The following is a 288,358-nucleotide window of genomic DNA, read 5'->3' as shown; positions in this document are numbered from 1 at the left end:
TACAACCCTTCATGTAAGATGTAAGAACCATGAAATGGTTTAATGCAATTTATTGACCTACTCTTTGTGCTATTGTTGTCCTATGTTTTACATGTAGTGCAGGACAAATTTTACAATATGTATTTATTCTTTTATTTTTGCTTTAAACACTCACATGGCTTTTAAATAAATTAGGAAAAGGAACAAATAGAGATATACACACATATTACACATACATACGTACAAACATACATACACAAAAAGGCAAGAAAGAATCTTATAGATGTACCCATATAATTAGCCTTCAAAGACTTCTTATTTCTTCTTTTAGATCCTAGTTTTTATCTGGTGTCATTTTCCTTCCAAGTGAAGGATTTTTATTAGTATTTCTTAAGTGCAGGTTTGTGGGTTAAAATTTTTCTTTCTTTTCCTTTATTTGAAAATTATTTTATTCTGATGTTATCTTTTATATTTTTACCAGAAATAGTATTCCAGCCATCACTGTTTCTGTTGGGAAGTCAGCCATCATTCATATCATTGCTCCCTTATATATATGTCATCTTTCTCTGTCTGCTTTCTAGATTTTTAAAAAATTCACTCTTCAGTCTTCAACAGTTTAACCCTGATGTTTTGACTGCCTTCCCTTCCCTTCCCTTCCCTCTTCCCTCCCTCCCTTCTTTCCTTCTTTCCTCTCTCCCTTCCTTCCTTTCCTTCCTTTCCTCCTTCCATCCTTCCTTCCTTTCTCTTTTTTATGCTTGGGGTTTGCAGAGCTTCTTGGGATCTAGCATAGTGTTGTTTCACTCCATTTGAAAACCTAATAGTCATTACTTCTCCAAATTTTGTTTTATTCCATTTTCATCCTTTTATCCTTCTGGGACTCCAGTTGCACATATGTTAATCAAGTTGTTATTGTGCCATAAAGCTCTCTTCACATCTTTTTCAATAATTTTTTTCTTCCTTTCATCTTTTTCTTCAAGTTCACTGGCATTTTCTTGTACCATCTCTAATAAGCTGATAAGCCCATCCAGTAATATTTTTAATTGCATAAACTTTACTTTTTATCTTCTATAATCCACTTGGTTCTCTTTTCATGGTTTCCATTAGTTTGCAGATTTCTCCTTCTGTTCATTTATAATGACCATGTTCTCCTTTAAGTCACCAATATAGTTATTTTACTTACTTTAACATTCTTGCCTTCTAATTCTAACATCTGTGTCATCTAGAAATCTGTTACTACATACATACTACCTTTCTCTTAACTAGTGCTCCCATTTTTCTGTTTATTTTCGTGTCTATTAATTTTTTTATTGTGTACTAGTTATTCTTAATGATTCATTTACTGCTAAAGACTGAGACTCTGGAATCTTTTTTCCTTATAACCGTAGATTTTTGTTTTAGCAGGATGCCAACTTTATTAGCATTAAACTTCAATCTCTATCTCCCCTGGAATAAACAGCAGCTGAAAATACTCAGTTCTTTTAATCTTTCAGCTGTTGCTTTTCACTGGGAAACTGGGTGCATCTTCCATGCATGCAAAATTCAGGCTTCAACCAAAAGGGGACAGAGGTTATATGCAGTTTTGAGAGTTTTCCTCCTGTGAATCACTAATTTCTGGGATTTCTCACTTATTCTCTATGCGCTGTAACATCTCCCAACTCCGTACGCTGACTATTTAAGCCAATAAGACCAGATGTGTTCTTTAGTTCTTCAGCTTTATGCCACACAGAGGGGATGTGCCCTTAGGCAAAAAGTCATATAAGCACTAATTTCTATCAGAATAGTTCTTGTCTTTCAAAGCTGGACTCCTCTCTACTTTCTGTGTGCTGTTGATCATTCTACACTACCTACAGATAGCTGTTTATTTTAAAAATATTTTAAAAAATTTTTATTTTTAGTGTATATTTGTTGTCATCTGTAGGAAGTAGTTCAATACCAAATAGTCTTTCATTATGAGAAGTGGAACTCTCATAATATAATTTTTAAAGATGATACGTTTGAGAGTTAAATAATGTATTCAACTAAACATACGAATCAAATATTACGTTATTATGTTTTAATAAAAATGTTTCACCTTTCCAATTATATTTAGCCCCTTGAGGGTAGATCTTCTGTCCTCTAGCTCTTTGTGGTCTTATGCCCTATCATTGATACTCAAGACAGATTTGATAATATTGAAGAAAGCTTATATTCGATAAGAAACCCACTTTCATAGCTCTAGTTTACAAATTGGCAAATTATAGCTAACAGGCTGACTCTGACCCACTGCCTGTTTCTGTGTATAAATTTTTATGGAACACAGCCAAGCTCATTCATTTATGTACTGTCAATGGCTGCTTTCATACTACAATGGCAGAGTTGAATATTTGTAACAGAAACTGTATAGTTAGCAATGTCAAATATACATAGGGTCTAGCCCTCTACAAATAAGGTTTATCAGTCTCTGCTTTAGATGAGTGTGAAACAATCACCAATACTTAAAAGAATCAGTTCAAAGTGCATGCTCTATTGTGTATGAATACTTTGAAAGACATCTTCCTTTCTTGGAAATATGCTAGACAATGCATTCATTGTGGTATGCAGAATAATGGCCTCGCAAAGACATCCATGGCCTAATCCCTGGAACATGTGGATATGTTACCTTACATGCCAAACGGACTTTACAGTTGTGATTAATGGTGCTGACCTTGAGATGTAGAGATTATTCTGGATTATTCAGATGGGTCCAATGCCATCAGAAGGATCAAGTTTTTAAGAACCTTTCCCAGCTGGCATGTGACAACAGAAGAAGGGTGAGAGAGATGTGATGTTTCTAACTTAAAAATAGAAGGCGCTCTGAGCCAAGGAATGCCAATAGCTCCTAGAAGCTGAAAAAGGCAAAGGATTCTCCCTTAAAGTCACCACAATGGAACATAGCTCTATTGACACCTTGATTTTATTCCAGTGAGACCTGTGCCAGACTTATGATCTGCAGAACTGTGAGATAAGACATTTATGTTATTTTAAGCCGTGAAGTTTGTAGTGATTTATTATAGCAGCAATAGAAAACTAATACATTCACATACTACAATGCACATGAGAATGGACTCATTTCAAAATTATTCAAAAAAATACACAAGTTAGCTAGCCACAGAACACAGCAGAACATCTCTTGCTGAATCAGCTTTATTTTTGTAGCAACATATTTGGAACAGGTACTTTTGTATCTGTTTCTGCCATCTGTGATGCCTGAAATCATTAGAAAAAAAAAATCGTGTGTGGAAGGAAGGAAGCTCTGAGGGATTTCATTGGGTTACGGTTGCCAGGGAAACCATTTGACTTGGTAATCAATATGTTCAGTATGTCTCTGTTGCTGTGTGCTTAATTCCTACTGATACCATTGCAGAGTGGATCCATGGAAAACACTGGGTAGGAAAAAAAGAAAACCTTGAAATATTAGCTTCAATGAAGGAAAATCTGGATAACTTATTCTTATGAATCTGAAACAATTTAAGAAAACAAATGACTGCTTGATTTTTGTGCCAATTGAATAGAATGGGATTCAATTTTTAATAGCAAGTTGGCATGGCTAAGTAAGGTCCCTGGGATTCTCTTGCAATGCCGTGAAAGCAAAAGGACAGCTCTCCTAACAAGAAGCCAAGGTATTCTTTAAAAATCTCTTTTTCCAGAATGTTTTCCCTCAGAATTGTCTTTCAATTATAATAAATGAAAAAATGAAACAGTCTTATAGTTTTTAAGGATCCAGCTCAATACAGAGGATTAAATTCTATTCACTGTCACATAGAATCACAGATTTCTTTACACAACTGAGGAAATGAAACCCTACAGGGAGCAAATAACTTACTACTGCTTGGAACTTCGGGAAATGGAAGAAGTGCTGCGGGAGGGACTTGGAGCACCAGGGGGCTGTGTTGCATGTCATGTTTTGAGGCCGTTAGAGGACTTTTTCTTAAAGAAGGTAAAGTTGACTCTTGACTACTCGGCTATAGCTTGCCTATCTCAGGTTAGCAGATGGTAATATGAAAAGAGCAGAAGTGGGACAGAGTGACATGATGACGCTCACTGTGGTAACACTTCCCAACTTATCAAGGGCTGGTTCTTGAGGCACATTTTTGTTTTAAGATCATATATGCTCAGTTCAAGTCTCAGAACCTGAGGGATTTAACACTTGCACATCAGTGCAGCTGCTTTTACTTTTTGCATTTAAATAATTTTGAGATATATTATTGTGAGAATGATTAAATTTGAAATTATCTTGGTAAGGGAGGTAGGCAGGCAACAAAATGACACAAAGTGATGAAATAAAGAGCAAACATAAAAAAAAGTGAAAATCCCTCTAAGTGGAGAATTACAAGTAGATAAACACATGTTATATTATCTATGTTTGTTCAATTCAACAATAATTTTACTTTTACGTTAGGTTTTTTTTTAGCTCAATGAAATTCTTGAACTGTGTTATGAAAGATGAAGTGCAGGGAAGAATATATTGATCTAATTTATCTTTCAAAAGACAACAGCTAATAAATGTAAAAGACTAAATTTAGATTTGTACATAAATGTACATAGTAAATGATGAAAAAATAATGTCAAAATATTTAAGTGGAGAAACACTAGCAATAAGATTTCAGGACCGTTTAAAGAGAATAAAAATTGCTTTAAAGATATCACTTAAAAGATACACAGTTATATAGTTCCCACATGGGCGTCCCCTAGTTTTTTCTGGCAGCTACAGCTTCTGAATTAAAAATCAGATGTTTCCAGATAATATTTCTGGTTCTCACAGAAGACAAAAGCTGTTGTTTGGACCCATAATGACTTGAAGATATGGCTCTAGTGATTGCATTCTTTGAATATTCACATGTGTCTATCACTTTAGGCATGTTGCTGCTTCTATAAGAGCTATATAAATCCACAGTTGGGAAGTGGCTTTAACTTCAATTCCCTTTGACTACATAATCCTAAATTCCATCCATTTTATCTTTACTCAAACACCATACTCATTTGCTGTAGTGGATATTTCCTTACCTGTCTTCTGGGACAGTAAGTTCTTATGAGTAGTATTCACTGATGAACTCTTTCAGAGAAGGATTTGTTGGTTGGAGAGTGGCTTCTCTGGGGCTCTGTTCTTACAAAAAAAGCCCACAAACTTACCTCTCAAACTTAGCTCTCTAGTGAGTCTTAATATCTCCTTTGAGACTGCTTCCAAAGCTTGAAAGAAGAACGGAAAATCAAATTATTGTATCTTATTATTTTTAAATAAAATTTATTTTTAGAACAGTTTTAGATTACAAAAAATTGTGGAGATAGTACAGAGAGCTCCTCTATATATAGTGTTCAGTTTACCCTATTATTCACATCCTAGTTTAGTATGGTACATTTGTCACAGTAAAACAACCAGTATGGACATGTTATTAACTAAAGTCCATACTTCATTCAGATTTCCTCAGTTTTTACCTAATGTCTCTTTTATATCCCCGGATTCCATCCAGGACATACGTTACACTTAGGTGTCATCTCCTCTTAGTTTTTTCTTGGCTGTGACAGTTTCTCAGACTTTCCTTGCTTTTGATGACTTTGACAGCTTTGAGGAGTCCCAATCAGGTATTTTTGTAGAATGTCCTTCAATTAAGATATTTCTGATATTTTTATTTTTATTAGACTCGGGTTATATGTTTTGGAGAGGAAGACTACAGCGCTGAAATACCATTTTCTTCATATCATACCACAGATACATAGTATCAAGACAACTCATCACTGCTGGTTTTTACCTTCATCACCTGGTTCAAGCAGTGTTTTTCAGTGTTCTCCACTATGAAGTTATTCTGTGAGGGTACTTCCAGAAGACACTAGCATTTGAGTTGATGGACTGAGTAAAGCAATTGTCCTCCCCAGTGTGGGTAGGCACCATTCAATCTGTTGAAGGGCATGCATTGAACAATTTTTTTTTTTTTTTTTTTGAGACGGAGTCTGGCTCTGTCGCCCAGGCTGGAGTGCAGTGGCGCGATCTCGGCTCACTGCAAGCTCCACCTCCCGAGTTCACGCCATTCTCCTGCCTCAGCCTCCTGAACAGCTGGGACTACAGGCGCCTGCCACCACGCCCGGCTAATTTTTTTTTTTTTTGTATTTTTAGTAGAGACGGGGTTTCACCGTGTTAGCCAGAATGGTCTCGTTCTCCTGACCTTGTGATCCGCCCGCCTCGGCCTCCCAAAGTGCTGGCATTACAGGCGTGAGCCACCGCGCCCGGCCACTAAGTAAGCTCTTTATTATGCTTATCTTTATTTGTGATAATTGTTGGTGTTCTGAAGTCTGCTTTATCTGAAATTAATATATCTACTCCAGTCTTTTTTAAAAAAATTAGTATTAGAGTGTTGTATCTATTTCTATCCCTTTACTTTCAACCTATCAGAGTCTTTATATTTTTTTCATTTTAAACGGCTTCATTTATTTCTGAGTTTTTATTATTAAAAATAATTTTGGCTGGGCACAGTGGCTCATGCCTGTAATCCCAACACTTTGGGAGGCCGAGGCAGGTGGATCCTTTGAGGTCAGGTGTTTGAGACGAGCCTGGCCAGCATCGTGAAACCCTGTCTCTGCTAAAAATACAAAAATTAGCTGGGCATGGTGGCACGTGCCTGTAATCCCAGCTACTTGGGAGGCTGAGGCACAAGAATCACTTGAACACCAGAGGCGGAGGTTGCAGTGAGCCGAGATGGCACCGCTGCACTCCAGCCTGGGTGAGGCTCTGTCTCAAAAGTAACTAAATAAAATAATAATAATAATAATAATAATAATAAAGTCACAACATGCTTGTATAGGTCTTCCTATATACATGTGTAAGACTTTTCTCTAGAGTTTATGCCCAGAAGTAAAATTATAGGGCATGAACATATTTAGTTGAATACTAACAAATTTGTTCAAAGGATGAGAGTTCCAACTTCACCAAACATCCCAATAAACACTTGATTTCGTTAGGCTTTAAAATTTTTGTCAATATATTTTGATAAAAATTGTGTCTCATTTTTACATTATATTTCTTGATCATTAATGAAATCTAATAACTTTTCTTATGTTTGTTAAGTATTCAGCTCTGGGAAAGTCTTTTTTTGTTAGAGAGTAGACTTTGTTAGAGAGAAACCTCTTGACTTACTTCATCATTGTTACTCTTCCCTTCACCCTGCTAGACACATCAAAGGGCTTTCTTGGGTTTTTACCGTGAAAACTTAGTGAGGTTCCTGGACTTAAAGAATCGAAGTGTCCTCCCCGGCCCAACCCCGCACAAGACTGTTGCCCCCAGGAATTTCTCACTCTCACATTAGACCATACTCAACCAGCCTCCAGCAATTTATCAAAGCTTTCATTTAAATGTTCTTTCTAGTTTCTGGCTCTTGTGGCTTCTGCTGTAGGTAAGCAGATCTCAGGTGTGACTCTCTAGATTCTCCTGTCTTTTCAGATTTCAGAGTAGGGGTTTGCTTTGCAACCTCAGTTCTCTGATGAGTCCAAGAAAGGTCATTCCTTTTCCATTTGTTCCATTTTTACTTATGTTAAGGATGAGAGTGGTGACTTCTAACCTCATTTCATGTCAGAGCTAAAACTGGAAGTGGTTTTTCTATCTCTTTTATTAAACCTAATCTTTGGTCGAAGTCTGTACCTATGCAATTGAAGCTAAAAAGAAAAGAAAATACTACTAAGTAATTATAAACAACTATTTTCAGTGACATTTTGAGTCACTGAAATATGACTAAGTCACAGTCATATTTTCTTATCTTCTTTACAGAAACCTACAAGGTGAAGTTTAAAGAGCTCTTGAACATGTCCCCTTTTTTCTTTCCCTCATTTCCACTACAGTTTGTGTCTTTGGTCTCTGGTTCACTGGGGTTTAAATTCAGAAAATTGACAGTTACTAGATTTGTTTCTGGTATTCATAGATTGCTACAGGAGGCTGAGGAGAGGAAAAAGCCCTTTTCTCATCACCATTGATTCCTTCAGTCTCCATGATTTCCTCTCAAGAACTGCCATTTGTTGCTGTAGATGGCCCAGTTGCAGACGTGCCTGAGTTCAGGTAATGCAATTTTTTTTGTGGGGGGGGGGGGCATGGGGGGCGGAGTCTCGCTCTGTCACCCAGGCTGGAGAGCAATGGCACAATCTCAGCTCACTGTAACCTCCGCCTCCTGGAAACAAGCGATTCTCCTGCCTCAGACTCTTGAGTAGCTGGGATTACAGGCACCCGCCACCACACCAGGCTAAGTTTTGTATTTTTAGTAGAGACGGGGTTTCCCCATGTTGGCCAGGCTGGTCTCGAACTCCTGACCTCAGGTGATCTGCCCGCCTGGGCCTCCCAAAGTGTTGGGATTACAGGCGTGAGCCACCGCGCCTGGCCAGATAATGCAATTCTAAATGGTCCTCTGTCACTTCCCCTTCACAGCATCTCTACCTTTGTGTTGCTGATGTACATTTTTATCTTAAATTTGGATGGAAATTTTTGAACAGTGAACTAAAGACAGTGTGTTCCTCCTTGAGAGCAAAGGCCTCTTTAATCCTCACTCTCATAATGAGATTTTCTTTGTGAGATGAAGTTTCCACCTTTTCACAAAAGTTCAAATTTCCCATGAAGAAATAAGAGTCCAAAGAAATGCCCTAGCTCAGGAGAAAGCCTAAATGTGCCGTGGCTCCCCCCTCATGTGATAGAGTGATAGAGCATCACTTAATGCTTCCACCCATTTCACCTCTCAGACAAACAATATCCAGTCTTTCCATTTTCTTTCTCTTTGTTCAGCCTGGACTGGCTCTCTGATATCATGTTAGAGACTCTGGCTCATTATGCACAAAATGAAGTGAAAGAAAACGGCTTATTGCAGAGCCTCCTTTGCTTCTGGTAAAAGTGTGAATTACAAAGGGCTGTCAAAAAATTAATCTTATATACATATTGCGAAGAAACTTGATGCTGAAGTGCTTATGATTAGAAATTCATTATAAAGCACATATTTGTGAGTAAAGGGACTTTCCTTTTAAATAGCATTAAATATAATTCAGTTCCCATTAACTTTCCAAAGCTGCTAAAAGTACATTAAAATATGAAAGTTCCTGGAGTGTACCTCAACTTCAGATTTTCAAATGCTAATGCCTGTCTTGGAGACTTTAGAGTATAGTCAGGCCTGAGGAACTTGTTACGATAAGGTTGAATAGGTTAAAAAGGTGATGAAAAAGGAGAGGGATAAGAAAAAATGAGTAACAATATGTTGTTATTCATCCAGAAAATTTCAAAGATGACTATGTCTCTCTATGACAAAGAATGTAACAGATGAATATGGTGATGACAATTATGAGTAACTGGGCTCACGATTTACACAGGACCTTTCTTCTGGTGACTTAGGCTCCGAATCACAACCACAGGCATCTTCCCAGTGTTTCCATGAGCAGAGCTGGGGCAGGTTGTCTCTCATGCTTGCAGCTGCAGAAGTGAAATTCTCCCTACAGGTTTGCTTATCAACCCATATTTTGGCTCTTGCAATTACATTTATCATAGCCCCATATTTCCTAATCACTGCTTTGCAAGCAGCACTGGTCCAAGATACAGTTTTCACACATCCTTAAAAAAAAAAAAACTAGTTTTCATGAAGCCAAATTCATTGAATTTGAAATGCTGATCTCTACATTGTGACTATGTTCTTTCTGCTTTTTTGATTCTATAAAACTGATTTTTTTTCTTGCTTAACAAAATAAAATACTTTTTTTTCTGGCTCTAAACTTTTTTTTTTTTTTTAATTCATGGGTCTTGAAATCCCAAAAACTATATTACTGGTCCTTAATCCCCAAATTGGAATATCAATACTGACTTGCCTCACAATCAGAAGCAAGTAATGAAACACGCAGAAAAATACCCACATGTATTAAATAGGTAACACTTGTCTTATTGATGTTTCTAAGGGCTTGGTTATTATTTGTTGGACTAATTTGTTGTTCTGGCTACTGTATACTGAATACTTGCCCTTGGCCAGGCACTGGGTTAATTGCTTGACCCAGTGAATTATCCCGTGTAATCTTAAACACCCCCGAGTGGAATACCACAGTTATCCTCAATTTATAACCAGGCAGCTACATGGAAGTTAACTGAGCCACATGGAGGTTAACCTTTCCAAGGCTGCACAGCTTGAAGTGGAGAAAACAGAATTCAAAAGCAAGCAAAATTCAGAACTTTCCATGATAACCACTATATGGTTGTGCCCTTTGATCTTTTTATGTGGGAGCTATTTGGAAGATAATATAAACAAACAACAAGTTCAGTTAAAACAATCAATTGGGCACATAACCTATTGCATATGTTTTCTTATTTTTATGGGTCTGTCAAATTCTGGCCATAGACTGAGTTAGGATAATAATAATAAATGTAATAATGTTTATGGAGCTCTTACTACCTGTCAGGTGCTGTGATGATCATTGCGAATGGATTGTCTGATTTCATTCACACAACAATGCCTTGGGATAGAAAACTTTATTGTCTCTATTTGCAGATAGAGAAATGGAGGCTTTGACAGAGTAATTTGACCATGATGCCAGTGAATAAAATAAGTGCCTAACACCCTGTCAACAAAATCCAGTGCTATTTTCTCATGTCAATGCAATTAGAATATTTAGAGCACACCAATCCTTGTGCATGTGATTAGAATAAGAAAAGTGAACCAAATATACCTTTTTGAGGGAGAAACTTGTTGATTTTTAAAAATTCTAAACTACCTCTTCCTGATTTCTTGCTTCATTCATTTTCTGTTCTAAGGTTACACTCAAATTGTGTAAAAGCAGAGTCCTACTTTAATCCCAAGTGCCGTACACAGGTATCCTTGTCTGTTTTCTTTTTTAATGATAAAAAATGCAAGAATTACCTAAATCTATGAATCTGATATATTTTACCCACTTTTGACCTTTATCATTAATGTGGTGGACAGAACCCCAGTGAACTCCACCTCCTGGTGCTCACAACTTGTGGAATTCCTCTCGTGAACATGGACAGGCGTGTGATTTGCTCCTGAGCAACAGTATATGGCAAAAGTTATGGATATCCCCCTGTGATTAGATTATACTTCATGGCAACAGTAAAGGGAGTTACAACATATATATGCCTCTCATATTTATTTATTTATATTTAATTTATTTTTTTTTGTGGCCTTAAACTGCCAAATTTGTAATAGTTTGTTAAGCAGCTATAGGGAACTAATACAAATAAAGACCTGAGTGTACACTTACTTTAGATAAATTCTTCTGAAACTAAAGAATAAAATTATGTTACCAATAATACTATAAATGAATTGTCCATGCTCCAAGGTATGGCTCACCTCTCTACTTTGTTGACTAGATCCAGTCCCTTCTGCCCTTCTCAAGGGCATTGCTTCAGTAATTCTCCCCTCTCCTGCATTATCATTTTATTCTCTCTGTTAGATCCTTGTCATCTGCTAATGTGGTGGACTGATAATGGCTCCCAAAGATATGTCCACGCCCTAATCCCCCAGACCTGTGAGTGTTACCTTATTTGGAAAAAGAGTTTGTGTAGATATTATTAAGTTAAGGATCTTTCGATGTGGAGATAATCCTGGATTATCCAGATGTGCCCTAAATGTAATCACATGCATCTTTATAAGACAGAGACAAAGGGACATTTGAGATAGACACAAAGGAAAGAGGAAATGTAACCACAGAGGCCGAGATTGGAGTGATGTGGCCACAAGCCAATAAATATTGGCAACCACCAGAAGTTGAAAGAGGCAAGGAACAGATTTTCAACTATTCCCTCTGGGGGAACAGGGCCCTGCTGAAACTGATTTTAGACTTTCAGCATCCAGACGAAATGGTGTGGGACAATCAAAGACTGCAGAGACTGAAAAAGCTTCAGGAGAGTTTATTAAATTAAGGTGATCACCAGCTCAGCCGGACATACGTTCAGAAAGTCTGAGCCCCGAATAAAGGGCTTTTCCTACTTTTAAACATCTTAAGGCAGGAATTATGTGAAGCGGGAATCGAGTTACAGAAGCAAGAAACAAAGGCAGCATTACAACATTTCTTACATCTTGAGAGAAACATGTCTTGCAACCTAAACTTACCGGTCTTGTGACCCTGCAGCCGTGCAGGAACTCGCTAGGTCTGTAATAAACTCTGAGGAATGTGGAGTTGGGGAGTATAGATAAGGTCCGCTGTCCGCAGAGAGAAGACAGGCTGTTAATATTCCCTTTTAACTTGAGTGTAAGGTGGTGGGGGGGTCACACTTTGCAGCAACTTTAAGAGGATTTTAAAATTTTTGTTACTACTACTGTTAGGTTATAGTTGATTTCATTGATTCCTTCTTCACAGGGAGACAATAAATTTCTCTCGTAAGCCACCCAGTTTGTGGTAATTTGCTATGGAAGTCACAGGACACTAACGCAGTTGACAAACTTGTTATTTCTCATCTCATAAGAAAAAAAATTGTCTTTACTTCCTCCTCTAGCAACCACCCTTTTATTTTTTGAAAAATCCCTTAAAACAATTGTCTCCAGTTAAAGGCTTCAATTTGCCACCTCTCATTCTCCCTTGAACCTATTTTGCCTCTCTGTTGCTACTGAAATTCCTCCTCAATATCGTCATGATTTCTGAGCTGCTAAATGTGGGCATCTGGGCCTCTTGGCAAGTTGACACAGTGGATTGCTCTTATTTGAAATTTGCTGTTCATTCAGCCTCCAGGAGGGGACACAGGCCTGGTTTTCCTAGTCTCTCTTTCTTAGTCTTCTGTGCTGGTTCCACTTCCTCCCTTCAGGACAGGGCACTCCAGGGCTTCCCCCTATTTCCACTTCTTCCTTTGAGATCTCACCTATTCTCATGGCTCTAAATAACATCTGTTTCTAATGACTCCTAAGTTCATATCTATGGCTCAGATCTTTTCCTTGCATTCCAAACTTCTATATTCAATTGCTTACTCAACCTGTCTACTCGGACGGCTGTTCAGCATCTCAAATATATCCTGTCCAGAACTGAACTCCTGAATTTCACCAAGCCTACTTCTTCTTTAACTCCATTACCAGCCTTGCAATTGCTCCTGTAAAAATCTCTGGGGTTTGCTTTGCCTCATCCCCTTCTCTTATATCTCACATCCAATCCAACAGCCCATCTTGTCAGTTTTTCCCTGCAAAATACACTTGGAATCTAGTAATTTCCCATCAACGTTGTTGCTCACACTGTGGGCCATGCACCACCTTCATTTTTTACCTGGATCACTGTGGTCATTTCTTCAAGGTTTCTTTGCTGCCACCCTAGCCCTTTCTACACCATCTACAACATGACAGCCACAGTAATCCCATGATACTCTGAGTCAGGTCGTATTATGGGGCTGAGCACTCAATGGCTTCCCATCATACATCAGTGTTCTACAACCTGGGTGACCTCTTTGACTTTACTCCTGTTCCTCTGCTCTGCTTCCTTTACCCCTGCAATGGCCTCCTCACAGCCCCTCCCTGCCTTTCCACACAAACTCCTCCTTCACTTGCTGTTCCATCTTCCTGGAAGCCCCCAACTCTGTAACTTCATGCCTTGCTCCCTCTTTCCTTCAGATGTCACCTCAAAAGTTGCATTCTTGATGAGTCCTTTCCTGGCTACTTGGTCTAACATTGCTCCCCTCTCTTTTGTTCTCCTTGGCACTTACCACTGCCTGATACGTTTTTATTTTACTGATTTATTTTCTCACATTCCCACTAGACTGGAGACTTCTTGAGGGTAAGGAATTGGCTTTCATTGCAGCAGTGGCTGGCACATATTAGCACTCACTGAATATCTGTTAAATAAATAAGTATATGAACATGTTGCATTGAGTATTTTAAATAGTATGAAAGTGTGGGCAAAATAAATGCATTGTAAATAGATAAATTAAGAACAATCATCACAAAGTCCAACAGAGCTAAAGTATAATTATCATGTAATCTGCATGATGATTACAAATAAGAAAAATTGGACTCACACTTCAGATAAAAAATTTTTTGCCTCCTATGTGATGTAAAGCATTCACAGTTATTATTTAATGTGTCTTCAGGGTTTCTCTGGGAGGTGGGCCAGGGGCTTTATTTTTATTTCCTTTATTTAATTCTTGGAACTCCTTAAAGTGCTATTTGAATCATTCAGATTGTGGCCTTGATTGTGCCTCGGTTTTTGTTGTAGAGTCAAGGCCACTTGGTTCTTAGTAAACTAAAAACTATCCTCATCAGGGATCCAGGTGACCCTTATAATCTTTTGAGCAGAAACGCCAATTCCTGTCTCAGAGTTCAAAGTGGTTTTCCACAGCTGAGAGATTCAGCCACACAACACTGCATCCTGCCAAAATCAGGCTGCTACTCTGCACCAGGCATAGCATTAGTAGCTGTTTAGTCAACAGAAACTAACTGCAGTTTCCAATTAACAAAGGTCAAATAAGAGTGAAACAGTAAAAATCAATAGGATCGGAACAAATATTGGAGAAACACAATATTGCCCGATTCTTATGAATATAGAAAAATTAAAAATAAACAAAAAACAAAGCGTAGTTGAAGCCATTAAGGATACATCCATTTGTTCCTTGTGCTAAGTGCCTGTAGTCAGACAGACTGACAGGGTGGGAGAACATTGGGCCCATGACGAGACATCTTCAAAGTCCAGCTGAGAGAAAACCAGTTCAGGTTTAATATTGTTAAACAGCTTTGCTTTTCTGAGCATCTTTTCTCTATGCTACATTCTAAAACATCTAAATGAGCACATAGAGACTAAAGTAAAATATAAATGATTTTATATCACTATGTCTCATCAGAAGATATAATTTTCAGGAATTATGTTTTATGATGCAAGCTATGAGCCAATTGGGCACACATTTTCTTTTGTGTTTGTTGTTTCTTTATATCTGGGTCTTGGGGACTAATGGGTTTATGCCACACTAAGGGTCCAAAATAAATGTAGACTGAGCCACCTATGTACATTTGGGCACATTTGCTCACATTCTGAGGGCTTGCTAGCAATTCTTTTGTTTTCTGATGCACCTTTGCTTACTATGTGTTAGAATAAATATGCCTGGATTGAATGTTAATGATTTAATATTCTGGGACAATTGCAGCATGATATAAAGGAAGAGGTTAGTAAGAGGTAGATTGTAAGCTCTTAAGGCCAAGAAATGTATCTAAATCCTGTTTGTCTCCCTCACCAGCCTGTGAGCAAAAAGCAAATATGAATGTTGTAATTTCAGTGAAGAGTGAGCTGTGGCCTCCTGAAGGGGAGAACAGTAGGACTCGGAAGGAAGAAGAATGTGGAGGAAGCACATTGAGAAAAGATGTTTCTGTGCAGGCACACCAGCTAGTCTGAATTATGAAAATCCAAACATGGCCGGGTGTGGTGGCTCACGCCTGTAATCCTAGGCCTTTGGGAAGCCAAGGTGGGTGGATCGCTTGAGTTCAGCAGTTCGAGACCAGCCTGCGCAACACGGCAAAACCTCCTCTCTATACAAAGTACAAAAATTATCCAGGCATGGTGGGAGGATCGCTTGAGCCCAGGAGGTCAAGGCTGCAGTGAACCAAGTTCGCGCCACTGCACTCCAGGCTTGGTGACAAAATGAAACCATCTCTCTCTCTCAAAAAAAAAAAAAAAAGCCAAATAGGCACTGGCAAGTTTCAACCTGATGAAATTTCATTGCCATTTCTGAGTGAAGAGGACACCTGAGGAACTGACTGTTCCACTTACCATGAGGCAGGTACCATCCAGTGCCTATCTGTGTTTCTATGCAGACAGTGGAGGAAGCTGGACGCTCAGGTCAGTTTCACTCATTATTGGTGTTATTTTCAGCATTGCAGGGAACTGAACCATGGCCCTCTCTGAGCTCCAGGATAAGTTTTGTTCCAGGAGCAGTGACTTTGTATTGCCAAAGTTATCAAAGGCATCTCTTGTCCACATGAGGTAGGAGTGGTTCTCGGCCAGCTCAGAGGGATCTGAAGTGTGAGGTAATGGCACCCATACTTCCACCTTCCTCTGTGGACAATTAGGGGAGAGGAAAGAAAGCAGTAGAATATGATCAACAAGGCAGACACCTAATAAGCAGGAATGAATGCGTGCGTGTTTGAGTGAAAGAGTCAGGGACAGATAGGCAGAGATAAAGCAGAGAGACTTGCAGCGCTAAGATTTATGATTTGATAAACTCGAGTGTTTCAGAGTCCTGCAATTCAGTACTGAGACTAGAAGCAAGACTCTAAAGTCCAGCTGTCCCCATAGCACTCCGGCTTCCATCCACACAGAACTGATGTGTTCAATTTCTCAGCTCAGTGCTGTACCAACCATCGTGGCCATGGTATATTTCTAAGGAGGGAAGACTGGGAAATGATGACACTAGCTACTAAACCTGCCAATACTGCCATCAGCTAGTGAGCTGATTTCTTCTTCCCTTCACATATCCATTTTTCTTTCAACACTTGGTAGAAAAGAGCAGGTCAACCATCCGGTTTGGGCAAAAAGCTAAAGTTTTCTGATTATCACAGTGCTTTAGGGTAAAAATACACATGGGCCCTAAAGAATTTCCCACCTTCTCAGTGACTACTTGCAAAGCTTTTACCATGTGCCAAGCATTGGGCCTAAGGTAAATGATGAAGAGCTCACAACCACCTTAGGAGATGGGTTCTTTTATTACCTCCATTTCACAGTTGAAGTAACTGTCTTGTCCGTGGCTCTAGAACAGGTACCTGGAAGAGCAGGACTGAGCCACAGGGCCTGGGGCCAGAAGTCATGCCCTTAGCCACCCTGTTCAAGGGCTTCTCCATCTAGCAGCTTTTAAAAAAATTAGAAAGCATGAATTTTTTAGAAAGTAAAACAACATTGGAATATGTAAAGAAAATGCCAGTATTATCCTCCACTCCCTTAACCATCCACCATTCTAAGTTAAGCTATAACAATAGGTAGAACAGTCTCTTTCTATACCATTTTTACTCCATTTTCTATGAAGATGAACAATTGTAGGAATTTTATTTCTGTTTTGGTTTCGCAGAATAGGATAATACAATATGCACGATATTGCAGCTTTCTTTTTTTCAGATGGAGTTTCACTCTTGTCACCCAGGCTGGAGTGCAATGGTGCGATCTCAGCTCACTGCAACCTCTGACTCCTGGGTTCAAACAATGCTCCTGCTCCAGCCTCCTGAGTAGCTGTGATTACAGGTACCTGCCACAACAGCTGGCTAATTTTTTGTATTTTTAGTAGAGATAGGGTTTCACCATGTTGTCCAGGCTGGGCCTCAAACTCCGGACCTCAGGTGATCCACCTGCCTCAGCCTACCAAAGTGCTGGGATTACAGGCGTGAGCCACCATGCCCGGCCTAGGCTGTGTTTTTTTAAGTTTCTTTTTTGTCACTGGAACAATACTGAAAGACAAATTCTTTGCCCATCTGTTCATGAGAACTAGGATATTTGTTTCTATATGTAGAGCCCACAAATTGGAATTATTAGGCCAAGTGGTATGAAATTATTATGGTAAAATGTTAATGGATATTGATATATTTATGGTCATTTGGTCTCTGTCAGCAATATACAAAAATGTCTCTTTCTCTACATTTTCAAGACAACCAATATTTTCTGTTAGCAGATGAATTTCTCTTGCCAGAATATTTTAATTACAACCAGTGCCATTTCTTTTTTGAGTTAACCAGAAGTCTTACTCCCCAGGTGCATCTCATAGTTGATAGCAAAGACATTTCCAACCCAGCTACCCCAAATAAACAATCTTAAAAGAAGAAAGGTGTGTCCACAACTTGTGGTCAAGCCCACCAGCCTTGCTTCAATGGGATTGCCCCTTCTCAAGGCCGTCATAAGTGGAAATTCTGGAGCTGCTCCTCATACCCTGATGGTTTGCTTGAAATAGTATTTATTTTAGTCTTTGAGCAACACTTTTGTCTATTTTAGATAGTAGATTAAAGAAGTTCTTATTTTATAAGACTATGTCATCTTGGTCTTGGGGGAAGTCTAAACAAATAAATTTTATTTTTTAATTATGCCATATCCAAACAAGGATTTGGAGTGGGAGAACCTTATGGCCCAGACCTGGAAGATGGAACATCACATTCCATTGAGAAGAATCCATTGTCTCATGGCTAACCTAACTGCAATAGCTAGAAATGTGATCTAGCTTGGTGCCCAGGAAAAAGCAAAAGAGTACAACATGGATATTGAGTAACACTAGCATTTTCAACCATGAAGAGAGTAGAGTCGTTGTGAGAAAAGTATGTAAAGTTATCGAGGTAATCGGTGATGAAACCCTGACATGGAATGTAAATTGCTTGTGGTTGAAGACAAAGGAGAGTTTTGTGTTGGCCAGCTGGGTTGGCAGATATTAAAGCAAAGGAAGAATAGATGGCCTTAGTGTTGAGCTGAGACTCTTCATATAAGCTTCTCATCTTGACTGGCACCATGATGTACTCTGAGCAAATAATTTCACTTCCATAGGCCTCAATGTCTTTAGCTGTATCTTTACTTGGAACAGAAATAGACATATGTACTCTAAGATCACAACTCTTGACTGCTTGTCTGCTAAAAGCATTCTTGTCATGTTTTTAGATTGTGATATTTTTGCCTTTTTGGAGAAATTTGCAGACATATATTCCACAGTTACAAATAACAGTGACCAGTTCAGTTCCCTATGCTTACTTCCTGTCATTTGTACCTTTAAATTCCATTCATTCAAGGCTTAAAATGACATTGCCTTTTCTGTTTAGATTATTCACATTAGTCTCTGATAATAATACCTACAATTTATGGAGCCCTAACTCTAGACCAAGTTCTTTACTTAATGTATCCTCACAATAACCATTGGAGGGAAGTGCTGTTATTCCCATCCTCAAGATGAGGGAATTGAGGTGAGGAGATTGGGTGGCCTGACTTAGCATGCCACGTAGCTAGGTTTACGAAACATTTTCTTTGACCCGGAAAGAGTTTTAACAATGAGCACTGTTATTAAAAGTTCAAATTAGCCTTTCTATTTCTGGGTCTTACATTTTATCATGTATGTATCTATTATTTGTATTTCTCACTAGTATTTTAAAAATCTACAACTCTTGCTATCCTCAATGCTATTGTGTATAGTTATTTACCCAACTTTCTCACCCTTGTTCATATAATATTCAATAAATTTTAGAGAGCAAGTAATAATCTTATTTAAATCATTACTCTAAATATAAATATAAGAACCTTTACCTTTAATAAAATAGAATTGATTGTCTAATTGAAATTGAAACTGATTATCTTAAAACTTTAGGAGACAAACATTCCTGAAATGAGAATGTAGATGTCATTGCCTTGCTTTTCCTAACAAAACTATTCTTTTTAGTACTAGTTTATTTAATCTGGACTCCAAAACAATTTCCAGATGAATAATGATCCTAAAGAAAACTGAAGCTTTGGTCTTTATATTCATGATTCCTTGGGGATATTCCCTATAGTTGTTAAAATTGTTCTATAAGAAAACTGAAACTATAGTTGAATATTTTCAATCATGTGGAAATGTTAGATGCCTTTTTGAGAAGTCTGGTGGAGTTTACATAATCAACTAAATAGCTTTTATTTGCATGCTTGGATATTAATGTATTGGTATTTTGAATACTGGTTGAGAAACAACAGCCAGTATATTAATTCTGTCTAAAAAAGATACTTGCTCATATTTTAGCACATTTAAGAGGTAAATTTATAGCTAATTTTCTGTATGAAGAATTGCTTTGGCTTATTTATTGATATGCAGAAGAAATGTTCATTTTCTTTCCTTTAGAAACATTCCAAGTAAATGACTCTATAAATAATGAATTGCCCATTTTTTATGATACTTTTCCGTAGCTTTACTTAAAGCATAAATATTACTTATAAGAAGATGTATAGTTGATGTGTATGTTGCATGTGAAGCTCATTTGCTAAAACTATCAAAGTTTGCAGATTTAATCAGCATTCTTATGTAACATTGTCTATGGAGCTTTATAATCAGCAGCACCATAGGATATATAGTTCTTGAAACTGGGCCAAGTAAAAAAAGTTTAAATTGAAATTGTCATGTCTTTAGTGAAAATATAATTTTCAGAGTCTAATTAGTATCATTAGAATGTAGAGTTCAGACAAGTGCTACAACTACCATCTATTGTTCTCATCCAGATTTTTTTCCAGGTAATATATTCCTTTGATTCAGTCACTTCCTTACCTGGAAAGGGAGCCAGCCAAAGAGCTGTTTCTGCTATTTTCAATGATCACAATCACACCCCCATAAAAAACTCAGATAAAAAACATTTTGACTATAATAGTGCCTCAAAAATGAGCTGCTAAATTGCTGTGTTCATTCATTTCCTGGCATGAGAGATTCAAATTACTTTCCTATACTTTAAAATCAGTAAGAATTGTGTTGTTGAAGGAAAAGAGTAGCACTCTATGTTTATGCTTTTGTTAAAAAAGCATAAATATCAGCAATTTTTATCTTTGGGAAAGAGATGATTAAACTTATGAGGTGTCATGGAAGAAACAGAATAAGCTTACAATCGAAAACTCACATTAATATTAATGGCTGTGTCCTCACATTTGTGTATGAAGGTCTCATGCACAGGCCTTCCATTGCCATCACTTCACAGCTCTCTGATGTCTACTTGGCTTCCAGTTACGGTCTGGTAGGTATTTGCAAATATACATTTAAAAACAAGAAGCTCTGGGTCCAATACAAGGAACTAGAAAACCCGAGATTATGTATCAGAAGAAATCTGAAGAATTTAGGGGACAGTAAAACTGTCTTCTTCCAAATCATTCCGGAGGGGAAGCCTGTATTTCTTGTTAGAAAACAAACACCCTTCTTCAATAATATTTCTTGGCAAGAGTGCTTTTCTAAATTCAGCATTTTTCCTCAGAGCAGTTCAAAGTATTGATGTACACACACACACACACACACACACACACACACACACACATATTTTTAAAGTAACATCTAACAGAAAAGGCAGAAGGAATAGGGGACAGGGCTTTTTGTTGTTTCTTGCCCCTCTCACTGGGGCAAGATTAGACTGGGAAGGTAGCTCTCAGTTTTTGGTTTCAGAAGAATTAAGACTTTTGAGATTAGACATTTTTAGGTGAATTGGGATGGTATGCTGGAGTATACTAGATGTACTGTGTGGTACAGTTTTCAGCCATTTGAAAAGTAGGAAGAAGTAGGAATCATAAGGACAATGGTTCCCAAGTGCTTGTCCATCCGCACAGGTTTCCACAGAAGGACCCATTATAACAAAGGAACCAAAGGCATGTGGGAGCGGGCCCACAGGAATCACTGGTTCTCTCATGTGCTGACACCCAGAGCAGCCGCCTGACAGTGCCTTGGGATAGCCCGCTGAGGGTGCTGGGCCAACTCAGGGCACAGAATACAATTGCATCAAATCCCTGAATATGGTTCTGTGTCCATGATAGGAAGAACACATGGGTCTCAGAAATGGGGACGTGAATTGATGAGGCTCTGCTTACCATCACTTTCAGTGACCACTTAGGGAGCTTGTGCTTCCCATTCCCACAACTCTAGGTTATGGAAGTTTAGAAGTCCTGGTTCTTAAAGATAGATTATTTCCACCCAAGGACGTAGCAAGTGTTCTAATGAATTAGGGGCTGCTACAGCCTCCTGGACATTTCAGACCCTTTGTGCCAAGGAATTCCAAGCAAGAAGGGGCATTGATCATTATCATCAGGAGGAGGGAGGACTGCTGTCACACAATAGGAAGAGAGGAAGACATTTGGCATACAGGTGACCCAGTTGGGTGCTCTTTTGTATGGCCTTGCTCAGCTTTGAGGTGAAGAGACAGTGCAGCAGGCATGGCCTGAGAAGTGCATGGGGCACCAGGCCTGAGGCTTCTCAGGGATAAGAGACTTCATCATGCCACCAGGTAAGTCACCGGGAGCAGCAGCAGTGCTGCCTAAAGTTGAGGGAAGTCTAGAATGCAGAGGGCAGAGTGACAGTATCAGCCGCAGCCCTGAGACCTTGGCAGTGGCAAGGCTGTAGCTTATGCCGCTGACTTTCCTATTCTAAGCACACCCAAAGAAGAGAAGCCCTCTGAAACCCGGAAGGAGCTGTTTCCCAGGCTGCTCTAAAGCAATGGATTCCTGTGGTGCACAGCGTGGATTGTGGTGGGCATGGAAAGGAACTGCCCAGATTACTGTTGAAAGAAGGATTTGTGTCCCAGTTGTCAGCACAGCCGCCAACTGTCAGCTACTAAAGGGTTTGCCTCACCTGCAGGGTTGCTTCTTTCAAAGGCCCATCTAAGAACTGATTGAGGCAAGAGCATAAATTCCAGCCATTTCATCCCAAAGCCAGTTGACTCTGCTGGGCCATGTATGCTGCAGAGCTTCTTACTGGCTGAGCTGAGGCTGTGCTACGTCTGCATGGCGATTTGGCCTCTCCTCCTGCTCAATTCACTTCCTTTCCCTGTTTCTTGTTCACAGATGTTGATCCCCAGGAAATATCCAAATGCCAAACTCTGTTTCAATGTCTACTTCTGGATAACCTAGCTAGGTCATGTCTACTGCAGGATAACCTGCAACAAGTACAACTGCCTTCACCAGTGGCATTTAGCGTCTCAAAAATGTTTTTTTTTTAATCCCTAGTGAAAATTTTGACTTCAAATGGCACCTGATTATCATGCCCTTAATATAGACTCTCTGGACTTCCCTTAATATAACCATGTAGATGTAGAAAAGAAAGAATGCACAACATTGCTGATCAAACTCTTGCTGTGTTAGGAAGTTTTGCTAACTGCAAGGCCAGTGAAAATCGATTAAAATATTGGAGTGGTACAATAGAAAACCTAGCACAGTTTCCTTGGTATAATTATGCCATAATGCTGATTCAGCTGATGGAGCTAGCGTTGTCATAGCACAATTGCTTGCTCACCGATGTCTCAGCTAATATTTCATGTTTACTAGATGAGTGAAATTATGAAATTTCTAAAATAGGTACATTACTAAGCCTCACCTTGCTAAGCACCAATTGCTAGTCCTGCTTCTGGGTTTAGAGAAAGGTACACAGTGAGTCACTTGTTCCTCGTAGAAGTTTATTATTGGGGACTGGGGGCAGGGGTCTGTCTTGGATCCCTTTGGAGATTTAGTAAATGCTGTTGAACTCATCAACAGACAAATGCACACTTTCACGTATGTTTACATAAAACTATGTAGTTCACCTGTGTCCCTAGTAGGGACCCATGAATTCCTGCTTAAAGAATGGTTGCAATAGGAATTCAATCATTTTTAGTGTAATTTCCCCTTAACAGATATTTTTAAAAAATGAATACTGAATTAAGCAATTGTCTATTAGATGCTATTTTCCATTTGGTATTTTCCAGCTATTGTTCCTGGATTCAAATCCTGGCTCTGCCATTAACTTATACCGTGACCTTAGGCAAGTCATTGAACTTCTCAGTGCTTCAGTTTCCTCAGCTATAAACTAGGGGGGATAATAGAAGAATAACTAAGCATTTCACAGAGCTTAAAACAATGTGGGTTCATTGGATGTTAGCCATTGTTGTGGTTGATGGTGTGGTTGGGTAACCCTCTGTTACTCCTGTTTTGTCACAATGAAGATTAAAATGTACTTTTTAAAATTAAGTACATTTGGATAATTTGTAGAGAAAAGGCCATTTTAAATTCCATACCTCACTAGAATGTTCCATTATTTGGGACAGTGTACAGATATGAGATAATACACACTACTGAGACGATGTAGTAAATAGGACTTTGTTATCCCATGGCAAACTGTGGAGGCAGGTTCTGTGAGTGTGCTCCTGCAAGGCTGTAAACTTCCTTGATGCAATACCAGAGAGTCCAGATGGATTGGACTTCACTTTCCATAATTCAAGTTAAATACTTTTGCAGAGGGAACTTGCAAGGATTCTGAAATCAAATTGACAGTAGGAGTGAGCCATTTTCTGAGCCCTCAAAGATTACATGAAGCTTTATAAGATGGGATTTAGGGGGTGGGTTCTCTATTTAATACAAGCCCTAAGAAACCTCAAATTTATCCTTGGGATAATGTGAAACAACACCATTAAGATACAGATGATCTTTTGATTGAAGAAAATCAGGATCAAGAAGGGAAGATTAGTTATATTATTAATAATATAGCCTTCGATTTTAAATATTTTATTTTGTTCTGAAAATAAAGGTTTACTACATATGATCTATAACGGAAAATTTGGAAATAAAACTAGGGGTTCCAAGGGCTTTAAGATTATCCAGGAGCACAGAAATAAAGTGGCAGAGAATACCATACCTCATTTTACATCTTGAGGTAAATGGAAAAGAAAAATTGCTATAATTGGATTTTCTGCAGACATATCAAGAATATCCCTTGTTTTTGCATAAATGTGCCTGGGTCGTTAATCATAACCTAGGAACTGCATCTCACCTGAAAACCTAAAGATCTTCCTTTGGCCATACACCAAATGAATTGCAAAGGCATAGAATATTTGGTTTTAAATTCCCTACGTGCTTGTTATTGACTCATCTCTGAACATATCCAAAAATAAATTCTACTTATCCAAATAGTGAGCATTATTTTACCCTAAAACATTTTTTTTTTCTTGGCATCAATAGTACAACCACTCTCCTCACATGTTCCCAATGGAAACCCTGGGACATGAAGCATCGGAGGCAGTGGAGGTCCTTTGAAAATGTTTCGGTACCAGGAGCTTGAGTACCAAGGGCCAGTGTAGTATTACAGCTGGAAGGTACCACATCTCTACCTTCCAAGGCCCCCAGATGTGTTCTGAAGAGATGTGACTGCCTGTCAGGTTATCTAAGGACCTTTTCAGTATGGGATGCTTAGTTAATTCCAGAGACCAAGACATCTGCTAGCCACAGGGAATTTGGCTGCTACCCTGTGTTTCATACCCCTTACAAGCGAGTGGCGCTGAATAAAGGAAGAGATGTTTTCACCTTCCATTAAAGCCTGTGGTGTATCCTGTAGGCAGCAGCCTATTCGATTCACATTTTGTGTATTTTTAAAAGCCACGTACTTTGAGCTCACTCCCAAATTTTAGTTCTAGATGATGGCTACAGTCTTTAGAATGAATACAAAACAAATTACATGGAACATTAAAGTGCATATTTTAGACAGATCTACTCTATTTCATAGTAGGGGCATTGGCTTTGCTTTATTATCCAACTTCTAGAACTTTCTATAGGTAATTTCATAATCATGAAATATTTTACAATCATCTCAGTAATTTCTCTGAATAATTTGTCAGGTTTTTTTGAGCTCGAGTAAACTGCATGTAGAACCAGAATAAAAGTTGTGCCTTTGAGCTTTTTTCCTTGAGATTTATTCTGCTCTGCAGGGAATTCCCAGCACATCACATTTTCCTACAGCTCATCAGAAAGTTCCTTCAAGAATATTTCTTCATGTCTCAAACTGAATTCCCCTACAGATCCATCAGGAGGGCAGCCATGAGAGAACATTTCAATATTGCACGTTTATGTTAAATATTATCTTCACAAAAGTCTGTAAACTAAACATCAACACAGATCTCCATGGGGTTTCTGGCTGTTTTGAGTGTATTGTAAGCAGTCATGAAGTTGCACAATGCTTTGCTCTAGTCTCTTGATAAACAAGAACCCAATATGTCAGGCAGCCTTGCCACACTGATATATAAGGAGGCAGTGTCTTTTAGGACCAGAAAACACCTAGCCCTGCAGTTTGAAAGGTGATGAAATGCTCTTACTCTAGGCAAGATTGTGGATTTATGAAATATGCTGTCTGTGCTCAGCATATCACTACAGAATGTGCAAAGCAGTGAAATAGAATTCTTCTATCCACCCCAGACAGACAAATGATTTCTTTCTGCTTTCTGGTTTGCAGTTTAACTACTTTATGTCAGATCAGACTTCAGTCTTGTATGTTTCCCAGCCAATGTTCTCTCAGTACAGGGATGATGAACAGCATTTATTCCAAGTCCCAAATAAATGTCAATCTCCTCTCCCCTGCATCAAGAGAGGCATTGCACTTTGGTGTCCAGTGTTATTTAAATGAGCCTTAAAATCCTCAGCTGTGTTGCTAATATGGGTCAAGATATTGATTCCCCTAGTTTGGCTGTGAGTGGCTTTTCATGAAAAGCATTGACTCAGCTGTTCAACTCAGCTGAACTACTTTACATGCTTAGAATGTGTTGCTTTTGCTGCTGAGTAGTGAAAATCAAAGAGGATCCTTTAGTCACTGCAAGTCTGTTCGGATTACTGTTGGGGTTTTAATTCCATGTTGCAGAGCTGCGAGAATAAAAAGAAAAATGATGGCTTTCATCATCATCATAGGGGACCTGCTTCATGCTCCCCCCATACAAAAACATGAGAACAGACTCTTGCATGTGTTATTTTAATGCAAGCTTTCACGAGTGGTGTCTACAAACCTTTCTCTGAGTCACTGACCACATAATTTACCACAATTCTCTCTTGTAGGTAGTCAGCTCAGCCGGGTAGAGAAACTGCTGTGACTTGTTTTGGCTGTGTCTTTTTGATCACTCAAAAAATTGGTGATTAGTTAGGGTACAGAGATCTTGATAAACATAATTTCACAATGTAAACACACGAACAAACCCAAACTATCCACTTTGAGGAGGCAGATGGTAAATTCCTTGTCAGAAATGGCTATAGTTAAAGAGACTCAGTAATAGCACGGTGTGTACCAGTGGGCTCAGTAAACATCTATTACTGACATCATGATCAAGCTGTTAAGTCCTAGTCCTGAGACTGATGGTCTCCTCTGAGGAGCCTGTAACCATCAACATTCTTGGAGAATCAAACCAGGGCAATACATTTTTCCAAAACGTTAAATGGGAGTATTGCAGCCCTGGACAGCGTAGATGACTAGATGATATCCCGGGGCTCCAGGAGTACATTCACTCTGCTTGGCTGAACATTTGACTGGCCTTAGAACTTCAATGACTTACCAACAACGTGAATAGTCCCTTTAGAATGTTGGAGAGGCTCATTTGCTATTTCTTTCATTATAAAAAATTTTTTTAGAGACAGGGTCTCACTCTGTTGCCCTGGCTGGGGGTGCAGCGGCACGATCACAGCTCACTGCAGCCTCGAACTCCTGGGCTCAAGCTATGTTTCCACTTCAGCCTCCCAAAGCACTGGGACTACAGATGTGAGCCACTGCACCCAACCTCATTTGTTGTTTATTATGGCGATGGCATGCTTAAATGCCCAAAGGTTTCCCACTCATAGTTCCCAACACAAGGTTCAGAAAAGTCCAAAATCCAATCTCAATTATACATATTTGTGTGGAGATATATATATATATATATATATATATATATATGCATTTCAAAACATAAAGAAATAATGGGCTTCAATATTCAAACTTTGCCATAGGGCCGGACAGCACAGGCTGGCAGACGTCTTGTGCATACCTTCACTTTATTGGAAATATAGCAGATACTCCAAAATTAGGGTAATTTTTAACTTGTTTAAAAATAATAGCTGCACTATCATAATCTACTCTACTGTACTTCCAATACTAGCAGCCATTTATTGGGATTGACCATATGAAGAAAGATTGACATAGAGTATTTAATTCTCACAAAATTCTAGAAGTTAGATATTATTATCTCCATTTTATTTTTTTTAAAGGATAGAAGTTAAGCCACTTGTCTAAGGCCACATAGCTAAGGCCATACAGTCATGTTTTGAACAACTATTCGTCTGATTACAAAGACAGGACTCTATGCTAAACCTGTGCTTACTGATTTGAGAGCCAATAAGCAATAATCACATGTGGCTTCTGAGTACTTAGAATGAGAAATATAGCTAGCCCAAGTTGAAATATACGGTGAATGTAAAATACACACCAAGTTTCAAAGACAGTGTACAAAAGAAAGAATATATAGTATCTCAATTATTATATTTTGGTTAGATGTTGAAATAATCATTTGTACATATTGGGTTAAATAAAACATATTATTAAACCTATTTCCACTTTTTTCTTTTTAAAATGCAGTTATTAGAAACTTTAAAAGTACCTATGTGCCTTATATTACACTTCCAGTAGACAGAGCTGTGCTAATCTCTATCCCATTTTAAGACATCATCAATTTTTACAAGTAAACATTGTTTTGGACTACAGAAATTTCTTTTCCTTTTCTTAAAAAAAAAGCCAGTGGTTGAAAATTTAAAAAAAAGTGATAGACAAGTTTTACAATTCACTGTTTATAAGACAAGGATGAAATACAGTTTTGCCTTTTAACTTCTCTCTTTTAAGACTGCAGTGTAATTATTTTTTGTTTTCTCCGTTTTCTTCAAGAGTCCACAGTTTGTTTGTCTGTTTTGGTAATTGACCTACAGGAGTGCAGGGAAGAGGTCTTCTAGTACAATGTTTTCCTCTTTAAAGTTCTTTTTTGTAATCCATTCATTTGCAAAATATCCACAATCAGATGGAGCCTCTCTGAAACCTGTACCAAAAAAAAGACAGAAAAATATAGCAGGTAGCTATGGCACTGCATCAAGTACTTAAATCTGCATTTCTCAACATTTAGGAGTATAAAATTTAGAATATTACACTTCTCTTTACACATCTCACAATAGAATTAAATATTGTTGTATGTATGTGTGATAGTTGAAATGGAGTTTTGATATTAGATTGCATGATAATCCCAGGAGGTTCACATTTTTAGGTCCTATCCCTGTTGGCCTTTCATTGCAGTCAAAGGAAGCACAGCACCTCAAAACTGAATCTCAACTACCATCTCAAAGCGTCAGATATTAGCATAGTCAAAAACCATGGCAAATTTTTCAGATCAGACCTCCCATTCAGTTCAAAGAAACGTAATCTTAAACCCTTGCTGATGCCACTGGGAAGATAGGCAATAAAGATCAATGAACACATTACACTTGTTTCTAAGTTGGACATTTTGTCTTCAGCAATAGTTTTAACCTATTTCTTGGAGAAGACATGTCCAGGATGAGGCACACCAATCGAGCATTGCTCCCTCATGCCAGGTCAGTCATGGACCTCTCTTCCTTCATTGGTTTTAATGTAAAGGAAGTTTGAGTTTCCTTATTTTTATGATGCATTTTTTTGTACAACGGATTGTTTATTATTGTTGATCAAATGATGTAATCTCATTCCAAATTCAGCTACAGAATCCAAGCCTAAGACCTCTATGACAATGGGTTTCCAAAGTTTCACAATGTATGACTTGCTCTTTAACAAGTCATGTGGATGAGGCAACCAAACCTGCTCCAGTACAAACCAAACCAAAACACTGACTCACTACCAAGGGTTGCAACCAAGGACGAAAGTGCTAGGTGACTTTCTAAGTCAATTGCTAATAATCATCTAACTGATAAATACAAAAAGGCATATATAAAAGCCATTCAATTAAATCTCTTCATTTAAGACACTATACTGGTTATAATTTCACTCTCCTATCTAACCATTTTATCACAGGGAAGGTTGAAATAACGGTTCCGCTGGTGCAGAAAAGATGTTTATAAACAACTTGACATTTGCATTGATCCTTTGGTTCTTTTTTTAGTTTCCAAGCAAAAGATAAAGCACTCTATTTGTCTATTATATATGCAACACACTGTAATTGCACTTGGCTATCCATTTGTATCCAAGGAGCACCGCTATTGGTTTTCCTTCTCAAATACTCTGGAGGAGACAATATACCATTAGAGTAGCTTTCTTGTCTGAATCTGACAGGATGCCTCTCAGTCCCACTTAAGAAAAGGTGCCTCTCACAAACAGAGCTATTTCCAAGTATCTGGACCCTTTAAAGTGGTATTTTTCTTTTTAGCTGATCATATGTGTGTGTGTGGGTGTGTGTGTGTATTTGCGTGTGTATGGTTATTTAGTCAAGCAGTGAAGCAAAATGCAATTTACTAAGCCACACATCCCGTGGAAGAATTTACAACACTTTCATAAGAAGAATGCTGTCATCCAAGAAATACGGTGTCAAAATGAATAATATTTACAGTATAAGTGTGATGAAGCACCCACCTGGAGAGACATAGAGTTTAAGACACCGTGATTTATGAAGATGAGGAGCAACCTTAAGCTTGTATCATTTATGTGACCCAGAGACAGCAGGTAAGCATGAAGGTTAAGTGCCTCACCTTGTAGATGTAAGCTCCAAGATGTTGAGACTCATGTAGATCAGCTCTCTTTGATCATTCCACTCTATGAAAACTCACTAGAAAATATCATTTTAAATATTAAACAGAATGGCTTTAACTATACACTCAACCTAGGGATAAGAGAGCCCTCTTGGAAACAAGGTGGTAGACACTTCTCCTTCTGTTTGTTTCTTTATCTTCTCCCTTCATCTGGTACTTAAACAATTTGTGCTGAGGGAGTTAGAGAAAGTGAGTTTTTCCAGATCTATGCTCTTAGCTTTATGGTATAAAGCCTTTTTATAACTTTTGCAGAAACACAACAGACTATAGTAAATAAATTAGAACAATTAACTTACATGACCTTACTTCAAAGTGGCTACATACTAAAATAATTCCATGCAAGTGTACTAGTTACAACACTTGCTTAATTCTTTCCCAAATATTAAAGTTAATAAATATATATTTTTAATTTGAAAGCAAAATAAAATTATTTTTGAGACTATTAGAGCTATCTGTTCATAGTTATACATCTTACTAACTATTTAAAGTCTGGATTTTCTCTCCCCATAAAGGTAATGACTGTTAGGTTGTCGAAAAAGTAGATTTCTTTTTTTCTTTTTCAACTTTTATTTAAGATTCAGGGGATTTGTTACTGGGTATATTGCATGATGCTGAGGTTTGGAGTACAAATGATCCTATCATCCAAGTACTGAATGTAGTACCTAATAGTTAATTTTTCAACCCTTGCTCCACTCCTTCTCTTCCCCTTCTAGAAGTCCCCAGTGTCTATTGTTGAAATCGTTATGTCCATGAGTACCCAATGTTTAGCTCCCACTTGTAAATGAGAGCATGAGGTATTTATTTTTCTGCTCCTGTGTTAATTTGCTTAGGATAATGGCCTTCAGCTGCATCCATGTTGCTGTAAAGGACATTATTTCATTCTTTTTTATGGCTGCATAGTATTCCATGGTGTACATGCACCACGTTTTCTTTATCCAATTCACCGTTGATAGGCACCTAGATTGACTGTATTAGTCCGTTCTCATGCCGCTAGAAGGAACAGCCTGAGACTGAGTAATTTATAAAGAAAAGAGTTTTAATTGACTCACAGTTCTGCATGGCTGGGAAGGCCTCAGGAAACTTATAATCATGGTGGAAGGGGAAGCAAATACATCCTTCTTCACATGGCAGCAGGAAGGAAAAGCACTGAGCAAAGGGGAAAAAGCCCCTTATGAAACCATAAGAACTCATGAGAACTCACTATCATGAGAACAGCATGGTGGTAACCACCCCCATGATTCAATTACCTCCCACCAGGTCCCTCCCATGACAGATGGGGATTATGGGAACTATAGTGGAAAATGAGATTTGGGTGGGGACACAGCCAAACCATATCAGTACCACATTTATTTATTTGTGTATGTAGAACCCTCCTTGCATCCGTGTTATAAATTCCACTTAATCATGATTAATCAGTCTACTGATGTGCTGTTGGATTCCATTTGTTGAGAATTTTTGCATCTGTGTTCATCAGGGATATTGGCTTGTAGTTTTTTTCATTGTTCTTGCCTCCTTTTCTGGTTTTGGTATCAGGCTAATGCTGGCCTTATAGAATGCGTTAGGGAGAATTCCATTCTTCTTAATTTTTTGAGAGTTTGAGGAGGATTAGTATTAGTTCTTCTTTATTTGTTTGGTAGAACTTGACAGTGAATCCGTAAGAGTCTTGAATTTTTCTTTCTTAGGAGATTTTTTATTACTGATTTAATCTTGCTCCTTGTTATTGGTATGTTTGGGTTTCCTATTTCTGCTTGATTTAGTTTTGGTGGGTTGTATGTTTCCAAGACTTTATCCATTTCCTCTATGTTTACCAGTTTATTAGTGAATAGGTTGTTTATAAGAGTTTCTAATGATCTTTTGTATTTCTGTGGCATCAGTTGTGACGTCTCTGTTTTCATTTCTGATTGTGTTTATTTGTATTTTCTTTCTTATTTTCTTGGTTAATTATGCTAGTGGGTTATCAATTTTGTTTATCTTTTTGAAGAAACAACTTTTCATTTCATTGACCCTTTGTATTGTTTTTTGTCTGTTTCATTTTGGTCTGCTCTGCTCTTCATTATTTCTTTCTGTCTGCTACTTTGGGGATTGGTTTGTTTTTGCTTTTCTAGTTCCTTGAGGTGCATTGATAAATTTTTTATTTAAAATATTTCTACCACTTTTTTGATGTAGGCATTTATTACTGTAAGATTCCCTCTTGCCATAGCTCTTGCTGTATCCCACATGTTTTGGTATGTTGTGTTTCCATTTCTATTGTTTTAAGAAATTTTTAAATTTCCATCTTAATTTCTTCATTGACCCAATAGTTATTCAAGAGCATGTTTAACTTCCATGTTTTTGTATAGTTTCCAAAGTTCCTCTTGGTATGGATTTCTAGTTTTATTCTATTATGGACTGAGAAGATAATCAGTATGATTTTGATTTTTCAAATTTGTTGAGACTTGTTTTGTGGCCTAACAAATGATCTATCTTGCAGAATGCTCCATATGCTGATGAGAAGAATATGTATTCTACAATTATTGGGTAAAATGATTTGTACATTTCTACCAAAAGTCCTCCACTATTATTGTATTAGAGTACATACCTCTCTTTAGATCTAGTAATATTTGCTTTATGAAACTGGGTGTTTCAGTGTTGGGTGCATGTATATTCAGAATTTTTATGTCATTTTCCTGGATCAGTCCCTTTTTCATTATATAATAACCTTTATTTTTTTCTACTATTTTTGACTTAAAGTTTGTTTTATCTGAATAAGTATAACAATTCCTGCTTGCTTTTGGTTTCCATTTGCATGGAATACCTTTTTTCATCTTTCTGCTTTAAGTCTATATGTAACTGTACAGATAAAGAGCATTTCTTGTAGGTAGCATATAGTTGGATCATGTCTTTTAATCCATTCACCTGGTCTGTATCTTAGAAGTGAATCTAATCTGTTTACATTCAAGGTTATTACTGATATGTAAGATTTTTCTTTCCTGTCATACTGTTAATTGTTGTTTTTTTTTTTTTTGTATATTCTTTGTTCCTTTTTCTCTTATTGTTTGTCATTGGTGTTTGGTGGTTTTCTGTACTGGTATGATTCAGGTCCTTTCTCTTATTTGTGTGCTTGCTTTACCAGTGAGTTTTATACTATTGTGTGTTTTCAGGTTAGTAATTGTTGTCTTTTTGCTTCCAGGTGTAAGACTCTTTTGAGCATTTTTTATAGGGCTGGTCTAGTGGTAATGAATTCCTTCAACATTTGATTGTCTGGGTAAGACATTTTTTCCCCTTCATTTTCAAAGAATAATTTTGCTGGATATAGCATCCTTGGCTAGCAGTATTTTTTTTCAGAACTTTACATCTATTATTTCATTCTCTCCTAGCCAACAAGGTTTCTGCTGAGAAGTCTGCTCTTTTTATTCTGATGGGGAGTCCTCTTATAGGTGACTAGACACTTTTGCTGTTTTTAGAATTCTCTCTTGTCTTTGACGTCAGCCAGATTGATTATAGTGTACTGTGGAGAAGACTTTTTGAATTATATCTATTTGGGGATTGCTAAGCATCCTGTATCTAGATGTCTAAGTCTCTTGCTAGACTTGGAAAGTTTTCATCTATGATTTCATTAAGTAGGTTTTCAAACAGTTTTGTTTTCTCTCCACTTTCAGGGATACTGATAGTTTGAATATTTGATTGCTTTATGATATTAATATATCAAGTAGGCTTTACTCATTCTTTTAAATTTCTTCTTTATGTTTGTCTGACTAGATTATTTCAAAAGACCTATCTTCAAGTTCTAAGATTACTTCCGCTTGATCTAGTTTTTTGTTTTTTATATTTCATTTAATACATTTTTCAGTTTCAGAATTTCTGTTTGGTGTTTTTTTTTATGGTATGTCTTTGAAAAATTATTTCTCATTCATATCCTGAATTGCTTTTCTTAATTCTCTGTATTTTTATTTTTTGGTATTCTCTTGTATATCACTGAGTTTCTACAGTATCAAAATATTGAATTCTTTTTCTGTGAGTTTATGAATTCTTTTTGATTGGAATCTATTGCTAGAAAATTATCGTGTTCCTTTGAAGGTGTCATATTTCCTTGCTTTTTCATGTTTCCTGTGTCTTTACATTGATATCTGTGTATCTGGTATAACAATTGTTTTTTCAACTTTTTGAATTTCCTTTTGAAGGGGAGGGCCTTTTTCCTGAAGATGTATCTATGATGTTGGTTGGATAGGGTATTTCAGCTTTGAATCTGAGTGTGTAACTTAGTGTAGTCTTTGTAGGATTTTTTTAGCTGTAAACACCACCAGTGGTATCCATGATTTCCTGTGTGGCTTGGGTTGCAGATGTTAGTTCAGGCTGTGGTGAAGTTTTGCTGTGGTCTGGGATGCCAATTAGGTCAATTTTTGAGCCCCAGAGGTAGCAGTACTAGGCAGAGTATGTCTGTCGTTGGGCCCTCAGAGTGACATACGTTAGTGCAGATGTTAGCAGGCCCAGGCAGACTGACTTTTGGGCCTCCAGATGGCTTTCTTGGGTGCTAGAAATGGCAGTGGTGGGGCAGGTGGATAGGCATGTTCTCGGGTTCCTGGGCAGTGGGTTTGGTGTGGGAAATGACAATAGCAGTGGAGGAACAATTTATTTGGGACCCAAGTGGTTTGTACTGGTGTTGGCAGTGGTTGCAATGGGTTGGATGTGCCAGTTCCCAGACCCACAGGTTGTGTGTTGGGGGGTGGGTGTCATCTATGTTGCTAGCAGTAAATTGAGTGGGCCCAACCCCCAACTTCAGGAGGAGTGTTCAGGTACCACCAGAAAGGGACTGGGCTGGGCCATCCCCAGGTGTCTGGACAGTGTGCTCAGGAACCGGGGGCATGTAGCCAGTTTGGGCTGTGACCTCAAGCTCCCTGGTGGTGCATAAAAATGCTGGCTTTGGTGTGCAGGTGTGGAATGAGCCCCTTGTTGCCAGTGAAACACTCAGGTAAAGGTGGCAGCAGCTGCATTGCAGCCCTTCTACTGGGGAAGGCAACATTACTTTCCCTAGGAGCAGCCATAGCCAACTGAGTTGTGTGAGCTTTGCTTATACTTTGTCTCAAAGAAGTTCCCAGCTGCAGTGGTTATGGGCAGTGGAATTTGTCCTCAGAGCACATGAGAATGTATAGCTGCCTCTCTGCAGGGGGCGGTGGGGTGGGATTGCTGCTCATGGCTGCTGCCTCTGCCTGATTGCAGGGTAGGATGCAGTCTGGTATATGTTGTTGCTGCCTCTGCCTGATTGCAGGGTAGGATGCAGTCTGGTATATGCTGTTGCTGCCCAGGACTCAGGGGCTTGTGGGACCCAGCATGAGCTCTTTCTCTGGAGCAATGCTTTCATAATTTTCAGAAAGCTCCCTGTGTTAGTCTTGGGGCCTATGAGAGTGGAGGGGCTCTCCCACGGTGAGAATTGTATGCAAAATTCGGTATTTGGTGGGAATGTGGACCACTGGGTATCTCTCACATACCCATTTCCTGAATTAGGATTTGGAGCTGATACCAGCTGAGCAGGCTGCCTCACTTCCTTCCCTTTTCTTGCTTTAGGTGTTTACTGTCACTTTTCTATTAAATTTCAGTGTTCTGTCTTGGATGATCTATTCAAAGTACAACTATATACTCACTATTTTGGTTCTTCTTAGTGGAGGAGGTGAATAAGAGATGCATCTAATCAGCCATTTTGAATCCCCTCCCATTTCTTAAGTAGGGATCATAATAATGCCTACCTCATATGGTTCTTGTGAAGATTGCATGTGTTAATATATGTAATGAGCTGAGAATAGTATGCAGCAGATGGAAAAGTGATCAGAAAATACTAGCTATGGTAATTTGTAAATTGGTGGTGAACTGAAAAGAGTTGAAAACTTCCTAAAACTTGATGGCAACATATCTATTAAAATTGGATATTAAAACATCTGTAGTTTCACAGGCTTCTTTGTTTCTACTGAAAGGTACCGACAAAATCTAGCAGCACAGTACATGGTTAGTATTCATAGACACACAAAGTAGAGGATGGATTCAATATTTGGGAAAGTCTGAAAAAATCAGAGGCCTGATTACCAGGTAATACAGTACTTCTATCATTTAAACATGAACTCACATAGGTTGTTGAATTGAGTACCTTATGAATATTAATGTTCTAGAAAATTTAGAAAATATAATTGTAATTTGTTACAGAAACTCATTTTCTTGGTTTATGTTTGATCTGACATGAAGGAAGATATTGTGTTCAAAAGATATGACAACAATAAATGAAAGACAAAAAGGCTTATTGATTAATTTAGAAAACAAATGAAAATTTGAAGGTAATTAAAGTAAAATTGGGAAAGCTCTCTCTTCTACAATATAAGAGTCTCTAAATCCCAGTTTAATTTTTTTCTCATGTAGAATATCCAGTTGCAATAAAAAGAGGAAATTTTCTAGTCTCTGTTTTTGCATACAAATTTTATACTCTCTTTCCTGTACTTTAAATGTCATCAATTAAATCACTAGCCAATTAAATCTCTATCCTCAAAGCAAGCATATATTTGTCTCAAATTTAACAGAATTTAAGGTTTAAAATAATAAACCACATAGTAACAATTAAATATAAAAGAGTAATTTATTGTATTTTATTAACAAAGTTGGCTAGAAAATGACTTTTTACAAAAGAAATTTTCCATTAACAGCAAAAACGATTTTCTAAGTAAGATAGACCCCATGCTCTGTTTAATGAGAAAAATTTTAATCATAAATGGTTAGGCATTTTATAGCTAAGTATTTTTTATAAACATCACTTTTAATTCTTCAGGGTTCAGTATAATTGAAAAATATTTAAATAGAATTGTCCTTTATATCCATATTGGAAGAAGAGGAATAAACCCAAGAGCAAAAATACAGGTTTATTCCTAGTGCTTCTTAAAGTAATAGTCATTCACAATAGCAAAGACATGAAACCAACCTAAATATCCACCAATGGTGGACTGGATAAAGAAAATATGGTACATATACTCCGTAGAATACTGCACAGCCATAAAAATGAATGAGATCATGTCCTTTGCAGTAACGAGGATAGAGCTGGGTGCCATTATCCTAAGCAAATTAAAGTAGGAACAGAAAATCAAATGCCACATATTCCCACTTATAAGTGGGAGCTAAACATTGAGTATACGTAACACAAAGGCAGGAACAATAGACACCAGGGCTTACTTGAGGGTGGAAGGTGAGAGGAGGGTGAGGATTGTAAACCTACCTCTCAGGCTCTATGCTTATTACCTGGGTGATGAAATCATCTGTACAGCAAACCTCCACTACACCCAATTTACCCATGTAACAAACTTGCACATGTACCTCCTAAACCTAAAATAAAAGTTGGAAAGAAAAATAAATTAAGTAATAGTCATAACTGTTCTAAGACAAATTGTAACCGGGCTTATTTCACCCCCTAGCCCCACCCAGCTTCACAAATATGAAGGCTGGAAAGTTTTCCCTTTCCCAGCTTTCCTCTTATAGTCCCAGCTATGGACACCCTGTAGCCTACTTTCCATATCACCTCATCATTGTACTGACAAAATCTAAATGTTTTGAGTGTTAAATGTTTCTAGACTACACTAAAAACAAACAAAAAACCATTTATCAGAATTCCATCTGCTAAATATCTTTATCCTATATTTTATGTCTTCTTAATCCAGTTTTAACTTGGGCTCTATCTTGTGAATGCTTTTGAGTATGATGAATTACGTTTTCTGGAATGTTCTCTACAATTGTCTCCTCTCCTGGGTTTATATTCCTTCCACTTCCTTCTAGCTTTTTACTACTTTTTCTTTTGTAGAATGTTTTAATTGAATTCCAAGTTGCCTTGCAGCAAACCAAGTCTTACTGTCTTCACTATTCTGTTTATCTCAATTAGATTTCTTGCTTCCTTATCTGCTCCATAAACCATCAGTAAAAGACTTTTGTCTCTGACAGAACTCTCTTGTCAGCATCATCCTCTGATGCAGACCACAGCATTACCTGCTCTGGGCTTTGTGCTTTACAGGGTCTTGCTTTGGCCTTCTTTTGGGGGAAAGAATTAATGGGGAGAGTAGACATGTCAACTCAGATCCTGTGCACCCTTCTAGAACTTTCTAAACCACATTCAGGTACCTGGGACCCTGGCTTTCTCTGCTCAACCCGAGTTCCATGGCGTGCACAGGTCTCTTCATTGAAACCATGCTCCCAAGGATAAATGTAACCTATACCCTCAGGATGGCTGAGTGGTGACTGTTTGCAGGGATATGGACTATTTGGTCTGAGATATCCACAGGCACATGCAGGAGGCCCCTTGCACTTGGGATGAAGACAGAGTGAGAAGAGAGAGGTGGAGGGATGCAGGCTCCCAGGCTCTCCCACAGGGGCAAATCTCATTGCAGACTCCAAGAGGCACAAAACTTCTAATTTGGTCTGGCCTTCCAGGTTGTTATGAAGGAATACTTGTCAAAACAGGAGGCTAGAACAAATTTTATTTACAATTTATTATTTTGATTTAAATCTTTTAAATATTTTAACATATGTCACCTGGTCCTCCCGGATCCTGCAGTCTGTCTCATGTTCCCATTTTCTTTCTTATTTATAGATTCTCCTCTTTTCAAAAATTTTTTTCCTTTCTTTTCTATCCCTTCTCTCTTGTTGTAATACACTAATTTCATCTTCTTCGTCCTGGAAACTGTTTGTGATAGATTTGCATCTTACCTGGCCAGGCCTGCAACACCAAGTCAGCTATTTCATACAATATGTAAAGCTCAGGTTTAGACAAAAACACCCTTTCTATCCATTCCTTCCAGGCTTCTGACCTGATGAAATCCCATTTGTACCTCCTCTCTTTGTTCCTTGGACAAATTATGTAAAATAGTTGATAGTTAGAATGTGAAGCTAAATAGCAGTATTATTATATTTTCTGGCCTAGGAAATCCCAACACTCCCAATGTGGGTAACAACTATTCTAATATAAGTAAAGACATAGCAATGTTAAATAATGCATGGGCTGCACAAATAATTTTATTTTGCTTTAAAAAAAGTTTGTCCCTCTCTTCCCCCTTTCATGGATTAATTTCTCAATTCGTATTTCAAAAATTTTGCCATATATTCTAAAATCAACTACGTAATTGAACATAAAACAATCCTCAGCAAATGCCAAATAACTGAAATCATACCAAACACACTCTCAGACTACAGTGCAATAAAAAATAGAAGTCGAGACTAAGAAAATTGCTCAAAACCATGCAATTACATGGAAATTAAAAACATGCTCCTAAATGACTTTTGGATAAATAATGAAATTAAGGCAGAAATCAAAACATTTTTTGCAACGAATGAGAACAAAGACACAACATACCAGAATCTCCAGGACACAGCTAAGGCAGTGTTAAAAGGGAAATTCATAGCACTAAATGCTCACATCAAAAATTTAGAAAGATCTCAAATTAACAACCTAACATCACAACTGAAAGAATTAGAGAAGCAAGAACAAATCAACCCCAATGCTAGCAGAAGACAAGAAGTAACCAAAATCTAAGCTGAATTGAAGGAAACCAAGACACAAAAAGCCATTTAAAAGATCAACAAATCCTGGAGTTGGTTTTTTGAAAAAATTAAGAGAGGCCACTGGCTAGACTAATAAGAAAGAAAAGAGAAAAGATCCAAATAAACACAATTAGAAATGACAAAGGAAATGTTACCATGGATCCCACAGAAATAAAAATAAGTATCAGAAACTGCTAGGAACACATCTATGCACACAAACTAGAAAACCTAGAGGAGGTGAATGAATTCCTGGACACATACAATTTCCCAAGACTGAACCAGAAAGAAACTGATTCCCTGAACAGACCAGTAATGAGCTCTGAAATTGAATCAGTAATAAATAGCCTACCCCCCCCAAACCAAAAAAATAAAATAAAATAATAAATAGCCTACCAACCAAGAAAACCCCAGGATCTGATGGATTTGCAGCTGAATTCTACCAGATGTACAAAGAAGACCTGGTGCCATTCCTACTGAAACCATTCCAAAAAATTGAGGAGGAGGGACTACTCCCCAACTCATTCTATGAGGCCAGCCTCATCCTGATACCAAAACCTGGCAGAGACACAAAAAAAGAAAACCTCAGGCCAATATCTTCAATGAATATCAATGCAAAAATCTTCAACAAAATACTTGCAAACCGAATCCAGTAGCACATTAAAAAGTTAATTCATTATGTTCAGGTAGGTGTCATCCCTGGGAAGCAAGGTTGGTTCAACATACAAATGTGATTCATCACCTAAACAGAACTAAAGACAAAAACCACATGATTATCTTAATAGACACAGAAAAAGCCTTTCAATAAAATTCAACACTACTTTATGTTAAAAACTCTCAATAAACTGGGTATTGAAGAAACATACCTCAAAATAATAACAGCTATCTATGACAAACCCACAGGCAATATTATACTGAATTGGCAAAAGCTAGAAGAATTCCTCTTGAAAACCAAAATAAATAAATATATACATACAAAACATAAGACAAGGATACCCTTTCTCAGCACTCCTATTCAACATAGTATTGTAAGACCTAGTCAGAGCAATCAGGCAAGAGAATGAAATAAAGGGCATTCAAATAGGAAGACAGGAAATCAAACTATCTCTGCAGATAACATGATTCTACATCTAGAAAGTCCCATAATCTCAGCCCAAAATCTCCTTCAGTTGATAAAGAACTTCAGCAAGGTTTCAGGTTACAAAATCAATGTACAAAAATCACTAACATTCCTATACATTAACAACAGCCAAGCCAAGAGCCAAATAAAAAAGGCAACCTCATTCACAATTGCCACAAGAAAAGAATAAAATACCTAGAAATACAGCTAACCAGAGAGGTGAAAGATCTCTACAATGAGAATTACAAAACACTGCTCAAAGAAATCAGAGAAGACACAAACAAATGAAAAAACATCCCATGCTAATAGATAGAAAAAAATCAATATGATTAAATGGCCACACCGCCCAAAGCAATTTACAGATTCACTGCTATTCCTGTCAAACTAGTTCTTCACAGAACTAGAAAAATCTATTTTAAAATTCATATGGAACCCAAAAAGAGCCTGAATAGCCAAGGCAATCCTAAGCAAAAAGAACAAAGCTGGAGGCATCACATTACCCAACCTCAAACTATACTCTGGGGTTACAGTAAACAAAACAGCATGGTACTGATACAAAAACAGGCACATAGACCAATGAAACAGAGTACAGAGGCCAGAAATAAGGCCACACATGTATGATCTTTGACAAACCTGACAGAACAAGTGATAAGGAAAAGACTCTCTATTCAATAAATGGTGCTCCAATAACTGGCTAGCAATATGGAGAAGATTGAAGCTGGACCCTTTCCTTACACCATATACAACAATCAAGTCAAGATACATTAAAAACTTAAATGTTAAAACCCAAAACTATAAAAACCCTGGACGACAACCTAGGCAATGCCATCCTGGATGTTGAACAGGCAAAGATTTCATGACAAAGACACCAAAAGCAATCGCAACAAAAGCAAAAATTGACAAGTAGAATCTAATTAACCTAAGGAGCTTCTGCACAGCAAAAGAAACTATCAACAGAGTAAACAGACAACCTACAGAATGGGAGAAAAGATTTGCAAGCTATGCATCTGACAAAGGTCTAATATTCAGCATCTATATGGAATTTAAACAAATTTACAAGAAAAAAACCAATCAACCCCATTAAAAAGTGGGCAAAGGACATAAACAGACACTTCTCAAAAGAAGACATAGCTGGGCGTGGTGGCTCACACCTGTAATCCCAGCACTTTGGGAGGCTGAGGTGGGTGGATAACCTGAGGTCAGGAGTTTGAGACCAGCTTGACCAACATGGTGAAACCCTATCTCTACTAGAAATACAAAATTAGCTGGGTGTGGTGGCTCTTGCCTGTAATCCCAGCTACTCAGGAGACTGAGGCAAGAGAATCGCTTGAATCTGGGAGGCAGAGTTTGCACTGAGCCAAAATTGCGCCATTGCACTCCAGCCTGGGCAAGAAGAGGGAAACTCTGTCTCAAAAAACAAACAAACAAACAAAGACAGACCAACAATCATATGGAAAAATGCTCAACATCACTGATTATTAGAGAAATGCAAATAAAAACTATAATGAGATAGCATCTCACACCAGTCAGAATGGTTATTATTAAAAAGTCAAAAAATAACAAATGCTGGCAAGGTTGCAGAGAAAAAGGAGCACTTTTACACTGTCGGTGGGAGTGTAAATTAATTCAACTATTGTGGAAAGCAGTATGGTGATTCCTCAATAGAACTAAAAGCAGAACTACCATTTGACCCAGCAATCTTATTACTAGGTATATACTCAGAGGAATATAAATCATTTTACCATAAAACACATGCATGTGAATGTTCATTGCAGCACTATTTACAATAGCAAAGACATGGAATCAACCTAGATGTCCATCAATGACAGATTGGATAAAGAAAATGTGGTATATATACACCATGGAATACTATGCAGCCATTAAAAACAATAAGATCATATCTTGTGGAAACATGGATGAAATTGGAGGCTATTATTCTTAGCAAACTAATACAGGAATAGAAAGTCAAATACCACGTGTCCTCACTTATAAGTGGGAGCTAAATAATAAGAACTTGTGAACACAAAGAAAGAAATGACATACACTGGTATCTACTTAAGGGCGGAGGGTGGATGGTGGGAGGAGAGAGAGAAGTGGAAAAGATATATATTGGGTTCTGGCCTTAATACCTGGATTATGAAAATAATCTGTACAACAGACCCCCGTGACATGAGTTAAACTATGTAATAAACCTTCACATATACCCCCGAACCTAAAATAAAAGTTAAAATAAATAAATACATACATACAAAACATTTTTTAAAAACAGAGAAAAAAAATTTGCCATGATTTTTAGTACTATTAGTACAAAATATGTAGTATTTTAAAACTATACTTCATAAAAAAGGCATTTAGTTTTTAAAGCAAATAAAAATTGTCTTTGCACTGTTTCTTGCAGAGATCATCACAGAGTCCCGAGGAGACATGGTGAATTCTGTCTTTATATTTCTTCCCCAGAATATTACAGATATCCATATATAAAAATCTGAAATATAATTAGTTGGTTATAGGAACTAAAATCTCTATAAGGCCATTTTTTGTTGTTGTAGTTTGTTTATCTGTAATGCTAGGGCCACATCTCCAGTAGCTGTGGTTCCAGTGTACTGGGATAACCCAGGACTGACTCACAGAATCTTAGCAGGTTTTATCTATGTTATGGCATCCCCAGTACTACAACAATCAGGTGATGGCAACTGCTTATGAACATGGGGAGATGGAGATCTAGGTGGGTATGCGAAACTCCTTCTCCTCATTGAGCACTTCACAGTCCACTTCCAGGGTGAGAGCCTTCATGACTAGGAGGGGAACCGTCACCACTTCTACATCACCTCTGATTTGGATGGGCTTGTCCTGTGCAGTCTGTTCCTGTCTTCTCTGTTCGAACTATTCACCACTTAAGACATTTAGCTCAATGTCTTAGCACCAGCAGGCTTTCATAGGTCTTCCCCTGTGTCTCACATCATTTGACCAGTGGAATCACTGAGAATCCTCCACAGCCTCAAGGAACAGGGTCAGTCATTCTAAAACAGAAGGGATACAGGCTATCATCAGGAAATCTAGGTGAGAAGGAAAGAGGACTCTAAACATTCTGGACAACAGTAAGAAGAAATAGTAACCGTATTGCTCAGGGTTCTCCAGAGAAACAGAACCATTAGGACTCCTAGACATATCAGAGGGGATTTAAGATGGGAATTTTCTCAAGTGGTTATGGAGGCCAAGTCCCACAGTATACCTTCTGTGAGCTGGGGCACCAGGAGAGCCAGAGGTGTGATTCAGTCCGAGTCTGAAGGCCTGAGAAGCCGGAGAGCCAATGGTGTCACTCTCAGTCTGAGGCAAAAGGCCTGAGGAAATGGGGGGCCATTGGGCATAAGTCCCAGAGCCTGAAGGCCTTCAAACCTGGAGCTCTCATGTGCGAGGGAAGGAGAAGATGGGTGTCTCAGCTGCAGAAGCGAAAGTTAATCTGCTTCTTTGTTCTATCCAGGGTCTCAGCCCATTAGGTGGTGCCCACCCACATGGCTGAGGGTGGGTTTTTACTAAGTCCACTGATTCAGATGCTAATCTCTTCCAGAAACTTCCTCACAGGCACACTCAGAAATGGTGTTTTACCAACTATCTGTGTATCCCTTAACCCAGCCAAGATGACACATAAAACTGTCACACTCACTGAGCAGAAATACATTTTTTAAAAATTCTTGCCTCAGGTCATTTAAGTGAATAGTCCAAGATAGTTTCTTTGACTTTTCTTTTTAAAAGGAAAAATTACTCTTACAATAAAACTCACCTCTTCAACATGTCTACTTCTGTGATTTTTAGTGTATTCATAAAGTTGTGCAATAATTACCACTAATTTCAGAACATTTTCATTATTCTCAAAATAAACACACCCACTAGTAGCCCCTGCACATTCCCTTTTTCTCTCAGCCGCTGGCAACCAGGGGTCTTCTTTCTGTTTCTATGGATTTGCCTATTCTGGACATTCCTATAAATAGAATCATACAATATGTGGTCTCCTGTTTCTGGTTTCATTCACTTAGCATAATGTTTTCAAAGTTCATTTGTGTTGTAGCATGAATCAGTACCTCATTCATTTTTTATGGCTGAACTATATTTATATGACATCATATGGATGTGCTACACTTTATATTACATTATATGGATGTGCCATGTTTTGTTTTTCCATTCATCAGTTGATAAACATTTTGCCTTGCTTGGTAATTTCCACTTTTGGATGTTATTTAAAAGGCTGCTGCTTGAAGACTCACGTACGAGTGTTTGTATGGACATATATTTTCAATTCTCTTGGGTATACACCTAGGAAAGAAGTTGTTAGACAATATGATAACTCTATATTTAACCACACGAGCAACTGCCAGACGGTTTTCCAAAGTGGTGCACTATTTACATTGCCACATCTTCACCAACATTTTTATTGCCTGTCTTTTTTATTATAGCCATCCTAGTGGGTGTGAGGTAGTATTTCATCACTGTTTTGATTTACATTTTTATACCATTGATTTATACATCTATTCTGTGCCAGTTCCAGTGTCTTGACTACTATGGCTTTGTAGTTAGTTTTGAAAATGGGAAATGTGAGTCCTTCAATTTTGTTCTTCTTTTTCAAGATTATTTTGGCAATTCATGGTTCTTCACATTTCCATGTGAATTCTAGGAGCATCTTGTTAATTTTTGCAAAAAAAAAAATCCAGTGAAATTTTGATATAGATTCAGTTGAATCTGTAAATAAATTTGGGGAGTACTGCATTTTAACAATATTAACTCTTCCAACCCATATATGCAGATGCATTTTCACTTATTAAGATATTTCTTAATGTATTTTAATGATGTCTAGTGGTTTTCAAGATAAAAATTGGACTTCTTTTGTTAAATTAATCCTTAAGTATTTCATTATTTTGGATGCCAGTATAAATGAAATTGTTTGAATGTCATTTTCAGATTGCTCATCATTAGTATATAGAAATACAGTTAATTTTTGTATACTTATCTTTTATGCTACAATCTTGCTAAATTTTTTTAATAGCTCTAATGGTTTTTTTGTGGGTTCGTGGGATTTTCTAAATGCAAAATAAAGTCATCTAAAACTAGAGGTAGTTTCACCTCTTTTACCACCTGGATGCATTATTTTTCTTTTTCCTGCCTAATTACCCTGGCTAGAACTTCCAGTAATGCTGAAAAGAAGTAGTACAAGTAGACATTCTTGGTTGTCCTGATCTTACGGCAGCACTTTCAGTCTTTTCACTAATAAGCATTATGTTAGCTGTGCGTTTTTCACTGATGCCCCTTATCAAGTTGAAGAAGTTCCCTGCAATTCTAGCTGAATATTTTTCTCATGAAGGATGTTGGATTTTGTTAAATGTGTTTTTCTTATCTATTGGGTTGATTGTGTGGGTATCGTTCTTTATTCTGACAATATGATGTGTTATACTGATTAAGTGACTCAACTTTACTTATCTTCCTGGGTAAATCTCAATTGGTCATGTTGTATTATTATTTTTATACAAAGTTGTTCAGTTTGTTAGGTTTTTTTTTTCTTTTTGCTGTTTTTTGAGGATTTTTGTGTTTATGTTCATTAGGGATATTGGCCTGCAGTTTTCTTTTCTGGTGCTGTATTTGTCTCCTTTTGCTATCAGGATAAATAAGATGGAAAAAGTTTCCTCCTTTTCTATTTTTAGGAAGAGTTTGTGAAGAATTGATGTTAATTCCTCTTTACAGAAGTTTATTTAAATCATAAAAAATATAAATAGACTTATAACAAGTAGAGATTGAACTGATCATTTAAAACTTCCTACAAAAAAAGCCAAAGACTAGATAGCTTCACTGGTGAACTCTACCAAATGTTTAGTTTGTATCTTTCTAGGTATTTCTGTTTTTATGTAGGGTATCTAATTCGTTGGCATACAATTGTTTATAGTATTCCCTTAGGCTATCCTTTTGGTTTCTGTAAGGTCGGTAGTGATATTCCATCTTTCATTTACAATTTTTATAATTTGAGTCTTCTCTCTTTTTTGCTTGGTCTATATTTAGAAAACCCCATCGTCTCAGCCCAAAATCTCCTTAAGCTGATAAGCAACTTCAGCAAAGTCTCAGGATACAAAATCAATGTGCAAAAATCACAAGCATTCTTATACACCAGTAACAGATAAACAGAGAGCCAAATCACGAGTGAATTCCCATTCACAACTGCTTCAAAGAGAATAAAATACCCAGGAATCCAACTTACGAGGAATGTGAAGGACCTCTTCAAGGAGAACTACAAACCACTTCTCAAGGCAATAAGACAGGGCACAAACAAATGGAAGAACATTCCATGCTCATGGATAGGAAGAATCAATATCATAAAAATGGCCATACCTTGCCATACTGCCCAAGGTAATTTATAGATGCCATCCCCATCAAGCTACCAATGACTTTCTTCACAGGATTGGAAAAAACTACTTTAAAGTTCATATGGAACCAAAAAACAGCCCACATTGCCAAGACAATCCTAAGCCAAAAGAACAAAGCTGGAGGCATCATGCTACCTGACTTCAAAGTATACTACAAGGCTACAGTAACCAAAACGGCATGGTACTGGTACCAAAACAGAAATATAGACCAATGGAGCATAACAGAGCCCTCGGAAATAATACCACACATCTACAACCATCTGATCTTTGACAAGCCTGAGAAAAACAAGAAATGGGGAAAGGATTCCCTATTTAATAAATGGTGCTGGGAAAACTGGCTAGTCATATGTGGAAAGCTGAAACTGAATCCCTTCCTTACACCTTATACAAAAATTAATTCCAGATGGATTAAAGACTTAAATGTTAGACTTAAAACCATAAGAACCCTAGAAGAAAACCTAGGCGATACCATTCAGGACATAGGCATGGGCAAGGACTCCATGACTAAAACACCAAAAGCAATGGCAACAAAAGCCAAAATTGGCAAATGGGATCTAATTAAACTAAAGAGCTTCTGCACAGCAAAAGAAATTACCATCAGAGTGAACAGGCAACCTACAGAATGGGAGAATATTTTTACAATCTACCCATCTGACAAAGGGCTAATATCCAGAATCTACAAAGAACTTAAACAAATTTACAAGAAAAAATCAAATGACCCCATCAAAAAGTGGGCAAAGGATATGAACAGACACTTCCCAAAAGAAGACATTTATACAGCCAACAGACACATGAAAAAATGCTCATCATCACTGGCCATCAGAGAAATGCAAATCAAAACCACAGTGAGATACCATCTCACGCCAGTTAGAATAGCGATCATTAAAAAGTCAGGAAACAACAGGTGCTGGAGAGGATGTGGAGAAATAGGAACTCTTTTACACTGTTGGTGGGACTGTAAACTACTTCAACCATTGTGGAAGACAGTGTAACAATTCCTTAAGGATCTAGAACTAGAAATACCATTTGACCCAGCCATCCCATTACTGGGTATATACCCAAAGGATTATAAATCATGCTGCTATAAAGACACATGCACATGTATGTTTATTGCGGCACTATACACAATAGCAAAGACTTGGAACCAACCCACAGGTCCATCAGTGATAGACTGGATTAAGAAAATGTGGCACATATACACCATGGAATACTATGCAGCCATTAAAAAGGATGAGTTCATGTCCTTTGTAGGGACAAGATGAAGCTGGAGACCATCATTCTGAGCAAACTCTGGCAAGGATGGAAAACCAAATACTGCATGTTCTCACTCATAGGTGGGAATTGAACAATGAGAACACTTGGACACAGGGTGGGGAACATCACACACTGGGGCCTGTCATGGGGTGGGGGGAGAGGGGAGGGATAGCATTAGGAGATATACCTAATGTAAATGATGAGTTAACAGGTACAGGACACCAACATGGCACATGTGTATGTATGTAACAAACCTGCACGTTGTGCACATGTACCCTAGAACTTAAAGTATAATAATTTAAAAAAAAAGAATGTTGAATATTGGCCCCCACTCTCTTCTGGCTTGTAGGGTTTCTGCCCAGGCATCTGCTGTTAGTCTGATGGGCTTCCCTTTGTGGGTAACCCGACCTTGCTCTCTGGCTGCCCTTAACATTTTTTCCTTCATTTCAGCCTTCGAGAATCTGACAATTATGTGTCTTGGGGTTGCTCCTCTCGAGGAGTATCTTTGTAGTGTTCTCTGTATTTCCTGAATTTGAATGTTGGCCTGTCTTGCTAGGCCCTAACTCTTTTATTTTCTCTTATGTCGTTTGCAGCCAGGGACACAGGAACACCGCATCGTGCAGCTGCTCCCTCCTGCTATTTTCCCCACAAAGCCCATTCCCCTTTGGTTCCAGTTTTGCGGTTGCCTCTCCTCAGCCTCTGCACCTCCAGGTTCTTGCCTGTGCTCTTTGCTGGATTTCAGCAAGCCAAGGCAGGAAGTACTTCCAGATGGTGGATCTCTGCAATCCTGCTGGTCTTCAGCTGCTCCTGCAGTTTTTAACTTTATTTGACTGTCTCTTCCTCATGCATCTTGGTTGTTTTTCAAGGGTGAAGGCTTTCAAGCTGGAGTCTGCAGAGCTGAGGATGTGGAGCATGTGGGAACGAAGGGTTCTGGGAAAGGCCATAGGGTGAAGCTCCAAGCCCCAGCCACTCTGATCAGATCCACTCAGCTTTTATCTGTTTTGTTTAAGTCCTCCATGTAAGACTTCCTTTTAACAAAGTTTGCCCTGATACAAAAAACAAAAACAAAAACAAAACAGTTGAAAATTACTTCCCTCAAGAAAAACTCAATTGTTGCCACAGATAAGAATAATAGAATACAGAGCCCGATAAAATGAACACAGAATCCACCATTAAACAATCCCTATTTCATATGACCAATTTAAAAACTGCTGGGGTTGCCCATGGTAGCTCATGCCTGTAATCTGAGCACTTTGGGAGGCTGAGGTTGGGGGCAAGGGCTCACTTGAGGCAAGGTGTTCGAGAACAGCCTGGGCAACATAGCAAGGCCCTGTCTTTATAAAAAATTAGATTAAATTTAAAAAATTTGTTGGGTTCTCTAGAACTTTACACACGAAAGTTATCTGTTTATTTTTCAGAGGAGGAAACTAAAGCCCAGGAAAGAAGGTATACAAGGTAAAATAAGGGTGTAGCTGGAGCTAGGAGATAAATCGACCATGTGTTGGCAGGGGTGGATCTTTGCCAGTATCTTGGGCACCTAGCACCTTTCTCAGTCATGGTGGTCCTTGGCGCAGGAATGCATTATCCTCCCTCCTGCAGGCCTGAAGCCCTTCCACCTTAGCTCACCATGAGCATGCTCTGCTCTCTCTTACTCCCCACTTCCCAGGTGCTCTGTGTTTGGCTTCCTGTGGGTTTAGAAGATGGCAGCAAATCCTCTTGCAAGTACTTGATTTAGTCAGCAATGCCTCCCTACCCTCCCTATTTCAGAGTATCTTAGTTTAAATCTTTAAGATCAAGTGTTTTTTGGCTCAGCCTCACCTACAGATCAGCCATTCTGCAACTCTCCTAGTCAATTATTAATCTCAGGTTCAGTAAGTTGTAGCCATGTGGGTTGGGTTACCTAGTACAGTCATGACCACCCAGGCCTGCCCCTTCACTGGATTGTGAAAAATATTCAAAGCCTGGCAAGTAAGCCAAAATGGAGATGCCAAAGCACATCTATCAGAGAAGTCATTCTTTGGCGTGGTCTTAGAGATCAACAAATGTAAGGTCCAGAGTTATATAAATCTATTGAGGAACAACTGGTACAGTTGGACTGTCTGTTGATCCTACTGCATTAGCAGGGTTCTCAAAAGAAACAGAATCAATAGGACTCTTCTCCTTATGATAAGATGTAAATAAATGAAGGCAGTCTGCTGGAGGGTTCCCTCTTACTCAGGGAAGCTAGTCTTTTTGTTCTGTTCAGGCTTTCTACTGATTGGATGAGGACCACCCACATCATGGAGGGTGATCTGCTTACTCAGAGCTCACCAATTTAAAGGTTAATGTCATCCAAAACACCCTCCAGGTTGATGCGTCCAATTAACCATCACACCTACTTTCTGAGATCACATCCACAGCAGCTCAGGTACTGCAGAATGAAAGGGATTCTACGGTCTTCCTCAGTGACTCATTTGAATCCACTTCTTATTCAGCCCAAATCATGCTTGCTTTTCCTTACCTAAATGTTATGAACTGTCACATTTATAGTACTGTCATGGAGATAAAAGCCACCGACTGACATTAAAAACAAAAATGAAATTTAAGGTACTGCCTTAACTCAGAAAAAAATCTTTATAGGATCTCCTTGATGAAAAGCCCCCTAGGGTTTCTGCCAATTAAATAATGAGTATCATATTTTGCCCTGTGGATAAGTGATTGCTTCAGAATGATTCAGTACATTGTGCAGGGTTGGAAATTCCTTGATTACTCACTAACTTTGACATAAAGAAGTTCAATAATAAACAGACTTCCAACCAATCTGACCACATGGTAAGATTCCTCACTGAGAAATGCCTCATCCTGCTCTCTCTCCTCTTCCCTTTGGAAAACCAGAACAACCTGTTCATCATCAGTGATATCTCAGCTATAAAAATGAAATAATACCACAAGATCTAATCCGTAGAAATGTGGTAGAAACAAACTGATTCATGATCAATAAATCTCTTAAAGTATTTGGTTCTATTATACAAGTCTAAGTGTTACTATTATCCTTGTGAAGATTTTATGAGCTACATAGTTGGGGGCTTCATTGCCTAGAGGAAGGAAAACAAATTGTCACTGAGAATGCAACTTTGTATATACAGCAGCCAGAAAGGCAAGAGTTCTACTACTGTTAGGAGGTAAATGCCATGTACTGTAAGCCTGGAGAGAATGTACCCATTCTTAATATCATAAGCAGAGACAAGTATTTACCATATATACTTTTTAGTGATATTTGGTCACATTGGCCCTTCCGTCCCTGCAGGTAGCCTGAGGATTATTTTCTTTTTTGACATGTAAATAATCTATTTGTCCCTGTTCTTTAAAAGAACACAGCTTTCATAAAAAATGATGAGTTCATGTCCTTTGTAGGGACATGGATGAAACTGGAAACCATCATTCTCAGCAAACTATCGCAAGGACAAAAAACCAAACACCGCATGTTCTCATTCATAGGTGGGAATTGAACAATGAGAACACATGGACACAGGAAGGGGAACATCACACACCGGGGACTGTTGTGGGGTGGGGGGAGGGGGGAGGGATAGCACTGGGAGATATACCTAATGCTAAATGATGAGTTAATGGGTGCAGCACACCAACATGGCACATGTATACATATGTAACAAACCTGCACGTTGTGCACATGTACCCTAAAACTTAAAGTATAATAACAATAAAATTAAAAAAAAAAAACAAAACACAGCTTTCAGATACCACTTTTGTCTAGAAGTCCTGAAATGCGTTTTATCTGTCCCATAATGCTGGAGGACTTCTGTATATTTTAAATTATACCAAGGAGAATACAGTGTGGAATTCATTTTTGATACTATGTCTTATCCAATGGTTAATACACTACTGATATAGTGCCACTACTATCACATTGTGTTAAGCAGTGTAGAGGGGATTTTTTTTTTTTTACAAATAAAATCTGCTAAAAGTTATTCTTTTGTACAGGGCAGCAATGTGGCTTCCATTTAAGCAGAAACACGTGATGAAAGTCCATAGTTCACAATGTCTGAAGCATCGCAGAGCAAGAGGGACATAAACGGGGGTTACCTATGGACACCATCATTTTATACCTTTGCTTTTGACAGTCCGTTTAAGTTAGACCCTAACTTTAGTGTTTCCTAATATTGCCTCAAGAATTGTTTTTATATCATCATGTTTATATAATGTATGATGAGAAAGTATCTTAGGAAATAAATTGCATGCAGGTTGAAAAAAAAACCTACTTTGAAGAAGTTAGAATCACATTGAGCCTCGTGGATCTCTCATTCTCTATTCCTTTAGGTTATTCCATTCTGCAATATTAGCTGAGCTATGTTTTGGAAGTTTGGACATGTTGTCTTATCTGCATTGACAGGTTACCAGGTATATTGATAGTAGGCATTCTTTCTCCCCAATTCCAATTATTCTATAGTTATTAAATATAAAGGAATCAGCATTTGGTTCAGTTCAGCAATAGTAGTTGAATTTATATAATGTGAACTTATGCAAGATGTCCACTAAAGTAAATAAAGTTGGCCCTCATCCTCAGGGAATTTCCAGGCTGATGTCAGAGAAAGATCCATTATTAATATTCAGCACATGAACTGGTGACAGATATAAGCACTGGAACCCGAGTGCAGAGGAATGACCTAAACCAGCATAGGTTAAAATTATAAATAACCTAAACAACCATTTGATTCTGAGATTTTGTGTTTTACATGTCAATTGAATCCGTCACAACCAAATTTTTTTTAAAAGGGGGATGGGGAGAGGAAAAAAAGTTAAAAAAAATTTAAAACTGGAAAACTTTTGCCTCCAGACTCACCTTCCTCTAATCCTTTCTCCATTTTCTCTCTGAGATGTAAATCTGATATTTATTTCCCTGATTTAAGCCCTTCCAGGTCTTCCAGAGCCTTGCTGAGAAGGTCTAACTTCCCCCTACTGCCATCCTCCCATTCCCTGGTCCCACCAACTTTCCAGCCTCATGTCCTGTTTTCTCCTCTATTGTCCCAATGCTCTAGCTATCATCAGACTCTACACATTTGCTAATCCCCTCCTCCTGGTATGTTCCTCCACTCTTGGTGCTATCCTAACTATCTTTCAAGACCCAGTTGAAGATTTTCCCCTTGGTGAAGCCTTTCTGTACCTCTCATGTGGAGTCAATTCCAACCTTCTTTGTGCTATCACTGTGGTTTATTTGTACCTTCTTTATGGTAGCAATGCATGCAGTAGCTTGCAGTCATTTGCTTATCTAACCATCTCCATACCTAGCCTCTGAGCACCTTGACAGCAAAAAAAATATCTTATTTATTTTTATCTGCCTGGCATATAGAAAAGAGTAAAAATAAAACTTATGATGAATAAACAAATGAATTACTCTTCTTTGCCTTGTTATAGCAATTAATTGGGTATCTTGCAATTATTTATTTACGTAATCCACTTTGACACCAGTGGGCCGAGGGAGGTCCTGAGACACCTCTGGGACCTCAACTCCAGCTGGTGTCCAGGCTCTTGACACCATCATGAGAATGAATTCAAGGTCAGAAAATATGAAAATATGGAGACTTATTGCAAAGGGAAAAGTACTCTCAAGAAAAGGGAGTGTGGGTATAGTCAAGAGAGCCATGTAATGGGGACTGGGGTTTCTATCTTCATGGGTTTCTTTAGCCAAGGGTGGAATAGTCATGAAGATTCCTGGGAAAAGGTGGAGATTTCTCAGAACTGTGGTGTCACCCATTTTTATACCAAATATGGATTTCCCCAGAACTGTCGTGGTATTGGTGGGTGTGTGATTCAGTATGTTTATTAGTATATAATGAGGTCCTAGGTGAAACCTAGGTAAAATTCAGTGCCATGTTGGTCTTAGCCAGCTTAGTCTGTACCCTGTTTTTCAGGGTCTTATCAGCTCCTAGCTTCTATAGTTATTTCGACAGTTTCCTTTTGCTAGTCATGTGGAACTGCTGCCTGGAGTTTTCTGTTCTCCTGCAACCATCCTGTGTTATTCCTGTCTCATCTCCACATCTAGCCTGAGTATCTTGAGGGAAGAGACTTTGCCTTAAATGTTTTTATCTGCCTAGCACATAAACTGAAAGAATAAGCAAAGAGATGAGTTAATCCGAGAAGTTATCTTTCAAAAATATTTTATATCAGAAATGACCATCAAATTTCCTAACAACAAGACTCTTTCTACAATTACATAAATACTTTCTATCTAAATACTGCACTACTCGAGAAAGGAATGACAAGAATGTCTCTTGGTAGACATTATCAACTGAGGTGAATTTTCAAGAATAATAATCATCCTGTCTTCTTTTCCCCCCTCACAGAATATTAGCAAATAATAATCTAGAAAGAGATGTGGTACCAGATACACTGGAAGTAACTAACAAATGATTTGAAGTGAGACTTTAGGGTACACAGACTCCTGCAAAATGACTTCTACTTGACCATGCCTTCATTTCAGCATAGTGTTGAGGAGAATCCCAGAGATCTGAATCCCAGGAGAAGTCAGCCCATCCTGCTGTTCGTGGGAATCTATAAAGGAGGTGCACAAAGCTCCAGTTGCCCCTGATTTGAGAGATGTCTCCAGAGCAGCACTTGTTCCTGGTAAGACCTCCCATTCCCTCATCAAGACTTAGACCAAAACATTTAAAAGTTGCTTCCCCATCTCCAAGGCTCCTAGATTCATGTCCTCCTTTGGCTCCTATCCAATGATGATTTCACCTCTAACAACTAGATGTCAACCTGCAAACACTCTAAGCACCAACTTCTTTCTTTCCAGTTGTTTTTAAATAGTACCCCTATTCCAATAATTTACTGCCCTCATCTAGACCTCTAAGCCATTTGCAACCCATCACATTCTTGTGTGCCCACTTCCGATGTTATCCAGCTTTGCGTCCATGGGCCATTAATACAATAGTTCCTTGCATGCACCCTCAATTCCTTAGACCATAGGCCAGCAAACTAAGGATCTCAGGACAAATCAGTTCACTGCCTGTTTTTATAAGTAATGTTTTATTGGGACCTGGCCACACCATTTGTTTATGTATTGTCTATGACTGCTTTTGCACTAAAATGGCAAATTGAGTAGTTGTGACAAACTGTATGGTTACAAAGTGAGCCTAAAATATTTACTGTCTGACCCTTTGCAGGAAAAGTTTGAGAGCCTGTGTCCAAGACGCTCTCCAACTTACTCACTTGGAAGGACTCCAGCTCTCCATTTATTCTTTACTGGCCCTGAGCAGTAGAGTAGGCTAAACAAAAACCCACACTTAAGCTGAAGATGCTCAACTTAAACACATGACCACTACTTTCAAGTAAGCCTTATTTCTCCCATTATCTCAGATTACTATTGCACATCTTCTCTTTCCTTAAAACTCCAATTACCCCTTTCCTCTTCTCATTCTTAGCTTATAAAATAATTATCAGAAAAAGAACTACCCTGTCAGCCACCACCACATCTAACAACCTGTTGACATCTCTGCCCATCTTCTCTGTGTTCCCTCTTATTTATTTATTTATTTATTTATTTATTTATTTATTTATTTATTTTTTCAGATGGAGTCTCACTCTGTCGCTGGAGTGCAGTGGCTCCATCTCGGCTCACTGCAACCTCCGCCTCCCGGGTTCATGCCACTCTCCTGCCTCAGCCTCCTGAGTAGCTGGGACTACAGGCACCCGCCACCATGCCTGGCTAATTTTTTGTATTTTTAGTAGAGACGGGGTTTCACTGTGTTAGCCAGGATGGTCTCGATCTCCTGACTTCGTGATCCGCCTGCCTCTTTTTACAATGCTTAACTAGGTCTACTCCTAGCTGAGGCCAACCACTTGACATGTGGGTTGAATTTTGTGTTAGTTGACAGGATCTCCAAAGAAAGAGAAACAATAGGATATATTCATAGAGGTAGATGTATGAGAGGGGAATAGATGTCTCAGGGAAATTGGCTTATGTGGTTATGGAGGCTGAGAAGTCCCACCATAGGTGACCTGCACACTGGAGAGCTAGGGAAGCCGATAGCATGTCTCAGTCCATGTATGAAGGTCTCAGAACCAGGAAAGTCAATGGTGTAAATTTCAGTCTAAAGCCACAGGCCTGAGAACTTGGGGTGCTGCCTGTGTAAGTCCTAGAGTCCCAAGGCCAGAGAACCTGGAGTTCTGATGTTGAAGGGCAGGAGAAGAAGGGTGCTCCAGCTCCAGCAGAAAAGAGAGAAAAATTTTTCCTCTGCTATCTAGGCTCTCACATTGGGTGTGGGTGAATTTTCCTTACTCAGTCCACTGATTCAAATGCCAGTCTCCTCTGTAAACATCCTCACAGATGAACACAAAAATAATGCTTTACCACCTTTCTGGGTATCCCTTAATCCAGTCAAGTTGGCACCTAAAATTAACCATCATGGACCTTGTCCACTTTCACCTCCTCAAGGATTTCGATCTTGTAATTATTCCCTTCCTTTTCTATTTCATTACTTTATCCTTCTCTCCTAGATCATGACCATTGATGAATGTGCTATAATAATTTCCATAAAAATTAAAATGCTCTTCCAAGAATCCCCATTCCCTTCAGCCACAGCCTGTTCTGTGTGGCCTTGTAACCATCCGTTTAGAAAGAGTTGTCTCTACAAATTCTTTACATGTTCTTGTCTTGAGTTCTCTCCTCAACCGGCTTTACCCATGCCTCCAGACTGAGAATGCAATTGGCAAGCTCACAAAGTCATTGTCATCAGCCTCTTGGGAGTGTACAACATAGGAAGCACTCTTTTTCTCTTGAAACACATTCGCCTTTTGGCTTTCAGAACACTGTAACCTCCAGTTGTTCTTTCTACCTCCTTGGGCACTGCAGTCTTCATTACTGGCTCCTCCTCTCCTCAATCATGCAATTGTAGGTCTCAGAGCTCAGTGCTCAGTCCTCAGACCTCTTATTTATATATGCTCACTTCTAGAGGGACTTGCCCCGTCCCCTGGATTTAATTATCATCTATATTCTGATGTTTACTGAGTTTATATTTCCAGCCCAAGCCAATTCTCAGAATTCTAAGTCTCATTTTCTAAGGCATCTGAAACCTAACAAGGCCCAGTCTTTCCTGTTTTCATAAATAGCAACTATTCTTTCACTTATAATCCTACAAATAGCCTTGTCCCCATTACTCACCTGTCTTGTAACAACTAGTCCATGAGCAAATCTTACTTTGAAATATGGCCAAGAGTGACATCTTGCCACCTCCAGCCTAAGTCTCCATCATCATCTCTTGCCTGGTCGTCTTAGCTTCTACTCTTGCCCCCGTCTCTCTCTTCCCCACCTCACATTCAACGCTTCTCATGGCAATCATAAGGATTTTATTTTAAATATAAATCAGCTTATGTCATTTCTATGTGGTATGTTTTCCAGTGGCTTTCCATCATGCTGAGAAGAGAATCCAAAGTCCTTTACATGATCAAGAACACCGTTCACCTTGGTGGCTCAGGCCTGCACTTTGGGAGACTGAGCAGGGAGGATGGCTTGAGGCCAGGAGTTTGAGACCAGTCTGGACAGCATAGTGAGTCCTCACCTCTGCAAAAAAAAAAAAAAAAAATGTTTTTTTAAATAGCTGGGTATGGTGGTGCACATCTATAGTCCCAGCTACTTAGGAGGCAGAGGCAAAGGACCACTTAAGCAAGGAGTTTGAGGCCACTGCACTCCAGCCTGGGTGACAGAACAAGACTCTGTCTCAAAAAAAAATAAAACAAAACAAAATGAAACAAAAATTCCCTTCATAATCTGGCTTTGGTCTTTCTGACTCCATCTTAAAATCAGACTCTCTTGCTGCAGCTTAGCCCCATCAGCATTTTTCCTGTTCCTTTGACATCAAGATTCTTCCCTGTCTCAGGCCTTTTATACTCACTGTTTTCTTAGCTTGAGATGCCCCTCCAGAGACCTGTGGTTATTACTTTGTTGTCGTCAGCAAATATCCTATGATCAAATGTCATCCCCTCAAAGAAATGTCTCCTGACTACCTCTTTCTCCTCCCAAGACATTCTCTATCTTACTACTCTGTTTTATTTTTTCTTTGCAGCATGTATCACAGTGACCATAGCATTATACATTTATTTTTAATTCTCTAGACTCTCCCCTAGAATGTAAACCCTATGAGGTTAATAACTGTCTAATTCACCCCTGTGTCCTGGAACCTAGAATAGCACTTAACACATAGCAGGCTTATAGTAACTACTTTTTAATGAATAAACAGAAGTGTTTATATTAAATTTCATGTCCTTATAATCATTATAAGGAGAATGAAATTGTTCAAACTTAAACAACAATAAGTGAAGAAATGATCCCACTCTTAAAAAGCCAAAATAATCCCATGCCTTGTGCTGTAAAGCTCAGAAACTTCAAATATTCTTCACTTATGATAGACATGTGACTACATTTAACCAAAAAAAGGCAAATCTATATTTTCAGTATTAATACAATAAAATGAGCCTTTAATAAATACTCATTTAGCTATAATAAAGAAAAAATGACACAGACAGGAAAAAACTAACCATCTGAAGAAAAGCACATGCTACGTATGCACATTCAAGAATTTACTCTCAAAATGCAGTTAAGTTCCCACATATGCATTTGACTATCTCATATTCCCATACTCTAGGCTTCCCTTTGCATTTTTTTCCTACATATATGTTTTTCATGATCACAGTTTTGATATATAAACAATATCACTACTTCTAGACTTACGGTGTCAGAGACAGCCAGCATAACCCCAATAGGAAATGAACTCCAGCTCTGATTTTATCCCAACAGGAAAGAAGATATGTTTATAATTTCCCAGTAGGAAATCAGATCTATTTCTCTGCTTAGCTTGACAAGATGATGGTGTGTCTTTTCCCTCTCCATTAACTTAATATCAAAATAATGGTAACTCAGAGTTAAATAAACAGGAATAGACTTCTAATGTCAATCAAAATATATGCTAATCTCACTTCTACTGTCAGTTGCATGGAGCTCAAATTCATTATTGAAAGTATTTATAATTTTCTTTCTTCTCTGTTGAAATCAAAAAGAAAAAAAAAGCCCCAAGTTTTATCCTATAATTTCATTTGAAAAATTATAACTTCTCCCCAATTATCCTCATCCAACTGACCTTCCTCCCATTTTTAGCTGGAAGGTGATGTATTGCTTCTATTTACCTGACAATGTGAGCATAAATCTATTTATGCAAAAACAATTTCTTAAATCAAATTTCCAGACTCAGAAACATTCAGTTTAGTCCACAGATGTAGCCTCAGATTAATTTTCCTCAGAGATACATTTTGTTGCTCTCTATGTTGAAAAAAAATGTTCTAGATGACTAATGATTCAGTGCTATTTTTCCCTTAGCAACATAAAATGAACTTCATAATAGAAAGAGCCTGATTTACTGACAACAGCTCTCTCTTAGTGAGGGGTATTGCCAAGTGCCTCCATATGTACTGTGTTTAAGATGCTCCTCCTAGGAGGCTTTTATCACAACACTGTGCAATGCAGTGTCTCTTCCTGGGAGAGTTCCAGGATAAAGGGAGAAACTGTGAATTGGTGCCCAAGGCTAGCCTGGACTCCTATTAGGACATCCACGGAGTATTCAGCTGAAAACTGTCTTCATCCTGGGTAGGTGGCCATAGGGTTTGGGGCATGGAACCAAAATTTTAAAATGGTGGGGAGGGGGCTTTGCTTAGATACTTGTATTGTACGTTGAACATTCATTCAGATCCCACAGGGAATGGGCAAAGAGTAAAGGAAGAGAAATGGTGTTAGTTATAAATCTTTAAAGAAATGTGTCTGTATTCGTCCATTCTCCCACTACTATAAAGAACTACCAGAGACTGGGTAATTTATACAGAAAAAAAGTTTAATTGACTGAAGTTCAACAGGCTGTACAGGAAGCATGACTGGGAGGCCTCAGGAAACTTACAATCATGGTGGAAGGCGAAGGAGAAGCAAACATGTCTTACCTGGAGGGAGCAGGAGGAAGAAGAGAGCAAAGGGGGAAGCGCTACACATTTTCAAACAACCAGATCTCTTGAGAACTCACTCACTATCATGAGAACAGCAATGGGGAAATCCGCCACCATGATCCAATGATCTCCCACCAGGTTCCTCCCCCAACATTCAGGATTACAATTCAACATGAGATTTGGGTGGGGACACAGAGACAACCCATATCAGTGGTATCTATCTATCTATCATCTATCTATCATCTATCTATCTATCTATCTACCTACCTACCTATCATCTAATATATCATCTATCTTTCTAGTTATCTATTAAAGTGATTATAAACTCACAGGATTCATATATTACTGAAATGAGTTTGGAGAATGCACTATCTAGAAAAAAAATTTCCGCTTGAGGCTTGCACTTCTTAAATTTGTAACTATGCAGTTAGTTAGATAATGGTTTTGTTGCTTAAAGTATAACACTTTTTAGGTTCAATAATGAAAATATTTTTTGGAAGAGCAGGTAGAGATTCAATTGTTCTCTATGTCTAAATTGTTATCCTATTTTTCCTGTGCTCTTGTACACCTTTGCTATATCCTCTGACTCAAAACCCTGTCAAAAATCTGTGGAGGGATAGGAGGAGCTTCAAAGTTTTCCCTGTCTGCTGTGACTGCTGCAGCCAGGAGCCACAGCAAAAGCTTCAGTTAAATGGTACAGTAAGATCTAGAATCTTATATTTGGATCTCTTCACATGGATAGCCTCTTGAAAGTGCCCACATAATAATAAGATGGCTTGGAAGAGCCATTAGAGTTACATCTTCCTATTAGATTCCATTGATCTAGGGTAGGTATGGAGCCTGCCAACTCCAGTAATGGCTATATTTAACGTCTTATATAAAATTGTATCTTTTTCTTAAATTATCCTAGATCAGAGATGAGTCATCACCTATACATCATTTTCCTTTTGATGTTCTGAATATATTGAAACCAATTTTAGGGTTTATTGATTAAAATGCATTTGTTATGCATTCAAGTCTCCTACATGCCTCTTAATACAGGTGGAAAGAAGAGAAAATTAAATCAACTGTTTTCAAGTGTTGCTAGGTTTTCCAGTCTGATAAAAGGTCTAAATGAAATCTATACTAACACATAAAATTGACAGACATAAAGAGCTACTGTAAACTTACAACCTAAATTAGTTAATTAGCATTTCTTTGGGATTCCTTGTGAAGGAATGCAGAAGATCTTGGCTTTGCTCTCCTGGGGCAATGATATTGGGGCTTCTGCTATTCAAATCTGGACCACATTCATTGGTTAAAAAAATTAAATAATAAGTTCATTTAGCTCTGGCATATTAATATAGCCAGGCAAAACGACTGTGGTTTGAAATAAATTAATTTGGATTTCCTAAGTAAGTTTTCTCTTTTAGTATGTTTTTATCAAGAAAAACAATCACCAAAGTGATAAGATGGTAAACACAAGTGCAAAAATAATACTCAGAATGTTTAAAGAGCCAAGTAAGTCTGCTGAGCAGACAATTAATTTAGGAAAAGCCAGTTCTCAGAAAATTGAAATTTCATTGCCTGCGATCCAGGAATATAGAATAAAATACATTTTCTAATCCGAAACAGCATTCATTCTGGGTTTTGTTGTCTGAATACATAATTACTAAAGTGAAATTTTCCCAGAGAAATACTGGTTTAAAAAATGCTTTTATTTAAGGAAATGATCAGGCAATTCCTCAACAGTCGTTTATTGGACTGAATACTAATGTGGTGCTTTCACTCTTGAGAGTTCATTTTTAAAAGGAAGTCCTATAGAAGCATTTAACAATCTGTCTGTTATAATATTATTATATTATTGTAAAATATACAGATGAAATGATAGATACTATCTATCTAAGTAAATGTTTAATAGCCATATTTGGGGTTTGGGGAGGGGCTGTCCTGATTTGTAGTGTTTGCCTATATCTTTGGTATAAATATACCCACCATGGCTGATTTCAAACTGCCAACCTGGCATCAGAGTATAGAACTGGAAAGAAGTGCAAGTACCCACAATCTTATAATAATTCTACCATATGAATACTACTATAGCAGAGAGTACAATAAAATGTAATAAAGCTATTAGAAAATGTTGAGTTCTAAATGTTTATACCTTTTTACATAATATAATAATGTAATGTAACATTGCATAATACTATATTATGTAATTTTTTTTTTTTGAGACAGAGCTTCACTCTTTTCATCCAGGCTGCAGTGCAATGGTGCGATCTTGGCGCACTGCAACCTCCACCTCCCAGGTTCAAGTGATTCTCCTGCCTCAGCCTCCGGAGTAGCTGGGATTACAGGCGCCTGCCACCACACCCAGCTAATTTTTTTGCATTTTCAGTAGAGACAGGGTTTCACCATGTTGGCCATGCTAGTCTCGAATCCTGACTTCAGGTGATTCACCCCCCTTGGCCTCCCAAAGCACTGGGATTACAGGCGTGAGCCACTGTGCTTGGCCATAATATGTAATTTTTAATAATGGCTATGTTTAGCAACAAGCTTGAAAATTCTGAAAATTTAACAATCGATTTTTGCAAACTGTTAAGATCCAGCTCAAGCATATTATGGTAAGATTTTATGACTAATTAGCATTATTCCTGAGGGAAAAAAATTCATTTTTAATGGATGAAAATTTAAAGGGCCTTCAGTTAGTGTCCACGGTTGTATCTAAATTAGGCTTTCTAGACATATATTCATTCAGCACCTCCTTCACAGTTATTAACATACTTTCTAACACATATCCTTGGCAACTAGAACACTACAAGGAAATGAGTGGCTCCTGTCAATAAGCACATCATTACTGACCCTTAATAGCTCATTATTACATCCCCTCCTCTGCAGGCCTTATCTTCGTATGGAAAGCATACCTAGTCACCGTGCTTTTCCCTCTGGCCTGTCACATCCATCTCACACCCACAGTGTTGCTTCAAGGGCCCAGGCCAGGGCTGCACCTACCTCCAGCCTAGTACTTGATATAAAAAAGAAAAATTTAACAATTTAAAGAGTTACTATACTTACCTATATATCTCTTCCTCTCCTCTATTTTTTTTTTGTGGCAAAATGATAACTACAAAACAGATTGCTAAAGAGTAAATGGGGTATTTAACCCTAGATTTCTCAAAGCCTCTTATCCATCTGTGGAAAGCTTCACAGAATACAGCCCAATGCAATGTGTCCCAAGTCACAATCTAATGAGTTATTTCACAGGGTGGCTGTGGCCATTCATCCTCTGTTCCTCTCCTTCCACATCCTCCCTTAACAATGTGGCAACAAAGTCAGTTACCACATGATGTGGGTGATTATAACCTTCCTTCCACCATCAATACTGGGTTTCCTGAGAGTGCTCCCATTTATGTTGTTGTCCTGGTGTAGTTATTAATAGTGCTCTGTTTCATCTCCAAGGGGTCCTAGTTTGGATGATGAATCATATTGTCACCCTTTTCCGGCACTTCTTGCTTCAACTCCAGACCGTCTTAGATATCTCATAAGACCTCCGAACTCAGTTCATACCAGTCTTAATCCACATTGTTCTTCAAAAGCCTCTATTTGCTGGATAGCTGTTTGTGTTATGGTATCTCCAATTTACCAAATTATTGAGGTCTTTCTTTTTAAACTTCCCTTACTCTTTCACGTAAAATGATTTGTCAATTTCTGTCCATTTTCTGTGGGTTTTTATCTCCAGCCAGGCCCAGTTGCTCTATTCCCATTCCCATTCCCACTGCCACGAACTCAGCATAGATTTTTCTCTTCTGTAATGCAGAAAATATCTCTTAACTACCCTGATTATCTTGCTTTTCCAATTCATTCTATATGGTCTCACTAGACTTAGAGAAAGAACCATACAAAGGCCTCACTGTGTGACCAGCATTTAGACTGCATCTGGTACATTGTACAAGCTCAACAAATATTTGTTGAATAACAGAATAAACATGTATTAGAGTAATCTTCCTAGAGCAGTCGCTCTTTATGCTAAAGACCTATTTAAAAATATGTTCTTTCAATAGACCCCCAAAGCAAAGTCCCTCTTACTCTGCATCCAAGAACCTCTGTGCTCTGGCACCCACCTCCATCCATCACATCACATCTGCCCACCTGGGTGCCTGTACCACCAGGTCCTGCCATGCCAAAATGCAGATCCTTCCTGATGTATGTCCAGTGTTTCTTGCCTTCACGCTCTTGGTCCTGCCATTGTCTTGACAAAAACCATCTTTTTCCTCCTTAACTTTTTCCACCCGATCTTCTAAGGGTATGATAAACAAATAAAGAGAGTGACTACTGCGGCAAGGAAAAAATCCTTTATAGCATTTAATGCCCGTGCAAATCACAGCGTTCACTCCTAAGGTTCGCTGAAAGCATGTTTTCTGTTGTTTCCATAGGTGATCAACTATGCCTCTGGGGGGAAAACAGTAGTTTTACAAATAATAAACTTCATCTTTCTAAAATAAAACTAGATTAAAAATATGATACCCATAGCAAGACTAAATCTCTACAGAAAATTAAAAAACTAGCCGGGCATGGTGGCACATGCCTGTAGTCCCAGCTACTTGGGAGGCTGAGGCAAGAGGATCACTTTACCCCAGGAGGTCGGGGCTGCAGTGAGCTGTGTTCACACCACTGCACTACAGCCTGGGTGACAGAGCAAGCTCTGTCTCAAAAAAACAAAACAAAACAAAACAAAACAAAAAATGATACCCAAAGAGATGATTTGTTGCTTCAGAATATCCCACTTGGGAGTAACTTTTAGTCTTAAGATTAATATAAACTACTCCACATGATGTATTTGATGTATCTTTATATGGTTCCATCACTATATTTTCTTCTCTAGTAGCTTTATAATAGACACTATAAAAGAAAAAGTCATCACCAAAACATAAAGTTAAATATTCAAAGATAAGCCTCATAATATTAGAAGATAAAACAAAATTCAAGAAACCCTTTCTGCCTGACTTCTGTTGAATCAAGAGCCTGGATAATAAAGAAATTGCACCAAACATGAATTATGTTTTAAACAAATGAATTACTAGCAAATATGGAATTGCTTTACTTGTATATTTAACTCACATCTTTCTACAGTTATTTAAGAAAAATTAAGTCAATTATTTTAGTTCCACTTATAATTACTTAGTAGGATTTGGGAGACAGATTTTATTCCCAATGATTTTTTTTTCTATGACTTCTTTTATAAAAACAGGAATTTTAATAATTCCAAGAGTAAATATAAATCTGAACTTTGAAGGGGTCAATTGTAGTTCAGGATTTGGAAGATAAAATGTTTAAATGAGCTTGGAGCTTAGCGTAACACATGTGCTTCTTCTATCCTTCTTTGCAATAATACCTCAGAGCAAATAAAACCAGCTGTGTAAATGAAAAATTCAAATTAGATACCAAGGAATCCAGTCACAAATCCATTATATTCCTTCTGTTCCTGAACACAAACAAACTGTCACTAAAACTTCATGAGTACCTAAAGTCAGTACCTAAAGGACAAAAATTTGTATGACCCGAAAGTTAATCATTCCCTAAAAGAGCATAAATATACCAGAAAACAAATGAGATGATTGATATTTAATACATAGATAGATAGGTAGATAGATAGATAGGTACATAGATAGATAGGTAGATAGATAGTTAGATAGGTACATAGATAGATAGATGATAGATGCATATGAATAGTGGGTTATGCATCCAATAACAGGCATATAAATTTTTAACCTGAGAAATATAGTAAAGTACCAAGAATAAAACACCCACACATACACACACACACACAGACACTCCATATATACCAATATGTGTATGCATAGTATATTAACAGTTCATTAAAAATTGGCCTGAGAATTCTAGTGATTGTTTACTAGCTAAGTTACAAGTTTTTTTCATTTATTCAAGCTAAATAATCTGGCTATAACAAAGACATAGTAATTTAAAATTAGTACTGCATTATAGAGTGCTATTTTCCTATGAAGCATACGATTTTTGAGAGATTAGTCTGTATACCTGTCATTGAGTAAGTTCATATACAAACTCACTCCCTATAAGTGGATGGCCTGTCTTGATAGAGGTGGGTTACATGGAAGTTGCCATTTGTCAAAATTGGCTCCAGTGTGGTCACAGTCCACTTTCAGCTCACACAAATACGTTGAACTATCCAGGAGGAGCCCCAGGTTTCTCCTCCCCTCCCCATATCCCTGAGGCCACAGATAGAGCTAGGGAAGGAACCCACTTATTTGCCTTCCTTCTGCTCTCTGGCCCCACTCTGGCAAGATCCTCCAGCACCATTTCCACAGCACAAGGAATTGCTCTTGGCCTGCTCTGGCTTGTGACAAGTCTCAGCCCATGCTGGGCAGACTGGGCCACTGTCACTTGACGTCCCATTGCCAAATGCTCAATCTCTCCTAGGGCCCAGGAGCACACAAAAGCTGCTCTTCAAACCGTTCTCTGCTGTAGGAGGCAGGGACTCTAGGCTCTGGGCTGAACTCTTGAATTGGGAACTGCCACACGATGCATCCTCTAGCACTATTGGGTGGCCTGGGCCATTCAGCCTGAGTGACAGGGCATAGACCACAGCAGAGGTCTCCCACTCAAAACAGGCAGATTTCTAAGTCATCTGCAGAATGGGTTGGAGCAGTAGTCCCAAGCGTGGTGCAATTTGTCTCCACATTCACATGGCAGGTATTAAGATATACCCTAACAGACAGACAAAATGAACTACCTGCACCCAAAATGAGACACACCAAAAATAAACCCGAATCTCATGGCTAGCAGGATGAAGGATTAGTCATATATCCTTCATTAATTGCTATAAGTTTTCTTTCCTGTAATTAAGCAGAAGCCAGGTCCTGAAAAGCATTGCCAAAACAACTACAGCTGGAAATTTTCCCGCCTGACCCTGATAAACCACCAGATGCCAGCAAGCCGACACAACCCCCTTTCCCCACCTTGCCATTCCTGCCACAACTTGGACTGGACAAAGGGCTGGTCTTAGAGACATTCTTTATTAATGAATAGCTGCAGATCTCAAGCCAGTTTCAGCCAGCTTATGGAGGCTGCACACAAACTGTCTTTGTGTTCTACAGTTCACCTTTTGTTGTAAAGAGTTGAATTCCACCTAATTTTAATGCTAAAACTCCGAAAGTGAACATAAAATATGTTACATATATGAATGCCCACTGTGCCCATGACTGATTTCCCTCACCAATATTCATAGATTTTCCCTCATCCTGCTCCATATGTATGTAAGTCTGACTCTCCTCACTCTCTTCTGTGGAACATACGCTTTTGATTTTCTCCAGAAGCTATGTTCCTTATCTATGGGTTGCTTCTCCTTCTGAAAATAAAGTCTTCTCCTTTCCTTCCTCGTGGATCTCACAGTCTTTTGTTAACACAGGGGTACAAGATGTGGTATCTTGACCTTTATCATAAGAGGGATAATCTGGCTTGTCCAGACCCTTAAAATTTTACAATGCAGCAGGCCACTCCTGCTTTACAAGGTTTATCTGCTACTCTCTGACTCCCTGTGTGTCACTAGGGCACCCAGATTACTTGCCACTTCTTGTTTACCAGGTTCAATCAGCACAGTGTTATCAATATAGGGACCAGTGTGATGCGCTGAAGAAAGTCAGAGCATCAAGGTCCCTGGAAGCTTCATTTTAAAAGCATTACATGGGTCAAACAACAACTTTTGACATTTGCTTCTTATAATTGTATGTCTTTCTTTTCACCTGACATTATTTCATAAGTATTTTCTCCTGTCATTAAATATTCCTTTAAAAGTATTTTTAAATGGTTCTATAATATTCCATCATATTATTATGATATTTATTATTCTCTGCTTATTTGGATATTTGCATTTTTAAATGTTTGCTATTATAAATAATTTTATGATAAGTGTGCATATAACTGTTTTCATCTTTGTTTCCCTAAAATACATTCCTGGACATGAAATTACTTAACTAGAGTATAAAGATGTTTAGGGTTTTGGATTCATACTGACAAATTGTTCTTAAGAAATGGAGTACTGATTTATATCCAACCAACTGTGTTTTAGAGGGCTCATTCCCCACACTCTGGCCAGCACTGATATTGGTATATTTTTAACTTTTGCCAATTTTAATGTTAAAATTTCTCTTTATTATTATTCTAATACCTGTTTATTCTCTCTCTCTCTTTTTTTAAGATGGAGTCTCACTCTGTCAGCCAGGCTGGAGTGCAGTGGCGTGATCTCAGCTCACTGCAACATCCGCCTCCCAGGTTCAAGCAATTCCCCTGCCTCAGCCTCCTGAGTAGCTGGGCTTACAGGCACATGCCACCACGCCCTGTTAATTTTTTGTATTTTTAGTAGAGTCGGGGTTTCACGAAGTTGGCCAGGCTGGCCTTGAACTCCTGACCTCAAGTGATCTGCTTGACTTGGCCTCCCAAAGTGCTGGGTTTACAAGCATGAGCCACTGTGCCCAGCCTCTGTTTATTGTTATATAAAGTTGAACATTTTCATTGTGCTTTTAAGACATACCTATTTCCTATTTTTTCCAAAGTCTGCAGAGAAGTAGCTAGCATAATCCCTTTTTATATGATTCCATAATTCTATAGGTATTAAATCCTTCTCATCCTTATCTTGGCACCATCCCCTAAACAATCTAAGACTCTAAGCTGTTACCATATTTTCAGTGGAAATGAGAATTGCTCCCTTGACAAAAGTCAAGATACTCATTCAAGAACTAGTCTGAAAAATCTTCCATTGTCCTTATCCTGTAAGACGAGTCCCTGAACCATTAGCCTTTTTTACTTATTGCTATATGTCCAGTTTGACAGGTCTTGTCTGACTTGAGGTCCCTAGGAAGATCATGACATAAGCATTCTGGAGATGTGAAATTTGGGAACAGATAGGAGATAACACCAGTGGTTTTCATTCGGGGATCCAGAACTTGAATGTATATGCAGACTTAATGCTCAACGAACCAAATGTTAACTTTTTTTTTTTTTGAGACAGTTTCTTGCTCTATCGCCAGGCTGGACTGCAGTGGCTCGATCTTGGCTCACTGCAACTTCCGCCTCCCGGGTTCAAGCCACTGCCTCAGCCTCCCAAGTAGCTGGGACTACAGGCTCGTGCCTCCATGCCCAGCTAATTTTTGTATTTTTAGTAGAGACGGGGTTTCACCATGTTGGCCAGGATGGTCATGATTTCTTGACCTTATGATCCGCCCGCCTTGGCCTCCCAAAGTCCTGGGATTACAGGGGTGAGCCACCGTGCCTGGCCTTAACGATTTCCTTATTCTTCTCTAAACTGTCTCCAAGTTTATACTGTTTCTTTTCAATTACAAAAACGAAAATGGAATGGTGCCACATGCAACAACATGGATGAATCTCACATAGTGTTGAATGAAAGATGCTAGTCAAAAAAACATACATACTACATTTATAGTCATGCATTGCTTAGCCATGGGGTAAGTTCTGAGAAATGTGACATGAGGTGATTTCATCATTATGTGAATATCAGAATGTGTCTTTACACAAATCTAGATGGTGTAGCCTACTACACACCTAGGTTATATGGTCCAGCCTACTCTTCCTCAGCTACACTTCTGTATAGCATGCTACTATACTGAATACTGTAGGCAATTGTAACACCATAGTAAATATTTGTGTATCTACCATCTCACACCAGTTAGAATGGCAATCATTAAAAAGTCAGGAAACAACAGGTGCTGGAGAGGATGTGGAGAAACAGGAACACTTTTACACGTTGGTGGGACTGTAAACTAGTTCAACCATTGTGGAAGTCAGTGTGGCGATTCCTCAGGGATCTAGAACTAGAAATACCATTTGACCCAGCCATCCCATTACTGGGTATATACCCAAAGGACTATAAATCATGCTGCTATAAAGACCCATGCACACGTATGTTTATTGCGGCACTATTCACAATAGCAAAGACTTGGAACCAACCCAAATGTCCAACAATGATAGACTGGATTAAGAAAATGTGGCACATATACACCATGGAATACTATGCAGCCATAAAAAATGATGAGTTCATGTCCTTTGTAGGGACATGGATGAAATTGGAAATCATCATTCTCAGTAAACTATCGCAAGGACAAAAAACCAAACACCGCATGTTCTCACTCATAGGTGGGAATTGAACAATGAGAACACACGGACACAGGAAGGGGAACATCACACCCTGGGGACTGTTGTGGGGTGGGGGGAGGGGGGAGGGATGGCATTAGGAGATATACCCAATGCTAAATGACGAGTTAATGGGTGCAGCACACCAGCATGGCACATGTATACATATGTAACTAACCTGCACATTGTGCACATGTACCCTCAAACTTAAAGTGTAATAATAATAAAATTAAAAAAAATTTGTGTATCTAAATATATCTAAACATAGAAAAAGAACAGTAAAAATATCATATCACTTTCTTATAAGACCACCATCAATTTTTTTGGTCCCTCATTGACCAAAATGTTGTTAGGCAGTGCATGACAGTACGTGATGTTCCATTGACATGTGGTTCCAGAGCAGGCAAAACTAATCTATAGTAATAGAAATAAAAATAGTGGTTATCTGACTGGGAATATTGGCTAGACGGAGTGTGAGGAAGCCTTCTGGAATACTGGAAATGTCATCTGAGCTGGCAGAGGGGCAGAGTTCATTCATGCTACACATATATTAAGGCTCATCAAGTAAGACTGGTGCACTTTACTGTATATATGATGTTCCTCAATAGAAACTTAATTAAAAAGAAAGGCCGTGCTCTAATATGAGTCTTCTGTTAAGTGAATATCAAATAATTTTATATTTTGATTTTTTTACTAGAGTCTTTAGGAGTCACAGGGATAAAGGCTTACATAGTAAAATATTTTGTAAATTATTTTGAATAAAACCAAATATATTACAGTAAGTCTAATATATATTAGATCAAATATATATTAAATCAAATATATATTCATAACATATATATATATATTTGTCAATTTCTTAGATTAACACCAGTCGTTCTTAATGTGGGCATGCCAGAGAAATGCCATTTAATATTAATTATTCTAGATGCTAATATAATTAACAACATCTGTAAGTTTACTAAATAATTTATTAAGTAAGCTGCCTCAAGACAGTAAGCAAAACTGAGAATCTTCATATCTCTGTAATTATAACTACCTAATTTATGTTTTTTAAGAACTCTGTATTTTTAAAACATTCTCATCTACCACATATGTAGTTTCCTCCTACCTTTCAAAAAACATAATGAAAGTATTTTGTTTGCATCTTATTTATTTTGCCAAACAAGAAAATGTTGTGAACTCTTTTGTTAGAAAAGGAATTCCAGCCAACGTTAATACAGCTGCCACACCAAAAAAGCAACTCACTTAAAATATAAGAAATATTTTAAAGGAATCATTTTGAAACTGATTTGTTTTTCACACAAAGCTCCAAAGACCAGATTTCTGATTATAGTTTCCAGGCTTAGATGTAACCAACACATCAAAATATCTCATACTTTTTATGGAAATGTAGACTATTATTACATATTCTTCTTGGAATTCTTCCTATGAGAAAATCTCACAAGCCATTTGGGAAGACTTGTTTTTTTTCCCCACTAAATATTTGAAAATTGCGAATTTTAAAATGCTTACAAGGGGACCTATTAGGAGGTATTTAAGTATGTCGAGTATTAAGTAAGCCAGTGGGAAATTGTTCCAAGATTACCTTTATCCCTTTTGCATGTCCAAATACAGATCTTTTCCTCTACTGCCCTTATTAAATTCCAAACTGATTTATAAATGTAAAGGAATTCTGGATAACCTTTTCAGAGATTTTTGGAAAATGGAAAAGAATTCTAAAGTTCACCTAAAATAATACATGCTCAAGAAGTGAAGAACATTTGGATAAAAGAAGTGTAAGGTAGAAGCTTGCCCTATGAAATTGCAATTACCAGCCACCATTAATTGAGGACTTACTGTGGTCACCTGGCTGCTGAACTGTCAGCAGCAGTGGCCAATGTGAGTTCCAATTAAGTATCACATTTTGGGTTGACAGCCAGTCACAGACTGGTGTGTCTCTCGTGGAGGAGAAGCAATTTGAGCCCTGTGGAGTATACACAGTTATTCTGTATTTAATGCAGCTTTTCATGCCCTGATTCATGGTATGTGTTCTGGGCACTGTTCTGGGCATTGGCAATAGAGTAATGGATGAGGTGGATAAGATCGCTGCTCCACTGAAGCTTAAATTCTGTTGGGAGAGAGAAACAATAATTGAGTGAATCAATGAGTAATATAATCTTTTTAGAGATAAATGCTATGAACAATGCAATACAAAATGGTGTGCAGATATGAAGGTTAGGGAAGATTCCTACTGGAGTTAACATTTCAGCTGAAAGCTAAACGATAAGAAAGTGTCAGATATGAGAGAATCTGGCAAAGAGGATTTCAGAAATAATAAACAGTCAGTGTGAGCACAGAAGTAGGCGTGAGTTTGGTGTAGTCAAAGAATGAAGATGTCCATGAGAAGGAGTGTGGGAAGGATGGACGATATGTTATGAGATCAAAGATATAGAAATGCACCAGAACACCTAGAATATAATGTAAAGAAGAAATTAGAAAGGATAAATTGTAAGCCATTGGAAAGTTTTCTTTTTTTTCTTTTTTTGAGACAGGGTCTCACTCTGTCGCCCAGGATGGAATGCACTGATGCGATCTCGGCTCACTGCAACCTCCGCCTCCCAGGCTCAAGCAATTCTCCTGCCTCAGCCCCCTGAGTAGCTGGGACTACAGGTGTGTGCCATCACACCCAGCTAGTTTTTGTTTTTTGTTTTTAGTAGAGACAGGTTTTGCCATGCTGACCAGATTGGTCTCAAACTCTTGGCTTCAAGTGATCCACCCGCCTCAGCCTCCCGAATTGCTGGGATTACAGGCACGAGCCTCTGCTCCCGGCCCATTGGAAAGTTTTCATTTGTAAGATAGTGTGATCTGAGACAAAAATGAAGCAGAAGGCATGTTAGTCTTCAGGAATGCATCAGAATCACAGGAGGGCTTATTAAAACACAAATTGCTGGCCTCCACCTTCAGAGTTTCTGATTCAATATTTCAGAATTTGTATTTCTTATTATTTCCCAGGTGCTGCAGATGCTGCGGGTCCAGGGATCACACTTTGAGAACCACTAGTCTGGTGCAAGATTCTTGGCAACAGACAATATCTTATACAAGGGTGGTAAGCTGTGCAGGTGAAGGGAAGTAAACAGATTTGTTATACATTTTGAGGGTAAAGCTAATAGAATTTACTTAGCAATGTGATGTGAGAATAGTGAAAAAAAAAAAAGAAAAAAGAAATGGATAGCTCCCTAAATTGGACTTGATTGAAAGGGGAATGGCAGTGCCAATCACTGATATAGGGAAGATGGCAGGGGGATGGTATACGCTGGGAAGTTAAATCAAGAAGTTGGTGTTTGTTGTTGTTGCTTGTTTATTTAATTTTGGTTTTAAGTTAGATGAGTAGAGATAACAAGCAGAGGGTGGGTTTAATATGTCTCCAACTCAGGTGAGACGCTGGAGCCAAAGATACAAATGTGTAAGTCATCAGCATACAAATGAGACTGAATGAGAAAATAGGAAAAATAAAGCAGAGCAGAAAAATGCACTCCAATGCAAGCTCTCCAGCTCTCCACTGTTTTTAGAGTTTGACAGAAGAGTGCAAAGGAAGCTGAGAAACAGCAGCCAGCAGAGCAGGAGGGACACAAGATTGTGGCGTCAGACAATGCAAGCAGGGAGGAAAGTGAGCCCAGGGAGGAAGTGCGCGATGCCAAATGCTGCTGCAAATCGAGGAAGTCGAGAGTTGAGAAATGTCTATGGTATATGGCAATACGAGGGGCGCTGGTCACCCTGACAAGGGTAGTTTCAATGACCAGAAGTGTCAGAAGCTTGACTGTAGCAAATTGAGAAGTGAAAGGGACAGGAGAAAGCAGCCGCAGGGAACGTAGGCCATTGTCAGAAAAGTGTGGTTTTGGACAGACAGAAAAACAAGGCCGTGTAGCTGGAGGAGATATGGGCCCTTCTAGGGGAGGGGCTTGTTTGGTGGTGCTTTGAACTTCAGGGAATCCACATCTGGATTACACAATGCTAGGCATGACCACGTCTCTGCTGCATGGGACGCTAGGGGTCATGGAAACCACCAAGGCCTCAGGCAGTGGGAGAAGTTACCTGGGGGAGGAGCAGGAGTTCAAAGGAGCTGCAGCAGGAGCAGGAGCCCGCCAAGTGTGGCAGCACAGCCTTTCCTGCTTCCCTCAGGGATATAGGCTTGTTCCTCCTGCCCTACCATGAAGTCACTGAATATAACAGAATATTAGCTAATTGCCATTGCCATTGTCAAACTGCAAAGTCAAAGGAATAAATGGATTGGTCAGGAGGTAGAAGAAAAGAGACAATAGACTAGAGAGGAGATAAAGCCAATTAAACTTGTACACATTGATTTTTGGAACTAGTAGGTAAACTTGTTTTAATATAAAATAAGAACATTTGTAGTGTCATAGAGGAAAACAAGGGTCCCTTGTAATGTGTGTTATAAAAACAATCATGGTGGGGGTTTTTTTTTTTTACTTCCATTTTTTTACTTGCATCTTGAGAAGTAAATTATTTTTTAAAAGGCCCTATCACACCTTATTTCTCAACTCTTCCATGATTTGTGATTTCATTAGTTAGTCTGTGTACAGAATATAAGACTCTCATCAAGGTGGTAAGAATTGTGCACTTTAATTTAAAACATTCCAATACTCTATTTGGTATTCAAGATAAACCAAATGGCCTGGGATTCAGGTGTTTTAATAAGTTCCATGTTTTTATACTATTAGCCTTCTGCTTATGAAGCAGACAAATTGAAAATCCATGAATATGTGTATATCAAGTATTCATGGAAATTTAATAGAAATGTATTCCTTAGAAAAGAAGAAAAACATTTAGACCTCTAGATATGCTACAGTACACAAATCTATTGCATTTTGGTGTTAGATTTGGGTCTGTTAAGGGAACATGAATGCTATTTACTTTTAGGTATAACCTATGTATGCTGATGTTTTTCACTCATCTGTTCAAAATACTGTCTATTCTCCTTCTGTGGGAAGCCACTAGGACAAGGCGGGGTGGGGGGGGGGCATTTACAGTTAAATATAATCTTTATTCGTGAGATTTCTCATTCTCTTGCCTTAGATCTTTTTGTCTGTGACTGGTTCAGAGGTTCAGTCTTGATAAGCATGCAGAAGTTTGGATGTTTATTTAAACCCTTTGTATCTAGCAAAAAATCCAGCTAGAATCTTTTGAAAGCAGCCTTTCTTGGAAGTATGCTGGTAACTCTGGCTTTCTTTCATATTGGCAGTTTAGGCAAATTGTCTTTCTCAGGCATTTTTTCACCTCTGCTTTGAGCCCTGGCAGCAAAGGAGAAATGTAGGTACTGAGTAAACATTTATATTTTAAGAGAGAAAAGAAGGACTGTAATTTAAGCATCAGCTTTATGTGAGAATCAGTGGGTGTCCAGGGATGAAGGAATGGCTACATGCATTTCAGATGAAGACACTGATTAATTAAAAAGTACGAGGGATACTAATGCATTTAAGTTGTTAATTTCAGTACTAATAGCTTTAACCCTTTAGATTAAAAAGTATTATCTAGCTCATATATATAACTTTATATTAATCTAATATTTTTGGTATTCAACCATGCAGTTGATATTAGTCCACTATTAGGTATTAGGCACTGGGATGACCATCAGGAACTGATTTATGAAAAATTTGGATAACTATCTTACTCAAGGAGTTCCTCTACAAAGACTCCTTTCTTTACCCTCGCACTGGGTCAGGTACCTTTTTATATGTTCCCATGGCACCAGATTCATTATTCAACAAATATTTATTGAGCATTTTGCTACTAGGTATTGCTTCAAAAAAACCCCAATTACAAGCAGAAACACATGACGCTCTTAGTGTCAGAGCCGGTGAATCAGCTCTGCTGCCTTCATTCCAACAAGTCACATTAATCCAGCAAGTCACATGGCCAAATTCACCATCAATATTATGGGCACACATTCTCCTCCCTTGGAGTCTGGTTGAGGTGGAGGGAGTAAATATCAGCTGCACTATCCTCTGCTTCATCACAAGCACCTACTGTGTGCCAACCATTTGTAAGCCGCTAAAGAGGCATTGAATTCAGTCTTTCTCCCGCTACTGAACAAGCAAGTACAACAAGCCAGATTAAAGGCAACATAGGTAGGGGTTAAGAATTTAGACTATGAAGTCAGGTGATCTGTGAATTCTGGCTTTTCCATGAATTAAAGCTATGATCTTGGACAAGTTCTTTTATCCTCTCGGAGCCCTAATTTATACACATATAAATTGAAAGTGACAATAAGGTACTTAGCCAGAGAGATCTTATGAGGGATTAAACAGATAGTGCATGTAAATTGGTTAATTCAGAGTCTGATATGATGTAAATGCTTGATAAATGGATGCTATCATCATTATCACCAGGCATCCCAAATGGACAAGGAAGAGCAGCCTTGCTTTGGATGTTGTGGGGAGCACCTAGAGTAAGCTCTATCCTAGCCTCTATCTGACTGGGTTACATGAATTGGTTGGCCTGTCTGTCTTCCCAGGTGAACTGTGAACTCCTTAGGAATGATACTCAGCCCTCCTTCCCCAGCTGCAGGAAAATGGCTGGCACTCAAAGCATGCTGAGAATAAACCATCAAAATCCAATTCTACCTCATGCTGTCTTACAGTACTGCTATTGCAACTAGCTGTGGTTGAAGGATCAGTTTGCTGTTTTGTTTGTCATTGTTTTCATTTCCAAGCTGTTGCAGACCAGTATTTTTCATCTCTACCATGTTCAGCAAGACAAATCCACTAATCCTGTGCTTGAATGTTGTAGTCATGTCAAATAGCCATAAAAGTTTCTAAATGTTTACTCATTATCTCCATACTTATCTCTTTATGAACTGGTAACAGTCAATTTGTAGACCAGCACCTGTTCACAGTCCTTCCTTTGAAGAGCTCTGTGTGGATTTTGTGGATTTAACCTCATCATATGTCTGAGTAAAAACTCTTGCCAAGGGAAGCATGCTGATAAGCCGGCATGATCTGCTTATCCTCCATGAGAACCTCCCAGATACCCACAGCCCAGGGGGAACCACCATTTATTTTGTTGATGGTTTTCTCTCAGACCATTTGTCTCTTGCTCTTTTTCCACAGCCTGTGCTTCCAGTAGGAGCACAACAGAAGCTGCTGTGGATGAAAGTGTGTGGGAGTCTTGGGTTGCACCAAGTCCAAGGGAGTCTCTTGCCTGTGGTTCAGGGGACTTCTGAGAATGCATCAAACCTTGGCATCTTTCCAACACAGCACCATGAACCACCAAGGAAGGAGATTGATCTTCATCAGATATGTTATGGGCTGGGTACCATCTCAGAGGCTCCCAGGACTCTCCATAAACTTCTTGATAATCCAGACAAGAGCTACTGCTCAAGTATCAAGTATTTATGGGTCTAAAGTAGCTCACTGCATGACCTAAGTGCATCTTCCCAGCAGTGATGTTAGCATCAGCTCTTCTAAATTAACATGGGTAAGGGGTGTGTCTTAGTCCATTTTGTGTTGCTATAAATAAATATATGAGGCTGAGAATTGTGTAAAGAAAAGTTTACTTGGCTCATGGTTCTGCAGGCTGTACAAGAAGCATGGGGCCAGCATCTGCTTCTGGTGAGGGCTTCAGGAAGCTTCTACTCATGGCAGAAGGCAAAGCGAGCCAGCATCACATGGCAAGAGAGGAAGCAAGAGAGAGGGAGAAGGCACCAGGCTCTTTTTAACAATCAGATCTAATGAGAACTGACAGAGTAAGAACACACTCACCCCTGAGGGAGGGCACTAATCTATTCATGAGGAATCCAACCCCTCAACCTAAACACCTTCCACTAGGTCCCATCTTCAGCATTGAGGATCAAATTTTGACATGAGATTTGAAGGGAACAAATATCCAAACCATATTGGAGTGTGATCCAAAGGCCTTCAAGGAACAGGAGGTTCAGGTCTGAAACAGGGTGTCCAAGGTCCAGCAGAAGGAGAATGTGCTGAGGTTCTTCGAGCTCACTGCGCTTCAAGTATCCACCTCAATGAGAGGTTTACATTTCTGGTGCCATGGCCAGGGCTCTAGTGCTGTCCTAGATGCCTGTATTACTCTTGATAGAAAACATCCCCAATATCCCAAACCTTCTCCAGCCAGTGTCCTTTAAACAAACAAACAGACAACCAAAACAGCCCTTAAAGCATGAAGCTTCTGCTAAAAAATTTCATCATCATTAAGACAAGAGCTTGAACAAGAAAGACAAGGATTTCTAGGCTTAGGCTATCCTCCTCATATTTGCCCTCCACTGGGATCGACCCTCCCTGACAGGCAATGAGACTGAATGACTAGAGGTTCTTTGTATAATCTGCATGTGTCACACCCCTTGTGTTTGCTTGTGGGGCCCTCTACCTTCTATCCTACCTTCTACCAATGCTTTATCCTCCCTGGTTCATGTCCTACATAAAACCTTATGATAATGTGTTGCACGTAGTGGGTCTTCATTAAATGTTTATAGAATGAAGAGAATTAGGCAATACCTCTCTTTTCTCTTCAGGTTCACTGCAGTGTCATTTTGTTGTTTAGTTCAGCCAATTAAGACTTAAGTTTCTAACTCCTAGACGATTTTTATGTAATGAGGGTTTTTTGGGGGATTGAGAGGTGGCTTTGGAAATTATGGTTCAAATAAATGATTAAATACAAGAATGAATAAATGATAGCTTTTGCCCTGTTGTGTATGTGACTGGGTGGGGGGTGGGGAGCTGGGAGTTTTCCTTCACTTGCTGTTACACTAGAAAGGTGTTTTCCTAATGAGATATGATTTCTCCTTTCTTTCTACCTGTGTCAAATCTAAGATATTACAGTCATTTCGCCAAAGCATCTGATTCTGAAAGAAATTGCTTCTCTTAAAACATTCATAGCAAGTTTCCAGATCATACTGAAACTGAATGGTTGCCAAGTCTGTGACAAAAGTCTAGACAGAAAGACTTACTTTCTAGAATCAGAAGCAGTGAGAAGCTTAGAGAGGTGTATTCCAACTTTCATCATTTACAGATACAGAGCCAGGGGTGCCGAGGATCCCTCCCCACTGTTCCATGGCTGGCTGGTTGATAGTGGAGGCAGGCCCGGAACTTGAGTCTGCAGACTCTCTCCCTGTGCTCACCACTGGGCCCACCTCTCATTGGTGGAGTTATTCCACTCACATTTCTTGTATGTTTGAGGCCTTGGGAGAGGCAGCAGGAAGTTGAGGGTACACTTAGGCTGGAGATGGAGGTCCTTGTTAGAAGTCCATTTCTGACACTCTCGCATTGATTGTTGGCTCAGTCACCTGATTTCACTAAATCTGCTTCCTCATTTATAATATGGAAATGAGCCCTTCCTATATCTCAGGGTTTCTATGTCACTGGGGTTGTCATGAGAACCAAGTGAAAGTCTCTCTGCTTTTTCAACATCCCAATTCCCATTCCATGTAGACCCTACATAGGTGATGCACTCTCCTTTTTCATGCCTCACTCCAGCAGTCACATAATGTTGATTTGTACCAACACTGGTGATGTTAACTTTGGTCCATTGGTTATTGTGGTACCCACCTGGTTTCTCCACCATCTTGCACAGCCAAGTCCTTCCTGGGTTTCCTTGCCACATGGAAGGGTCAGTTTCTCCCACTATTTCTCTCTCGAGGTTGCTGCGAGTGTTAAATGTGTACCTTTGCCTAACTCATAAGATCTGGGCACTAAAGGTGGGTTCCCATTATTATTTTATGTGTTTTTTTCTCATATAGTAACCATAAGGGTACTGTTTGTCCCTTTCTAATGAACAAGTTTTTGTGGGGGGATTCTTTGAGGCCATGTGAATATCCTTGTACCTCATCAAACATGCATCCATAAGTTATAGCATCCCAAGTCAATTATTGCTGTGTAGTGGCAAAATGGTGAAATTCTAACCTCATCATTCCTCGCACATCCATTAGTTCCCTAAATCAAACTCTGATGATATGAGGGAATAAGACAAATACTTTGCCTCAAGGAATTAATATGGTTCATTTACTCCTTCAACGAATATTTATGATGAACTCTTCAGCTATGTCTCAGGAACTGTGCTAAAGCACTGAGGGTGCAATGGACAGCAAGACCTCACAGTCTTGCTCCTCTCTCCATGGAACTTACTAATGCCAAAAATAAGACAATCAACACAAGCAAATCATTAAGAGTGTGCCATATCTGCCCAAAGTGCGATGGGAGCATGTGTCTGGGATGTCAAGAAAGCCTGTTTAATCACCATAAAGGGTGTCTAATCTGAGGTTCGGAGAAGGAACAGGCATTTGACAGTGAGGGGGCTGGGAATGGAAAGCACATTCCAGGCAAACGGACCAGCATAGGCAGAAGTTGGGAATGGAGCCTTCGATGGGGGACGCTGGGTGGCCCTTTTCTTACTCAGTGTGCCTGCCTGATCACAGAGGGCTTCCCTGTAGCAGTCCTCCTGCCACCCACCTCCACTGCTCTTATGCAGAACTGAAGGCCATTGTGGCAGAATTTCTTTTTTTTTTTTTTTTTTTTTTTTTTTTTTTTTTGAGACGGAGTCTCGCTCTGTCGCCCAGGCTGGAGTGCAGTGGCGCAATCTCGGCTCACTGCATGCTCCGCCTCCCGGGTTCACGCCATTCTCCTGCCTCAGCCTCCCAAGTAGCTGGGACTACAGGCGCCCGCCACTACGCCCGGCTAATTTTTTTTTTTTTTTTGTATTTTTAGTAGAGACGGGGTTTCACCGTTTTAGCCGGGATGGTCTCGATCTCCTGACCTCGTGATCCGCCCGCCTCGGCCTCCCAAAGTGCTGGGATTACAGGCGTGAGCCACCGCGCCCGGCCGGCAGAATTTCTATCACTGGGGAGAAAACACTGTTGGTTAGCTTGGCCCTTCTGAAGGGAAACACTTCTTGATCCCCGGCCTCTCATCCCAGATAGGCCCCATCAGAGAAGTCTCCTTGTGTCTTGGAAGGAGAAAAAAGAAAAGTTTCCCTAGAGACATCTTTCTTAGACCTCAGCATCTCATGGATTTTACTCTGGGAACTCAGGCTCTGAGGTAACACACTAAATTGAGGATGCACAGCCGAGTCCTTCCTGGGTTTCCTTGCCGCACGGAAGGGCCAGTTTCTCCCACTATTTCTCTCTCAAGGTTGCTGCGAAGGTTAAGTGAGTACCTTTGCCTAACTCATAAGATCTGGGCACTAAAGGTGGGTTCCCATTATTATTTTATCTGTTTTTTTCTCAGTTAGAGACAGGGCATATTTTTGTGATTGTTATTATTATAGCAACATACCAGCTATTGAGATAATATAGCATGGCCCAATATAGAATGTTACTAGTATACATAACACAGAATCACATAATATATTTTATTTTAACGTAGTATTTATTAAAATGGCTTTTTGATGTAGTTTTACATCACGTAGGAAGAAAAGGAATATGTTTTGAACACTGCTTTTCTTTCAAAAAAGAATTTTAAGGCAGGCATGGTGCCTGTAATCCCAGAAATTTGGGAGGCCGAGGCAGGTGGACCATCTGAGCTCAGGAGTTGAAGACCAGCCTGACCAACCTGGTAAAACCCCGTCTCTACTAAAAATACAAAAAATTAATCTGGCATGGTGGCGGGTGCCTGCAATCCCCGCTACTCCGGAGGCTGAGGCAGGAGAATTGCTTGAACCCGGGAGGCAGAGGTTGCATGCAGTGAGCCGACAGCACACCTCTGCACTCCAGCCTGGGTGATGAAGTGAGACTCTGTCTCAAATTAAAAGAAAAGAATTTTAAGAGCCACAACTCAAACTTAGGCTCAGATAATGATTTCTAAAGGCCAGCAAATACAAAAATTAAGGAATAAGCTTATTTCTCATTGCTGCTAATTGTTGTTGGGTTTTCATAAAAGTAGATACCTGAAAATTGTTCCTCATAGTCCCATCAACACTTGAGACTGTGTAGGTCAGGGGCAAGGTGAACCACAAATTGATTAAATATGTACTACTGATGTTCTTTTAGACAATAAATCAATGTGGCAGTCCGAGGGGCACACCCAAATACAAATAATACTTTATATATTCCCACACTGAGATGACCAGGGTTTCTAAAGTGATTGCAGTTGTACAGCATTGCTATAAAGACATATGCTTTTCAATAAACTTGCTGAAACTCATATATCTAAATGAGGCTTCCCCTCAGAGTAGTTACTATGGGAGATGATATACTCATTCTCACAGAGGTGTTATTTCTTAAAATATTCTGGCTCTGTTTTCAGAATGGTTCCCAAGATACATTTTTGAAAAAACTGCTTGAGAATGATCAATGTATCATTTATTCTATAATTATATCTTATTCTAAAATAAAAATAAAATTCGATCACTCATTTTTTGTTGCATCCAATTTCTAAACCAGGTTTCAAAAATGGATCCAATTTCTAAATATGAGGATGCTCCATTGAGAGGGATATGTATCCCACTTCAGGTCTGTGGGCTTACCAGTCTCAAGTTCACACACCAAGGACACTCCATGGTCCCAGGACAAGGGCTAGGGAAAGTCACCATGCAGCTGAGCTTTGATGCCTTAGGTTCAAATTCATTCATTTATTCACTCACTATATGTGTTTATTATTATGCTTATTATGAGGCAGGGAGAGTGCTAGGTCTTGAAATTAGCATAGTGATGAAGACATAGCCCTGCCTGTGATTTTATAGTGCAATGAGAGGATAGACAAAAATTAGCAACATCTTTACCTACATGTATAGTGAAAATTATAGAGAAATTATATATTTTCTTTTATCTTACCAGTTTTTTATGCTACTATGGGTTACTTGCATAATAAAAATATTATAAATACATTTATATTTTAAAGTGTTCATAGTTTATAGAGGGCAGTTCCTCCCTGGCTGACGTAGTCCCCTGACTTGGGGTGTCTCATTGGAGTCTTTAGCCTGAGGCCAGGACCATTAGCCCAGATCTTTCCCACCAGTTCTGCTGATCGTTTCCCTGGCCCTGCTGTGGTGCTCTCCAGAAGTCTTCGTTTGAACAAAGTTTCCAAGGAGCACATGAATCTAAGAAACTGGCTCAAGTCCTATGTAAATGATTCACTGTCTTTAAACCAGCAAATTCTCTAAAAGACATCATACATAGTGCTTTAGGTCAAACGTTTTTTGTTGGAAACAACAGAAAATCCAATTCAAACTGACTAAAGAGGAGGATCCTTCTTCCTTCCTTCTTACCTTCCTTCCATCCTTCCTTCCTTTCCTCCCTTCCCTCCTTTCTTTCTTCTTTTCTTTCTTCCTTTCTTTCTCTTCTCTTTTTCCTTCCTTCCTTCCTCCCCTCTTTCCTTCCTTCCTTTTCTTTCTTTCTTTTTCTTTTCTTTCTTCCTTTCTTTCTCTTCTCTTTTTCCTTCCTTCCTTCCTCCCCTCTTTCCTTCCTTCCTTTTCTTTCTTTCTTTTTCTTTTCTTTCTTCCTTCCTTCCTTTCTTTCTGTCTTTCTCTTCTCTTTTTCCTTCCTTCCTTCCTCCCTTCTTTCCTTCCTTCCTTTCTTCTTCTTTTTCTTTCCTTTCTCTTTCTTTCTTTCAGAACTGCAAGCCAGATGGAATGACTGAACAGTCCCAGCTCGGCCTTACTGCACCTGATGGCCCCAATAGCTCCAGGACTATCTTGCCTCGCTTGTTCAGCCCAGAGCCGCTCCCCTACTTCTCCTCAGGGGACATAGATGGGGCAGGTGGCCTGGGAGATGGCACACTCTCTAACTGGCCCTCTCTGAGTCCCTGTCACACCCTCAGCCAGTGGTGAGGGGAACTGGTAACAGGGAGCCTCAGCACCTCAAGGAAATTAGGGGTGTTGTATACAGAAGAGGGTGGTGGGTCCTGCACAGGCGAAACCAACATGCCTCATTTCTGAGGACACAGAGGAATATGTGAAATTAGTGCAGTTGACAATAGGTAGCTTATAGTTTCCTCATACGAAGTGGAACAAAAACAGTTCATGAGAAGAGGACGTTAGCATGCAGGCCTCCTGTCTGTGCCTCCCTTTTACGGGCTTTGTGGGCAGAGCTGTGGTGGGAAGCCTGGTGTTCTCTGCAGGCGGACACTTCCCTTCTGTGGAGTCTCCACTCAGTGTGGTCACGCTCAGAGCAATCAGGCCTAACCAGCGACTCTGCTTGATAAAATATTTAGGTATTCGTTTTGTTAGAGGTTAACATACTTCTGAGTACTTGTCAATCAAAATGCAAAACCAAAAACAAAAATCTAGCCTAGGATCATTAGTTACTTGAACTCGTTAGATTTTTTTTTAAGTTCTGGAATTGTTCTTAGTTTGCCCCTTCCCCCTATTTCTGCCTATAAATTTCCTGGTTGGACGTCCCGGCTCACTCCTTTAGCCATCTTACCATAAGAACACAGACTTTGGCCTTTGTTCTGTGGAAAGCACCCGGGATTGTCACCTTGTTAGCTATGCATCTCAGGGAATATACTCTCCTCTACCAAATTGAAAAACTGTTGTCATTTACAAGAAATGCCACCTCATGCGGAGGTCACTGTCGGTAGAGTTTTAACAAGCTGTGCTGTACATGGTGTGCTCTTTGGAGAGACAGGCCCATTGTTTCTGCTGACCTGTGACTGGTGTGCAGGGAGCAGTCAAGTGAGAGTGTTTGCAGCTGCCATAGGCTTCTGTGTGGACTGGATCCAACCTTGTGTTTTATCTATAGGGATATCTATTTTATCTGCAAGGTCTCAGGATGGAAATGAAATCAGGGTGCTTAAAATACCAGCTTTGGTGAAGTAAGAAGCAGCAAACAAGACCCACATGGCAAGTTCATGTCTGCTCTACTCATTCTTTCGAATCCCTAAATTCTAGAGTAAAATTTCTCTTATAGAAGTATGAAAACACACGCGCGCACATGCACACACAGGCACACACACATGCACATCTGGTTAGAAACATTTGCACAGAAAACTTTCAAACTCTTTTGGTTTTAACATTTAAAATCTTCTAAAGTGTTCACTTTCCAATAGCATCTACAGCATCATTTAATCCTGTTTGACACAGAATGATCTCGCAGCTCCTCAGCCTTTCTGGGCCTGAGGTGGGCGTTATACATGTAAATGACTTCAGACATGCCCTGCAAATAGTATTGCTTTCACTTAGTCTCCACACTTGGCCTGTTTTCCAGTAAACTTACTGCTATCAACTGAACATTTGCATCCTCCCAAAGTTCATGTACTGAATACCCGCAATGTGATTTTGTATTTGAAGATGGAGACTTGGGAGGTAATTAGGGTTAGGTGACGTCATGAGGCAGGTCAGTAATGATGAGATTAGTGTCCTTATAAGAAGAGGAAAAGAGTCTGTGCACAGTGGCTCACGCCTGTAATCCCAGCACTTTGGGAGTCCAAGGCGGGCAGATCACGAGGTCATGAGTTTGAGACCAGCCTGGCCAACATGACGAAACCCCGTCTCTACTAAAAATACAAAAATTAGCCGGGATGTGGTGGTGCATACCTGTAGTCCCAGATACTCGGGACGCTGAGGCAGGAGAATTGCTTGAACCCAGGAGGTGGAGGTTGCAGTGAGCCGAGACCGTGCCATTGCACTTCAGCCTGGGCGATAGAATGAGACTCCGTCCCAAAAGAGAAAAGAAAAAAAAAAAGAAGAGGAAAAGATTCAAGAGAACATGTGACGGCACAGCAAGAAGGTGGCCATCTGCAAGCTAGGAAGAAGGCCCTCACCTGGACTCGACCATGCCGGCACCTTGATCTTGGACTTCTAGCCTCCAAAGCTGTGAGAAAGGTGTCTGTTGTGTAAGCCACCAACCTGTGATATTCTGTTATGGCAGCCCAAGCTAAGACACAACCGAGTACTGAATTACTGTGAATAGATATACTTATCTAGTGGGTACAGTGTGTAGATAGTTTCTAGCCCGTGGAAAGTTGTAATAAATAATGAGTTTTGCAAAAAGCTTTATTTCAATAAGTCAAGCTCAACACAGTATACAACCATTTAGGGAAACTTCTCTTCTCTTGGGTTCCCTGTCCCTCTCACCCCCTCCCTTCATTAAGCTCCCTAATGTTCCCAATCCTGTAAGCATGTTGCACAATGAAAACTGTAGTTGCTCTAAAGGGTGTTGGACAGCAGACTTCCACAGTGAAAGGGATAGGAATGTGCAATGCAGAGCACGGATGGTCTATCGAGGTCTTTAATTAACTGCACACGTCTGTACATCTCTATACCCCATTTGAAACAAAGTGATTTTTACAACTGTAGTTAATGTTTGTAGATTAAAAAATAGAAAGTCTTAAAGTAAATTCATGCTAAAGTGAATGCTGGGCAGTATGTATGCAAAATGGGTTTTCCCAGATGAAGTCACAGTGTGAATATTTAGATGGGTGGGTTTTCTCACTGCTTTCTCAGTGGGAAAGTTAAATAGAATAATGTAAAATGCAAACAATTTTTGACAACAATTAAAAAATAATTTTTTTAATGTGGAGGACATGCCAGCATGCTGTATGTGATTTATTACCAAGTGTTCTCTACTATGAATAATTGTCATAAGCATCTGAAGGAAGGAGGTTGCTTCATGTGAGGCAACAGGAAGGCTTGGAGAGGAGGTAGTTTGATTTGGTTTTCCTAGGATTTGAACTGAAACTAAGGGAGAGGAAGGAGCAAGGAGCTCGAGGCAGTGGGAGTTGAATCCTCTCCCCTCTACTCACTTGGTTGACTTCTCTTTGTGCTCCACAAAACCCAGGACACACCAGGCCCTCAAAAATAAAAAGTTTTATTTACAAAAATAAATAAAAGAAGTTTTCCTGTGGTAAATAATTTTCTTTTTCTTTTCTTTCTTTCTTTTTTTTTTTTTTTCTTGAGACAGAGTCTTGTTCTGTTACCCAGGCTGGAGTGCAATGGTGCAATCTCAGCTCACTGTAATCTGTGCCTTCCAGGTTCCAGCGATTCTCCTCCTGCAGCCTCCCGAGTAGCTGGGATCACAGGTGTGTGCCACCACGCTTGGCTAATTTTTTGTATTTTTTAGTAGAGATGGGGTTTCACCCTGTTGGCCAGGCTGGTCTTAAACTCCTGACCTCAAGTGATCTGGCTGCCTCAGCCTCCCAAAGTGCTGGGATTACAGGCGTGAGCCACCGTGCCCAGCCTGCAAATAGTTTTCTAAAAAGCTCAGGCCTCCTTTATGGTGACCGTTCATTCTGCTGAGCATCTGAAATGACCCTTATAAAAGCAAAGAGTATAGTGAGGAGTGGGGGATATACAAGGCCTCACAGTGTGCCACTGTATACGCACATGAAATCCTCACAAAATAATTGACCCACACCACTCAGGAGAAGGCAATAGCATCTCCATTTCACAGTTGACAAAACCGAGGCTCAGGGAATTTCAGTGAGTTGCTGAAGGTTCATCACAGGAAAAGGCAATGGGAGTCAAATTCTCAAATCCCCAAGCCAGTTCTCACCCTCTCGCTGGCTGCCTTCTGGGAGGTGGAGGGCAGGGAGCGGTGGGGAAGGGGTCCCCAGTGCTCCCCTGGAGCAGACAGCAGATGTGAATTCTTGTTACTGGGCTGCAGAGATTAGAGTTTTAAGTTCTCAGACATTCCTCAGCCTCTGTGGTTGGCTCCAGTCTAGGTTCCTGATTTATTTGGCTCTGGGAGACTCCACCCCGGGAGTGTTTGCTGGTCTCCACTGTTTTATTTGGTTCTGTTGTCTTTGTTCTCCAGGTGGCGTTGGTGGCTGATGCGTTCTCCAAGTCCCCATGAAAACTGAACTCTGAACTTAGGTAGGGGGACCAGCTTTTCAGAGAGACCACCCAGGACACAGCCGCAGCAGCAGGACAACAACTTTATATATATAGTGTACACATGCTTGTCATATTCATATATATAGATAGTATATCCATACTACATATGTATATATTTGTTTATATGATAGACATGTTAATCACCTTAAGATATGAAAACTATGTGCTTATTTGAAGTCATATACGATTCCATATTATTTACTTTTGTTACATAAATGTTACTAATTAAACAAAAATAAGACTACTGAATGGTAGCAATTGGTAGTAATTAATAGTTGGATTAGCTAAACAAATAATGTATCTCAGGAAAGCATAATATGTGTATAACGTTTCTGTCATCTGACACAGCAGCTTATTTGACTTTTCTCTTTCCTGGATATTTTTGTGTTGTAAGCTCAGGTAGGATGTATTTGGGACACAGTCAGTGAAGAGGGTGGGCCCCAGAGTCTGCCTCTGCTGCTATCCCCTCCCTAGCCCCTCAGCTTACTTCTGGGATCTTCAGAGAATTGAGTTCTTGAGTTCCTGCAAAAGTGCCTCCTGACTCAAATACCTAGGAAACACTTTTCACTAAAATTGTTTCTCGGAGATTAAAGGCTCCGATGAAAATCCCGCAGAACATGCTTACATCCATTTAACCTGAAGTTTCCTCTAAATTTGATTATAGCACATTCTTTTTTTTCCCCCCATTGACACTTATTGCTAAATAGCCAACAGGTCCTACCTGACCAGCCCATCCCTTACCAGTCCTGCTGGCCTCCCTGCAGTTTATTTGATCTGTCTCTAGCCCAGATTGCTTCTCCAAGGTATCTGCAGAGCACCTCCCTCACTTCCTTTAGTCTTTCTCAAATGATTCCTTGAGCAGGCCACTCGCTCTCTCTCCTCCCTGTTTTATTTTTCTTTCCCTAAGTGCATGCCATCATCTAACATTTTATAAGTCTGACCTATTTAGCTATTGGATCTACTCTCTGTCAAGAAGCCGGGCTCCTTATGGCTGTGAGCATCTATTCTGTGGGGGCTCATTGCTGTATCCCTTGGGCCTAGAGATGCTTGGTTCATCACAGCAACTCAGGGAAGAGAGGTGAGATGGAGAAGGTAAAGAGGGAGAACCACAGCACACATGTGTGGGGAGCCTATGAAGGGACAGGACATAACTGATGGGAAGCCACCCCACTAAGCCTATCTGGTCTCTCCCCACAGATTAAGAACCCCAAAGTGCTCCTAGTTCTCTCTACTCCACATCCATTCAGCAAACATTAAGCACCTACACCCAATACTTGCCACACAGTTAACTAGGGCCTGGCGATACAGAGGTGAGAAGAGTGCCCATCTTCAGGGAAGTGATTGCTAGTGGGCACCTGCAGGTGGGCAGAAAGATGGATGTTGAGCAGAACCAGCCTTGACAGCAGCTGTGTCACCTTCTCACCTGCAAGACACTTGCTATTCTTTTCTTTTCTTTCTTTTCTCTTTTCTTTCCTTTTCTTTTTTCTTTCCCTCTAAACCTGAATGTGTGAAAAAGCAATCCAATCAAAAGGAAAATAGTGTTAAGAACAAATACATGCTCAAGGAAAGAAGATCCTTTACACTTCCCTTTGAGCTGGAAATCAGCCCTACAATCTGCTTGTCTGCATAGCATTTCATATCTCCCTGAACAGACCCCAAAATCACCAGGATTTAAGTTTTGGAAATAACTGAGTATAATTTGACCCTCAGCACATTTGTCTGGAATACATTCCTTAAGAAATCCAACATGTGCGTATATACACGGCAGAATGCACAAAACTCCATCTCAACCATTAAACTGCTGTTAAAAGGTATCAGGTGGGGAATTAAACTTGAAAACATTTGGGAACCCAAAACGCTATCCAGATCTCCATTCATAGATTTTTTTTTTTAATCAAAAGAATTCTCAGCAGATGGTAGTAAGTCCATAAACTCAGAGCAAGGGGTCTTCAGGGAAGTGAGTTCATTTTAGATCAGATGCTTCAACACCGAGATGCTCTGAGAAATCTGAAACATGGATAGAACACACCAAGCCTTTGTCCAAACCAAGTGGAGTGATTTTCCGGCAGCCACAGGCCTTAGCCACACATTCCTAAACCATGTGCAGCTGTCAGCTCACTGGGGGGACACAGGGAAAGCTGTTAGTGAAAAACCACATGCCCATGAAGTTAATAAATGAATGTCTCAATGTTTTCCACCAAAATAAAATGCTCAGTAGCTCAAGTCCTTAAAATGGCCTAGAACTCAATAGAGGAAAGTGATGTGACTGAAACATTCACAGAACCTGTCTGGGAGCTGGGTTTGTGAGGCACATAAATACCTCACCTGGCTGCTGTTCTCCATCTATTATAAAAAGGAGGAAAGGACTGGAAAAGATTATGTATGCCTAGAAATCCTCGAAAGCTTCAAACTTATTTACACTTAAGAAGGCAAAACATGCTAAGCCAAGCATTCTAGGAGGTGGTGTAATGAGAATTCTCTCTCCCATTTTCCCTTTTTCCCAGTTGAACTTCCATATGTTATCAATTACGAGCCACCACAGTTTCATTCAGTTGAGGGAGCAATTGCATTCACGCATGGCTTGTTTCCCTCTGCCCCAGTGAGCAGAATTTCCAGAGAACAGGATGGTGAACCCGTGGTGGAGAGGTCAGTGTGCACACATTGAAAGGCTAAAATGGGAAGTGTTTCTGAGGCCAATTTGCCTGGAAAACTGTCTGCCAGGAGGGCTTCAATGGTTAATACCCAGCAGCACTACCCCAAGGATATATTTTCGCATAAAGGGTAAGTTTTTGTATTTTGGCTGAGAAAAGGAGTATGCTACTCATTGTCTTTTGGGACAAATATGAGGGTATCAAGATTCAGCTCATATCAATAGTCTTAGATTATTATTTCCCACGCCCCACACCCCCAGCAGAGCTTCCCTGGCTCTGGGCTATGGTGCAAAGTGAGCAGGACTTCCCCTTCCTTTGAAGGCAACTGCGCAAGGAGTGAAAAATACTTGCTTGTAAAATCTCTTTGTAAAAAGAATTTCATATTCTGGACTCCCATTACCTCAAACATGCTGTCTGGTTTATTTTCCAAGAACAGGTAGGAAGAAAACCCTTCAATGTCAAGCCCAGTTGCCTCTTGTAGAACGGTGGTATCAGCAACAGAGACAGGGGAGGCAGAAGGGCATGAGCTGGTGGGGGCTCCACAGCCACGAGGTGGGATTTAGTTGAGGAGTCATGTTTGGATTCTTCCATTCATTCCAAAGGTACCTACTCTTCACACCCCTGTGCCAGACACTGAACTGGGTAAAGGAGGTAAAAGGTGACCAAGAGAGTCACTTAATGAATATGGTAACTTCAGATTACAAAGAACCAGGAAGGAAATACGAAGGGATGGAGATTAACACAGCATCTACTTTACATAGGGTGGCAGGAAGGGCCCTCTGAGATGTCAGCTGAAGCAAAATCTAAGACGACAAGTCAGTAACAGGAAGATCAAATATCAAGGGAAAAATAGTCTACTAAGGCCAAATGGCAAGATCTTGGCCCCTGGGGACTGGGGTGAGAAGAGCTGGTACGTTCCACAAGCATAGAGAGAGAAGGAGCCCAGAGCAGGGTGAGAGTGGAGAGAATGGGGGCTGAGGGCAAGGGGCCTGGTCGGGAGGGACTACTGAAGGGCCTTACAGGCTGAAGTTTGGCATTTTAAAAGAATTGTGTCATAACTGCAATGGAAACCACAGAATGACACCATGTGATTTCTGCTTTTTAAAGATCACTTTTGGTAGCTTTCTGGGAATACACTGAGGGAAGCAAGAGCAGGGTGGACACCCACTCAGAGGCTATGGTGGTGGTCCTCATGACAGATCACAGTGGCCAGAATGCATTGGGATATTGGAAATCAACAGAGGTTGCAACCTGATTTCAATCTGCCGAGTTTGTCACAGTGGGCAGGTACAACTGAATGCGTTTTTTAAATTTCTGAAAATAAGCCTCCAAAAAGCTAGAGCTTGTAATTGTGGTTCTAAAATGTATCAAAGTATTTTTAAGTATCTGGCAACTACAATATTCTCACCTGATTTCCAGTTAGCAACACTGAAAATCATCTGTGAAAGCAAAGACTGCACATGAATCATCTGGGGAACACTTGTGAAAAGGTGGATTCCTGGTCTCTGTTTCCTACCACCCCCTCCTGATGGGACAGCATGGCGGTCTCTCCTGTGTGGCAGATTGGGTGCACTTCAACAGAGGCTGTAGCCAGAACAGGATAGACTGTACCACAGTAAAAAAAGAGCCCCACACTATCAGTGGCTTAGAAGGATAAAGTTTATCCCCTGGGTTGACATAGTCCTTCTGGGTTAGGATGGAGGCCTTTGTTCCACACTGTCCTCATTCAGGATCCTAACGGAAGCTCCGCCCTATGGGACTCTGCTGGTTGCCATGTCAGGAGGAAGAGAAGAGAAGACAATCGTGGGCTGGCTCTTTATGCTGCCTCCCAACTGTAACATGTCGCTTCTGTTGGTGGCTCATTGGCCACACCTAATGCTATGAGGTGTAGAAATGCCATTCTCCTAGGATCTTGGAAGGAGAGAGAAGGGGATATCAGAACCAGTGGCAATGTCCACCTCAGCAGACAAGGAGGCAGAGGAACCAGGCCTGGAAAGATGGTTCTTGAGATATTGAGGATAACTGGGCATCTATGGATGGTGAAGTTAATAAAATGATATTAAGACAGTGGTACTCATTTCCAAAATTGACAAAAACTTCCTTAGATAAATTTCTCCATCTTTATTAAGTATTTTATGTTTGCTAGGATTAATTTAAAAAGTTAATGTATATTAACAGAAAAACTCTAAATCAAGGTTTCTTTAAATATCTGATACATAGTTTTTGAGTCAAGGGAAACTGCATAAAAATAACAGAGTTGGCTGGGTGCAGTGGCTCACGCCTGTAATCCCAGCACTTTGGGAGGCCAAGGTGGGCAGATCACAAGGTCAGGAGGTTGAGACCATCCTGGCTAACACGGTGAAACCCTGTCTCTACTAAAAATACAAAAAAATTAGCTGGGCATGGTGGCGGGTGCCTGTAGTCCCAGCTACTCGGGAGGCTGAGGCAGGAGAATGGCGTGAACTGGGGAGGCAGAGCTTGCAGTGAGCTGAGATCGCGCCACTGCACTCCAGCCTGGGTGACAGAGCGAGACGCTGTCACAAAACAAAACGAAACAAAAAAACAGAGTTTATGTTACCCAGGTTGCTCCTACTTGGCACGATGGAATTGTTAGCCTTGTGAGGCTCCACTGTTCCCTGATCCAGCCTCCTTCATGGGGTCTGAGCAGCTGTCTCCCTGTTCCAGCCCCTCTGCCAGTTCCCTTGCCCTACAGCCCTGGCTGTGTCCACCACCTCACTCATCTAGATCTCCGTTTTCTCCTTCGTACAGTAACATGGAGAGGGACAGTTTATTGCTAATGTCCCTCTCAGAAGAACCCAGAAACTTGGGTCCTGATGTGATCACATACGCTCAACAGTTTTGAGTCACTCACTCTATGAAACAATCACAAACCAGTATGTTCAACAGTGTTTTAAGTTCTGAGAAATGTTATGTGATGCAACTTACTGCAAAGAAGCAAAAGTGGTTCCTGCCATCCTAGATATTAAAAGTTCATTTTCATATGCACAGAATGAGTCTTAGGATATGTTTTATGAACCTGGGTTTGTGTTTTGCTTTTTCCATTTACTGGATGTGTGCCTTGGAGAGGAAACTTAATCCTCAGCTTCCTCATCAGTAAGATGGATTTTAATTTACTTCTAAAGTTCTTGTGAGAATAAAGTGAGATAATGTGACACAGTGCTTAGCATAGTGTCCATCTAAGACATGCTAATAGTTGTTTCATTAATGTCACATGAAAAGAACATTCAACTAGTAAAAGACTATCATAATGTTTATCCTCACAACTTTGGATGGTATGTCGGTGTGAACACGGCCACATTCGATTCTGTCAGCCTCTGCCATTCTGAAAGTTTAGTGAGGCTTTTTCTGGAGATTCCTTCCATTTAGAAAAGAGCCCTTCATTTCCTTCTCCAATTAACACTCTCTAAGGTAGACAGAGCATAAAATGCTGTTCCGTTAGGTGTTTGGCCCCCATTAGGGCCTCACTTGCTGTCTTACTTGCCCACGATATGAACCCAGTCTTCTCTGAATTCTCATATTCTTCACACATCATCCTAATGCTTCAAAAACAGTTATCCATGCTGTCCCAGAGCCCTGAGGCCAAGGGCTCACATCCGTTTGATGGCCTCCCCCCATTTTCCAGGTGAGGGAATGGCGGCACACTTTGAGGCAGGTGAGTCCCAGGTATTAGAGGAAGGGGTTCTAAAAGGTAGCCGAGGCCCATCTCCTTCTGGCTTTTCCTTTTCCAGAGTTTCTGCCAAAGCAAGGGGACAGGACCTGAACACACAGGAGAAACCCTCACGAAGGTGACCTGTGCAAAGCCACACACACAGCCACCCAGCCTGGGGTCTTTCTAGCTCAGCTCTTGTTCAGCACTGTAGAAAGTGACATAAGCCGAGTTATTTTACAGGGCTAAGTGGACAAGTCAGGTTTGGTGTTTTCAAAATGCTGATGAGACTAGCCATCTCTTCTGACTGAGTTAGAAATCTACTCGGTTTATCTGGAGCATCCTTACCCTCTTTACTACTTCTGGTCAGAACATGCCAGCTACACCTGTAACGATGGGAGAACGCAGTGATGCTGACTCACCAAATAGTCAAAATGTGTTTCCTGATTGTTGAATTGTGGCCATTTTTCTCCATCCTTCTAAAAGTCCTTGATCAAAACAGACAGGATGCGATTTTAAAATATGGCACACTCAAAACTGAAAGCACACAATTCGAATGTCCTTGTCTCTTTGAACTCAGTGGGCTGTGTGTTACTCACAGTGGAAGAGCTGAAGTCTTTTTCTAACTTTATGGGCTCCCATTTAGGTACAAATGAAATCGCTGAAGTTTTGACTGCTTGAGGACTGTTTTTTCACACAGGCATCGGTTAAAAAAATCAAAATGAATGTAAGGACCCTTCTGTGTTTAAGCATAACACACTTAGTTTGCCTCTTCTTGTCTTCAACTGGGCTGTAGGGAGGGCATGGCTTCCTCAAAACATTTCGTATCAGAGTTGAGTTTCAAGTTCCACTCTGCAAGTTCCTTTCTTTGGGATCTTAGTTAAGGTGCATAATCTCCATGGAACTAAGTTTCTTCACCTCTAAAATGGGGACAATAACTATCACTTTGGGTTTGTTGTGGCAACATTTATAGTTTAGCACAGGACGGGAACGTGGAAAAAAAAAGTCAGTACATACTAATTAAGCACCTATTATACACCCTGGGCTGCTGTGTTTGTTGCTTGCTGCCCAACTCTGGGACCACAGTTTGCATCACAGTCATTAGAGATTTGTATGTTTATTAGGATGTTTTCTCTTTTTTTTGGCAGGGAATAAAATGTTTTGAGGAAGGCACACCTTTTTAAAATTCACACAAAAGGACCATTTAGGCTAGAAAAGGCTGGGTCATGGCCATGACAAAAAATATAATCTAATGGGGAAAGGCAACATAGAAACTCAAAAAAAAAAAAATTGCACTGATTGATGACTGTGTTGAGTATTGAAACAGCAAGTGTCTGTGTGGTCACGGAGGGAGGAGAAAGCATTCCTTCCAGTGAAGAGCTACTGAAACTCAGCAGCAATGGTAGTTTTAAGACATGTCCACAAGTTCCTTGATATTCCTCCCTTTAAAATATGGGCCTCACTCTGCTCCCTGGGAGGGGGAGCTATATTTAGTGACCCATTTTGAGTGAACTGAATGTGATGGACAGCCATCACACACATTGAATGTGTGTGACCCAGGACACTGAACTGTATGAGGAATTGTGGCATCCTCCTTGCTCCCTCTCCTTGGTCACTCCTTCTAGGGGAAACCAGATCCTATGTTATAAGGACTCTCAGGCAGCCCCTGGGAGAGGCCCATGCTGTAGAGAATTGAAGCCTCTTGCTAATACCTTGTGAGCCATCTTGGAAGTGGTCAAGCCCCAGCCGCCATCTTGTCTGCAGCCTCGTGAAATACCCTGAGCCAACACCACTTGGCTAAGCCACTCTAGCATTCCTGATCCACAGGAACTACGATAATAATTGTTTATTGTTTTAAGTTGTTGAGTTTTGGAACAATTTGTTACACAACAGATCACAAATGCAGCGGTGAAAAGTTTCCAGAGGAAATTTCCCTTCGGTTGGAGCCTGGGGGCCTGGGCTTGGTGACCGAGATCTGAGAGTCATATGCCCAACTTTCTCTGTTATAGGAAGTTAGGATTTAGCCTATCAGCAACCAATTCAAGCCAGAGGATGTCTTTACACAGGGGAGTGACATGACCAGAGTTGATGATGGTATTTGTGGCGTGAAATGGAATGAGGAAGAGGCCGGTTGGGGAGTGAGGGAGACTTCCAGTTAGGAACTTCTAGAATCAACAGTTCAGGTAAGAGATGATGAGAATATGAACTAAGGCAATGGCAGAGGGGTTGCATATGGGAGGACTGTCTTAAGATTTGGTGGTTTTCAGAAAGAAACAGGTAGTTTCTAAGGCCATCTAGTGCAATCATGTTTCACTCTGCATTGTGTAGGAAAAAAAATGTGAATTATATGGTAATACCATATTTATACCAATAATATCATCACACACACACACACACGATACTTCCACGAGCTTAGAAGAATGAGCCCATCACAACGAGTACTTCACAAGAAATGCCACACTCTAAGGATTTAATATTAAGCATTTGAAATAGTTCTTTATAGAAATGCTAGTTCAAGAATAAAAAGAAAATAAAGAGCGCCCATCTTCCATTGGAACCAAAAGCCTCACATCTGTCTGTTGTACAAGTAAGACCACAGAGGATTCGACTGAATTATAGTGGGGTGATTTATAGGCCTGTCTGAATACAGATCGCACACAGTATTGAAATACTGGAAGATTCAAACACTGTCTATGACTCAAATAGCACAAGCAGTGATAGTAAATTAGCTAAGTGCTCATCTCTCCAGACAAGAGTTTCCTTAGGAAAATAATATCTATTTTTGGTATTTCAGTAGCTCTAGAAAGAGATGAATACTACTAAAAGAGATGAATATGTCAATGCTAAGTCATGAATGTTTTAAAAAGCCACATTTCTACACAAATGGAAGGAAAATTTTGCTTTTTTTTTTTTTTTTTTTTTAGAAAACTTATTTTTATTCTATTATATTGAACACATTGTATCACCCCCACTCATAGCTGCATTCCAAAACAGTTCTTCTGGGAAGCAGGGTTTTAGTTTTACTGAACATGAATAAAAAATCCAGGCAGAATTCAAAACCAGGGGAAAGAGTCAAGGAAGCAAATTTGCTTTTCAGAAGCAAGATATTTATAAACAGTAATAGCTGAGAATCATATAATTTGTTTCTGAAAATTACCTTTTAAATAGGGCTTCATTTTACATTTGCATAGTATATGGAATTTTGTAAGAAGCATTAAATTTCAAATAACTTGATGCAATAAATAATCATGGAATACTCATTGTCCAAATATAACAGATAGAGCATGTCCACTAAGAGTAATGTTATTTCTCTTAAAATAAAGGGGAAAATCTAAGTTCCTTGAGGCAGAGACTGTGTTGTTGACTATGGCAGTCCCGTGCCTACCATGATACCTGAAATGAGTCACTCAAACAGTGACATTTTGAAGAGGAATGAAGGAAGGAGTGGAGGAGCGAGTGTGTGAACACATGCCATGGTAGGGATGTTGGGCTGGTACAAATAAAAACGAAGCCATACATTTCAAAGGTGTGCCTCCAAGGTGAGAACTCAAAATATTTATAACTGAAGAGTTGTGTGGAAGATGTAAAAAATCCTGATGTTTAAGAAAAGACAAAAATAACACAAGTGTGAACTGAGATGCTGCAGCACATTTTAGGAACCTTGATGTAATCAGTTTAGCAAAAGCACATTGCTAGAGCCACAATTAAGAACACTGGTGTTTAGAGTAATTGGAATATGGTGAAAATAACTTAATGAAATAATGTTTCTTCAAGCCTATCAAAAATCTGCTTCTGTTTCATAGTCCAAAGTTAAACTTTTGTGCAATACAGGACAAAGAGAAACCACCACCATTAGTGCCTGCACCACAGCAATTTATTAGCGTAACTTTTTCTTTTTTTCTTTAAAGATTTCATAACAACTGAAGTATGTACAAAGTCTTACAGCATTTACACCATAAAAAGTTTCCTATTAGCTCATGAAGTCTAAGGTAGTGCTGCTGAGAACTTCAGATGTGGCAAAGGCAATGAGGCAAACCACTTGTAGGTTTCCCTCTCTGCTGCCACATCATGGTGTCAGCTGAGTGACAGCTAACTGTACCACCTGGAAGACAGGTTATTGGGAAAAAAGGGGACAAGTTGATAGGCAGCACTAGAGACCATGGGGTGGAAAAGCTACATAGCATTGTATTTCTACAGTTTCCTAGAGCTGTAACAAAGATCCACAGCCTGAGAGAATAACATATGCAAGACAACAGAATCACGCTGCTCAGATATGGTTCAGCTACCAAGTGTGTTCACTTTTGAATGGAAGGCTCTACTGATATGGCTGGTATTTGACTTCTGTTCATGTCTTCAGATAGCTCAAATCTGCACAAGCCTCACTCCCTTCCCCCAAATCAAATAACAACAAAGGGAGAGAGAAAGAAATAGCATGAAATTAGTAGTTCTCGACCAAAAAAAAAAAAAAAAAAAACAAAAAACCACAACTTTTTTTTTTTTTAAAGGCATTCAGTATTTGTTTTAGGGTGGTCATTCTGTCGAAAGATAATATTAGGAATTTCTGAATTATCCCAATCAGAACAACATCAACAAAACCCCCAAACACCCAACCTCCTAGATTTAACCATCTTTCTTTGTATCTGATCGTCTTTCCTTGGGGTCAGTATTACATAGAACCACCAACGTTTACACACTGAATCGGACACAAAACGTAGCATTGTTACCCCAATGACTGCTTCACTAAGTGGCAAGAGAATTTCAACATGTAAACGATTAACGTCAGGCTCACCACTTTATTCCACAGAAAACCCAGCCTGGTTCTATGTTCGGTCAGTCATTATCTGTTTGGTAGCAGATCCCATTTACTGTCCCACTGGAATAGTCTCACATGTAGGCAAAGTGGCTTTTTATTTCAAAAAGATTCTGCTCTCAACTTAAAAGCCAGTTGATAAAACTTTTAATTAAGACACAATAGCGCGGGATATAAAAACACAAGAACCACATAAATATCGAAGAAGTTGTATACCATTTTCATGTAAACAGTTTTGCTTACGAGCAAAGCCCTAATTAGATTCTGGCCTGAAACTTTTGGCAGATGACGCGTGTTCAGCCAGGCTCTGTAGCGATGGTGACGTGGAAGCCAGGTCAGTCCCCATGTTGACAAGCATGCAACTTGAAAACATTGCACAACAAGCAACACAAAGAGTGGAGAAGCTCACAACACTTCAAGGAGACCTCACAACCTTCACAACTGCGTAAGCACAGAGACCCACGCTCCCTCCTTTCCACGCACTGTCTTACACATGGGAGACCTTCTGTGACTCTCTAGCTTGTTTGATGCTATATAACCACTTGATGATTCTAGCATTTCTTTCGATGGCAGAAATGCCATACGGCACGCGGTCATTGGCACTGTCATCATTTCTAAGGTCACTGTTACTGTCCTGAGACTGTTCACAGTCTGAGCTGATCATGCTTGCGCTGCGGAAGTTGAGGGATATTATGTCAGAATTAGCCCTTGCAAAGTTTTCCATTCCCAGGTTTTCCAGCTCTTCCGGGTCCAGTCCACAGTAGTTGAAGAACCTCTCCACGTCCGCGTCCACTCGGAAATATCTGTCACTCAAGTCTGACTTAGACCGCTGGAGGGAGGGTCTTCGGCTGACTCCACAAGCTGGTTCCACAGGGTCGGCCTCGGGGGACTTCATGGAGGCGATGGCTGCGATTTTGGGCTTGGGAGGCAGGGGAGGGGCAGAGCTACTGCAGGGGATGGCCTTGAGGGGCTTCACGCTGGTCACCTTGCGGATGTCCGAAGAGCTGTGGGACACGTGGAGGAAGGACTCGGCTGACTGCTCCAGCAGTCTCCTGCCCACGTGGGAGCCGCCCTCCTGCGGGCTCCTGCGGCCCTGCGTGGGGTAGACCTTCAGGGACTCCGCGAAGGAGTGACGGTGCAGGTCAGTGGCTTCCGACCGGTGGGGCGGCCAGTTGCGGGAGCTGTGCTTGTGCCCCGAGCCCGAGCTAGAGCCCTCGGAGCTATTGATGATGTTCTTCAGGATCTCCAGCTTCAGGTTCTCCCTCTGCACGCCGCTCTCGGTCTTGGCGTGGTTGCCGAACACTTTGAGCGTGGGGCTGCCCAGTGCGCGCTTGGCAGCCGGGCACACCGGGGGCTTGGCCAGCACGGCGGGCTTCACGGGCTCCTGCTTGGCGTTGATCACCTCCTGGCTCTTGACGTACTTGGCCTTGTCGGCCTCCAGCCTCTCCACGGCGCTGAGCCTCTTGGGGTTGGGCTCGGCCTGCCTGCGGAAGTAGTCTGGCCCCTTGTTCAGGATGCGCAGGGGCACAGCAGAGGTGAAGGTGCCCGCGGGGCTGACCGGCTTCACCATGCTACCTGTCTGTAGGGTCTCCGTGGGCATGGTGGGCGGTCTTTCCCCGGCAGCCGTGTTGGATGCTCTTCTGGGCGCCTCCGCAAGGCCTGAATAGACACATGTACATGAAGCGCCAAGGGCGGCGGGTGCAGCCTGGGAGCGAGTGTCAGCAGCAGCGGCCGCAGCAGCGCCTCATCTCACAGCTCATTAACCGCCACGGTGGCTTTCATACACTTTTCTCCCCTTCCAGGCGGCCCTTGCACAAAAAGGCCACAAGCCACAAGTTCCTTTAATCTGCTTCGCTGCCTCCTTTCTTCTCCCTGAAGGAGGTGGGAGTCTCCTCCAGGTCTTTGTGTTCAACTGCAGGCAGAGCTGAAACACAAAACAACCAACCGCGGGTTAGGAGGGGCGGGTGACATCACGGCTCTAGCAACAGAGAAACCCCGCAGCGCCCCCGCCCCGCCCCTGCGCGGCCGAGGGTCGTGGGCCGCAGCTCAGTAGCTGTTTTCCCGACCGCGCGAGGGGGACGACCCGGGCCTTGCGCCCCCGCCTGCGCCGACGCGCGGCAGCACAACGCTGTGCCGGGAAGAAAGAAAGGGCTGAGGTTTCCCACGCGCGAACTCTTCCAGCTGCCTCCGGATTGGTGAGATCCGCCTTCTGAACACGCCCGGTTGGCATTTCTCAGCTCAAAACCCAGCAAATACTTGATGAACGTAGGAATGAGGGCTTAGCCAAGCCCTGTTCCCCAGCTCATTACATGCCACTGAGTTCCTACGAATCCCTTCCATGCCCCCCGGTTGCAACGTCGTGAATTATCTCTTTTGCAATGAAGCAAAACTTCTCCCTCTGTACTACCAATTTCTCAGGAATACTTGCAACAGTCACTTTTTTAACTTCATAAACTGAAAAGGGCAAGAAATGGGATTGGCAGCAAAGCTACAAAGTTTAAAAAAAAAAAAAAAACCTCAACACGTTTCAGTTATCTTACTTTGGCCAACCAATATATTTAAAAACTTTCTCCTGAAAACCACAAATGTGTATGGAGTTCCACCCATTAAACACAAGCTTATTTTTTTTTAACATTAGAAGATCCATAGAAATACTTCCAAATTTACCATATGAGTAGATAATTTGATTGTCCCTAAGTTATCCATAATTTTTCATACTTAATGAGCAGAAATCAAAAGTTTCTTCATGGTATGTATATTCCCAAATCCTCTACAGTACTAGGAACAAAGTCTTAAAAGTGTCCAATCATACCTAAAAATATGTTACTTTAATACTATAGAAAACTTGGGTAATAGGTAAGCTTTCATGGGACAACTTGACTACCAAGCCAACAACAACAATAAAACCCACTTGTCAATAGTTGAACGTTTATCAATATTCCTACTGTAATTCTGTAAGGAGTCTTTTTATTTCATATGCCATATAATGTAACTCTTACCCTGCAGCCCCTGGAAACAATTCCTCCCATAGCCTGTTACTGCAGGCAGAGAACATTTACAAATGCATCAGCACTCCAAAGCAAGGGGCTAATGACCTTAACAGCATCTTTGGTTATAATTAGGAATGCTAAGAGAGTAACCTATTCAACTAACATGCCAAATAACTAATTTACAAAATAAATAAAGTCATATTACAACCACATCTGCTGGTATTTCTCCTTATAATTTCCTGAAATTCTTAAATCTGTAAATGCAACCCATCACCATGTTTTGTTAGAGATAATTTTAGTAATCTGTGAAGGGATTTGTTCTAATAAAAATATTTTCCTGTGCAAGATTTGAGAAACCCCAAGGCAATACCTACATTAACAATTTCCTTTAATTGTGCGGTTCTATTTTGATACCTCAATTTAGTATAAAAAACAAAAAACACCTCCTCCCATTAAGATGAAATGAGATTGTTTCTTTGAACACATTTTGAATGAAATGCCAGAAGGGAGCCCCGATTCCTCTGGAGGCACAATCTCATCCTCTTTACAGAAGAGACTCAGAGCCAGAACAGGCAGCAGAGCCTGGGCCAGGATGCAACTCCGAGGTCATCATACCCGGGACCCTTGGGAGAGGGCTGACCCCAGGACAATACCAGAAAGTTTGGGGGCACAGTGAGGGGCAGGACCAAGATCTGCAACCTTCAGCTTTGTGCCTGAGGACTAGAGTGGGAATACCACCTAGTGGGCAGTGGGAGACAAAGTTCATCTCCCTTCTCCTGGGGCACGAGTTAGTTGGACAAGATTCCTTCAATCCCTTCGTACTGTAAAATCGTGAGGTTCTGAGGATCTAAGAATGAAGGAATTACTTCCAGTTTCAAAATGGCGTGTTGGAATATTGGTGAATGACTGAATTTTTCTATGGTCCCGCACTGACTGTTCTTAGGCCAACGCTCTCTGAAGATGAGTTGTAGTTCTCATGTAACATTCCTCCTCATGCAGGCCTGTGCTTCTCTTCTAACCATCTTCTCTTCTAGTTCTATCATATTAGGACCAGAAGCCTAAAACACCTACACCACTGGCGTGGCCTTCCATGCACACCTGCGTGTCTGTTAAGGTAGGCTTTGGTACTGTTGGCAACACTGAATAAAAAGCCTGACTGTCGATTCACAAGAGTGAGGAATACCAGTCTATCTTCTAAGAAGCATTTTCCAGAAAGCTGCTTGTCTTCCTTGCACACTGCTTTCTCTATTCATGTGGCAGACACCCTCAAGACGGCTCCTCCAGCACTCACAATTGTTCCACACCCCTCAACAATTACTAATCTTAAAATCTGTGTGAAAGAATTATGTCACACATAGCAATTATCTGCAAGTATTTCATACTTCATTTCCTTTTGGCTTCTACCCCTTCCCACTCCTCCTCTGCTATTCCCAATTTCCCTAATAATTTTCAACACAGTGATGATGTTTTGACATGACCATGGTTAGAGTTTATAGTTTTGATGTGAACTCTGGGAAGGAAAAAAAACAACTTCATCTTATTGGAAGACCCAAAAGCAACAGAACAAACTAAAGATACTGTTTGGGGTGTTGTGGGATACTAAGGCATACTCCAAGTTTTCTACCTGGTTTAGCCAACAAAGTAAACCTACTTCAAAAATAAGCAGGTGACTTAGGTTGCTGTCTCTTGTAATATTTACTTAATCCTTAACTCTGGTTCTTTTATTTTTTACTGTGAAACAGTGTGGGCTGGGACAGAGCTATACAGTGCTGGAGAAATACTCTGAGTTTTGTAGTGTAGACTTTGTACGAGATAACCATGACGTCTGTTCAGAGAGCACTGTGGCACATGATACTCTACTGGCTGTGGCCTTGCTGTCAGCCCTCTGATGTCCTGAACAGGCCCCCTGAGGTGCAGTCAGGCACTGATGGGATAGGCCAACCGCCAGGCTGAGAGGGGCTTCGTGTTGTTTTGAGGAAGGAAAATTAGATCTTGGCCCCGTAGGGTTTCATCAACAAAAATAATTATATAGCCTTGCCTGATCCTTGACTTATGACTCAGGACAGAGAACACAGCCTGAGGGTGGGAGAAACTTCGATTCATAAACCATCTTGGCTACATTCTACCCTGTTTAACATCCATTTGAAAATTTCATGAAGGGATAAAAAGGACTGGGGAAAAGAAACTTGGCAGAGCCAAGGTGCTAATGGTTCGCTGAATCAGAGCAGATATGAACTCAAATGTGAACTCAAAAGCAATCTGGCCTGGGGGTGATGGTGGCAGGGGTCGGGGTGGGGGAGCACATCATCTGTGGGGGAGTCCTGGTTTGTGCAGGGAGAACAGGTGGCACATAGAGCCAGCTGGGGGACAAAGGACCCAAGGACAAGGAAGAGCAATGTTATCTCCCACTACTCACTCTAGTGGTGCTTCTCAAACTTTAATGGGCCTGCAGACCCCTCAAGGATCTCCTTAAAGCACAGTCTGATTTGGTAGATTTCGGGTGAGACCCAGATTACGCATTTCTCACCAGATCCCAGGTGATGCTGTTTGTTGCCTTTGAGTAGCAACAGGAAAGGGGGGAAGCCCATTTCTGTGCTAGCCAGCATCCCATTAGAACCCAAATGCCTCCAGCACAGAGGAAACAGGCCAAAGTTACTTGTCTCTGAATGAGCAAAAGTCTGAGCTTTTTAGGCACAGAAATAGCAATCTCAGAGAATTCCAAGTTTTTAAAACCAAAGTGGCCTGAACCTTTCTAACTTCCCATCTGCCAGCTCCTCACAGGTGCAGTCAGGTGAACAGGTGCAGTCAGGTGAACAGGACCCTCAGCTGAACTATAACCTTGGGGAGACCTCAAGAACATTTGCAATCCTGGAGGTGGTTAGATATAGAGAATGAACCTCATACACAGTTTATTTGAAAAAAATGCTAAAGCCAAAGTTCCTGTAATCCGGGCAATTTGTGCCTCAAAGCCTCTGAGGCCAGGCAGATAATGGGAGAGTGTGTGGCCTTCGGAAAGGAGCCCCCCGCTACGGGCTGCCATGGGGAATGTGGCTCATTGTTGACGCAACAGCAAATCCAGAGCTCTGCACAAACTCTCCCGATTTAAAAATTCAATATTAAAAACACTGTTGGCCACATTTGGGCTGCTGTTTTGTTACTTCCTCTTTAAAGAGTGCTTCTGGTAATGAAAAAGAAAAGGATAGTTAATGCCTAATTAGTCTTTAAATTTTAAGTAGGAAAGAAAGCACTGGAGTTAGAGCAAGGGCCCTGGGAACTGAACACAACCTGGATTCACCCACAGAAGTTTCTATGTGAGAATGAGTAATTCCCCTGTGTCTCACAGCAGGAAAAGGGGGGTATTGAAAGAGCAAGGCTGAGTAATTCAGCTCTAAGTCACCTAACATCTAAGTGTCTTGATTTTCTTATCTATAAAAACAAATGTGTTCAATCTGGTGAGCTGAAAAATGTCTTTAGCTCAAACATTCTTGGGAGCAAATAAAAGAAGCAATTTACCTTTGAAGTTATTAAGAATTCTAGAACTGATTCTTCTAGCTTCCTAACATGCCAGATAACAAAACGTTTACAATATGTGTAAAACTGTTCTCTGGAACACTGCTTTTTGATTTTTCTGGTAATAGTATTTGTGCTTACTAACTTTAAGCATCAGGTTCCAACTTGACTCTGATCACTCTCATATCTATACTCTTGGCTTCCCTTTTAAGAACAGTCGCATCCTTGTCTTTGAAGTAAAAATGCAGTTTCCCACGGCAATGTGAACTTTTGGATTCTTTACAAATGGAAGAGAGATTCATTTACAATACAAGAGTACTGACTGAATTATGGCTGTGTTCAATTAATTAGTACCTATTGGTGGAGCAATTATGTGTAAGACGTAGAAAAATCCTGAACTTAAAAAAAAGATTCAAAATGCATTTGGTAAATGTGAATCGAATGAATGATGTAGAAAATAAATTTGGCAGGACTGTGGCAAAGGACTTGAAGGTAAAGGAAGGGTAAGGAGGAGACAAACTCCAATAAAGACCCAGGAGGCGAGGGCATCCCTCATCAGGGCAGCTTTTGAGTTCATGGTACATTCAAGACACTCCAGTGGCTGGTATGGAGTGCTAGGGGACAGCGGTCAGAGGCCAACTAGGTGTAGCGGAAAGGCAGATGACTTTGGATTTTATTGGGTAATTGAGCATTGGTGACATGGTCATACTTGTATTTTTTTAAACTCCCCTGGCTGCAGTATGGGGACAGGATGAGTGGGGATTAAGTGTGGCTGCACAGAGGTGAGTCAGAGCTTCCCAGGGAAGGGGTCATGGCAGCTGGGCTCTGAGCACCGCCCAATATGGCACTGCCTATGGTTCTGCCCCGTAATGGTTGAGTAGCCTTGGGCAGTTCACTTTATCTTCTCGTGCCTCAGATTTCCCATCTGGAAAATGGGGATAGCAATAGTACCTACCTCTTGAGGGCTTTTTGAGTGGGTTAAATAAGAGCACACAGGCATTTTCATTCACTTCACTCTTAGCAGGAGGGTGGCTTTAGGGTGGAGAAAAGAGTGGACAGTTTCAAGAGATGTTTAAGAGGCACGCTGGGCTGAACTGGGAGACAGACAGGATGCAGAGGGTGAGGAGGTACATGTTGAGGATGAGTCGTTCCCAGCTTCCCACTTGACTACGGAGAAGTGGTTGGCAGGAAGTATACACTCTCCCCTCCAATCCTTGTTCCCTTCTTCCTCTGCACCCTGGGCTTAAGCCAAACAGAACTACAACTACAGTGGTCCCTCCACACCCACTGTGTCCATTCCTGCTGCTCCGTCTGCCTGAGCCATTTTTAACCAACAGCAATGCCATTCCATTGCTTCCTTTATCCATTTTATTTAGACATTTATTATTATTATTATTATTTAAAACAGAGTCTCGTTCTGTTGCCCAGGCTGGAGTGCAGTGGCACAATCCTGGTTCATTGCAAGCTCCGCCTCCTGGGTTCATCCCATTCTCCTGCCTCAGCCTTCCGAGTAGCTGGGACTACAGGCAGCTGCCACCATGCCCAGCTAATTTTTTTTGTAATTTTAGTAGAGACGGGGTTTCACCGTTGTTAGCCAGGATGGTCTCGATCTCCTGACCTCATGATCCACCCACCTCGGCCTCCCCAAGTATTTATTCATTTTAATTCATAATATATGCTATGCTTTTCAACATCTTCCCTTTTCCTTCTCTTCCAAGCACATCATCACTTTCATTAACCCCTTTTATACTGTGAGCATAACTTGTAAAGAATGCAAAAGTAAGGGAGAAAAGTGAAAGAGCGAATGGAGGAGTAAAAGGCTGACCAAAAAAGACTGACTTTGCACACTATAAATTGGACAGAAAGTATGAAATCAGAGGGCCAACCATCTGGAAACATTAAGTCAAAACCATCACCCTTTCAGGACCTGCACTTTTCCAATTACTGAATGCTGTGTCTTTTTCTTTCTTATCTCCATGGTGAAATCCCTCACCATCTATAATTCTGATGCCTGAATCTTCTCTTTCTGACCTTAGCATTGCCATCAGCAATCAGCTCCGGATTGCAAGTAAAATAATCTTCTTGACAACAACACTATCATGTTATAAATTCTTTAAAACCACAGACTTTTCCTAATAATATTTAAACTTCTCATTCCAGTAGTCTAGTCATATTTTAGCGTATTCTTTCAGCTGACTACAGTAGGTCTTCCAATGTTATTTAATAAAGTATCCTCTTGCTCTGTGTTTCCATTATTTTGTTTTAATTAGGCACTTTAATTTTTTCGACAAGATGAGTAAATCATTTCTCCACTTTTTCAGCAACCTTTTAAAGTCTTGTTTCTTTTGACACATCTACTCTATATGACCAGAGGATGGGAAGCAAATGTTGAACCAGGTGTAGAGATGCAGGGAAGGCCAACTTTTACCTTCTAACGTTTTTACAGATACAGGTCAAGGAATGTCCACCCCAGTGGTGCTCCTGAGGTGTGCTGAGGAATACTAGTGCAACAGCACAAAACTCACACAGGCGTGTTGATCAAACGGAAAAGTTATTTTGACTTAAGTGAATATGCACTACGTTGTGACAGGATCCTCCAAGTGGCAAGTCAGGAGGGAGTGGACTGGGTACAGTTTGTTACCCACAAAGGTTTCACAGGATGTCAGGTGGGCGAAGCAAGCTAGCAAGTCTACTGGAATGGGAATAGCTTTGCCTAAAGCCCTTCACTCGGTGCTCAGTTACACAATGGTGGCCATAGCCTCCTCTCATCTCACACTGGCTGGGGCTGAATTCAAGGCCACCCAAAAAAGCCCAACACAGGCCCCTTGGAGCTGAGGAGCCTGGGAACTGGCTTATACCTCCAGTCTGAGAAGTCTAAGGGCAGAGTCTGTAATGGACTCTCTAACCAGATCACACAGGCAGGATGAAGCTGCCTTTCCACAGGCACAAAAATGAGGGTTTGCTCGGCCCACACATGTGCCGGGGAAAGGTGGTCTAGGAGTATTCTCAAAGAAGTCCCCTCAAAGGAGGCCAACAGAAAACAATGTCTGCCCAAAGCCCTCCTCTGAGAAGGCTGGGGGCATCCACTAGCTGAGCAGAGGCGTGGCTGCCTCCACGGAACCCAAAAGCTCCCAGAGAGAACCAGCTCTGAAATGTGCCATGCCCAGGGGACATTGATTCCCACTGCAAGAGCCAGGGAGAGAAACCTTGTCACTTCCGCTGAATGCTCTGTCCGTCCCTTGCTCATTACGCAATGCAGGGTCTGCCCAGTAGAGGCTGGTAGAGCCGTCTGATAAGGAGCAGGAGAGGAGCTGGAGCAAGTAAAGGGGAAAATGATGCTTCTTCTTCACAGGGTCTCCAAGCCAATGCGGCCCTGAGCTGGGAGAAGAGAAACCAGTTTAACTGGACCAGAGGTGGAGTTTTGATCTTGATGTGAGGCAGCACTCTTCCAGGTCTGAAACTGATCTGGGGACTAAATTATTGAAGACGAACTGAAAAGGCTACAGGTCCTGTCTGAGATTTCATCCAGGCAAAGAAATGAGAATTCAGTGGGGCAAATGCTTAGGGCACGGAAAAAGAACACAGGACACTTGACCCTGAGCAAGTTTCTCCAGCTAGTGTACCTGAGTTTCCTCATTTATGGAACATTGATAACCATGATTCCTACACTTCACTGGCTGGGGTGAGAATTCCTTGAGGTGACACATGAAAGTGCTTGGTCAGGAGCTCAGCCCAGAAATTGTTCAGTAAACGTAAGCTGTTTTTTTTTTTAAGACGGAGGCTCACTGTGTTGCCCAGGCTGGAGTGCAATGGCGCAATCTTAGCTCACTGCAACCTCCGCCTCCTATTTCAAATGATTCTCCTGTCTCAGCCTTCTGAGTAGCTGGGATTACAGGCGCCTGCCACTACGCCTGGCTAATTTTTGGTATTTTTAGTAGAGACGGGGTTTTACCATGTTGGCCAGGCTGGTCTCAAACTCCTGACCTAAGGTGATCCGCCTGCCTTGGCCTCCCAAAGTGCTGGGATTACAGGCATGAGCCACCGTGCCTGGCCAATGTAAGCTATTATTAAATGCTGTCCCCAGTGTCTGCAACTTGGCATTGATAATCACCATCATTAGATTTCAAGGTTTATGGTAAATGAATGATCTTTTGTCTTAAAAGGATTCCATTACTCTCAAGTGATACGGCCTGTGCTATTTCTGTCAAAGAGGATTGACCATGCAGTTTCTGGCTAAAAGGTCACTTGTATGACCCCATTTTTATTTGAGTTACAGAGAAAATATGTAGTTTCAAATTTCAAAGCAAACAGTTATGTGAGTGAAACAGGCTAGAGTAAACAATAAAGCCATTATTACAAATGAAATCTGGTGGTAGGAGAAAAATAGCCGGTCAAATCTCAATCCACGATGGATTCTTTACTTTAATGTCATTCTCCAAGGTCATTTAGAGAAGTCATCCACATGCTTCATTTTCATTTGTAAGTAAAGCCATTAACAAAAATGTTAGAAGTTTCTTTTAAAATGTTTTCGTCCTATTTAAGACAACTACAATGAAATAGAGAGTCAGAAAAAAATTTCACATTTCCAGTTCGACATTCTTCCTTGGCCTAAGGTAAGGAATGTGTTATTATAAGAGGGCCCCTAACTTGCATCAGTGAGGGGGAGCCTTGCCTTTTACCTGGGATTACAGAAATCAGTGCTGCGCATAACCAGTGCCAAGAATCACTTGGAAATATAATGACTTGCTTGATGAAAATTACTTTAAGTAATTAAAAAGCAGGGCCACTAGAATTCCTTTACGCAAATACAATAAGAATGCCGCCCTATCCAAACAAACATAAAATGATCCCCCTTTCTGCCAGTGTTTCCTCTCCTGTGGAGAGCTTTATGTGGCTTCATGCTCAGTTGTGACAATGTGTGAGGCCATGACCAAATATTAAATGAATGTGGAGTTCAAGGGACCACTGTCATTTTTTACAGACTAGTCTACTCCAGTCACAGAGTTTATAAGACTTGCTGGGCCGGGGCACGGTGGCTCACGCCTATAATCCCAGCACTTTGGGAGGCCGAGGTGGGCAGATCACGAGGTCAGGAGATCGAGACCATCCTGGCCAACAAGGTGAAACCCCGTCTCCACTAAAAATACAAAAATTAGCTGGGCGTGGTGGCACGTGCCTGTAATCCCAGCTACTCAGGAGGCTGAGGCAGGAAAATCGCTTGAGCCTGGGAGGCAGAGGTTGCAGTGAGCCGAGATCACATCACTGAACTTCAGCCTGGAGACACAGCTAAATACTCTGTCTAAAAAAAAAAAAAAAAAAAAAAAAAAGGACTTGCTGGCTACTGTAAGTCTGAGAGTTAGTGGATTCCCCATTTTGGGTGAACCAGGCACACCTTCCAGCAGTAATAACAACTCAATGAACTCGGTGATTATAAACTCTGGTAGTAACTCCTGCAGTTTATAAGTCTTTGTGCTGTGAGTTCCCACACCTCATCTCAGCGAGCCTCCTTAAAAGGCGGTCTGATCCCCTTGTATAGAGGAGAGGGTGAGTACTGGTGAGTGGCAGAGAGAGCCCAGACCAGAACCCAGGGTGGTGTGGATTTGGGGAGCCGTGCCCAGTGCTTCTACCAAGGTCCATTTTAAGGGTCCGCACTTTGCATGTTACTGCTTTCTCCTTTAGCTGTGTAAACTTGTACTCTAGGGCAAATCTAGCACAAATGATAAAGTTTACTGTGCCAATATATACAGAACATTTATTTTTGAAAAATATTTTAATTTCTAGTAAACAGCCTTAGGGCAGAAGATGATATTTACTCTGAAATAAAATGTGTGTTATAATAAAATTATGAAACATTTAAATTTGAAGGGAGAAAAAGCAGTATTTTGGGTGAATTCCTCTGTGAGTGTATTAGATAAATTGCTACAAAAATTATGTTAAAAAATTACCTGTTAGTAATGACCACTTCCTATTAAGCACATACAATGTCCCCAGAACTGTAATAATGCCCCATTAGTAATGACCATTTCTTATTAGGCACATATGTTGTCCCCAGAACTGTAATAATGCCTTTCACACATTTTTGAGTTCCATCCCGTGAACATCCCTAAACCAAGTGTTGTTATCCCCATTTTACAGATGAGGAAACTGATGTCCAGAGACATTTAAAGAGGATGTCTAAGATGTTCAGCTATGGAGGGGCAAGGGCTTCATACCAAAGTGGGTACAAGGATGGCTTGGCCCACCCCACCTTATCACAGTGTTGTTTCAGCTGTTAAAGAGATATGTATGAAGCACCAAATGTATTTTTAAATGCTTTATATTAAAGTAATATGGCTCAGGCACCCACACTAATTATATTTTACTTCTGAAAATCTACTCTTTTGACCATTCACTGTTTAGTATTAATACCAGCTTCCTCCAGAGGGTGAAGGACGAAAAAAAGCCTTGATTTTTTGTTAAACCAAATAACCATGCTACTTGTTAATAGCTTAAATGCACAAAAAAGAAGGTAAAATGTTTATAAACTGAGTTCTGTTCATTTTAAATTTTCCTTCTTTACGCTGCTGACTGTGGATCTGTCAAAGTTGGCTGAACTTTGAAGAAAATAATGAAAGATTTGAAAAAGAACAGTAACATAAGACTGTGGTTTCATTCTATCTTACTGCACAGAGCATATGAAGAGCAGAGATCACCTAATTTTACTGCTATTTTTAGTAAAGCCCTCAGCTATGCACATAGTAGGCATTATTTCAAATGTTCCCAGAGTTGAACTAAAATGTTAAGCATTCAGTAGAATACCTAGCACACCCTTTCATATTGTAAAGGCCCAATGAAAATGTCAGATAAAATCTTGGGAAGTGAAGTTGGGAATGTGTATATATTTGAAACGATACTCCAAGTACCTCCTTTTGATTGGAGTAATCTCCAATATAAGGCAAATACATGGAGACTGCTTATTCACCACCTAAGAAACACATTAGCACTGAATTCTGCTTAGAGCACAAATAAGGGGCAAAAGGAAATGAATACAAGGTAGAATTTTACAGCAGAACCAGTGAGTTCACTTAAAAAAATAGTGAATATTGTTGATCTCATTTGTCAAAAAACACCTAGAATTATTTTCCATCTCTTGAAGAGTTCTTTGTATAGCAGTTGTTAGAACAACTAGTTCTTTGCCTTAAGTATATTCTGAAAAGAACAGTTTATTTTTCACTTCTGTGGATTCAGACTGAACTGTGGGATAAATAATCTTCAAAATAAGACACGTAAGACGATAGACACCTATTTATTGCAGCACATATTTTCATCTTTCCAGCACTTAACGTGTCTTACATAAAATCATTTTCAAGCCTAGAATGTTAAAGGTAAGGTTTCATCACAATTTGCACTTGAAATATATTTTTGGGTTCAAGTGACAGGAAGCTCAGCAATGACTAATAAGTTCATCCACCTTGCCCAGGCCCAGTTCAGCTCTGCCATTAAGCTCCTTGAAAGGAAAGCAGCAGACGTGGGCTCCACTGGGCAGAGCTAGGTTGGGTCCAGCTGTGCCTAAAGGTAGACACTGCCTTAGGAGGGAGAGGAGAGACTGGTGTCAGGGGGATGTGGGTCTGTGACCACAGGCTCTGTCCCCTCTATCCAGCCTCCCCTGACCAAGATGCCCTCCTCCTTCCCAGGCTCTCTGATGCCTGCCTCCACATTCTGCGCTCTCTCCTGGAATCTCCTCCCCTCCTTGAGTCTTCCAAGCTGAAAAAAGAGTTAACAAAACTACAGGGAAGTCTTTTCTGACCTCTCCCTCTGAGTCCCATCCTTCCTCCTGGGCTCTTGCCTTACAGTCCTCATTCCCGAATGGTGAGTGGTGGTACTGACCCTCCTTCCCCAAGGATGGGACACCGGAGGGCAGCTGCCTGGCTCCTGCCTGCCCAGAACAGCAGATACTGGCGGACAGCAGAGTTTGGAATCCCTTGTAGAGATTCTCGTGTGACATGTGTTTAGTTCAGGATGTGCCTTTGCCCCAAGATAAAAGAATACAAATCTAAAAACCTCACCTAATGTATTATGAAAGTGGCTTTGTTCACTTACCGGCCTCCCCATTTGTGCCTGCTATCAAAAAGAAAAAAAAAAAAAACAAAATCGAGCTCACTTAAGAGGCTCTCTAAGGATTATAATAATCTAAAACCAACATTAAAAGTAATCTGATCAATACTTTAAAAAATTACAGACATTGCTGGGAGGGCAAAATACATCTTTCATTAGACATGAAAACTTTGCCTTCAATATACATTAAAATAAAATGTACTTTTTTTTACATGATTCCATCATGCTTTTATGTTAAAATGATACCACTTGCTTCTATCTTGATTAACATTTAAGCTTCTCACTCTTGTTTACTAAAGAAAAATAACTCCCCAAAGTGAAAAAGGGAGTTGGCTTTTAGAAACAGTTATTTTATTCTCAGTCTCTAGCTTTCTTGTTGTTGAGTTAGAAATGAAGTTTTCTCCTACGTTTTAACAAGAAAGAGCATAATTTTGCTTGCAGTATAAGGTAGTTGCTGATATTTGGTGCCTCATGATCTCTTAAGCTTTTGATTTTGGGCACAGGCACCTTCAATTTAAGAAGAGGAACCACAGCAGCAATCATTTGTTGGCCGCCTGTCAGCAGCCAGACCTCATGCCAGGCAGGGTGGATGTCTCCTATTTACCTGCCCTGCCCAGCACCTGTCATTCTCCCACTTGACAGATGGGGAAGCAGAGACATGGAGGGTCTCAATGACTTGCCTGCGGTCAGTGAGCTGAAGGAGCTGCTGTCCACCTCGGGGCCATCTGTATTCTAAGCCTGTGCCCTAAGACTGCTCTGGATGGTCATGGAAACATCTGTGGCCACAAGGACTGAAGAGGGGCCAGACCTGAACATCAGCCAGGAAGGAAAAAAAAAAATACTGGCCAGCGCCCCCCTCACCACCCCCAGCCTGTACGATGCCAAGCCCCATGCTGCTTTCACAGCAAAACTCCTTCCTGCTACGGTGGAAGAGTGTGTACCTACTACAGGGAGAAGCCGCGGTTAGGAGTACTTGCTGTGCTGGAGGATACATCAGTGAGGGGGAGTGAGAGGCAGGAAGATGATGTGAAAACTTTTTGAGGAGAGGCATTCATAAAATATAAAAAATAGGCCCAATGAATCCAATATGAGGCAGTGACAATAAAAGCTCTTTGGTGAGATTCTCCAAGGGGATCTCAAAATGTGGCGACACCCTCCTTCGTGGAAAATAAGTATTCTAATATCTTTCTAAGGAAATTAGAATATATTCTGGGCAACAGAAAACCAACAGTCTAGTCATGACCTGATTAGATAAAAATCAGCTTATCCTGGTGAAGCCTGAGCCCATCTCTGGCGACAGATCCTTCAACCATGCAGACCCACGCAATGCAACTTTCCCCTAAGCTCTGCCCTCAAGGGAATCACTTCAAAGGGAACCTGTTTAATCAAGTTTATATAGGCAGAAGAACTAGAAGGCAGGACACCCCCACTAGAGTATTTGTTCATTCAGCAAGTGTTTACTGAGCATCTACAAATGTGCCAGGCAGTGAACAAAATAAACACTATGTGGAGCTCACATATATGGCAATCAATCAATTAATCAATGGATCAATATAGTATGTAGTATGACAAGCATGGGTGCTGAAAAGAAAAGCAGAGCAAGGATTTACTAAGGTGGAAATTACTGTTGACTTAGATAAGAAGGGTTTTGGTAAAGTGATTGGCAGGGTTTCAGGAGAGATGGGAAGAATAAAACAGGAGACGGTGATATAGGTGGCTTGTTTCATGAGTTTGGAGAGGAGGTAATAGTTAGAGGCTGGTAAGCAGAACCAAGAGAGGATATTTATTTTTCAATGGTAAAAACAGTAGCATGGGCTGGGAGCAGTGGCTCATGCCTGGAATCCCAGCTAATGGGGTTGCGGGGGAGGTGAGGCAAGAGGAATGCTTGAGACCAGGGGTTCGAGGCTGCAGTAAGCTATGATTTTGCCACTACACTCCACCTGGGCAACAGAGAAAAAAAAAGGCAGCATGTTGGGAATGACACAACAGAAAGAAAAATGCATTGATACAGGAAAGACTTTACACTAATGCTGAGAACAGGGGGATTAAAATGTGACCAAAAATTTGAACCCAGAGAATAATGACTTATAGGTGTCAGGCGGTTATATGGGATTTTTCTTAACTGGTCGGTGGCGTTGGAGGAGAAGGCCTTTTTAATCATAAGGGCTCTAAAGGAGTGGCAGTGAAGAGAGCTTCTGTGGGATGGGGCCTGTGCCTATATGGATTGCTGTTGGAGGCTGAGGGTGGGCACAAGGCAGAGAGCATGAAAAGGAAGACAGTGATACTGTTGTGGGAATATTCTTAGACGCTGATGTGTAAACAACGGCCTCATGGTCATGGAGGCAAAACCTAATAGGGACAGGTTGCTGCAACTCTCCATTTGCTAGACATCTGGCAGAAGCAAATCATCTGATGAGTGATAATTTCATCATCTGTAAGACAGAGGAAGAACGTACTGCTTCTGTGAACTTAAAGTTTATCAACAGGGAATCAGATCCTAGGAGAAAACAGCTAAGAATTCATAGAGTAATATAATAGCTAAGGAAGGGATTCAATCATTCAATTTATACTCACGCTGGGCACTGTTACTAGCACTGGAGGTATTGACATGAATGGAAGAGACACAATTCCCTGTTTTTGTGGCATGCTCAGGCATTCACATACATTCCACAGAACAGATTGCACAATTCAGGGTAGAGATGGAGGAGATTTTATAGTTGGATTCTAAGGGAAAATGTAAACTGTGCCTATAAGGAGGAAAGGCTGGTGTGACCGCAGGTTCTAGGTCCTAGGGTCAGAACATGTGAGTCCCCTCCCCCATTTACCACTGCATGACCTTGAAGAATCGTCTCTCTAACTTTAGGTTCCTTAGCTGTGCCATGGGGCTGATACCAGGACTCATGATCGTAGAGGCGGCAATATATGTTAGCTACTGTTCTTTTTAACGAACTGGAGAAAACATTATCAGATGAACATCATAGACTATAAAGGCAATTTGCAGATTAACAGAAGGAAGAATTTTTGAACAATTCAAACTGTTCAAAACTAGAATTCATTGGTTTTTAAAGAAGTGCTAGCTTTTTATCCTAGGAATGCTTCATGCAGAGGTAGACTTAACATCTGTTCAAGAAATTTTAGAGGGGATTCCTATAATGGGTGTAAGGAGGAGGCAGGTGAATGTCAAGTTCCTTTCTAATAGGTTCTATGTTTCTTTGAAACTTCTACTTTCAAAGCAAGAAGAAAGGAACATGAAGACAGAACATGAAGGCAGAATTTTAAAGATAAACTGTAATAAGAATTTAAGCATTAAAAAAATCATTGCAATATATTAAGAAAGTGACAAGAATGTTTTTGATAAGTAGATTAAATCTAAGAAAAAAAAAGACAGTAAAGAAGAGGGAGGTTTAAGCAGACTGGATGAAAAAAGTAAGAGCGGAAGAAAGAAGGAGCAGGATGCGGGGCATCTCATCAGCCGTGGGCACTGGAGACCCTGCATGGGTGTGGCTCTGCCTTGGTAAGCTGTCAGCCTTTTGTTCCTCCCTGTTCTAGTAGCCGCAATCTGTGCCAGGGTTGATCCCTCACATCCTTTATGGTCCTGAGCCTCGAGCCTCACATACTTCTCATACAGCATGTATGAGAAGGTACAGAATGTGTACAGTGCCTCCAGCAGCGCCTTCCTTTCCTCCAGGCCAAGGGAACCACTGGACAGGAGCCATTTATTGGGCTAAAATACTACCAACAGGGGCCCCGAAGGGGGTGGCTGACTGGAGAACGGAGGCAGCTTCTAATGTTATCGAGAGGTGGATGTTTCTGCAATAAACTGTGCTAAAAGGTCATGTTATATTTGCATGTAATGTGTCAGCTTATTTCTGAGATTATGATAGTCTTTGGAAGACATTTAGCCAGCAATTACAGTTCAGTAATCACCTTGTTAATTCTCCAGTTGGGACACAGTACCCCTGAGGCCACTGGCTCAGAGCTGAGATGACATCAGAGACCACTGGGTGTAATGCTTGCCTCTCCAGACCAACTCTGACTCAGGTGGTTTCCCTTCCATTAGCCTAGAGGGGATCGAACTCTTTTGTGACATTCTTCTTTCTTATTGACTATTAGAGGGAAGATGTTGAATGTTTCTCTTTTGTTTAATAGCTCTAAAGATAGACGGAGTCTTTTAAACCTTCATCTATTTTATTTACTAAGGCATTCTGGATCACTCCCAGCGTTGTTTCTAGAACTCAGGAGGTGAAGCTTTCCTGTGTTTACAAGGATACTTGAAAAGACATTTCAATAAATGCAGCCAATACGTCTATGAAGAGCCAATGATTCCTTTTAGCAGGCTAAAACTGACCACAAAAGAAAAGTTATCCTAGGGAGATGATGGAAAAAAAAATATAAAACTTATTGTTTGTCTCAGAAAATATTTCTAGTCTTTGGACAAAGAACTACTCAAAATGCAATTTCTCATTTTTCAATGCCAGCTTTTTCAAACATTATGATCAACAGCAAAATGTGACCTACTTCCTCTGATACCTCAGAAAAGTGATGTGTCATCCCCAAATCCATTTCCCCCACTTGCAGGGCAAAAGACAAATACTTATACAGCCATCCTTCTCTGACAGATGAGAAGGGCTCTTTTAATCAACATTCTCAAAACACAGTTAATTTTTTTTTTCCTGAAAAGTATCTATCAAATGTTTCCCTATGGCTGGACAATTTAAATAATCCTTGGGTTCAGCTCTCTAACTGAAACTGAAATCCTAGAGTAGACTGGGGAAACTCAAAACAGGGCCTCACAGGGTGCTGGTGAGGGAAGTGATGTAAGGATTACAGTGATTTTTCGAAAAGTAGAATTCTCTGAGAGCACTTGATGTGAGAATCCTGATGAAACCAAAGAAGGCCCTAAGACCCCTAGGAGGCCGTGGAACACTGAACGCAGAGCAGATGCAGGACTCATGTTGGTCTAGTCTGAATCCTGCTTCCCTGTCTTTTAGCTCTGTGACTCTGGACAAGAGAATTCCATTTGTGTGATTCCCTTTTCCCATGTGTTAAATGGGATAATAACAGCACCTTCCTCACAGGGTGATAGTGAAGGTGATATGGCGTGAAGGCTGGAAGACACTGAGCACAGGGCCTGTCTGTCATACAGAAGGTGTGAACTATATTTTTATAGTAAAACGGTTATTTTTAATTGGACATACTGACAGTACTTGTGTATTGTGAGAAAAATCACTTCCCTGGTCAATCCATCCAAACACATGCAAATTCTAGATGTTCTTGTAAAAATGAAATGGATTAAAAGAGAATCTCCAAAACCCCTTATGGAATTTGAGAACCACTGCGCTAAACCTGTTTACTTTGAGGAAATCTGACATCTTCACTAGGTTGAGCCTTCCTGTCCATAAATAGGGATCTTCCTCTCCATTTATTTAGACTTTTGATTTTTTTCATCAGTGTTTTGTAGGTTTCAGCATATAAGTTCTAGATGTGTTTTATTAGATTTATTTTTAAGTATTACATTTTTTTTGAGCCAATGTAAATGGTATAGTATTTTTAACATGAGTTTCCACATACTCACCACTATTGAGAAATACAATTGACTTTTGTCTGTTGATCTTATATTCTGCGAACTTGCTGAACTCACCTTTTGGTTCTAGGGTTTTTTATTTACATTTTTGTGTAGATTATTTGAGATTTTCTATGTAGACAATCATATAAGACAAGATAGACAATAAAGAAGAAGCAGGTGTAAGAAAAGTGGGCCAGATGAAAATGAGGGAGAAGGTCAAGCAAAACCTCCCATCAGTTATTTGCGAGCTTATGCAAGATTATGCTAAAACTTATATGGAAAGGCAAAGGAGTATAATAGCTAAAACAGTTCTGAGATAAAAGAATAAAGAATGAGGAATCAGTGTACTCAATTTCAAGACATTATCTAGCTACAGTAATCAAGATTGTGGTATGATGGAAGGACAGATGCACAGATCAGTGGAGCACAACATATAACCCAGAAAGAGCCCCACACAAGTTAAGCCAACTGATTTTTGACAAAGGTGCAAAAGCAATTCAAAGAAAAAGGACTGGACTTTTCAACAAATGGTGCTGGAGCAACTGGATATCCACAGGCAAAAATATAAACGTTGACCTCATACCTTTTATCTCATACCTTATACAAAAATTAACTCAAAATCATAGAGTCAACTGTAAAATAAAAAAATGTTATTATTAGGAAACAACAAAGAAGAAAATCTTTAGGATCTGTGGCTTGATGAAGGGTTCTTTGATATGACATCAAAAGAGTGATCCATGAAAGAAAACTGATAAATTTGACTGATTAGAATTACAAAAACTTTTTATCTGTGAAGGGCTCTGTTAAAAGGATGAAAAGATAGGCAACAGACTGGGGAAAATATCTGCATGATATACATCTGACAAAGGGCTCATATCTAGAACATACAAAGAGTTCTCAGAACTCAACTTTAAAAAAACCAAACAATCCAATTGGAAAATGGGCAAAAGACATTTCAACAAAGGGCATATAAAAAGGGCAAATAGACATATGAAAAGATGTCAACATTATAAGACATTAAAATCTATCACTATTCATGAATGAGCTATCACTACACACTTGTTAGAACAAGTAAGATTAAAAAAAAAGAGAGAGAGACACACCACCCAATAAATGCTGGCAAGAATGCAGAGAAACTCTATCACTATATGCCTTGATAGTAGGAATGTAATAGTGTAGAGACACCCTGGTAAATAGCTGGGCAGTTTCTTGAAAAACTAAACATACACTTACCATAGAACCCAGCAAGTGCACTCCTGGGCATTTATTCCAGAGAAATGAAAACTATATCCACACAAAAACTATACACAGTTGTTCAGAGCAGCTTTACTTGTAATAGCTCCAAACTAGAAGCAACCAAAATGTCTCTGAATGGGCAAATGGTTAACTAAACTATGGTATATCCATACAATGGCTGATACTCAGCAATGAAAAGGAACGAACTATTGAGGCATGCAACGACTGGGATGTATCTGAGGAACAGCTGCATGAAAAAAAGCCAATGTCACACAGTCACATACTGTATGTATATAACATTCTCAAAATTAGAGAGATGGAGAACAGATTTAGTGGTTTTCAGGAGATAAGGATGAGGAGTCATGAGGGTGCTTGTAAAGCACAGGATCTCTGTGGTACAGAATAGGATCTTGATTGTGGTGGTGGTTACACAAATCTATGCAAGTGATAAAATGAACTATACATACAAGCTCAACTTCCTGGTTTGATACTGTACTATAATTATATAAGACATATAGCCATGGGAGGGTACCGGGTGACACATGAAACTTCTACCATCTTTGCAACTTCTTGTGAATCTGTAATTTCAAAGTAAAATGTTTAAAGAAAACAGCTGGGGGAAGAGACAGAGATCCATAATCTGCTTCCCAAATAAAGGAACAATCATGATTTTAAAAAATAACAAGAGGTTAAAATTACAATGTAAATTGACATGTTTCTCAGGTCATAAGACATTTTATATGGAGAAATGGGCTCTCACATTTGTCATATTTTAATATTGAGAAAATAACCTAGGGTCAAACTTTGGCCTAAAAATCAGAAAAATGAGACTATCTCCTAAATTGTTCCAAAATTTTAAAATGAAGTCTCTTTTTGAACAAAAAGTCTTTTTCCATTATTATGGTTCAGAATATGCCATGGATTAAAATGTTTTTTAAATAGTACTGAAGGCAATAAAGCACAATCATATGAAACGATTCATGTCTATGAGGATATTAAATTGACACTGCATTGAGAAGATGAGATAAGAAACAAAAGAAATTTAACACATTAATAGTGTTCTTTGAAAGAGTTTCTCAATAACTTTCTTTTTTTTTCTTTCTCTGTCACCCAGGCTGGAGTGCACTGGCGGGACCATGGCTCACTGCAGCCTCAACTTCCCAGGATCAAGTGATCCATCCACCTTAGCCCCTTGAGTAGCTGGGGCTACAGGCATGCGCCACCACGCCCAGCTAATTTTTATATTTTTTGTGGAGAAGGGTCTTGCCATGTTGCTCAGGCTGGTCTCGAACTCCTGGGCTCAAGCTGATCCACCCACCCTGGCTTCCTAAAGTGCTGGGATTACAGGCATAAGCCACTGCACCTGGCCTCAATAATATTTTCATGTACAAATTACAATAATCTAAGCAGAACAATTCTAGATTTCAATGATTTCTTACTGTAAACTGAAGTGCTTTAAAGTTATATTTTGATAAGAGATTTTAAAAAAATCAGCACCAAAGAACAAGGATTTGGGGCAGAGTTGACGTTGCGGTCTACCAAACGTAAAAAGAATCATTTTTCTTTAAAAATTCCTCATTATCATGTAATCTATTTAGAGGAACTAGAGTCAGAGATACCATATTTGACATTTCCTAAGTCTCCTTCATGAATTCTACATTTTAAGTGACTATTTTAATAGAGATGAGTGTAGAGTGATGGGAAAAGTTTTGAAAACAACATACGCTTCTAGGTTTAAGTTCCACCTAAATATGCAAGTCAGTTCTAGTATCAGTGATGCAAACAGGGTGGCTTTCTCATCCTTTAGCATCTCCCCAAAATGCATCAGGCATATTTAGGATGCGCCTTCCTACCTTCCACCTCTCTTCACATACATCACTAGAGTATGGGTTATGACAGCATTTCTGAGATTTAAGGACTATAAACAAGGATAATGAAAAGCTCAAGTGAAAAAGGTTGCCTGTGCAGCGTAACATGAAATCCCAATCTCTATTTGTAACTAGGCTGTTCCATCTGTTTGGCTTTGAGATGGAAGCATTTCTGGTAGACAGTGCAACCCAAGAATTGATCCACTACAACTCCTCTTAGCAATGGTCTGCTGTGCTTTGTTACCAGAGAAGCTGAGGGTTTCACAATTTCATTGTCATTAGGGACGTGAAGAGCTCCCTCTAGTACAAATCATCTTACTGTGGGCTGACTGAGTAACCCAACGAATCCAGTACTGAATGTTCTGCCAGTATATGTGGCCTCTAGTCAGTAAAATAGAGCCCAATCCTAATTCAACCTATTGAACAGTAAGATGTTAATGGGGAACCTAGCCTTCCACTTTGTCTCCTTCACTAGGTTGACACTTTTATTAAATAATCAGAAACAGAAACAAATAAAAGGGAAACAGGGTAAAGTAGGCTAGCAGAGATATAAAAGATATAAAATTAACAAGACCTTTGTCCTACATGGATATCTTATCCTTTGCATTTGTAAAGAATCCGAAAAACACATATTCTATATAAATAGAACAAAATCAAATCCCTGTCACAAACACTCTTAATTAACTCAGAAATCTGCTTTTATTCTGTCTTCCAAAGGAAGTATGCGCAGCGGGAAAGTGTACCTCAGAATCTAAATCACGACAGCTACGAAAACAAGTCTGGCATAGCTGACAGATTTTTTTCTCGATGAGTATTTATAAAGGAGAAGTCATGCTTAATCAAATAATTTATAATTACTATCTGTATAAAATCTTTACCATATCATGTTCATGTACTACAGAATTTAGCATTTTCTGCATAATGGGTTCTAAAGATTATAGCATCATACACAGAATATTAGATAAATAGTCTGACTGCTATCATTTAAATAATGTGTAATTATACAAAATCAGTGATTAAAAAGTAACCTTAAGGTTACTTTTGGTTCAAAATGGTAGCAAGATTTATTTAGTTTATCTCTTTTTATTCCCAACTCCCTGTTAAAATGAAAATAATAAACACAGCAGAAAGAATAAGAGAGACACAAAGTGTACAGATGAATTGGAACTAATCTCACAGGACGGTGGCAATCATTCGAAGTGTCTGGGGAAGATCCCAGGGAGAAGTGAGTGCATTTGCCTGGCACCACCCCCCAAAGAGCAGGAACTGAGAGAGTGTGGGCTCAGAAACAAAGTTGAAAAGACAGAGCCTGTGAAGCACCAAATAGAGCAGTAGTGGGCTCCTGAAACCCCACCCTAATATGGCAGTGAGGCAAGCTCCCACACCACTTGCCACCTCTGCCAGCATCCAGGGGGTCCTTGGCAGGCGGGAGCAGTTTGATAGCAGGAGGACTAGGGTAAAGGGAGCCTTCAAAGGGTGGGACCTTTAGCTCCCCGCTCTGCTGAGCTCTCATAAGGCAAGGAACAGAACACAGGATGCTTTCCAGAAAGGAATTATTTTTCCCTCTGAAGAAACTGATCAGCCCTAGGAAGGTATGATCTGGGGGAGACGCCTGCTGAAGTTAGGGGTTCTAATTTGGAGAAAGTCAGCTCTGCATGTGATTTCATACAGCACACTCCATCATCAGCAACTCCCACCTCCACGCTGAGATTCCGCTCTGAGTTTTAGGAACTCCCTTTTAAATGGTAATGGGCAGCCAAACCTCTAACATGAAAGGCAGAGACTACTCAAATAATCAAACAGAACAAAAGCGACCTGAAGGAAAACAAGATATGCAAAGGACATTTGCAGAGAACTTCAAAAGGCCTAGGAAATGAAATAGAGAAAAAAGGGAAGTTAGTGCAGCCCTAAAATAAAAAGCAAACGCACTTAAAAAACCCAACAACAGAAAAAGGCAAAAATAAACTTTGGAAATTAAATATATACTTAAAATTTAAAGATTCAATAGGTGGGCTTGAAGAAATATCAAAGAAGTGTCCTAGAAAGTAAAATGACAAAAGTTAGAAAACAGGAAAGAAAAGATCATAAAAATTAGAGGATCCATCCCAGCAGATGCAGTAAGCAAGTAATAACAATTATAAGCAAGGGTAATAGAAGATGTTGAAGGGGAGAAATTGTTTAATAAATAATATTAAAAGTTAATCAGATGAAGGGATACAAGTACTTCTAGGGCTGGAATATCTAGAGAATAAAGAAACAAAAAATCCACAGTAAGGCAAGTTTCTGTAAAATTCCAGAGCACCAGAGACAAAGAGAGGATCTTAAAAGCTTCTAGAGAAAAATCTGGGCACATTCAGGAACCAAAATGGTGCTGTACTTAAAAAGAGCATTTAATGTCTTCAAAATTGAGGGAAATTATTTTTAAGAGATAATAATCATTAACCTACAGTTTTATGCTCAGAGAATCCTTCTTCAAGCAGAAGGATAGAATAAAGATACTTGTAGATATGCAGAGATTAAAAATATACTTTCCAGGCCCCTTTACTTAGGAGGCTTACAGAGGGTGTGCTTCAGTAAGGTGAGAGAATAAACCTACAAAGAAAGAGATATGAGATCCAAGAAAAGAGGGGATTCCATCCAGAAGGGCAGCCAAAGGCGGTTCCCACATTCTGTTGATGAGAAGTCACAGCACAGCAGCTGTTGGAACAGCTTAGAGGGCAACTGGCCCTGAAATGACCCTGGAATAGAGATACAGGAAAGAGGTCTGTATGAGCACACATGAAATATTATTCAAAGGCATATGGCAGGAATGCTGGAACATTTGGGAAAATAATCTAACTCCAGATATATTAGAAAATACGGCGAAAGACAAAAAGGAGGTCATTAACTCTATAAAAAGAAGACTTTGTCTATAAGCAAAGAGGCATGGTTAAAGGATACTATGCAGAATGTGTAGCTATATTACATTGTCATAATAAAATTAACTTAAAAAGTAAACTAATTATGAAGACTCCCAACGTTATATAATTTCTGCTATCTGGCATAGTCCCTGGGCAATTCAAGGGGAAAGACAAACAAAAAATGAGTTTAAAACATTCCTACAGGTTTTCCGTACAGTACAGAGTAAATTTCATAGATTCAAAACTTACTAAATGAAGCATTCTCATATGGATGCTTGGAATCTGGGAAGCTAAGATTGACTGAAACCCAAATACTTCTCTTTACTTTCATGAGCTCTACTAGACTTCTGAGACCCACAGGAGAATACATCAAAAGCATTATTATGTTGTTCTATCAGTGAGACCATTGAAGCTGCATCCACAGTGGTGCGTGTGGACAACAGAGATCAATGGGCCTCTGGCTTCCCTGTTTGCATGGCACCTCCCCAGACCTAGCAGCCACACAGCATCTGGAGGCTCATCGCGCCTCATCCTATTACAGTGCTGATTTTTCTGCATGAACTTGCCACTGACTAAAATCTACATTTATTGTCTGTCTCCTGCACTGGAACTGAGCAAGCTCCAGAGGACATCACTGCATCCATTATTCACCGTTACATCCCTTTATATTCAAATATTTAAATGACTGAAAGAACAAAGGGTGTAACTGAAGGGAGTGGCATGTTTCTCCCATGTTTCTTATGGGGACACTCCGCCTTGCTTGGATGTTGGCTCTGGGAGGGAATGGGCCTCAGGGGATTCTGATGCCAGCCCCAACCCTGCCAGGCTTTTCAGTAACTATCACCTATTCTCCCAGTCTTCCATCTAGCCTAGTTACATCCATTCTTGTTTCTCCACCTTGGGAATTTCATGGATCCCAGAGGCATGTACTTTAAATGAGGGAATCTTTAGAACACAACTCTTGGGTAATAAATCAAAACCTCAACAATATGGGCTGACAGTCCCACCCTCGGAGCTCTTATTCTTATCTGCAGTGGAGGGGTAGCCACTTCTGGGATGGGATCCAGCAATCCATAAGCTCGTGTTCCAACACAAAAATAAATTACACAGAAAGATGTTCACCTGTTGAAATACCAGAGGTACTTCCTGAAATGCCCTGCCTGGAATTTCTCCAGGTAGATAATGGCTGTTGGTGGAGTTATTCTCTTATTCCTACATTCTCCATTATTCCTTAGTGTGCCACAGTCTACAGGATAATTCAGATGAGAGGGGCTGGATCAGGAAGACGAAAAAGTGGATAATTCAGTGGATAATTCAGACGAGAGGGGCTAGATCAGGAAGATGAAAAAGTGGATAGTTCAGTGGATAATTCAGATGAGAGGGGCTAGATCAGGAAGATGAAAAACACTCTTTCTACATAAAGAGGGATTCCTAAAGCAATCTCATTAAGAAAACTGTACGCTGTGGACCAGGTATTTGAAATAATAAAAAAAAATTATGTGCAAACATAGTTTGCCTATCTTCTTTAAATATGCTCCAGCCATGTGGTTCATATTTCCTCACTCTAGGTAGAAACCATGTGCCCTTGAGGAAGGTGTCCTCAGAGTCACTAAGTCCAGGACACGATTCTGGGATGTACAAATGTTGACTGAAGGTATGAATTTGGAAGTCGGACCGACCTTGGCTTGGCCCTGGGCTCTGTGGCTTACTGGCTACATTTCCCAGAAGCAGGTTATTTACTCAAACCTGAGTCTTGGTTTTCTCAATAGTAAAAGAGCAATGATAATAACCAACCTTACCAGATTGTTGAGGATGTAGAATGAGATAATCTGAAGAGAGCGCTTAGCGGCATGCCGAGTGCAGTCAGTACCAAAGAACTGCCACAAGCAGAGTGGTCATATACTCTCTTTCCACAGGCCAGCCTGGGAAGCAGTACAACCCTGAAGAATCTCTGCAGACAGGTCAGTGGGAAGAACTAAAGCTATCAGAGGGGTCTGGATATATCCTACAGTGATTGCAACAAGACTATAAGTACCCTTGCCAGTTAGAACCAAGTTATTTGGAATATTAGATCTTCAGTCACAAGGATAAATTTACGCACCACTATTTCTCCCTAGTATGGTCTGAATGTGTCCCCCACAAAATTCCCATGTTGAAACCTAACCCCCAGTGCAACAGTATTAAAAAGTGTAGCCTTTAGGTGGTGATTAGGTCATGAGGGCATCAGTCTCATGAATAGGATTAGTGCCCTTTTATAAAAGAGGCTTACGGGGGTGTGCCTGTCCCTTCCCCCATGCGAGGACATAGCAAGAAGTCACCATCTGTGGGGACGGAGCCCTCACCAGACACCAAATCTGCTGGTGCCTTGAACTTGGACATTCCAGCCTTCAGAACTGAGCAAATAAACTTCTGTTGTTTACAAATTACCCAGTCCAAGGTATTTTGCTATAGCAGCTCAGACTAAGTTACCCTCTAAACTCAAATTAAGAGAAAATAAGTTATGAGGGGAGAAAAGGGAGGGCATGCACACGAACTTTCTTCAGGAATGCTGCCTGCTTTGGGTTGGCTCCATTCTGGATTTCAGTCCAGCCACCTCCAGTAAGGGGCAAGTGAACAGGTACTTTTCAGAGTATTTGTTTTTTGGTTTCTAAAGGATGCCATTATCTCATTTCTTCAGAAAATCATGAATAATTTTAGTTCTGAATGTTTGAAGTAATATAAGAATAATGTCTGTAGGCAATGTTAAAACAAGAATCTAAAAATGAGACTGTAAGGCCAGCAGCACGAATATGGTTGAGTGGCTTTTTAAACTTATCATTATGAGGACTGCTACCTGTTTCAGGCAAACAGTGTTCCCCAGGCTGCACCAAAATAACATCTGAAGTTATATCACTAAGAATGAGGTACTTTTCAAACTGTGCTTTTATGGTTTCAAAAGGGGATTTTTGGAGTTTTTAATCCATAAGTGGCCTGGAAGATGCTCACAACTGATGCTGCTACAAGGTGCTGCTGCTTTGTAACTAAAAGTGTGAAGGCACTGAAGGTAAACAGTCTCCTTAGCACAGACACTTTGGAAGCAGCAGCAGCTCAGCCCCAGGTACCACGCCCCACCCTGCCTTAGAAGTAAGCATCTGCAATTAAGCCTTCTACTTAAGCTAGTCTGAAGAAACTTCCCACCGCTAATCTTCCGGTAAGCACCCAGACCCAACCGGAAATTTGGTCTCCCCTACCCCCTTCAAAAAAGATAACCCGTTTTGGGATGGGAAGAGTGAAATCCTAATGTCCTGGAATGCGGCTAGTTTCCATTCTCATGGTTAGTAAATCTGCAGAGCTTTCTGGCTCTTGAGACCTGACTGAGGCTTAATCTCTGGCTGTATCAATCTGCATTGGCATTTCCAGGACAGACCATGCTCATTCAACAAATGTCTGGAAAGTAATGTCACAGAACAAGGTCAGTGGAGAAAGGAGAAATAAGAGAAGAAATATATTGAATTGGGTCCCTTGGGATTATGGAAATAGCATTATTATCAATAAAGAGATTAATGACAATGGGGTAAACATTTTTAAAACTTAAAGCTAAACATAAAGCTAATGACATTTGTGAACACAGGATTTATCTTTTTCACATCCAAAGATGTTACTCTAGAATCTTTCCGATATTTTCTGGAAGCTGATTTGACAGTGTTGTATAATTATCTATAAAGACAGATACTTCTTAATTTTAATTTTAAACATGCTGTCTTGTATTTAATGTCCGTTAGTTTTCTGAAAGAGTTTAACAGAGAACTAAGTCTCCACTCTATTAAGTTTAATGCAAATTAAATAAAGAAATTGCAAAAATGCCTTCTGGTTATAGACTATGTTTATTTATGTACATATTCATTAGGCACATACTACATAATAATAATGATTATAGAAATAGCACTCAGACCGTGCTTACTATGTGCCAGAACCACTCTAAGGCATTTTGCAAATACGAACATATTAACTCTTAACAATGACTCTATGAGGCAGGGGCTATTACTACCCTTCATTTTACAAATGAAGAAAATGAGGCCCAAAGATGCTAAGGCATTCAATACTTTACCCAAGAAAACCCTCGCTCTACCTTAGCTAGAGAGAGATGGAGTTGGAATTTGAACAAGGCAGGCTGGCTCCACTATAGATGCTTCTCATGACTACCATGTGGCCAAGGAAGAAATTGAGGTGCTGAGAGGTTAAAGCCTCCCCCAAATTTGCCATCCCCACTTTTGGCAGTAGTTCTGTTGCTCTGTGCTTATGTATCAAAGCTGAGGTTTCTGAAGCTTTTTCTGCAGTTTTCTTCTGGCTCTTTTCTCGAATACTGGTTCATGGGTCATCCCACTGGGATGTAAATTAGAATAAAGTATCTGTGTCCAGCTGCCATCAAGAAAGCACCACATCGAATCACATCAACTGTTCTCAGGTAGAGCTCAGTTAGCTTCTGCTTTATTAGATTCAGAGAAAAATACCTCACTGAGATTCCCTAATTGGTTTACCTAATAATACTGATTTTTCCCTCACACCGGTTAAGGGATTCTGGACAGATCGGCACAAAAATGCTATAAAATAAACCTGCCACAATAGAGGCTCTTTGCTTTCAGCCATCCTGTCAGATCCTGAGATATGCACTCACCTTCTCACTTGCTTTCTTTAGGTCTCGAGGGAGCAGCTAGGCTTATACTCCTGAAGGCAGCCCCCAAATGCTGTGTGCATCGCGTTAAGAAGCTTGAAATGGTTTTGAGTTAGCAAACCATTCCTGATGCTCTACAATCTGTTCTCCAGCCTCAAGAATTGAGAATTATAAGCCTTAAATGGAATACATTCTGGACAAAACAAATAAGGTAATTTACTTGTCTTTTTTTTAATCTCTTCCTGGAAACTGAATGTTCATTCATTTATAATCTCTTGGTTTACTATCATGACACATTCAAGTTTCAGTGCCTGGGAGAAATAGGACTCCCAAGAACTTCAAAATAGGCTTATTCCACAGATGTGTTACAGAAGATTTAAAAGTATTACGAAATATATCTGGTCTGAATATTAGGGTTGGCATATTTGTATATGAAATAGGTGGGTTAGCTCCTTCTTTATTCAGGCATTGTTCTATCTGTCAAATAAGAAAAGCCTCATTGAAAAGGGGATATCTGAGCAAAGTTATGAAGAAGGTAAAGGAGTAACCACAGAGATGCTAGGGGAAAGACAAGTGCAGAGGCCTGGAGGACAGGTGTGGCTGGCATGGGAGGAAGGAGATGGAGAGATAATGGACACAACCTGTCAAGGACCATGGCTGTCTTCAAGGAGAATGGGACTCTACTGTGAGGTTTTGCATCCAGGAGAGAGGGCTCAGACTCACGGGTTAGAGGGAGCTTTCTGAATGCTCTGTTGGGAAAAGACTGCAAGAGGGAAGAACAGAAGCAGGAAACAGTTAACAGGCTAATGCAATGATCCGAGGGGTTTGAACCATGATGGCAGTGGTGAAAGCTGGTTGTTTTCTGAATATATTTTAAAAGTACAGCCAATTGGTTACCAGGCATGCATGCATGTATGTATGTACGTATGTATGTCTTCCATACTAGTATTTAAGCAGTCTTGATCTGTTTTGTGTTCTGCATTCCCAGGGCCTAAAACAGGACCTGGTACACAGAGTTTACAAATATCCTGTTAAACAAGTGAACGAACTGGCCAGGGTCCAAAGTGCTTCCAAGTGGTTGGGCTGGGATTCCAATCTGGGCCTTTCTCTGGCTTCCAAATCCCAGATTATCATCACTATGCTATTCTACCTCTGCTAACACTACTTTTTATCAGGAATAAAGTTTTTTCCTAGCCTAAGTTATACTCAGCATAATACATTTCTCAACACCAGAATAAGGTACACTGTATCACTAGCCATCTGCTGTACAGTACCGATGTCTGGAAGATAAAGGCCAGGGATGGGCAAAAGTCCCAAGGTGCTCTTAGATACTTCAAGACTCTGCTGTAATCCCAGCACTATGGGAGGCCAAGGTGGGCAGATCACCTGATGTCATGAGTTCGAGACCAGCATGGCCAACATGGTGAAACCCCATCTCTACTAAAAATACAAAAATTAGCCAGGCGTGGTGGCATGTGCCTGAAGTCCCAGCTACTCGGGAGGCTGAGGCACGAGAATCGACTGAACCCAGGAGGAGGAGGTTGCAGTGAGCCGAGATTGTGCCACTGTACTCCAGCCTGGGCAACAAAGCGAGACTCTGTCTCCAAAAAATTTAAAAAATAAAAAATAAAAAAAATGATTCAGGCTCCGCTTTTGACTAGTGTGTGTGTGTTTGTATGTATGTCTCTGCACGTGTGTGCTCACGTCCACCTGTGCTGTGTATAGAATTCGTTGTCTGGGGAAGATGGTGTATTAATAGTATTCTTTAGTTAAACAAACTATATGGAAGAGGAATTACTTTTTGTCATTCTAAAGAAAAGGAAAATTGAGCCAGGAAAGTAGTCTTTAAGAAATTGGCCAGGGTGGGGCATGGGGGTGGGTACAAGCCGATGAGCAATGAAATATTTTGGAAAAGATTGTTAGTCAAGATGAGTCACATATTCTGAGGAAAGTCGATTTGCCTAGAATTTACAGTGATCCAACTACTAATTAAGAAAAAAAAAAAAAACAACTTTCCAATAGAGAGGACTGGTGACCCCAAAGCACTCGGGAATTCTAGTGGTCTGATTCCAGCGAAGACCATCTCCCTTGCTGCCCTTCATCAGAGGGCAACACAACACGGGGCTGAGATAACTTGCTGGGTTTAAATACTGTATGTAACTAGCTGAATGTCCTTCAGCAGCTACTCAAATTTTCTTGGTCTCAGTTTCCTCATCTGCAAAAAGAGATAAAATATTATTCATCTCCTAGGATTATTAAGTCAGGATTAAATGAATCTCCACATGGGACCCATTTAGAACAGGGCCTAGCGCTCACATTGATAGCTGATGCTTATTCAACCCTTGTACCTTCAGCTCGTGGTTTGGTCTCTCACCTTGCTGCCAGTGGAGATATCTAAATCCTCCCCAACTTGTTCAGGTAATTAAGAAGGGAACTCGCCTGTCAGTGTTTGAATACAGAAAAAGAAGCCTTGCATAGAATGCCTGGGATTCAAGAGAGGTGAACTTGGAGCAGCAATTTCAAGATCACAAAACTACTGAGGTCAGCATGAGGCTGGCTGAGACGATGACGCCCTGGGTAGGGTGAATACACTTGGGAAAGCCAGTATAGATTTCTGAGTGTTATATAACTACAGCTTTTAAAGAAAATTCTGAGAATTCAGGGAAGTATATTATTTGTTCTTATATCATTACCAGAAAAATAATTATTTAATATAAATCTATTAGACTATCGAGGAATAGCAACTGTGGCTTCTAGTAGTAACCCTCTCAGACCAGACCAGTACAAGCCCTTCCCATGGACAAGAGACAAGTCATGGACAGATCTATCAACACTTCTGATTCTGTTTCACATCATAGCAATAGCTGGAAAAATAGTATCTCCCTGCACAAATATTAGCCCTTGAGTGATTGTTCTTTCTCTTAAGAGAGAGGGCATGCTCATTAAAGACCCAGAGGTTAAGCTAGAGCAAACCTATCAAATGTGCAGATGACAATGGCAGGGCAGTCAGTTACTTTAAAACACAGATTACCAAAAGAAAGGGACAAAGGACAGTAAGTAAGCATAAGACTTTTAAGGCCCGATGTAATACCAAGAAGTCACTTATACTCTGCTTTGCCATTTATCTTCTTTCCTTGCTTTATGAAGTTTCAGCTAAGACATGAATCTAAAGCAATTACAGAAATGAAAACCTATGAAGTGACATTAAAAATCTGTGCCCAGCAAACACTTCTTTATTAATGAATCATTTCCAGTCGGAGATTTATTTCTCTATCGCTGTGGTCTGAATGTGCCCCCCAAATTTGTATGTTGAAACCTAATCCTCAATGTGATAGTATTAAGAGGAAGAATGTCTTCCCTTTTGTGGCTATCACTGAACTGGTAGTGGCCAAAACGAAGTTTAATCCCTTTGTGACTTTTGACTGAAGCAAGAACCACAAAATGGCATTTCAAGGCACCTTTCCACATTCGCAGGAAGATTACGTCTTCCTCTCTTTCCAAAGAGCTGACACAGAAGTACAGTGTTTGATCCATGCTCATCTGAAAGGATGATGAAGTTCAGGCTGTGTGAGGACACTATAAATGTCAGCAAACTGGCAAAACAGTCAAGGTTTACAGGAAGAAATGTGTCATCTACACTGAGCAGGTGCAGTGGGAAAAGGCTAATGGCACAACTGTCCACATGGGCATTCACTCCAGCTGTTACTTCTAGGCTGAAAGTGAACAGAGACCAAAGAAAGATCCTTGGACAGAAAGCCAAATCTCATCAAGCAGGCAAGAGAAAGGGCAAACACAAGGAAGAAACAATTGAAAAGATGCAGACATAAAGTAATCATATGTAGAATTTTCATTTTAAACTGGTAAAATGAAAAAAAAAAGGCAAGATCTTTGGGAGGTGATTAAATCATGAGGGCAGAGCCCCCCCCCATGAATGGGAATGGTGCCCTTGTAAGGGGCTGAAGAGAAAAGAGTTCTTCCCTTCCACGACTTCAGGACGCAGTGAAAAGATGTCCATCTGTGAGCCCAGAAGTGGGGCTTCACTAGACACGAAATCTGTTGGCATCTTGGTCTTGGACTTCCCAGCCTCCAGAACTGTGGGAAATAAATGTCTGTAGTTTAAGCTACTCAAGGGTATGGTATTTTGTTACAGCAGCCCTTAAGTCCTTAGTCCTTAAGTCCTTAGCCCTTAGTCCTTAAGTGGACTAAGACACTTACTATGCAGAAAACTTTAAAAGATCCCTTAAAAACATAAAACCAGACATATTTCCTTTGGGAATCTTAAGAATATATTGTTTAAAAAAATCACTCCCAGAGGCTATTAATGAGAACCAGCACTCAACTGGAACAGGACCAGACAGGGCCAAGCTATATTCCAACAAAGTGGGGTGACAAACCCCAGGAGAGCCCAGGGGCGTGGCCCAGTGGACCCTCAGCACCATCTTGCACTGTGGAAAAGTCAAATCATCACCCAGGTGAAGTTCAGCTACAGGATGAGTGGGGGTTGTTACTAATGTTACAAACATATGCTCAAGGTAAAGACTGCAATGACTCAGACTTCAGAAGTCTTGCTTTATACAAGGGGCTGTACATGATTTTTCAAACAAATGTGAGGTGGAGCATATTTGTAAAAATTATTAGGTAAGCTGTTGATGTGAAGATACTAATTTATGTTTATTTTTATTTTTAAGAAACGGAGTCTTACTCTGTCACCCAGGCTGGAGTGCAGTGGCTCAATCTTGGCTCACTGCAACCTCCGCCTCCTGGGTTCAAGCGATTCTCCTGCCTCAGCTTCCCAAGTAGATGGAACTACAAGTGTGCACCATCATGCCCAGCTAATTTTTGTATTTTTTTTAGTACAGACAGGGTTTCACTATATGTTGGCCAGGCTAGTCTCAAATCCCGACCTCAGGTGATCTGCCCACCTTGGCCTCCCAAAGTGCTGGGACTACAGGCATGAACCACAATGCCCAGCCAAAAGTACTAATTTTAAACTTTAATATTGTTATAATTGTAAACTGTACTAAAAACAACCCAAAAAACTTTTGTCTTTTTTTAAACCAGTGGCCTTTTGCTTGAAGTGTAACTAACCCAAACTATGAATATACATTGGGTGAATTTACTTCACTTATATTAGTTAAGTAAGGTATAGAAAGTACCTAGCCCAATGCCAGGCACAAACTAGGTGTGAAGTGAATGGGTAAGAGAATACAGCATTAATTCTTCGATTACTTCCTATGGTCAGAGAAGGAGGGGTTTGCACACACGTGGGGGACCTAGAAAATAGCAGCTTATGTCTTTTCACTCACATGTTTATGTAAGGATGGAAACTGTTTAAATCAGCATTTCTGATGGAATCTTTTAAAAGTAGTTTTTTTTTCTTTTTTTAAATTAAAAAGTAGTTTATATATTTACATGTCTTCATTTATTGATGATTCACGGCTGCTATCTTAGCTACTATAATACACATAAACACCTTCTGTAGATGTCTAATGTTTTAGACTTCCAGTGTTCCCACATGGAACCAGGCTGCTAGCTATTAATGTCTTGCCATCATTCACAAGTCCAGAAGTTCCCCAACCTCTCACAATTATTTGTATTTATAATCCACTTCACAATTCCTGCTTTGAATCTACTGAGTTTAAAAAACAGAAAATGAAATTTTAAAAATTCACAGGAATATAAGCCAAAAATAAGGTATGAGTGAAAATTTAGCAGTGAAGTGCATACTTTCATACCCATCACATGGAGAGTGATTTTCTGAGCTCAGAATTATTTTTCAAATATACAGGCAGATGAGCATGGGGGCTGGTACAAAATAAATGTGTGTATTTGGAAGTTTGCTTTATGTTTGGGAAAAGAGATTCACAGGCTTGTACATAAATACAAAACATACAATTATTTTTATAAGGATTAATTCATTCATATTATTCTGAAGTCCAATATTTTTCTTAACATTAAATGTATGAATTACTATAATGAACAAACAATATTCAATCAAGTCAGTTTCACAGATTTAAAAATAACGCTATCTTGAGGAAAGTATAGTTCCAAAATAACATTTAGAAGATTTTATGTTTGGCTTGTAATTCGGAATCTATGCTCCTATAACACCTTTCACAGCTATTTAAAGACAAACTTTTATATTTAAGAAGTAATAACCAATAATATTTCCCCTTCTGTGTCTCTCCTTGAAGTATTTAGCACAATGTCATATCATTGTTCAAATGACAAATTAAATGCCTGTAATTGTAGATATAAATAATTATAAATATTATAAATGGCTACACCCTGTTGATCGACATTTGAAATAAAAAAGGAAATGTAATAGTTGACCAATAATACAGTTGAAATCAAGTTCTGAAATAATTTTTCTGGAATAAAATGTATCCTTAGCCAAGGGCTCTGATTTACGGTCAATAAAGATCATGATAAAAAGAATGCTAGCAGGTAAAGTATCTTTGAAATACTATTACTTTTACTTAAAACTTAATTAGATTTCACTATATATAATCAGTGGAATATTTTATTTTTTTCAACTATGATCCTAATACATACCTTCTGAGACATTTTAGTCATTGATTCTCCAAAGAAGAAATTTAAATTTTAAGCATCTTAATCGGTTTCTTTCCTTTCTCTTCTGTACAATTTAAAATGCAGAATAACATCCTAAGTAAATTCTTTTCCATATAAATACAGATTTCCTTCTCCTTTTTCTAATCATAGCATTTAGTAGTACTTTCTGGTCTGGGGCAAATTACACTAATAACTACAATCCCCCACCCTCCCCAACAAATGAGTATGATAATATAATCATGCGCCTTGGAGGATTTCTTGGATAAGTAATTTTAAACAGTCCAAATATAAAAAATGAATACTAAATCAATAGCATGCTTAATCCCCACTAGGTCCAACTCAGATTACTTCTTTTGGATGGAAGCTTCAGGCCTTTGTGGTGTCCCATATCTTAGCTTTTCAGAGAATTCTGTCCTCACAGTGTTGTTTATAGACAGTGATGGAAGAGAAGAATCATCACAGTAAACATGGAGAGTATGATGTTCCGAATTTTCATTTGTCCCTGTCGCTGAGCCACTCTACAGCTTCTGAATAAGTAAACTGAATAACCCGCAATAAACTGTTTTCTCCCATAAAAAATCAGTTGCATAAAAGGGCAGGTTAATGATGGGAAGGCAGCAGGATGTTGTTTAGTCTAAGGGTGGACAATTTTGGGAGGCTGATGGCTCTGGCCACCCTACAGCCTTTCGTGTTTCCGATGTCACTGGGGATGCCTGGTGGCCCTTTGGATCCCCCGTGGGTATCCCAGGCACTTTGGCCTGTCCAGGATTCCTGGCCTCGTTTTCCTGTCTGTCCTTCTTCAGTTGTGTCAGTGGAGCACAGCTTTGGGCAGGTGTATAAGCCACAGGAACATCAACAAGCCTTCCTCCCCAGAATTTCCATATACCCCTAGCCAGTAACCAAAAGAAAAAAAGAAAAAAACTTGTGCAGGATCAGTATCATAGGAAACAAAATCATTTTTCTGTGCCGCTAATAAAAACAGCTACTGTGCCTTTTCTTGAAGACCAAAAAGTAAGCCCTGGGGTCTTTATGAGTTCTATTTACACAGGTTCTCGTGATGGCTAGATTTGTATAGCAAAAATTTATTCCTGTAAATATTATGTTAAATTTGTAAAATTGGTTTTTCATCTTTCTTGAGGCTTCTGTTCTTACTCTGCAGCTAGTTGGTAATTGATTCAAACTTCCTTTCATTCACTCATTGGTCCTGCAAGATAAACATTTATGTAACAAGGGCTGTGGGCCAAGTATGGGGATGCTTGGGATGGGAGTGGAAGTCATCAACAGATAAGACACGTAAGAGTTCCTAGTCTAGTGTGGAAGACAGAAATGAAGTCGGCAGACTGACACAATGTGCGACGTGCTGTAAGAGGTAAAAGAGGAAAAGTGTTTCAATCCAAATTCCACTATTTACTGGCTAAGCCCAGAGCAAGGTAGTTGAGTTTCCTCACCGATTAGAGTCTGTAATAAATAGGGTTGAATAGGGTTGTTGGGTGGGTTGAGACTGTGCTTGTCAAATGCCTTGTACATAAAGGGCACCCAACAAACAGGAGGAACCATGGTTGAGAATAAATTACTTCCAGAACCCAGATGAAGGAGGAATGAAGCTCCTGGGAAGTATGGGAAGGAATTCTCAACATTTTCACCATGGTTCACAACATGGAAAAGTGGGAGACCGGGACAGGCCCTCTGAGCAGAAGGAACAGTCTGAGCCCAGTCATAACCCATGAATATGGGGAATTCACCGCCCCCGGATGAGACAGGAGGAGCAGGAGCTGGCGCCTGAGGACGGTCATGGAGCAGGCTGTGCTCCTGGAATCATCTGGAGCTTCCAGGCCAGCCTCCAGAGCTGAGGAGACCAGGCCAGGAGGCTGGTCTACAACTTGAAGTCAGGAGCAGCCTCGATCCAAGCCATCCATTTATCCGAACATGCCAGGAAGCCTCACATGGGATCTAAGCCAAAGGAGAGGTTCTGTGTGTTGTTTCAGGTCAGATCTGAAGTGAAGGCCTGCCAGCAAGTGACACCAGGCTGACTCTTTGTGCTCCTACAACCGTTCTGAAGGTGTCACCCACGTCAATGCTGGCTGAGGCTCTATGTTCCTCCTTCTTCCTATTCTTGAAATTGCCCTTGTTCATAGATGAAAATAAAAACAACCAGAATTTGTGAATTAGTAAAGGATCTTCAAAATCAACATTTTTGACTTTTTCCTTGACCATCACTGGCATCTTGTTGCTCAATCATTCCTTATAGTAATCTTCACCCCAGGCTCAGACAAAATGTTTTGGAGTAAGAACTCTTTAAGTTTTTCTCTGTAAAGCTGATGAACATGAAGGATAAAATACATTACATGAAAAACTTCATATAAACTCATGTATAAGAAGGGCCCTCTTCCCCTGGAAGAACAAATTCAACTAGCTTCTCTGCTACACAATGGATTGGGACGTTACATTAGTAAAAAATTAGAAAGACTAGTGGGTAAAATCAAACTTTCCACTCTCAGATTTACTGTGAGCTATGTTTAAATCAGCTTCATTCCCTGGACATGATGAAACCAATATTTAAAAGCACAAATGTTCCCCAAACAAGGCTTTTCATTACGGTATGTAACCAAGCATGCTGTCAGAATGAGGCCCCTCAGAGCACAGCATAATGATGTGGTATCCACCATGGGCATGCTGGGGGCACCAGGAACACTCTCCAAAACTGTAATCAGGGTTCCTTTCTCTTACACAGACCATAGCACAGGATCTGATGCATTAAAAATAATCCAGAGGCGCTTATTATTATGCATTATACAAACATCTTTCAAAACCAACCAATTTTGAGGTTTTAAACTATAGGTACTTATTACAGGGTTGAATGACACAAGACAGTTTCAATTATTTTAGACTTTTAAAAATCAAAACATTCTGCATGCATACTACAAAACACACAATAAATCCCACAGCTTGTTGACTTAAACGAGCAAACAAGACTGTATTTCTCATGCCCAAGAGACTAGAACTGTCACTAAAACTTGCTATGTATAATGCAGTGGGTTGGCTGTTTGCTGATGGAGAATCCCGGTGGGCCTTCTTTTAAAATGAAAAGGACAACAACAACAACAAAAAACTTTAATGTTGCAAAAATATTTCACTAAAAGTACCACAGAAATGTGAGTCTGAATATTTAATTTCAGGACTTTTTGAAAATTAAAAGTAGCAAATATTAGAAAGTCAAGTTCTGTAATCAATAAGGCATCTATTACTACATAAATTGCCTTTAACAGGCTAGGAAACTATTGATAATATTGAGAATGTGTTAACTAATTTTTCAGTAACATAAAATCCAGACGGCAACAGTAGTGGTTTGACTACTTTTTTTTTTTACCACCGCCAGTCCCTGCTTTGTGAGGTTATGGCTGTACAAATAACCATATAACCCAAAACCATGCAATGAGTACTTAATAATCAACGGCAAAAATTATGACTCTTCTGTGACCTTTTAAAACTTTTTGTCAAAGCGTTAAAACTCGCTTATCGTCAGTTATAAATGTGAAGGGAAATGAACACTATAAAACAGTAACTGACAACATAAACACACTGAGGTTTTAGACTTTCAGTCTTTCAGTTTTAAAAATGTATCAGGAGTAGTCTGAATGGTGTGTGACTTCATCTCATCACACAGCATACAGTATGGCGTGAGCATCTTTTTTATGGTTTGGCTAACTGCCCTTTGTAAGTTTGGGTCAGCTTCCAACATTTTATCCTTTGTGCTTTCTGAGAACTCCTTTAATGTAAAGCTTTTTGATGATATCACTTCCTATGGGATATCTTTGTCCTTTCTGTCAAAACCCCATTCCTCATTTATGCTGATAAGTCTGCCTTCCCTGGGTTCCTGTTGGCCTATCCAGAGTCTCCTCCCAGATCACGAGCAGTGTCAACATCCCCACCATCAGCTATTTCTTCTACACATGCTTGATTCTAATTTGACTGCCACTTTTCATTGCCCTGCTGTGTTTCCATCTTTGTTGACTAATTCCATCTTTTAAATCTATTTTTGTAAAATTCCACATGAGTTATCACTCTTGGTGGGGAGGCAACACAAGGACAACCTTTCCTGTCTGTGTGAAAACTGAATAATAAATGTGCACAGAACCATCACCAGCAGACATGGAAAGAAGGGGCATGATTGGTCATTGATCATGATGAGCACCTGCTATTTACAGAGTGATTTGGGGAATGAAGACCTAACTATGAGGTTTGCACTTTATTTAATTACAGTTAATATACTATGGTAACTAAGATTTGAACTGTGACGTTGGGGAACTGGTTTTATTTAACTAAAATACGAGAATTGAAATTAATGCAGATTGAAACCATGCAAAGTGAAAAGTAGTGATTGGATGGAATTCAAATTCACTAGACACTTTTGTTCTAATTCAATGGACTACAACAGTGTATTTATTTATATTGGGGCAACAATCAGATTCCCAAGCTTTGCATAAACATTCAAAGTTGAAAAAGGCATCTGAATATAGGAAAACTAAAAAGTTCTGAAAAATAAATCACCTATCCTTTTTAAAAAATTCATTCAGGCCGGGTGCAGTGGCTCATGCCTGTAATCCCAGCACTTTGGGAGGCTGAGGCGGGCGGATCACAAGGTCAGGAGATTGAGAGCATCCTGGCTAATATGGTGAAACCCTGTCTCTACTAAAAAAATACAAAAAATTAGCCACGCATGGTGGTGGGTGCCTGTAGTCCCAGCTATTCGGGAGGCTGAAGCAGGAGAATGGCGTGAACCTGGGAGGCGGAGCTTGCAATGAGCCGAGATCGCACCACTGCACTCCAGCCTGGGCGACAGAGCCAGACTCTGTCACAAAAAAAAAAAAAAAAAAAAAAAAAAAAAATTCATTCATTCATTCATTCATTTTCAGACAAGGTTTCACCCTGTTGCCCAGGCTAGAGTGTAGTGGTGTGATCATGGCTCAATGCAAACTTGACCTCCAGGGCTCAAGCAATCTTCCCCACCTGGGATTACAGATGTGAGCCACTGTGCCTGACTTCAACTATCCTTTTAAATGCAATAAAAATTGAGCCAACAGAACAGCAGAATATGCTAAGTGCTTTATATCTATCTTCTCATTTAATCCACACAATCCTGAGGAGCCTGAGGTTTCCAGGAGTTAATTAACTTGTTTGCCAAGTGCACCCTGATATTGAGTGGTAGAGCTGTGATGAAACCTGCGTGTATCCAGCTTCAGAGCTTGTTCTCAAACCTTAGGTAACATGGAGCCCAAAGCAATTTCAGGAAAATGGCAAAAGTCTTAGAAATTACCACCTCCCCCTAACACAGGACAATGCTGACCCAAGGCACCTAGTTCCACTTCCTAGGTATGGCCCTCAGGCTGCAAAGCTGAAGGTTACCCATCTGAGGAATATCTCATTTTGTTAAAAAAAAAAAAAAGAAGGCAATGGAAAAGAAATCCTTTTTTTTTTTTTTTCCTTTAAAGAACTGCTACTACAGAAATCTACCACCTAATACATGTCAGTAATACGATGTGGCTGATGCAAAGTTACTCAGTTAAAATTCAACATTTATTTCCAAGAGAAGGTGGACTTCTGGTTTTCTCCATTAACAAAGTGTTTTTCTATCCTTTAAGAAATCGCTGAGTCATGTCATTGGAGAAACTTTTTGAAATAGTACTTGAAGCAATGTACCTGTATTCTGATTGGTTGTATTCATATATAAAAACACGATTTCAAACATTTAAAGAACAGCATAGAAGGCAATCAGATATGATGACTTTTTGAAAATGTCTATCACATATAGGTTAAGAATAGTAGTAATATTGCCAGGAGTACTTGTTTCAAAACTCGTTAAGTACTGTCTTAATAACATAGATGGCTGCAAGCATGTTACTACAGGTCAACTTTTTAATATTTACAATTTATTTCATATGTCATAAAAATCTACAATCACTATATTTTAATCCAGTCCCATTTTACTCCCAGCCTTTCCCTCCACTCCCAGGTACAAAGAGATTGAGCAAGCAAATGGCCCATATATAAAACGATATATTTAAATTTCATTTTTATTTGTAGTTTCAATAGGTAATTTTCTACTTTGTCTTGGGATCTTAGCTGCTCTCAGGTGCTCTGCAAACCTCTTTATTAGATTTCCTTAAAATTGGCTGCAGATGAGGTTGAAAATGCTTTGTTGCAATTCTTGGAGAAGAACAGGTGGAACTATAGTGTCCCTTTCAACCACATGATTCCATATTACACTGCCAGGAAACATCTTATCCAATCAATGTGTTTCTTAAGTTGACAGGTAAATCTTTAAAGACTAGAGTTGCAGAAAAATCAAAGCATGAAATATGGGTATGCAGAGAAGCAAAAGATAAGGTGCTGAATAAAGAGTTAAAATATCTCCTTAGTCTTTTATTCACTCATTTGGCAAATACATAACATACATAATAGGTAAGCCCTGCTCTCAAGGCAATGAGAAGTGAATGAAAGAATGACAGAGTTCCAGCTACTATGGGACTGTGCTCTAGCTGGGCAAGGCACCCAGACAATTAGATTAGAGTGTAATCAACAATGTGTCACAATTAGCAGACAGCACTACGTGAACTTCAAAAAAAGTCATTAAATGAACAGTGTGGGGCTGTGGGAGGCAGGAGGAGAAGGGGCCTTCTAGAAATGGTTGTTGCCCAAATTAGATTCCGAGGGACATGAAGTTCACTTGAATCCTTATTCATATTCACATATGCTGTATGGAATGCCAGGTTAGAAAACAGGATGTGCCGGAAATGTAAAACTATTAGGACTAACTATTATACCTTACACCTCCTGGAAGGGGTTAAAGTAGTAAAAATGATTGCAATTTATTATCAAGGTTGACTGATATGTCTGGGAAGGGACATGAATGTTTGCTTATAGAAACACATAAAAAATGATGAGTTCATGTCCTTTGTAGGGGCATGGATGAAATTGGAAATCATCATTCTCAGTAAACTATCGCAAGAACAAAAAACCAAACACCGCATATTCTCACTCATAGGTGGGAATTGAACAATGAGAACACATGGACACAGGAAGGGGAACATCACACTCTGGGGACTGTTGTGGGGTGGAGGGAGGGGGGAGGGATAGCACTGGGAGATATACCTAATGCTAGATGACGAGTTAGTGGGTGCAGCACACCAGCATGGCACATGTATACATATGTAACTAACCTGCACACTGTGCACATGTACCCTAAAACTTAAAGTATAATAATAATAAAGAAAGAAAGAAAGAAATACATGCCCTTCTGTACATATTGCATTCATTGACCCAAATGCATAAACCTTCCTGTACCCCCTTACAAAGTTCAGCAAATTTTAAACAAAATAGGAGTTTGTTCTGCCTTGCAAAGCTGTTTAATTCAATTGGCCTTTTTTTTTTTTTTTTTTTTTTCATAACAAGCATTGTACTATATAATACTGCTCAGGTAAAAGACTGACTTTTCTAAAGCGTAAGTCTAATTGTAGTACTCTCTTCTTGAACCTGTTTCATGGCTTTGAAGTTTCTAGCCTGAGTAACTGATCAGTATCCATCTTGTTTTATGGCATGGCTACTGTACCAGGAGAGATACAAGTGAGAAGTTTGTGGGCTGTGTGGAAGTGAAGATGACCAGGCCCCTCAAAAAGAAGGGAAGTGGAGATGCTCCCACTGGAAACTATGAAAAAGGAGAACAGAGGCTGTACTGGGGCACCAGGAAGGGAGAATGGAGGCTGAGGGCAGTGGCAGACAAGAAAGCTCCTGCAACTCCAGCTTAGTCGTTGCATGTGAGATACACTGTTATGGCGTAGGTGGAAATCAATTCATTTACGCAACAAAAGCAATAGACATACCAGTAATCCTTGCCCAAATAAATTCCTTTTCGTAGTCAGGAATCATACCATCTGATCTACGCTAGTTCACTACCTTTAAAAATAATTATTAATCTCTTAATTTAGATATAATCTGAACCAAAAGTCGGACATAAGGAGTAATTTCATTGAAGATCAAATTATGTAAACGGTAAATCCTCCAGCATTAAAATCAAATTACACAGTAAGAAAAGGTAAGCTGTAGATGGATAATTTCCCAATATTTTTGCTCTCAAACAGAAATAAATTAAGGTTTGGGGAATACCCTTTGCCGCTCTGTGTTAGCTTTTCCAAGTTCTGTCAATCAGAGCTGCTCATTCTGTAACTGAGGCAGGATGACTCACTTTGAATTACACTGAAGCCGTTCCAAAGTTATTTGCAGTCTGGGTCTCTTAACATGCTTGCTCTGCTTTCATGTAAACACATTCTTGAAAAGTGTTGGCGAATAAGTTATCATTGTTGAATGAAAGGAAAAGTAAGATGTGATGGTCTGGAAAATAACGAAAAGTGGCATTCATATGGAAGATTTCCTTTCCCTTCAAATTTTAGATGTAGGGACTGAGCACCTTCTAAATGGCAGAAATACAAGTTGGCAAGTGCTCCAGCTCCAACTATGGCTTTTTAGTGCCTTGCCTTGGGAATAAATGAAGCATGAGCTCTGAGACTCCAACTAAGACAGTTATCACTGCCTCATGGCTGTACTTGTAGCTTCAGAGAAATGGGTACCAAGAGGTACAAACAATGGTGAGCCACTGGATGCCATCTGTCATTTGCAATCATGACTGTCTTAATATCTGGTGACTCAATCCACCATGACTAAATTACAGTGCAGCAGAGTACCATCAAGAAATTAATTCTTGAAACATGAAACATACTAGATTTCGGAGGAAGTCAGTTTAGAGTAGAAATCAATACAGCTGTAATTAATAAATACTTCAGTTTATTTTGATTGACGATGCATCATGGTCATGTTTTAAGAAAGAAAACAAAAAGCTATTTTTGGGTTAAAATGGAATTACTATTTGATGAAAAGTTTTAAAAAAATGTTTAGAGAGTTCACCTGCCATCTGGGAATTAACAACTGCTGGCATAAGTTTAAAAACGATTAATTTATTCTTTAAATGAAGTTAAGCTAGGATGATTAGAAATAAATGGACCCTGCAAGTACATGAATGATCAGACTGCTTTTTGGAGCTTGGCAACACACAAATGGTCAAGACTTCATTTATTAAATGCACTCACACCAATTGTGTTTGATTTGTACTATATTTTGATCCAAACACAAGATCAAAATTACAGATTTACAAAATCACTGCTTATTGTAAAATCAGTAAATAGACTTGGAATAGTAAACAGGTTTTTTTTTTTTTTGAGACGGAGTCTCACTCTGTCACCCAGGCTGGAGCACAGTAGCACGATCTTGGCTCACTGCAAGCTCTGTCTCCCAGGTTTACGCCATTCTCCTGCCTCAGCCTCCCTAGTAGCTGAGATTACAGGTGCCCACCACCATGCCCAGCTAATTTTTTTTTTCTATTTTTAGTAGAGATGGGATTTCACTGTGTTAGCCAGGATGGTCTCGATCTCCTGACCTCGTGATCCACCTGCTGCGGCCTCCCAAAGTGCTGGGATTACAGGCGTGAGCCACCGCGCCCGGCCAGAAAACCAGTTTTATTGCAATGGTATGTGTTATGGGTTGAATTGGGTCTTCCAAAATTCATTAGTGTAAGTTCTAACCTCCAATACCTCAGAATGCATTGTACTATAACATTCTCCATTTGCAAATAGGGTCTTTACAGATTTAATGAGTTAACAGGAGGTCATTCTGGAGTAGGCTGGGCCCCTCATCCAATAAGACTGGTGTCCTTATAAAAAGGGGCAATTTGGACACAGACACAGGGATAACACTATGTGAAGATGAAGGCAGAGATGGAGATGACACTCTTATAAGCCAAGGAACACCGAAGATGGCCAGCAAACCAGCAGAAGCTGGGAGAGGCATGGAACAGATTCTCCCTCAGAGCCCCCAGAAGGAACCAGCCCTGCTGATACCTTTATCTCATATTTCCAGTCTCCAGCGCTGTGAGACAAAACATTTCTGTTGTCTCAACCACCCAGTCTGTGGCATTTTGCTAGAGCAGCCTAGAAAACTTATACAATAGGAAACATAGTCAATTGAGAACAAAACCAAAATACACCACCCTTGCTCTCTTTGAAGGAGCCCACCCAGCTTCAGAATGTATCTGATGGGAATAACTCCAGTACCCCAAACTGAGTCCATGACTTTTTTTTTTTTTTCAAAATCTAAAGGAAGCACCAGATTAACTCCAGGGAAGTGCCATTTCAGTGTTAGTAGTTTGTGAAATATATTAATACTTACACTGTATATTACACAGAACCAGGAGACCAGAGTTTACAGTCTCTGATTTCCAAAAGATTTCCCTACAATCTAAGTTACAAGAGAAAAGAAAGGGACAGGCAGAGTGATTAGACGAGGAGAGGTCTGGCCAGACAGTACTGAGAAATGGCTTGGGAGGAGGCAGAAAGAGTGGGCAAATTGACAGGATATATGGGAACCCTAGAACAAACACATGGTGTTTCTGGATGCTGAGCCCGCAGTTGGTAAGGAGAGACTGAAGAGAGTGACTGAAATCAATAAAAATCTTTAAAATGAAATCAAGCACATAAAACACAGAGCTTTCATCAAGCCCTTTAGGTAGAATACAATAGGCCACATAGTAGAAAATGCACATTAAGAAATACTGTAATAAAATACCTAAAAAAGACATAGGTGAGATCTACTCTAAAAGGAATGACAACACAGTTTGATATACATACAGTATTCATATCCGTATATCTATTTAAAAATCTTAACATTGGTATGAAATAACAATAAGTATCTGCAAATTAATGTGCTATATGAGAGTACTAAATCTGCCCAGATGGGACAGGAGAGATCAGAACTGAGGTATGTATTAAGCAAGACCCCAACAGACTGAATAGATAAGCTTACTTTTCTCAGTTTCAAAAATTTATTTATATACTGAAATTACTTATATGCTGAAGTTAAACGTGTTTAATTTTTAAACTATAATAAATACAGTTTAATACAGTTTAAATAATTAAATGCAGGTTGAGTATCACTTATCTGAAATGTGTGGGACCAGAAGTGTTTTGGATTTTGATTTTTTTTTTTAAATTTTGGAATAGTTTCATTATACTTATAATGAGCATTGCCTTTGAGCGGCATTTGGGTGCTCATCAAGTTTCAGATTTTGAAGCATTTAGGATTTTGGATTTTCAGATTGGGGATGCTCAACCTGCATTCATTTTTCTTAAAACTACATTTAAATATTTTAGTACATCACAGTTTATTATAAAATAACCTTGAGTATTTGTCTACATCCCTTGAGGTATTACACCAGTTTTCAACTAAGAAATCAGCAGGAATAGAAACACTGCACACAAAACCTACAAAACCTCCTATCAACAGGGAAGAGTGAACAAGAATGTATCCTGTCTGCACAGGGACAGTCGGCATGAAAAATATAGCAAGTCAAAGGGCTGGCAAGATGGCTGAATAGGAACAGCTCTGGTCTGCAGCTCCCAGCAAGATCAATGCAGAAGGTGGGTGATTTCTGCATCTCCAACTGAGGTACCTAGCTCATCTCATTAGGACTGGTTAGACAGTGGGTGCAGACCACGGAGGGCGAGCAGAAGCAGGGTTGGGCGTCGCCTCATCCGGGAAGTACAAGGAGCCAGGGAACTCCCTCCCCTAGCCAAGGGAAGCTGTGAGGGGCTATGCATTCCAGCCGAGATACTACACTTTTCCCACAGTCTTCACAACCCTCAGAACAGGAGATTCCTTCTGGTGCCTATGCCACCAGGGCCCTGGTTTCCTGCACAAAACTGGGCAGCCGTTTGGGCAGACATCGAGCTAGCTTCAGGGGTTTCTTTTCATACCCCAGTGGTGCCTGGAATGCCAGCAAGACAGAACCGTTCACTCCCCTGGAAACGGGGCTGAAGCCAGGGAGCCAAGTGGTCTACCTCAATGGATCCCACCCCCAAGGAACCCAGCAAGCTAAGATCCACTGGCTTGAAATTCTTGCAGCCAGCACAGCAGTCTGAAGTCCACCCGGGACACTCGAGCTTGGTTGGGAGAGGGGCATCTGTCATTACTGAAGCGTGAATAAGCAGTTTTCCCCTCACAGCATAAACAAAGCTGCCAGGAAGTTCGAACTGGGTGGAGCCCACTGCAGCCAGAGAAAGCCGCTGTAGCCAGACTGCATCTCTAGATTCCTCCTCTCTGGGCAGGGCATCTCTGAAAGAAAGGCAGCAGCCCCAGTCAGGGGCTTACAGATAAAACTCCCATCTCCCTGGGACAGAACACCTGGGGGAAGGGGTGGCTGTGGGTGCAGCTTCAGCAGACTTAAACATTCCTGCCTGCTGGCTCTGAATAGAGCAGTGGATCTCCCCGCACAGAGCTTGAGCTCTGCTAAGGGACAGACTGCCCCCTCAAGTGGGTCCCTGACCCCCGTGCCTCCTGACTGGGGGACAGTCAGGACCTCACACAGGAGAGCTCCAGCTGGCATCTGGCGGGTGCCCCTCTGGGACAAAGCTTCCAGAGAAAGGAACAGGCAGCAATCTTTGCTGTTCTGCAGCCTCTGCTGGTGATACCCATGCAAACAGGGTCTGGAGTGGACCTCCAGCAGACCTGTAGCAGAGGGGCCTGACTGTTAGAAGGAAAACTAACAAACAGAAAAGGGAAAACTAACAAACAGAAAAGAACAGTGTCAACATCAACAAAAAGGACATCCATACCAAAACCCCATCCAAAGGTCACCAACATCAAAGACCAAAGGTAGATAAATCCATGAAGACGGAGAGAAACCAGCTGAAAAAGGCTGAAAATTCCAAAAACCAGAACGCCTCTTCTCCTCCAAAGGATCACAACTCCTAGCCAGCAAGGAAACAAAACTGGACGGAGGATGAGTTTGATGAACTGACAGAAGTAGTCTTCAGAAGGTGGGTAATAACAAACTCCTCCAAGCTAAAGGAGCATGTTCTAACCCAATGCAAGGAAGCTAAGAACCTTGAAAAAAGGTTAGCTGAATTGATAACTAAAATAACCAGTTTAGAGAAGAATATAAATGACCTGATGGAGCTGAAAAACACAGCACGACAACTTTGTGAAGCATACACAAGTATCAATAGCCAAATCAATCAAACAGAATAAAGGATATCAGAGACTGATGTTTAACTTAATGAAATAAAGTGTGAAGACAAGATTAGAGAAAAAAGAATGAAAAGGAACGAACAAAGCCTCCAACAAATATGGGACTATGTGAAAAGACCAAGTCTATGTCTGATTGGTGTACCTGAAAGTGATGGGGAAAATGGAACCAAGTTGGAAAACACTCTTAGGGGTATTATGCAGGAAAACTTCCCCAACCCAGCAAGGCAGGCCAACATTCAAATTCAGGAAATACAGTGAACACCACGAAGATACTCCTCGAGAAGAGCGACCTCAAGACACATAATCGTCAGATTCACCAAGGTTGAAATGAAGGAAAAAATGATAAGGGCAGCCAGAGAGAAAGGTCGGGTTACCCACAAAGGGAAGCCCATCAGACTAACAGCAGATCTCTCTGCAGAAACCCTACAAGCCAGAAGAGACTGGGGGCCAATATTCAACATTCTAAGAGAGAAGATTTTTCAACCCAGAATTTCATATCCAACCAAACTAAACATCATAAGCAAAGGAGAAATAAAATCCTTTACAGACAAGCAAATGCTGAGAGATTCTGTCACCACCAGGCTTGCCTTACAAGAGCTCCTGAAGGAAGCACTAAACATGGAAAGGAACAACCAGTACCAGCAACTGCAAAAACATACCAAATTGTAAGGACCATCAACACTAGGAAGAAACTGCATAAACTAACAGGCAAAATAACCAGCTAGCATCATAATGACAGGATCAAATTCACGCATAACAATATTAACCTTAAATGTAAACGGGCTAAATGCCCCAATTAAAAGACACAGACTGGCAAATTGGATAAAGAGTCAAGACCCGGCTGGTCGCGGTGGCTCACACCTATAATCCCAACACTTTGGGAGGCAGAGGCAGGTGGATCACGAGGTCAGGAGTTCAAGACCAGCCTGGCCAACACATGGTGAAACCCTGTAACTACTAAAAATACAAAAATTAGCCGGGTGTGGTGGCAGGTGCCTGTAATCCCAGCTACTCGGGAGACTGAGGCAGGAGAATTGCTTGAAACCGGAAGGTGGAGGTTGCAATGAGAAGACATTGCGCCACTGCACTCCAGCCTGGGTGAAAGAGCAAAACTCTGTCTCAAAAAAAAGAGTCAAGACCATTGGTATGCTGTACTCAGGAGACCCATGTCATGTTCAAGGACACACATAGGCTCAAAATAAAGGGATGGGAGAAATATTTACCAAGCAAATGGAAAGCAAATAAAAGCAGGGGTTGCAATCCTAGTCTCTGATAAAACAGAGTTTAAGTCAACAAAGATCAAAAGAGACAAAGAAGGCCACTACATAATGGTAAAGGGATCAATGCAACAAGAAGAGCTAACTATCCTAAATATATATGCACACAATACAGGAGCATCCAGATTCATAAAGCAAGTCCTTAGAGACCTACAAAGAGACTTAGACTCCCACACAATAATAGTGGGAGACTTTAACATCCCACTGTCAATATGAGACAGATCAACGAGACAGAAAATCAACAAGGATATTCAGGACTTGAACTCAGCTCTGGACCAAGCAGACCTAATAGACAGCTACAGAACTCTCCACCCCAAATCAACAGAATATACACCCTTCTCAGCACCACTTCACACTTACTGTAAAACTGACCACATAATTGGAAGTAAAACACTCCTCAGCAAATGCAAAAGAATGGAAATCATATCAAACAGTCTCTCAAACCACAGTGAAATCAAATTAGAACTTAGGATTAAGAAACTCACTCAAAACCACACAACTACATGGAAACCAAACAACCTGCTCCTGAATGACTACTAGAAAAATAACGAAGTCAAGGCAGAAATAAAGATGTTCTTTGAAACCAATGAGAAAAAAGACACAATGTGCCAGAATATCTGGGACACAGCTAAAGCAGTGTTTAGAGGGAAATTTATAGCACTAAATGCCCACAAGAGAAAGCAGGAAAGATCTAAAATCGACACCCTAACATCACAATTAAAAGAACTAGAGAAGCAAGAGCGAACTAATTTGAAAGCTAGCAGAAGACAAAAAATAAGATCAGACAGAACTGAAGGAGACAGAGGCACGAAAAACCCTTCCAAAAAAATCAGTAAATCCAGGAGCTGGTTTTTAGAAAGATCAACAAAATAGATAGACCACTAGCCAGACTAATAAAGGAGAGAAGAATCAAATAGATGCAATAAAAAATGATAAAGGGGATATCACCACCGATCCCACAAAAATACAAACTACCATCAGAGAATACTATAAACACCTCTACGCAAATAAACAAGAAAATCTAAAAGAAATGGATAAATTTCTGGACACATACACTCTCCCAAGTCTATACCATGAAGAAATCGAATCCCTGAATAGAAACATTAACAAGTTCTGAAACTGAGGCAGTAATTAATAGCCTACCAACCAAAAAAAATCCAAGACAAGATGAATTCATAGCGAATTCTACCAGAGCTACAAAGAGGAACTGGTACCATTCCTTGTGAAACTATTCCAAACAAAAGAAAAAGAGGGAATCCTCCCTAACTCATTTTATGAGGACAGCATCATCCTCATACCAAAACCTGGCGGAGACACAACCAAAAAAGAAAATTTCAGGCCAATATCCCTGACGAACATCGATGTGAAAAGCTTCAATAAAATACTGGCAAACCGAATCTGGCAGCACATCAAAAAGCTTATCCATCACGATCAGGTAGGCTTCATCCCTGTGATGCAAGGCCGGTTCAACATATGCAAATCAACAAACATAATCCATCACCTAAATAGAACCAATGACAAAAACCACATGATTATCTCGATAGATGCAGAAAAGGCCTTTGACAAAATTCAATACCCCTTCATGCTAAAAACTCTCAATAAAGTAGGTATTGGTGGAACGTATCTCAAAATAATAAGAGCTATTTATGACAAACCCACAATCAATATCATACTGAATGGGCAAAAACTGGAAGCATTCCCTTTGAAAACCTGCACAAGACAAGGATGCCCTCTCTCACCACTCTTATTCGACATAGTGTTGGAAGTTCTGGCCAGGGCAATCAGGCAAGAGAAAGAAATAAAGGGTATTGAAATAGGAAGAGAGGAAGTCAAATTGTCTCTGTTTGCAGATGACATGATTGTATATTTAGAAAACACCATCGTCTCAGCCCAAAATCTCCTTAAGATGATAAGCCACTTCAGCAAAGTCTCAGAATACAAAATCAATGTGTAAAAATCATAAGCATTCCTATACACCAATAATAGACAAACAGAGAGCCAAATCATGAGAGAACTCCCATTCACAATCGCTATAAAGAGAATAAAATACCTAGGAATACAACTTACAAGGGCTGTGAAGGACCTCTTCAAGGAGAACTACGAACCATTGCTCAAGGAAATAAGAGAGGGCACAAACAAATGGAAAAACATTCCATGCTAGTGGATAGGAAGAATCAATATCGTGAAAATGGCCATACAGCCCAAAGTAACTTATAGATTCAATGCTATCCCCATCAAGCTACCATTGATTTTCTTCACAGAATTAGAAAAAACTACTGTAAATTTCATACGGAACCAAAAAAGAGCCCGCATAGCCAAGACAATTCTAAACAAAAAGAACAAAGCTGGAGGCATCATGCTAGCTGACTTCAAACTATACTACAAGGCTACAGTAACCAAAACAGCATGGTACTGGCATCAAAACAGATGTATAGACCAATGGAACAGAACACAGGCCTCAGAAATAACACCACACATCTACAGCCATCTGATTTTTGGCAAGCCTGACAAAAATAAGCAATGGAGAAATATTCCCCATTTAATAAATGGTGTTGGGAAAACTGGCTAGCCATATGCAGAAAACTGAAACTGGACCCCTTCCTTACACCTTATAAAAAATTAACTCAAGATGGATTAAAGACTTAAATGTAAGACCTAACACCATAAAAACCCTAGAAGAAAACCTAGGCAACACCATTTAGGACATAGGCATGGGCAAGGACTTCATGACTAAAACACCAAAAGCAACAGCAATGAAAGCCAAAATTGACGAATGGGATCTAATTAAACTAAAGAGCTTCTGCATAGCAAAAGAAACTATCATCAGAGTAAACAGGCAACCTACAGAATGGGAGAAAACTTTTGCAATCTATCCATCTGACGAAGGGCTAATATCCAGAATCGACAAGGAACTTAAACAAATTTACAAAAAAAACCCACAAACGACCCCATCAAAAAGTGGGCAAAGGATATGAACAGACAATTTTCAAAAGAAGACATTTATGCAGCCAAAAAACATATGAAGGAAAGTTCATCATCCCTCATCATTAGAGAAATGCAAAACAAAACCACGATGAGATACCATCCCATGCCAGTTAGAATGGCGATCATTTAAAAATCAGGAAACAATAGATACTAGAGAGGATGTGGAGAAATAGGAATGCTTTTACACTGTTGGTGGGAGTGTAAATTAGTTCAACCATTGTGGAAGACAGTGTGGCGATTCCTTAAGGATCTAGAACCAGAAATACCATCTGACCCGGCAATCCCATTACTGGGTGTATACCCAAAAGATTATAAATCATTCTACTATAAAGACACATGCACATATTATGTGTGTTGCAACCACGTTCACAATAGCAAAGACTTGGAACCAACCCAAATACCCATCAATGATAGACTGGATAAAGAAAATGTGACATATGTACACCATTGAATACTATGTAGTCATAAAAAAGGATGAGTTCATGTCCTTTGCAGGGACATGGACGAAGCTAGAAACTATCAATCTCAGTGAACTAACACAAAAACAGAAAACCAAACACCGCATGTTCTCGCTTAGAAGTGGGAGCTGAACAATGAGAACACATGGACACAGGGAGGGGAACATCACACACCATGGCCTGTCGGGGGGTAGGGGGTTAGGGAAGGAATAGCATTAGGAGAAATACCTAATGTAGATGACGGGTTGATGGGTGCAGCAAACCACCATGGCACATGTGTACCTATGTAACAAACCCGCACATTCTGCACATGTATCCCAGAACTTAGAGTAAAATTAAAAAAATAAATAAGAAAAATATAGCATGTCTCCATGAGGATGTTGAGATTTAAAAGACAAAAATAATACATAAACAGCAAAATATGAATAAATAAAATTATTTTCCTCCAGATGAGTGTAATACCAAGCCTGAAAGTAAAATATGAAAAAGGAAGGCTCAATTAACAGCAACAGAATGTGAGTCTTTTAGCAGTGGTTACTCTGCTTACATGAAGTACTATTATTAATAATATTAAATGTAATCCTTTCCAGATGAGAAGAGTCTGTTTGTAACTTGAGTGCTTTTTTCAATAATTATAACTTTTAAAAAGCTAGATATTAACCTTAGACTTCTTTTCATTTCTTTAAAACTGGTATGGAGTTAACGTTCCTGGAACTAGCCAGAGGGCTGGGAAAGTAGTAAGCTGTCTCCATGGTAACAGGCTGCTCTGCCATGCAGGGATCATTTCACATGTTCCTTGTAACCCAGAGACCACATGGAGGGGAGAAGCAAGATCCCCATTTTGGATTTTCAGGGTCACCATTAAAAATGAGTTTCAGTAGGATCGTATTTTTATAAGAATGCTGAATGGGGGGCATCTGTCATGAATATGTAAAAATTACCTATGCTTATTTTTTTTTCTCTTCTTCAGTCTGCCAGTGACCATCAGGCATGGGCTCTGATGGAAGCCTGGTGGTGATAAGGTCATCCACAGATCTCATTATGCTGTGAGCTACAGCCGACGTGATTATAAAATTCTGAGGTGGAATCCTGAGAGACAGGAGGGCTGAGCCAAAACCCTTCATGGGGTTGTGCTGCAAGGAGTGCCTGCCGTCCAGCAGGGCCTTGGCGAGCATAAGCAGGACACCTGAGCTGTGATAAATGTCCTGGTGATGACCAGAATCTGCCTGTGCTTGGGTAAGGGAGAGGCTACCCCGAGGAGCTGGAAACAAAGACATGGAAGCTAGGTAACCTGACGCTAGGCACTCTCACATCCTGGAATGAGGGAGTCTTCACTGAGCCTATTTCTTTAAGGGAAATGTTTTCATTCTGCTTTGCTTAAAACATACTCCCAGCTGAAGAGAGGAGTATGAAAATGCCCTCATCTTGTCTTACCATGTTCACCTTTTCGAGAGGCATTAACATTTGGCCCACTACAGAGACTGTTTGGATAACTAAAGAGCATGCTTTAGTAGAAGGGCCCTTGGTTAGGAGAGCAAAGGCATGGCTATACCTGCCTTGCACTGCCTCATCTAGACCAAGGGGCTGTAAGGATTCAGTGAGAAATCCAAGTAAATGCTTAAAAGGGTGTGAAGTGCATAGCAAGCATCTCATATCTGTTAACTGCTATATTTACTACTGTTAATGTTACTAGTATTGCTCATATTAAAAATTATAATTTACTTGTGGGTGCCTTAAGTTTATGGTTTTTGCTTTCCACAAAAAACACACAATAGAATCTGAGCTCAAAGGCCTTGTGGGGAAAATCTCAAGTCAATCTTTATAAATACTGAGATGAAACCACTGAGATGCTTAAAGGAATTATCTGAAGGGTATACAGATACTTTAGCCTTTATTTTGAGTAAACTAGAGTGGACCCTTGAATAATGCCAGGGGTTAAAGACCCTGACCCTCCACCCCATGCAGTTGAAAATCTGAGTAGAACTTTTGACTGCCCTAAAACTTTAACAAATAGCCTCCTGTTGACTGGAAGCCTTGCTGATAACAACACAAATTTTGTGTGTTAGATGTATGATACACTCTACTCTTACAATAAAGTAAGTTAGAGACAAGAAAATGTTATTAAGAAAATCCCAGGCTGGTGCGGTGGCTCATGCCTGTAATCCCAGCACTTTGGGAGGCTGAGGCAGGCAAACTGCCTGAGCTTAGGAGTTTGAGACCAGCCTGGGCAACACGGTGAAACTCTGTCACTACTAGAAACACAAAAAGTTAGCCAGGTGTGGCGGCATGCGCCTGTAGTCTCAGCTACTTGGGAGGCTCGGGAAGGAGAACTGCTTGAATCTGGGAGGCGGAGGTTGCAGTGAGCTGAGATCACGCCACCACACTCCAGCCTGGGTAACACAGCGAGACTTTGTCTCCGCCCCCCTGCCCCCCAAAAAAGAGAAAATATATTTACTATTCATTAAGTGGAAGTGGATCATCATAAAGGTCTTCATTCTCATCATCTTACTCTGAGTAGGCTGAGGAAGAGGAGGAGGAGGAAGAGGAAGAGAGGTTGGTCTTGTTGTCTGAGGGGTGGCAGAGGCAGAAGAAAATATAAGTGGACCTGAGCAGTTCAAACCTGTGTTATTCAAGGGCCAACTGTATTTAATAGAAAGTCTGCTACTGAATCCTGCTAATGTATGAGAAGGACAGAAATCATACTGCATGTGTATAAAGGATACAATTTTCTAGAAAATGCCAAATGGCAAAAATATGTTTTCAAAGTAAGCAATAGTTTTGATGCCATTTTACTTCCATGAAATGCTTTCTTCTAAAACATGATCTCCTGATCAAAAATAAATAAGAGCTATGTGAGCTTTTACAATAACTAACTCAGAAGTAAAACCTGTCATCAGTGCCTCTGTACAATAGCTTTTTCTCAAAATGTCTGTATCCTATCATTATGAAGTTGGAGTGTTTACAGTGTTCCCCCAATGGATGTCTTTTCAAATTGCCATAATTATTTTGATGCTAATTTTGATCTTAATCCATTTATCACACCAAATCAAATAATCCTGAAGTAAAATGATGTCTGCTAATAGGGAAGAAGTGACAAGGGAGGGAAAAAGCCCTTGGGTGTAGAAGGTAATGCCTGTGAGATCAGATTCTATTACATCTTTTTGTGGAAAGCAAAACCCACAAAACCAAGGCACCCACAAGTAAATTAAACCACAAAACTAGATTAGAGTGAATCTGACACCATTTGTTTTAAGCACTATAGCAGAGGGAAAGCAGCAGTGAAATAGAAGCATCAAACATCTACATAAAGATCCCCAATTCAAATGACAAGGTTGATAGAGAGTGCTAATTTTCACAGAACTGCAGAAATTACAGCTTAGCCACAGATGACCTTCAAGTGAAGAAATACTTTATGATCCATATACACTAAAGTTCACCAATTCATGTGGCTGATGCAAAAATGTGCCTCCGATAGGCAGCATTAAGACCATAGAGTTGATGTGAAATAAAACCATTCATCTGTGAAGGTTTTTACTTTAGCCTCTCCTGCCCTTTGTTGGACCATTTGATTGTCATCTTAAAACGTCAAAGCTTTATTGCAGAGTTTTTACCACTGCTAAAGGAATATTCATGGCACTAGTCTCTTATCCTGTCAAAGGCAGTATTTATATACATGAGAATATAAAACTCTTGTAACAAGGAAAAATGTCACAGATTTACAAAGGATCAAGTTTACAAGGCAGCAAGTTGGTGTACATGTTGCACCCCATGAGCCCTCTGATCAAAAAGCTAGTATTAAAAGCAGAGAAGTCTGTCCTTGATAGTTTTTGGACAGAATATCACTTGGTCTTGGAATGCAGTTAGAACTCCTCCACCCTCTTTTCACTCTAAGGACACTGCTGAACCCAAGATGAAGGTGCAACTCTCAAGTGCGGCTCCATTTCCTTGTAACTTCTACACAAATTCTAGTGTGTGCCATCAACTGAAATCATAGAACTTTCTAAAGTTTGGGGAATGAGAGAAATATAATTTGGTTTGTTAAATAAGTATTCATATTCATAGCATCCCATAAAAAGAAGCATATACAATCCTTCTACTCAAATCTCTTCCAAGAATGAAGATAACACAGACAATGTATTATAGAGAAAGAAACACATTTCGTTGAATTCAGAATTCTGTCTAGAAATGTTATTTTACTGCAGGAGTTTTAAACTAGATATATGACTTGAAGCGTCATTTGGAACTGGGAATTCATCAAGTCAGTAAAATAATGAAGACATTTATGGAGAGACTTGGGTAAGAGGGAAGACTCACTGAATATATATATGAATGAAGCAAAATAAAGTTCAATGGAGAAACTAAAATTGTGATTGTCCTTTAAAATTAATTGTAGAATATTTATAATCCTAGCATACTACAACAGGTGTAAAATAAATACATTTTGATAGTCTGTGTGTTACTTAAAACTACTATCAAAATAAATTTTTTTCTTTTAATTACATTTTAGCAACATTTACTGGGCCCCTCTTATAAGCCAGTCAAGTGGGAACCAGGTATCAGGTATTGAGTTGAGGTCCTAGAGAGTTTTACTTCTGGGGAAGCCTCTTGGATTCACCCAACAGATAACATTTTTGAAAGTTACAAATTAGTTTTGTAAGACCAATTTACTTTCCCATTGATAATTTACTCATGTTTATATTAGTTCAATTGATTTTTAAACTGGGCACTGGCCCCTAAAGGTTAAAGTTTAGAATGTAATAAAAACTTTGAGGATCAGTAATCTTCAAAGTATTTTCTTACTACAGAAGCTTTCTTTAAAGACAATGTGGAACATTGGTATGCAAAATAGATGAATGCAGAGTGGTTTTGGCTAAAGGAGAGACCCAAATCTCAATCCCCATCAGCCTTGAAACCACTAATACTCCAGGGAACAGGGTTTGAAAATCACTGCTGGAGTTCAATTCATTCATTCTGCCGATGAGCCAATGAGGAGATGGCCCCAGAGAGAGAGGTCAAGTTTTGGAGTTGTGATGGCGAATGAGGCAGAGGAGCTTGTATCCTGGCTTTTCCAGTTATGACCCATGTAGCTTTGAGAGGTCCCTTTTCTCTGATGCTCTGTTGCCTCATCTATGAAGCTGATATAACAGTTTACTCCACCCCTCCAGGCCGCTGAAGTGAAAGTGCTTGTGAAATGTATATGCCTATTCAAAAAGCAAATTGCTACAGCTGCTGCTCTAACAGAAGCCTTAAATCAGAGAACTGGAAGCGAAGCCCACCGATCTAAGTCACAGACAGATAGGTGACCTCTCCAGGGCTCTAGATAAGGTAGAAGGTGACGCACAGCGCTGGTTTCTTTGGCACTACTACATGGTAAACACCCCTGAGGAGGAATCTTGGTTGGCATCTGCAGCAAGTTCTTTTGTTCAGAGAAACCTTCAGAAAATCTAATGTGCTGAAAAAACATGACTTCTAAATAGTAGGAAAATATTTACCTCCGAAGTCTGTGAAGCACCTGGCACCTAAAGCACACTGGACACTTGGCAAGACTGTTTAGAGGCACAGATCTGCAACCAGACGGTGTATGGTGTGAGCTCAGATCTAGCCCCATGATCACGTGCTATGTGTCCCATCAACTATCTGTTGTGAGAATGAAGGGAGATGATGCACTAAAGGGCTGAAGTGCCTGGTGAATGCCAAACAAAATACCAGCTCCACTGTCCTCACCTTGTGCAATATCACATAAGTCAGTCATGACAGTACGGAGCTATTAGCCCATTAACATTCCTTTGTCTTTACTGGGGGAAATATACCTCTATTGAAATGGACCCTTAAAGCATCACCATCCATCACTGACAAGTGAGGGGACTGGGAACTTTGCAAAGGTGGCAGTTTGTAGAGTATTTTACATATGAGAGCAATATTGCACAAATTTACAACAGAAGTAGCACTCTCTGTGGAATGTCCTAAGAAGTGCACAGTGGTCCTATTTATGCGTAACGTTAAGTGCCAATAAAGAGGTGACTTCTCAGTATGAGACTTAAGAACACTTCAGGTAGCACTTCAAAGCCAGGTTTCAGTCGTCTGAAAAACAAGATACTGACTGAATGAAAGGGTCTAATAATCATAAAATGGTTTTAAACATAGTGGAGTTTAAAATTAATAAGATACTATAAACATGTATAACATGAAGTATTATTAATAAAATATAATAAGAAATTCAAAATTGTTGCAGATTTGGCATAAAATGTCTTCAAGCGATCTCTTAATTTCCTGTTTCTTAATGGTAGATTTAAAGTCATATATTCATATAATTTTTTCTTTATTATACTTAGCATCTTAATCTAATGTGTAGTGACCAAAGACTGCTAAAAGTAAGAGAGATGCTCTCAAAGGCTCCAAATGAGGCAATTTACTTTGGCTTAACCCTCTTGGAGACTACCTTAGAAGAGCTGCAGATTCGGTTATGAACATGACCACTGTACATAGGTGATGAACACAGCGTTAATTTCATTTTAGCCACATTTATTAGGCCCCTCCTATAAGCCAGTCAAGTGAGAACCAGGTATCAGGTATTGAGTTGAGGTCGTAAGGAGTTTTACTTCTGGGGAAGTTGGCTTCACCAATCAGAAAACATTTTGGAAAGTTACAAATTAATTTTGTAAGCTAAATCATACTTTCCCATTGATAATTTACTCAGGTTTATATTAATTCCATTGATTTTTTAATTGAGCACTGGCCCCTAAAGGCTAGAGCTCCGTGTGTGAATGGCCAGTGCCCAAGAACTGCAGTGGGGGATAAACCACCCCGCAAAAACTTCATATGCAGCACACTTCATAACAGGGTCATCTGTGGGGGGTTCAAAGTAGAGAAAATAGATATCTGGTGGAGAAGAAAGTGAACATGATCTTAAAATGTTTCATAAATCAATGTGCCAGAGGTATTCCAGCATTCCTTATACTCTAAAAATGAATGTGAAACTTTTTCAGGCCCAAGTTCAATACAAACATCTCTCTGGCTCATAGGCCAATGGTCAAAATCTTAAATTAAATCTAGAAGTGTATCAACTTTTTGTTTGTTTTCTTGAGACAGAGTCTCGTTCTGTCACCCAGGCTGGAGTGCAGTGGTGCGATCTCGGCTCACTGCAACTTCCATCTTCCGGGTTCAAGCAATTCTCCTGCCTCAGCCTCCCGAGTGGCTGGGATTACAGGCACCCGCCACCACATCTGGCTAATTTTTATATTTTTAGTAGAGATGGGGTTTCACCATATTGGCCAGGCTAGTCTTTAACTTCTGACCTCAAGTAATCTGCCTGCCCCGGACTCCTGAAGGGCTGGGATTATAGGTGTGGGCCACCATGCCTGCCTACATGTGCATCAGCTTTACAAGACTCTTCAGTTGATTAAAGGAAGGGGGCATGACCCCCACAAAAAGTAATTTCTTCCCTTTACCAATACAGCATGGAATGCTGAATCACAAATACAACTAGGAGAGTAAATGAAAACGAAGCCTGCTTTTTCTCCTGTTTTTGATGCCAATTGCCAGGTTCAGAGAGTGATGCGTCAATCCCTACTCTGACTGCCCTAGCATCCTGTGCCTCGGTGTAGCCACTCTAACACCCTCTGTAAAAACAGTGTCCAGAGGGAAAGTCCTGGGAGGTGCAGGGTGCAACCTACTCCTTGTACTATGCTTAGAAACCAATGCCACTCGGTGGGGACATTTACCATCATTTCCTTGGTAATGATCCATAAAATCCCTGCTGGCACCTGACAGCAGCCTCTAGGGACATAATCCCCATGAATAGGTAAAGAGTGAAGCTTCACAACCCATTCTATCTGGGGATGGAGAGTTTAAGGTGTACATGGTGGTAAGACTTCCAGTGAAAAATCATGTTTAAAAAACGGAGATTTCACCAGGCACGGTGGCTCATGCCTATAATCCCAGCACTTTGAGCGCCTGAGGTGGGAGCATCACACGGTCAAGAGATCGAGACCATCCTGGCTAACATGGTGAAACCCTGTCTCTACTAAAAATACAAAAATTAGCTGGGCATGGTGGCGAGTGCCTGTAGTCCCAGCTACTTGGCAGGCTGAGGCAGGAGAATTGCTTGAACCAGGGAGGCGGAGGCTGCAGTGAGCCAAGATCACACCACTGCACTCCAGCCTGGTGACAGAGTGAGACTCCGTCTCAAAAAAAAAAAAAAAGGAAAATGGAGATTCAAGTCCACTGCTGGAAGGAAGGAAAACATAGAGAATTTTATAGAACCACATAAATTAGAAATGAAATTAAAATCAAACACTACTTATAGGCCAACAATCACTAGAATGATGCTTGAAAATATTATAGTTCATCTTCTCTTTAGCGAGGTGTACACCATCCATACCTTCTACTGACTCATTTTTTCCTCCACTATATATGATTCAGATGGCAGCCAGCAAGGTCTTGGTCATAAGCACAATTCAGTAGCCTGCTGACCTCAGGAAAGACAGCCTTGTAACTTCTGAAGATACACAGGACAGACCACTAATATGGTGAGCTAGTTTGAACCAAAGATTCAAATACACACAGTTCTGTGGTGGATTCTCTCATATGCCATTGATCCGGATCAACCAGGAGTTAGCCGTACTCTCCTATGTACCCAGAGCTTCAGTTCTGCCTAAAATTCATCATTTTCTTGGATCTCCTCACATTTTCTTCACTTCCAACTCCAGCACTACTAGTTACTGTTCTTCTTAGGATGATTTTTCAAATATAGAGTGTTTATCCCTTTACAAGAATGTCAGTGTCTCAAGGTGGGAAAGGTTCTTAATCCCCATTTCACCCCCAGGCAAACTAGACACTGGATACGTAATTTTTAATGGAACAGCAAATGATGAGAGAATTAACATACAGAACACGAAGCCCAGGGGAGGCGTGGATGGTGGGAGTGGCCTGCATTCTGTATTCTTCATTGGCCCTGGAGTGTGGGCTTTTAAAGGTGCCACTTCCCCGAAATAGCGGAATTAACACAAGTAGTGAACGTGGAGACAATCACAAATAATTGAATCTCTGAATATTGAATCTGTGAGTCCACAGGGAACAATCAATTTGAGCAAAATTTAAAAAATGAATAAATAAACTATGTAATCTGAATTCTAGAAACAAAACCCTATTTTAAACGCAGTTGAGGAGACCAAATTCAAGCAGCCTTTGAATAAAGCTAATTACGCCTTGATTATTCCTTACTTTGACTAGTTTAAAGTTTCACCCAAGTTCTTACCATTCTGCACCATAATGTTCAACTACAACTAAACATAAATAACCCAGTTTCTTCTGTTTCTTCTCCTCTTTTGTTTCTGACTTCATTTTTGCCTTTCTTTCTCCAGCAATAGACTGTGTCTCCCCTCTTTCAGTGAAATAGCGCTTCCAGCCCTGCTAAGCCCTGTGCTGTTGTGTCTTATATCTGAAGATGTTGCTGTCAGAGCTTGTGAGAGGCAGTGAGCAAAAAGATAGATGAGCAACGTACAGTGACTTTCCTTCATATGTACAAAAAACTTCAGTCTATTAAATTCCACAAACATCTCCTTAATTTTTTTTTTTTTTTTTAAGAATCAGGGTCTTGCTCTGTGTCACTCAGGCTGGAGCACAGTGGCATGATCATAGCTCACTGAAGCCACAAACTCCTAGGCTCAAGTGATCCTTTCGCCTCAGGCTCCCAAGTAGCTGGGACCACAGGTGTGTGCAACCATGCTCATTTAAAAAAAAAAAAAACAAAAAAAAACAAAAATGGAGATGGGGGTCTCACATCTACCAATGAGGAGATGTGTTGCCCACGCTGATCTCGACTTCCTGGGCTCAAATGATCCTCCCACCTCAGCCTCCCAAAGCACTGGGATTACAGGTATGAGCCACTGTGCCCAGCCCCACAAACATTTCTTTATCCTCTGTAGTTTGCTATATTCTGTGCTCGATTCTACAGATTCAGAGTTAAAACATAATTCTTACCCCCAACTTGCTTATAGTCTATTAGAGAGAGACAGAAAAATTTTACTGTAACTTAAATCAGATTTTCACAAGTGCCTTTAATGTCCTCATAGACTAAAGAATGTACATGACTATGTGCTCACAGTCATAAGGAACTCTGAGGACATAGAATGTAAATGATGAATAAATGGTGATTAAAGGATAAGAAGCCAACATGGGAGGGAGAATCTGAACTGGTTCTTCACAGTTTAGACTGAGTTCCTCCTTCTTCTGCTGTCAGTGGGGCTGCTTTGCCTTCTAGAGGAGATGCAGTTATTTTCCCCTAGATGGTTTGTCTCTACATGCCCATTAAGACGTCACTCTACTATAGGCAGTTAAGAACTGACAATAGCTTTCCATTCTGTGTTGTTGATGAAAATTTTTATTTTCACAAAGGCTTCCTGGGTGGGTAAATCACTTCATTCCTCTTCAGGAAGTGAATCAGTCCATAGAATAGCGCTGATGCTGCAAAGCCATCTACAATCTCCTCTAGGATTTCAACCCTAGCCCATGTGCTCGCAGCTCCCTGTACAGAAGAGTTGGGAGGGCAAGGCTTATTTATTCATCCCCTTGAGCATCTAAGAGCCTAGGTTCTTTGATGAAGGCAAAAGTTTTAAATAAATTGATCATACAATTTAAGAGATAACACATAAACCCTCACAGACAGCAAAGAATAATTCCAAGACTACTTATAAATAAATGCACATGGTATACATTAAATTGTGAAGAAATTTGTTGCATGAATTATGAATTTGTTGAATGAATAAATGGCAAAAATTCTTAGATTCTAAGAAAAAAAAAACCCATTGCTTTTAAAGGAAAAAGTAACTTTTGAAACGGGCACTAAAGGAACTCTTGGACTTTAAGAGAGTGGAATGGATAGGGGATTTCGGGCAAGACGCAGCCCACAAGCTCTGAGGAACCAGGTGTGTAGGGAACATGAGCAGAATAACAGACGCTGACTTTGAGTAAGCAGAAGAGCCCAGATGAGAGGTGGCTTTGGAATTTAAATTTAGTAGACAGATAACTGGGAGAAACAACGTTTCAGAGCAGGGAAGTAACAGGATGAAAACTGTAAAAGAATTTTCTGGCCAGGTATGGTGGCTCACGCCTATAATCCCAGCAATTTGGGAGGCTGAGGTGGGCAGATCACTTGAGGTCAGGAGTTCGAGACCAGCGTATCCAATATGGCGAAGCCCTGTCTTTATCAAAAATATAAAAATTAGCCAGGCATGGTAGCACACGCCTGCAATCCTAGCTACTTGGGAGGCTGAGGCAGGAGAATCGCATGAAACTGGGATGCAGAGGTTGGAGTAAGCTGAGGTTGTGCCACTGCACTCCAGCCTGGGCAACAGAGCCAGACTGTGTCTCAAAAAATAAAAATAAGAAAAAGAATTTTCTGCCTCTTACATGGACTGGTGTGGGAGCAGAAACTAGAGGCAGGTGACCAGCACAGGGCTAAGTCAGTAATGGGGTTGTTTGGTGATGAAGAGGGCTGTGCTGAGGCATGAGCCCTCGAGGAGGAGTCAGCAGGGCTCAACACCTGAACAGGCAGGCATAGTAAGGGACAGTCACTTGAGAGGCTTCTTCCCAGAGGAAAGGTCTCCACTGACTGTCATGGTGAGTGAAAGCTGTCTCTTTTTGACCAAGGATGATGTGGAGCTTGGTTTTAAATGTATCATAGAGAACTAGACCCATAGGACTCAAGTAAAGGCAAAACATAAGTATTTCAGGAACATGAAGGGCCAGTGCTCTGTGAAGCTCTGCCTAAAGACCATGCAAGGAGAGGGCAGCATTGCTCCCCTGGTGAATAGGAGGAATTTCCAGAAGAAATGCAGATTAGGAATATATTTAGGTTTTTGGTCGCATCTCTGAACATAGATACACACACATGATACCAGAATTGAATATTTAGCATTCTTTTATCCTATGCTATGGAAGAGGGAAACCTGTGTGGAGAGGACACTCCAGTGCTCACTAAACACAGGGTCCTGGCAAGCATCACATCTCTCTGAACTTCTCTGAGTACTCAGAATGCATGAGTGCTTTCTGCGTCCACACCTAGAGATGGTAGCACATGATTTACAGGTTGAAAAGAAAGTGAGAAGGTCTGGAAACTCTAGGTTTTCTCCTGGCACAACTGCAATCACTGTTTAAATCTCCTCTCTTTCACCTGTGTCCTCCTAACAGTCTCTTTCCCTCTTTGTATGACCTTTTTGGCCTCTTTCCTACTCTAGCTGATTGAAGATTTTCATGGTTTCTACAGATCATTCTAATATTCCACCAGACATTTATGTTTCCTTGTAACCTTTCCATTCTACTTTCCCCATTGTCCGACTTCCCTCAACCGACTTTCCTGTTGCATGTATGACCCTGATATTGTAAAGCAATTAACTGGTGTGCAAGGGCTGGATAGAGGTTTGATAGAAGAGCCTTGGGTAGACTTGGGCTTTATACCCAGTGTATGTCTAACCACATGGTTGCCCTTTGGTCTGAAGTTTAGCCTCTGATACCCATATTACATATATCCCATATCTACATACTGAAGATTCTAATGCTTCTCTGAAGGGCAAGTGAAAACTGCACATAACGTCTCCAGCACAGGGCCACAGGGCAGTCCTTCTACAGTCCATGGTCATAACTGTAGCCCATCCTTCCTCTCTGCTGATCTTTGTAAGAAAACAGTGACTACATTTACAATTACACAATTTCTATTATAACAGCCACTAATAAACTATGCAGGTAGTAACACAGAATCTGTCTTACATTTGATTTAAAAAATTTTAATATGTCAAATTACTCTTTTTTTTTTTAAAGATAGGGTCTTGGCTCTGTCACTTAGGCTGGAGTGCAGTGGCATGATCGTAGCTCACTGCAGCCTCAAACTCCTGGGATGAAGCAATCCTCCCACCTCAGCCTCCCGTGCAGCTGGAACTACAGGCGCATGCCACAACACCTGGCTAATTTAAAAAATTTTTTTTTGTAGAGACAGGGTCTCACAGTGTTGCTCAGGCTGGTCTTGACCTCCTGGTCTGAAGCGATCTTCCTAACTCAGCCTCCAAAAGTGCTGCGATTACAAGCGTAAGCCACCAACACCCTACTGCCAATTTGATAATTTAAATTCCAATCAATAATTTTTTGAACTTCACAATAAGTGTGTGTTAAATCCTCAAAAATAGAATTATACTTCCTTCTGAGTATGAGGGAGACTATCCCTAGATCTACCCTTAGAGAAGTGTATACAATTTTTGTGAATAAGTAAAAGAAAACATCTAAAATCCCTGCTTCTTTTCCCAGAGAATGCCCTTTCCTCCTCCTCTTTTTAAAAAAGCAGAAAGCAAGCCTGGCTCCCGGCACAGTGGGTCTCACTGTCGTGCCGACTCTCCTGATTCCTGAGAAGACCTTGCTCAAGGTCAGCTGAGATGGCCTCAGAGGAGCCACACCTGACTGTACTGCTGGAATCTGATCTCTGAGTCATTCTCTTGGCAAACAGCTGATCTGGGGAGAGGCAAAAGTCAGGGGTGCTGGCATGAGAGGATGATGAGTCATTGACAAGGTACAAACCTCTCATTCTGGAGGACCAGCTTTAGGAAACACCGAGTTGGAAAAAAAAGGTGTCTGGGGAAAACCAGCAAGCATTTTTGGTGAGGCCCATTTAACATGCAAAATAAATGCACGAGGGTTGTTGTTGTTCTGAGCAATTTCTCAAGTATCTAGCACGCACCATATTAAAAAGGCAAAAATCTGGCCGGGCGCGGTGGCTCACACCTGTAATCCCAGCACATTGGGAGGCTGAGGCGGGCGGATCACGAGGTCAGGAGATCCAGACCATCCTGGCTAACATGGTGAAACCCCGTCTCTACTAAAAATACAAAAAATTAGCCGGGCGTGGTGGCGGGTGCCTGTAGTCCCAGCTACTTGGGAGGCTGAGGCAGGAGAATGGCGTGAACCTGGAAGGCGGAGCTTGCAGTGAGCCGAGATCGCACCACTGCACTCCAGCCTGGGTGACAGAGCCAGACTCTGTCTCAAAAAAAAAAAAAAAAAAAAAGGCAAAAATCTGGAGAGAAGTTTTGAAAAAGGAAACCTTCAAGGAGAAACTGACTTTATCAATTACTTAAGTTTGAATAAGATAACAAGAAACAAAAAACAAAGGAAGTCTTCAAGCTTATTTCCTGAAATTGTAATTACATGCATAATGCATAGAAATTGGTGTTTGTGTATTCCTTTAAAAATGACTTACATATATACACTACTCAGGACGTTTCATATTCTAGGATGAACAAACTCCAAAAGGTTTGACCAAAAGAACATTACAATATCATTTTATTTCATGACTTCATTTGCCTTTTAGTTTCCTTAAACAAGGAGCCACTTTTAAAAAGACCCAGTGTGTTCTCTAAAAACAAAGTAATCTTAAACTCACATATTGAGAGCAGTGAAAATTTAATGGCGATAATAATGCATATGAATTCATAAGGCTGCTTATCTGTAATTTAAGAATCTAGGAAAGAAAAATGTTTTAATAAACTTTAAATGCAATAATAACCTGAAAGTTAAAAACATTTGGATACAGATAAGAAACAAATTATGCTTTTCAAAACATTCTTTAAAGCACTTTTAAAAATGTTTCAATCTATTTATGGGAAAACTGATATAAAAAACAACTCCAAGTAACTTGCACACATTGACTTAAGGTTATTTAAGAATTAGGTATCGGGGTTAGGATTTACGCCTGCAACCCAACTGACACTGTGTTGGTAAGTCACATGGCTAAGTTCTTTCTAACTTTCCTGATCTAGGTAAATAATAGTACTGATAAAGCTCAAGCCAGTTACTTATGCCTGTGAAGGTAACTCACTGTCTTCTCTGGATGGTTTGCCTTGATGGGGGGAGGGACCTACCCCTTCTTGTGTACCTAGGCTATATCAGGTATCTCCATTGCTCTGTCTTGTTACTTTCCCTATACCCCCACTGCCTTGCTGTTCTTCTTACTTGGCATATGAGAAACTGAGGCTCACAGAAATAAAGCAAACCATCCCAGTCCATCCAACTGGTTACTAAGCAGACGAGCTGAGGTGAAGGCCAGGTCTACTCAACTCTGTAGTTCTTCCCTGGCCACTAGGGCTGCAAACTCAACTGCAGTCAGCAGCCATCCTGGTGAGCAGATCATCACGCAGCCACATACAAGAGAGAGGAGGGGTGGTGGGATCACAAGAGGGAGCAACATGTCCTGGCTTGCTCTGACTTCCCAGTTCTAGCACTGCAAGTCCCATGTCCTAGGAAACCCCTCAGCTCTCTAGGATGGTGCAGAATGAAAAGCATGGGCCTGTTGGAAAGTATTCCCCACTAAGTACACCTGCACTCGGGTACAGTTCTACAACCTCAGCTCCGCAAGTGCTGGCGATGGCAGATGCAAACCTCCTTCCAGCCAACAGGAGCCCCCGGCTTTCGTATCAGAGCTTCTTATATCTGAGATAAGAAGATAAGTAAGATGGCGATAAGAGTGAGAGACTTCAGGTTATAGCACTGAGGGGTGTTGTTGGCTTTCTCTTTAATTCCTGTTTCTACATATTGCAGAATTCTGTCTGGCACAGGTTGATTCTTATTTGTCAGCCTAAGTTAGATTCTTAGGTTCTAGAAAAGAGATCATATCACCCGACAACATCCTGCATAATGCAGTAATAATAAATTACAAAATACATGGCTTACTATATAAGCAAGAGTACATTACAAATGGATGCTAGAAAGGAAGCTAGAGGAAGGCTGTCAATCAAATCCAAGCATGGGGCCACTCAGAATGTGGGCACTGAGGCTGAGGCTCTGTTCTCCTGAGGGTTGCTCTTTACACTCTTCAACTCATGGTGGAAATGAGGTAACTGGAGAGCTTCTTTATTTTCCTAAACATTTCTAACCTCCTCATTTGGTGTTATTGAGCTCTCAGTCCCTCCATAAAAGAGGGAATCATCTGTACTTTGACCCCACCATTCTTCCACTTCCTTAGCTCTTTCCTGGAAGATGGTCTGGCTGTAGGAAGAGACCTGGAAAAAATGTTCCCAGGCTCTCCATCAGCTGTGGGGACCAGAAAGGAGTCCTGGGAGTGGTGGGGACGTGGGGAAAAGCACCCTGCCATTCCCAGGCCTGCTGGTCGGCCATCCTCCAAAGATGCTCCACCTCCTCAGTCTCAGTTCCTGGACTGGAATTTAAGTTCTGCTCTCTTGACCCTGCCTCCCTTAAGGGGCCAGCCTGCAAAGATCTCTGCGGGTCACCCACTCCCAGTGCCCTTGCTGCTGACCCTGCACCACCATCTCATTCCCCGAGCACAGAGAGTAAACTTCTGACCAGGCCAGGTGGCTCATGCCTGTAAACCCAACACTTTGCAACGGCGAGGTGGAAGGACTGCTTGAAGCCAGGAGTTAATATCAGCCTGGGCAACATAGTGAGACCCCATCTCTATGAAAAAATTTTTAAAAATTAGCCAGGCATGGTGGTGCACATTCATAGGCTTAATTACGCAGGAGGTGGAGGCAGCAGGATCACTTGACCCCAGGAGTTCAAGGCTGCAATGAGCAACACACCACTGCCCTCCAGCCTGGGCAACAGGGCAAAACCCCATCATTGACAAAAAATAAAATTTTCTTTAAAACACAGAGGACTTCTAAACTCCTGGGAGATTACCTGATAAATAGCACACAGCATTTAACAAACTAATAACTAGCTGATATGTAGAAGGTGTATCATGAAACCCCTTGGAACGGCAAACAGCCATCACCGATACTTTGGTCCTGGCAAGGACCTCAAAAGGTGGGGATTTTATTTTATTTTATTTTTTAAATATTTATTTATTTATTTATTGCCAGACAGCAAAATATCTGAAACCTCAGCTTCTTTGTCTTAGTGCAATAATGACACAGGTTTTCGTAGAGAATCAATATCTCCTTCTCAGAATGGATCAAAGCAAAGCAATATGCTTACCTGAGAGGGGAATGAGTATTTTATGGATGGTAGGCAGAGGTCACAGGAATGCTGTCCTTTCTTAAAATGCTCTCTGCAGCAGGAAATTGCTAAAAATCAAAGGAAGAAAAGATTGTTATTGCCTTTTTATTTGATAAAAATAGGCAAGCTATTAAATACATTTAGCAACAGACAGTGGTAATTCTTTTAAAAATTAGTCAATACAGGCTGGGTGCAGTGGCTCACGCTTGTCATCCCAGCACTTTGGGAGGCCGAGGGGGGCAGATCACTTGAGGGCAGCAGTTGGAAACCAGCCTGCCCAACATGATGAAACCCTGTATCTACAAAACACACACACACACACACACAAAAAAAAAAAAAAGCAAAAATTAGTTCAGTGTGGTGGTGCTACTCGGGAGGCTGAGGCACAAGAATCACTTGAACCTGGGAGGTGGAGGTTTCCGTGAGCTGAGATCATGTCACTGCACTCCAGCCTGGGTGACAGAGCGAGACTCTGTCTCAAAAATAATAAAAATAGAAACTGATCAATATATTAAAAAAAAAAGACAGCAAACATGTCAGTACACCAAAATGCATTAGTTTTTACAACTTCATTTGGAAACTATTTTGTTTACTTCAACTATTGTTTCTTTTTTAAAACAGACATTTAACCATGGATAGCAATTATGCAGAAAGAAGAATATAGTATCAAGTTGTGATGAGTTGCATAAATAACATTTTATGTGGCATCATATCTTACTTCCAGGGCTGTGAAAGAGTGATAAGAGTTTAAAGGGGCCTCAGAGTCCCTGGTACACACTCCCCATCTACAGAACCAGAAACTGAGGCCCATTCAAGGTGAGGGGCTCCGCAGCACCACTCCGGCTGGCTGGGGCAAAGCTCTTGATTGCCCCAGGAGCACCGTTCATCTGCACTGTAGCACCCCCATGCCGGGAATCATTAATTCTCTCATTCATTCAACAGGTACTGGCTGAACACTTTCTATGGACCAAGTACTATTCAAGGCTCTGGGGGTTAAGACGAAAAACCTCTGATCTCATGGAGTTTATATTCCAGAAAGGGGAAACTAAAGAAATAAACAAATACAGTAAATACTATCTCAGAATGTCCCACTGAGGTGGCTCCATTAGAGTGAAATCCTGCAGGCAGTGAGGGAACAAGCCATGGGCTCTCTGGGGAAGCACATCCCAGGCAGCAGGGGGAGCAGCAGTGCCATTCTCCGCGCTGTGCAAAGGCACAGGAGGTTGGTGTGGCTGTGAGTGTGGGGGATTGGTGGACACTGTGTGGCAATGGACGGGCCCACCGATGGAAAGCAGGTGGCATGGACAGGCAAGCTGATGAAGGCCAGAGCGTTGGAGAATAGCTACTTACAGGGGGGTAGCAAAGGAGACAGGGAAAAAACAAACCAGAGTTAGAGTTAAGAGAGCAACAGAGGAGAATTGTTTCCTGTCCTGGAGGTCCGCTGGGTCAGAGAGCTGCTCTAAGGGACTACCATCCAGCTTAGGCAGTGGGGTGGGGTCCGGAGGGTGGGAAAAGTAAAGCCTGCGCATTTTACAGGGTTTGAAAAAGTAAGTGTGGAAGCCAGGCTAGGGTAACACATGACAGAATTAGGAGGATTTCCTGACCGCAGGACCTATAGGAGTAGAAATGCAAGATCTGTTTCCAGGTAGAGATTTTACTGGTGGCAAGATCTTGTGCAAACAGGTGACCCCTAAAGTGGACTCCCCCTCCAAATTTGTCAAGAGTTAAAATTTAAATCCAATTAAATGTGTAACAAAAGCAGATGCCTTCAAGGTGAAATCCAAGTGTTACAATACAGTCTCAAATTTTACAAGCTTGTCTTTAATGAGCACATAGAAGAGAAATGACTTTCAGGAGTCTACATGCAGCCAAGAGGAAATGACAATTCCTGCCAATGCAAACAGTTCCAAAAGTAATCACTAAATTACTTAAGAGTATAATAGCAATCAAAGTGTTTGGTGATTTATCTAAGATGCATTTCTAAATTCTGGATACGTTAAAGAAAACTTCAATTCCCATATGATGTAAATCTATTAACATATTTCCATGCAACAACCTAATGTGTATTCTGAGAAGAGTTAGCAGGGAGAAGAGAAATGATATTTTACATGTATGGAAGTCAATAAAAAATATAAAAACAGGATATGAAGCTATGCCAGCTTCAACTTAATGCTGAGTTGTGAAGGTGATGTCAAGATGGGCAGGAAATAGTAAGTTCTGGATTGGGTACCATCTCTCTTCTCCTGAAGCCCTCCCTGGCACTCCTCACCCCCTTTCTAAAAAACTGGTTGCCCCTCCTTGGTATCACCAAACTATGTCTCTCTGTCTGCCTCGTGCAGCCCTATTATTATTAATTTAGCTGCTTCTCTTCCTCAGTAGTCACTTCTTACAGGAAGGGACTGTGCCTTCTATTTTCTCTCGATAAAGCTTAGCACAGAGCTTAGCATATGGTTAAGTGTCCATGATCATGGAATACTACAGTGAAAAATAACTACACTTAGATGAGAGGCCTAATATCTCTTTACATATTTTTCCAATCCCGGCAACTTTAACAGGTCAACCCTGAAATATTTATCAATTGCTAATGACAAATATCTTTCAGGTTTTTGGATTATGACAGATGCCAAGTGACCAGCCACAAATCCACCTATAGATATTGCCATGGAAACTCTTACATGCAATATCATGCACTACCCATTTCTCTTTCCTTTTCACAAATATTTTCCACACCTTGTTCAGCCCAGTTACTTTGCGGCACATCATATTTTTCATGGAATGACTTCAGTTTTTAAACTGGTGACCACTTTTCCTGTTGAGACCTCAGGAGAAAACATTAGAAAGTATCCCTTATAACAGAAAATGTTTTGATTTTAAAATATGATATGTATGTTTATGCTGATAGACCTATTGTTGTTTGGTCAGAAATGTCATCAGTAAAGAGCTATGGAATTTTAACGAGGAAAAAGAACAACATTTTAAAGTGTCCAAAAACTTTCTTTTTATTTTCTTGTCACAGAAATATGTAAAGAGTCTCCTTAATTTAGTTTTTAAAAAGTTAAGACGTGATACATCTGAAAATAAAAGCACATATTTTGGTTACTTTGCAAAAACATAAATAACACTTGTTTAATTCTGTTATAAAGAAGCCTCTTTGGTGTATGTTAAAAGTCCCTTTGGGATATCATAATACCGTTGCATTACACAGTACACAGATACATTCATATTTAAATTTTTAAAAAAGTTCCTCCTCCACACAGAAAGTCTTTAAGACCCAGCCCTAGGCATTTGACATCACTTAGAGCTACTTCCTACATCTTTCCATGACACACACCTCAAAGGGGCTCTGCCCAAAAGGAACTCTAGACAATGTTTATGTGTGCCCAAGGCTTTCACAGTGGAAAAAACCTTCTTGGAAATTATTTAAGACTAAGGCAATTTAGGGAGCATTTCAGGAGATAGAGAGACACACAGAGAGCGAGATGGATCCACACCAATTTATCCTTCCCAAAATGAGTGTCCAAGCCTAACTGTTGATTCGCAGAAAGGTTTTTCTGCACATCCACATAGAAGAGCACAGCAGGCAGAGGGAGGGAGGGAAACGAGAGAGGAGCCTGGACTTCTGGAAAGAGCAAAACCACTCTCACTGAAACTGCACTCTCCGCTACTGATACGCACCCTTCTGCAATGGGAACAGGCGTGGTTTGTATCAAGGAAGTGGAATGTGAAGTAGAACGACTGTTCCCAGGTTCATTTCACCACACAAGGTGTCTAAAACCTGAGAATGCCGCCAGCTGGTTCAAGTCACAAAGACACTGTATTACAAGCAACAACTATCAAACTTTCTTATTATAGACGATACTCTATTACAATTCATGGCAAGCTTTCATAATATTCCTTTTTTTCCCCTTAAAAATGTTATTTGGATGCATTTTGTACTGGATGACTTACTATCTGCCAGGATGGACCTGAAAGGAAATGTGGGGTGGGGAGGGAGGCACGGTTGGTAAGTACTCGGAAGTTTACTCTGTCAAAGAAAGTACAGAACCCCTTTAACCAGAACATAGTTCTAGATCAGAGCAGGTATTTGAACAAATCATTAAAATTGCAACGTTTAGTTTTTCAGGAGCAGAGAAATAATTCCTGATGGTTTTCAGAGATCAGCAAGGCTCTGGTGACAGCAGACGCGTGGTGGCTGGCAGCCAGCCGTGTGACTGGTGACTCAATACACAAGTTTCTGTGGACTCTACAGTCTGATATGGGAAGGACATCAATTTTTAAGTTTGATGAATAAGTAAAAACAAAGGCGTTTTTGGTATAAAATACGACACTATGGAGAAGGGACGCTGAGAAGGAAAAACTCATGCTGCATTTGTTTGGGATATTTGAACCTCAGCCTTGCCCATTTAAATATTTTTCTTTTAGAATGTACCATTTTTTTTAATCCCAGATTATTTAAGATTATCAATTTTCAGGAAAAAATTAATAGAAATAAAAATGTTGTCAAACAGTAGACAAAGTAAGTGGTAAGAACCCCACCTTCCTGCGACTTCGTTTCAACTCCTAACTCAATGTCCCTGCTAAACAAAGCCATGAGACGAAAATTTCTCTTTCAAGCACAGCTAAATATACACTTTAAATATCTCTGGCAGAATGGGATATGTTAACCCTCTCTGTATTCAAAAGGCTTAATAAAAACTACAAAAGGTGAGACAAAGAAAACCATCCAAAATGAAGGCTGCACACATCTTTAAAGAAACAATAGCACATTACTTCTGCTAAGGCACAGCTTCAACATCAGGAAAGTCACTGCCCTGTCCTAATTAGAGTGTGTTTCACTAAATTCTTCCTGATCGCTCATTATTCAGGACAGTGTGGACTCAATGCAAACAAAGTCTACTGGGTACTGAAACACACCTACAAAGACACCCAAATTGATGCAACATTGGGCATTCCAAAACAGAAGCGAGTCGGTAAGCATCACTCCCAAGCACACACATGCACTCTTGAATCCAGGTAAAAACATTATTCCTTGGTGAATACCATAAACAGGGTAGCTGTTTACCAGGCAAGCCTGCGGGAGAATGTATTTTCATATGGAATGCTGGAGTACCCATGGTATTAACAAAGCAAGATCAGATTAAACAGATGACACGATGAACATACTTCATTTCACGCATGGCCGTGTTTTTCGTGAGAGACAGACTTAAGTAATTACCATGAACTGAGCCTCCTTCACTGACCTCCCACAGCAGCCGGCTGTCCTTAACGCTGATGCTCCACAACAAAGACAAACGCCTTCTGTCGGGCGCCTTATTCCTTCTTTAACGTTACCAGCCGAGCACCTCCACCGTTGCAAGAACACAGTACAGCACCTCTGTATCTATGTCTCTAATGCAGCATAAAGATTACTGTGGAAACCTATCACACGGGCGAGCAGCAACGCCACCAACCAATGAGGAAAAGGCACATGCGGAATCCAGCACATGCTCTCTGAGACACAGGCTGTCACCGGCGTTTAGCAGGCTGCTAATCTAATTATAGCTGGTTTGCTAGCACAGAGCCATTGGAGCAAAGCACAGGAGAAAATTCAATTTTAATAAATTAAACCTCATAGACAAAATCATCTCGATTTCCTGTCATTTTGAGGATTAATGTGTCACCTTATAAACTATAAGTGATTTTTAAAGTGTGTTCTTATTTTCCTCAAATCTAGAGAAACAAAGAGTGGTTAAATCAATGTATAGCACTATCGGCTTACTTAAGCTTATCAGATTCCAGCATTAAGAATAAATAATAAAATCGATACTGTGAAAATAATAGTGGTGCTATAAAATCTGAGTCTTACTTTATTTACCCTAATTAACAATTTGCCACATATTTGTCATAAAGTGCTAATTAATCTCTCTTCAATATAGTTGGAAATACCATGCAAATTTCTATCTATAGTGGAAAAGTGCTAATCAAGGTGTCAAAAATCATAATCTTGACTACAGTGATTAATTCGCAGTTATAAGGGACAGAAAAGGGATCTCAGAAGTTATTGTAAAAGGAAAAATTAAACACATTTGGCCACTACACAACTGAACGGCCAAACTACTTCTAGAAGCCAAATCCTGTGATACATACGTGGGTGAAAAACATGCGTTCTCACAGCCAGACTGCCGGGGTTACAGTTCTGGATCTCCATTACCTAGCGCTGTGACCCTGGGCAAGTAACTGCATTTCTGTGTCTAAGACAATGATAGGAGCCACCTCGAAGAGTTACTGCCAATGAGCTGTAAGTGCTTAGCACAGGGCCTGGCACAGGGTGGATTCTGGGCTCTATACTAAGCTCTAATGAGTAGTAGTGATCTCAACCACTCCATATTGTCTCCCTTTCTTTCCAGCATCACAGCACTCAAGAGAGTACCTCAACATGTCTCCATCGTACAGTTCTGTCAGAAATACTATTCTGAAGCCATGAAGGCTGAGAAGCTAATGGTAGGGTTGATTAATCACACAGAACCATTATTGGTATTCACTGTTATAAGGCAAATTATTTCCCCTACTTCTTTTTAGATACATAATAGTCACTACTTTCACTTGATTCTATACAAAGCTATCTTAAAAATAAATTTTCAGGAAATTAAGGGCTTCTAATTATTTTTATTAATGATATAAATTTTAAAAATGTTTTCTATGGAATATAAATTGGGAAAAGTTTTAATTAGAAGGAGTTGGATTAAATTTAAAATGACAAATTTATGTTGAAAAGGGAGAGAAGTCAGCCAGTCAAATGCAACTCTCCGTTCTGAGAGTTGTTTATCTACTTCTTTTCCCCTAATTTCTTTCTTCTCAATGTGTTCTACAGAATTAGCAGTCCTGAGCTGATCTAATCAAATCTGTAAATGTTAAATGGTTTTTTTCATATTTCCTACAAGTGGGTATGTTCTACCAGTCAAATTCCATTCCAAAGATCAAAGATAAAATGCAAACTTCCCTTTTCTGTAGTTTTTTTTTTTTTTATTTTTAGCTAAAAAACTTTACAAAAAGCTGACATGCTCAAGAGGCATTATGATTTGCTCTGAGGAACCAGATTAATTAGTAGCCAAGAAACAGGACTATTGGCAAAGGGGCATTTCATCCTCCAATCTTTGTGTACCACAAACTGTTGGGAAACAAACCAGTGAAAGGAATGACATGGACCATAAACTTCAAGGGAAAGCACAGAAACTCATGGTCCATAAATTCAAGAGTGAAAACTTGTGCTGGAATGCAAACACATACGCAAACCCTGAAAAAATATGATGGAGATAATTGGCTAAAGAAAATGAGAGCTGTGTGTGCTACCTTGAAGCATCATCCTAGTGAATTATCAGAGTGCAATCACCATTACCAGGAGGTAAAAACTCCAAGAGGAATTGGCTTCAGAGATTTGGCCTAAGGCACAGCTCCCTGAAGGCTGCCAGGATACAGGCTAGTAACACTTCCAGGCATTTCTCTAGGAAACATCTAACAGCTTCTGCCTTCCTCTTAATTTAACAGACTGCTAGCTCAAAATAGGCACTGAAAAAGCTGTTTAATTAATTTGTTTCATGCCTGTTTAGTAGAAGACATTAAACAGACACTTTCTAAAAGAAGAAAGCTACTGTCCTTTCTTGGGTCTTATCTTTCAACATGTTCAGACCCAGTATTTGTTTTGGAACTGAGTAACAGTTCATTGGGAATCTTTCTCATTGCCACTTGGCTGCGGGGGGCCTATGTATACAACCTCTGGAATGAGTCCTCTTGTCTTTGAACTTCAGTCAACACACTTTTGATTCTGAAAAATCATTTGTTTACTCAGTGAATCATGTTAGGCCCTTACTATGTGTAAGGACTTGTGCTGCACCCTGGAAATACTGTAGGGAATAACAGAGCATTCTGATTCCTAAAGGAGCTTCTGTTGTAATGTGGGAATGCTCATTAAGTGATTAACAAATAAGCAATAAAGATCAGGTAAACTGCAGCTCAGCACAGGATGCTCACATGAGAGGGGTGCAGGATCTGGCTAAGTCTGAAGCAGGTTTGCTGGCTTCCTCAGCTGGAGTGTGGCAAAAGATATTCAAGAGCTGTGAAGGTCGTGGAGAGGCTGGCAGAGGGCAGTGGATGGAGGAGGAAGGAGGAGACACAACCATACACACTAGAGGAGGAAAGGGTTTGTTTGGCTCAAGCTCCCTGAGGGTCTGACCACAGCTTCTCTCCTTCTAGATCTTTGTAGATTCCCATTACCTTCCAAGTCGAAACCCTCATCTACTCTTCCTGGCTCACAGAATGCAGACGTGTACTTTTTACATTTGCTGTACTGGCAAGGAGGAGCAGGCACTACAGAAACCGTCTGCCTCATTGCATGGATTTCCTCAAGTTCTGTTCTCATTCTCTAACCCTGGAGACTGAAAATGAGGCTGTGTTTCCAGAATTTTCACATAGAATTGTTACAACTGTTACAGCTTTTTCCCCTTGGAAAAAAGTTAGGGTTCACGCATAAAAAATGATTCTGTTGAAAGCCAGGGTTCCAGGTAACTTTAGAGAGATCATAATATTCTGGCAGGAAGTATCTCAGTTTCAGTTGCTGGTCAAACACTATCTTAAGGAGAAGGGTCCTGGAGAGCTGTTTCTGCTCTGATGAACAGCACCAGGGCCTGAGAAGGAGGCTTGGCTGCACGTAGGGCTATTGCGGCTGATGTTAAAGGACCGGCGTTTGAGCTGTGATCCAGCAGGAGCCTTGGGCCCCAGCCCACATGAGTAGAGGGCAGCTTGGAGGGCTGAGTGCTGAGCAGCATTTCTATCAGGGGACCTCAAGCCACAACATGAAGTCACTGCAGGCAGAGAAACCAACGATCCGCTCCCTAGTCAACGCAAGCCAGGTCCGGGGAGCCACCAGGATCACCCCACACCGAGGAAAAGAAAAGAGTACCCAGGCTGTGAAAGTCTCCTTCTGGCTACCAGGGGCAAGACAACTGGCGGGCAAGAGTCCGGGGAGCTTGTGCCCCTTCCTTTTCTGTTCCTGACACTCAAACAGCAGTCTTTCTTTTTTTGTGAAGAGTGTGGCATACCAGACACTTACTCAGCTGTGGCCTGGATGGCCTGGAACAGACTGAAACTGGCTGCTGGAAGTCACTCCTGCTGCTCCAAAGGCCATGGGCAGCAGCCCTGGCCCCAGCTCCTCCACAGACACTTGGCATCCCTGTGCCATGAGGCAGCTTCACTGCCTGAAGAGGTCCTCAGCATCTCCCCAGTACCTGCGCATCAGCCCCGAACACCGAGTGTGAGTTCTCAGGGAGGTCGCCCGCTGAGAGGGATAATAGTGTTGGACAATGACCTTGCTGGGTACAAAAACCCTGAGCAGACTGCACGAGTCTTCTCTGCAGGGCTCGGTTTAGAAGTCAGTTGTGCATCTTGGAGTGTCTTCTCAAAGCCTAGTTTTTGTTCTTCCTCAAATGATCTGCTTTTTATAGTACTGGTGAAGGGGGCGGGGTACTACGAGGCTCTGGAAGGGGCATGAATTAAAGAGGTTACTAGGACTCTCATGCTGGGGCCAGAACATGGTTCTCATATACTTCCTTGTCATCACGGCTCCTCCTCCCTGTCCTCATAATGACATTTAACTAGTATTTATTTACTCCTATCATTTGCCAAATGCTGTGTCAGGATGAGGAGTACAAGGACCTTCCAAACCAGGGAAGGAGACAGATTCAACAATGCCAATGACTAAACCTGAACACGGCTTTAAAATTGCAAAGGAAACGTCACATATAGTATCTGCTTTGAGAATCCCCAAAATGCTGTTGGGTAGGTATTCTTACCTTCCCACTTACAGATACGGAAATGGTCCAGGGTGGTTACAGGACTTGCTCAGCAACTCCAGACTCAATTCATTCCTAACACTCAATTCATTCCTACACACAAAAATTATTAATAATCATCCCATGGGCATAGTAACTGGATATGATTAATCTAATATATAATAAAGCCATAATAATGACATATTACAACCTAATAATAATTAGGTATTATAATCATAAATAGATATTATTGTTTAATGAGAGCTATGAATTCTGTTGCAGAAGTCATCCTAAGACTTTAGCTTCCCTTCTGTTCTCAAATCATACCATGTTTTCGGATGTTAATAGGCATCCTCTAGGTTATGAAAGTGTTTACCTCATTATTCATCTCTGTACTACCTAAAGTACCTGGGATTCTTTCTACATGGACCGTGGAATAATTCCTATAAAATTTTAAGTAACAATACATGAGCAAATATCCTAAATTTCAGTTTTGTCTTCTAAAGCGTAATGTCTACCATTTCAGTTATATGGAGGTTCTGATAATTTGAAGTAGTCCCATTCAACCCCATCACCAGCCCTTTAATGCATCTCTGCACTTACTGTCCAAAATCAAGGCATATAATTTTGCACGGGTAAAGCATGCTGCTGTTTTTAAAAAAAGATTCATGCAAGAATTTCAAGTATGCATGCCGTGAATGTTCATAATTATGTTTCAACACTAGTCACTTTGAAAGATTAGACTTTAATCTAAACAAGTATGTAAGTAAAGAACATCATTTGCTATGAAATTCATCTAGGGTCTTTCTGAAACTTTTAAAATTAGTAGAGGCTAAAGGATAGCTGTCTCGATAAGAGTCATACAAAAACTTCGAGGGTTATATCTTAAATGACATTCCTAGGGGGAAATTATCTTCTTAGAAAAATATCACCATATACGTCTCTCCTTCTATGCCATTTATTACGTTTTATCGCAAACCAGCTACTTTCTAGCTGGTAACCTTTTGTAAACTACTTAACTTTTCTATGCTTCAATTTTCTCATCTGGAACATTTGGAGGAGGATGTTGTGTGGATTAAATGAGTTAATGTACACATAAAGCATTTAGGGAGTGCCTAGCACTTAGTAAACATCATCTAAATTCTCCCCACTTGGATGATGGCAAAATTAAAACATCCAGGCCAAGGGATAGATGATACTAGAAAAACTGACACTCTCCCTGAAAAAGATGTATATAGTATAAATACATGCCCTAAATACATGCCTCATGCCCTGAGCACAACCCAGATGAAAACTGTTATACTGTTAAGAATTTGTTAATAATATCTAGAAATTCTGGGACTTAACTAAGCGCAACTTTTTCCATGAGGCAATTTGGAATAACTTTTGAAATTAAAAAAAAAAAGTGTATACATTTACCCCTGTCCATTTCATTTTGGAAATATCATTCTAAGGAAATAGTTGGGATCACATGCCCCAAAAATGAAATAATTGATGATATGTACAAAAATATTAGAGAAAGGTGTTTACCATGGTATCCTTTTGATATGGTTTGGGTCTGTGTCTCCACCAAAATCTCATGTCAAATTGTAATTCCCAGTGTTGGAGGTGAGGCCTGATGGGAGGTGATTTGATCATGGGGGTGGAGTTCGCATGAATGGTTCAGTACCATCACCCTTGGTACTGTACAGTGAGTGAGTTCTCACAAGATCTGGTTGTTTAAAAATGTGTGGCACCTTCCCCATCTCTCTTCTTCCTGCACCAGCCATATAAGATGTGCCTGCTTCCCTTTGCCTTCTGCCATGATTGAAAGTTTCCTGAGGTTTCCCCAACCATCCTTCCTGTACAGCCCGCAGAACCATGAGCCAATTAAACCTCTTTTCTTTATAAACTACCCAATCTCAGGCATTTCTTTATAGCAATGCGAGCACAGACTAATACACCTTTATAAGGCAAAAACAAATTAACAATCTTACCATTTGACAATAACAAATTAGTTAAATAAATGATAGCATATAAATAAAATTAATAGAACATTGTAAAGTTATCAAAAAGTCCTATTATAGGAAAATATTTACCAAATGAAAATATAGCTGAATATTAGGTAAGTTATAAATCAATGTATACAGGTAGAGCATGAAGGTTCCAAAATGCTCCCAAATCAAAAACTTTTTGAGCACCAACATGATGCTCAATTGATATGCTTACTGCAACAGTTCAGATTTCGGGTTTTTAGATTAGGGATGCTCAAGCAGTATGTTCTCGGAAAATATTACAAAATCTGAAAAAATCTGAAATTCAAAACACTTCTTGTTTCAAGCATTTCAAATGATGTATGAGGACTCAGTTTTGTTAAAGTCTCTGTGTGTATAAACATATGCTGTATCTCTTTGAGTATACACATAGGAAAGGTCTGAGGCAAATGCTACAGCATCAATAGTTTTTATCTTTGCATGGCAAAGATAGTCAACCTGTCTGAATTGTTTAATTTTTCTACTATGTCATTACTAACACTGAATATAAATTGTTAATAAAAACTTGTATTTTTTTCCCACTTCCACCCAAGGAAAAGGTAAAAACTGGAGGGGGTAAATGTTTCATGAGCGGCCCCTCTAAAGTCTCGGTCTTAAGAGATTCTTATGCCCCGTGCTCTGGTCATCTGATCTGGCCTACTGCCTGCCTACATGGTGCAGCTCAGCTTTGTTAACCAGCTAGTAAGTAGCAGCCTCAGCAAACAGGATTTTGATGTGCTAACCATTCCCAGCCATCAGTCAAACCATTAGGCTAGGACCCAAAAGTTCAGCTCAGAATTGTCAGCCAATTTGCTGATTATTATTAGACATTAGGGAAAGCCTCTGTTGGCGCTGGTACAAGTCCTCATCGCTAAGGAAGGCCCAGATATTTCATTCCTTGGTTATTTGGACAATTCTCTCATTTTATGTAAGGATATTCTTATATACTTGGAAGATATGGCCAGATTCAAATGTCTGGAAAGCAGCCAATAAGTTTAAGTGATGGGGAAAATGGAAAATAATTTCTTTGGATATAAAGTTAGAAACATTAGCATGATTCAAGATTGACATGAACCTTGGCAAGTTTCTGAAATTTTATGGATTGTTACCACTATAGTGGGAATCGAGTTTAAAATAAGGTAAAGCAAAGCAATCATATTTCAGTGTGTCTGCCTATCCTGGCTATATTTTTACTTCCACAGTACAAAATATCTGTGAATCATAGCTCAGTATCATTAACAGATAATGGTTCAATGGGTTTGTCAGAAAGATATTTCCATTTATATATGTATATTTTAAAGGTAGTTTTATTATATCTAGAGACCAATTTTTTAAGTTCCACAATAGAAATTAATGTGCAAATGGAGTCTGTTTAACAGAAATCTGCCTTGAAGCAAACTGAGCTCTATTCCATCTGTACTATAAAGTATGTAATTACCTGTAAAGCTAAGACTTTTCTTCTGTTGAAAACGATCACCCCCAATTTCTTTTTAGAAATGTTACGCCATGCATAAACAGTGATGATTTTTCTGTATCTAGATTCCCTATATTTCTCCTGTTTCTAATTTACATACAATAATATATGCAGAGATGCTTTTCCATGGTCTTCTTTTATAGCAAAGAAACAATTTTTCATTATATAATTTTGCTAAAGGCAGCCTCAACAACCATGGGACCTTTTTCATTTCAGAAGTGTCAGTCTGCTGCAGCATTTACCACTGGATGATTTTAACAGAAAAAAAATGTATCGTGTCCTTCAAGAATGAGGAAAAGTTATTTGAAGAGAAAGAATCCTTTAAAAATATGAACATCAGAATAGTTTCTAAATAAAGAAGAAAATCTGTGTCACTTATTTAAGGTTCTTTCTCTTTCTTGGGTTAACAATGTATGCTTTATGGACCCAATAAAAAGAAGTTATTCCTCCAAACATTACTAGAAGAGTGTAAATCCCTGGTGATGTCTGAAAGCTGCTTTTGCAGATGTGGGTTCTCTCTATGTAGGGCACCTTTTCTAAGCACAGTATCAGTGACCTGGGAGAAGGAGCACATGGGAAAGATAAGTTTCACTGCTATATTACTTTTATCATGTGTATGCTATTAGCTCTGAAACTGGAAGTGGTGTGAAGGACATTAATTCACCTTCAGGAAACTTTCTTGGGTCTCTCTTGTACTTTATTTTCAAAGTCAGATTACAAGCTAATTTAAATTTCAAGTATTCGATTACATTCCTCTTGAATGACTGCTCATGATCTTTACCAAGTCTGTGCTCCCTTTCAGGAGAAGCTATTTTAATTCCACTGCAGGCAGGCCTTCTAATGAAGAGGAGAGTTTAAATTCCTCTTATAGGGGATAGCATATGATGAATGTTTTTTATCATAAAGTCTGAGTCAAGCCTACACAAGTGGTTTGCATACTCAATTATATAGAAGGCTTTTAAAGTAGCGCCACAGAAATATTCTGTAATAGGAAGAAATGGCACAAAGTATCCGACAGATGAGCAGAAAACCCTTCCAGGGGTCAAGAGAGCAGCAACAGGAACTGTCCACCTGATAGCTTGATGGTATTTTCAATGTTTTACAGACCAAAGAAGCTTTTATAATTTTAACCGTCTTCTCCCAAAGGGTAAGCATGATCTTCACATTTATTTCTATAGTCGTTGAATAGAAACAATTTGAACATGTGATATAAATCAATGCCAGGCTTTAGAAAGATGGTAGCTGGTGTTCTCTTATACTGAGAATATTATACTGTGTATGTTGGGGGAGGGGGTGCTCTCAGTTAATTTTATTTGCCCTTAATTGGTGCAGCTCATCCACACAGAACAGAGTGGATCCTGGCTTCTCTGGGTAAAGAAAGCAGAAAATCATACAGGCTTTGCTCTTCCATCAGTCATGGTGGGTCTCGCTGATGAGGACTAATGCTTGAGCTCTCATGCTTGAGAGGCCCTAGGTGACAGAGCCAGGGCCCTGCACTGGTGGGCAAGGGTTTCTTTCCTCAAATCCCAGCTTGGGATAGGTTGAGAGAAGGGGACAGAGAAGAAAGATCTTTTTGCATTTTGTAACTATCTCTTTCCTTAAAATTTCCTCATTTTCAGCAATGAAATTTACAGAGAATTTCTTCCCTGTCATTTTACTTTTTGCAAAATAATTTCCCGTTTCCCAAAATATACTGTATGCTATGTGCTGCTGGGGAAGATGTTAGGGAGCAAAAAAAATACTCCATTGGCAACCAAGAAAAATAATACGAAAGCACTGTTACTTAAAGTATTGGTCAGTCTCACTGGTCTTGGTTGTGTGAGATTAATTGGAATTTCAGTTCATCTATTTTCCTTTCTGATTTATTAGTTTTGGGCCACTCTGTAGTCTGTGCTCACTCATGCCTTCATACATATTTCTTTTCAGCATTATTCCCTGACCTAAATTGCAGTGAAATGAAATGTACTGCACCAAATTTTTCATATCTGAACAAACTGAAGTCATCCAACTGCATAACACATTCCACCTACAAAATTCAATGTCAGAATCATGCATTAGTGATGTTTCACATTTTGTGGAAATGTGAGCCACGGTGAGGAATCTAGATAGGTAGGTTGCCTGTGTTCCCACTGATAAGAAAGTATCCTCTTCCCCCAGAGGACAGCTCAATTGTTCCATAAAGACACTGTAATCCCAACATTTCAGTGTTAATAAGAACCAACATATCAATAAAAGACAAGAAACAGACTATAAATAGATCCACATATATAATACAATCAATTTTTAACAAAGGCACTAAGACAATACAATGAAAAATTTAAAGTATTTTCAATAAATGATCATGAAGGAATTGGATATATATTAAAAAAAATTAGTAAACGCTGACCCTTACCTCACACCAAAAATATCAATCTGAGGTAGATCACAAACCTAAAAGTTAAAAACTAAAACTATAGAGCATCTAGAGCAAACAGGAGACTATTTTTGCAAACTTAAAGTAGGTAAAAATGTTCTAGAGTTGCAAAAACATCAACTGTTTTGAAAGAATTAATAAACTGCTCTTTAACAAAAATTAAAATGTCTGCTCATCAAATAACACTTAAGAAAATAAAAAGGAAAAAACTAGACGAAAGAAAATATATCCAATACACATACTTGAAAAATGACTTTTAACCAGAAAAAAAAAAACTCCTACAAATCAATAACAAAAGAACAGCAATCCAACTTAAAAAGGGGGCAAAAGACTTGAACAGACACTTCACAAACACAAATGATCTGTAAGTATATGAAAAAGTACTCAGCATCAGTAGTTATAAGGGAAATGCAAATTAAAAACATAATGAGACACAATTCCATAGCCATCCAAATAACTAAAAAGAAAAAGACAATACTAAATGTTGGCAATGATGTGAAACAACTGGAACTCCCACACACTGCTAATGGGAAAGCTTCTTTGACCATTTCTTATAAAGTTACCCAAACCCTTACACTATGACCTAGCAATTCCAATCATGGGCATGACCCAAGATCTATAAAAACGTATGTCCACAAAAAGACTTATTCAACAATATTTACAGCAACTTTATTCAAACTGTACAATTGGAAACAATTCAAATATCCATTCACAGAAGAACAGATAAACAAATTATGGTATAGCCAGACAATGGATATTATTCACCAATAAAAGGCAGCAATCCTACTGATATAAGAGGAAGATGAATCTCAAAGACATCCTACTAAGTGACAGGAACCAATGCAAAGAGCACTAGTTACTATAGGATTCCATTTGCTTTAATACAACTAACTCACGATTATAGAATCAGAACAATGATTTCTTCTGGAGGTAGAAAGAGAAAACTGAAAAGTGGCAAGAGAGAATTTGCTGGGATGATGAAAATATTCCTTATGTTTATTAGCGTGATTACCTGAGTGTATATATTTGTTAGAATTTATCAAACTGTACACTTAAGATTGACAAATTTTACCTCAAAAAACCCTATTGTACAAAACATTACAAATATGGTATTACTATAAAGTTTTAAAAAAGGTTTTATTACTGATTTGATCATCCTAATAAAATTATTTTTATTTTAAATTCCACTGAACCTTTCAATGTCTTATTTAAATGTAGCATATCATGCATATCTAAAGAAAAAAATGACTCAATCTCTCATGCATTTATGACAGTTATAGTTTATGTATTTCAATGTCATATTGTGCCTTGATATTGAGATTATTTTATAAGGACCTGAGAATAATTCTTCCTATTCATATATAGGCCTTATTTTAAAGTTAATCACTGTTAACATTGACTTAAAACATCTTTCTTTATGTTTTCAACTAGTATTTTTGCCTCTTCAGCTTTTTTCTTACCAGTTTTTCTTTTACTTGTCCCACGTTTGTAATAAAGCCACTTTCTGGAGGAAATTAATATATACTTTATATGACTGTGGTATTCACAATTGTCTTTTTTTTTTTCCTTTTTGTCTCTGATATCGTTCTTAAACTCACAGCTAAGCATCTTGAGGTCAAAGAAGTCTTTAAAAATAATCTTGGGTTTGACTCTCTGTTCTGTTCCTTCCTCACTATATGACTTTAAGTTAAATAATTTCATTAAGATCCAGCTACTTCTTAAATAATAACAGCTGTCACTATAGCAATTTCATAGCTTCAAAAGAGGAGAGAAGGTGAAATCAATCCCCTTGCAACTAATAAGGGAGTGTATTGTCTGTAGAGAATGTAAAAAACAATAATAAAGCCACATGCAGACAATTCTAAAACATGTCAATGACAAAATAGCCTCTCCCCACGGCCCCAAGGGGCAAAATGGTCTCAGTGACACTACATAGGACAAGTCAAAGCAATGCAGGTTGGAGGCCACCCTTGTGGACTGCAGGAGGAAGCAAAGTAACACAAGCACCAGGTGAATCATTTAGCGACAGCCGAGGAATAGCTAACCTTTACTGAGCAACTTCCATGTGCCTGGTCCCATGCCAAAAGGCATTAATCATTTAATCCTTGCAAAATTCCATGAAGCAGATACTACTGTCACCATTTTACAGTTGAGCAAACTGATGGAGAGATAACTAACCTCCTCAGGACTACCAACCGGTAAGAGGTAGAATTGGGAGCATGCTGGCAGTGGACCCAAGAGGTGCCTTTGAACCATGAAGCCACATGACTATTTCTGAACTGCATGGCTTTCCTAGGGGCTTAAGATGGTGACAGAGAAAAGGGTGGAGGCTGAGAAAAGGGGAATTCTTGATTTAAAACAGTCTGTTTGAGAGATTTTGGATCCTTAAGGTTGGTTCACAGCAGTATAAAAAATAAGAAAACCTGAAAGCCATATTCTTTAGGAAAATAAATTACAGTCTAATTTCCCAATGTCTAGGAAATACAGAAGGGCAGCCTTACCAAAAATATTGTGCTCAGCTGCCTAAATGTGCCCTGTGTTTGTGCACACATGAGTGAGCAGGTCCATGTCTGACAATTCTCACTCTATCAACAAGCCCAGCACTTTTGTATCTGTGCCCATAGTGTGTGCTCGAGGGGCCCCAGCCAGGTCACCCTGGAGAGCTCGTCTGTCCGGTGCTCTCACCAAGGAGGGTAGTGACCAAGTGCAGGATCAGCAAAGAGGAGCAGAGCCCTCTAGGCAGCCCATGACCAGGGAGCCCAGCTGAGTGTGCTGTTGTGGCAGTGGACTCACCCCTCGGCCATGGTGTAAATAAATCAAGTGGTAATTACACTCTGCAGCACTTAATGCCATTCCTATGTTGCCCTCATTTATGAGGCCCTCATTATGCAACTATGTTGCAGCTCTAGACAGAAAGAAAGGCAGATCATTTCCACTAAAAACATAGGGCCTCCTCATTTTCGGCCTTGCGTCCCACCTGAGTCCCTGAGGCACAAGAAGTGACAGAGAGAACATGCACGCAGAGTTCCAGACCCTGTGACTACATCCTGCTGTTACAGCAGGGGTGGGATGGAAAATGCTGGGAAAGGGGACCCACCATTACCATACTGGAACACACACCAACAACCAAAAGCCTACAAAAAACTGAGCATCAGTTCAAATAAACTATGCATTAGTATGACAATTTAACCTACCAGAAAGAAACGCTGAAATTTTCACAGAAATGCATGCACACATGAACCTGAACAAACTAAGTTCTCATGTGATTTCCATCAAAGCAAATCCAACCTTCATGTTTGGCCATAAACATGTCATCTTGGGTAATTTATAAGGGAGCACTTAGCAGATACATGAATTATGCCTTCATGAAGATTTTAGTTTTAAATGTTATCAGGCTGTATGAAAATGCAACCTAATACTTAGTTTTATATAAAATGTCAGTGCTCTCTCTTAGTCTGACTTTATTATACAATTACATTATGCTTAAGTTAAATAGATTTTAACAACCTGAAGAAATTGAAATGGCACTAGAAAGCCAAATATTTAAATTACACTTATTTTAAACTATTGGCTATCTTCTAGATGGACTCATCCTGACGAAGTATAAAAGCTAAAAGTATCAATTATTCAAAAATTATTTAGTGACTGAAAAATTTAGTTTTTAAAAAAGTTATATATACTAAACTAGGGATTAGTGAACTTTTTCATAAAGAACCTGATAGTAAATACTTTATGCCTTGCAGGACAGTCTTATGACCTCTCAACTCCACCACTGTAGTGAAACCAGACATAGTCAACACATAAACAAATGATCACGGTTGTGTGCTAATAAAACTTTATTTACACAACAGACAGAGGGTTGGATTTGGCACACAGGCAATAGTTTGCCAACCCCTGATCTAGGCTAGACTAAAACATCAAGTGGAATCCCATCTCTAATAAATACTGGAAGCTGCAACTTCAGGGCATAAATACGAATCCCTTTGTCTCCAACTGTACAACTTTTGATACAGTCAATGTTTCTCTCCAGTTTCCGCAAATTGTTAACTTTTATCATGAAACATGAGATTTGAGGGTGTTTATCCTTTCTTGCATAGAGCACATGAACAGGTGTCAATGCTGATCATAGCTAGAAGTAGAGTGGGTCCCATGTGTAACTCCGGATGGCTAAAGAAAGTGTTCTACTTACAAGAGGATGCTTCATTTGACTAGGATTGGCTCTCAACAAGGCCCGTGCACCTTAGAAGAAAAAAGTCACTTCTGTCACATAAGAGCTCAACTGATTCACTCAACTTCAAAAGGGCACTGAGAATGCCATGCTTTGAAAAACATACAAAACAGTAAGAGGAGCAGAGAAAAGCTTGATGTGTTTTTCTCAAATGACACAAAACAATTTGTCTCCACAGGTTTAAGGAAAATCAATTAAAACATAATCTGTAGATCAGGAGTGGTAGCTACTTAAATACCAAAAAAGGAAAATAACCCCAAATAGAAAAGACAAAAAAAGACATATCAAGGTATGAGAAGAGTAGACCTATTCAAACCTATTCCAACACAGTCTGCTAAAACCAGATCCTCAGCACTGCACATCTGCTGGTCAGATCTGAGCAAATGACCATGGCAGGTCAAGTGGAGAGCTATTCTGGACTTTTAGCACTGAAAATCAGGGTGTACACAGTGAAACCACGCTGCTCTCTGACCCCACTGCTAACTCGCCGCAGTGACAAGGTAAGCTCCACTGGCTGCCCTGGGTTGATGTCCTCATTACAGTAGATAAACTACTGAAAACCCAAACTCTCAAAGGTTGCTGCTTGCAGTCCTTTTTGGAACCAGCAAGGGTAAGAATAACTATTTCAGTTCCCAAAGATGTTATATCATGATCTGTATGGATCTTTTAAAAAATGGTACCACTTTGGAGAATTACTTATCATTTTAAGCAATTCAATACTAAACAGCTGTTTCTAATATCAGGTTAAAAAAAAAGAAGAAAAATAGGACCTGAGAAAGTGCTATGAAATAACTGTTAATTTTTAAGATATATGAGTAAAGATGAAACTAGCCTAAAAAAGAAATTTATTAACTACAGGGATTACTTACATTAAAAAAAGATCTACAGGTAGAGGTCTTTTGCTTTAGAGGGACATGGTTCTCCCCACTCCCGCCATCAACTCTTACAAGCCTCTAGCTGCAAACATACTGGCCCCAGTGCACTCAGGAAAGGTAGATTTCCAAGGGCTCCCAAGACTATGCTCCCACCTACTCTCAAATGCTCTGTTCTTGCAGTCTCAATCTTCTGTCTATCCTCATTGACAGTCTATCTTCCTATTTCTGTGTATCTATTTGTTTAAACGGTTATAACTGAAGAAATATAGCAAATTACACCCAGCTAGCCATGGGTCTTCCATAAATTCCATTTTGAAAAACCACACTGATTCTTTGGTAATGAAGCTGAGGATTAGGGAGAAGTATAGAAATATTCTGCTTGATTTTGTTCATCTGGGATTGGAAGGAGATGTTTGATTTATATGTCTGTTTGCCCTCTGGAAGGAGGCTACCATGGGTGTAGACTGTTTCTAGTTGGTGCTAGAATCTTCTCCTCAGGAGATGTGGTATCTTGTGGTTTCATATCCACCTTCATGCCTCCACTCCCCTCAGGATCTAATTATTAAATTAAATTTAGCCTATAGCTGCCTCCTTATGCATTTTAAGTTTGGCCTAAAGGTTTTTCAGTTCATAGTAAACTGTAACCTAATTGGATGTGTAGACTGTCATCTACTCTTGTGTCAATCACTGAGTTTTGGCCAATCAAAGGCAGCCACCTATACAAACCAAGTTCAAATAAGGCAAACACTGAACTGTAACTCATCTGGTTGTTTATGCATCTCACTTCAGTTTTCTGTACACCACTTTCTTTTTTCTGTCCATAAATCTTCCACCATGTGGCAGCACTGGAGTTCTGAACCTGTGCTGGTTCAGGGGCTTCCCAATTTAAGAATAATTCGTTTCTCAAGTAACCTACGTTAAATTTAATTTGTCTAAGATTTTTCTTCTCCATTAAATACATAATACAGTATACCAAACAAAACAGAAAAATTTTTTAAGTGAGCTGAAGTTCTAGAAGGGAATAGAAAAACATTTTAAGTTAAGCCAAATATTGAATAAAAGTTCATAATGAAACATAAAAATCATTGAGATAAAATAATGGAAAATATTTTACTGGAGCACCAAAACTCTGGTCTAAAATATTTTTCTTGCCTATCTATACTGACTGCCTTAGGGACCTCATGGCTTTAGATACCATAAATATGCTAATGACCTCCTCATTCACATCTCTAGGCCATCTTTCCAAAACACCAGATTGGTGTATCCAATAGCCAACTACATGTCTCCATTGCATGTCATTAGCATCTCAAACTGAGTTCCTGATCTCTCCTAAACGTGACCCCACCACATTCTTCTTTCTTCTGTCAGTTAATGGCAGCATCTTTCTTCCTGCTGTGTTGGCCAGAAACTCAGGAGTCAGCATTTCTGTTCCTCTTTCTATCACACCACACAGCCAAGTTGTCATTAAATCTTACACTTTCAGTTATCAGTCTTTCCAGAACCTGACCATTCCTCACCACCTGACAGCCAACCCCTGGCCCAAGCCACCATCCCTTGCAATCTATGTCTGTAGCTGTCTTACTGGTCTCTTGTAGACTCTCTCAAACACAGCACCTCACTTCTGCAAGGCCAGCAAGAGACTCTCTACTGCAGTCAGCTGATAGAGTTTTATATACTGCAACCTAATCACAGCAGTAAGAGTCCATCACTCTCGGCCGGGCGCGGTGGCTCACGCCTGTAATCCCAGCACTTTGGGAGGCCGAGGCGGGCGGATCACGAGGTCAGGAGATCGAGACCATCCTGGCTAACACGGTGAAACCCCGTCTCTACTAAAAATACAAAAAATTAGCCGGGCGTGGTAGCGGGCGCCTGTAGTCCCAGCTACTCGGGAGGCTGAGGCAGGAGAATGGCGTGAACCCGGGAGGCGGAGCTTGCAGTGAGCCGAGATCGCGCCACTGCACTCCAGCCTGGGCGACAGAGCGAGACTCCGTCTCAAAAAAAAAAAAAAAAAAAAAAAAAAAAAAAGAGTCCATCACTCTCACCACACTCTATCAGGCTTATAACCACCCATTGCAAGGGCCATCTTAGAACTCTGCCTACCACGCTCTCTAAAATCGCTACCCTATCCCACCCCTGCAATATACATATACATCTATCTCCATCCCTGCTTTGTGTTCCTCCGTAGTAATTTTTACCATTTGAATGCAAATATGTTATATATTTATTTATTCTCTGCTTCATTTCACTCAAATATAAGCCTCACAAGGACAGAAGTTTTTGTTTCCTGCTATATCCCCAGTCTGCGGAACAGTGCCTGGTTCAATAAATATTTATTGAATATTTATTGATAAGTAAGTTATCAATAAATAATTATTGAATTAGTCTACTATTTACTATGTAGGTTTACTTTTAAAACATCAGGATCTCAACATCTCTATACTGCTTTCTATGATCTGTTTCTACTGTCATTGCATTGCATCAGAACTTTGTTGAGTCACAAAGGATGAAATTAAATGTTATCCCTTCCCATGGTAACAAAGCTATATAGTTCTATTTTCATTTCAAGTTCCACTGCAAACATGGAAGATTTCAGCCAACTATGTGGTGAGAAGTCCACATTGAGTATTTGTAAAGCCAGCATTTTACGTGTTCCCTGTCCAGTGCCCAGCCTCACAGATGATTCCCATGTTTTGATTTTTTATTTTAAAAATTCTTCAGTCAAACAGTGGAAGGAAAAGGAAGTAAAAGCCAAACTCTCTTTGAATACTGACTTTAAGAAAATTAGAGTATGTGATTAGGTTAATGATTCAAACAGACAGAAGTAAGGTATTCAGAAGGAATGAACATCCTCTTACCAGAGTAATAAATGTTATAGATCCATTATCCACCTCATTTAAATGAATGCTGCTTTTTGAAAGAGGTAGGGGAGAGTAAAAGGCCAAATGCCATAAATATGAAATACAATTCCATGTGAAATACACATTTATATCCGTTCCAACCCATGTGCCTCTGGTTAACAACTTATTTTAGGTGATTTTTAAAAGCCCCAAATTGATATGCACTTAATACTAATATACATCTATCTCCATCCCTGCTTTATCTTCCTCCATAGTACTTTTTACCATTTGAAATGCCAAATATGTTATATATTTGCAAGTCCCATACACAAATTGACAATTTACCTGAACAATGCACCCTGAAAGTCACAAGCACACGGCCTCTCCGAAAAGTAAACATAGGCTACCCAGGTGTTCACAAGTCCTAACAAGCAGCCTGATTTTGTCTTATAGCTTGCTTAGACTTCCCCAGTCTTTTTCATTTTCCCAGCACTACCACCACCAATAGTAGCAATTCAAGGAACACAAAACATTTCTAAATCTCCCTTACCACTGATAAATGAGCATTCATTTCTGAATTCCTGGCTGGCTTTTGTTTCTGGCTTCTCCCCTCTTACCATCCACACAGCTTCAAGGTTAATCTGCTCAAAACAGTGATTTTGATAAGTTGCTCCTCTGGTCTCGAACTCAGGGCAGCTCCCTGTGTCCTAGCTTGTCACGTTCTTAACCTAGGTTAAGCCCTTAACAAGAGTCAGTTTGGTTTCTATGTTCATTGCAAACCTGCACACCTGGCTCCAGTCCTCATCTGGGCACCACTGGCCCAGGAGTGATTGGCTGAAACAATACAGGTCAATGAATGGAAATCATTAAGCATCAAACCCTCAGCCCTACTGACTGTAAATTAAGAACATCTCTGCATGCCAAGGACAGAGCTGTTTTTCTTTCCCATAGAAACACAGTAAGGTTAAACAAGAAGAGAGTTCTTAGAGCACGGTCTTCAGCATCTCAAAGTAGAAGCAGTATAAACGCTGGGGTGAATTTGGCAGCATTTCCCAAGCATTTTAACTGACCTTTCCATGGAGGCGGAATTCAAAGAGGGGCCAGGATTTCCCACCCCCTGGTGTATGCCCTGTGCGTAATCCCTGGGCTAGTAAATACCATGGATTTGACTCCCGTGATTGGCAGGTATGTGGCACAGTGACCTCAAGATAGAGAGAGTATCTGGGTGGGCCTAGCCTAATTTCATGAGCCCTTTAAAAGGGTTTCCTTTGGCTGGTCACAGAAAAGAATCCAAAGAGATTTGAAGTCTGACAGGAATCTGATGAGGGATCCTGCTGTTGGCTGCAATGTTCCTGAGAAGGCCCACAGCAAACAAATGCAAGTGGCTTCTAGAAGCTTCTAAAAACTTCAGTCCTTGGCCTGCAGCCAGGAAACACGGACCTCAGCCCTGCCGACAACCTGAATGAGCTCAGGAGCAGATTCCTCCCCATGGCCTTACTTGAGAGGGCTGTGTAGCCAACTCCTTGCGCTGGAGACCCTGACAGAGAACCCTGCTGAGCCATGGCAGACTTGGAACCACTGAGCTAAGAAATGGGTACTGTCTGTGGAAATCTGTTATGCAGCAATAAAAAACTGGTATGCTTTCCTCTAAGCCTAGCCTCTGTTTGTTCATGCAAAAAGTAACATCCTAAAAGTATCTCACAGCACTATCACCTAAACTCACAGATGTGAACATGTTAAAAAAAAAAAGAAAAGTATAAGAGGTTGCTGAAGAATATTCTATCCTCCTCACAAGACCATGACATCTGGGAACAAGCAGAATATACAAATCCTTAATGACAATGACTATTTTAAAGACCACCATGCATTTGCCATTTTTCTCAGCAATGGTAAAATTGAAACCAGCCCTTCCATGATATTTTATTAATGTCACATCAATGACAGGAATATCAACAATATAATTTATTTACATTTCTATGAGGTATATTAGGAAAAGTGTTCATCTTTTATTCATCAAAATACTAATTATCTACTGTATACAGGATCCTTTGTAAATGCTTACTGAATAATTCCAAGGAATGCTAATAAAAATATGCCATCAGTAGATTATTACAAGAAAAAGTAAATATTAGAGGATGTTTTTCCCATTGCTTTACTTAAGAGTGAGCATTAACTTACTAAAATATAAATATTCTGAAATAAAATATACAAATATTCTGCATCTGATTCAGCCCTTGTTCTGCAGATATTCACAGGCTATTAAGAAAGACACAGACAGTCTGTTAGGAATTGAAACGAGCAATTTCAATCAGTACAATATTAGTGGTATGTGTGGTCTTTAAGATTCAGTGTAGCCAGGGAGTTATATATGTGTAGTGTGACAGTGGCGAGGGGTCAATTAAAGTGTCTATCCTCCGTCAATCCATCTGCTGTGCATCCATCCATCCATACATCCAAGACTGTTACAAGCTAATGAGAAACATCTGACCTAATTAGGGCAGTTCTGGCATTTGCTGTGCACCTAAGGAGTGTAAGCAACTACATTTAAAAAAAAAAAAGACTAGCTTTTCAAGAAATATTTGTATCCATTGTAACTTGCTTAAATATGAAAGATAGTTGACAGTTTTTAATCTGTTATGATTAGGCATTCACATCTCTAATACAACAGTTTGAACACCACAAAATTTCATCCATCCATGCAAAGGGAGCACTATTTTATGCACTAACTTCTAAAATCCCCCAAATAGAAAGTTATATCAAAACCAAGCTTACTCCCCAGAAACATAATATATGAGAGTTCAGGACTGAAATCAAACACACTCAAACTTTCATTCCTGACCCAGCAATCTAAAATGACAATACATGTATTCTTGAGATGGCAGAGTAATTAAAAAAGAAAATAATCACCATTATAGTTTAAGAAAAAACACACACACAATATCTATCCTACCAGTCCTGCTGAAAGGAAATGAAAATCTCAATCGGTATTACTCTATAATGATTTTTCTTAAGTGAGAGACTTCCCCACGATAATCCATTTCTTATTTGGCATTTATTTTTAAAAGGATGAGCTATGACTACTCACACAAGCTGTTTTCAAATTCTACCACTGAAAATCATTCCTAAAAAAAATTTCTGAAACTCAGTGATCAGATGTTTAACATCTGCTGTGTGCTCAACAAAGTCAGGAATGCAAAACAGAGTGCTTGGAAATAACAGGCACATAATGAATGCACTGATTGAATGTAGTGAGAAGGACAACATGGGCCCAAGCCCTGAAGTAGGTTAGATCTTGGCTGTAGAGATGCAGCTAATAAACATGTGAACATTTTAAAATTAAAAATTCATAATATAAAACAATAACAAAACACCCCAAAGAACTATCTACTTAGAAATGATTAAGATGGTACATTTTGTATCATGTTTTTCACCACAACTAAAAAGGAAAGGAGGGCAGGGGGAAGGAAGGGGCAGATGATCAAGCTAGGAAGACACCAATGCCTTGGAGGAGGGCAGGCAGAAGAGACAGGAGGGTTGGGGCCTGAGGAAACCCCAATAATGGGAAATTCCCCCACAGAGGCAAAGGTGTCAGGTATCAGCAGGTAAGGAATTCCAAGAAGTATAATGGTGAGATCAATGTTAATATTCCTTTTTAAAATAAAAAAAAATCAGGACCACCAAAATAGCCCCAGCAAATCTGCACTAAAAGTCCTTTCAATGCTATTTTTATCCTCAAAATATGAACAGATAATTTTCCTGGAAAATGCAGACACTTCTGAAAGAGCCTAAGTTAGAGAAAAACCACTACAGACTGCTGTTTGCCAAACAATTCACTGATGAGTTACTTCTGTAATAATGAACTACGCTTAAGCACCCTAGAGCTTCAAGCTGGGTTTAAGGATGACTAAGAAGTATTTAGAATCAACACTGAATTTCCTCAGTACATACATAACCTTCAGATGTAAATCATTAAGCTTTTATGCTAATAACTCTTCTGGAGAAGTTGAAAGAGGGTTAAGATGAAGACGCTAAAGTTTAAATTAAATCCTACTTTGACATTAAAAAAAATTTTTTTTTCAAAATTCTCAAACTGGTCTCCAAGCACACTAACTCCTACATAAAGAAGCTATTTTTTAAAGCCCTAAGATATCAATATTCATTATGCACACTGAATAGCCCAGAAAAAGCTCTCAAGTTTTACAAGAGATCAGTCATTTACCAAAACAAGTATAAACTGTACAGATAGAATGCCTGTATTACTATTCCTATTTAATAGGTACCTCTTCAGATATTTACTAAGGACCGTGACTTGATTTATATAAGTCAGAGAGAGAGAGAGAGAGAGAGAGAGAGAGAGAGAGAGAGAGAGGAAAAAGGAAGATTAATTACAATTTGATGAGGTACAGAGTGCCTCTGGTCAGTTGCTGGAACTACACCCCAGATGTAGTTCAGGGATGCCATTGAGGTGATGGTTGGAGACTGTGATGGTGCCTTCTACTCTGGAACTTCTAAAGGAAACAAAAATGGCAGCTTCCAGGCATAGATCACATATCTCTATAGTTTATGAATGCATCCCCAAGACCCAAACCTTACTACAAACATCCTCCCCCAACACAGACCTCAGAGCAAAGGCTTCAGGTACTTAATATTTACCTCTTCTCTGCAGATAGGCTGAGACTCCTGGGCCAAGGCGTAACAATTATTTAACTATTTGAAATCCTGCAGAATGCTCAGTCACCGCTTCCAAAAAAGCAGAATATCTCATTCTTATTAAAGAGTCTTCACTGTTTTCATAGGAAAGCAGTGTACTGAGTTTGCATTTTCTACCTAATCAAATTATCTCCTGGAATATTATTTTCAATATCGTTTGGAAATGTCCCCTATCATCACCAATATTTTCTCTTCGTAACTCTTCTATCCAACTTTCTTTGCTTTGAAAATGTGTTAACATTACGGCTGTCGACATCAGCTCTAGAAATCTGCCATATATATTTCATAGGATTCTCAGCCCAACACTTTTACCTTAAGACCCTATGTCCTATAGTACAAATTCTCTCCAACATGTGTAAAACCACCCAAACATTGCACATTCAACTGCACTATAGTCACTACAGTAAAGTGTGACCCCTCTGCAAGGTCTAGTGTAAGACAGGAGATGCAGTAATTAAAACTGGCCATTATGGTGGCCTGACTTGGCATCAATGACTCTTCTTGCAAAATAAGTGAGAGCAGGAGCAGATGATAGGAGTTGAAAATTAAGAAATGCTATTTTGCCTATGGTAAGAGGGATACATTGATTTTCTTCTTAGATTCCTGCTCTAAGGGAGTTTCAAAGGTTGCCCCAGCAAGGAAGAAATTACATACCTATGTACATCTAACTAAGGTTTTCTGGTTATCTCAGGTTTGCCAATGGATGACTATGTTGTAGTTAATGAGGATTCCTGGTATACACAGTACTGTAGACTAGAAAGAACACAATACCTGGAATCATGAGTCTTCAGTTACATTTGTTAGTTAACTCCTGGGCCCCACAGAACTGCTCTGTGCCTTAGTTTTTTCATCTGTGAAATGGGCACTCTTCAGAATGACAAAAACTATGTGCAAATGATTTCTGAGAATCCAGGAGTCCTAGAAGACTGAATTACTAACACTTTTAAAGTTCACAGTTGTGTTATTAATATATATAGTAATGGTTGGTTTTGACAATTTAATTGCATAAAATATAAAAATTCAATTATAGCTAATTAGAGCTAATATAATGCTAACTTGGCCACCATGCTTAATGAATATCATATTTTATGTTACTGAAGTGATTCTTATGTTAACAATAAGATCATAGCAGAAAAAAAATTCACCTAATCAGCATGGTGATGGTATTAGAACATGGGGCCTTTGGGAGATGATTAGGATACAAAGGCTGCAACCTCATGAATGGGATCAGTGCTTTTGATCAGGCTCTTAGAAAAGAGCCCCAGAGAGCTGCCTTGTCCCTTCTGCCTTGTGAACCCACATAGAAGGCACCATCTATGGGGAAGGAGCCCTCACTGGACACCAACTCTGCTGGGGCCTTGATCTTAGACTCCAAAACTGTGAGCAATCAATTTCTGTTGTTTATATATTACTCAGCCTGAGATATTTTGTTATAGCAACCTGAGCAAACTAAGACATTCTCTGTAAAGGAATGTCCACCTTCTGGTATTAGGATCTTAATATAATTTCTTTGTTTTTCATAAGATGAAAATCCTCCTTGGTCTGTGGTCCATAGTGCAGTGGTTTTCACAGATGGCCGATGACTTTTGAATTTTATCCAATAGATAAAACTTTAATTGCTCTAATCAACTATGAAACATGTCTGTCAGATGAAACCTGGGTGGCTAACTGGCCTCAAGGTCACAATATAAAATAAAAATAAGTACAATATTAAAAGAAGTCCAAGTCATTAGAAGACATCACATATAGTAAAGCTGTTCACAGAAACAGACCTATGCCTCATGAGTACACAGAGCGTGCATGCAGTCAGATCAGGAAACAGTTCATTCATTTCACTGGGTGCCAGGCCCTGGGGATAGAGCAGTCAAGAAACAGATAAAACATCCTGCCCTCAAGATGCTTAAATCCTCATCCTACTATTAACACTGAACTTACTAAATGAAGAGCGACACAGTAGCGAGAGAGAGTGTGGTTATATGTCACTTTGCTGACACCCTGCCACAGCCCTGATGACTGCTGATGCACACAGCACTGCTGTGAACAGTTAAGGGAATGGAATTCAAGTGTGCTCTGAACTCCACATGAAGCCCCGTGCTAGCCCTCCTCCCTTAATAAAGGTGTCAATAACCATCATAATTGCAGAGACCTACACCACACCAACTTAAGATTGTCAGCTTACAATGAATTCCACTCCACTAATTTTTAAAATAATGCTTTAACAGGCTATTAAGCATTGACTTTTACCTAATTAAAGCTCCTTAAAAAGAGAGCTTTTTATTTTAGCCAGTTAACTCATTATTTCCTAAAACTAAGTAGTATAAATGCTACATAACTCATGTAATATTGAATATCCTTAATTGATAAAAACAGTTTGAGGGCTCTGTTTCACTTCATCCATAAAGTATTCTGCCCCTGTCTCATAAAAATTTCCAAGTGTTGCCTGATTTTTAACCACAATGCTCTTCATTAAAGAGCATCCATGATGCCCTGAAGTCTGATGTGTGAGTGAGTTTTGCTTGTTTCAAGCTAAATGACAGCTGAAATATTTCCATTTGGTTTTTATTTTCTGATTCTATTGTGTCAGTGTCTAATTTGCAAAGTTACAAAGCTGATGATTTTGTTAAGTGTAACATCCATAGTCTGGCTACTAAGGTCCATCTAAATTAGAAATGAGTGCAGGTACTTAGTTTGATTGTTCAGCTGCCACCCTAACAGCTTCTTTATTTACCTGGTAGCTGCTGCTTTTATATGGATATTTTAATATACAGACATTTCCTACATAACATATTTTTATTTTTTCATTCATACATTTTTAACTGAAAGGTAGCTTCGATGCACTGAGGTAAGCCTATAAAGCATGAACTATTACCAGAGATATATTTGTTTTCTGTATGTTCCTGAAAGTTATCTAAATAAGGCTGTCAGGCAGCTTTTGAAGGGCTGCACAGACAGTTGCACAGGCTGCACACTGAACAATCTCAGGGGTCATCATGACCACGGTAGTCTATGTAAGTGGCACCCCTAGGATTGCACATTATTCACTTGTATGAGTATATGCAGTGCCTCTGAGAACACATGTTATCTAGGTGTGAACTCATGCTGCTCTAGAAAGTAATTCACAAGTAGCACAGATGAGGTGCTTTATTCAAGCCCCCCAAAACATATCTAAGCCCAGAAAAATAGTATTCATATTCATTGGTTCAAACATCTCCCATAAAAGGGGAAATGTGTATTCACATAGTCAAACCAAATGCAAAGAAATAAGGGAGATGTGCATTACATTTTTTGAAGACACTACAGTATAGCAGTCAAGAGAAGGGAATTCTAGAATCAGTCTGATTGGATGCAAGTACCTGCTTCACTACTTTATTAGCTTGTGTGACCCTAATCAAAGTATTTCATCTCTCTATGCCTCAGTCTCCTCATCTATAAAATGGCATAATAACAGAACCTACCTCAGAGCTGTTAGGAGGATTAAATGAGGTAATACATGTAAAATAGCTAAACCAGTGCCTGGCAATAGCAAACTATGTAAGTGTTTGGATTTCGTATTGGTTCTATTAGGTAAAAAAATCAAAGCAGAAAGAGGTCAGGGGTTTAAGAATTAGTGATGTATTCCAGATTGAAAATGAAGGCTCTTCATTAGGAGATATACCTAATGTAAATGACGACTTAATGGGTGCAGCATACCAATATGGCACATGTTTACATATGTAACAAACTTGCACGTTGTGCACATGTACCCTAGAACTTAAAGTATAATAATAAAAAATATATATAAAAAAAGTTATAAAAATAAATAAAAAATAAATAAATAAAAAGAAAATGAAGGCTCTTGATTAACAGGGAAGTTTTCAGCAGACCAATCTGTTTTACAACTCAAGTTTCTGACAAAGTTAAAATCCCTGACTTGAAGTAATCATTAGGTCTGAAAAGCAAACTCGCACTCACTGAGTGTTACCACTATTGATGTGGCCGTCCTCACAGGGCACCGGGCTGGTGCATCGCAGCCTTCGGTGCCTCAGCTGACATTTACTGGCCACCTCTCCTCTTGGGTAGGGACGCACCTAGGGGACAAACGACTCCAGTTTACCTAATCAGCTGCCAATAAAACTTCAAATCCTACAAGGGAATAACTGCCCAAAGGCTCGTGCAGCCTGCCCTGGTGAGGTGTTTGCTGCTTTCATTCATATTCTTTAAATATCAGCTAATCCCTGGTGCATCGCACTCCCACCTTGGAAAATTATCTCATTCACTGCAGTGCAAACAGGCCCTGCTCCTGGTGCTATGAGAGAGAAGGAAGTGTTACAAAGATGAAAGCACCACGCAAAGTTTCCCAGGCTGGAGGGAGCCAGGACTATTCCCACAGTGTGAAGTGGGACAGCTAGAAACCAGAAAAAGTCCTGGCATGTTAATTTGCAGATGCTTTTTTATCTATTTCAATTCTTACGCAAGCATCCAGGAGATTTGATAAGCAGTTTTGATGTGGATTACAGTTTTAGATAGTAGAAAACACAACATACACAAGAAACATATTTTTAAAGAGAATTAAATATATGCAACATTCAAGCTTCTCTCACACCTACATCTAGCAATTCTAGAAAAGCGCAGTCCTACTCATAAAATGCTGGCACATGATGGTGCACACATTATCTAACTGTACCAAAATGTCCCACAGTACCTCTTGCAACCAATCACCTAACTAGTTCTCTTGGAAGAAATAAGACGGGGAGATCCCACTGGGGAAAACTGAAGTTTGTATCACAGAAAAATCCAGGTAAATTAGAGGTCTGACTAAACTAGGAATAGATAGGTTGTGTAAAAGAATCTCTGCAAAAAGCAGCCAAAAGACAAATGGGTCCCCTAATTTCATCTCTGCATGATGCTGACATTGCACTCACAATTCTCATTACCACTGGATTGTGCCAGAAAATCAGGAAGTGGTGCCCAAACCCTGTAACTCAACAGCTTAATAAAAATGCATATGTTCTATTTTTAAATTAATCAACATCTGTGATTTTAGAATTTCTTCATCATAAATGCAATTAGTACCATACACTAGATCACATGTGTGGAATCTAAAAAGATGGAATAGGAGCTTTCAGTCCAATAACAGTACTTGTTCTAAATTTTTGCCTGATTATAACAGTCACATAAAAAATTCTATGTCTTATGAAAACAGAGAAATCAAAATCTATTTTATTCAGCCTTTATATGGTAAACAGGAGGAAACAGGTTTGGAGAGTTTACACACTGTACCAAAGGCTCTATCCCACTAAGAACTGAAGCGAGAACCCTGCTTATTTCATCTAAGAAAAATCAGAGTTCAAGGAAATAATTTCAATTCCTAGCACTGCTTCCTGACTGACAGCAGAAGTCAGCTGTCTGTCAACCATCTGCCAGTTAAGTGATTAGTGAGTCCTACAGCTGAAATTCAGAGAATAGGAATACCTGCACTAGCTTTAAGTAAGTCCTTACTTAGCAGATGGTTAACACCAGTAAGTGCTGATGACCCCTATTCTTCCTCCACCAATCAGTGCAATGCAAGGCATCAATGTCACAAGTTGGTGACAGCTGATTACCACTGTAGTGAGTGAATTTTACCATGCAGGGTAGTGTGCTTACCTTCCCTACCTGGCAACAAGACTCCCCATGTGTTATGATTTCCATTGACTGTGGCTCACTCCACATGGGCAGTAGCTGCAGAATAACAACAAATCAAACTGTTGGGGATGGGGGAGACAGAATCAGCAAAGAACATTTGCTGATATGTTGGCTAAAATATCACCATCAATCAATTAATGAGGACCACTGATGGTACATAGTCATGACTGGATGTTTCAGATGTGGACAGAAGGGTAACATAGGAGAAGAGTGGGAACTATCATCACCTTTTAGATTAAAACAGTGGTCCCATTTCTTGCTGGAACGAACACTGCGACTAATGTTCACTCCCTTCATCTGGATATGTTAGTGAGGTGTGCACAGACGATTAAGATTTTCCCATTTTCGGCTGCGCGCGGTGGCTCATGCCTGTAATCCCAGCACTTTGGGAGGCTGAGGTGGGGGATCATCTGAGGTCAGGAGTTCAAGACCAGCCTGGCCAACATGGGGAAAACCCATCTCTGCTGAAAATACAAAAATTAGCCACATGTGGTGGTGGGCACCTGTAATCCTAGCTACTCAGCAGGCTGAGGCAGGAGAATCACTTGAACCTGGAGGCGGAGGTTGCAATGAGCCAAGATCGCGCCACTGCACTCCAGACTGGGCAACAAGAGTGAAACTCTGTCTCAAAAAAAAAAAAAAAAAAAAAAAGATTTTCCCATTTCTAACCTCTGCTTTTAAAAAAATGTACATTTATCACATTTATCACTACCATTTATTATTTTAGCTATAAACCATGGTATGCCAACTTAAGGATAGTAGAGAAAGAAGAAATATCATAAGTGGACATTTTCAGTCTCATTAAAAACTGATTTTTTTTAAAAAAGCTGATCCTGCATAGCTATAATTTACTTTCCACTTACCTTAATGTAAGTCTCTAGATTTTCAAATCAAAATACAATTTTAAAGTTCCTAATATAATTGTTAGCAAAAAAGGTGAGGCAGTGTTTTTAAAATTATATGGAAACAGGCACTATTTCCTAAGATGTGAATGCATCCGTTTTGGGTGTAGGCATTTGGTTCTGGGTGGGCTAATGGCCACTGCTGCCTGGGTTAGTATTTTCTCTTCCTCCAGCTCTAATCTAGGCAGAGCGGCCCTGGAGTGCCTGGTCTCTATGTGGGCCTGTGATGCTGACAAGATGACTGTGCAGGAGCCACAAGCCAACGCCTGGGAGAGCAGCCGCCATGCGCATATGGCACATGCTCACTGGGATACAGATACCAGTTTCTCTTCGTAAGCATATTTCAGGTATTGGTAACGTTAGAGGAAAGCAAACTGCTTCTGTGTGCTGTATGTTCAATAAATAAACTATCACAGAATGCAGATGAATCCACTTTGGGGACAGAATTATTTGTGCCCAAATAACAAGTAGGGAATGTTAAATATTTTGCAGGAGAAAAAAAAAAGCGTTCACTCAAAAATTGCTGAGGTGGGTACAGTATGTCGAAGAAGCGCTGACCAATTCCAGTGCTTTGGGAGGCAGAGAAGGGAGGATCGCCTGAGGTCAGGAGTTCAAGGCCAGCCTGGGTAACACAGTGAGAGGCTGTCTCTACAAACAAAAAATTTAAATTTTTTTAAAAATTAAAAATGTAAAAGATTTAAAAATTTAATTAAAAAAATTTTAAATATTCAAAATTTAAAAATTAGAGACCACACCACTGTCTCCACAGGCACGGTGGCATATGCCTGTAGTCCCAGCTACTTGGGAAGCTGAGGTGGGACTGCTGGCACCCAGGAGTTCAAGGTTACTACTGTGAGCTATGATCACATCACTGCACTCCAGCCTGAGCAAGGGACGGAGTCCCTGTCTCTAATGTGTGTGTATGTGTGTGTGTATGTTTAAATATATATAAGAAGTGACCTCCAGAGGGGGAGACTAACCTTACTCTATGTGACTCAAACCACCACTATCAGGAGGCAGATCTGAAATTTGGCTCTGAAATTCCTGCTGTACTTCCCACTGTCCCATAGATAGGAGCGGCTCCTAACACAGCCTACTCAACAGACAAAACTTCTTAAATGACTATTTTTAAAATTGTGAGAAGAGTACTAGTGAGTGAAATTTCAACACCATATAAACTCAATGGGATCTCACATGTATAAGACTTTTTCTACATGGCTGGTGAGAAGTTGAAAAGCAAAGAGTAAGAAAGTGAAGCTGGAGACAAAGGCCTTCTTGGCCCCTGGAACAGGCCTGTGGTGCTCCAGGGTGGACTCGCCTGCCTCGGCCAACCAGCAGGGAGACAAACAGGGACTGGACACATTACAGGCACTCTGCAGGAAATGAGTTTCCTCTTCCAGTCAAATTAAGGCTGATCTAAGAGAGCTCCCTGCATTTTCAGCATAACCCAAACATAGGAGGTTCTGAGAATGACAATGACTCTGGGCTCAGCAGGGCCAGCAAGGAGGGGCCCTGTGAGTGCCAGCCCAGGCTGGCACCCGGCGATCTGGCTCCAGAGAAATGCCGTCAGGCTGACATGCTTTCCTCAGCTCCTCCAGGGAATTCTGTCAAAAACACAAATCTTGCAGGCTCAGTCAAATGCTAAATATAAAGAAATATGGGATCAGATAACAACTCTGGTGGCTTAACTATGTGCTTCTCAATCAAGAGCCACGTCTTTCTGGCACCGCACAGCGGGTGCCCAGAATACATTTGTTAAAGGAACCAATGAATGAGCAAACACAAACACACAGCTGTTTAGGAAATTCCTGAATGCCAAGCTCTTCTCTGGGTCCGGGATGAAGTGGATCTGAAGGGTGGGTAGAGAGAGCTCATCACTTTTAATATAATTTGATGCACTTGTTACTTTTCAGAGATTTTTTTTTTTTTGAGACAGAGTCTCAATCACTCTGTCACCCAGGCTGGAGTACAGTGATGCGATTTTGGCTCACAGCAACCTTTGCCTCCCAGGTTCAAATGATTCTCCTGACTCAGCCTCCAAAGTAGCTGGGATTACAGGCCTGTGCCCCTACACCTGGCTAACTTTTGCGTTTTTAGTAGAGATGGGGTTTCACCATGTTGGCCAGGCCGGTCTCAAACTCCTGACCTCAAGTGATCCACTTGCCTTGGCCTCCCAACGTGCTGGGATTAAAGGTAATTTTCATAGATATTTTAATTACATGAAGAATACCTACACTAAGAATACCTTTGCTGTATTCTTATAGCTATTTACAAGGCAATTGTGAAATGATCTCCGTTTTCTCCTCTGAAAATCAAGGAGTTAAAATTAAATATGCAACATCTCTGTCTTCAACACTCCAGGATTCCATATGCAAAATATAACACAGCTCTGAGTAAACAGAACAGTCATTAATGGTCCGAGGGTTGATGATGAGGAGTGATGGCAGCTCTGTAACCTAATTTAGAGTAAGCAGTACCTGATACTTAATTTTTAAGTGAAAAGAGGCTACCATGCATTTCTATGTCATCAGCAATCACTCAGGGAGAGGACCACACGCTTTCTCAATAGGTGCAAGTATCCTCCCAGTCGTATCTTTCGAAGATTAAAGAAACAAAAATTGGGTGAGCTACTAAGCAAAACAATCTAGAATTCATTTGGTACAATACATCTTGCATTTCAAACCCAGACAGTCCCTGCTTGTGTCACACATTGGTGATGCCTATCTGTTCAGCTGATAGACTCCAAACAAAGAAAGTAGCCTCAGAGATGAAGCGTTAACTGTAGTGGGGGAAGGAGAAAGCGAAAATCAAGATAGTCAGGTATGACGGCCCCAGACAACAAAGAGAAAGAGAGAAAAGTAACGGCTGTTTTCCAATTCTAATTAAGTTAGGAAACAAGTCAGAAAACATTGCCAAAGACAGTACTCACTGAAAAGAGATGCCACTAAAAAAGCTAAACAGATTGTGAACAATACTTTTCGTGAAAAAAGAATTTCATCATCATGACTGATGTATGCAACCTAAATCGGAAAACTTTTTTTTTTTAAAGAGACAGAGTCTTACTCTGTCGCTCAGGCTGGAGTGCAGTGGCACTATCAGCTCACTGCAGCCTCCAACTCCTGGGCTCAAGCAATCCTCCTGCCTAAGCTTAACTGAGTAGCTAGGGTTATAGGCGTGCACCACACACTAGGATAATTTTTAATTTTTTTTTTTGTGGAGACTGAGTCTCACTATGTTGCCAAGCTGGTCTCAAACTCCTGGCCTCAAGCAATCCTCCCAATTTGGCCTCCTAAAGTGTTGGGATTTCATAAGCCACCATTCTAAGCTCCAAATTGGAGGACATTTTAATTAAAAAAACAAACAAACAAACAAACAAACCAAAAAAACTTCCTTTTAGAGAGAAGGCAAGTAAAAATTATATATTAATATATAAAACCTCAAATCACTAAAAGTACTGTTTTTAAAAAGATAATCCTATGTAACAATAAGAATGCATTTACTATAGATAGTAGGTTTGTAGGTTGATCAGCTTATAGACTATGTAAAAAAAAATTTAACATACTTGTACCTTAACGGCATTAATACATGAAGGGTCTATCAATACTTTGATGTTTTCAAACAATCTGAAAAACCAAAACACACCATCCGATGTTCTTCCCCTTTACTCAAACACTGAAACAAGGTAAAAAATAATAAGTATGATTGGATAACAATAAGGGAAACTCATTCCGGGAAAATCTAAGTTTATATTACCAAATTTCACAAAACCAGTATACTCTTGTACTTGGAGAAGAAAAATTCAAATTCTTAGGGTTTGAAGAGGTTGAAGAACTGTATACTACTACATATTAAAATACACTCATGCTTAAGGGGTTTGCTCTTCAATGGTACTCAAGTCAGATCAATACCTAAAGCAAATAAGGAAGCAAACTCAATTACAGCTGAAGTCCAAAATCAAATCACACCTCTGGGAAGTGTGTATGTGTGCACACATGTGTTTGCATGTGCACATGTGTGCAAGAAGAGTGGGGGTTCTCACTAATCTATCCCATTCAGATCAGCACCTTAACTACTCTTTGGTTTTCAGAAACTTTCACTTGGCATGATTACAAATTTTGAGAGGTGGCTGTATTATTCTTACCAGCTTAATCTCATGACAAATCCTAACCTGTGGGCAACCATGAAATAAGGCAAATTTACTTTAAAAAGTCAGTGATTTTTAAGACTGCTGATGTCTACTGTTGGAAAGAAGAACACTTAGCAAGTTCAGTTTTAGATTTCCACCATGAGGAATGGTATTATCAAGTAAGATAATAAGTCTTGATTTCACACAGAATATAAAATGTCTGGCTGAGCCTGGCTCTCTCCTGTGAAATGCAAACAGACTTGCTGAAATTCAGGCGTAATACTGTTCTCTGCCAGAATATAATGATGTTAATAGAGACAGAATGTTTTCATCCCAAATTAGCTGAGAAAAGATGTAGCAAAGGACACTGATAAAACCACTCTAAGAGGTGGACTTAAGTCAGCATGAGAGACGTGGCACCATGATTCTGAAAGAGAGGCTGCCTACTCCTTCCCTTGGTGTGTAACTGATATAAGGGTCTACAGGAATACAAGTCACCACTGCAGAAACAGCAAGTGTAGTAGCATTATTGCTTCACATCAGGACCTCCTCCATAGAGGCCCGGGCTACTGCATAGGGAATGCTGGGAGAACAAGAACACATGGGACCTTGCACAAGGTCAGTCTCATAAGGAGGAGGAGTTGGGGATGGTAAGATAAGGAGGGGGAAGGGGCAAGCAGGGAAGGAGGGCAGAAGGAAACAAGAGACAGATGACTCCAGCCCATCGGCATCCTAAACTTAGCATAGAGCAAAGAACAAGTATCACTATCACTGCACTCAAATGCACATGTTACTCCCACTACAATGTCTTTCTTTATAGTTTAACTGTACTGCTAAAGGTAAATTTGAAAAGTCATCATATTCTCAGCATTCTAACAAATGGGTTTTCACATCTTCAATTCCTTTGCTGCATTTTCAATTCAGTTCCCATCTGTACTGAGCATGCTTAATGCCAGGCCTGGGTGCTAAGATAACAGGACAGGTCTCTATGGCCAGGAGGGCTCAGACACATTCACTTTCTAAGGTGACTTACAGTGAATTATGCATACTCTTTTCTTTAAAACACATTTTTAAGCCAAGTAATGTCATTAGTTTCAAGTATACGAAAAACAAATGTGTGAAACAAATGGTAAGAAAATTCTCTAATATACCAAGGATTCAAATGTGTCTTTAGTTCAAAGTAGAGGAAAATGAATGCCAAAGTTTGTTAAACACATCTCATTTAATTTAGGTATGAGATGACAGGGTCAAATGTTAATAGATTTCAATTTGCTTGCTTTAATCATTTCATAACAACCATATAACATAAGTGAGCATTTTCCAGTATACTTCCCATTTAAGGATGATAAAAAATATTGTCTAATGAGAGAACAAAATAATTACTACTATCTTTATTCTTAAGTTGATTTTTAAATTTCATAAAAATCCAAGAATATATTGCCTTTTATATTTAAAAAGTAGCACCTAATAAGAATAAAAGGATTTTTGGACACATAACTCTTGACTATTCACTCTAGTAGTCAATCATAACCAAAGCTTTTATGAATGAGCCTTTGTGACCAAAGTTTAGACAATGACTTAAACTAACGATGAGATGACTGAACTTGCGGCCATTCTTCCCTACTACTATTAGATATTCCCCCACACTCTGGGTCACAATGTCTGTCCCATTCTGAACACATTTGCTGATAGTGCTATTTTTACTTTACCATTATCACGGAGGGCTCTCAGTTACAGAGTATGCACTATGCGCCCAGCACAATGTATTTATATACACCACCTCATTTAATGCTTACAGCAACCCTCAGAAGTAGGTATTATCTCCATTCTGCAGAAGATCACAGTACATAAGCTACTAACATACCTTAAACACTTCTCATGTGCCAGCTCATGTAGCAACTCACATTCCTAACAACAATCCTATGATCTGGGCACTATCGTAATTCTGCTTTGATGGATGAATAGGCTGGCACATCAAGTAAACAGCTTTCCCAGGGCTGTACCTATTGCACATGGCAGAGTCCAGGTCCTGACACAGGTCCTTCTAACATTAAAGCCCACACTCTTACCCTCAGCACTGAGGAGTGTGGCTCTCCAGGACTGCTCTCTGTCACTAGACATGAGAAGAATTGAAACAATGGACAGGAAAGGGGTCAGGGCTGGTTTGGGCAGAGCCAGACCTTCCGACCCATAAGTCAGCTGATAAATCCAGCTGGGACACTCCCCCTGCCCAAGTTTTCCTGAAGGAACTCACCATAAGAAAACAGAAGCCTTGCTTCAAAGCTGGCAACTCAATGATACCCGGAGCACAAGACCCAAATGACAGGGTTTCTGAGTGTCCAGGGCACTAGGCATTCCAGGATAACAAGCCTTGGTCTAGACAGATGCACCATGCCCATTCAATGGTCATCTGTCCCTTAGTTACCGCAGCCCACTGTGTCCCTCGGCCATAGTAGGCTCTGGACTACTGATTTTGTTACTCAGGCTCTTGGTTACCCAGGCCTGTTTCAGGAGGGACTGCTGGAATTTACGGCAAAATTGTTTTGGGATATACTGGTGGGCATCCAGTGATGGGAGGGCTCAATTCCAAGGGCGCGTGGGGAGGTTAACAAAGGCTACCAGGGAAAGGTAGTAGGAGGGTTGAGCCTGAGACCAGCAGCAATGCTCTGGCATCCCAGGAGGGAGGCAGGAAGCCAGGGTAAGAGACGGTCAGCAGGAGGAAGACGTGTGGCAATCAACTGACTTGCAGCTGACAGCTTAATGACAGATGAAAAAACACTGAAAAATAAAACTATTTTTTTTTAACTTTTTAATAATAGCCATTCTGACTGCTGTGAGATGGTACCTTGTTGTGGTTTTAATTTGTATTTTTCTGATGATTAGTGACATTGAGTATTTTTTCATGTTTGTTGGCTGCTTGTTATGTCTCCTTTTGAGAAGTGTCTCTGCATGTCTTTTGCCCACTTTTTACCGGGGCTATTTGGTTTTTTGCTTGTTGAAATCATTTATGCTCCTTCCACAGAGGAAAGGGAAGGATTATACACTGTTGGTGGGAATGTAAATTAGTTTAGACACTGTGAAAGTAGTTTGGAGACTTCTCAAAGAACTTAGAACTACCATTTGACCCAGCAATCCCATTATTGGGTGTATAACTGAAGGGAAATAAATCATTCTACCAAAAAGACACATGAATTTATATGTTCACTGCAGCACTATTCACAATAGCAAAGACACAGACTCAACCTAGGTGTACATCAATGGTGGACTGGATTAAAAAAATGTGGTACATACACACCATGGAATACTACAGAGCCATTAAAAAAATGCAATCACGTCCTTTGCAGCAGCATGGACACAGCTGGAGGCCATTATCCTAAGTGAATTAATGCAGGAACAGAAAACAGCATGTTCTCACATATAAGTAGGAGCTAAACATTGAGTACACATGGATATAAAAATGGGAGCAAAAGGCACTGGAGACTACTGGGGGGAGTTACAGGGGGAAAAGGCTGAAAAACCTATCGATGGGATACTATGGTTGCTACCTGGCTGATGGGATCATTTATATCCCAAACCTCAGCATCACACAATATACTCATGTAACAAACCTGTACGTGCACCTCCTGAATTTAAAATAACAGTAGACATTATTTTTTAAAATGAAATCGATGTCTCAAGAGCCACATTGAAGTGGATTTACCACAGAAGTTCTCAGCTTAGGGAGAAGTTCACCACTCCTGCCCACCACCCAAGATAAGGGTGTTCACCTTGCCACACGAGTCCAGGTTCTCTATGGAACACTGGAACAATTAATGCATTCCTAACACAATGGGAGGTGAGCGCTCTGGACTACAAAGTGACTACAAAACACCATCAAATAAACCAAGTGCATAGGTGTGCCAGTGGCCCCCAACTCATAGACATCATTATTCAGATTAACAAACGCCAAGAACAAAAATAAGTCACAATATTTACCAGAAATTATGAAGTCATCTTTACCCCAATACTTTCACTCATAGGGTTAAGGCATTTAATACAGACTGAACACCTGAACATTAGTATGTGCATGGAGAAAAAATAATTAAAGAATGTGCACCTAAATCTAACCAATATTTTCTCTGGAGAGTGGCTTTTGAGTAGAAAGTTGCATTCTATGCTACCTATCTGTAACATTTATTTGTTTGCAATATTTACATTATGTTAATAATTAAAAATATATATACTAGGTCCCATGTCCAGTGAGAATATTCACATATTCAGTAGTTGGGGAACAGTACACTGTTTCTGTTTTACTTATCCCCATGAGTGATTATAATTCTAACAGTCCCAATTGGGGAAGTTAAATGTCCACTGAGTGTTCAGAATTCTCAGGTAAAAAAGCCACTGCAAGTGAACACCCAGGCAAGTTCAGAGGGCTGGGAGAAGCGCATGCATTTCAAGGCCAGTGGGGATAGTGAAGGTGGGGCAGGTGCCGAGATCAGCCTCAGCCAAACCAATGGCAGAGCATCTGCCCCCCAGCAGCCGGCACAGAGGCTGGGGAGCCAGTTCTACAAGGATGGTTTTTGCCAATCTCCCCATTCCTGCCAGGGCATGGGAAGTTGGAATAAAGTGTGTGTGCTTAGAACAGTGACCAGCACAGGGCAGAGTCCACAAAAGTTTGCTAAATGAATATATGAAAAGGAAGGGGGAGGAAGGGAGAGAAGAAAGAAGGAAGGAGGGAAGGGAAAGTATTTAAGAACGAAAAAGGTGGGAAAAATTGGGGAATACCTAAATTCTGCTCAACATATAAAGGATCAAATTTACTTTATAACCAGATTCCTACATGATTTTAATAATAAATTTTTAATGTAATTACCTTTTATTTCCTTTTCAGGACTTACAGAGCTTGATAGTTTCTAATTCAAGACGTAGACAGAACAAGAATGCTGCTCTGGATGTCCAATTTGGAGATTTCTAAAAGGAAAAAGACGCAGATTAAAAATTATGCTGGAGAATAAAAGTGATTAAAAGGTATCATTCAAAAGAAATTGTTTTTCCTTGAATCACAGACATTGTATTTATCTAAGGATAAACTAGGTTCAAAGCCTGTTTCTAATTCAGCTGCTCCAGGAAACTAAAACTGATTCCAAAAGGAAACAAAAATCAAAGTATGAGGCCAACTTCATGTATTCAATGGAAAACAAACTAAATGAGAGCCTGTGTATTTCCATGAGCCTGGGGAACCCCGGCTTTGCACTGCTTCATACTCAACATCCCAGAAAGGACATGTCACTCCTTCTAACTCACAGAATCATGCAGAAAATGATGGAGCCTCCTCATAAACAACTGCAAAACTGGCTAGGAAAACAGCTACACTGTCCTCCAGAAACATCGTTAATATTTGCAAAGGGAGAAGATATCACAAGACAGGTCTAGTAGCTCCTTCTGTCCTCCAAATGCAGTTCAGACCCAAGGTCACGAACAAACACATGTTTCCGCTGGTCCTGGACTTCTTTTTCCTGGATTGAGGACAGATCTTGATGGCCTCAATAGTCCCAAATTTCAAGTACAAACTATTTCATTATCAGCAAAAATTAACATCGACTGGACCGAGAAATGACTCCTTTTTACAAACGGGGAAAGAAACGGAGACTCCTGGAGGAAAGCTGCTTCTGCTGGACATGTTCTGCTTTCGCTGCACTTGGAGATACTGGGACGAGTCATGAAAGTGATGGTTATCGGGACAGCTGGCAATGCTAAAGAAAATACTGTGTTGAAAATCTTAACCGTCTTCTCCTCCAGCATCTGCTTTTGTCAGATACCATCAGTCCAAATGACTGCGTCTTTGTTTACTCAAAAGCAGGAGCCAACAGACAGGGAAGGAAGTGTCCTGTCTGCAATAGATATCTTCTTTATTGAGATTTACTGTATATTTTGCAGGTTTATAGGAGGAACCAAGAGAAAAATATTTTAAGGAGGCACTTGGGACTCCAACAGATAATGGCTAAAAAACTACTTCATTAAGATCTATGCCAGCGTCCTCAGCACTATCATCGCCTTTCTGGAGAGATGTGTAATGAATGATACACTAAACATGTATTAGGAAGGCTGTAAATCCTGACCTAGATTTTCTATCGCTTCAAAACAATACAAAGAGCCTGAAAATGCCCATTTAAATAACAACTAAGATTGATACTTTCCACTCACTTTCAAAACTTTCAAAACAGCCTACTTTCTCCTGTCCCATTACCTAACAAGGTTCAACAAGAACACAGAGTAAATTAGTATTAGATTAAAATAGAAATATAAACTCCAAGTCCCATGGTTCTTTTTATTGCTTTAATACCTGAAATTTAAGATAGTATTTTATTTGCTTGCTGAAGTATATGGGATTTCCAGCAACTCAAATTAATGAAATCATGTGCTGTTATTATGTTAGAGAAATATTGATTTAAAATATATTTGGGCCCATATTAATTTGATTGTGACCCATATAACAAAGCAAAAGGTTCTGTATTTTAATATTTTGCAACCAATACTTTTATTTTGGCCAAAAATTATATCTAAAATCCCTGTTCATTTTTCTCATGATTTTTGCCTTATCCTTCTCACACTTTTGAAGGGAGAAAATAGCAAAGAGCTGAACACTTACTAGAATGAATTCACAGATAGAAAAGTCACTCAACTGTGATTAAGACAGGGAGTAATACCACATATGGAGAACTTCAAGATTGGATTTATCTTCAAAGTTGCCATGTGAAATCAAAACGATCCTAATACAAATAACTCATAGCACAGATGCTTGAAACTTAGGGATCATACGGTCATCTGCTCCAGTTGACTCATTTCACAGATGAGAAAAAGAAAGCCCAGAGTGGTTAAGTGACCACTTCAAAGTCACACAGCTAAGCCAGCTCCAGATTCCCAGGTTTTCTAGGTGTAAATCCAGTGCTCTATTAGATCATAGCGGATCTTTAATTTCCTAAATAACCTCTTAAGAGATTACAATTTCATCTATTTTAGTGTAAAACAAAAAAAAAATCATTTCTAATCAGCATGATTACAACATCACGAGTCAACTCAACTTTCTGTCAATATAACCCACTGTTAAAAGTTATCAAGGGCATACGCTGCCTTTTGTCCCACTGATAAAGCTAGATTAAAATATGAATGCCCATGAGAAATCCAAAATGAAATTTGGGATATTCTTAGGTTGTCTAACCTAGATAAATTTAATACAAAAAGAGTATATAGTTTCCCTGTCTTATTCATAGTCAGATCATAATCATAGGTTTGCTGCAACACATTTTCAAGTCGATTTATAGAGTCTCTCAAGCAAAACATAGGTGTTCTATACACAAAGCTCACATAAGCAGTTTTGAAAGTAGAATTTCAAAATGATTTAGTATTAGTTCTATCAGTTCAGACTGAATTCGTATTCACTGAAACCCTAGAATCACTGCAGAGCACTTGGGTCACCCAGGTCAGCAGCTTATTAACAACAGTCATGTGTTGACTCTCCCATTATTTATTGCTGCACAGTGCTAGGTGCATGAGAACCGAAAAGCACCAGATGGTGTCCTGCCCACTGTGGGCTGATGATGGAGGTCACCAAGGAAGGCCTTCAGAGCAGCACTGGAGTTAAGGTTTGCATGGGATGAGAGTGTAACTGTGAGTGTGTCTTTAGATGGGTAGTTAGTAAATCCACATGCGGTTTTCCTGGGGAATGTGAACTGACAGATTCCGCAGAAATAAAGAGTATGTGCAAGGAAGCAAGGTAAGATAAATGAAATCTGGCCAACAGATGACAGAAGAACTCCTCTACGCATGCCCAAAAAAGCACACATGCACACACATGGTCAGGAAACAAAACATCCAATAAGAAATACTCCTTTCTAGAAACCGTGAAAGCAACAAAATATTTTCCTTATATTTCTTTTTATAAACTCACTATTGATATTAAGACTAAGTGCCAAACAACCATATTAAGGGGGGAAAAAGGACAAGATGTCCATTCCAACACATTTCAATAAAGAAAATAGAGATGCCAAGTAAACACAGGAAGAGATCTTCAACATAATTAATCAGGGAAATGCAAAACAAAACCTTAATGAGATACCACTACATACCAAATAAGATGGCTAATTTTAAAAGGTTTCAAAATATCAAGTGTTAACCAGGCGCAGTGGCTCACGCCTGTAATCCAAGCACTTTGGGAGGCCGAGGTGGGCGGGATCACCTGAGGTTAGCAGTTCAAGACCAGCCTGGCTGACACGGTGAAACCCCGTCTCTACTAAAAATACAAAAAATTAGCCAGGCGTGGTGGCAGGCGCCTGTAATCCCAGCTACTTGGGAGGCTGACGCAGCAGAATCACTTGAACCCAGGAGGTGGAGGCTGCAGTGAGCCGAGACCGCAGCACTGCACTCCAGCCTGGGCAACAAGAGCAAAACTCCATCTCGAAAAGAAAATATAAAGTGTTTATAAGGATATGAAACAACTTGGTTCTCCTACAATGATTGTTGGAAATTCAAAATGTTACAAGCACTTTGAAAACTAATTTGGCAGTTGCTTATAAAGTTAAGCACGTACGATATGACCCAGCAATGCTACTACTAAGTATATACCCAGGACAAAATTTAAACACAGAGATTCCACACAAAGATTTGCACAAGAATGTTCACAGCAGCCTTATTCATAATAACTCCAAACTTGAAAGAATCCAAACGTCCATCATCTGGTGAATGGATCAACAATTTGTGGTATACCACACGAAGGAATACTACTCAGTAATAAAAAGGAAATAATTACTGATATATACAACAACGTAAAGCAATTTCAAGAGGATTATACTATGGAAAAGAAGCCAAACACAAAAGACTACACGTATGATCGCATTTATATGAAATTTTAGAGAAAGGCAAACTGGAGCAATAGAAAGCACATCAATGATTGGCACAGTCACAGTGTGGGGGAAGGGACTGACTGCAAAGACGCCCGACAGAACACGCAGGGTGATGGAGATGTTCTATTTCAAGATTGTGGTAGTGGGTGCATAACTGCCATATTTGCGAAAATACATTAAACCATACACTTAAAATCAGTAAATTTAGTTATATATACATTGTAACTCACAAAAGTGCTTTAAAAAAAAAAAACTCAGTGTTCCCATCTTTTAATATTCACGAACTTCCTCAATCAGCCCTGGGACTCCTTCAGTGGATGGTACTCAACATCTTCAAATACTTAATAAGGATTATAGCAATCAATGATGGCTAAGTATCTGGAGACCACAAAAAAGAAAAACCAATAATCAACAATACTGCTTATAAGGAAACTAAATTATTCCATTGTTCTACAACTTCTAATAAGTTGTGACCTTACAATAGATTTCCAAAATGTATTCTAATCCTATTTAGTCTACAATAAATTTCTTCAATGTAAAGGGATAAACTTTCTAAAACTCTTGATAATCCATGGAGAGTGACATACAGGAGAGGGAAGATGTAGCCTAAGGTCCCTGGGTTTTTGGGTAAACACTGTGAAAGACTACCCACTTGTCCCTGTTGCACCTTGAGTTCGTGTTCTTTTAAAAAGAAGAAACTCAGCCCCAGAAAAACAAAAAACAGTTGGATCCAGGGATGTCAGAGTTGGAGATAAACTTTGACAAACTCTCCTCATCACCATACTAAAAACCCTGCCTGAGGAGGAATTTATTTGCAATTTTCTATACATGTGACCTATGTAGAAGCATGACCATATGTAGAAGTTTGATTGTATGTAGAAGATTGATAATATGTAGAAACATGACCAGAAGCTGCATCTGCACTACCTTTACCTCTTCATACAATGATAGCTAACCAGCCTAATGAAAGCGCTGTTTTCACCATAGTTAGGGAAGGCACTGCTCTGGGAACTATCCTGGTGTCCATACTTCTTGCAAGTAATACAATCCCCTTGTTAAATCCAGTTGTGGTCACGGGACTTTCACACACCAAGAAATTGAACCCACCCATAAGACAGGCTTATCAAAGTGATTACAGATGATTCAAGGTTGATAATGACTAAAATGATATACAATAGAATCACGATTCCAAATGTGCTAAGCTAGAACAATTTCATAGTACTAATATCAAGTGCAGATCAAAATAATAATCAAACTACATTTATTCAACACATATTTCCTGATGGGCTGGCATGTGTTAGTCACTATACTAGATGGAAAAGGACACCAAGATTAAGTAAAAAAGAGTCCTTGCCCTTACAAAGTTCATCATCCAAAAAAGGTAAGTAATGCAATTCACAGTAGAAGCTCAAACTATTTTATGTGAAAAAAGCCTGCAAGTTTGAGTTTATCACTCAGCTGTTAGCTATGGCAGAAATACTAGAGAAATTATAGGGTGCACTATCAGAAGCATTGAGTTCAGTACAAATATATACAAGCACTACCCTGTACTCAATGGGTCAACCCATGTAGCAGGGGTAAAGGGGATGTTCTATTATGTTGTGAATGTGCTCATTACAAGCCCTCTTCTAAAGCCCAGCTGAAGGTGCCAGAATCTTGTATAGTGTTGCTAACCCCCACTACTAAGTCCCTAAGATGATGCATGAGTCTGGAAAGACCATGGACCTCCTGCACAATCCAAGTTGATAAGATCTAGCAGATCCTGAGAAACTGAGGCATGGGTGGATAGGACATGGACCTAAAAATATTTACATCAACTAGGGAAGTGCCTGTCATGTGGAGGAAGAGACATCATTCTGAGTAGCAGAAGTTATAGAGAGGTTATACAGCTCATGATAAGAACATCCTGGCAATTGAACAATCTCAAATCTGAATGGACTGCCTGCTAAGGTAGGGACACCTGGCAGCAGCTACAAATTTAGTAATACTCTCATCCTAAATTAATCTCAGTGTGACATTCAGGTCATTACCATCACCTCACAACCTGTCTCCCAACACCAGCCTTTCAGCAAAATTAATCTTTCTCATATCCAGTTGTGACCATGCCCTCCTGCCCTCATGCCTGTAATTTTTACACTTTCACTGCTCCTCATCACCTACAAGATCAAGGCCAAACATTTCTCAGGATGGCAGACAAGGTTGCTATGGATGGAGTCTCATCTACCAATGTCCCCATTTGCTGTGTTCCAGCTATTCAGAGGCACTACAGCACCCTCTCATCAGGCCATGCTTCTTCTTGCCTTCCCACTGTGCACATGCTACCCACTGTCTGAAATAATACCCCTGTCTCCTGCTGTGAGTCTGGAGACTTTCGGCCCATGCCCCCCTAGTTCAGACAGTGCTGCCTTTGAGAAACATTCCCTTGACCTCCCTGAGCTTTGACCACTTCTCCCCTTCATGCCCATGGTGCCTTGCTCATCTCCACAAAAACATTTGCCCCAGATATAAAGGTTAGTTATAGCTGTATCTCGTCACTAAACCACAAACCCCTGCCTGGTTATCTTAATCACTGGGATGTGGCCCAGGATGTGACACTTCATAGATATTTTTGAATGAGTGGGATTCCAAGATAGTAAATTAGCCATGTTGTTTATGTCCTGTCTGCAGTGTATCAACGTGGGTTATGCAGCAGATATAGTGTAAGCCCAGGCAAATACCATTATTATAAGTCTACAGAAGATAGAAGGTGAGCATCTCTCTAAAGGATCCAGGCTGCCTTAAGTTGGGATATAACATAAGAACCAAAATGATTAGCTAATATACTCTCTTTGGCATTCTGAAATCAACTGAGTTCAAAGCCTGCCTCCATGGCACTATGTGACCTTGAGCAACTAACTTAACCTCCTGGTCTGTAAAAAGGTAATTATAGCCCCTTCCTGCAAGGGTCACTGTGAGAATCAAATAACAATTTATTATAAAAAAGTGGGCAAAGGAATAGGCACAGGGCACACACTCACTCAATGCTGGCTGACTGTTCAGCAGCAGCACTGAGTAAGGCAGAGTTGTGTTAAGTCCTGGCCACTATTATTCATAACGTACCTTGGACAAATCAAGTTAGGCAATTCATTTTTTCATCAACAAATAGAAATAATGCCTACTTTGGAGGAATGTATGTCAACAAAATAATATATGTAAAAATGCCAGGCACAGAAGAGTCACTTAATAAAGTTCTTTCTATCTCCCTTTTTGGTTATGGATCATTGATTTCCCAACAATTGGAAAATTTTCCTTTTCTTTCCAAAAAAAGGCAGGCTTATACAATTAGAGACATCTCTCTGAGGTTCAAACTAGTAAGACCAAAATCCCCTCTCTATAATGCTCCTCACATGCTATGGAAAAAGACAACTTAAAAAGCCTTTTATGTATTCTAATTATTTATTTTTATTTGGACCGAGTTGAAACAGATCCGTATATTTCTCTGGGTTTTACAAAAAAAAAAAAAAAGCACAGTGAAAGTTTCATTAAATTTACTCAAATGTAGCCCATCACTTTTGTTCATTGATTCTCTATAAACAATAACATTTAGCAAATCCATATATGGTCAAAGAAATGTTAAGCCAAGATAGAAATTCTGGAAAATGCCATGATGGAAAAATCTGTAAGTGCTTAGTACAATGTCAGTGTCACAAAATCTTTTTAAGGATAAATATACTTGGTTGCAAATTAAAGATAAATACACCTGGTGGCAAAGAATACAGCTTTTTAAAAAGAGTGCTACACAGCTCACAGTTTCATTTTTAACACTCCTAAAAATGGTACTCAGACACGGCTTAGTATACAAATACATGTTTTCAAAGCTAGCACATTACTGACTGGATATGATCTAATTAATAATGTTGTCATTTTCCACGATTTCAATGATTTTGAGTCAATAGCTGGAAATCCTAACTCATCTAGAAAAGAAGAATACAATAACAAAGCAAACACAGAGTTTATAGTAAAGTTCCCAGCCAACATGTGAGCAGCAGCTAGATGGGACTACTATTTAGATCCCCATGTATGAATGTAAACAAGGGTAACTCTGATATGTTCTGTGGGACTACCATGCTATTCTAGGCAGGAGAGAATGGTAGGGCCACCTTCCTTAAAAACGTTTGAACTTGTGCAGGACCTGAGATTCATGAGTCCAAAACTATATTGAAAAATATTTACTTTTTCATTAGCCCAGTTTTTCCAAAGTCACTGTACTTTTTTGTCCAGCAGAAACTGTTGCAAAAAAACATGTATTTTGTAGCTGCTCAGTTTTACATGCAAAATCCTTTATTAGCTGACATCATAAAAAATACTTATTTAAAGTAAAAACATAGGGGTAAGGAACTCACAAAAACCTAAAGTAGAAAGCACTTCTCTTATCTGGAGGCTGATCTTTTAAATTATTATTTTTAAATGACTATCTATTAAATCACTCACTGTGTTGCTTGAAAAATAAAAATAAAAATAAAAATTATGTAATAGTACTTAAGTAACCCTAGAATACCATGCCAAGAAATTAAGTCAACAAATTTGTTTTCCACTATGATTATAAACTGGCAGTTTTCCATCCTTCCAAGTATTAGAGAGTTCTGATGAAGTTTATCTCTCTTTAAATTTTTTTTCCTTAAAAAATTAGTCTCCACAATATATTCAACATCAGATGCAGGGACTCTAAGTCTCATATAATCTGTTTGAAAGACACACAGGCTGCTGGGGTTCATCACCTGCGAGGGCAGGGCTTTCCCACACTGTTTTTCTGCCCCTGGAGAGACTAATCACTGTCTAACAACCCCCTGGGTTTGGGCTTTCTTGTCTAGAAGTATAATTGGAGCCTTCTTCAAGTGCTTTCCAGAGCAGGTGGCAATGATTTCAGGCCAAAGAATTTCTACTTTTGGCCTTCCCTAAGAAAAGCTATTCATCTCCTTAATAAGCAAGTGTAGAACAATGCCAATATCAATACTCATGTTTTCTGCTGTTCTACAAAAATTAAGCATAATGTTAGTAAAACCAAACAGAATCCACTGGATACTTTTTTTAAAGGCTGAAATATAAATTTTATTGAGACATCATGTTTTATATTATTAAATTTTTAAAACTGAGGTAAAATGTATATAATGTAAAATTGACCATCTTAACCATTTTTAAGTATACAGTTCAGTGGAGTAAGTACTATCACACTATTGTACAACCATCGCCACCACCCATCTCCAGAATTCTTTCATCTTGCAAAACTGAAACTCTGTACCCCCATTCACCCCTACTTCTTCCTGCCTACAGCCCCTGGAAACCACTATTGTACTTTCTGTCACCACTGACTACTCTAGGTACTTTGTGTAAGTGGAATTATGCAGCATTTGTCCTTCTGTGACTGGGTTATTTTGCTTAGCATAATGCCCACATGGTTCGTCCATGGTGTAGGACTTCTTAACTTCTCATGTCAAGGGACATTTAGCTTTCAGAATAGAAGCACAGAGTTCGGTCTTTCTCACCAGTAAAGCTCTTGTGCATGAACAGGCTAAATACAAATCACTGTGTTTATGAAAGTGAGAGCCTGACTACACTACTAGCAGGATTCAGAGAGACTAGCACCAACAGCACCCCAGAATGCTGCTCACAGCTCAGCTCCCTTCTTACTTGTGCACCCCAGAAACTCTCAACACTGGCTCCCCAGCAAGTGGAATGCTAGAGCCAGGCCATAGAGTATGTGTGTAAAACAATTAGGGTAAGGTTTCACCGCAGATTGAACTTTCCATATTTAATGTCTGCTATATGCTCTCTAGAACTTCAAGGAAATTCATGTTAATGTTGTTAAATGTATTATCATTTAGTAGTCAGAATAAACCAGAGTAAAACTGAGATTCCAAGTTGGGGTTGGCTGCAAAATATACACCTTTAACCATTGTGCTATAAATGATACCTTGCTCATCCAAGTTGGTATTGGATAAAATAATACTGGTTGATCAACTTGGTTGAAGAAGGTAGCATTTATAGCACAGTGGTTAAAAGTGTATATTCTGTAGTCAACCCCAACTTAGAATCTCAGTGTTACTCTGGGTTGTTCTGACTACTAAATGACAATATATTTAACAACATTGATACAGTACATGAAACAGTAAATAATTACATTTAAACCATAAGTAGTAGTAATGCTAGGAATCGGTTCTGTGTATGTGTCTTTAACTTTTCATGTTTTCTGGCTTACATGTGATTGGGCAGTTCCATAACTGAAAAAGAGTGTCTCAGGGCAAGTCCTACAGAGCAATGCTTGGTTTTATTTATTTATTAATTTTTTTACTGCCTTTCAGATATCCTTTTTGGTTGGCAGGTATCAGTAACCAGTGGTGACCCAATAGAATAGCACAGATACCACAGATTTTTAAGTTGGATAAAAGAAAAATTAGAAGAATGTCACTTAACACATACAACTGGGCACTGATGGTCATCCAGTGCTTCCAACTGGTGAAACCCAATCAGCATCCGGGGGCAAGAGAACTCATTGACACTTTACACTTTGGGGCACTTGCTTTAAAAATGTATAGAAGATTTCTGTGTCTAATTAGAAGCACAAAAAAGCCTTCCATCCGATGGCAACAAAAAATTTTACCTGGACAAAATAAAAAGTTACTTTTCTATGGGCCTAGCAAAAAATAATAAATGCAAAGGAGCCTAAGGCCAGGAAGAAAGTAGCCTTTTCTGGGTGAGCTGAAAGCCATAGCAGCTTCCTTATCTGAGGACGCCTCGTCTAGATCAGGAGGAACAAGCCATCAGAGAGAGACTCGCAGTAATAAGGAGAGAAAGACAAGCCTCAGACAGTGGCATGCACTGGTGGGACAGATTGGATGCTAGAAGAACAAATGCAAAAACAAATTACTTTCCTAATAAGCCTTCTGATCTACCACCACCTTCCCCCAGCCTCCCAAATTAGACAAAAAAGCAACAGTGGAAATGTTAGAAGGCTGAGAGAAATCATGTAGCCCATATACTCTGATGATGCTTCATTCAATCTTTTAATCCAACAGGAAATCAAAGATCTAAAATTGTAGACCAACTTTCTCCCAGCTGAAATACTAACACGGACTTGTTTTTAAAAGGCTGATTAGGTGAACTCAACCTAATTAAAAGTGTAACTCCAACCTTAACTAAATGTTCAGGAATCTGAATATACAGCTCTTTAGCCTTATCTCCATTAAGAAGAGAGCTTGCACTCTTGAGAAATGAAACAAACAAATATTATTATTTTGTGTACACCTGGAATACAATTTAAAAATTTAAAACTGAAAATTTTTAAAATTTCAAAATACATTTAAAATGGGAAAATATTATCCATAAGTAAAAATAAACACAGTCAGTAAGAACAGAATCTCCAATGACTCACTTAGTGAGCTCACTAGTGAAGGACTTTAGAACAACTACGTCAAATATATTAAGGCGTTTACAGCAAATAAAAAAATCTAATAGAAGAGATGGAACATTTTCAGACAGAAATAAAAACCGTAAAATAGCACTAAATAAAATACAAGACTAAAATATAATATTTCAAATTAAAAATTTATTGAATGGCTTGCTAATTGGACTTTGTAGAAGGAAAAAAAACACACAAATTTACTAAATCATAGACAGAAAAGCAACTGGAAAAAAATTAAGTACAAGTGACTTGCAAGATAATACCAAACAATAAAATATACGGGCAATTAGAGGAGAGGAGAAAAGAGGGAAGGATAGGATTAAAAATATGTGAACAAATGTAGATGAAATGTACCAAATTTGGAAAAAAATCAACCAAGAAGCTCAGTGAACTCAAAGCAAATACAAAGAAAAACCCACCTAAGCATAATGGAGTCTAACTGCTGAAAATAAAACATAAATGAAAATAATTCTAAAAAGCAGTAACACAAAAAAGACACTATATACAAGGTAACAAAGATAATAATGATAGCCAACTTCTTTTTAGAAACAAGGGAGGCCATAATGGAACAACATATTTACAATGCTGCAAGAAAAAAAAGGAAGCTGTCAACCTAGAATACTACATACTCAGCAACAAAATGAAGGCAAATTCAAGAAGTTTTCGGCTAAATGAAAGCTAAGAAAGTTAATCACCAGCAGACCTACCCTATAATAAACAATAGAGAAAGTTCTTCAGGCTGAAGGGAAATAATACCAAATGGAAAAAATTTAGATCTCAGGAAGAAATGAAGCACACAAGAAATGGCAAATGTGTGGATTTATACATAAATATTTTTTCTTTTTTCTTTCTTTTCTTTTCTTTCTTTCTTTCTTTCCTTTTTTTTTTTTTTTTTTTTTTTTGAGACAGAGTCTCACTCTGTCGCCAGGCTGGAGTGCAGTGGTGTGATCTTGGCTCACTGCAACCTCCACCTCCCGGGTTCAAGAGATTCTCCTGTCTCAGCCTCCCGAGTAGCTGGAACTACAGGCATGTGCCACCACACCCAGCTAATGTTTATATTTTTTTTAGTGTAGATGGGGTTTCACCACGTTGGCCAGGATGGTCTCGATCTCTTGACCTTGTGATCTGCCCACCTTGGCCTCCCAAAGTGCTGGGATTACAGGCGTGAGCCACCGCGCCTGGCCTTTTCTTTTTTACATTTACAAAAAGATATTTGGCTGAAAAGTAAAAAATAATGTATTGTGAGGTGTACAACAAACATACAACTAAAATAGAGAACAGCACAAAGGACAGGAGGAGCGTAAAGGAAAATATACAGTTGTAAGATTCTTACATTTAATGTGAAGTGGTAAAATATTCATTCAATGTAGATGGTGATTCTCTATCTATCTATCTATCTATCTATCTATCTATCTATCTATCTATCTATTGTAATCCCTAGAGCAACCAGTAAAAAGTAAAACCAAACCTTGGCTAAAATGCAAAGGAGACAAAATAAAATGCGAAAAATTACTAGATTAAGCCAAAGTGAGGCAAGAAAGAAGGAACAAACAGATCAAACAAATAGAATACAAAAAATAGGGTAATAGACTTAAAAATCAACCGTATCAATGTCTAATATCATTGTAAATTACAATCAATGTAAATGGACTAAACCCCTCAGTTAAAAGGGAAAGTTTGTCAAGACTGAATAAAAAAAGCACTATCTAACTGTACACTATAAGAGACACATTTAAAGGATAAAGATGAGGTATACTAAAAATAAAGGAATGGAAAAAATATATACATATATATACCATGCAAACTCTATAATCATGAGAAAGCTGGTGTGGCTATTTCAATATCAGACAAAGTAAACTTTAAGACAAGAAGTATTTCCAAAGACAAGGAAAAGGCATTACATAATGATCAAAGAGTCAATTATTATAAAGACCTGAGAGTTCTAAATGTGCATGTACCTAATTATAGAACTTCAACTAAATGAAATAAAAGTTTATATAACTAAAGACAGAAACAGATAAATCTACAATCACAGGTGAAGATTTTTAGCACTCTGCACTCAATAATTGATAGAACAGGCAGAAAAAATTATAAGGATATTAAAAAATTAAATACATTTGTTTGAGCATTTAAAAACAACAATTAACTAAATTACACATTTTTTCACATTCTATAGCCCTGTGAAATACAAAAACAATAACATTTTTGGTTTTGGGGATAAAATGACCCAATACACGTGAAGAGCTTAAAACAGTACATTATGACATACAGAGCAATCCTTAACAACAAAACACTCTTTTGAATAATTCTTAGTAATTTTATTCTTCATGTTTTTCTCTAGTCCTGGGGAATCTCATGACATTATTACCAGTCTGGTCTTTGTGTTCAGGTATTTCTCAGCTTTTGATTCTAGTACCAGTATTAAATACCTCATTAGCACCTTTCAGCTACTCATTCACATGAAATATCAAATCAAACCAGATATCAAAAATCCAATTGTGTGTTGATTCCAAGATACTGAAGCTTGTGGATATCTTTCTTCACAATTTATTTTTTAGAGACTTTGAAAACATCTTCTAAGAGATTGAGGCTGTAATGTCACTCAGAATTTTCCAAACAAAAACATCTTTTGGACTTCATGCCCCTCAGCACATACAGAAAAGAAACTGCACACCCTCTTCCACAATTCCTCCACTCTCACTGATGTCAAGTTCAAGTTGAGAGCAAAGCTAAGCTCTCCACTTCACCAATAGTAAAGAGTACCTGAGGCCCTTCCCCTAGACATCAGTAAGTCTAGGGTGGAGGCCTGAAATCTTTATATAAAATATGTGCCTCCAGTGATTCTTATGAAGAACTGGTTCGCATCTTAACTCGACTTTCAGGTTTTCACACAGATGTAGCCCTGCTACTCACTGGCCACATCACCTTGGGCAAGTCAATTAATATCCCTCAGCCAGTCTCTTATCTATAAAATGCAGACTTATCTACCTTTCAGGGTTCAATGAAGCGGCATAATGCCTTAAGCCTTGTAAATGCTCAAATCTTTGTTGAGGAATGAGTAAGAAAACATGCATGATGGGCAAGAAACACATGCATCCAAGCTGCATGACTGAGAAGCACTAACTCCCTTACCTACCACACTAGCATCTCCAGTCCTGGCATCTCTCCCTAACTCAAACATTTCCCTAGGCACTGAAAAAGTAAACTGCTAAAGTTCTCCAGACTTGCTGTGCTGTTTCGAGCCTCAGTCTGTTCACTAAGTCTGTTCTATCTGCCTAGCATTTCCTTCCTAAATTTCTCCCCCTACTCCCTGCTTCCAGCCTACTCCTTCACCTGGCTAACATCTACCTTCTCTTAGAAGGCAGGCACATCTGATTCAGCTCAAATCTGACCTTCTTCAGGAAAGCTTTTCCTGGACACACTCCCTCCCTCATTCAGGCTGTGCCCATGCTGCTCATTGCACCAGCTTCTCTTGGGCCCTGGGCTTAGCCTTTTCTCTGGTGCATCATGAGCTCCTGGAGGGCACAGAACATGACAAACACAGACTGGAGCACTTCCTGGCATGAGGCAACACCACGAGGCAAACAGGATGAATACGTGGAGTTGGGTAGCTAGCCAAACTGAGACATTATGAAAGATCTTCCTTCAGGTTCTTGGCTGGCCAAAAATTTGACCTGCAACCAAGCAGCGCCAGGATAGGCTTAAGCTGGGGAGGAACTGAGCTCCCCGCTCCCACCAGCAGGTAGCATCAACTCTCCAGTCAAAGAGCTGAGCCAGAGCTTAGCCACATTGGGTGCTGGAGCCTCCAGGCTCTGTGCAGCCTCAATATGACTGCAACCCCAGCCACATCTGAGAATAACCTCCCGGGAGGCCCAAGCCAGAAGCTCCCTGCTAAGAAACTCCGAATCCCCACAGAATGTGAAGAGAGAAAATCTGTATTATTTGAGCCACTAAGTTTTGGCGTCATTTGTTATGCAACAATAGATAATACAAATTTTACTTCCACACCTGGCTCTCTTTGCCCAGTAAAATCATTTTCTAAAAGCATTTATTTCATAGATTTAAAAAATACCATCAAAGTGGCAATGAGAGCATGTGTTCCAGTTCCCTCTGGCCAAATCCACCAAAGAGACATCAGATTTCTCAGATGCTAAAACTGATTAAAAGATACTCTACATAGCTTTGTTTTCGTGAGGTATTAAGATTAAATGGGTCAAATATATAATTAAACCATATAAATAGAATGAGTTGAATGATACAGTTAGGAATAGTTAAATATTCCAAGAGTTAAATTTATTTCCAAATAGGACCTATTTTAATTATGTAATACTCATTTAACTGGATTTCACTTGAAATCCTCATGCCTTTTTTCTTTTTCTTTTTTTTTTTTTTTTGAGACAAAGTCTTGCTCTGTCACCCAGGCTGGAGTGCAGTGGCACAATCTCAGCTCACTGCAACCTCCACCTCCTGGATTCAAGCGATTGTCCTGCCTCAGCCTCCTGAGTAGCTGAGATTACAGGCACACACCACCACACCTGGCTAATTTTTTATTTTTAGTAGAGACGGGGTTTCATCATGTTAGCCAGGCTGGTCTCGAACTCCTGACCTCAAGTGATCTGCCTGCCTAGGCCTCTCAAAGTGCTGAGATTACAGGCATGAGTCACCATGCCCGGCCCCTCATGCCTTTTCAAGAACACGTTTTAGTTAACTGAGGGCACTTTTACTTAAGGACCTAAGACTAAATTTAGAAATTATCTTCACTGTATTCCTCCAAAATTAATCAATAGTATCTGTATCCATTTTTGTTGAAAAACAAATGTTCTGAGAGTATAAATTTAATGTCACCTTTTCTGAGAGTGTAAATTTAATGTCTTTTTTTTTTGAGACAGAGTTTTGCTCTGTCGTCCAGGCTGGAGTGCAGTGGCGCAATCTTGGCTCACTGCAACCTCCACCTCCAGGGTTCAAGCGATTGCCCTGCTTCAGCCTCCCGAGTAGCTGCGATAACAGGCATATGACACCATGCCCAGCTAATTTTTTGTATTTTTAGTAGAGACAGGGTTTCACCAGGTTGGTCAGGCTGGTCTCGAACTTCTGACCTCAAGTGATCCACCTGCCTTGGCCTCCCAAAGTGCTGGGATTACAGGCGTGAGCCATCGCACCCGGCTTTAACGTTATCTTAAACAAAAACTGCCCAAGCTGTCTGAGCATAAAGAAGAACATCAACTCATCAACTAAAACAATTAAAATTCCTAAGAAAAGAAAGTTATTTTGTAAAAATATTTTTAAATCCAAGGAAATAAGTACATTTTCATGGCCTAAAGTCTTGATGTTAGTAAAAATTTCTAATAATCACTACACTTATAAATATTTTATTTATAGCAGAATATGGTACAAAAACATTTTCTTTTAAAATTAAAAATAAAGATAATAGGTTTGCTTCCAGATGTCCAAAATGTTTAATAAACGATAACCCCAAAACCAAATCATAATTGAACTTGCATTTTAAATATGAAAATCTACACAGATTAAAGAAAAATGCAAAGCAGTTAGGGAAAACATACATGTATGTGACTTATTAAACAGAAGTTTTATTTTAAAAATTAGGAACTGCACTGAAGATTCTCAATGAGAAGGTTAAAGCCTGTTGCATCAAAGGTCATCTTCTCTGGGAGAACTTTTACAACCCTTTCTGCCCTTTGCAGCAGTTTCCCTGCAAGACATCCACCTTTATAACCTTATGTCCGGGGACACAGACCTAGCACTACACACTTTTCAGATGAGGACTTCACCCAGACAGGCTCAGGATCACCAGGGAACTTGGCGAAAATGCAGATCTCGAGGCCCTCCCCAGACCGTGTGAATAAGAAACTCTGGAGCAACTGGCAATTTGTTTGAATAGCCCTCCTGGTGACTGTGTGCTACAGTTGACAAAGCACTGACCCAGATCCAGGGTTCCTAAAGCTACCTGTGCATCAGCATCCCCCAGGGAGTACCCTGCGCAGTCCCACTGATTCCCGCTAGGCAGAGGGAGGCCCAGGAAGCTCTATGATCCTAAGTGTTCTTACTAGACAGTCTGGATCACTGAAGCAGGTAATCCGGAAGGGCTCTTCGAGGAAGAACTGACATGGGTTACGCCAATTTAGGTCTGACAGTTCTAGTTTGGCTCGGGCCTTTTCCAAGCCAGAGAGAACGGATGACAAAAGCATGATCATCACAAGCAGATGCCACGTCTTAGTGCACAGTCAATCCTTGTTCACAAGAGGCCCATGTCCCAGTCACTTTCACAGCACAGTGACAGGCATGCCAGCACGAAAGGCCAGCTACCTTACTCCTTCTGTACTCTGCGTACAAGCATTTATCAGTTTATTTTGGTGTTAAAGAGAGAAGTGACCTTATTTTCCAACACTTTGTCCCTGAGAGTACCTGAGTCTACCACAGAGCAGGCAGGCTCAGAGCTCCATGATAAAATAAACCCAAAATGAGAAGTAAAAAAGGTGGTGCCAGAAATAGCAATAGCAACTGTAGTTTATGGGTGAGGATGATGTGTCAAGATAAAAAATATCTCGGCTTCAGCATGCAGGACCAAAAGATGACTGTGCAGCCCCACTGGACTCCCCCTCTGTGTCCCTGAACAACAGAGGGCCCACTTTATTTGGCAGCCCATCCTGGTTTGGGTCACCTGGGACTGCACATTAAGCTGAAGCCTGCTTCCCCACCACTCTCCCTCGTGGATTCAGCAATGTGGTGAACGCACATAATTCACAAATCCCTCCATCCCACCAGGGCCTTTCCAATATATAAACAACTATTTACTGAGCCCCAAAAAGTGCGCCAGGCTGGGACTACTGCCAGAGACAGGACAACACCCACTCCCCACCATAAGCCCCTGATGTGTGCCCAAAGACCGCCATGGGGACAGCCCAAAGCTGCCCCTTTCATACTCTTCTGCCAGACTTGACATTTCTTGCGATGATACTGATGATACTCCATCTTTGATCCACTTTGGGGAAAGATTCTGTAACAGCAGGCATTTGCCATCTAGTGCAGTAAAGAGAGAAATCTTTGTTGATAAGCAAAGCTCAGCCAGCCTCAGTTCTAGAGACATCACACAGCATTTCAGGAGAAGGAGATCCTAGAGAAAACCCATCAGGGGCCTTCCACAGCCCCTCCCAGGTCTGGGGGGAAGGAGGATTTGACAGAAGTGACAGCCCGGGGGGAAGCACAAGTTGGGGCCACTGGGAGCCATCCCAGCAGGGAGACACCAGCCTGGGATGGCAAATGTCATAGGAATGCTCACTTCACCTTGCCAAGCTCAGGTGGGATAAGACCTCAGATTCCAGGAAAGGGAAGAACAGACTGGGGAGGATACCGGGACCCCAAGCTCTGGAGCCATTTAGACCCTGTCCCTCATCCACTCCTCCACTCCCCAAACAACCTGAAGAATACATCTTTGCACCAATGTCCCTGTTACTAAAGTGTGACCACAGTAACACAGACTGCAGCATTCCTCTGAGGAAGAAATGGGATAACCCCAAATGTCCTCCAGCAGTCCTCCACAGGCCCAGGGACTGAAAGGGCTGTCTGCCACCACACTTGTGACCACCCAACAGGCCCGGAGCAAACCATTTTCATGGCCCAGAACCAGCACCAAATCCCCTTGGAGGTTTTCTACTCAAAGAAATCATTCTTAATTTTTTTTCCCCTAGGACTCAATAAAACCTTTTATTTTGAATGTGAAAAAAGTACACAAATATTTTTTCTCACCTATCAAAATAAATAAATAAAGATTAAAACATTGCCCACTCCTGATTTAGACATTTAATATAAAAGTTTGAACAAAATAACTTCCATCTTCTCGGTGTAGAGTTTAAACACAACCAACTACCAGCCAAAAATGACACTAAGAAGATCTTTAGTTTTATCTTAAACCCTACCTTCTTTCCCAAAAATATGTGAGATATTTCAACAACAAAAAAAAATCAGGAAAACAGAAAATTAAAATTATAGTACCTAGAGAAAATTTAAGCATATAATACAGAGGTCAAGCTAGAGAAGAAACTAGTCAGAATTTCCTACCAACCTGCTATAGTTTCACCTCAATTTTGCCTAAGTTGACTGTTCATCTTTCTAATCAAATTACTTGCCTTGTAGGTTTTTGACATGTTGTTAAAGGTGTGTAAAGTGCAGAGTACACTAGGCAGTAATGCACGAGGTCCTCACAAAATCTCTACCAAAATACAGTGAGATGTCGTGTGGCCATCTCTGGAATATCCTTCAGCTGAAGCAGAGCCTGTGACAGACGTGAGGGCTACTCAGTCACGAAGGTGATTCCGAGGGGGTCTAACATAACTCCTTGCCACCTGTATGCTGCCTAGAGTCACTTACTACATACTTAGAAGACACAAGCTGATGGAAGCAAAGCCATGGATGGGCTACCTAAATCCTTGAAATAATCTTCCAGAACTAAATGTCATCCAAAAGACCAGGATGGCTAAAGAGTAGAAAGGAGAGCTCTACTGGCAATATTGGTTTGCTGGCGTGGAAGAGAAGATCTTGGGTGTGTGTCAAAGGTTCTCTTTCTTTCTTCAAAGATGGGAGGACTGCTCAGGTTTTATGCCTCACAGGGTCTGTATCACACGAGAGTCCTACACATTCCACAGGTTTGGAAGGAGCTGAGTGCGTGCACAGTGGGTAAACATATACGTAACATACATCTCGTGTTCACTTTGGGGTGAGGTTTTAGCATTAAAATGAGGTGGAATTTGGCTCTTTATGTCAAAAGGTGAACCATAGGAAACAGAGTTCCTGCGCAGTCTCTAAAAGCATGCTGAAACCGTTTAATGTCTGCAGTTGCTTATTAGAAAAGGATGCTCGAAAGGCCAGCGCTCTATCCAGTCAGAGTTGCAGTGGTCTGGGTGGCAAATGTGTTAGGAGGGGTTTGATAACTCCTACTGTTAGGGAGCTTAGAGCCATAGGAATTTAGAAATTTGCCATGCCAGCCAGGGCTCTGAACCCTCAATCCACAGGCAACGTTGTTTCTTTAACCTTAGGGTCTTTCTTAGTTGAGAAAAGGGCATCTATTTTGGTCTCTCAAATCAGAAAACAAACCTCCTCGATTGTAAAGAGCTCAGTAGATTCCTAACTCTTAGCTAGAGTTCAAAACACCTGACCAAAATGTAGACTTCTTTGCTTCTGTAAGGATGCCGCCAAACAGATACCATGTAGGCAAAGCTAGATGTTCTTTGAGAAATGTTTGAAGGCCACTCTAGTCCTTGGGCCCAGTACACCTCCCAAAGAACAGTGTCACGATAATTTTGTCCTGGAAATTTGTCAAAGCAGACATTGCCAAGCTTTCCACCGTAGCTGTAGAAAAATTTCACATAAATGAATTTTCTAAGTTGTGAGATATGAACAATTAAAGATAATGATTTTAGTTTTACAACAATTAAGCCATTCTTTATGGCAGGAGTTAGAAATCAGGTTTCAAGTGGAATCTTACCAAACCAGCAGAGCTGGGAGTGATATTCCTAGCCCAGTCCAGCACCCTACACACATGTGCCTCTAATGGTGCGCTACCACAGGGACTATGGTTTCATTTAAGCTGTTTTCCTTCCTCCTAGATGGAACTTTAAGATTACAGATGACATCTTATTAATCTTTACTCCCAGCACCTAGCACAGTGCCAGGGCATGTAAGTACTCCAGAAATGTATTCAATGAATGAGCCCCAGATCACTCAACAGAGTATGGCTCATGGGGCAGAACCTTCTAGAGCACTAAAAACCTGACCAAACCTGATCTCTTCCCAAATGAGGCTAGTGTATGTTCCCTCACATTCCTGAAATGAAGCAAACTCTATAGGAAGCTGGAGGACAGCTCAGGCTGTTCTTGACACAACCATCAAGAACTGAGAAACGAGACCGGGCATGGTGGCGCACACCTGTAATCCCAGCACTGTGGGAGGCCAAGGCGGGTAGATCACTTCAGGTCAGGAGTTCGAGACCAGTGTGGCCAACATGGTGAAACCCTGTCTATACTTAAAAAAAAAAAAAAAAACTAGCAGGGCGTCATGTTGCGCATCTGTAATCCCAGCTACTCGGGAGGCTGAGGCACGAGGATCACTTGAACCTGGGAGGCAGAGGTTGCAGTGAGCTGAGATCATGCCACTGCACTCCAGCCTGGATGACAGAGTGAGACACTGTCTCAAACCGAGTTTCACCAGCTACAGAGAGAGCCGTGCCATCAACCACAACTCAATGCTCTCTAAAATGCCTTCGACCTGATCAGAGGACACATTTCAAATGAGTTACGGAAATCCAAATATAAACCTACAGAAGTGTTCTGATTTTCTAGCCAAGTAACCCTATAAAAAGAAAAAAAAATGAGGTCAGTTTGGCATGATTTGTTCTTAGTAGAATTATTCTTGCTTTCAGTTATTACTACTTTCTTTCCTACAAGTACACAACCATCTGCTTCGCACTATGTTTTAGAATGCTGCCAAGGAGATGGAGCAAAATCAATGAATTACAGAGTCTAGAATGGCACCATCCCATGGAAATATAATGTAAGCCACAAATGTGAACCATATATGTTATCTTAAGTTTTCATGTAGACATATTTTTAAATCAAAGAATAGGTGAAGTTAATTTTGATAATATATTTAACCCAATAAATCCAAAATATTACCCTTTCAACATGTAATTAATATAAAAATTATTGAGTTATTTTACATTCTTTTCTCAAACTGAATCTTCAAAATCTGGCATGTTCTTACACTTTCAGGAGGACATCTCAATTCAGGCCAGGCACATTTCCAGTGCTGGGCAGCCACGTGTCCCGTGGCCCCTACACTGTACAGTGAAGGTCTAGGATTTCTTGGTACCTTCTGCAAAATCCAGGCATTTACCTCGATCCCAGTGCCTTTTGTGTTCTCCACAAACTCTCAGGTTATTATCAACAGTGGTACTTCGCTCCCATCTGCAAACTCCTTCAACACCCGAGATATAATCTACCTAAATCTCCAGATACAAACTACTCTCAAAGCAGCAGAGAGGTTTAAGACCAAAGCAGATATTCACAAGACTCCGCTGGCTGGAATGTGACTTACGTCCCCCTATCAAGTCCCCTGTCTAGTGGTCAGGCAGAGATATAATTTACGTCTGTGCATTCAAGTTACTTGAGCATCATAAAGATGGGGTTGTTTCTTCTCTTGTCTTTATTCAGAGGCAGAGAGAGCAGAGAGGAAGGAAAAGATGACCAAGGCCTGAACTAAGGTGGAGGGGTACCCAGAAATAGAGAGGAGCCAGACAGGAGAGGTATTTCAGGGTCAGATAAAGAAGAAAAACTAGGATGAGGGATGTCAATGGGGACTCGGGCTCTGGTGAGCTGCTGAGCATCAGCTGCAAGAACACAGTCTGCGGATACTGGCCTGTCTTCCACCTGCAGTGTGGAGGCCTCTCCCACTCATGGAGCTCATACCTGGTGTCAGCCTTAGTTCAGATGCACGGAGAAGTATTCATTGAGTCCCCTCCAAAATTACAGCTACAGAGGAGGAATCAGTTCTAGTGTTCCACAGCATTGCAGGGTGACTATAGTTAACAATAATTTATTACACACTTTCAAATAGCTAGAAGAGAGGATTCTGAATATTCCTAACATACACACAAAAAAATGTTTGATGTGCTGGGTATGCTAATTACCCAGATTTACTCATAACACATTAGATACATGTGTCCAAATACCAAGCTGTACACCATGAATATGTATAACTATTAGATGTTAATTAAAAATAACAATTGAAAAAATGCAGCCAGGCGCAGTGGCTCACGCCTGTAATCCCAGTACTTTGAGAGGCCGAGGAGGGTGGATCACTGGAGGTCAGGAGTTTGAGACCAGCCTGGCCAACATGGTGAAACCCTGCCTCTACTAAAAATACAAAAATTAGCCGGGTGTGGTGGGAGGCGCCTGTAATCCCAGCTACTTGGGAAGCTGAGGCAGGAGAATCGCTTGAACCCGGAAGGTGGAGGTTGCAGTAAGCCGAGCTGAGATCACGCCATTGCAATCCAGCCTGGGCGACAAGAGTGAGACTTTAAAAAAAAAAAAAAAAAAAAAAATGCAAGCTTTTCACGACTCCTACACTGTCATTTCATTAGACCACAGAGCTTCAATGAATCTATTAAACATCTATGAGCACAGATAAAAACTGCCTTGCTTGTAGCTATATTTGCTATTTTAGGCACGAGAAATTTACCTTCTTGTTGATAGAAAAAATATATCTTACAGGAATTTTGTTACTTTACGTATAAATATGTAAAGAAGAAAATAACACCTTCTGACGTAACATTCTATTTGCATTACTTTTTGTTACAAGTATTCCCAGCACCTAGCATAATGCCTAGGTGCCTTAGTCCATTGGGGCTTCTATAACAAAATTCTGTAAACTAGACAGCTTATAAACCACACAAATTTCTCACAGTCCTGGAGGTTGGAAGCCCAAGATCAAGGCCAGCAGATCCAGCGTCTGATGAGGGTCCCCTTCCTGGTTCCCAGGTGGCACCTTCTCACTGTCTTCTCACACAGCTGAAGGAGGAGGGGAGTCCTCTGGGGTTTCTTTTACAAGGGCACTAATCCCATTCATAAGGGCTCCACCCTCATCATCTAATCACTTGCCAAGGCCCTACCTCTGAATACCATCCCCTTGAGGATTAGATCTGAATATATGAATTCTGGGGAACCACAAACATTCAGACCATAGCAGAGGGATGGAGGGGTGGAAAAGTGATGGTAAAAAGAAAATGGGATGAAACCTCATTTTTCTTCCAAACTAAAAAGACGTATCTTTGTTCCACTGATGCTGCATCACCCGCGTCTGGTAGGAAACAGTGGGACCCACGTGATCCGATACACAAAGTGCATGGACAATTTCAACAATAGCAATGGACTCTAAAGCCATTTCTTAAAAAAGGCAACAGGACATTTCAGAGGGCTCATGAGGACAGAGCACCTGTGAGGGCAGTTCACTTCTGTTACACCAGGCAGTGACTTGGGGTTCAGACCAGAGAAGTGACGTTTTAAGAGATGGTGAAGGTGAAGATGACATTCCAGCTAAGAGAAGAGGCCCATGGGGCTTACAGTTACCCAGTACTTCAGGGCGAGGGAAGACTCGACTTCCACCCACCTAGGTAGCAGCATGGTGCCTGGCACATTGTAGGCACTGAAATACTGGTTGGCTAGGAAATGGCAGCGGTGTCAGTGACTAGGGACATCAATAATCACCATATCAGCTGACCAAAATGCAAACTCTGGTTTTGGAAAAATATATATATATATATATATATACCAATTAAGCCAGGCCCAGTGGCTCAGGCCTCAAGCCTGTAATCCCAGCACTTTGGGAGGCTGAGGTGGGCGGATCACCTGAGTTCAAAACGTAGAGATGCAGAAACCTTGTCACTACTAAAAACACAAAAATTAGCCAGGTGCGGTGGCACGTGCTTGTAATCCCAGCTACTCGGGAGGCTGAGGCAGGATAATCGCTTGAACCTGGGAGACAGAGGTTGCAGTGAGCCGAGATCGTGCCACTGCACTCCAGCCTGGGTGACAGAGTGAGACCCTGCATTGAAAAAAAAAAAAAAATCAATTAAGGGTGGACTTCAGGTCCTAATACTGAAATGTCCTTAGTGAGAAGTTTTAGCTTTATTACACTTGGACCCAGCCAGTTTTACCCTAGGAGGTCTAGATAAAACTCTTCCCTGGGGTTTAAAGACCCACAGTCAGCCTACTGAACCCTGCCATGGCCATAGCACTAGGGTGCCATGGCCACCCACTACTGTCACAGTCCCTTAGGCCTTATCCCAAGCCAGTGTCTGTAGTTGATTCTAGTCTCAAACTAACTCCTGGACCAAAGAGGAACAGATGAAGAGCCGTTGGAAAGTCCAGAGCATTCTAAACAAGTGAGTCTAAAAGTGAACTCAGAGAAATTATTAAGTTTTAGTTATATGCAACTGCTCAGTTCTTTACTACTTGACACCTAAACTCTCAGAAAGCAAAGCTAAAATTGCACATAAGCAGGAGCACATCAACTATTTCAACCATAAACTGACAGAGCCATCACGCAAGTACAAAATAGTGCCAGGAAATAGTAAGCATGATATAAGGATCTGCCTGAATAATAATATCATTGTCATTATTATTATTGTGATTGATTTCATGTGCTAATGGAGGAAAAGCCAGCTGTGAATGACAGTTTCTGAAAAAAAAATGATAAAGAGCCCTGTTCCTTCCTGATATCACCACGTTAGGCAATAAATGGTAGTTACCATCAAATCAAATAACTATCTTCTGTTATACCAGAAAATGTTATTTTCAAGTTTCAGAACACTTCTTTACCTAGTCAAAATCTGAAGAGTAAATAGGAATGAAACCTCTAAATAAGATGTAATTGTACGAAGTAACTGCCATCACTTTACACCTGAATGTAAGTTTTGTTGGGGATAATTCATAAAATGGAGACTCAGACTTGGTAAAAGTAAGAGATGCTAACGGCTGTAATAGTCATCTCCATGTGCACCTTACAGAGACCACACAGATTAGGGAGGAAAGGGGTATCAACGACACCACTGTTTTTGTTTCATAGACAATGTTCACCATGGAAAAATACACAGGCATACCTTGCTTTACTGCACTTCACTTTAACATGCTCCAAAGATAATGTTTTTTTACAAATAGAAGGTCTGTGGCAATTCAGCATCAAACAAGTTCATCAGTGCCATAAGTATGTGCTCACTTCTGGTCTGTGTATCACATTTTGGTAATTCGCACAATATTTTAAACTTTTTCGTTATTATACCTGTTAAGGTGATGTGTGATCAGGGATCTTCAATGTTACCATTGTAATTGTTTGGGGCACTACAAACCGTAACCACAAAAGATAGCAAACATAACCAATAAATGTATGTGTTCTGACTGCTCCACTGACTGCTCCCCGCCCCTGCCCCAATCTCTTCCTCTGCTCAGGCCTCCCTATCCTCTCAGACACAACAATATTGACATGAGGCCAATTAATAACCCTACAAAGGCCTCTAAGTGTTAAAGTGAAGGGAAGAGTCACACATCTCTCACTTTAAATCAACCGCTATAAATGATTTTGCTTAATGAGGAAGGCATGTCAAAAGCCACGACAGGTCAAAACTAGGCCTCTTTAGCCAAACAGTGAACCAAGTTGGGCATGCAAAGGAAAGTTCTTGAAGAAAACTTAAACTGCTACTCCAGCTAACTCACAAAGGATGAGAAAGCAAAACAGCCTTATCGCTTCTCGGGAGACAGTTTTAGTGGTCTGGATAAAAAATTAAACCAGCCACAATATTCCCGTAAGTCAAGGCCCAATCCAGAGCAAGGCCTTAACTCTCTTCAATGAAGGCTGAGAGAGATGACAGAGCTGCAAAGGAATAATTGAAAGCTAGCAGACGTTGGTTCATGAGGTTTGTTTGTTTGTTTGAGATGGGGTTTTGCTCTGTCGCCCAGGCTGGAGTGCAGTGGTGCGATCTCAGCTCACTGCAATCTCCGCTTCCCGGGCTCAAGCAATTCTCCTGCCTCAGCCTCCCATGTAGCTGGGACTACAGGCACGCACAACCAGGCCTGGCTAATTTTTGCATCTTTAGTAGAGACAGGGTTTCGCCATGTTGGCCAGGCTGGTCTTGAACTCCTGACCTCAAGTGATCCACCCACCTTGGCCTCCCAAAGTGCTGGGATTACAGGTATGAGCCAGTGTGCCCGGCAGTTCATGAGATTTAAGGAAAGAAGCCATCTCCATAACATAGAAGTGCAAGGTGAAGCAGCAAGTGCTGATGTAGAAGCTGCACAAGTTATCTAGAATATGGAGCTAAGATCATTGATGAAGATGGCTACAACTAGACAACAGGTTTTCAGTGTAGACAAAATGGCCTTATATTGGAAGAAGATGTCATCTAGGACAGGGGACCCCAATCCCTGGGTTTAGGAACTAGGCTGCACAGCAAGAGGTGAGTGGCAGGCAAGCAATCCATCTTCTGTCAGATCAGTGGAGGCATTAGATTCTCAAAGGAGCACGAACCTTATTGTGAACTGTGCATGCAAGGGATCTGGGTTGCGTGCTTCTTAGGAGAATCTAATGAAAAATGTAATGAGCTTGAATCATCATGAAACCATCCCCCTCCCCCACCCCATCCCCCAGTCCGTGGAAAAACTGTCTTCCACAAAACTGGTCCCTGGTGCCAAAAATGTTGGGGACTGCTGGTCAAAACTTTCATAGCTAGAGGGAGAAGTCAATGTCTGGCTTCAAAGCTTCAAAAGACAGGCTGACTCTCTCATTAGAAGCTAATGCAGTTGGTAACTTGAAGTTGAAGCCAATGCTGACTTACCATTCTGAATGTCCCAGGGCTCTTAAGAATGATACTAAGTCTACTCTCTCAGTGCTCTACACAACAAAGCCTGGATGACAGCACATCTGTTTACAGTATGATCTACTGAATATTTTAAGACCATTGTTGAGACCCACTGCTCAGGAAAAAGATTCCTTTCAAAATATTACTGCTCAATTACAATGCCCCTGGTCACCCAAAAGCTCTGATAGAGATGTACAAAGACATAAATGTTGTTTTCATGCCTGCTAACACAACATTCATTCTGCAGCACATGGATCAATGAGTAATTTCAACTTTCAAGTCTTATTACTTAAGGAATACCCTTTGTAAGGCTATAGCTGCCATAGATACTGATTGCTCTGATGTATCCAGGAAAAGTGGAAAAGTAAATCAAAAACCTTCTGGAAAGGATTCACCATTCTAAATACCATTAAGAACGGTCATGATTCATGGGAGGAGATCAAAATATTAACATTAACAGGAGTTTGGAAGAAGTTGATCCCAACTCTCATAGATGACTTTGAGAGGTTCAAGACTCCCATGGAGGAGTAATTGCAGATCCGGTGGAAATAGCAAGAGAACTAGAGTTACAAGCGGAGCCTGAAGATGTGACTGAATTGCTGCAATCTCATGATAAAACTAACAGATGAGGAGTTGCTTATTATGGATGAAAAAATAAAGACTCATTTCTTGAGATGGAATCTACTCCTGCTGAAGATGCTCTAAACACTGTTGAAAGGACAACAAACAATTTAGAATATTACATAACTTAGTTGATAAAACAGTGGCAGGGTTTGAGAAGACTGACTACAATTTTGAAAGTTCTACTATGGGGAAAGTGCTATCAAACAGCAACACATGCTCTAGAGAAATCTTTGGTGAAAGGAAGAGTCAGTTGATGCAGCAAACTTCATTACTGTCTTATTTTAAGAAACTGCCACAGCTACCCAAACATGCAGTAACTGCCACCCTGATCAGTCACCAGCCATCAACACTAAGGCAAGAACCTCCAGCAGCAGAAAGAGTATGACTTGCTGAAGGCTCAGATGATCATCAGCATTTTTTAGCAATAAAGTATTTTAATTAAGGTATGTACATTGTTTTCTTAGACAATGCTATTGCACACTTAATAGACTACAGTATAGTTTAAGCATAATTTTTATATGCACCCAGAAACCAAAAAATTCAAGTGACTCACTTTATTGTAATACTCACTTTATGGTGGTGGTCTGGAATCAAACCCACAATTTGTCTCCAAGGTATGCCAGTAGATACTGTCTTCATTGTGGATGAACTTACTGTCTTACAGAAGATACACTCACAAAACCAAGAATACACCAAAAATGCTGCCATCAATTGGTTCAATAAAGGAAGTGTTGGTCAGGAAGGAAAAAGTATGATGTTGCTAGCACTACTGAGAAAGACTTTGTAGAGAAGCAGGACTTAGAGAAGTGGTACCTGGTGTTAACACTCTTGGAGTCAGCTCATTTAAACCAACTTGGGAAGTATACTTTTACAAAAATGTTTTAACAAAACCTGACTCTGATTGTATTACAGATATGTGATTGTTAATTTTATGTGTCTACTTGATTGGTCTACTGGGGTGCCCAGATATCTTGTTAAACATTATTTCTGGCTGTACCTGTGGGTGTTTCTGGAGGAAATCAGCATTGAATTGATGGACTGAGTAAAGGAAAAGGCCCTCCCCAATGTGGGTGGGCATTATCCAACCAGTAGAAGGCCCAAATGGAACAAAAAGGTGAAGAAAGATTGAATTCTCTCTGTCTCTCTCTCTGTCTCTCTCTTTCTCTCTCTCTCTCTCTAGCTGCTTAGCTAATACATCTATATTTTCCTGACCTTATACTAGAACTTATACCATTGGTTCTCCTGGGTCTCCATCTTGGAGACAGCAGATCATGGGACTTCTCAGCCTCCATAATCATGTAAGACAATTCCTTGTAATAAATCTCTTTTTTTCTATGTATATTCTATTGGTTCTGGTTCTCTGGTTCTCTCACTAATACAAGGTATATGTGAATAATTAATACCATCTGGTAAAATGAAAAGTCCAAAGAAAATGAAGATACTTAAGTATCTCTGGCACAAAACGTATAAAGGTATTTGCTAATATGCCGGTATGCTTAATTAAAGGGCCCTGCGATTTGGTCCCTTTATGGATAACTCACAGTACCTAAACAGCAGCATGCTTCACACTGAAATTACTCAGAAAAAGGCTGGTAGAGATAACAACCAGGGATGAACAATCAAAACAGTTCGATCTTGTAACGCTAGTGAATCCTGGAATGAAAAATACCTGTAAGAAAAATCAAACAAGCAAATCAGGCCACATGAGTTAAAACACATGTCACATTGAGGCAAGGGCAGAGCCACTTCTAACTGGAAAAACAGGAAATGCTATGTGTATACTGAACACTAGGCCCCTTTCTCACACACACACACACACCTGCACACACTAGCTCCATGACAAGTGTGGCACTTTCACTGCTTCCATGGAAAATTCATTTGAAGTCAATTTCCAAATAATACAGGCAGACCACAGATATTCTCTGGCACTACCTAAAAGAACATTTCAACTACCCACAAAATATATATTTATATGACTGTACTACTCTCCACCAATAAGAGAGGAACATACAGATTCACTAAGAAGAACTAGAAAAAAAAATCTTCATTAAATTAAGGAACTAAGTTACTAGGCAGGCAGTCTATCCCCGCAAAAACTGTGGCCACTTTACCAAAACATTATAAAACGGTTTATGGTTACACACCCGGGTGCATGTTGCAGGTTGGAACAAAGCCAACAGAAGCTGTGAAGAGCACCCATGACTAGTCATATTAACAACCCACACAATGATTTCTCTTCTTCTATCATTGTCACTAAACAAGAATAAAATGTATTGGGGGGAAAAAATCTGATTTTAAAATCACAACATTCCAATAAATGATCATTTGAAAGGACACTGGCTAGGGATAGATTAAAGGAATTTTTTTTAAATCCCCAACTCACAGTCAACTGTACAATGAACCTCCCAACTCTCACCTTGTTTTAACTATGTGGTAAAAACACACAAGCGTAATCAGGATTCACTGGTATTTCCCAAAATTGCTGAATGCCCAATTTCCAAATGTCTCTTTTTGACCAAGAGTAGAAATGGTGGCCCCCGTGGTAGCCAGAGAAAGTAAACTGACTAACATGTCTGGGCACGTGTGTGACTAAATATATATACACATCCATGAATGTGGAGTGTCTACAAAAGGATTGAAGATAAATCTTGGCATTTTATTCATTAAACTTCACCCAAGGATTGTAGTCAACAAGCAAAAACTGTGCAAGATTAAAAGCCTGAAGAAGAATACACAAATATTCTTATTTCTAAAATGAGTATGATTTCCTGTTGAAAAATACAAACAGCATCAAAATCAATGTACTAACAAAAGTCATTACAATGAGATGTGATATCATAAGTAACATAAAAGAACTTAGCAGAAACTGAGACAATAATCTACCATCCATCATCCATCATCCATCTGGCAGCTTCCCCTATACTCAAACTAAATGGAAACACTCCACCCCAACCCCAACTCCGCTGTGGTCCATAAGGCCCTGCTGACCTGGTTCCTTGGCTGCTATCTCCTGTTCCTCACAAGGGCAGGTTCTGCCTGTCACAGGGCCTTTGCATGGGCCATCCTCAATGCCCAGAGACCTTGCAGAGGTCATTTTATAAATAAGAATTTTTAAAATAAATACTCGTTTTATAAATAAGAATATTTGTGTATTCTTCTTCAGGCTTTTAATCTTGCACAGTTTTTGCTTGTTGACTACAGTCCTTCGGTGAAGTTTGATGAATAAAATGCAAAGACTTATCTTCAAACCCTTTTGTAGACACTCCACATTCATGGATGTGTATATATATTTAGTCCCACACATGCCCAAACATGTTGCCTTCTTTTCACTGAAGTCAGCTCTAAAGTCCTCAGTAAAGCCCTCCCAGACCACCAAGCCCAGATGGAAAAGTGGCCCCCATTCTCGACTGCACTTATTACTGCCTTAAATTCGCTTTTCATTTATTCATTTAATTTATTATCTATTTTCCCACTTTACACAATAAAGCCTCAAAGAGGAAGGAACCTTGTCTTTCCTGACTGATGTTTATTCAAAGTACCTGGCACACAATACGTCCTCTATCAATATCTGTTTAATATAATCATCATAGTAGAGGAACTTAGTAAACTATGTTCTTTTGCATAATTACTTATTTTTTATTTATATTAAGTTCCAGTTAATGGGACAAAAAAAAAATCACTGGCGAGAATGATCGTTTTGAAGGCTATATGTGATTCCTCCTAAAAAATAAAATTAAAAAGATGAAATAAACTTCTAATGGGGCTGTGAGGAAAAAAATGTTTTGCATTACAACACAACCACTCAAAAATTTCCCATATGTCTGTGAATTGTATTTTTAAAAGCCTCATCTGGAACTGGACAATTTCAAAACCCATTGATCTTGCCCTGATGTATAAAACATACCACAGAATTCTTCTGATTCTTCCAGAAACCTGTCTACCAAATGACATACTGTTTCCTTTTGCTTAGGTATTCATTTTTGAACTTCTCTCTAAAGTGTTTACAATTTTAAAGTCATAGATTTAATGCCGGTTTAAAACTGTTTAATCATCCACATGTTCACTATTTTTATCACCAAACATACTGAGCAAAGAAAGTAATTTGCTTCACCTACTAAAGTTTCCTTTAAAACAACAACAACAACAACAAAAAACAAGGCTTATGTCTTTGAATGCCAGTTTCTTATGGGAGTTTCCTTATGAGACGAACTGTAAAATGTGAAAAACGTAAAAATCTCACTCAATCCCTTCTTCCCATAAGTATAAGGAAATCTAAGATGTCAAAATGACATAGGCATGATTTAAGTTCATTAATTTTATATTACAAAAGGATCATTCAGAAACAAACTCAGGTTGTTTTAAAACAGGATGAAAAAGAATTCTGCAACAGTGGAGAAGCCTTATATCTTAATTATCTGTAATCGTTTGGATGTTAACATTCACAAAGAATGAAAAACTAAGTTTCCTACAACTATTCCCCAAAATCTTTCATGCAAATCATCCCATAACTTATCCTTTCAAAGTCTAGAGTTAATGCTACATTTAGCTTCTTTGAGAAACACTTTGGGTATAATATGTGTTTTCTTCTGAACAATTCCCAAATATTACATTTTTGTATTTCTATAATGTTTTCAGTACAAAAAAATCAACATTAAAAAATTATATTAGGCTCTGCCTAAAGTCTAAAATAAAATAAATGAATATATGAAATGAAGATTTGATTCAATGTTTCCAAAATCATCATAATCCCCTCTGATGTACTTAAGTGATCAAAATGAATAAACCTCCTTTAACCTAAGGGAAAGAAAGTCACTTGGCATAGGGGGAGCTGTGCTGCTCTCAGAACACCTGAGCAACGAAGCCAAAAACAGACCCAACATTCTTTATTACTTCTAAATCTAAGACATTTTTATCAGAGTCTACATAGTTCAAAGAAGCTAAATGTGCCATCTCTCTCCTCAACCTTCCTAAAACAAGTGATCTTTAACAAGGTATTGTGAAATCTTAAAAGGTTTCCCCTGAAAACTAAAAGTGGCGTACCTTTTCTCATTTTAGACTCTTTGATAATCAAATGTTAACCACAAAATTCAAAGTATGTCAATGAGTTATAGAGAAGAGATTTGTTGACATCAAACCTGAAAAGAAGGTATGAAACACAAACACTTCCAGCAACTGAATGTACAAGGCAGAAGTTATTCCTCCTGGCATGACAGAAAGATTCATGGGGTCTGGAGACACACACACCTTGCTACATATTAGCTATGTGACTCAGATAAGTCACTTCCCTTCACTTGTATTATAGAAAGGGGATAACAGCACCTACTCTCTCTTAGAGGAGACACCACACCCACCATCAACCATCGAGGATTTTGCTGGTCCCAGAGCCAGCCCTTAGAGATAACTGTTATTATGAACCAGAAAATCCTTTTTCTGAGTGTACTAGATTTCTAGCCTTGGTGTCTGTACTGAATAGAATGAATGTATTTTTCTTGGATGAGTCATGACTTTGCAACACTTCAGTCTTCATCCTGAATATCAATTCTCACTGCATCATACCAGGAGCCAGAAGAATGATGCAAATCAAAGTAAATGAGAATTGGCCCTAGGAAGTTGTTTTCTTAAATAAATTCAAGATGCAAGTAGGTTTCTGATCATTTGTTTCTCTCTCCTAAAAAGTTAAGTATGAAAAAAAGTTCAGATTAGTTGGAGATCTCTAGGCTCAGCTGATCAATCTGACTCTACAATGGGAAAATAAAATAAAGTGAACAGTTTCATAATAATATTTTTACAAGCAATGTTTGTCTAGCACCTAAAATGCGATGGCTTTCAGACAGAAAAATGGCCAATAGTCTACAAATGTTGAACATATAAAGTACAAATTTAAAAACAAACTGTATTCCCAAAAAGATTGTTGGACAGTGTCTGGTTGGTAAGAGTATGTTTTGGGGGGCAGCAAACAATGGGATTGCTAAATTAATCCCTGGGATTCTACTAGACCATACATATGCCTCCTCCACCAGCCTTGTCCACAGCACCATCTACTGCCAAGCCACTGTGCCTACAGCAGTTTTGCTTCTGCAGGGCCCTAAGAGTTAATACCATGCCTTCGCTTAGCTAAGTTATTTAGGAATCACGATTTTTTAAAAAGTCACTTCAAAGTTAAAGGGGAAAGGAGAACATGAAATAAGAGTAAACTCCTGACAATCATTTAAAATATCTAAATAGGAAACACAATCTTTGGTTACTAACACATGGCAAATAAGTAGTTTTAAATAAGTGAGTTTTCTTATCTTAGCTAGTTAGGCTATAAATCCTGCTCTAAAATATTTTAAAGCATGAAAAAGAATTAAATGCTCTGGTTGTTGTATATACAGTAGACATATTTATCTTTTATCATCTTTTAACACTGTGAGAGTTACTTAACTCTGCTGTACCAACGGTTCTTTCCATTGGGAATTGGAAGTGGGATTCTAAACCTAGAGAACAAGGGAGTGCAGGGGAGGTAAGGAATGGGGTTCAGAGCCCAGGTCTTCCCTAATGTGGAGGCCTCTCTTTAAACAATTAGGCTCTTAAAGACAACCAGGTCTCCTTATGAAAGGCACCAGGGCATGACTGGGTTCAAGACTGATGTCTTGCCCTTAGAGATCCAATATATAAGATGAATTAAATCAACCCTCACCATGCATAAGGATACGCAGAGAAGCCTGTCAGTCATAGGCATAATAACAACCCAACCTCAGCCCTGATCTAAAATTAAAACCACAGACTTAAAATAGATCATGACCTAACAGATCAGAATTTTAAAAATCAAAACGACCATTTTCCAAACAGAAAATAACACATAGCTTGATAAGAAAAATTAAAAGTAATATTAGCTGACACCTAGAACTATATGCAAGGCACTGTTCTAAGCACTTTATGTCAGGCTAACAAGGCACCAACCACCTCTCTGTTCAATTAGTGACTTTACATGTACAATCTATAGTAATACTACAGATTAAATACCGTAGGGTAAACCAATGGGATGTTATCAGTGAAGGATTCTAGTTTACCATTAACTCACCTTTATTCTAGAATAACTATGCTTAATAAATAGCTTACCTGAATGACCAGGGGTTGTGATGTCACAAAAATGAGTACAAGAAATTAATACAAGTATCTTCCCAGAAATCACTACGTGTAAACTGGGGGGAAAATAATAAATACCTTCTTCACCAACAAAGGAAACGAAGAAAATGGAAGTCCTACTATCCATACTGCAAAAATGCTTATTCTACTATCATATTCCCTTTTGAGAAATAGACCAGTTACGCCAGAAGTGCAATGTTGTCACAGATGTGTGCCAGATTTTGCAGAGGACATAAGTTGGCTGTGAGGAAGAACACAGAGGTTGCCTATTTTTTAGGCAGGAAAGAAAGCCTGCACTTTTCTGTGTGTGTGTGTCAATAAATCTGAATAACAACTTGAAAGGGTTAAAAAGCTGAGCACCAGGTGTTTTCTTTCCACTTTCCAGAGTAATTTAAGCACACTGCAAAGTTATCTCCCTTCCTTCCCCACGAGCCAGCTTAAGGGAGACCTGTCACTGCCATTTACACTGTACAGCTCCAGCTCTAAACAATAGGAGGGCACCAGGCTGGGCAGCAGGCATCGCGGCTTCCCACAGCCTGTATGGGCTTTGTTGCCAAGTTATGAGCTCCGCTGGGTGATGGAGACACGAGTGAGCCAAGGAGAATTTAATTCTATTTCAAATCTGTATGCTTTCAAAGAAAATAGAGACAATTGAGGCCACGGGAGGAGCTGGAGGGGGTAACCAAAAACAAACTTTCGGAACCTCAGAATCTACATTTCTAGCAGTAATTCTCAGCAAAGGATTAGGTGGTATTGATACTCTCATAAAGTATTTAACACCGAGATTAGAGACCATTCAGGAGCGGTGGCCGAGCGGAGTCCCCATCCTTCGTAGTCCCACTCCTCCAGCAGCAACCGGCGGCGCGCTTTCGGAGCCCACCTCCGCTCCGCAGCGCGGCCAGCTTCCCCCCGCCCTGGCTCCAACCCCGGCTCCAGCCCCGGCCCCGTGCCCAGCCTCCTAGCCGAGCCCGGGACGTGCAGCCAAGCCGAGCGCAGAGGGGGCGCGGGGCAGGCAGCGGCGCTGCGCCTCCCCCGGCAGCCCAGAAAGCCGGACGGGGTCCGCCTGGGCCAGTGAGGCCGGGCTCAACGGAGACCCGGGCCGGGCGGGGAAGCTGCAGGCGCAGAGCCGGCTTAGCTCCGCGCCGCCTGGCCGCGCGCAGCTCCCGCATTGTCCGCAGTCGGGGCGCGGCGCGACCACTGAACCCGAATCCCAACCCCCGCCCAGCAGTCTCTCTCCCGGCCCCCACGGCCCAGTCTTACCTGGGCCGCTCACCCCAGTCCCTGGCGGTGCGGCCCGAGCCGGGAGCCAGGCTCCGGGGGACTGCAAGGAGGGAGAGTCGGGGCCCGCGAGGGACGAAGGGCCGAGAGCGGGCTGTAGGGGCCGCCGAGTGTTCACGGTCGCCGCCGCGGGGCCGCGGGTAGAGAGCAGACGGGGCTGGCGGAACGGGCCCAGGACGCGCGGCCGCGAAGGGCCCGGCTGGCGGCGGCCGCGATGGTTCGGTCTGCACCGAGTGGGAGGGCTCAGGCAGGCTTCGCCGGAGAGTGAGGGAGGGAACTTGGAGCCAGTTGCTGTGGCCGAGAGCGCGTGTCCCTGAGCCAGTGTACACGCCCCTCGTACACCCCGCCCCGCCTCCATCCCGCCCCCACCCCACCTTCCGGGTCCCCACCCTTCTCGCACCTCCACTCCAAGCCCTGCCTCTCTCTCAACATCTCCACCCCGCTACTGATGCCCATCCCACCCCATCCCTGACCCACCCCCCATTCCACTCGGTCGGCGCCTCCATTTCCTCCCTATCCCCCACTCCCACCTATGTCCGCACGCAAGCACCCCCACCCTGCTCCCACCCGGTGATACCGCTGGATCTCGGACTGCCACCCCAGTGCAGATCGCTCAGCACTGGAGACGTAGAGCCTGTGCCCTGAATGAGATAACCCCACCTGGTAGTCCAGCCATCCAAACGTCTTGGTGCTTGACATTTTCTGTTTACTAACTTTCATATACTCAGATGGAGCGTCCTAGCTTAATTTCTGAAGGCATTTTTAAGACTTCAAAAAAATGTTTGGAGAAAATAGTAAATAACGAAAAATATCAAGCATGATGTACTACCTCTGAAATGTGGGCCAGCTGATGTTTTAAAATGAAATGCTTTGGGGTGCGTCATTATTAATCGCCTAATATAGTATTTGAGAATACTTTCTGCTTAGATTTGCTTAATAACTTGGTTGTTTCAGGAGAGGATTTGTTTTAGGAAGACTAAACACATTGTAATTTAATTTTGCTATTGGGAAGTCTAAAAGATAAAATCCATCTTTATCAAAATGAATTTGAATGGGATATGGACTCACAAAATAATTGTTTCTTCTAGAAAATATTGAGCAAGGATTTCTTTTTAATCTCTGGTACATTAACAATACGATTTCACTCATCTCATTTTCTCAGAAAGATCGTTTATATTTGAATTGTGCTTCAATTCAATGAATCTATTGTTTCATAATAGTTAAGAAGTTGCCAACTAAATAAAACTCAGACTTTATAATAATATATTTTTTTTCTATTTAAAGATTACCATTTTAAGAAAGTGACATGATACTGGGATTTAAATGGAACTTTCCTTTGGCATACTAATACATTCCTTGTTATCACAGATTACGTTGTGGTCTCCATTAACTCCAAAAGTCATATAACAATAGAAATAAACTATTTTTCATCATTCCCATAGCAAATGGAACCAACTTCTCTCCCTCTCAAGTATACTTTTTTTCCCCACTTCTTTGCCCCAATCCCTTCCTTTTAGGAATTTCCCCCTCCCATTGGGTGTGACTAGCCCACAGAGCTTCCTGACATTGTGAGGGATATGACCCAGGCCAGCCAATTAGAATATCGTCTGAGAACAAAGGAGGAGGGTCCTTTCCCTGACTGACAGGGCAGCTCCTGGGACCATATCATATATGCGTGCAGCAGCTGGAGTCAACTTACTGGAGAATAAAACAAAACCAGAAAAAAAGCCAAACTGAGCAATGGAGACAGAAAAGTGCCCTGATGACATCAATGGCCATCCGAAGACAGTCACCTCTAAAACCAGTCAAATCCTGAACTTCTGAAGTAATGCACCAATAAATTGTCTTTCTTGCTTATGCCATTTTGAGTTAAGTTTCTTTCCAGAAGACTCACTTATAAAATCATAAAAGATTCCCCTATGATCGATGCTTTGAAAATCAGGAATGTAACCAATGAGTTTTAGCTTTCTTTCTTTTTTTTTTTTTTTTTTTTTTTGATGACAGAGTCTCACTCTGTCACCCAGGCTGGAGTGCAGTGGCATGATCTCCACTCACTGCAACCTCCACCTCCTGGGTTCAGCAATTCTCCTGCCTCAGCCTCCCGAGTAGCTAAGATTATAGGCACGGGCCACCACGCCCAGCTAATTTTTGTATTTTTAGTAGAGACGGGATTTTGCCATGTTGGCCAGGCTAGCCTGGAACTCGTGACCTCAGGTGATCCACCTGCCTCAGGCGCCCAAAGTTCTGGGATTACAGACGTGAGCCACTGCGCCGACCAAGTTTTAGCTTTTCTATTGCCTAAACTACTTCTTGATAATAAAGTATATGCCAAGGAGTTCACTTAGTAGGACCCCTAACTCTTATTATTAAGGTTCTCATTTAGGGTTTTACTATTGCCCAGTGTAGATTTAATAGCCCCAAATTGTCATCACCAAAACCAAAAACCAATAAAAGATGTGGTTAAAGAGACAGAGAGAACACAGTAAAACATCTATGCTGGAATATTTCAGTAAATATTGTCTTATCAATTATGCCAATAAAACTGCTCTCATAATCCCTAATGTTTGCTGATTTAGGACATAGTTTTCTTGTTTTGGGGACTGAAAATGTTAAGGACTGCTACAGATTTTCAGAGAATGTTGAAATTAGTTGTTTGTACTAGAATTTTATTGTGTTGTTTATTCTTCAGAAGTGGGCCATTATCCTAGGCTTGGAATTCTTTTGTTTCACAGAGGTTTCTGTCTCTAAAAGTATGTAACAATATTTGACTAGTACCCAAACAAGCATCCATACACGAATCAGAATGTAATTTAACCATTATTCACAGGTGACTCTGGACAGTGGGACTATTCCTAGCAAGCAGGGAGCCTAGGGACATGCAGTTATTAGCTCTAATCCTCTGACTGCCAAAATGGTTTCTTACGGGAAAATGTGAGCTTGAAAAGACATGAGCTCAGAGTTTTCACTAGTCTTTCTCCAGATGGGTACGTACCTAAGTTGTGTCAACAACTAGGGAAACTTTAAATGTATAAAAGCCCGTAAGCTGAATAATAACATATTATAAACAGATGCAAGCCTCACAAAAGGAGAGCATCTCTGAAAACAAAACAACCAAAGCAGCTTCAGAGGAAAAGTAAAAAAATAAAGAGTTCTGGAATCCAGTCCCCGCTCCAAGTGGCACTTGTTCTAATGATTGGCTATGCCAGGGAAAATGTCAGTCAAATATCCAGAGTACCCCCAGCATGCCTGTATTGGATCAGTGGGATGCTTGTACCCATTTTCTTGCCTAAGAGTGGTACAGCAGTCCCTCAATTAACCCAGGGTCAGTCAGACCACCCTGTCTGTCCAGAGCTCCCCCTGAAATCCTGGCATACATCAGCGGTTTTCAGACCACGAAACACAATCACCTGCAGTACTCCCAACTAATGCCAGGTCTCTAGGTTGAGGGAGAACGGATAGGCCTGTGTTGTTTTTTTTTTAAAAGATCTGCCCAAGAGATTGTAGCGATCTGGCAGGGCTAAGGTAAACAAAGTCTGTGAATCTGTGCTCTTAATTCCACAGAAAAAGACTTGAGAACCCCTCAGCCCTCAGATCAGACTCCATTGTCTTAGAATTGTATGTAAAATTAAAGTTATTGATTGAACAAGCTCAATTTGTCTTTTCCCCTTAACAACCATAGTTCTTCTGAGGAAATAGAAAAAAGCAGCGAGGAATGCACCTTAGGAGGAGCTGGAGGATTTGCTAGAAGCAATCACACTGAAAAAAGGCAGCTCACAGCAAGGCTGAGATAAGAGAGTCACTAAATAGAAAAGCATTGTCAGTTGCTGGACTAAGAGGCCACTCCACTCCATCCTGGGCAACAGCCCCTGGGGGTTCCCTCATGTTGCTTGTTTCTCAGCGTAGTGCATGTTCAGGCTGGCGACCAGAAGATCAAAACGATCGAATTATGTTCTTGAATGCTGACCTCCATCATTTAATACTAATAACTACCATTTATTGAAACTTTGTGCTAGCAGTTTATATGTTTCATTTTCATTTTCAGTGGTCACAACGGCCCTAAATGTACATAATATTGATTACCATTTTATGAACAAGAAGTTCATGCCCAGGAAAGAGACAAATCCAAGATCACAGAGTTAGTGATTAGAGGACTTAAAGCCTGGCCCATGTGATCCCAAAGCCTACATATCTTTACTATAAGCCAAGCTTGCCAATGAATCTCACATATTACCTATACAATAAGAGAGCAGTAGTCACATGAGGCTATTGAAATTTAAATGAATTAAAATTTTGTGGAATTTACATTCATTACATTAAGTTAATTAATTAATTAATTCCTTTTTTTTTTTTTTTTTTTGAGAGGGAGTTTCGCTCCTGTCGCCCAGGCTGGAGTGCAATGATCTCAGCTCACTGCAACCTCAGACTTCAGGGTTCAAGAGATTCTCCTGCCTCACCTTCCCAAGTAGCTGGGATTACAGGCACGTGTCACCACGCCTGGCAAAGTTTTTTTTTACTTTTAGTAGAGACGAGGTTTCACCATGTTGGCCAGGCTGGTCTCGAACTAGGCGATCCACCTGCCTTGGCCTCCCAAACTGCTGGGATTGCAGGAGTGAGCCACCACATCCAGCCTCATGACATTTAGTTTAAATTCATTGAATTAAAAACTTTATTTTGTAAATGAGAATAAATTGCAAGTTTCTCAGCTACACTGGCTACTTTTCAAGTGCTCTGTAGCCACAGGCAGCTGATGGCTGCCCTGTTGGACTGCGCAGATAAATGCTTCCATCATTGCAGAAAGTTCTATTCGATGACTCGGATGCTGCTCAGATTTATCAGTATCATCATCAATTAAGGCAGTGTTCTTCATGAGTGAGTTTTCCAAGTAAATTACCCCAACCCTTTTATGTTAACTGTTTTGATGAAATTCTTTCTAAAACGGGTAATATGTTTCTGTGCCAGCCTTAATCAGCAGGTTGTACTGAACTGAGTGCCTCTGTGAGGCATGCAGGGTCAGGAGACCACCTGCAAGGCACCGGAATGCCATGCTGGGGAGCTGTGCTTCTCTTCTTCCTGTGTCATCTCAGTTCTCACCTTTAGTCTTTGCTTCTGCAGAGTACCTACTTGCCATTGGCCAAAGTATGGTGTTTGCTAACGCTCTGCCTTTAGCCTACTTCTGTCTGTCCATTTCCTCTCCCTATTGGTTTTTTGATTTTCCAATTCTATGTTTTCAACTACTACTGATTCGCCAGTGACTCCAAAATTTTATGTTTAACTTCCACATCTTTTTCTAATCTGCAGAGCAGTTTTCTTTTCTAGCTCTCTACTAGGCTAGTGCTACTCAAAGAGCTGTCTGTGGACCAGCAGCAGTGGTTCGTGAATTGTGTGTGGCTACTCTAGCACAAGATGAATTTAGAAAGTGAAAGCCAATGCTTGGCATGGTGGTTCATGCCTGTAATCCCAGCACTTTGGGAGGCCGAGGCAGGTGGAACACCTGAGGTCAGGAGTTTGAGAGCAGCCTGGCCAAAAAGGTGAAACCCCATGTCTACTAAAAATGCAAAAATTAGGCAGGCATGGTGGTGTGCACCTGTGATCTCAGCTACTCGGGAGGCTGAGGCAGGAAAATTGTTTGAAGTCAAATCAAGGGAGGCGGAGGCTGCAGTGAGCTGAGATTGCACCAGTGCACTCCAGCCTGGGTGACGGAGAGAGAAGGAAGGAAGGAAGGAAGGGAGGGAGGGAAGGAGGGAGGGAGGGAGGGAGGGAGGGAGGGAAAGAAAGGGCACCAAGGAAGGAAGGAAGGAGAAAAAGAAAGGGCGCCAAGCCTGTGTTTACAAGCTTTTACAGCAATTTGACATCGCTAGGACATTATTGTATTGTATTGTATTGTATTGTATTGTATTGTATTGTATTGTATTGCATTTTATGTCTAAGCTGGAATGAAAATTTAAAAAAGTAAACACACAAGAAATACTGTACCTGGCTCCACCTGGGTATTTCCTAGGACACCCCCCACCCCCCGCCCACCCCCAATGCTCATTGCTATCACCTGTCAGTAACCAAAGTTATTATTATCCCCAAATGCATCAGTCAGGTTTCAGCTGGAAACAGATAATTTAACCCAGGGAACGACTTCCAAAGGTCCTAGAGAGCTGAAAAGGCAAACAACACAAAGTAAATTGACTTAGATTTTGGCAGGAGCAGGAAACTGCTACCACAAGAGCACAGATAAAGGAGATGATGTCCCTGGCACCCAGCTGTTGGACCCAGTGAAGGGACCTGATCAATAACAAGAAAAAATAAGGACTGCTCCCCAGAAACTGAGACCATGGAGGACACATAGATGCTGTCTATTTAATCGGACTGAACTGAGTTAACTTTTGTCTCTGTTACTGACATTGAACAGAATGAAAAATTGCCTGAAGAACTCTAGATTGCCAAATATTATGAATAACCAAATAATTATGCAGATGGGGGTTGAAACTGCTTAGGTTCTTTCCAGCTATAAAACTGATTCATGCTTGGGAACTGAGATGCTGTGTCCACTTGTATGAAATAAATACATGAGCTCTTATTTTTTTTTTTTTTTGGCATGATACTTTCACCTACTTTCAGATTTACAAATATTTTAAAAGGATTATGATGTCAGGATTATGCTTGCGTTGTATGTGGAATAATAGGTTAATCTATGCACCTTTCATATTTTTACAGTATGAAATAAGGCACTAAATATGTGACTTCTTTTTAAACTATTTGTGGTAAGAAAAATTTAGAACATTAGAGTGCTTACTTAATAGAAATATAATCCATCTATTTGGCATAGAGCTCACCAATTCTCATTTTCCCTGGAATCAAAAATCAAGGGTGGCATGAATTACTGAAATCCCTAATTTCATTCAAACCTCTTCCTAATCAAATATTAAGCCAGTTCATTAATAGTCAAAAAATGATTTTTTTCTCCTTTCTACCATTATATAGCAGAGAAGCTAATGAACAAAATAGATAGCAAGCAAGAGAAAACAAGGAGAGAAAGACAAGTAGGGAATATTAGGTTTCTGGGCTACCGATGATACCAACACATCATCACTATTTTCCTCTTTTAAAACAATTTTAAATTATGTACACAGACTTGTAAGTCTTAGAGTTCAAGTGTATTTTTTCCAGAACTTTTTTTTTAACATGTATGTTATGACTTCTAAATGTTTGGTAAAGGCGTAGTCAGAATTTCATGTAGGCATTCTATTTTTCAGTTGTCTGTATCAGTCTAATGGATGAGCAATGGTACTTCTGACATTTGTAGAAATCACCTGCAAATTACAGGAAAATTTTCACAAAATATCAGAGTGCTTTTGGTGTAGATGTGAATTTTAGTTTATTCACCCACTCATCCTCTCTCATTCATTCTGTCACCAAATCTCTCATTTTCAGTGTTTCCCTCACCCATCTCGTTATTCGCATCTTACGATAGCTTTTCCAGTTAAACATGCCATCAAACAACCAGTCAAGTGTATTATTTATTACCACTTCTATGGTTATTCTTCCATTCCCCAAAGAAGTAAAAAAATCAATCTTCTCTGCAGTAGTTTAGTGTCCCCAAATCATTTTTACATATTCACAAATTACACATTTCCCGAATTTTCTGCTAGTTTGACCACTAGCAGCCAAGACTTTTAAGTAGATATCCTTTTCAAAAATCTACTTTTGCAAATTCCCAGCTAGTTTGTCATAGAAGAGGAATGCGGTGGAGGAATTAATAGAGGGAGAGAAGTTAGGAGAAGACAGAATAGGGTAGGGGAGAGAGTAATTCTACTACCAAGCTCATCATTCCACCCAATCCAAAAGCTTCTGAACTATCTGGTGACAATATAGGAAGGCTAAATCAGAGTTTGTTGAATTTTTTTTTTGGGGGGGGGATAAAGTAAACCATATGTTGCCCTTTAGATTTTTTTTTTTTGGTAGAAGTATGGATACACACACACATCAACATAGGCTGCAAAAATATCAATGTATAACTGTGACATTTATCCATATGCACATCTTTCTCTGACGGCCTCTACTTCCTATTTAGTTGTTAGGAGTTTTATGCTAACTAGTAAGCAGAAATTTTAAATATTAACACAATTTTCTCATAATCACGAAGCATAATAACTTCTCAGGAATTTTGGATTGGCCGAATTCCCAAACTCTTAGTAAATGTCATAATTGTGCTATTCTTAGAAGGTCTTCCTGTGTTATTTTGGATTTGATGATGGTTTATTTCTCAGAACTCAAATTCCACTATGCACTAATAAGTTATCCAATGCAATTAAGTACCTGAGGAACAAATATGGTCTCGGGTGGCTCCTTATTAACCTCACTAGACTGTCAACTACATGAGGATGGTAATGTAGCTAACCCCTTTTGAAATTTCCCTCATTACTTAGAAAAATCAAAGCAGCTCACAAAGCTTCATCTGATACTCTTTGAGATAAATACACATTCTGATAGTGTTATAATTACTGTGTCACTTTACATGCAGAAACTTCTCATCCCTAGGAACTGCTATGGAATCTCTGCTTTGCAACATTTCCTGCACAACTGAGTCCTGAGCACAGAACACACTGTTATCATGGAGAAACCCCTAATCTGAGTGCAGCTACCAAAAGCCACGAAGGCATCTTTCCCAACTGAGGACACACATCAGAAGCCAGGAGAGAATGAGAATGAGGGATTATAGCAACATCTGACTCTTATGTGGATTTAGAAAGATTCACAAAGCCACATAATTAAGAATATGAATGGCAAAATATTCTTGTTAATTTCTAGTGAAAAAAAGGTGTTATTTTTCTCTACATCAAATATTATATTTCAGAAAGTAGAGTTGTGATGATGGTCCTTGAACTAAACAATGCGTGAATCACCCAGGCACAAGTGTGGGGCTGGTGGGGGAATGCAGGAAAGTGAGCTTTTCAGAATGCTAGAAACCTGGAGGCAGAGATGTTCTTTGGGTATGCCTCACAGATAACTCTGCTTTCTCCCCCTAGGAGACTGTGGCCTAGGTAATATTTTCTTAAATTGTAATTTTAGGTTTTCCAGAAAGGAAATGTAAGCTTCAAGTATAAAAGAGCAGAGGCAGAAGAACTATTGAGCTTGTCAGATCCTGAAAGATGTTTTCCTAGATGGCCTAAGTTAACCTATAGCTGCATCCGATCAATTATACAGACAGTCTATGTCTTCTATTCTAGACTAATTAAATTGGCCTATTAAACTGGGCTAAAGTGGGTGGATTAGTCAGGGTTCTTCAGAGAAGCAGAACTGAACCAATAGAGATATATTTGTATCTCTTATTAATAAATAAGATCTATTATTATTTATAATACTGTTATAAAATTAACAGTATCTCCCATATAAATTAATACATATTAATTATGGAAATTGGCCTACACTATTATGGAGACCAAGAAGTTCCATGTTCTGCTATCTGCAAGCTGGAGAACCAAGAAAGTTGGTGGAGTAATTCTGTCTGAGTCTGAAGGCGTGAGAACCAGGAGTGTCAATGTCTGAGGGCAGGAGAAGATGGATATTTCCAGCTTGAAAAAAGCAAATGTGCCCTTCCTCTGCCTTTTTGTTTTTTGCAAGTTCTAGTGGCTTGAGTGATGCCCACCCACATTAGGGAGAGCCATCTGCATTACTTGGTTCACGAATCAAAATGCTAATCTCCTCCAGACACACCCTCAGAGACACACCCGGAAATAATGCTTTACCAACTATCTGGGCATCCCTTAGCCCAATCAAATTGACATAAAACTATCACAGTGAGTATGTATACCTATGCACCCTCTTTTCCCATGTGTCTCAGTCTTGTTTGGGCTGCTATAACTGAATACCTTAAACTGGGTGGCTTATAAATGACAAAAATGTATTGCTCAACAGTTCTGGAGTCTGGAAGTCCAAGATCAAGGCATCGGCAGATTTGGCGGTTGGTGAGACCTCACTATGTGATTCATAGATGACACCTTCTAAGTACCCACATGTTGAAAGGGCAAACAAGTTTCCTCAGAGCTCTTTCGTAAAGGCACTAATTCCATTCATATGGGCTCTGCTCCCATGACCAAACTGCATCTTAAAAACCTCAGCTCTTAATACTATTGCACTGCAGATTGGGTATTAACATGTGAATTTTCAGGCGGACACAAACATTCAGACTATAGCAGCATTAGTTGCATTTTCCATGTAGCTTTATAAATACGGAGAGGTTATATTATACAAACATATACAATCTACTCTTTCATTTGCATTTAACCAAGTAAGGTGTTGATGAAGTAGGTATTATGTTTATTTCCCTGTGCCTTGAAGTCTTACAAAAAGGATTTATGTTAGAAAGCATTTTAAAAAATAATGTTAGGTTATAAATCTTGATTTTCAATGTTCTATGTGGTTGAATAGTGTCTAAAAGATACTGTTACATAAAAAAACCCAGAACATATAGTTAATATGAAAGCTCAAACCTGTATTAATTTAGCAGAAGTAGTTAATTTTAACTTCCATAAATGATGGTCTTATTTGGAGACTGAAATATCACTACAAAATATTTTCCTATTTTGAGATGTAATCCTCGTATAAGCAAGACACAATTTTAATGGTTATATGGCAGGACGAGTGACAGACAAGAATCCCTCAGACACCGAATTGTAGAAGGAAAGGGCTTTATTCAGTCAGGAGCATCAGCAGACTCATGTCTCCAAAAACCGAGTTCCCTGAGTGAGCAATTCCTGACGCTTTTAAGGGCTTACAACTCTAAGGGGGTCTGTGTGAGAGGGTCGTGATCAATTGAGCAAGCAGAGGGTATGTGACTGGGGGCTGCATGCACCTGCACTGGTAATTAGAACGGAACAGGACAGGGATATTCACAGTGCTTTTCCATACAATGTCTGTAATCTATAGATAACATAACCGATTAGGTCAGGGGTCAGTCTTTAACTACTAGGCCCAGGGTGTGGCGCCGGGCTGTCTTCCTGTGGGTGTCATTTCTGCCTTTTAGTTTTCACTTTTTTTTTTCTTTGGAGGCAGAAATTGGGCATAAGACAATATGAGGGGTGGCCTCCTCCCTTAGTTACGGTATAGTAGTAGAAATTTAGACTATGAAAAGTACTTAATATTTAGAGGCTTGTCATATATTTTGTGCTTTATTTCTTAATTCTATGTTATGTATATGTATTTTAAATATATAATTTACTTCTCATTGATATATCTTATTTTTCTTTTCTACCAAATAAAATGATTGGTAAGGACCATTGTACATTCTAACATCATGGATTACAACAGATTGACTAAATATCCATAAGAGTTTGAAGACTACTTAACTGAGCAGTGGCACTAAAGTTCAAAATTTTATGATACCTTTTTGTATACTCTCTGGTTTCTGCAGGGCTGCCATATAAAACCACATAGCCTACACTGTTTAACTCCACAGACCATGCCACAAACGGCACCCCCTGGGGTAAGGCTCACAGCAACCCTGGTGTTAAAAATTTGATTTTGGAAATTTTTCTGTCTTTTTCCCCCCACAGAGTCTAATTTCTTCTCAGGTATAACAGACTCAGTGTTGTAGCCGAAAGTATACTACAATCATTTCACAAAATATTTTGTGACTTACAGTGACATTTCTGAAATGAGTCAATGTGAAGCAACTAACTGTGTTATTCATAAGCTTGTAAGTATATGCCAGCACCTATCTATCTATCTCTGTATAAGTAAATGTATTAATGATTTCAGTGAGAGAAACTCTTTACTGTTCTTAATGATCGAATCTGTTAAGCAAGGACAAACCAATTTCAATGCAAAAACTTACTATAATTTAAAAGGGCATTTTAATAAACCATTGCATCAAGAATAGATTAGTGCATATAGACCTCAATCTTCAGCCTTAATTGTAAAAATAAATAAAACAATTATATAACTTATGAAAATGTATTGCATCTATAATCGTGTACATAATGAGAGATTTTCCAATGATCCATTCATTAAATTGTGTAATGTTCAATATGCATAAAATGCAGAAGGCCTGAGGGGAATTATAAGCAAATTATGAAATGTGATTTCTATCTACAAGTAATTTTCAGTTTCTTTAGGTAACTGAATAAACTCAAGAAGAAAACTGGACAGATGAAAAAGGTCAAATAAATATAACGTAAGATCTAACTCAAATAAGTTTCAAATAGGTGGCTTGCAGTCAGGATTATGATAGCTTCCTGCAGGAGACGAAGTTTTCTTTGTTGTTTATTTTGAGACAGGGTTTCAATCTGTCACCCAGGCTGGAGTGCAGTGGCTAGATCTCAGCTCATTGCAACTTCTGCCTCCAGCCTCAAGTGATCCTCCCACTTCAGCCTCCTGAGTAGCTGGGAACACAGATGTGTACCACCACATGCAGCAAATTTTTTTTTTTCTGTAGAAACGGGATTTTGCTATGTTGATCTCAAACGCTGGGCTCAAGTGATCCTCCTGCCTCGGCCTCCCAAAGTGTTGGGATTACAGGCATGCACCATTGCACCTGGTCAGGAAACAAAGTTTTAACAGGACTTCATATAATGAAACCGTTAAAAAAAAGGAAAATAAGTTTCCTCTGGTAGAAAAATTACATTGTGAATTAAAGAAGGTGGAAATAAGAAAAAGATTGCTAACTTCTCTAAAGAGTCCATGATAGACAAAGGTTATAAAAAGGAAAGCAAGTGCATAAATGATGAGAATAAGAATCACTGGTGATGGCCAATAGCACACCAATCAACTGGATGCTCACTTTTAAAACGTTTCAAGAGATTATAGATGGCCATAAGAGTTAATAGCTATTTTTCTTTAACTTTAATATAGAATAGTATTGTTATTTTTTATTTTTGTTGACTTGCACAATTAAATGTACAAATAAAAACAAAATTAAAATATGCCATAATATGAATCATAATTATATGATTTAATATCCAACACATTTTTATATAAAACAATTATTTTGAAATGATACATAAAAAGAACTGTGAAATTTTGAAGAAAAGATTTCAGCCTATACTTTTGAAATCATCTTAATTTAACATTTAGATTAGCATATCTAAACCAAAAGTATTACAAATATTAAGCCCCTATGAAATTTTAAGATTCCCAAAGAAAAATTAAGCAAATAGATGTTTAAGACCTTCTATGTTCTCAAGATTGAATACAAAAAGAAAAGTTTGTTTTGCTTATTAGTAAAATTGACAAGGGACCTTTGAAACTGTCAGAAATTAAATCAAAATTAATTAGTTTTGATTTCTGGGAACCATTTTTTAAAAATATTTTATACTGAGGAACATAATACGTAGGGCATAAACTCTGGATACACTGTACACATTAATTTCTCCTCCCCAATAATAGTACAAACAGTGAGTTATCTAGAGTAGAAAAGTTGAACATTTTCTCTTGTAAGCAAATCTGGTATAGTAATAGCTCAGATTTTTTTTCTTTTTGTCTTTCCTGATGGACAGGTACTCTGTATACTCCCATAAATAAATGACTTCAATAAGCCTAAAGGCATTTTCTCACGTATGTGGGGTTGGAATTTTTTTTGGTTAAGGTAAGGAGAAGGTAGAAAAATAATTTTTTTTTAAAAAAAGAGCTTTTGTAGGTTAAAAAATATTCTTTTAAGCAAATAGATGTTAATTATTCAGAAAAGATTACAGCATATTTTGTGTTTATCATAAAATATTTGCAAGAAAGAATAAGCTGCCTAAGTTACATGATACTGTAACTACACTCTGCACAATGAAGGACTTACTGTATTTTTCCACATGTTGAGGTAAGCCACATAATGTACAAGTAGTGGAATAACTCCAGCCACAAGTATGCCTGTATATTTCTAGTTTCTGTTCCTTTTGATTTACTTGGATTTCTTTCCTCTGTAATGATAAGAAAAATTTCAAAACTCTTAAAAGAGAATCTAAGAATACATTTTTTTAAAAGAGAAATTTCAGGTATTTATAAAGCTACTTCGATAGCAGAAAGAGTAGGAAGTATCTTTGATATTTCAACAAATGACAGGCAAAGCCACTCAATCATTCACAGCAACGCAGCTAATCAAAGATTAAAGAATCTAAAACATTTATATGCTGAAGATAATGTTTGTGTGATTGTATAGAAATAGATTTGGAATTCACAAAGCAGGATGATGCCTTAACAGTTACGTACTCAACAGACTGTAAGCGTAAGTTATATGTAATGTCGTTTTTAAAAAAAAGTTGGAATTAGGAAGAAGACTAGAGGAAAATGCAAAAAGAATAGACATATTGTAAAGAGAGCTCACTCACTCATTCTCTTGTTCATTAATTCACTCATTCATTCAGCCAACGTATATTGCAAAGTTTCAAATGACAATGGAGGTGTGGAGTTTAGTTTGATCAGGTGGTCAGGAAGGGCTCACTGGGGAGTTGGCATTTGAGCTGGGATCTTAGGAAGTAGAAGGAACCAGCCATGTAAAGATGAGAAGAAAGTGAATTCAGGCAGAGGGAATAGCCATTGCGAAGGCTCTCAAGCAGGAATGAGGTAGGTGTGTCTGAGAAAAAAAGAAGTCGAATATAAGTTTAGTGAACAGGGAGTAGTGGCAGATGAGGCTGGAGAAGAGAAAAGCCCATTGTAGGACATTTACATTTTATTTGATATTTTATTTTATTCCTGAGTGAAAAATCATGGAAGTTGTACAATCCCCTTTATGTTCCTGTAAGGTCACTCCAGCTCAGGCATCACAATGGGGAGTGGTGAAGTGATGAGGTGCATAAGAAGTAAAGCTGGGAGACTGGAAACTCCACAATAGTCCAAGGAAGCAGAGGTCAGTCGTTTGCACCAAGTTGGCAGTAATGAATATGAAAAAACATTTAACACATTTAGGTTGTATTTTTGGAGTAAAGCCAAGAGAACTTGAAAATGGATTGTATTGTAGAGGTGAGATGATACGAATAGGGAAAAATGATAAATACTGACAATAGAAAATACAATATAAATAGAAGCTGAAGAAATGCTGGCAGGAAAGGTCTTGGGTATCAAATGATCCTAGCTGAGATCTTAGAAGATATCTTGTCCAACCTCATATTAAAATGCCTACACCATTGTGGGCTGATGGCCATATAACTTCTGGTTAAACACTCCACTGAGGAAAACACCTTTGGAAAGTGATATTTGATTAATGACAGCCAACCTCATTCACTTGATCATAGCTAAATATGAAAGAGTTTTGAGACCTTTTGTTTTAAAAATGTCAATATGAAACTGGAAAGGTATATTTGGCAAAAAATGTTAATTTCAAAGTCTGAGAAATAGCCCTTCTCTTACATTGAAAACAAGAAGTTTTGAAACAGTAGACAAAACCGTCTAGTTTTTACTATCACATTTTAAAGGTAGCAAAGGTAATTGGAAGTAGGTTATAGGAGGACTGAAAAGAGACAGACCCTTAAAGTTTTTATAAGCGCCTGGGTGGTATGATGGAGAACAGGCTGATCAGTTGTTCTGCATTTCTGTAAAGGACTAGGTATGAAGGGGTGACATCAATTAGAAATACAAAATATTCTGTTTTACTATCAAGAACTTCACAGATTTAAAAAGCAAAATACTTCAGTATTCTTTTGAGTACTGTAGCCTTATTAAGTTATAAAACAATTAGTTCTGGATAATCAAGACCATCTATTAAAAGCAGAAGTCCTTATGATTCTCTAATGTTCAAACAGGGTTATTTGTCTAATGAGTGAATTAAAACCCTCCCAATTGCCTGATGTGATTGAGCATGGGCCAAAGTGTACCAGAAATGCTGTTATTTCCTTTTAGGGCCAGGAGGGATTTTATAGTTAGCAGAAGAAAACAGAGAAAGAGATATTTTATCATAAACATAAAAATTTCACAATTTATAGATCATTTTTCTAGTAAAAATGATGATATAAGCTATAAGCTACTAAAAGTAACATAACCTTATTGGATAAAAAAGGCACAAAGAAAACAACTGGGGATTTGGCAATTGAGCTGGCATAAATAAAATAATAAACCAAAATATATTACATTAAAGTTAGGAAGTTCTCTTCATCAAAAGGTAAACCACAGAGTAGGGGAAGACATTTACAATACATACAACTGACAAAAGATTCATATACAAAGTATGAAAAGAACTCAACAGATTTTAACAGACAACAAAAAAAACTGGACAAATACTTCAACAGACATTCACAAAAGAGGATATACAAATAATCAGCATGTTAGTCCATTTTCACACTGCTGATAAAGACATACCCCAGACTGGGAAGAAAAAGAGGTTTAATTAGACTTACAGTTCCACGTGGCTGGAGCGGCCTCAGAATCATGGCAGGAGGAGAAAGGCACTTCCTTAACTTGGTGGCAGCAAGAGAAAATGAGGAAGTAGCAAAGGCAGAAACTCCGGATAAACCAATCAGATCTCATGAGACTTATTCATTGTCGTGAGAATAGCACAGGAAAGACCTGCCCCCATGATTCAATTACCTCCCATTGGGTCCCTCCCACAACACGTGGGAATTCTGGGAGATACAATTCAAGTTGAGGTTTGGGTGGGGACACAGCCAAACCATATCAATCAGTAAGTACACAAAAATCAGAGAAATGTAAATTAAAACTACATTAAGTTACCACTACACAATCATCAGAATGGCTGAAATTAGAAAACAAAAAACAAAAAAGCGAACAGGTTATAAGATGACTGGACTTTGGATACACAGTAGGTAAGAGTATTAATTTTTACATGTACTTTGTCAATGTCTACTAAAATTTAGCACACTCGTATTCTAAGACCCAGCAATTCTGTTTCTAGATATACATCAAAAAACTGCATGCATAAGAATGTTCATAGCAATAACATTTATAAGAGCTAAATAATGGGGATAAACAAATGTCCTCAACAGTAGAATGGATAAGTCAGTTGTGGTGTATTCATACAATGTAATAGTAAAGAGCATGAGTATAAATTAGCTACTGATATGTGCAACCACAAAGGTGAAACTCACAAACACATCATTAACTAAAAGAAGCCAAATACAAAAGAATGTGTACCCTATAATTTCACTTATGTAATGTTTAATAACAGGGAAAACTAATCTATGGTTTTAGAGTCAGGATAATAGTTACTTTTGGGGAACAAACTAGCATTTGTAATTGGGAGACAGCAAAGGGGGAGCTTAAGAGGTTCTAGCAATTTGATGTTTCTTTAATAGGTGGTTGTTACATGAGGGTTCACTTTATAATTCAGCAAGCCTACATTTAAGATTCGTATATTAAGTTATACTTTAATTAAATATATAAAATGTAAATATGTATTAAATAGCATTTTAATTAAATATATCTAAGTATATGTGTGCATGAAAGTTATCTTTCAGTTAAAATTTTCTAAAAGATATACAAAGAAATGACTTAAATAACGCTTTAAAATTTTTAATCAGAAACATAGCCTATTGCATCTCAGAAAATATAAAGTTGCATATAATTGAACAAAACAAACAAACAAAAAATCCTGACAGAAACAGGTTCTAAGGAGATCTCAACAAGTTGGAACAATAAAACCCAATCTACAGAGTGAAGTTTAATTGGTATAAGTATAAAGTCATCCTCATGTGTTTATAGGAGCAACAAATAACATACCCTTAAGTAGCCAACAGCACATGTAAAAGAAATCCAAGGGTTACGAGTGGGGAGGTTGAAGTGGTTTAAATATTGTCTAGGTAGTAGCTCCTAAGTGATTCCCATTAACCTCTTTCTAAAAAACCTATAATGATGCTAAGAATAAAACAAAAAGACCAAAACTGTCAACCTATTTCAAAAGTGAGACAACACTCTGAGATAATTTTCCATAAAGTATTAAAAAATCAGTGGCATTGAATTAGAATTGCAATTGCTAGCCTGAAGCTATTTGGTCAGAAGAAATGGAGCAAAGCTATTGGCAAGAATAAATGTTGCATTCTTGCAACAAGAATAAATTCAGCATTTTCTCCCTCACTTCCTGCCAACTGCGACAGAAAATGAGTCTGTACCATTCAGAGAACAAACAACGGCCTCCCTATTTGATCTCTTCACTTTCACCAATAGCTCTCTTTCTAGCTTGGAGACTGCAACCCCCTGAAAAGAAGAAGGAAGGAAGTTGAATATGGGACCAGCAGCGCCCACTCTAAGTCTAGGCAGAGTCTAGATGTGAACAGCCTTGTCTTTGTGAATGGTATGAAATAATCTTCTCAGAAAAATAGGCGTTAGGAAAAAGAAACCCCCATCATATTCCAGTTGAACTTCATTAAATGAAAACCTGCTAGACTTTGATAAATGCAATGAAGGCAACAATATAAATTGATATGATAAATTCTCTATGGGGGAGAATCTTGCTATTTAAAATGGGGAGCTCAAGGAAGCCACTTCAATAAGTGATCTTTGAGTTGAGATCTGAATGACACAATGAAGCCAGCCAAGTGAGTGGAACATTCCTGGCAGGGGAAAAAACATGCATTATAGCCTCATTTAAAATAGCGTAAATTTCTTTGATGGCTTCCTACTGTCTTCAGCATAAAACCCAAACTGCCCAGGCTGCAATGCAGTAGATGTTAAGTAAAGACATGAGTGAATGGATGGTTCCTGAAATTTCTAGATAGGATTGATCCATAGTATTTCTCTTTAGTCTCCTGGCATCTTTCTCTTTGTCCTCGATTTCTTTAAAAAAAAAAAAAGTCACCACTAGTAGTTCTAAAATAGAATTTGCTTAGTTTTTTGATAACTTGGACTGGGAGACATGAATCTCAGCCAGGACTAGTGTGAGACAAGTGAGGTGCCCAGGGCACAACATTTAAGGAGGCTCTCACTCTCAGGGTGGTGCAAATGCCACCCTCAAGGGAAGAGGCAAGTAAATGGACCTGAGAGAAAAGGTAAAGAATGTGAATCTATTTTGTGTTCCCTGTGAATGCTTACTAAAGAGCAATCTCAGCAGAGGAGGAATGAATAATCAGGTGAAGAGGATAACCCTTTCTATGGATACCAGTCAGCTTCATTCCCCCAGCCATCCCTGTCACTGCCTTGTGGGCTCATGAAAAAATGACCACAGTGGCAAGGATGGCAGTTATGCATAGGATCAGCAACATAAACTTCCGCTCACCAGGTCTGACCTGGCTACTGCCCCTGCTGGGTGCCCTATCTCAGAAACCAACACTGAGCTTCCAGTACAGCACCATTCCCCAGGGTGATGAACCAGCTGCCTGGTGGCAGGTTGATCACATTGCACCACTTCCATCATGCAAGGGGCAATGGTTTGTTCTCACTTCAATGGACAACTACTTAAGATATGGATTTGCCTTTCTTGCCTGTAATGCTTCTCCAAAACCACCATCCATGGACTTACAGAATGCCTTATTCCACACAGCATTGCTTCCATTAAGGAACCTACTTCATGTTGCCCCAATGAAATGTGGTAATAGGCCCAGGCTCATGGAATTCACTGGTCTTACTCTGTTTTCCACCATTCTGAAGCAACTGGTGGAGGGGCCTTTTAAAGACTTAGTTATAGTGTCAGTTAGGTGACTGGAGAAATTTCCTCCAGGATGCAATATATGCTCTAAATCAGTTGCTTCTTCCCAACCCAAGAATCTAGAAATCAAAGATTGGAAATGTCTTACTCTGACTTCTAATGATCCATGAGAAAAATCTGTGCCTTCTATTCCTGCAACTTTAGACTCTGCTTACCAGAGGACTTAATTACAAAATGAGGAAAGCTTCTATCAGAGGTTACAATTGCCTTGAGCTGGAAGTTGAGATTGTCACCTGGCTACCACAGGATCCTCAAGTCTTTGCCACCAGGCAAAGAAGCTATTACAATACTAGCTGTGATGACTGATCACAACAATTAAGGGGCAATTAGGTTGCTACTTCACAGTGCAGGTAGGGGTAGTTTGTCTGGAATGCAGGAGATTGCCTCAGGCACTGCTTAGTAATTTCAGATTCTGAGATTAAAGTCAACGGAAATTCAAAAACTTAAAGCAGGAATGCTAATGAACAGACCCTTCAGGATTGGAAATTTTGGTTACTCATCAGGTAAGGAACCATCAACAGCTGAGGTGCTTCCTGAAGGCAAAGGAAATGTAGAATAGGCAGTAGAAGAATTTAGTTAAAAATGCCAAGCTATGACTATGTAACCAGTTAGAGGTCTGAGTACTGCAATAGTTATGAGTATGTATTCCTTATTCTTATATTTTTATTTTCTTTCCCTTTCCCAGTCTTCTCCTTTCTAACATGTGTTAATAATAGTTAACTTTATCTCAGTATCTATGTCTTTGACTTACAAGACATCAAATGAAGAGTGTTAATCATCTGGAAGGAAGATAAACAATCTAAGAAAAAGGAGGGTCTTTACGGCTACTTTTGGGGAAATAATTACCTTGATTTTGTTGTGTGGCTCATGTTTGGTTGAAAGTAATGTTATGATGATTTATATTTGAAAGCTAAGTATGTTTTAAAGAGATATGTATGGATGACAAGTTGAGAAGGAATGAGCTGGGGTGGTTTTGCAATGTGTCAACTTTGCAAGGATGTACTGTTTCCCAAGATTCCCTTCCCTGTATAATTCCAGTTACGGAGAGCCACAAGACATATTTTCATGTAAGATTTGGAATGCAGAAGTGAAGCAGCAGCTAATTTGTATATATGCTTGAGAAGTTGGAGTAGACACCTTTTGTAGCTAACTCCTATTATTGCTGCTCATCAGCTGACTAACCTCACAGATGTGGGAAACACCTAGGCCTGCAACTGCTCCCTTTTCCCTTGAATCCTCTTTCAGCTTCTACTATCGAGCCAGTTGTGTGTTGATGTCCATGATTCAGGGTGTCAGCCTCTGTAGGACACACATTGCATTCAGGTGAAGGTAATGAGAACTATATGTCCTTACAGATTCCAACTTATCTTTATTCTTCCCCACTTTACAACTATCTTCCCATCATGATTTCCTGCCCTGTTCTGTTTAGGTTGCAGCATTAAACACAAAGACAATAGTCTCAAACTCCTACAATCGCATTAGATAAAGTTTCTGTTGTTCTGACTCTCTTTTTGAACCCTGGCTGACACTTGGGAATAAATTGAACAAAAAAGTTTCAAGACCTTCACACTGTAAGCTACAAAACATTGCAGAGAGGAATTAAAGAAGACCTAAATAAATAAATGGAGAGATATATACCATGTTCATGGATTGGAAGACCCAATACGGTGAAGATGTAAGTTTCTCGAAATTGATATAAGTTTCTCCAAATTGAAGATGTACATTTCTTCAATGTAATTCCAATAAAGACTCCAGTGTGCTTTTTTGTAAATATTTTAAAAGCTGATTAAAAAAATATATATTTATATATAAATATTAAAGTATATATAAATATATAAATATGTATAAATATATAATATACAAATGTATTTATTTTTATATAAATACATATTTATATATTATATATACTATAGATTATATATTTTATATAAATATATACTTATTTATATAAAATAAATAATCTATAATATATATATTAACATGCAATGGGCTGAAATAGATAAAACAATTTTGAAAAAGATGGCCAATGTTGGAGGACAGTTGGAGGACTTACCTTATTTGATTTTAAGGCTTTCTCTGAAGTTACAGTAATTGAGACATTTTGGTATTAGTGAAAAAATTAGCACACATACTAATGGAACAGAATAAATAGTGTGTCTGAAATGTAGATGATTTCCAATGGTACTTCTTATTACTTCCATGTTCTGTGAATAAACCTACATGTATGTTATCATTTGATTTTAAGCAAAGATGTCAAGGAAGTTCAATGGTAAGAAAGTAAATCTTTTTAACAGATGGTGTCAGAACAACTGGATATCTGTGTCAAAAAAAGAAAAGGAATCTCAACTCTTCATATCATAAACAAAAATTAACTGAAAATGGGTCATAGTAATAAATATAAAATTCAAAACTATAAAATTTCTAGAAGAAAACACATGGAAAAAAATCTTTGCAATCTTGAATTAAACAAAAATTTCTTAGGCAGATCACTGAAAGCATGAAAGACAAAATAAAAAATGGATAATTTAGACTATATCAAAAGTTAAAACTTTGCTCTTTGAAATACACCATTAAGAAAATGAAAAAGGGCCAGGTATAGTGGCTCACACCTGTAATCCTGGCACTTTGGGAGGCCAAGGTGAGAGGATCACTTGAGGCCAAGAGGATCACTTGAGACCAGCCTGGGCAACATAGCAAGACCCCGTCTCTACAGAACATTAAATAAAAATTATTTGGGCATAATGCCTGTAGCCCCAGCTACTCAGGAAGCTGAAACTACAAGAATTCAAGGTTACAGTGAGCTATGATCATATCACTGCACTCCAGCCTGGGAGGTGGAGCAAGATCATCCCATCTCTTTTAAAATAAAAGGAAAAAAATACAATGGAAAGGTAAATGACAGACTAGGAGAAAATGTTTACAATATATATATTAGACAAATAACTGATACCCAAAACATACAAAGAATTATTATAACTAAGAATAAAAGAAAAGCCCAATTAAATAAGACTTTCATGTTCAGTTCAAAAATGGATGATATGCACATTAAAAGATAGCCACCATCATTAATCATGAGGTAAAGGTAATTTAAAACAATATTGAAATACTGCTACAAACCCAATTGAATGACTAAAACTTAAAGACTGTTTCTATCAAGTGCTGGTAAAGATATGGACCAACTGGAAATCTCATGCACTGCTGGTGGGAATGTAAAATGAATTTGTCAGGAATGTAAAAATGTTTGGAAACAATTTGAAAGACTCTTAAAAAGTTACCAAACATCTCAGCCATTCCAGTTTTACGTAATCACCCAAGAAAAACATAAGCATGTGTCCACATAAAACCTTGTGCATAAATGCACATAGCAACTTTGTAATAGGCCAAACTGAAAACAACCCAGATGTCTATCAGCAGTTGGATAGCTAGCCAAATTATGGTATATCTGTACAATGGAATACAACTCAGAAATGAAAAGCAACAAACTATTAATGTATACAACTACATTGATGATTTTCTTTCTTTGTTATTTTTTGAGACAGGGTCTCACTTTGTCACCCAGGCTGGAGTGCAGTGGCATGACTGTAGCTCACTGAAGCCTTGAACTGGGCTCAAGTGATCCTCCTGCCTAGCCTCCTGAGAAGCTAGGGCTACAGATGCATGGCACCATACCGGCTAATTTTTAATTTATTTGTATAGACAGCATCTTGTTATGTTGTTTAGGTTGGTCTCAAGCTCCAGGCCTCAAGTGACCCTCTCGCCTCGGCCTTGCAAAATGCTGGGATTAAAGGATTTTCAAACTCATTATCTTAAGCAAAGGAAGCCAGTCCAAAAACTATTCTATTTAAACAAAATTCTAGGACATGCAAACTAATCTTTAGTAAGAGTAAACCGGTCACTGGTTTCCTGGGTAAGTGGTATAGAGAGGAATAAGTTGCAAAGAGACTTGAGGAAATTTTGTAGGTGATGAAAATGTTCATTATGTTGCTTGTAGTGATGATTTCAAGGGTGTATACATTCGTCAAAACTCACTAAATTGTGCATTTTAAATATGTGAAGTTTATTGCACTTCAATTTACCAAAATAAAGCTGTAAAAACAAAATAAAGCAAAACAAAAGCTTTATCTGAAGAAGTTAACACTGACCTAGCATAATTTCTGATGCTTGACAGGCATCCAATTATGGAGACAGAGAGGTGTGACCCAGGCCATTCTGGTCATGTTACTGTCCCTGCCACGGAGGTAGGCATGTAACCCAAGCCAAGCTGCTCTGTGTTCTTTCTCAAGGTTAAAATAGAGCTGGTGGAGAAGACTGTTTCTGCTGTTTGTGCCCTCAGGATATGAGCACAGGGCCACTGGAAGCCTTGTTTCCCTACTCTGTGGAGGATGTCTGTCTGCACTTAGAATAGAGCTGGTATGTAAAAGGAGTAAAGGAAGGGACAGAGGGAAGAAGGTGGGGAGGAAAGGAGAGGGGAAGAAAGGTGTTTGAAGAAGGAAGGAAGGGAGGAAAGGAGGGAGGAAAGAAGGAAGGAAAAATAGAGAGACGGAGGAAGGAGGAGCAACAGTTGAATGTTGTTGCCCTTGAGGCCAGTGTCACCTCTGCCCTTTCTGCAGTATAGAATATCTGAGCCAATAAACTTCCCTCTGGCTTGAGATGATTCACACTTCTCTCATTTCTAACAGAAAGAGTCTCATCTATTGCACGCAATATTATTTAGGGCCACTATTTTAGCTGAGGCTAGAGATGTGTATTATTCTCTTTACCTACTGTGTTCTTACAGCTTATAAAGCAGTTCTTTGTGGTCTAGATTTGGTACATAAAAGATGAGATCCATTAGGATGCATTTCTTTGAGGACTTTTCTCTCTTTTCTTACCTAGAGTATTTTTTTCTTAAAATTTCTTTGCCTTGTTGGATGTGGGTTGTATTTTCTACTGGCAGTTTCAGTCTCTGATGGGTAATAGGGATGGAAGTTTAAAATGAATGAGTTAGCTAGAGAGAGATGGTGGTAGTAAATCAGAATGTTTTCCTAATTCTTTCTTCGCAGCCATACTGTAGTGTGGGGTGTGACCCATGATTCTTTTTTTTGAGACTTATTAATGCAATAATAGTAAAATTTTGCCCTAGACCCTGGCCTATTGTGTGCCAGCCTTAGTTTACATTGTAGATATGTGCTTTTATGTATTTTTTGTATATTGTCTAGGGATATTAATGGAAATCTGGGAAAAGGTGAATCAAGTGGTGTTCAGATCCTTCCTTAAAAAGTGGGAAGCTTAACTTAGTCTTTTAACATATGAGCTATTCTCTGTTTCCCTCACGCTTGTAAGTCTGGACATATTTATAGACTTTTACTGGTGTTTCTCTGTTAGGGAAACCCAAAGGTGTGAACAGATAGCCAGCCCAGTATCCCCCGAGATAGAATATACTTGTTCTATTATCTTTACAAAGTTGGCCCTGCTTCCAACAGGTGAGGGCAGAGGGTACAGAAAGGACGACTATCTCAAGAGTCTCAGGAAAACAGAGGCCAATGGAAGTCATCCCCAATTTAAACTCAGAGGGTGCCTCCATGCAGAATCTCTTTCCTGGCTAGCGCCCTCCCATGACAGATGTTAGTTAGGGAGGCAAGTGATAATCGGAGAGGCTGAGAGGGTGTGAGAAAAGTCATGCAAGAGGTAACTTGCACCTGGATTATTTGTTTTGGGGGCTTAGCATATTTTTTTTGTTCAGGATTTCCCAGCTTTATAATTTGATCCTACCTACAAGAGAGTATTTTTATCTGAATTTAGAATTATTAAAAGAACATCGCCTAAGTTCTATTATGTATTATACTTGCCCAAAAGGAGCAAATAGATTTAGTGAGAAGCAAAAAAACCCTACAGATTGTGCTTACAGAACTCAGCTGGGCACAGCACACGGGGAAACCTGACTCTAAAAAACCTACCTGCTGACCCCGCCACCCACAGGGCTCCGAGAATTGCATTTGAATTTCACCCATCTTCTTAAAACTCATGAAGAAGGAAATTATATACAGTGTGTAATCAGAATATTTGTTACAAATACTAAAATATTTCTTTCATTATGATGTCATGAAGTCTGTTTTTCACAATGGACATTTAGTTAATTACCCTGATGCTGGATGCTAGCTAGCTTTGTCTTGATAGCATTAGAGATCTCTTGCAAATTTATGCTCAGAGAACTTATCTTTGAAAAATGAATTTCTAAATGAACAATATTTTTACCTGTTAAATTTAGGATATGAAAGAATACACAGCAAACTTTTCTTCTATGTTAATCCTCCTATTTTCATATGCTTTCAACTAGACTGGGAGAATACGACATACACTTAATAATAATCTATGTATAACTTTTTAAAATTTTAAACTGGTGTGCATAAAATACATTAAACAGCAATTAAATTCAGGTCAGCATGCTGGAAACCTTCTTCACAGACTCTAAAATAGTTATAGGTACATTTACTAGGGAATTTTCAATATAAATTTTAATTGGTTTAGTAATGTTTCTAGTCACTATTTATTATGTGATTTAAAAATCATGCTGTACCTTGCTGATGTTTTTACAAAGCTATTGCTAATATGATTTATTTATAAAAGAAAGTGAGAAAACTATACTACTAATCCTCATGATCCAGTCATAAATCTTTACCATTTTGCAATAAAACACATTTCCAATAATGCTGATACACTTTCTATTGCATTGGGTTCTCTTGGGCTTTAGCCCTGCATGTCTTTAAGATTGTGATATATGTCCCTAAATGAACCAGATGTTCTTCAGACTCTAAAATGAAAGATCTCATTAAAATGTGTGTTTATGTGTGTTTGCACTTGTGTGTGTGTGTTCTGATCTTGAGGTATTTATTTTTTCAAACATTTTAAATGCCAATGACTTTCAATTATTTATTTACTTATTTATTTAATCAACAGAGTTTGCTGAAGAGAGAGTAACTGGACACAATGACTGAGAAAATTTGACTATGTTTGGGGACTAGTCCAAAAAGGTTGTATATATGGTACTTCCTCTCAGACTTGTCCTCACATTCTTTCAAACATTCAACAACATGTATTACGGACTCTCTTGAATCTGTTTGCCAAAACTTGTAAAAATGATGCAAAGATATTCTCTGTCCTCCTAGTTAAGAAGTTCATTATGTGGGGAAAACATAACAGCATATTGGAAGAAAGCATACATTCACATGAAAAAGAATTCAAGTGGATTTACTAAGACTATTTTTACCTAAAATTATTTTTACATAGAAATATACATTCATAGAATTTCTGCATTACTCATTGTTGGTCCTAGCTTCTTGTAGAGATTTGAGGCATATGCAGATGCTTATAACAATGAACCATAGCTTGGACTAAAAATATGTTCGTATATACTCATTTCCTTCATAGGGTGCATGTCATTTAAGTACTAGAAAATGCAAAACCAGGTCAGGCAGGTAAGGAGGGAACACAGAACCTTAAGGGTCATAGAAAGGGAGGGTTATAAGCACAAGAGCAACATGATCCTGACCATGACCTGACCCTGCATTTTAACAGAGTCGCTCTGAATTAGGTCCCCCCATTCTTCTTCTTAGTCACTTTGGGCTGCCATAACAAAAATACCATAGACTCAGTGGCTTAAAAAAAAATTTATTTCTTACAGATCTGGAGGCTGGAAGTCTGAGATCAGGGTGCCAGAACTGTCAGACACCTTGATACTAGAGAAAGCTCTAGTATCATTCTCTTATAAGGACACTAATGGCCAGGTGTGGTGGCTCACACCTGCAACCTTAGCACTTGGAGAGGCCAAGGAGAGAGGATCTTTTCAGGCCACGAGTTCAAGACCATCCTGGTAACATAGCAAGGCTCTACCTCTACAAAGAATTAGCCAGGTGTGGTGGCACACACCTGCAGTCCTAGCTACTCAGGAGGCTGAGGTGGGAAAATTGCTCAAGCCCAGGAGTTCAAGGCTGCAATGAGCTGTGATTGAGCTACTGTACTCCAGCATAGGCAACAAGAATGAGACCCAGTCTCCCAAAAAAAAAAAAACAAAAAAAAGCTTTAATGACCTCCTTATGGGGCTCTATCCTTGGGACCTCATCTAAACCTAATTACCTTCCAAATGCCCTATCTCCTTTTACCATCCCATTGAGGGTTAGAATATCAACATGCAAATTTGGGGGAATACAAATATTCAATTCATAATTCCCTCTTTTAAAATTAAGGAATATTGCTATTTCAAAGTTCCTTTTGTGGAAAACACTGTTGTCACCTTCTAGCACATATGAACACATTAAATGATTTAACTTTTCCTGTCCCTCGCACATCAGTGAGTGTATTGTAACTGCATCAGACTAATCTGGTTCACTTTTTTTTTGTGTGTATGGGGGGATAGGGTGTCACTTCATCCCCCAGGCTGGAGTGCAGTGGTATGATCTTGGCTCACTGCAACCTTCACCTCCCAGGCTCAAGCAATTCTCATACCTCAACCTCCAGAGTAGCTGGGATTGCAGGCATGTGCCACCGCACCTGGCTAATTTTTGTATTTTTAGTAGAGACAGGGTTTCATCATGTTGCCCAGGCTTGTCTCAATCTCCTGGCCTCAAGTGATCCACACACCTCATGCTCCCAAAGTGCTGGGATTACAGGCATGAGCCACTGCGCCCGGTGTTTGTTCAACTTTTACATAACAAAGTTGTGAATTGTTTTTCAGTTGCCATAAACTCCTGGGTTGAAGGTCACATAATCTGAGCATGCCCAGATGAACCAAGTGTGCAACCATAGCAGGAACCTAAGTGCTCAGGCTGAGGAGCAGGGACTGAATTAAGAAGTAAACAGCACATGGCAGGATCCAGTATCTAATCAGTTCAAGCCTTGGCATCACCCCTGGGCAGAATCTAAAGGATGCTGGTATGATCCTCCTAGCATTACTTCATTGCAAGAGCCAATAAGATCATTTATCATAATACTACGCTTATAAAACCCTACCCAAAGCCCAGCCTAGGGAGACAGATTCGACCATTGCCTCCTCTCTCCTTGTGAGTCAGTTCACAATAAAGCTTTTCTTTTCTCAACAGCTGGTCACGTGGTACTGGCCTCCATGCACATCGGGCAGTGAGTATATTGATTGCTCTGTAACAGTATCAATACTTTATCACTGGAGTAATATTCAGGATCATGAATTTATCTGATATACAGAGTTTTTTCTCAATGAATATTTTAGTATTTATCTATGGTACTGGAATGTCAGATTCAAAGTTTAGCTCTCAAGATTCCCTGATATGGTTGTTCAAAATCATTTTTTTAAAAATTAAGCAAATAAAACATTTCAGTTTGGTATCATGCATTATATTTTTGTGACATTCTGCGTATGCTCAATGAAATAAAATTGCAATTTATCTCTAGTCACAAGTTGTCTTTATGAGACATTCTAGCACATGTGACATTACTACTGAATCAGAGTCATCAGAATTTGGTTTCAATAAAAGTGAGTTTCTGGTCCTTCATGGTATAGATTAGAAAATAGGAAACCTGAAGTTGGAAACAGAATAAGGAATGACAGAGAAGAAGTGGGGGTTTTCAAAACAAAAAGGGAGAAAAAGTAAGGAAAGATATAAAGAGCATTCACCTCCTCTTTGAAATTCCCTCCATTCTCTTTGTCCTGTTATTTTTGTGGATTCTTTCTCCCTGGCCTGACTTTTTTTTTTAAATAGCTTTATTGAGAAATAATTCACACACCATACAATTCACTTGCTTAAATTGTATAATTCACTGGCTTTTGATACAGTCACAGAGTTGTGTTGCCTGATTCTAAGCACTACCTGAGCCTACCCAAATTCACCATTCCTTCTTTCTACCCATCCCTGTCCTCAATTCAACCTTTCCAAACCTGTGCCAACTCTATTCCTTCTTTCATAAGTAGATCAGATGATGGCATTGTCCATACTGTTCAATTTAGCTAGCAAGCCCAGGTTAAATAAATGCCATGTTTCTCTTCTCACCCAGTGTGACAAATCTAGTAGATGCTACCTTTGAAATGTCTTTCTAATCTTTTCCCACCCAACCTCACCCATTTCCAAGCTTTGTTTCAGGCCTCCTGAGTTCTCAGTTGGATTGTCAGAAAGGTCTCTCAAATGATTTCCTGCCAGCTGACCCTTCCTCATTTTCAACTACTCTTCTCCTGGCCCCACCAAATCCAAGTCTGGTCTTCTCTCTTCCTAAACCTTTGCCATCTTCCAGTGACTGCAAGGTAAATCAGATTCTTGGGCTGATTATCCAGATCCTTCTCCATCTGGCTCCAATCTGCATTTTCTATCTCATTTCCTACCACTTTCCTTGTCACACGTGCTAAAAATTCCAGCCATTCTGTTCTGAAACAGTAGATCTCAGTGTATTTCTTCATGTGGGAACATAATTTTCTTTGTACCAAGATTATCCCTTTTCTCTCTTCTCTGCCTGGGGAATTTTTCCACATCTTTCAAATACCAAAGATGATATCAGCTTGGTGAAACCTTTCCTGAATGCCAAAGATCTTGTTTCCAGATCTTTTAAGCTGCCACTGTACTATGTACAAACTTCTGTTTCTATATGGACATAATAGTGCAATAATTTGTTCCATATATATTTCAATTTCTGGGGAAAGTTCTTCAAGACCAGGGACTTTCCCGTGTAACTCAGTGCCTGTGTCATTCTCAATTCATAGTGGGAGTCAGATATAATTGCTGAGGATGAAAGCCAGAATCCTATCCAAGTACATCCTCACTACAGGCAACATCACATTTATTAGCAACTGGCTGAGTAACCTCTTTGGGACTGATCTGCTTTGGGATTTTCAACTCTGTGTTGGTTTCTCTTCTTTCCCATTTCAGTATTTAAAAATAGTCCTCCCAGTAAGCAGAAAGCAAGGCATCTGGTCTCTTCTAGACTAAGGCAATTTAGACCTAGCTGGGTAGGGAATAAGAACTGTGCGACTTCTTTGGGCCCTAAGTCCCATAGAGCCCAGCTATAGGTTCAGCCAGAGAGGTCAGTGACAAGGAAGGAGCGGGGAAAAGGAAAAGTTGGAAAAGAAGACTAAATGCAACAGAACTTTTAGTAAATTTATTGAAGGTTTGGAAAGAGGAGAGATGAAGAGAGGGAACAGTGATACACTGTGAATGTGACATTCAATTTTGAGCATAATTATATTTTTTAAAAAAACTATTTCTCAGTAAATGCTTATAATATACCAACCAGATGGTATTTTTTGCTTTTTAAGATTTTTAACCTTTAAATTTATGCTGGATTGATGAGGAGTTATTTGAATTTTAATAATCCAGATTTACAACAGAAAATTATTGTCAATATAGGTTGGGGTACCTGCCTACTCACGTACATTTCTGGGGGAGTGTCCCTTCCCCTCACACAATCCCTTCCAACCCAGGTGGTGTGTTTTCAACCACATGACCCTGCCTTAATTGTTTTCCCACATTTCATTGGATGGAAATTCAGAAGAACCCCAAGTTCAGCCAATCCATAATCATTGTCTATAGCTCTGGTTTAAAATAATAATAAAAAAGAAAGTTGGAGCAATCAGACTTTGAGTCTATTTTATTGTTTCCTTTTCAAGTAACCAATTTTTGGCCATACTGATTTCAATTATGATATAGTTTCTCTAATTTCTGCTCTTTTAAAAAGTCATCTCATTACTTTCATTTTCTTTGGATCAATTCTTTTTGTTTTTCTCTACGGTCTTAACCTTGACAATGAGCTCATTAAATTTTAACCTTTCTTCTTTTTTAAGAGTTTAAAGCTATTTATTTCTCTAAGTGCTGTTGAACTATATTCTACAAGTTTCATTATATATAATTTTCATTCAGTTCTAGGTATTTTCTAATTCTCCTTACTATATATTCTTTAATAAATTTATTATCTAAAAGTATAATTTAAATGTTCCAAGCATATTTCTAATGTGTTTTTTAATTATTCCTTGATTTTGTTATAGACACCACTATAACCCATATGATATTGGATGTGGTCAAACATTTATGAATATTTATGAATCTCCATGTATGTGTGTTTAAGAAGGATATATATATTCTCGAAAAGTTGGGTAAATCTTTCTTTTGTTATTTTTATTTTTATTTTTTGAGACGGAGTCTCGCTTTGTTGCCCAGGCTGGAGTGCAGTGGCACAATCTCGGCTCACTGCAAGCTCTGCCTCCTGGGTTCATGCCATTCTCCTGCCTCAACCTCCAGAGTAGCTGGGACTACAGGTGCCCGCAACCACTCCCAGGTAATTTTTTTGTATTTTTAGTAGAGACGGGGTTTCACCATGTTAGCCAGGATGATCTCCTGACCTCATGATCCGCCCGCCTCGGCCTCCCAAAGTGCTGGGATTACAGGCGTAAGCCACCGCGCCCGGCAGCTTTCTAATTATATCTATTAAATAAAACATTTTTTCTAGCTTGTAAACTATTGGAGAATGTTTATTCTTCTAAGTTGTGAGAGTCGTGTCACCTGTAAATTCTTTTCACTTCTCATAGTTGTGTTTCTCTATGTGTTTTCCTGGAGTAACTAAATCAGAATACCCAGGGTGCTTCATAAATAGGCAAATAGATGGGAACTCCCCTCCCGCCCCCTAGAGATTCTGATTTGATAGGTCTAAGGTTCTAGGACCAGGAATCTGCATTTTAAGACAATTTATAAAGTTCGAGAATCAATGTTATAAACTAGTCCCCTGGAAGAGATTATGTAATATTGTTAAACCCTAATGTTTTCCTTGTTTAATCAGAAAATCTTTTTTGTTTATCAAGTCAGTAAGATTTTGTTCCTCAAAGAATACTTGCTTAGATATATTAAAGATGTTTAAAGACAGTGATAATTATCAAATGAACCAGGAGAATGTAATTTCCTGTGGCATATAACAGGGTCAGAATCTTTTTTCTTCTTTTTTATACTCTAAGTTCTAGAGTACATGTCCACAACATGCAGGTTTGTTACATATGTATACATGTGCCATGTTGGTGTACTGCACCCATTAACTCATCATTTACATTAGGTATATCCTAATGCTATCCCTCCCCCTTGCCCCCACCCCACGACAGGCCCTGGTGTGTGATGTTCCCCTTCCTGCGTCCAAGTGTTCTCATTGTTCAATTCCCACCTATGAGTGAGAACATGCGGTGTTTGGTTTTTTTGTCCTTGCAATAGTTTGCTCAGAATGATGGTTTCCAGCTTCATCCATGTCCCTACAAAGGACATGAACTCATCCTTTTCAATGGCTGCATAGTATTCCATGATGTATATGTGCCACATTTTCTTAATCCAGTCTATCACTGATGGACATGTGGGTTGGTTCCAAGTCTTTGCTATTGTGAATAGTGCCACAATAAACATACATGTGCATGTGTCTTTATAGCAGCATGATTTATAATCCTTTGGTATATACCCAGTAATGGGATGGCTGGGTCAAATGGTATTTCTAGTTCTAGATCCTTGAGGAATCACCACACTGACTTCCACAATGGTTGAACTAGTTTACAGTCCCACCAACAGTGTAAAAGTGTTCCTATTTCTCCACATCCTCTCCAGCACCTGTTCTTTCCTGACTTTTTAATAATCGCCATTCTAACTGGCGTGAGATGGTATCTCATTGTGGTTTTGATTTGCATTTCTCTAATGACCAGTGATGATGAGCATTTTTTTGTGTGTCTGTTGGCTGCATAAATGTCTTCTTTTGAGAAGTGTCTGTTCATGTCCTTCGCCCACTTTGGGATGGGGTTGTTTGTTTTTATCTTGTACATTTGTTTAAGTTCTTTGTAGATTCTGGATATTAGCCCTTTGTCAGATGAGTAGATCGCAAACATTTTCTCCCATTCTGTAAGTTGCCTATTCACTCTGATGATAGTTTCTTTTGCTGTGCAGAAGCTCTTTAGTTTAATTAGATCCCATTTGTCAATTTTGGCTTTTGTTGCCATTGCTTTTGGTGTTTTAGTCATGAAGTCCTTGCCCATGCCTATCTCCTGAACGGTATTGCCTAGGTTTTCTTCTAGGGTTTTTATGGTTTTAGGTCTAACATTTGAGTCTTTAATCCATCTTGAATTAATTTTTGTATAAGGTGTAAGGAAGGGATCCAGTTTCAGCTTTCTACATATGGCTAGCCAGTTTTCCCAGCACCATTTATTAAATAGGGAATCCTTTCCCCATTTCTTGTTTTTGTCAGGTTTGTCAAAGATCAGATATTTGAAGATATGTGGCATTATTTCTGAGGGCTCTGTTCTGTTCCATTGGTCTATATCTCTGTTTTGGTAGCAGTACCATGCTGTTTTGGTTACTGTAGCCTTGTAGTATAGTTTGAAGTCAGGTAGCTTGATGCCTCCAGCTTTGTTCTTTTGGCTTAGGATTGTCTTGGCAATGTGGGCTCTTTTTTGGTTCCATATAAACTTTAAAGTAGTTTTTTCCAATTCTGTGAAGAAAGTCATTGGTAGCTTGATGAGGATGGCACTGAATCTATAAATTACCTTGGGCAGTATGGCCATTTTCACGATATTGATTCTTCCTATCCATGAGCATGGAATGTTCTTCCATTTGTTTATGTCCTCTTTTATTTCACTGAGCAGTGGTTTGTGGTTCTCCTTGAAGAGGTCCTTCACATCCCTTGTAAGTTGGATTCCTAGGTATTTTATTCTCTTTGAAGCAATTGTGAATGGGAGTTCACTAAGTGAAGGAGAAATAAAATCCTTTGTAGACAAGCAAATGCAGAGAGATTTTGTCACCACCAGGCCTGCCCTACCAGAGCTCCTGAAGGAAGCACTAAACATGGACAGGAACAACCAGTACCAGCCACTGCAATAACATGCCAAAGTGTAAAGACCATCAATGCTAGGAATAAACTGCATCAACTAATGAGCAAAATAACCAGCTAACATCATAATGACAGGATCAAATTCACACATAACAATATTAACCTTAAATGTAAATTGGCTAAATGCTCCAATTAAAAGACACAAACAGGGTCAGAATCTTAACCCTTTCAGTATGATTTAGGAGTTATTTCTTTTAGTTCAATGTAATTTTTTCTTTCTAACTGAAAGTGTCTTATTTTAATATAGTGACAAAAATGCTGATTTAAAAATTTATAATAATTCATTTGAATTCAAATTAATTTTACTCTAGATCATGGCATTTGGTATTATAATATTCTTTAATAATTTTGTATCCATTGGTCTTATCTCCTTAAATAAAATGTATATTCTTTGAGATTAAGAGCTAACTTTTATGCATATTGATATATTTATTTCATCATCTAGTATGATGTGAGCAGGTATTAGAGGTAGTGAATAATGTTTTTATTTTTATTATTTTATTTTTTTGAAACAGGGTCTTGCTCTGTCACCCATGCTAGATCACAGCTTGCTGCAGCCTCAACCACTCAGGTTCAAGCGATCCTCTCACTCCAGTCCTTTGAGTAGCTGCTACAGGTGTGCACCACCACAGCCAGCTAATTTTTGTATTTTTCTGTACATACGGGGTCTCACTATTTTGCCAAGGCTGGACTGGAACTCCTGGGCTCAAGCAATCTCACCGCCTCGGCCTCCCAAAGTGCTGGGATTACAGGTGTGGGCTGCCACACCTGGTCTTGAATAATGTTTTAAAATGGATAGTTTTCAAAAGTTATGTGTTTTTTCTTTGTATGTATTTTTACATATTTTTTCAGGTAAATTAATTTCAAGGTCTTGAAAAATAGTATCTACTTCAAAAGTAATAGGTAAGCTTTTTTTATATCAAAAATAAGTAATAATATATTTTATTATATAACATATAGATAAAGCATTCCAGAAATCATAGCAGACAACAATAGCTAAATAAAATGTCTACGTGAATAACCTTCCATACTTTAGAGAGGAGGATTCAAAGTTAATACGATTTTAAATGAGTATGGCTGTTCAAGAACTGTATTTTCTAGGCAACAAACAATATATGATGCAGCATTTTATGACAATCACTTAAATATATCAGTGCAAAAAAAAAATCATGCCAGAAAACAATACATAGAATCAAAGAAAGAGTTCTCCCACTCTAGGATGAATAATGGTGCTAAGTAAAAATAGATGTCTAGATTCCTATTCAAATGAAATAAAAACAAAGTGAGATATCCACAAATAAGTTAATAAAATGTGTATATAACAGTTTAGTGTTGTGATGTTTCTTTATTACAAATAAGTTCTTCAAGAATTATTCATTAGCTTTTTTCTTTTTCTTTTTTCT

The 288,358-nt window shown here is 39.7% G+C and overlaps 1 protein-coding gene, 2 long non-coding RNA genes and 1 pseudogene across 8 annotated transcripts, besides 18 other annotated features; 2 read left to right on the top strand and 2 right to left on the bottom strand.

Annotated features, from left to right (window-relative positions):
• The first annotated feature begins 3,334 nt into the window (after positions 1–3,334).
• LOC107986945 (uncharacterized) lies at positions 3,335–55,689 on the top strand. The gene is made up of 4 exons (XR_007060915.1): positions 3,335–3,617; positions 7,902–8,035; positions 54,941–55,083; positions 55,629–55,689. It is a non-coding gene; the product is annotated as an uncharacterized LOC107986945 (long non-coding RNA).
• Positions 50,221–51,420: an enhancer, noted in NCBI's record as "BRD4-independent group 4 enhancer chr8:59108481-59109680 (GRCh37/hg19 assembly coordinates)". NCBI's record gives its function as "activates an origin of replication core promoter dependent on BRD2, P300/CBP, MED14 and CDK7 cofactors, and independent of BRD4, by STARR-seq in HCT116 cells {active_cell/tissue: HCT116}" and the evidence as "EXISTENCE:reporter gene assay evidence [ECO:0000049][PMID:35650434]".
• Positions 74,312–74,838: an enhancer, noted in NCBI's record as "H3K27ac hESC enhancer chr8:59085063-59085589 (GRCh37/hg19 assembly coordinates)". NCBI's record gives its function as "activates a minimal SCP1, AML or CMV promoter by ChIP-STARR-seq in naive H9 embryonic stem cells {active_cell/tissue: H9 hESC(naive)}" and the evidence as "EXISTENCE:reporter gene assay evidence [ECO:0000049][PMID:30033119]".
• Positions 92,527–92,626: a silencer, noted in NCBI's record as "silent region_19216". NCBI's record gives its function as "represses an Ori minimal core promoter by ATAC-STARR-seq in GM12878 lymphoblastoid cells {active_cell/tissue: GM12878}" and the evidence as "EXISTENCE:reporter gene assay evidence [ECO:0000049][PMID:35858748]".
• Positions 95,443–95,552: an enhancer, noted in NCBI's record as "active region_27406". NCBI's record gives its function as "activates an Ori minimal core promoter by ATAC-STARR-seq in GM12878 lymphoblastoid cells {active_cell/tissue: GM12878}" and the evidence as "EXISTENCE:reporter gene assay evidence [ECO:0000049][PMID:35858748]".
• Positions 95,922–95,991: an enhancer, noted in NCBI's record as "active region_27405". NCBI's record gives its function as "activates an Ori minimal core promoter by ATAC-STARR-seq in GM12878 lymphoblastoid cells {active_cell/tissue: GM12878}" and the evidence as "EXISTENCE:reporter gene assay evidence [ECO:0000049][PMID:35858748]".
• Positions 98,558–252,819, bottom strand: FAM110B (family with sequence similarity 110 member B). Of its 6 annotated transcripts, XM_047422400.1 has the most exons (6): positions 216,070–216,474; positions 215,639–215,736; positions 210,226–210,329; positions 204,043–204,158; positions 171,719–171,807; positions 98,558–101,435 (listed from the first exon to the last, which is right to left on the bottom strand). In XM_047422400.1, exon 6 carries the CDS (start codon positions 101,109–101,111, stop codon positions 99,999–100,001), a length of 1,113 nt encoding a protein of 370 aa, XP_047278356.1. In that variant the 5' UTR covers positions 101,112–101,435; positions 171,719–171,807; positions 204,043–204,158; positions 210,226–210,329; positions 215,639–215,736; positions 216,070–216,474; the 3' UTR covers positions 98,558–99,998. The 6 variants fall into 6 exon arrangements, with proteins under 6 accessions (XP_047278356.1, NP_671722.1, NP_001364918.1 ...); NM_147189.4 differs by lacking the exons at positions 210,226–210,329; positions 216,070–216,474 and adding an exon at positions 252,536–252,819; NM_001377989.1 differs by lacking the exons at positions 204,043–204,158; positions 210,226–210,329; positions 216,070–216,474 and adding an exon at positions 252,536–252,819.
• Positions 100,936–101,538: an enhancer, noted in NCBI's record as "H3K27ac-H3K4me1 hESC enhancer chr8:59058363-59058965 (GRCh37/hg19 assembly coordinates)". NCBI's record gives its function as "activates a minimal SCP1, AML or CMV promoter by ChIP-STARR-seq in naive H9 embryonic stem cells {active_cell/tissue: H9 hESC(naive)}" and the evidence as "EXISTENCE:reporter gene assay evidence [ECO:0000049][PMID:30033119]".
• Positions 100,936–101,630: a biological region, named in NCBI's record as "H3K27ac-H3K4me1 hESC enhancer GRCh37_chr8:59058363-59058965".
• Positions 101,451–101,630: a silencer, noted in NCBI's record as "silent region_19215". NCBI's record gives its function as "represses an Ori minimal core promoter by ATAC-STARR-seq in GM12878 lymphoblastoid cells {active_cell/tissue: GM12878}" and the evidence as "EXISTENCE:reporter gene assay evidence [ECO:0000049][PMID:35858748]".
• Positions 124,296–124,915: an enhancer, noted in NCBI's record as "OCT4-NANOG-H3K27ac hESC enhancer chr8:59034986-59035605 (GRCh37/hg19 assembly coordinates)". NCBI's record gives its function as "activates a minimal SCP1, AML or CMV promoter by ChIP-STARR-seq in naive H9 embryonic stem cells {active_cell/tissue: H9 hESC(naive)}" and the evidence as "EXISTENCE:reporter gene assay evidence [ECO:0000049][PMID:30033119]".
• Positions 128,665–129,238: an enhancer, noted in NCBI's record as "NANOG hESC enhancer chr8:59030663-59031236 (GRCh37/hg19 assembly coordinates)". NCBI's record gives its function as "activates a minimal SCP1, AML or CMV promoter by ChIP-STARR-seq in naive H9 embryonic stem cells {active_cell/tissue: H9 hESC(naive)}" and the evidence as "EXISTENCE:reporter gene assay evidence [ECO:0000049][PMID:30033119]".
• Positions 133,679–134,201, top strand: RPL26P26 (ribosomal protein L26 pseudogene 26; annotated as a pseudogene).
• Positions 148,179–148,842: an enhancer, noted in NCBI's record as "H3K27ac-H3K4me1 hESC enhancer chr8:59011059-59011722 (GRCh37/hg19 assembly coordinates)". NCBI's record gives its function as "activates a minimal SCP1, AML or CMV promoter by ChIP-STARR-seq in primed H9 embryonic stem cells {active_cell/tissue: H9 hESC(primed)}" and the evidence as "EXISTENCE:reporter gene assay evidence [ECO:0000049][PMID:30033119]".
• Positions 148,843–149,506: an enhancer, noted in NCBI's record as "H3K27ac-H3K4me1 hESC enhancer chr8:59010395-59011058 (GRCh37/hg19 assembly coordinates)". NCBI's record gives its function as "activates a minimal SCP1, AML or CMV promoter by ChIP-STARR-seq in primed H9 embryonic stem cells {active_cell/tissue: H9 hESC(primed)}" and the evidence as "EXISTENCE:reporter gene assay evidence [ECO:0000049][PMID:30033119]".
• Positions 180,731–181,232: an enhancer, noted in NCBI's record as "H3K4me1 hESC enhancer chr8:58978669-58979170 (GRCh37/hg19 assembly coordinates)". NCBI's record gives its function as "activates a minimal SCP1, AML or CMV promoter by ChIP-STARR-seq in primed H9 embryonic stem cells {active_cell/tissue: H9 hESC(primed)}" and the evidence as "EXISTENCE:reporter gene assay evidence [ECO:0000049][PMID:30033119]".
• Positions 232,722–233,222: an enhancer, noted in NCBI's record as "NANOG-H3K4me1 hESC enhancer chr8:58926679-58927179 (GRCh37/hg19 assembly coordinates)". NCBI's record gives its function as "activates a minimal SCP1, AML or CMV promoter by ChIP-STARR-seq in naive H9 embryonic stem cells {active_cell/tissue: H9 hESC(naive)}" and the evidence as "EXISTENCE:reporter gene assay evidence [ECO:0000049][PMID:30033119]".
• Positions 251,868–252,368: an enhancer, noted in NCBI's record as "H3K27ac hESC enhancer chr8:58907533-58908033 (GRCh37/hg19 assembly coordinates)". NCBI's record gives its function as "activates a minimal SCP1, AML or CMV promoter by ChIP-STARR-seq in primed H9 embryonic stem cells {active_cell/tissue: H9 hESC(primed)}" and the evidence as "EXISTENCE:reporter gene assay evidence [ECO:0000049][PMID:30033119]".
• Positions 252,373–252,422: a silencer, noted in NCBI's record as "silent region_19214". NCBI's record gives its function as "represses an Ori minimal core promoter by ATAC-STARR-seq in GM12878 lymphoblastoid cells {active_cell/tissue: GM12878}" and the evidence as "EXISTENCE:reporter gene assay evidence [ECO:0000049][PMID:35858748]".
• Positions 252,443–252,492: a silencer, noted in NCBI's record as "silent region_19213". NCBI's record gives its function as "represses an Ori minimal core promoter by ATAC-STARR-seq in GM12878 lymphoblastoid cells {active_cell/tissue: GM12878}" and the evidence as "EXISTENCE:reporter gene assay evidence [ECO:0000049][PMID:35858748]".
• A 10,396-nt stretch (positions 252,820–263,215) lies between the features above and the next one.
• LINC01602 (long intergenic non-protein coding RNA 1602) lies at positions 263,216–268,984 on the bottom strand. Its single transcript, NR_130934.1, has 3 exons — positions 268,858–268,984; positions 266,328–266,448; positions 263,216–265,076 (listed from the first exon to the last, which is right to left on the bottom strand). It is a non-coding gene; the product is annotated as a long intergenic non-protein coding RNA 1602 (long non-coding RNA).
• Positions 272,163–272,700: an enhancer, noted in NCBI's record as "NANOG hESC enhancer chr8:58887201-58887738 (GRCh37/hg19 assembly coordinates)". NCBI's record gives its function as "activates a minimal SCP1, AML or CMV promoter by ChIP-STARR-seq in naive H9 embryonic stem cells {active_cell/tissue: H9 hESC(naive)}" and the evidence as "EXISTENCE:reporter gene assay evidence [ECO:0000049][PMID:30033119]".

This window comes from Homo sapiens, chromosome 8, assembly GCF_000001405.40.
Source record: "Homo sapiens chromosome 8, GRCh38.p14 Primary Assembly".
Classification (NCBI taxonomy): Eukaryota; Metazoa; Chordata; class Mammalia; order Primates; family Hominidae; genus Homo; species Homo sapiens.
The sequence above is the reverse complement of the archived record's forward strand: the minus strand, read 5'-3'. Positions and strand labels throughout refer to the sequence as shown.

What these genes read in the sequence shown, in the direction of transcription:
- FAM110B (NM_147189.4), bottom strand. Translation starts at nt 101,111, where the DNA reads ATGCCCACGGAGACCCTACAGACAGGTAGCATGGTGAAGCCGGTCAGC.